This window comes from Podarcis muralis, chromosome 3 (assembly GCF_964188315.1).
Source record: "Podarcis muralis chromosome 3, rPodMur119.hap1.1, whole genome shotgun sequence".
Classification (NCBI taxonomy): Eukaryota; Metazoa; Chordata; class Lepidosauria; order Squamata; family Lacertidae; genus Podarcis; species Podarcis muralis.
The window spans coordinates 46,582,517-46,870,874 of record NC_135657.1 but is presented as its reverse complement, the minus strand read 5'-3'; the positions used below and the strand labels follow the sequence as shown (position 1 = coordinate 46,870,874).

General features: G+C 43.0%; 4 protein-coding genes across 9 annotated transcripts; 3 read left to right on the top strand and 1 right to left on the bottom strand.

Moving 5' to 3' along the window:
• Positions 1 to 41,647: 41,647 nt before the first annotated feature.
• On the top strand, positions 41,648 to 45,957 carry MAP10 (microtubule associated protein 10). Its single transcript, XM_028724038.2, has one exon. It carries the CDS (start codon positions 42,099 to 42,101, stop codon positions 44,664 to 44,666), a length of 2,568 nt encoding a protein of 855 aa, XP_028579871.2. The 5' UTR covers positions 41,648 to 42,098; the 3' UTR covers positions 44,667 to 45,957.
• A 46,816-nt stretch (positions 45,958 to 92,773) lies between these two features.
• Positions 92,774 to 101,360, top strand: NTPCR (nucleoside-triphosphatase, cancer-related). 2 transcript variants are annotated; one of them, XM_077925791.1, is made up of 5 exons: positions 92,774 to 93,094; positions 96,293 to 96,455; positions 97,127 to 97,223; positions 99,102 to 99,311; positions 99,772 to 101,175. In XM_077925791.1, exons 1-5 carry the CDS (start codon positions 93,061 to 93,063, stop codon positions 99,814 to 99,816), a joined length of 549 nt encoding a protein of 182 aa, XP_077781917.1. In that variant the 5' UTR covers positions 92,774 to 93,060; the 3' UTR covers positions 99,817 to 101,175. The 2 variants fall into 2 exon arrangements, with proteins under 2 accessions (XP_077781917.1, XP_028579872.1); XM_028724039.2 differs by lacking the exon at positions 99,772 to 101,175 and adding an exon at positions 101,196 to 101,360 and having other exon boundaries at positions 92,792 to 93,094.
• A 7,009-nt stretch (positions 101,361 to 108,369) lies between these two features.
• On the bottom strand, positions 108,370 to 219,133 carry PCNX2 (pecanex 2). Of its 4 annotated transcripts, none has more exons than XM_028724040.2 (34): positions 218,620 to 219,130; positions 217,266 to 217,465; positions 216,826 to 216,943; positions 215,367 to 215,403; positions 213,789 to 215,081; positions 212,570 to 212,720; positions 212,212 to 212,357; positions 210,934 to 211,027; positions 201,076 to 201,208; positions 197,021 to 197,163; positions 195,935 to 196,088; positions 195,808 to 195,840; positions 189,928 to 190,099; positions 180,588 to 180,698; positions 179,557 to 179,648; positions 175,552 to 175,661; positions 173,251 to 173,347; positions 167,506 to 167,598; positions 166,145 to 166,295; positions 162,895 to 163,036; positions 158,894 to 159,071; positions 152,184 to 152,292; positions 149,878 to 150,007; positions 138,364 to 138,422; positions 133,883 to 134,098; positions 131,739 to 131,992; positions 127,964 to 128,197; positions 127,372 to 127,475; positions 120,248 to 120,392; positions 119,311 to 119,541; positions 118,158 to 118,432; positions 116,736 to 116,914; positions 111,010 to 111,470; positions 108,370 to 109,539 (listed from the first exon to the last, which is right to left on the bottom strand). In XM_028724040.2, exons 1-34 carry the CDS (start codon positions 218,770 to 218,772, stop codon positions 109,366 to 109,368), a joined length of 6,372 nt encoding a protein of 2,123 aa, XP_028579873.2. In that variant the 5' UTR covers positions 218,773 to 219,130; the 3' UTR covers positions 108,370 to 109,365. The 4 variants fall into 4 exon arrangements, 3 of the variants coding, with proteins under 3 accessions (XP_028579873.2, XP_077781915.1, XP_077781916.1); XM_077925789.1 differs by having other exon boundaries at positions 118,275 to 118,432; XM_077925790.1 differs by lacking the exons at positions 149,878 to 150,007; positions 152,184 to 152,292; positions 158,894 to 159,071.
• A 5,454-nt stretch (positions 219,134 to 224,587) lies between these two features.
• On the top strand, positions 224,588 to 256,521 carry MAP3K21 (mitogen-activated protein kinase kinase kinase 21). 2 transcript variants are annotated; one of them, XM_028724042.2, is made up of 11 exons: positions 224,588 to 226,297; positions 239,814 to 239,994; positions 241,011 to 241,159; positions 242,538 to 242,713; positions 245,167 to 245,407; positions 246,150 to 246,272; positions 249,533 to 249,649; positions 250,153 to 250,303; positions 252,649 to 252,743; positions 253,707 to 254,465; positions 255,482 to 256,521. In XM_028724042.2, exons 1-11 carry the CDS (start codon positions 225,490 to 225,492, stop codon positions 255,865 to 255,867), a joined length of 3,186 nt encoding a protein of 1,061 aa, XP_028579875.2. In that variant the 5' UTR covers positions 224,588 to 225,489; the 3' UTR covers positions 255,868 to 256,521. The 2 variants fall into 2 exon arrangements, with proteins under 2 accessions (XP_028579875.2, XP_028579876.2); XM_028724043.2 differs by lacking the exon at positions 249,533 to 249,649 and having other exon boundaries at positions 224,590 to 226,297.
• Positions 256,522 to 288,358: the final 31,837 nt, after the last annotated feature.

Sequence of the window (288,358 nt, the reverse complement as noted above, 5' to 3'; positions counted from 1 at the left end):
TGGAGTGCGCGTAAACCCCTTCTGCCCCTTCACACACTGCCCCACCCCACTTTCCAGCCACTTCCAGCTTGAAGTAATGCACACATGCACAGGCCTGAGTCAATTGGATGTTGGCTGTATACCGTATTTTTCGCTCTATAAGACACACTTTTCCCCTCCTAAAAAGTAAGGGGAAATGTGTCTGCATCTTATGGAGCGAATGCAGGCTGCGCAGCTATCCCAGAAGCCAGAAGAGCAAAAGGGATCAGTGCGCACCGATCCCTCTTGCTCTTCTGGCTTCAGTGATAGCCACGCAAAGCCTCTTGAGCGCAGGCGGAGCGCTCCTGCCTCTTCGCTCAAGAGGCTTTGCTTTGCTTTCTTGTTTCTTGTTTTCCTCCTCTATAAATGAGGTGCGTCTTATGGTCGGGTGTGTCTTATAGAGTGAAAAATATGGTAGATATAGACAGACACACACACACATACACATACACATGACCCAAGCTACTGGGTTAAGGGTCATTTTCAGAAATGGATCCTCCCACCTCCATATATAAATACAGTCGTACCTTGGCAGTCGAACAGCTTAGTTCCCGAACGTTTTGGCTCCCAAATGTCACAAACCCAGAAGTGACTGTTCCGGTTTGCGAACTACTTTTGGAAGCCAAACATGCGACGGGGCTTTGGTTTTTGAACGTTTTAGAAGTCGAACGGACTTCTGGAATGGATTCCGTTTGACTTCCAAGTTACAACTGTATATGGAGGTGGGAGGATGCATTTCCGAAAATGACCCTATGACCCTAAGTAGCTTGGACACCCTCGGCTATATATAGTAAACCAATAAATTCCCACATTCCCTTCTTCTTTAAACTTTCCCACTCAATGCATGAAGGTGAGGTTGGAGACGGTGCCCCCAGTGTGCAAGAATATTGGGTGTGGGGTTGGCACACGTTCCCCTGCCCCCTACACATTCAGCCTTCGTGCTTAGGCTGAACAGCTGAATAGGGCTTTTGTGGCTGTGTCACATAGGTGTGGTGTAGAAGGATCTCTTCTCCCCACACCCTATTATGTTTCAGCTTTCTACTTTCACGTCTGGAAGTTGGTCTTACACAGCATGACCTTTCCCCCACATTTAGCTGCTGGTAGTGGTATGATGGTTTTATAACTCACACTTGATCCACTGTTTTGTGAGTAAAAGGTAAAGTAAAGGTAAAAGGTAAAGTAAAGGTAAAGGTACCCCTGCCCGTACGGGCCAGTCGTGACCGACTCTGGGGTTGCGCGCCCATCTCGCTTAAGAGGCCGGGGGCCAGCGCTGTCCGGAGACACTTCTGGGTCACGTGGCCAGCGTGACGAAGCTGCTCTGGCGAGCCTGCACCAGCGCAGCACACGGAAACGCCGTTTACCTTCCCGCTATAAAGCGGTACCTATTTATCTACTTGCACTTAGGGGTGCTTTCGAACTGCTAGGTGGGCAGGAGCTGGGACCGAAAGACGGGAGCTCACCCCGCCGCGGGGATTCGAACCACCGACCATACGATTGACAAGTCCTAGGCACTGAGGTTTTACCCACAGCGCCACCCGCGTAGCAGCAGGTAAATGATAGTTTAAGCCCTTACTAACTCAGGGCAAAACATTGCTGGACTGCACTGTTTCAGAAACCCAGACTGTGTTTTTTTTTTTATTCTGCCGTTTCTCTCCCGGTGCATCCCTTTTTTTAAGCACGGAGGTCATCTTTCTTTCCTTGACACCTGCCAATTGCAACAGTGCTGCAGCTTAGATAACAACAGAAGAACAAGAAGCCTGGCTAATCTTTGACACTATTCTGTGTCAACAGAAGGGCCCTTCCAAATGTGGTTAATTTCCCACACAGATGGTACTTCTGTGGGGGGTGGGGTGGAAACATGCCAGCCACATGTAAATCACCACATGCGACAAATGCACACATCTCTTTTTGGCTCCTTAGTTTGAAAGTATGCAATTGCCATGCATGATTTCCGACTGACATGCTTCCCTACATTATTATGCGTTGTGTTTCTCTCCCGCCTTTCTTTTAAGGAGCTTCTGGCATATAATGTTCACCCAACACCATCATTTTATTCTCAGAACAGCCCAGTGAGGTAGGTTAGGCTGAGAGATGGCCCAGGGTCAACCCAGTGAGGGGGATCTGAACCTGGGTCTCTGTGCTCTCATCTGGCACATTTCCTAGGCTCTCATCTGGCACATTTCCTACGCTCCGGCATGCCATTTGTATGTTCTACTTGTCATGAAATGGAGCATGTTTGAAGTAAACTTGAGAGGTAGCATTTTTAGCGGAAGAGAAAGCAGTTGTGTAATAGTTGTGGAAAGTCTCAGCCAGCTGACACCTACACAGCAGGCATAGGGAAGGCCTGCTGTCTGCCACAGTTTTTAGGGATGTATGGAGCTATGCACAATACACAGACGTGCGCATGAGAAGGTCTTGGCCACCTCAGGCCATTGATTTTGGATATCGTAAAGTGTCTGGAAACCAAGCCTTATGAGGAACAGTTGAGGGAGTTGGGTATGTTTATCTTGGTAAAGAGGGGACTGAGAGGAGATATGACAGCCATCTTCAAATATCTCAAGGGCTGTCACATGGAAGATGGAGCAAGCTTGTTTTCTGCTGCTCTGGAGGCTAGGACCCAAACCAATGAATTCAAGTTACAAGAAAGAAGATTTTGACTAAGCATCAGGAAGGACCTTCTGATCTCTCCCAGGAGGCGGTGGGCTCTCCTTACTTGGAGGTTTTTAAGCAGAAGTTGGATGGCCATCTGTCATGAATGCTTTAGCTGAGATTTCTGCATCACAGCGGGATGGATTCCATGGGCCCCAGGATCCCTTCCAACTTTGCAATTCTTTAATTCTATAAATTTATGTTAGCTGTATTTTTACTGCCAGTGAGGGGGCAGACACTTTTGGGATTTACTAACATGGTGCAAAATACTTTGACCAACCTGGATACGATGCACTTTGACTTGCTGTTCCACTTCAAGCAGTAAAATCTCTTGTACCAACCTAGAAATGTCTGTGTTGTGTCATCAGAGCTTTCCACCAACATTATTGTGTCTTGCCAATTGTCTAACTGTATGTTACCTTTCCAGTCCATTGTTTCTGAGCAGGGCATGCATGTTTCTACATAAATTTTAAATAAAAGGAAACTAAGGGACATTAACAATCGAAACTTGTCATTGACTTTTGCTTTATTTTGGTTCATTAACTTGTCATCAACACAACTATTCAGTTGGGCTAAGAGCTGGGGAGAACCACTGTTTCACAAATGGAAGATCATTCCAGATTGAACCACCCAAAGGAAGTCAATAGCCTTTGCAGCAAAGGTCATATTTTAGCATTTGTTTGCTAGTAAGCATGTCAGAGTTCAGAAATATTTAGACCTGTGCTCTCTAGATGTAGCGGTTTGTATTAGGCAGGAAAGGAACTTAGGGACCTGGGATAGCTCAGTTAGTAGAGCATGAGACTCTTAACCTCATCGTCATGTATTGGAGCCCCATGTTGGGAACAAAGATTTCTGCATTGCCAGGAGTTGGGCCAGATGATTGCCATGGTCCCTTCCAACTCAACAATTCTGTTCTGTTCTGATCAGGATAGAGAAAGAAGAATTGAGGGAAGGGCTGTGGCTCAGCGGCAGATCTTCAGTAGAAGACCCCAGTTGGATCACTGGCATCTCCAGGTGGGGCTGGAGAGCCACTGCCAGTCAATGCAGACTGACCCCATTGGATTAATGGTCTAACTCTGTACAAGGTAGCTTCCTACATTCCTGTCTCTGGTAGAGTATTTGTTTAGATTTCTTCTTATCAGATAGCATTGCCTTGAACTCCACAATGCAAATATCTCTGCTTTGCTCTGAGTGCAGGTGGAGGTTAGGGTTACATTTATTTCTGGACTCCGGCTTAAGAACTCTTACTAAGTTTTGTGAAGTCACAAGTTTGCAGGCACCTACCACCCTGCCCAGTCAAAACCGGAATTTATAGAACTAAACAATTCAAGTGCAAGCTTTTGGCTAGCTTCCAGCACCACCAAGATAGATCGTAAGCCTAATATCTTTCCCTGCCAAATACAGGAGCGAGATAAGCTGCAAGCTAAATTGAAAACTCCACTTAGGCAGCTTGAAGGCTCAATATAAATGCTTTTGACATTCCTACACATATGTTGAATTACTCCCAGTTAGTCCTTGACTTTCAGAACTGGCACATGAACAACCAGAGCTCATGCATCATTTGGACCCCAAAGAAACATTTCAGACAGCTAAACAATGCATGTGCATTATGAGACCCTGGATATTGTCAGTCAGGAGGGCTAGTGGAATCATAGAAGTCATTATAAGTAAGCTGTACTGCCCTGGCAACTTTCTGCATTTCATTAGATCTTTTGGAATTGATTGACTATGACAGCAATCCTTCACACAGCTAAGACTGCTTAAATCCTATTGGATTCTTGCCTAAATGTGTGCAAGAATGCAACCCATAAGGTTGCAAATGAGCTGAATGAAACCTTGCCCATTCCTGCACAGTAGGACTTTTTGCAAGAAGTAGAGCATGGATATCCATTAATTTATTTAATATGCAAATACATTTCCCAAAGGCCCAGTGTGAGTAGCAACATTTTCCCTTCTAAGAATCTTGCAACGTTGTGTGTATGTGTGTGTGTGTATTCCTTTTCATAGCTACGAAATGAAAACTGAGGAAAAAGTAACACTGCAATCCTGCCATGCTTACTTGGAAGTAAATTCCACTGAAATCAGCAGAACAATTAAAGCTAAATGTGTGGGTGTGAAGTTTTAGGGCTAATTTAGTCCCATGGATTGCAAGAAGATCAGACCTATCCATTCTTAAGGAAATCAGCCCTGAGTGCTCACTGGAAGGACAGATTGTGAAGCTGAGGCTCCAATACTTTGGCCACCTCATGAGAAGAGAAGACTCCCTGGAAAAGACCCTGATGCTGGGAAAGATGGAGTGCACAAGGAGAAGGGGACGACAGAGGACGAGATGGTTGGACAGTGTTCTCAAAGCTACCAACATGAGTTTGACCAAACTGCGGGAGGCAGTGGAAAACAGAAGTGCCTGGTGTGCTCTGGTCCATGGGGTCACGAAGAGTCGGACATGACTAAACAACTAAACAACAACAACAACAACAACAACAATGTGATCAATCTGGAGCACTGTGGATATGGGTTACATCGTATACATCAAGGCTGAGTCTGATATACTCTGACACACCATACCTTTAAAGCGTATGGTGTCACTTTAAACAGTGATGGCTTCCCACAAAGAATTCTGGGAACTGCAGTTTGTTCAGGGTACTGAGAGTTTAAAAAGACCCCTATTCCCCTTACAGAGCTACAGTTCTCAGATTTCCCTGTGAAGCGGGATTGATTGTTAAACCACTCTGGGAATTATGGCTGTGTCGTGGAAGTAGGGGCCTTCTAACAACTCTCAGCTCTCTTAACACATTCCCAGGATTCTTTAGGGGAAGTCATGGCTGTTTAAAGAGGCATCATAGTGCTTTGAATGTACAGTGTGAATGCAGTCATATAGTCTTGTAATTTTGCCAGCAAGCATCCGAACAGAAACTCGGATCCTATCTATGGCTTCCCCAGAGAGAAGCCAACCATAGCTTGAATTAAGAGTCGGGTATTTGCAAAAGCAGTCACATGACCAGTTAAGCATATGCCAGACTGAACCAAACAATTACGCTAAACCCAAATTCACATTCAGCCATTTGCATTGTGAGGGTGGCCTTAAAATAGCAAATGAATGGTTGAGCACAAACCTTGTTAGGTGGTGGAATGTAGGTGGTCATCCTCGTAGTTGGCTGCTGATGGAGAAACAGATGCCTCGTTCTTTCTCCTAGGAACAGGATATTTTCTGTGGTGGTCAGTGGAATCATGGGAGATGCACTTCGCTGACCCATTTAGGATGGGCCAGGAAAACATTTTCGTTTCATCTAGGCAGTGAAGTGAACTGGAAAAAAGTGCATAGAACATTAATGTTGTGGCAGCTCTTCAGGGACTAGGCAAACTCTACAATTTTTTATTTTATTTTTTGTGTAGGCAAGAAATCCCCAAGTCCTTGGGTTGAAGGTTTTCTGCAAGATTTTCTGCAGGGATTTTCCCCCCCTGCTAGGACACATTTAAAGGAACAACTGAAATTTGGGGTAGAATCTATGGCTCACATTGAGTGTGTGGAATGAGAATGATCAGAAAGTTGCATGAGACCTTAGGCAGTACATGCACCTGTGTGTACTGTTCACTTGCACAGTCTATCCCCTTTTTGGTGACAGGAAGATCTTGTGGAGACGTATATGTGTCTATATGCTGTGCCACACATTAACATGGGCCATACAGAGCTGGACATACAATGCCATGGGTTACCACCCTTGCTTGGGCACAGAACCATCTAACAGATTCCTGAACCTGATTCCATGTCTTGAGAGTTCCTCCCTTAGGAAAAAGAGATGCTTAATGAATCAGCTTGGTACGAAGGGAGCCACCTCTCTCTGCAGCCCTTGGCTCCAGCTCTGCTGGCGGGCAGACCAAGGGGGGTCTTCCACACTTCCCCCCTGAAAAACACACCCTTCACCACTGAATCAGAACAAACCTCAATCCATGGAAAACTCAATTGCCACTTGTCCCACTTAAGTGGTAAACCGTGGGTTTTTCTAGAGGGAAGAGGCAGGGCAAATGGAGGCGTGTGGCCACAGCTGTTCTAGACATTGGAGCATCACAGCGAGATTTCCAAGGCTATACCTTTCAAGCATATATGAAGCACATTCCCCCCCCCCCCAAAGAGTTTTGGGCACTGTAGTTTATTCCTCGCAGAGATACAATTCCCAGGTGTTGCCTGGGAATAGGAATTAGTTGTTAAGCCACTCTGGGAATTGCAGCTCTGAGAGGGAAATAACTTTTTAGCACCCTTTTCAAACTAGACTAGATTTGAGCTACTATTTGATGGTGGCTCCTTCCGACTGTAAAAATCATGAGGTTTTATGTCTTGTTTCTGTGTAAAAGAGAGTTTCATCAGGTGTGGCCTGAATGGCTCTTCCTTTTTTACCTTCTGGGATACCGCCCACAGATGTTCCTTATAGAACCCTATGATAGCAGAGTGGCACATTGCTCCTCCACCCACAAGAATCCTGGAAAATGTAGTTTACGCCTAGAATTTCCAACTACAGTTCCCAGGATTCCAGGAATCCTTAATGCGGCTTGCTTGCCTGGACAGAGATGTGTACATGCATGTGGCTTCCGTGCGGCTGGCATGTAGCCTCCAGCAACAAAATCATCAAGTTTGCTGATGACACTACAGTGGTAGGGCTCATTTCAGGAGGGGATGAGTCCGCCTATCGGGACGAGGTGGAGCGGCTCTGTGTTTGGTGTGGAGAGAACAATCTGGCTCTTAATACGGCTAAGACCAAGGAATTGGTGGTGGATTACAGGAAAAAAAAGGCGGACATTCAGCCCTTGTATATCAACGGGGAACGGGTGGAGAGGGTGGCGGAATTCAGGTTTTTGGGAGTAACTATCGATCAGGGCATGACTTGGAGCGCAAATACCACTGCTCTGGTGAAGAAGGTCCAGCAGAGAATTTATTTCCTCAGACTTTTAAAGAAGAACAATCTGAGTGAGAGACTGCTGGTGTCCTTCTACCGAGGCTCCATAGAGAGCATTCTTACATACTGTATTTGTGCTTGGTTCTCCAGTTGTACAGCTAGGGAGAGGAAGGTGCTCCAGAAGGTCATAACCACAGCCCAAAGGATTATTGGTCATCCTCTCCCATCTTTGGAAGAACTGTACGGTTCCCGTTGTCTTAGGAAAGCAAACAACATCCTGCAGGATTCATCTCACCCGGGATACAGTCTGTTTGCACTACTGCCTTCTGGCAGGAGATATAGAAACATCAAGTCAATGACAAATAGACTGAAAAACAGTTTCTATCCAAGAGCTGTGGCCTTTTTGAATGCTGTAACTCGATAGTGTGACCTGGGAGTTTGATGGGTGTGGGTGTGGGTGTGGCTGGAATGTGGTTTGTTTGGTTGTTGTGGTTGTTTTGCTTTTGTTGTTTTTAAGGGATGGCATCCAATTTCGTTGCACTTGTGCAATGTTGCACTTGTGTAATGACAATAAAGAATCTAATCTAATCTAATCTACAAGCCACAAGTGTTGGTCCATTATTCCAGAATACCAGCCGAATGGTGCTGCTGTCGTGCCAAAATATCTGAAAACCCCCAGCAACTGTTCCACTATAAATGGTAAGTGCATAAAGACCCCAGGTAAAGAGCTTGTTAAAAGCCATTTAAATGTCTGTTTTGTTTGGAGACTGGATGAATGTTGTTTGTTCCAGGCATTAAAAAGCACTTCATGGTCAATACAACAGGGACCAATGAAGCAGGGGAAAGGCTATAAACCCTCAGTGTGACATGGAAAAGGTTCACTGAAATTGACAACTCAAAGGAATACACAACATCAGTATCTGCTACTGTTTGCCATGGAGATCAAAGGGAGGCTTGAACTCTTGACCTGGCGGAATGTGGGCCAGGAATTCCCTAACTCCATAATGTTCAGCCAAGATTGAAAATCCATGACAGCGCTGTGTGCTGTTTCTCTCAAGCCACCATTGCTGGCTCGGCTTTTTCAGCTATAACAACAGCAGCATTAAGTCATTAGTCTGGTCCGGGGTGAAACTGGAGATAGTACCTTGCTGTTTGGGCCCCCCAAAAGATGTGACAATATTCACACAGTCGGCAATGGCATGGATCATTTTTAGAAGCAAATAGCAGCCACAGGGTGTTTATGGGGTGTGGGTGGGTGGGTGGGGAGAGAGAGAGAATCAGATCAGAACTGTGGTTCAGTTTAATTCTTTGCCGCTGCTGAGGTCCAAAACCAGATTCCCCACTTCCCCTGTGGCTTGGGATTTTTCTCCAGATGCAAATAGCAGCTGGGAGGGCAAGAAAGGGGGATTTGAATTAGGTTTGGGGTGCAGGTTTAAAGCGCCCCACCCCTACTTAGGGTCCTAACCCTGACCAGCTGCCTCCCATGAATTTATTTACTTTAAGGGGGGAAGGAATCCATGCCATCACTAGATATGTGAATCGCATTGGCCCTCAGTCCTCTTTTGGTGTGTGTAATTATAGGTGCAATGCCCTTTAAAATCCTTGTCTCAAAAAGCAGTTTTGCAGTCCCTAGCTGGCAGAAAACAGTTGGAACTTGATTGTCAGAGATGGTCAAATGATTAATAGACTCCACAGTCACCAGTTGTTGAACAAGCTGGATTTTCATAGTTTGCCAGCAGCAGCTGATATCCAAAGATCCCGCTGGGTCAACAGAAGGCATCTCTGCTTGTACAGCGGTGTCGCTGGTTTCCTCCCTCCCTCCTGCACTGACCCTCTTGCTGCCTGGAAAGCAATTCTGGATATCCCCTATAGGGTTTTCAAGGCTCACAGGGGGCATGCAGAAGGGGACAACATTGCTCAGTCCCCTTCCAGTTGTATAATGGAATATTTGGATTAAGTCAATGTGTGGAAACAGGATCCACAATAGATAGAACTCTTTTAGAGGAGTTTGGATTTGATATCCCGCTTTATCACTACCCGAAGGAGTCTCAAAGCGGCTAACACTCTCCTTTCCCTTCCTCCCCCACAACAAACACTCTGTGAGGTGAGTGGGGCTGAGAGACTTAAGAGAAGTGTGACTGGCCCAAGGTCACCCAGCAGCTGCAGGTGGAGGAGCGGAGACACGAACCCAATTCCCCAGATTACGAGTCCACCGCTCTTAACCACTACACCACACTGGCTCTCTCTTTTAGGCATGGATGAAGAGATGCTGTGGGAGGCATCAACTGGAGAACCCCCAAGGAAACCCCCAGGGGAAGAAGATGCAGAACCAGGGGACTGGTGGTGGGATGACGATGAGTGGTCAGAGGGAGAAGAGGAAGCAGACTGGGAGAACGAGGTGTCGGATGCTGAAGAGGCAACAGGGTTAAGTGAGCAGGAAGAAGCTGGGGCAGAAAGCAGTCCTGATGTAGAGGCTGGAGGTGGGGGGCAGGAGACAGGGGTGAGGCAGGCTGCTGAAGAATCCAAGGAGTCTTTTCTCCTGCTGTCACCAGCTCTCCCAGCCTAGTCTCTTAGGACATGCAGAGAAATGAAAAGAGCCGAAGAGAGAATGGTTGCACGCAGATGCAGTCCCTGATTAATTGGGGGGAAAACCCTGGAGAGGAGGGGAAATATCCTTTCCCAAAGCAACAGTACTTGCAATAGCTTGTTTTTTCACCCCTCAAACAAATGGTCAAAAGGGGATTAGTCTGGGGGGGTGTGCAAACATGTTCACAAATGATTTTTCCCTTGTTTAGCTCATCTGCTCTCTGTTAAAGAAACCTTGTGCCACTCATAATCAAATAATAGGTTTGAGACTCAAGTATATTTCTGCATTAGCTGTTACTTTAGACCTGCAGATTTTTGCAACATCCTTGAAAACTGCATTTTGTAGCCCCCCCCAAAGTAAAAATAGCCATATTCATAGTATTACTGTAGTATAGGAAATCCATGAGGTCCTTTACAGCACTATTTGTAAGGTATAGCATACCCTTCAGTTAATAGCTAGTTCAAAAAGTAGCTTCTCGTGGTTGTAAGTTTATCACAAAATCATATTTTATTGTTTTGACATACCAGTGAGCAGCCTCTCTGAAATGTGAGGGAGACGACAACAAAAGAGAAACTTTGGAAAGGTGCAAATGGAGAAAAGGTTTTGCTCTAAGTGTAAGGAGCTCTTTTAGATTGAAATATAGGTCAAATCTCTACATTAGCCATAGTAGTCTTGTGGGCTGCAGAGGTTTGGTTTCCTGGCAGATTTTGATTTGTGAATGTTGATGTTACATTTTAGAAGCATTTCGAAGCAACTTCAACTGCACAGCTGCTACCTGGAGTCCCGCATGAAATGATAAAATGAAACCAGAAAAGAAATGACAGGAAGATGGTACAAGGTCAACATATCTTGTTCCCATAGAGATTTCTTGCTTGCTTTCTCTGCTATGGAGCAGATGTTCCTCTTTCTCTTTTTAAAAACTTTATTTCCTCTTTTATTGCTGCATTGAAGCCACTGTACTATTAATAGTGTTCTTTGCAAAAAGGAATTGAGCAGGCACTCTGCTACCTCCGAGAATCCAGAGGCCCATTGGTGATCCAGTCTTTGCTTGTAACATGAACGGTGTGGGGGCAACTGGGCTTTGTGAGGTCTCTTGCTCACCCCCTTCCCCTGCAGCTGAACTCCAAGACCAGGAATGAGGCCAACTTAAGGGCGAAACAGAATGGTTCAGGGGAGACATTTATGCGGAAGAATTGGTGGGTGAGCAAGGGTTAAGCACATCCTGCCCCATCTGTGTTCTTTTACAGATTTGGGAACATACCCTTCTTGAACTATCATGCACTTCTGATCTGGGACTGTAGAGAGAGAGAGAAAATGCAGCTTTGCAAGGATGCTGAATTTGCAATGTGTGTCTCTCTTGTTTCTTTAATGAACTCAAGGTAAACAAAGCAATCCTTCAAAGCAGAAATGGCGTGTTTACATATTCTGGCAACTCTTGCTTTTGCTTATTACATTTCCTGACACATATAACTTATTCTTGTGGGGTGTGTGTGTGTGTGTGTGTGTGTGTGTGTGTAATTTTCTAAAGAAGAAGTGTTTATAGCACACATGACTGTGAGCGGTTTTTGATTTTGCGTTGTTTCTGCAGGGGAGAAGAACTAACTGCGTCAGTCTTGCTCATTTACTCAGACAACTCTGTTTTTATTTCCTGCTGCTTGTTAAAACACTGTGAGAAGGGTTGATTAGTTCAAATATGCATTTCAAAAGATCTAGCTTCATAACAAACTTGCTGATTTTCCCCTTCTCCTTGCCAATGCCAAAGGTGTGGCAGAAGGAATAGTATCTGCATTTAGAGACTTGTAATTATTATGCAGATAGACAGCCATATGGAACGTACTCAGAGTGCACACACACAAAAGAAATAAAACAGGTCTGTGGTAGCCTAAGTGGTGTTGGACTACAAGTCCCTCTCAGCCCCAGCCAACCTTGCACATGGCCAAGGATGGTGGGAGTTGTAGTCTTACCAACATCTAGAGGGCTCCACATTGGGTATTCCTGAAAGGAGGATATAGTCAGTGCTTTTGTGTATGAAGCTACTCACCATTACGGAGTGGTCACCTCATTTCTTTTTCTTTTTTCCTGCCTGTGACAGCCATTTTGTGGTGGCACCCACAGCACATTTATCAAGATATGACATATAACACTTGTCCTACATTGGCTCCCAGTACGTTTCTGAGCACAGTTCAAAGCGTTGGTGCTGACCTTTAAAGCCCTAAACGGCCTCAGCCCAGTATACCTGAAGGAGCATCTCCACCCCCATCATTCTGCCTGGACACTGAGGTCCAGTTTCGAGGGCCTTCTGTCTGTTCCCTCGCTGCAAGAAGTGAGGTTACAGGGAACCAGGCAGAGGGCCTTCTCGGTAGTGGCGCCTGCCCTGTGGAACGCCCTCTCATCAGATGTCAAAGAAATAAACAACTACCTGACTTTTAGAAGACGTCTGAAGGCAGCCCTGTTTAGGGAAGTTTATAATGTTTGATATTTTATTGTGTTTTTAATATTTTGTTGGGAGCAGCCCAGAGTAGCTGGGGAAACCCAGCCAGATGGGCAGGGTATGTATGTATGTATGTATGTATGTATAAATAAATAAATAAATATGATGATGATGATGATGATGACTACCAGGCAGCTTATTTCTAACAGCAGCAAAGCACCACATACAGCTGAATAGGTTTTATTTATTAAATGTGTATTTCCTGCCAGACTAATGACAGTAGGCTCTTATCAGAGCTTTACACTTTACATCTGGGAACTGCTGAGCTCCACTTGAGTTAGTCATACATGATAATGATGATTATTATGTACTTTTTTCCTAATAGTGGCACCAAATGTGCATCACGCTTTATAGAACCGTGCATACAAACCAGCCAAAACACTGAGCCCAGGTCCCTCTCTTGACTTTACAAGGGTATTGTTTAAAGAGGTTTGTTGGGTTTTGTTGCTGCTGCTGTTATCAATACTCATTTTAGATTTATGTGGAAATTGTTCGATTATGGTTGTGTACATTTTGATGTGTTTTATTTCTTGTTTATGACTACTTCTGTTATGCTTGTAATTATGTAAATCTTTTCACATTGTAAGCGGCCTTGAGCACCATTTTAACTACAGAAAGGCAGCATACAAAATAAATGATGGTGGTAATAAATTTGAGCAATAGAGAAGGCAGCAGGGAGGAAGGAGAACAGGTAATATGAAGAAATACAGCTGCCAGCAATTCCTTGGGGCCAAAGTTGGTGGTGATGCTGAATGACTCTTTGCATTTAACAAGTACATTTTTAAAAATCTTATACCATCCGCTGGTGTGTCTGGCAATTATCAGTATCACATTAGTTATGGGGAGGGAATTTAACTCATGCCTCCACTGCTGCAGTGCTGATGGAAAATCCCTTCTCTGAAGCTGCTATTCAGCTGGGAGGAAATCCCCCATTGGTGCCAGCTTCAAAGCACCAGAAATGACAGCATATCAGCAGTCACTCTTTGGAAAAACATGCTGCTCTTAGACTTTCCATTTTATTGTCTGTCTGTCTGTCTGTCTGTCTGTCTGTTTGTTTGTTTGTTTGTTTGTTTGGAAATGTATATACTGCTCAAGTGCAATTGCCTCTAAATGGTTTACAAGGATATGTAATAGGAAAAAGTATAAAACTCAGTTAAAACTATAAAATCAGACTTCACTTGAAATGCCTGCTGGAATACAGAAATTTTCAGTAGCTGCTGGAATTTCAGCAGGGAGGTGACCAGTCTGGCTTCAACTAGAAGGGAGTAAAATTGGCTCCACCACACTAAACTCATGGCTCCTGGTGGATGCAAGCCATGCATCTGAACCATGCGAGACTACGAACGGTGACTCCCCTGAAGACTTCTGTGATCAGGCATACACATTTTAGATTACAGAAGATCTTTTTCCTTATTGCTATGTCCAGAAGCAAATCTTTATCAGTTTTGCACCCACCCAAAGATGCACCTTTATGGGTTATATTTCCATCAGACAGAATTCTGCTTATTCATGGCTAATGGAAGCTTTGTCACGTAATCTACTGAGTGCAAACTTTGGCTAGAATCCAGACTCTAGCCTTGGGCAAGGTTGAGGCTGCTCAGTTAATGATTGCCTGCATGAGTACAAATCCATGGCTCGGTTTTACTTCAGATTTGTATTGATGTGCGAGAGACTGGTGTAATCTGTGCTGTGTCGTGAGTCATCTTGGTATACTGTTAGCATAAGTGCCCTGGAGAATGTCCAGACACCTGCACTATGTCAAGAGGAGTGTTGTTGGTCATGGCTTATCACGTGCTGCTCCCATAAAACATAGCAGATAGAATGTCCTCTCCAAAAGGCTACCCTCCGAGCTAGTTTCCTAGCTTTTAACAACTTCCCTCATTCTTAGCCCCGGCTCTTTAATCAGTAGGTAGGATTTCCACTTCCTGCATCTGTAATCTCTGAATAACTCTAGACAATCCTACCTTAGTGAGCTGCTGCTGCATCATAAATGCCAGGCTGAAAACATGCTCATCTATGCTTCTATCACCAACTCTCATCACACCTTCATCCCCGATCTTAATTTTTGTTTACTGATGCACTATTTCTTCTTGATCTCATGCAGCATGTTTTGTGTTTTGAATGTTGCGTTCTGTTGGCAAAACATACACACAGACTCCTTTCATTATCCTCCCCCCTTACTCTTTGCTTTTGGAGGGGAGGGACATAAGGGTACTAAGGGTTTTTAAATAATGTGTGCCTAGTGTATACTTAACATGCACACATGTGGAACAGGCACATAACTGTAGTGTCATCTTGGAGCAAGCAGAAGGAATGCCAATGCAATCTTGGTATGTGGTTTGGTGCGTAATATGCAATGTTGCTTCATGGCTGCCTCTCGCTCACAGGTACTTTGAGGCTGGTCTGATCACGAAGGTTAAGGAACATCCCAATGAACTTGGCTCTCCTTGTGGGATATTAATATGGGTGCCAGCACCACCACCAGGAAGTAGAATGCAAATAGGAACAGGCTTAGAAAATCCGTTGTAGCTGGCAATCGTGGAGAAGCTTATCAATGTAGACTGGGGATGCACAAATCTGTCAGTTTCCATTTCTCTCAGTTTCTCATTTGCCAGTCTTAAGTTTAGCCGTCCACATTTATACACCAGATTTTTAAAGTCCTTATGAAAATTCATCAGTATTTTAGTCCAAATTTCTCCTACTATACACATTCTTGTATGCCTATTTGCCTACGCTTCCCTAACATAAAGCATTTTAGTGCACATTTATGAACCAGTATATGTATTTTTGTACACACTACTTGCCCGGGGAACTGCATTGCAAAATTCAGAGAAGAGCAAATTTGGAAGGTTTTAGGTTGTTGGGTTTTTTATGAAGGTGTGAAGGTAAAGGTAAAGGTAAAGGGACCCCTGACCATTAGGTCCAGTCGTGACCAACTCTGGGGTTGCGGTGCTCATCTCGCTTTATTGGCCGAGGGAGCCAGCGTACAGCTTCCAGGTCATGTGGCCAGCATGACAAAGCCGCTTCTGGCGAACCAGGGCAGCGCACGGAAACACCGTTTACCTTCCCACCAGAGCGGTACCTATTTATCTGCTTGCACTTGGACGTGCTTTCGAACTGCTAGGTTGGCAGGAGCAGGGACTGAGCAACGGGAGCTCACCCCGTCGCGGGGCTTTGAACCGCCAACCTTCTGATCAGCAAGTCCTAGGCTCTGTGGTTTAACCCACAGCACCACCCACGTCCCGTGAATTAGGTAGGTTGCCTTTAAATGTAAGCTGAACTGAATTTCTTCTCCACCCCAATGTACACATGCCTATAGGATGCTATACCAAAGGTGACCCTTTCTGCACAACCAACTATGGCAAGCTCCTTTCTATCCCTTGATGCGCTTTCCACTATGGATGTATTTACCTGGTGGTTCCATCTCATGACCTAGCAGCCAGCCATTCACAAGCCTCCCACAGCCCAACATTTTGGAGTAACAGCTGGCTAAGAATGCATCCAAACACTGCTGGGAAATCTATTCCTTTATTAACCAAGTTACTTCCCCCCAGCAAAGGGCTATCAAATGCAAACTTTGTTCAGGGTTGCATGTGGCTTGGGCTTTCCTTGTGGGGGTTCAGATGGAAACATTGCCTGCATTTCTTCAAGGATTCTAGCAGTAAAATGTTCCTCTTGAGAAGACTAAGCAGAGGCATTATTGGTGTGGAAGAGCTGCAGAGTCTTTAAGGACTGTTGCTCAGGAGTGTGTCACCTGCCTTGGAGGTGAGAGAAGATCTCTGGTCTGATTGAAACCCTGGAGAGCCTGGAGAGTCAATAATTAGACAATAGCAAGGTAGATGGGTGAGAAGTTTGATAATAGGTTCCTGTCTGTGCAGTTGCCATTCCTAAACTACTTTTCTGGCTGCTGGAAAACAGAACCAATGGAACCCTTGCAAATTGCCCAATGCATAGATACAGATGTTGCTTCACAGCTGGTCCTAAATCATACAGCTTTATCTTGCTGGCATTTGCCTACCATTCCCCTCTGGTGAAATGGCTTATTATGGTTGCACGGAATATAGTTCTGAGTACTTTCTCTAGTCTACCATATGCCTCACCCAAAATGACTTCCCAGCAGCATTTGCATTCATTAGCCACACACACACACACACACACACATCTAATTCCATTAGGTCCAACAGCACTAGATCCATCGGTTGCTGCTGATGTTAACAGCTTGAGGACATTACCTCTTCTAGGCAGACAGAGTTTCATAACCTAATAAAGCCAGGAATTAGATCCTGGCTCAGCGGCTCTGCAACTCCAGCTCAGTAAGCCAGCAAAACAGAAGCTGTATCTGTACATTATTTATATCCTCCATTGTCCAAAATATTAATTTACCAAAAAAGGCAGGAAGACAAAGCAAACCTCTGGTACTCTGTGCTGCTCACGGATTTCAGAGACCTTGCCACACAGGCGTGAGTTTCTGAAACAGAGAGGTGTTGCCTGCTTTTCAGTTTCGCTTCGGTGAATCCACAAAATGGTTTTTAACATTTCCAAAAGTCTCCTTTGCAGAATCAAAGACCTGGTTCCCCAAATGTCCTGATAATAATGTAGCTGGTATTCTGACCCATGTATAATTCTGATTTAACCTTGGGGGTTTTGTGTTTTGTTTTGTTTTTCTTTCTAAAAACGCTGAGCATTTTTATAGCACCCCAGAGTGTTGAAAGCACTTCACATACATAAGAACTATTGAGGTAAATAGTTCTCATAACCCCCTGTAAAGTGCATTGGTATTATTATCCCTGTTCTTCAAATGGATGGCTGAGGCTAAGAAATAGTAGCTGCCTTTCCTAAGGCCACATACTGGATATCTTAATAATACATTTTACAGTGTGACTTAAGTGGGGGAAAGGAGGCAGGTTCGTGCCCCAAAGAGCTTACTATCTCTACATCTCAACAGTGAGAGAGGTTCCAAAGGATGTCAATAAAACAAGACAAAGGGAGAGGCTAAACTATGAAGGAATGAGGCACATTGAGGCACATTGTGCCTCCCCCCCAAAAAATATTAAGAATTGTAGTTTACCCCTCACAGAGCAACAATTCCCAGCACCCTTAACAAACTACAGTTCCCAGGATTCTTTGGGGGCAGCCATGTGCTTTAGGTGTCTGGTATAGATTTGATCGAAGCTAACAAGGGATGAAATGTGTGTTAAATGTTCTTTTTATACAATTTTAATAATAATAATAATAATAATAATAATAGAGCAATCAACTTATTTTTACATCTGGTCAAAACCAAAAACCATGTGTTGACTTCCCATTAGCAATCCATAATACAAACTGTAGTTTAGCTTGAATCAGGACACAGAATCAGCCCAGAAGATAACCCTGAATTAGTCAACAATATAAATAAATTATTTCCAATGGAGTTAAATGTTCTTTTGAAACATTGTAACAGCACCCAAACTTTAAAGGCATCGCTACCTTTCAGATAAGGTCCAAAGTGGGACTTGGAGGCATAGAATGCTTCCTTCTCCCAAGTCAGACCCTTGGGTAATTGCGTACAGTGACAGGCAGCATCTGTCCAGGTTTCCAGACCGAAAACTTCCCCAGTCCTATCTAGAGACATTGGTGGATGAACCTGGGACTTTCTGCTGATAAATCTTGCACTCCACCACTGCACTACGACCCTTCTCTGTAGCTCAGAAGACAAAGACCAGGCTGCGCAGAACTCTGGGAGACAAATGCATTCTACATTCTCAGGACTGCCTCAAACATTACAGCCCACAACATGCACATTGCGGAGAAAAGACAGTTATGAATCCCATGTGGAAGCCATAATTCTTGTAAACAGCTTACCATGTGGTTAGGGCGGCTGACATCATGCGAGGCGTCTTCATACAGGCACTAGATTCCCTTGGTAGCCACTGGCATGGAGAGGTGTCGTATTACTGGCCCAAACAACACCCCGAGTTGTTTACAGGCATGGTGATGATTTCCACATGCAGAACCACCCCATGGAAACATTTCTTGGTAGCACTTGGGTGGAGGAATGCAACGTTTTTGAACCTGCCCTGGGCTGATTTCCCATGAGAAACAGCTGCCGGGCAATGTGCCAAGGTGGAGGGAAGGATGTTGTTCAGGAGGAGAAGGTTGGGGACAAAATGGTAGATTCAGAAAAAGGCCAGATGGGAGAGTTGGAGGTAAGATTCAGGGTGAAAAGGAGACCCCAGGGACCCCTGAATTAAGGGGCTTGGAGGTCACTATGCTCACCATTGGCCGCACAGATATGTTGTAGGCTGCTATAGGCAGATTTAATGGGCCAGTGCTATTTTGCAAGAAAAAGAGGTGCCGAATCTTGATCCAGGTGATCAAGATACATTTCACCCAGCTGATGCTTTGGCTGAAGGGGGATGATCCAGATTCCACAAAGTGAAAAGAATATGTTTGTTTGGGGCTGGCGGACAGATTTCTGAAGTGAAAAATCAACGGTGCTGCTTTCAAGTGTACAGGCCTTGCAGTGGAAGAATAAATGTGGCATTGCCGGCCTGCTGGCGAGTGGATTCTTCTGTGTCCTTGCATCAGCTGCACAGCGTGGACGTGCCTAGTGAATCACACAGACACCATCCATCTTTTGGGCTGCCCTGTAATAGGCTGCCCTGGACTTCTCCTGAATCCAGGAAGGGGAGAATGTAAAATACTGTGCCTGGATTAGTGGTGAACCCCTGGGCCACTTCACCATCCTCTTCATAACATACACATTTAGGGACCACTGAGTGATTTGAGGGGCAGGGTGAGGTGATCACGTTCCCTTGTGCTGCTGGATGCCATTTTGTTAAGCCCCGGCTAAGGCTCCCCAATGAGAGCAGGAAGCGTTGCTCTCACTCCCCGATGCTTCACGATAAAGTCACATGGGGATATGGCATTGGTGTGAAGCCAAATCAAACCATACCCTTATGGATTTGGTGTGTCCACCAGCCATCAGGACTCCCAAGAGTGCAACCAACACTACTGTCCAAACCAGGGTTTCCCAAACTTGGGTCTCCTGCTGCTTTTGGACTACAACTCCCATCATCCCTGGCTAGCAGGACCGCTGATCAGGGATGATGGGAATTGTAGTCCAAAACCAGCTGGAGACCCAAGTCTTGGAAACACTGGTCTAAACCATGAAATGGGGCGTGGCAGTGGTGGAAAGAGAGAAGGGCGTGCAATTTTAGGGCTCCTTTTCCCCGGGAGCCCCCAGTTTCAGGCAGAACAATTTCATGACTAACTTTCAGCTTAGCTCTATAGGAGATGCCCTTCCACAGTGCGAAAAAAGCAGAGCATTTAAGCTGCTGCTTCTTATGCCCAAAGGAGATTGAAGACACCAAAGATCGCTGCCTTTCCTTAACATTGTTCCATGTTAAATGCTCTTTGGCTTTTGGAAACAAGGTCAAATAGATTTAAGCTGTTCATGTTATTAAAGTTCTCTGCAGGAAGACAGGGGACAAAGTGGTTTTCTTCTACAATTTTTTTTAGCCAATCTATTACTTAACACCAGGTAACATATAAATTGCCATTGTAATTGTTCGATTTACAGCATCACTGTCACTTTTTACAGTATCTTTTGTTAGAAAAGTCCAGAGGTTGCAGAAGGACTAGTAACATCACATCTGGACCACGGGCAATGTTGCGTTTTTGATAAAATGCAGCCCAGCGTTGCTTTTGATTTCCCTGCTGTCATACCGCTATTCATTGTGTGAGGCCAATGTAATATTTTTAGCCTACCGAAAGCATGTCATTGTCTTGCCTTATCAAGAAGGCTGCCTTGGGTCATTCCTACTGTTGAGAATAACAATGACTCAGAGCAAAAGGTCACAACAGTGCAGAGATGTTTGAGAAAAGCTCTGCCAGAATCCTTCTGCCTAGCTGACAAAATTCCAGAATACAGATGTAATCCTTCCCCATTTATACATAGCTGAAAACATCCCTGGACTGGTCTGTCCCAGAGCCAGTTTCTCGATGTGGGAAATAGCTAGCCTTCTAGCAGACATGTTTAGTGGGGCACATAATTTAAAATATGTGAGAGTTAAAGGTGTGGATGAGGTGGGACTTGTCTTGCATTTCTTTGGCTTTGTGCACATTTGCGGCTTGAAACACAGTGAGTGTGTGGCCCTGCCCTCCGGTTGTGCTTTTGTATGCTGCTCCTCACACTAGAGAGGTGGTTGGGATGTCTCTACCTGATGTCCATTGCCTGGTTTGTTTCCTCATGCTGAACTCCAATTTGCTAAAGCCATTATCTGCGCATTGGCTGCCTGAAATCTACTCACCTCCGCTTAACGGTGGCTTCCATTTTGTAACTGGATGGAAGCTGGTTTAAGGGAAAGCACATCAAACGAGCACTTTAAAAATATTCTGTATTGATTTATCATACAAACTAACACATAACTATGCAAACAATAACAGAACCACACATGGATCACATGCAGTATAAAAATCAAATTACAGAGATGCAGTTACATACAGCCAGATTTTAAGATGAATCTATATAGTCCAACCACAACAAAGAGTGAGTCATGGGACGATTGTTTATTGACTATATATAATCAAAACATGGAGACCAGTCCACAGAACTGTCCAATTTGGCTTCACCCTCGACTATCTGATGTTAAGATAAAATATATCTCAAGAAGCTACAGGATGCCAATGGATGATGGCTAATGTCATGTGTAGTTCGAAAAACCACCACACAGCCTTTACCTTACTTTTTATCTCACAGTTGTGATGGATCAACCCAAATTGCCTCTAACATCTCCCCTATCAGCGAGAGGACAGGAGCCACCCTGAGGGAAGAAGAAGGGCAGAATGATTATGCTTATTTTCAAAATTTTCTCTGGCTTCGCCATTCCCATGCATAATATTTGCCTCTCTTCTATGGGCAGAAAATAGCAAGCCAAACCCCCTCCCATTCCTGTTCTTCCTGGCTCAGCTTTTTACAGTTCTGCTTGTCAAAAGCTTCCAGCAAGTCTGCATATTAATGAAAGCACATCTTGTACATTTTCTCCGAGCGACTGTGTGTGAGAGAGGAAGGGCAAATGGGTACAAGACGGCAAAGTGTTTCCAAAGAGGCCCATCTGCAAACTTTGATGGGTTTCGCCTTGTATATAATATTTCCTGTGTGTGTGCAAAGCAGCTAATGAGCCCTACCAAAATCCCATTCTGCGGGAACACATTATCATCCCAACTCAGTATTTTTAGAGGCCAAGAGGTAGCAGTTTTTCTAACGTTCGCCATTGGAGTTGAGCTCAGGTATCTTTCAAGCAAGGCTCCACATCTAGTGGGCAAGTGCCACAAGCAGGGATGGACCAACCTTGCCTATTTTGGTTTCTCTCCATTTCTCACTTTCCTAAGTTCTTCCCAGTTCTGCATCACTCCATGCTTTACTTTTTTAAAAAAAAATTACACAAAAATTCACCAGCATTTTTAATGAGAACATCTCTTAATGTATACAATTTTGAATTCCACCTAAACATTAGGAAGAACTTCCTGACAGTAAGAGCTGTTTGACAGTGGAATTTGCTGCCAAGGAGTGTGGTGGAGTCTCCTTCTTTGGAGGTCTTTAAGCAGAGGCTTGACAACCATATGTCAGGAGTGCTCCGATGGTGTTTCCTGCTTGGCAGGGGGTTGGACTCGATGGCCCTTGTGGTCTCTTCCAACTCTATGATTCTATGATTCTATGAATGCAATTTGTCTTGGCTCCCACTGGATAAAGAACTTGAACTCAGATTACGGTCTCTGCAAAAAACTTCAATGCTCAGATCAGCCCGGTACCTAAGCAAGGGAAAAGGGAAGGACCCAGCAAGTGCAATGGATGGCTAAGGGAGCTAAGATCCAATGGGTGATGTGCTCCCTGAGCTCCTGTTATATAGGAGTGGGGCGTGGGCATGGCTTTAGCATTGCAAGTGGGGCATTTCTTTAGAGTGGACAAGCAAATGGGACTGCCTTCCGGCAGGCCAAGCCTGCACTGTCTGCTTGTGCCAGTGTTGGCATCCCTGTGTCCTAGGCAACAGAGGTGAAGACAGCACCAGCTCAGAACCAGACTGACATCTTCTTTGTGGGCAGAGGCTAGTCAGCAGGTGTCAATGGAAGGGCAGGTTCCAGTGGCATGAGAGGCACCATCAGGACTGGAGGTGGGGTTAACTGCGAGGCAACTCACTGGGTCTTCCTCACCTACTGCAATCCCACCCCCTACTCTGAATAGTCTCACAGGGCCTTGATGTGGCCCCTGCCAGGCCACTGGGTCCTTTCCCAGGACCATCAGTTTCCAACTTCTTCAGCTGTTTTGTCCAGTTCTGACCATCCCCTCCAAAACATCTCTTCAGGACATATGTCAGAGTTTTCCAAAATATACACATTTTTACAAGCAATTTTCAACAATATAATGCATTTTGTGTGTGTTCTTTCCCCTAATTATATGCCTTTTATGGACATACAGTGGTACCTCAGGCTACATACGCTTCAGGTTACATACGCTTCAGGTTACAGACTCCGCTAACCCAGAAATAGTGCTTCAGGTCAAGAACTTTGCTTCAGGATGAGAACAGAAATCGTGCTCCGGTGGCACGGCGGCAGCAGGAGGCCCCATTAGCTAAAGTGGTGCTTCAGGTTAAGAACAGTTTCAGGTTAAGAAAGGACCTCCGGAACGAATTAAGTACTTAAGCCGAGGTTCCACTGTACTTCCATAATCAACACATTTTTGTGTGCATTTTTTGGTTGAAGAATTGCATCACAAAATTCAGAGAAGTATGAATTTTGGAGGATACGACCATAAGACGAGCCTGCTTTATCAGGCCAGTGACCTATCCTGTTCTCACAGTTGCCAAGCCCTCAATAAGGACCTGAGCACAGTAGCACTGTCGCCTGCATTTCATTTGTGTCTTGTCTTGGGAAACACAAATTAGGTATGTTTGCATTAAAATGCAAACCAAACCAAATTTCTCTCCTATCCCTACTCCACTGGTCAGGTATCTGGCCTGTCCAGTATTTCTGCAATCAGAAGCAGACAGAAAAATGGGAGTTTTATTGATTCCACAAAACCTGCATTTGGCTTGATGGGCCACAAGATATGCAGATCTTTATTTTCTGAAAATAAAGAAATATTTTGCCTCCTAAGAATGTGGAAGAGCAAGCTCATTCTCAGTCATTTCCTGCACCTTGTCTTTGAATGCTACCCTTTCATAAATGCTGACTCTGTTCACAGCCACTCAAGGGTGTAGAGTGCCAACATCAGCAGGAGGAGATTCCACACCATCCATCCTTTGCTGAGGCTTTACAAATGCAGACAAGGCAATAACACGTTAGTTTTCCACCAATCTGCCTGCTTCGTTTCAGCACTTTGACTTGAAAACCATCTGCTCCGTTTTCCACTCCAAAGTACACAGAATTGGCTATTCTGTGAGGTAAACATTAGATTTTTCAGCAGCCTGAAAAATGTCTGGTGCTGCGATGCTCAGCACAAAGGTCAGTCTTGGATCATTTTAGAAAAGTTTTAACATTCTGCGAATGGACATTTGTGACCCGGAACTCAGTCGTTGCAGTGAGTTGGAGAGGGAGAATCTGGATGAAAAGGTCGTGTCACTTGTTAAACCGGTCAACAGCTCAGTCAGGCTGCTTCGCTGTGAAGGATCAGGCACACAGAAAGAAGGGGACCAAACAGGCATCTCAGTCTAATGGTCCTGTGGTCCTGAGTGGTCTCTTACATCAGTGTAAGTTTCGTAGCTGCGAGCCAATTCAATGTGGCAGCAATGTCAACAGCAAAGCAATACTACTACTAGAAACGAAAGATAATGTAGCAAAGCCAGACACTTCTACAGTAACCCTAGCAACACCCATCAATCACAGTGTAGTGCACCAAGCATGTCCCTCCCCACATTAGCTAAACACAGAAAGAACCAATCCATGTGTGAAGAGGGCGGACTAGCTCTGTGAGATCATTCTGCACCACCACACATTCAGCGCATGACCCTACAGCCACAGAGAGACTGCTACACTCTGACAAGTGCACAGTACGGTGTCACAGCCAGCATAAGCTCTGAAACTGACCCTGGCCCCCTCCAGGCTGTCAGTATTTTGCAGAAGAGATTTGAGTGCACATGAGAAATTTAGGTTTGCGCAATAAAAGTGGATTGAAGTTCCCATTCACCTTAGCACAACAAATCCACTTGAAAACATCATCAAAAGGCTTTTTACAGTTAAGAAAGTAGTGGGGAAATGCACCAAAAAGTGCACCACAAACAAATGATAAATGGGAAGATATAGAAACACCAGACAAGTAAATCAGGAAAAATGCTCATTGTCCCTGCGAACGAATAACAATGAAGGCCCAATAAACACCAGGCTCAGTCTAACTTCCTCATAAGTTCTGTGCAAGCAAATCAATAAACAGGTCATGTGGAGGAGCCCATCAATAGCCAAGAACTCTTGGAATTTGACCAGAAGTTCTCTTATCATTGGATTTTGCTCTCAGACTCTCTCAACCTGCATCTTCCTTTAAATTTCCAGGTTTTTCTTCAGGTGGGTTCAGGCAGCTGGCTATAGCAGAGATTTGGGCGCAGGGGTTATGGCAATCATTTGTTTGTGCTGACGCATCAAAGCCATGTGATGAAATCATCTCTCAGCGTCTGTTGGCTCCCTCCACATTTTAAAGGTATTTCCACAGCTGGTGACCTATGTTTTCATCCCCTCCTTGTGACCCATCAGTTGCCATACAAGTTAAAGTTTCACTGAGAGACAACTGCTGCTGCGGTTGCTCCTTGCCCAAGTTGTTCATCGAAACTACCCTCAGATTTCCAAGACAACAGCAGGAAACACCCCCCCCCCCGGATAGTTAATTCAGCTCAATTTACCAGTATGTATCACTTCACACTGCCAGGAGGAATCATAGAATCATAGAATCATTCTTACTGTCAGGAGTCCCAAAGCAATTTATAGAGAAAATAACAAACAAAACATATACAATAAATAATCATTACAAGGAAACAAATATACTAAACATGTCCCCCCCCCCATATCATGCAACAACATAAAATAAACACCCCCAAAAGAAGACTCATTGCTTTCTGTAATCACTGTTTTAAAACAAGGACATGGACAGTTCAGCATATTGATATTTTTATTCATTAAGAAACTGATCAATTTCACACAATCAGCTAAATTGCTGCTTTGAAGCTATTACAGAAAGATAAGCGTTTCGCTTAATTTCTTCCTCTTTTCCCCAGCCATTATGGGTGAAATCCAATCGTGACCGTCCCCCAACGGAATGAATACTGCTGGTGGCACAAATCTCCCCTCCTTTTCTGAAGTTGACGGGCAGACATGTGAGGGAGGGTGGGGCTGCAGAAGGGATGCGAGGAATAGAAATCTGTTGTGTGGTGCTGGATGTCGCCCTATAAGTATACAAATTGTTTACGAGAAGAAAAACAGCACTTAAACCCTTTAGTGTGGAACAGCCTGGAAAATCCATATGTTTAACCTGTGAATTGCTCTGATTACAGTAACTGAGTAATGCATCTCAGCTTTCTTACAAAGTGGAATGAATATGTCGTTTCACGAATGAACCTGCCACTCCTATCAAACTCTGCCTACAAAACTTGTGCTTTAGAGAGAGTTATCCTTCTCAGTGTAGACTACAGGCAAAGTCTTGATCGAAGATGGATCTGTTCATCTGTGGCTCCTATATTCCCCCCGCTTCTGCTTTGTATTCTCAGCTGAGCACCTTGCTCCATTTGTTTTTTCCAAGTTTTCAGGTATGTTAACAAGCAGGTCAGCACCATGATTGCAGAAATCTCTGCTCTTATCAGGATGCTATTGTCCTTTCTGGAGAGACAAGGTACCAGCTGCCCTGGAATGTGCCATTTCAGCCAGGCATGCCTCAGGAGTGTCTGTTAATCTGTGACTTCCAAAGAAGGTTTCTCTTATCTAATATTGTAAAAAGGCAAAATTTATGTGTCCTGCTTGAGATAACCGTGAGTGATTCTCCTGTTTTCTTCTCTCAGCGATTTAGGCAGAGCCAATATCCATTCGAACATTCATTTTCCACACTGATACAGTTTAGAATTGATTACATTACATTAGTGAGAAATTAAAGGTAGGGATAATAGAAACATAAGGGTATAAAGCACATGAAGCAAGTTTAGCTTTTAAATCTTTCTAAAGATACATTACGTCCAGGAAGCCTACATGAATACCCACATGACAACACGGGAGCTGATTTAATGCAATGTGTGACAAGAATACGAAAGCAATTTTTAGACAAAAAAGGAAAAGAAAACCTAGAGGGAGGGAGGAACAACAAAACAACCCAATGAGGCTTGAGTGTGCTCGCTGAATGATGACTGAGGCTTGTCCACATTTCAGCATTATTTAGCTGTTAATCCTTTCCACCCAAATTCTAATTAGACTAGAGCTGTCCACACCCATATGTATTTACAATTGTATCTGAGGAGCAACTTTGGTTTTCCCCCTTCATACCAATAGGTGTTCCCTTTCATGTCTGTCACTGCCTTCTAATTCGTTGATTCTATTATGGCAATTAGGTACTGGCAGAGCAGGTGCAATGTTTGCGCGCCTTGTGGGTTTTTATTATTATTAAAAAAAGACAATCCTTGCCCAAGAAGGGTACAAAATCACACCATCTGGCAATTATAAATTTGCTTGGGCAGTTTTCCAGTTTTGTGCAAAACTGAAAGGGTGTGTGTGTGTGTGTGTGTGTGTGTGTGAACTCCTGTGGTCCCTTACTAGCTAGCATGCTGGAAAAGAGATAAAAACAATTGTAAACGGTCAGCACACTTTTCAGCCTGTTGCCCAACATAACCTGGTGTAGAAAATTGTAATCTAACACACAACACTGTCAGCTTTACCCATGCAGTCCCTTCCAACTCTACAATTCTATGATACATGTAAATTACAGAATGGTAGGGACAACTTTATGGTTGGTCACACGTTAGATTTCACATGAAATGAGTAGTGCATGCCTCTAGAGAAGACGTGCTGTTTCAGTTCATTGATCTTATGCAGAGTTGAGGCGACTCGTTAAGGTTCCAGATAACCTGCAGGGCAATGGAGGGACAGGGTGGGAACGGAACATTTCACCTGGACGAAATGCCATTCATTTTCATTATTCAAATACAGAATGGCAACACTTTCTTTGCCCAGGGTTAGGCTGCTGTACCACATTTTAAAAAGATAGTGCACTTGGAAATAAAAAGCGTTGGAGCCGAGTGAGTTTTTCAGAGGTGACAGAAATGGCTGCTGTTGATTTAAATCTCTGTGAAATACTTGGTTGGCGAGATCTTGCTTAGTGGGTATGATATCCACATCTATTTTGTGCAATTCGGTTTATGAGCCGCTTCCTGTAAAATGCCTCAATGCCATTTTGATGTAAAAATGTCAACAGTGGAATCAATTCTGTACGTAAAAACAATTCCACATAAGCTTGTTGGAAAAGGAAGTTATTCAACAGGTGCCAAAAAGAGGATAGAAATGGTGCTTGTCTGATACCCTGTGGGAAGGAATTCCAAAGGGCAGCTGCCACCACACACCTTGTATGGAATAGATCTCCTGATATGATGGAATCCGCGGTTCTCTCTTGCAAAGCACAACAATGAAATGGGTATATGAGGAGTACGACAATGTTTTCGGTTCCACCAGGATACAACTTTCCCTAGGTTGTAAAGGGTTTTCTATACCGGAACCAACGTCTTGAATTTAGCTCAGTGGCTAATTGGCAGCCAATAAAATTCTTCCAGCAGCAGTATTTACATGGTGGTGATAGTCTGCCTCAGTGAACAGCCGAGCTGCTGCATTTTGCATGGGCTGCAGCTACAATTCTATGCTTCTATTATTCAGGATTCTCAGGACCCAGTTAGAATGCATCACAGTAATCCAACTGAAGGTTGCCAGCACACAGATGACAATGTCAGGCTAGCCGCTTCAGAAACCATTTGATAAGGAATTTTTCCTATGCAAGAGCTATAGCTTTGCATGCAGACGCTCCCAGATTCAAAATATGGCATCTCCAGGAATGGCTGAGAATGCCTCACAATCTGAAACCTTGGTGAGCTGTCACAGTCAGTGTAGACCATAGGTAGGCAAACTAAGGCCCAGGGGCCAGATCTGGCCCAATCACCGTCTCGATCCAGCCCGCGGACGGTCTGGGAATCAGCATGTTTTTACATGAGTAGAATGTGTGCTTTTATTTAAAATGCATCTCTGGGTTATTTGTGGGGCATAGGAATTTGTTCACCCCCCCAAAAAAAAATAGTCCGGCCCCCCACAAGGTCTGAGGGACAGTGGACCGGCCCCCTGCTAAAAAGGTTTACTGATCCCTGCTGTAGACAGTGCTGAGCTAGAGAGGCCAATGTCTGCCTTGGAATGAGGCAGCTTCCTATGTTCCTATGAGCCTCGCTGAAATGAATGGGAGTTGCCCGTGAACAGAATGCTTTGGCACAGTTTCCACTCATTTCAATGGGTCACGCTTCGGAGAAATTCTCAGTGGCTTGGGCCCATGTCGTAGTGTATCTTTGGTTAGCACCAGTGAAGGGAAATGAGTTTAACTAGCTTTACCCTACTCAATATAGTCATTTGGCTCTTTAGATCCATATCAAAATGTCATCGCTGAAAGCAAATGAAGCCATAATAAATATTGAAGCAGATCAGTAGCCAAATATTTTAATAAATAAGAAGAAGATTGTATTTTAAACAACAACAACAACTGTGAGATATATAACTATTAGCAAGATTTATTATGGCTCAATGCAATTGCATCTGCACTGCTATGGTAACTAATGAATTATATTTCATTTACAAAAACTTTGGTGACAACAGCAGTTCAATTTTTAAAGGTATTTTTCAGCAGAGCCTGAAATCTTTCAGCTGCTGTACATGATCACATGGGGAGAAGTATAAATCCTTCACATGCTGCCTTCAGTGTGTTTACCTGTCAACTCAGCTAATGGAAAACTCGAACTTTAGCTAATGTGAGCATGGCCACAAGCTAAATGTAGGCACACATTAAAAGAGTTACAAGCCCCCTCCCCATTATTTTTTTTTTACGCAAGCTGTTGGTTGCACCACCATAAGCAAACACTCACTCTGTGTTTCACTGTGAGGCTTTCCACAAGGAATCTATTTCCCATCACTTCTAACACATGATCTAGTATTTTGGATCCAACCACCACCAGTCACCCGGATTTGTGCTTCTGTTTATGGAGGGATCACATGTTATTCTAACCAGAGCTGGCCTCACCATTAGGGAGAGCAAGATGGCCATCTCAGGAAGCAGATGCTGAGAGACGGAGAATGAACATTGCTGTGAGGGTGACACACCGTCTGCCCTGCACCCCTTAAGCCGACCTACTGCCATGGCATGTGATGGAGGATTCTGTCCCATTGATGGTGTTGAAGTCAGAAACAACTGCTAGTCCAGTTGGGATTTGGACATGGTCAACACCATGATGTTCTTCACTTCAGGCAGTGAAATGTCTTGGGTTGGCCTTGGTCCAAACCAAGGAACTGTCCTTACCATTCATGTGCGCCGGGTTCTGCCCAACTTTGGGGAGGCCTGGTGCGCACTCACAACATCACACAGCGGAAGGAGGCCCAATGGGGCCTGTCGCAGCCACAGGGAGGCCCAACAAGGCCTGACGCAGACCATTGAGGGGGTCCAATCCCCTCCTTGAAATTTTTTTGAGGGTCTTGGCCCTTTGATTGTAGTAGACCCTCTAAGCAGCTTACAATAAAAGTTTGTGATCAATAAAAACAGCTAAAATAAATAAGCATGATCAAAAATAACAAGTATATTAAAACATGTGAACATCTCTGTGTCTGGGTAGACTTGCCCAAGCAAAAATGTATAAAGAAGGCACCAAGAAGAGTTGAGCAGAGGCCATCAATAGGCAAGGAGTTCCAAAGTGAAGGTGCAGCCACACTGAATGATTGATTCTCACAACTGTGGAATGTTGAACCGTAGAACATGTAACAGTGCAGACTGAAGCAGTTAAGTGGGCACATGCGGGGTAAGATGATTATGTAACTCAACTGGTCCCAAGCTATTAAGGGCCCTATTAGGAACACATAGAACTTGGTCCCATAACAAATGAACAACCGGTGCAGATCTCTGAGCTGAGGTGTGATATGTTGACAGGGTCTTGTTTGTAATAAGCCGGAGTGTTATCTGCTTGACACTGCCTGCTTCAGCACATTTGCCGCAAAATCCTAGCTACATGCAAGAATGGGTATTAGAAACTAGGTTTCAAGGCATGAACCAGATTAGGGGTTAACCCAGGGATCAGAACAAAGGATCCTTTGTTGTGTGGGACACATTTACCCTATTTACTCGAGTCTAATGTGCCACCGAATCTAATGCACACCTCAATTTTCAGAACCTCAAAACAAAAAAAAGTATTTGCTGGTGAATGTAAATGTGCCGTCAAATCTAATGTGCGCCTTAATTTTCGCAATGTAATTTGGCCAAAAAAGGTGAGCATTAAATTAGAGTAAATACGGCATGCCAAGTCAAGGCCTCTGTATGTGCAACACTTCCCCCCCCCCCCCATGGGAAGCAATATAAACCTATCGAAAGGTGTATAGCAGTTTTACTGAAGTCATCATAAATCTTCATCTAAACAAACAAAACATTTTCTAAGGTAAGTAGAAAATTCTATTTGTGCACCCAGAGCATTTTATGCTGAAGTGATCAATTTCTACAGGAGATCAATAGTGAAATAACTAGTAGTCAGTTTTGATGGGGCATATTTCTTGAAAAGAATATAGAACAAAGAGCTGAGATACAGAAAATAAAACTGTATTGAGCAAAGTCTGGGTATTGGTTGTTAAATGATGACTTACATTACAATCATATGTATGTTAAGCAGAAAATTATGGAAATTACATATTGCTCAGGAAACAATATTCTATCATGTCAACCCAGGGGATTTTTGATCATCAAAATATAAAATATATAAATTATAAAATGTAGATGCAGCAGTGCAACATGGTAATAACAGTCCATTAGTGATCTACAAGCTAGTATTGGAACTACCTGCCATCTTCAAAGGGAAACCCCCCCTCCTCTGTTAAAACACATTAAAATGCAGTGGTACCTTGGGTTAAGAACTTAATTTGTTCTGGAGGTCCGTTCTTAACCTGAAACTGTTCTTAACCTGAGGTACCACTTTAACTAATGGGGCCTCCCGTTGCTGCCACACCGCCGGAGCACTATTTCTGTTCTCATCCTGAAGCAAAGTTTTTAACTCGAGGTAATATTTCTGGGTTAGCGGAGTCTGTAACCTGAAGCGTCTGTAACCCAAGGTGCCACTGTAGTCTAATCTGAAGGTTAACAAACTATGGATAACAAAGGGTAGGCTATCAGCCTAACATACCTCACGGGGTTGTTGTAGGGTTAAATTGACACTCATCTTCTTTGCAGGGAGAGTTGGAAAGAAATGCACCATGCCCAATATGTTATCACTAATTCTTCTCCTTCCCCAACAAAATTATCAAGGGGCTTCATTATTCAGCTAGGCCACCACTGAGGCAATGTTCTCTAGACACTTCACATGCTGACCCAAGATATGGAAGAGTACAGAGATATTTCTTCTTGTGATACATTCATGTAGGTGGTCAACCTACTGAGGAATCATGTGACTAAGCCATGTGAGGCCTCATATAATTTACAGAAGAGGCATCTAACCTGGGGGCTCCCAGAGGTTGAAGGGCTATCACTTTCCCCTAATTCTGATCATTGGCCTTGCAAGCTGGGGCTGATGGGAGCTGGAGCCCAACAAAGTCTGGAAGGCCAAACGTTACGGCGAGCCACCGTCGACGTTTACTCAGAAGTGGCTGTAATGGAATTGACCTTGCTCTCAGGCAGGTTTAGGGCCACCACTCCAGCCACTGGACGCATCATGGGGGCAGGACTGAATAAAAGAAAGAGGGGAGGAATTTAACAGTTCAAGCCAACTTGGGCTCAGACAAAATTCCAGCCCGGATGCTGGGTTTAAGCTGGTGATAGATACCCCTGCAGCAGCCCACCACATACTGTTGGACTCCAACTCCCATCAGCCCCACCAAGCATGGCCAATGGCTAGGGGTGGTGGCAGCTGTAGTCCAGCAGCATGTGGAGGGTCAAGGTTCTCTAACCCTGGCTTAAGCCTTCAGTCAGGTGAGTACAGAGAGGCTGCTATGTAGCTAGGCTCTCATTCTGAGGCCCCTTGCTATACAACCACCAAGGAAGGAGGTGAGGCTTTTAGGGAAGAAAACCCCACCACGTCTTTTCAGGAATAAACATAGCGTACACAATAACCTTTAATTAAAATGTTTAAGTGGGATTTCCACTCTCCCTGACAAAATCTAAAATTACAGCAGGGAAAACGCAGCGATTCTTTATATAGCCTTCACACAGTTCTTGAATTAGAGGAGGTGGCGCACCCTCTCAATGCCCAATCACTCTTGTCAGAGCAGACTTGCATTTTTCAGAACTTTCCCCCTTCTCTATAAATTTAAAGCGAGCAATTTAAAGGCAAGTCTTAATTAGCATATTGAGGACGGTTTATTATTTATGAGATGGAAATCAGGATCCCAGATGACTGAACTCATTAAAGGCTCTTTGGAACGGCTCCCATCTACTTCCTCTCCTGCACTCACACAGTGAGTAATTCACACTTTAATTAATGCGGCGTCTTCCCAAACAATGCATGCTCCTGACAGAAATCTTTCCTAATGCAGCTAAAAGAAGAAAGTCACAATATTGAATTGAAAATGTGGCACGGCTGCAAGTGCAAGAAGTGTGAGATAAGGCAACAGCAGCACCTGCAATTCAGTTTACCCTGGGCCCAAATTGCAATCTGAACGGTTGGGTGGACCTGCAACAATATGTGTACTCCACAGCAGTCGGTGGTGGAACAGTTCCTACCTGACCTTTCTGTTAAGTTGTGGGTGAACATATCAGACGACACAGCGATTCTTCAAACAGCTCTTGTTTATTCACAGGCCAGAACAGAACTGAACTGAAGGGTTCAGCCAGCCTGCTTATATAAAACTCCACTACAACGCAACAGTAACCATTTTCTGTAACTATCCAATCACTGAACGTCACTTTCAATCCCTTATTTGCATATGTGGACCTGAGTGAAAACTCTACAGTATCCCCCTGCTGGCCCAGGGTGAAAACTTCAGTACATAACACTTTCCTCACTGGTGTTGCTGCAGCTACCCTGAGGAAAAGGGGGAGGGCTTTGATGGCAACAGGTTTGGTGTGGTGCAAACAAACTGGCAGGAGCAGCGATTGGCTCTGATGGTGCATTTGCACCATGCTGACCATGCCCCTCCGCCTTTCCATCCTGGTATGCTGCAGTGATATGGGCAACTGGAGGTCAAAGGAGCACCACCACCCCACCCCACTGTCTGCTACTGTAGTGCTGTTAAGTCTAATGCAATTGCCACACTGAGAGACTCTCCTTATAATTCCTAACACAGCTGCTGCAAAGGAAAGCAGGGGTCTTGTATCTCTAACAGAGGGGTTTCTACAGATGCACTTTGTTCCAGCTCTATATGGAAAGTAGCACCTGCCAAATTTCCATCTTCTGTGTGCCCTTTAAAGGTACAGAAGTCGCAGTCTGTTTTGCATCTGGTTCCATCCTTACAAACAAGACTGAGCATTCAGTGCCAGACTAACCCAATGCTTCTTGGTTTTATTCTGATCTAACCACTGACTTTTGAAACATAAACAGCAATAAAATTAAATAGCTCAGCCATTAACATCCACCGGAATCCTCTTGAAGTCTCAGAATGAACAAGAGAGCTCAGAGCAGCCTGACTGAGTTTTCCATCTGTTTTTGAAGAAAAGATAAAATCTTTCGGCACAGAAACCGCACAGAGTAGTTGAACTATAAACTTCTGACAAAATGCGGTTTGGCTTCAGTACGATCTCATGAGCTGATGCTAGGATGCACACAGTAAAAACATATTTCTACCCAAACAAATATTTGAAGCCCTTTTTTGTTGTTCGTAAAAGCTCATCTAATTGTTTCATCTCCTTCTGAAACCTCCCTGAGGTGCAAAAAGGGCTTTCAGAGTGGAAGGCACTGTGCAGTTTTTAACTGCAATTCAGCCCTGGGTGGTTTACAGCTTGACCTATAAGAATACTGTAAAATGTAGCTTTTCAGGTGGCACTGAGCAAATTGAATAAATCTTTGCCTGCAGTGAAAGGGCCCAATCTGGAGAGGTTCTGGATATTTCAAGGACTGCTTGGTTTCAGCAGGAGATGCAGGTGCTGAATGCCACCTCAAGGCGCAGCCTCGATACTTTCTTGACATCACACATAACTGTGCAGGCTTGTTAAAGCTGCCCTTTATGGCTGACTAAGTAAATGGGATACCAGCATCATTTGTTGGGAAGACGTTGTTGCTGCATATGGCAAAAGAAAACAGATTGGCTTAAAAAACAAAACAAAAAACCATCACTATGCAATCAATTTCCTGGATCCTAGATGTACAAGGATCAACATTTAAAGATGTACATTAATTAACAATGAATTACACCAGAAATACTCATGGGGTTTCCAGTAATACCACATGAGGGAGTGACATTCTACAGTAAACATTATAAGAGAACGATGATGAAACTCTGATTCTACAGTGGGGGGAAAGAACATGGAATTTTATCATGACCCGAACTGTGCTACAGAGTTACTGGAACAATGCCTCCCATATTAGAACAGCAAATCCTGATCCTTATCCTTCTTTAAATCTAACCTTCCAAAGATGACAGCAAGGGGGCGGGTAGGGTCAGACCTAATTGCTACAAACCTCCCTAAGTCAAGCAAACTATTATTTGAGACTCCCTAAAAATGGCAGTTTATTTTTGCCTGAATCTGAGGGGAAAAAGATTAAAACAGACAAACCACTGAGGTCCACAGCATATCTAGCAAAGCTGAATGCTTGTAAAAATAATCTTCTCCTCAGTTCTTGGCAATCAATTTGGAAGGGAGCTACACTCTATTGCGAAGTGCCAGCAGCCAAGATGGGTGAAAAACATGGCGGAAAGTGAGTGGAGGCGTTGATGTTCTGGTACACCCCAGGACTAATCAAGGTAGAAGGAGCTCATATATTCCTCAGAAATGTTCCTCACTCCTCCAGAAAGACGTGTCACACTTTCTGAGAACCTCTGAACCAAGGTTTTCATAATGTAAGAAATACAGAAGCATCAGATATAGAAATTCTCACATTATCTTCAAGGTTATTTTCATTACCCATAGGGTAGCTGGGGACTTTCTGCTCTACCCCATGTGGGATCACGAAGAGTGCCATCTTATATCCCTCAGGCTGCTAACAACTATATGAAACCACAAGGTAAGGTTTGGAGTATGCTAATAACACTCTGTTTCTCTGTCATTTGGGTGGAATCTACACACATATAAAAACCACTGTGAAAATGCTTTTTTAAAAAACGTTTTGAAAAATACATTGAATTTGGCATAGCTCACTGTCGCCATCTAGTGTCACTGTTGTATATTGGACTTTACAACAGATTTAAAACATTTTATTTGCAGCTGTATAGCTGAGGGTCATTTTCCTTTCACTTTCAGAGCCTAGATAAGAACACTTTGGAAAGATAGGTGTAGGCAAGTATAGAGACTGAATTTGGGGGTCCACATGAAAATACAGATTTGCTAAGCAGAGCAGCTTTTGACTCATTTTCCTTCAGCTGCAGAGAGAGGATATTTGGAAAGTAACTCAGATTTGCAAAGACTTCAAAAATGAGTAATTCAAGAGATCAGAATAAAAAACCCAAGAAACATTAGCTAGCCTTTAACTGAACAGAGGAAACTAGATTCTTTCAAATGTGAGTTTTTTAAAAAGTAGTTCTTCCAAAAGCCTGTTCCCCAAATGATGCCAAATCAGTGTTCTGACAGCAAAAGGACAAGCTTAGCAGACTGACATGTTGGAATGAAAATCTGAGTTGAAGGGCTGTCTCTTTGAAAGGTCAGGTCTTATTTTATGCAATCTTCTCCCTCTCAACAGACTACAGAGTAGACAAGCTTCTCTACTTTGTTTTCTTCTCCATTGTCTCTCCCATCACCTGAACATTCTTTCCCGGACTTACAGTGGGTGGTCGTTTTTTATTAGGTCTTTGGTTCTTCTTGGGAGGGGAGAGTGAGGAAACTATGTTCCAACAAGAGAGTATTTTAAAACTGTGTTGATGGGTTAAAGTCACATACTTGCCTTTCCGTCACAAGAGCAGTAACCTAGAACTGGCTTTACTGATCCAGCCGTGAAAATCATTTGATTCAAGAAAGCCCCCTCATCAGTAAAAATGAGGTGATGATTATTCCATTACGTGTGAAAAATGTAAAGGATTATATCTACAAACAATCCTTTACTTTTTCACACTTAATGCCAGCACCCAGTTCTCCTTTCCTTATGATGACTGGCTGTTCTGACTCTGCAAATGAGAATGCAGTTGTGCCATGCAATCTCCAGATCCTTTAAATCAGAGTGGGGCAAATGTGACCGCCTTGGCCCTTCGAATTCTCCTCAGGTCACAACCCCTCCTCAGCCAAATCTACTCCATCCAGGCCATCTACTCTAACCAGCCCAACTTCATAGTCTCCTTAGTGTGTTTTTGACTGGCTGGGATGTGTCCTTGAGAAAGTACCATGGGTGCCAGTTGCAAAATGGCTGCCCTGGAAGGAGAACATTGCATGATACCACTGGGGCTCGACATGACACAAAATGACTGCTATAGGGCATGGCACTATACAAAATGGCTGACCCATCTAAAATCTGAAAGAGACAGGACTGCAAAATTGTGTGGCCATATCCTCCATATATAAAAAAGGGGATGCAGGTGGCAATGTGGTCTAAACCACTGAGCCTCTTGGGCTTGCTGAATGGAAGGTCAGCGGTTCGAATCCGCACAATGGTAGTGAGCATTTCATGACGCCCCCAGGCACTGCATTAAGTCAAACTATGGCATATTGTGAACACACAAGCCCTGGGAAACTACAGCTGCTTTGTTACATGCAGAGCAAGGCTTGTGGTTAGCCTTTTCCAGACTAACTAAAGTTTGTCCTGTGATTTATAGCTTATGGTTTGTGCAGGACAGCTAAGCCATGAGTGCAGGCTGAAATGACACACTAAGCCAAACCATGGCTTGGTTCACTGCAGTGCAATAGCAGAATAATTGGGGAGGAACAAAGAGATCATAATTTTATCTCTAGGAGTCCATATGCTTTTGCTAAGCCATGACTTACCATGATGAGTGAGCCATGCCTCTGCTTATTCTGGCTATTCCCTGGAGCAGCTATTTTAATTTGCCACCATTGGCTTGGATTTGGAAGGATGTAAACTGCAGTTTTAGCTATGAAGACATCCATCCTTTAAGAAGGGATGACCACCTTCTAATTCCTAGTGATGGGCATTAACATTTAAGTCAGCTTAGTCCCTGTAGAATCAGCGATACAAAAATATATTTTTGTTATTGTAACTGGGCTGTACGTCAGGCAAATGTAGGAATTTATTCAGGCCAAACTGAATAAATTTCAGTGCCAGAACTCAGTCAAAGAATAAATATCACTTCACTACGCAGCTTTTTCTGGACAAGCTTAAGAGTATGTATTTTACAGCCAGCCCCTATGTCAGGAAAGGAAAATGTCTAGACCCTTATTTGCTGTTGGACTATAATTTCCATTATGCTTGACCACTGACCATGCTAGCTAGAGGGTTGATGGGAACTGGAGTCCAACCATAGCAGGAGAACCACAGATTCCTCCAAGCCTCCCAGCCCCATCTCTTTCCTATGGATTGGGATTGGGGGTCAAATCTCTCAGATCAGAAGGTATACTTTTAGGGCACTTACTGGCACTTTGGGTAAAGGTAGGTTTAGCTGTGAACACAAATTCTTTTAATCGATCAAATTCAACCCCCCGCCCGCCGATGCATTGGCTAAATGCTGACTATAAACCATTTTAAAGTGCCACAAAATGAAACAAAATTTTCCTTTCTTCTTAAAGTGGTGTATTGCACTTATTGGCAGGGAAGGCAGGAGGCAGAAAGTCAAGAAACAGAGAAATGGGAGGAGTTGGTTTTCACTTCCATTTATCAGAACCTGCTAAAAATAAACCACAGCTTTGATGGCTTTTTGTTTATTTTTCTTATTGTTTCGCCAGTTTTCTTTCAGCTGAACAAAACAACTTTTTAAATGTAAGTATCTCTTCACTCATCATGTCTTCCTTTCAGTGTCGCTGGGACTATTTGGCGATGATGAAGGTGACGATGAAGTGAGGGAGCCAAACGGGCAGAAATAACAAACAAGCCCTTGTCTCAATTCTCACCTCTCAGCAGTATAGCCCAAGTTGCCTCAAACTTACAAGGAGAACAAATGGGGAAGCCATTTTTAAAACTGTTTATTTAGCAACTATTCTGATTTGTTTGTGAAGAGGTTATATAATACATCACATTAAGCAATTGCTATTGCGTATTTTCCAGTGCATCGTCCCATCACTTTCCTTATTGCCAACAAGTCCATTGTGGTGGTGCTGCGTTTTAGGAATGGGAGTGTCAAATCCACTTTAATTGCTCAGTGTGATTTTGCCTGTACGTGACTGAATCCAACCTGCAAAAGAGCAAAGCTCTGGAACAATCCCAAGACATCCTACTCAAATGAAGGCAATCTGCCCAGAGAAGCAGCCTTCATTATCAGGGACCACAAATGTAAATTAGTTCCATATGCGAATATGCATCCAAATGCAAAAGTCATGTCTTCAACCAAAGCATTACTTTTAACACATTTAGATGTGCATTCTACTCCATATCCAAAAGGGAAAGCACATTTAAATGTGCATCAGAATGGGCTGTGGAGACATTGGTGGTTCCACTGCTTTGTCAGCCCTGCTGCTGCCCGGCTGGAGTGCACACGTTTTGTTAGTCATGCTTAGAATGGACTTGTTGAAATCAATGACATTACTCTTAGGCATGATTTAAGTCTGGCTCCAACACGGTGTTTGAATCAGCAATATACTGATAATAAACATGAATACATTCTGCATAATTCAGGAACTACATAACTACTTTACTTCTCAGCATGTGATTATTTGGAGAATCAAAAAGGCAAACAAATGCATGCGCAAACCAAATACAGGAGGAAGGGTATCTCATGCAAACATGCTTTTTGAACTGATGCCTGAAAGTGGCTATCATATTGAATAGAGGCGGCTATGGAGGGATGGTGCCTGAGTTTGAGAGTGCTCTGATGTTTGTTTAAAATATATATTTATTTGGCTACGCAATATTACAAGTATTTAAGAATCTATTTATTTTTTAAAATATTATGACAAAGCAAAAGACAAATTGTTATTTCGATAGTTTATAGATGCTTTCAATCTTAATAGATTGTTTTCAGAAACTGAACATAACGGCCAGTTTCAGAAACTGAACTATAAATGTAATACAGTTATATATTGTACAAAAGGGAGAAACCAAATCCTAACAAATACATTCTAGCTTAAAATAAATCTCCTACTCATAAGTGTTCCTCTCCTGCATTGTGCATTTAATCCTCTAAACTGTATTAAAAGCACAAGCTTTACCATGCATCATAATACAGACCACAGGCTACTCAGCGTGTGAACCTTGGGCATTTCCCCATGATTTAAGTATTTTAAACGTAAACATTAATACGTGTGATACTGTGTCATCTTTGGGGGAAGAGTAATTCATTCCATAAAACAGAAAAGGAGTATCTGCTTATCTCTTCCCGCAATGAAAGGGCACTGCTCCATTCTAATCGGGGCACTGCTCTCTCCCTGTCATGGAGGGAAGGGAGGCCATATCTGGCCTGTAGAGCACATGCTCTGTATTCTCTCCAGGCTGCTTGAGTGCACAACTCTTGTTGCAGGCAGCACAGATTCCAGCTCACTGAGATGTGTTAAATTAATCCTAACAAACAAGAAGAAGCCAAGTCAAATCTGGTACATTGGCTTGAACTGTTGACAACAGCAATCTTCCTGTCTGCAAACTAAGTGCCATACGTGAATTATTCACTCCAAATAATTCAAACCCCAAGTGTTTAAAAGTCTTGGATGAAGCCCAAAACACAATCAGATTAAGGATAAATCAGTGAGTTTGAAGAGGAAAAATGGTTTTGGAAGAGTTTTAATTTCCATTCTGATTGTTTAATATTTGGAACAGTTCATTAACTTTTTCAAGCATTCTCTATGCAACAATGAGTTCATGTTCTCAGAAAACCGGTCTGTTACAATGACTGAGTTATTTTGCAGGGGAGGGGAAAGTTGAGTTTGACATTTTATGTTCAATGGGCCTACATCTGTGGATGCTCCTTTTTCTTGACAAAACCCACCAAAAAGGATATTCATCTACCTCTTCTGATGCGGATGGCTTAAAATCACAAAAGCTTGGGCTCAGATTTATCTTGATTTTGAACACTTCCTGCATACTTTCAATGCTTGTATCAATGAAAGCGGAGCTAGCTAAACCGATCACTCAAAACAAAAATTAAAGTCAAACACAAATCCTATAATTTCATGTTGCAGTGGATATGACTTCTCCTGTACAGCAAAAAAGATAGAACATTTTCCAAAGCCTGCAGCTAAAGAAATACATGCATCCATATGCAAACAAGCTCTTCCCCTTTGAAATCCCACTCTTCCAACACCTGCAACATTTAACATTGAAAAACAGCACAAAAGGGGGAAGCATGTGTAGGAAATGCAAAAACAAACCCCTAAAACCCGGAGGGGCATTCAAGCAAAATTACAAAATCATTCCGTTTATTTCCGCTAGATATTGGTCAGCACGTGCTCACACTGAAGACAACGACCCAAAAGCAACTTAAGGTGCTTATTTTTGTCTGGATTATGCCCCTCAAGTCAGGAGACCAAGAAAGGGGAGGGGGGATACCCCTGGTTTTTCTTCACTGGTATCTCAGAATGCTAAAAACTTTTAAAAAAAAAAAAAAGAATGCTAAAAACTATTTTTGCTCTAGTCTAAGCGAACGGCTGCTTAAGCAATAACATTAAGATAAATGAGGAGCGCAAGACAATGAAACCCGTTCTGCGCCGTACAAGCCTCCGCCTGAGGCAACGGCCTGCTGTCTAGCAGCTCCCAGCATTAGCACGTCTCTTGGCGGGGGTTGGACTAGATGACCCCTGGGAGTCCCTTCCGACTCCGCGGTCCTGACCCCGATACGGCCCGGAGAGCTTGATCGCAGGAGAGTTTGGCTGGGATTCCCAGAGGGCTTTGCGGCCGCGGCGGGCAGACGCAGCGAGGGCCGCCGGTCGCTAGACAACGGCTTCCATAGAGATAATTATACGCGGAGGCTGGCGCGCGCGAGTGGCCGCGCGGTTTCCCCCCTCCGGTCTCGCGAGAGCGAACGTTCGCCGCCGCCTGCCCGCCCGCCCCGCTGCTGTCGACGGCAAGCCGGGATGGAGGAGGGCGACGGCTGCGAGGAGAGCCTGTTCTCGCTGGAGCTGCTGGTGGAGTCGGCGCGCGTGGAGCCGCGGCTGCTGCCGACGCCCATGCCGGCCAGCAGGCCCTTCCGCCCGGCGGTGGCGCTGCGGCTGCTGGACTTCCCCACGCTCCTGGTACGCGCCCCGCACTCGGTGCCGGGCCCGCTGGTGCCCTTCGGCCGGGGCAAGTCGTGCCTCTTCCGGCTGCGGCCGGGCGCCCTCAAGGGTCTCCTGAGGCGCTCGCCGCTCTACGCGCTGCTGCTGGCGCTGCCGCCGGGACAAGGCCCCGCCCGCCTACTGGGCACCTCCAGCGTCTCCCTGGCGGCCGCCGCCGAGGAGCTGCTGCTGGGCAGCGGCCCCGGGGGGCGAAGGGGGCAGTTTCCGCTGAGGGACCTGATGGGGGAGCCGGTGGGAGAACTGGGCCTCAGCTACCGCCTGAGCAACTTGGGGCCCTGCCTGCTGGGCCACTTGGGGCAGGGGGCGGCCCCCGGGGAGCCCCACATCGAGGAGCGGCACAGATCACCGCCTCGTCCGCCCAGCGTCCACAGCGACAGAGGGGTCAACCTGGAGCTCATCCCAGAGGGAGAAGAAGACCAGCAGGACCCTGCCCCGGAAGGTGGCAGCACGGAGTCCTTAAACAGCACCCTTACCGAAGAACAACCCCCCAGCCTTGCTGTGCAGAAAGCAGCCCAAGAGCTGGAGATTTTGACCAACGTCTTCTGCCCCCCGCCAATGTACTATAGCCGCCCGGCTGAAAATCCTTGCTCCACGCCGAAAGCTGCGGCGTCAGGGATGGTGACGGTGGCTGCACCTCGTGAACCTTTTCCAGAAGAAGAAATCGTCTTTCCCTCTGCAGAGCCTCTCAAGGAGGAGCCTTCAGGTAGCGTCCCAGAGCCTGCCTTGGCATCTCCAGCGCTTAGCCACGATCAGCTCAGACAAACCTTGAGCCAGCTGCCTCTGCTGAATGCTTTGTTGGTGGAACTGTCCCTGCTGAGCAACCAGTCACTGCAGCCAGGGCCGTCTACTGTGCATCCTCAGTTAGCATGGCTATACCAAAATGTAGCAGATGGTACAAAAGCCCCGCCCTCAAGTGTCAGGAGTCTATGCCCCTTCCGGGAATATAAAAAACCCTCTCCTAATCATAAAGAGAGAGGAAGGTCTGCTAGCCCAAAGTTAAAAAGAAATCGCCCAGATCATTTAAAATGCATGTATCCCTCCATGCACGTTACAAGCACTGGTAAAGGATTCACAAAAATGGAAAGAAGTGGCAATCTTGAGAAAAACAACACCAAGGAAAACTCTTCCCCTAGACGAAGGCTTACATATGGGCTGACAAATACTCTAAAACTTCGTTTGCTGCGCTCCAATCCAGTCATGTTGAAAGTGCATGAAAAAAGGGAACATCGTAGAAAAAAGCAAGGAGACACCATTGAAAAGAAAGGAAAAAGCTTTTCAAATAAAGGAAAACTATTGCGGAGCTCCCCCGAGCGCCATTCAAAGTCTTCTGTACAATTTGATGAAAAAAGCATCTCTGAAGAAAATGCTCAAATAAATGAAAATGTTGAGACTCTAATACAAAGCAGTACTGACCAAGATTACTCTGCCACCATAAAGGGACCAACCTGTGATCTCAAAAAAAAAGTTGCAGCCCGCCGTGTAAAGAGTCATGAAAATGCAAGACACAAGGGCTTTCCTGAAAGTATTGGCTCTTCTTATAAAGAAAAGAGTTTGAAAGTCCATCTACCAAGAGTCTGTTTGCAAGATACTAATGCCCTTGAAAGTAAAATTGATACAGAAGAAGAAAAATGTGTACTGAAAAATAATTGGGATGCTTCAAGCCTTCGTAATGATAGCCAGAGCAACAATTTTGAAAGCAGCTATGGACTTAAGAATTCAAGTGCTGTGGTTCTTAGCTCTGAAAATGCAGCCTATTCAGAAGATTTCACCAATGTTGACAGTTCAGGCACAGCCTTAGAAGCTCAAGAGAGCATCTCTGAACCTTTGCTAATAAACCCAAATCAAAGCCAGTCTGTTATGGACTCGGATTCTAAAATGTGTGAAAGAAGTATGACTGCTGAAAGCATTTCACCCCCTGTTCCAGTTCCCTCAGATACATCTCCTATCCAATCTCTTAAAAAGACCTATTATTCAAAATCTAATGAAAAAACCACAGGTGTTGCTCTTAATGAATTTGATCATGATTCTCCTTCTGCAAGAGTTTCAAAGAAAGAACCTGCAGCTCAGTGGGCCAACAAGGAAGGGAACAAAGATATGCAGACCTTGGGAGAGGAACAAGTTCCCTCTGAGAGAAATAATAGTGTAGAAAAAGGTGAATCATCTGTGGAAAGGAGCCAGTCAATAAGGACATCTCAAGTTAGCTCTTACTTGCCTTCCAGTGTGTCTGATGTTGATCTTAGTGGGTTAGAAGAAAGCAATTCATCTGAAAAAGAAAAAGATGATAATTTTGAAATGGTGGATATTACTAATCAATATAGACACATCAGTGAATTAGTAGTAAGCAAGCTTCCAGGATACACAATGTAATTACCAATAATAATGACCAGATCAAAGTGAAAATGTCTTTGTTTTTATATGCTAAGTTTGCAAGTATTATGACTGTCTTTCACAAATGCAGTTTTTATTTTATAAACGATGGATATATAAAATGTACCATGGGTATTTTTAAGTGAGCCATCCAGAGTATACATGATTAACTCTGCAACTGTTTGGATTTTAGGCTAGTGCTCTCGCACACACGTACACAATGGTGAGCTGCTTTTGAAACTCAAACAAGTTTCAAAAACTTTTGGGAGAAGACTGCCATTCAAATATACATTTTTGCTTTTCCAATGAGTATTTGGGTGCATGCAGAATTCCTATCTGACTGATGGCCGGTGTCTCCCATTTTTAGCAGTTTCCTTTCATTGCAAGTAGATACAGGGATCCTTGATTTGTATCAAGACTGTGGCATGGGGTAAAGAATTGACCCTCCCCACCCCACTTCATTTTAGAAAAAATACAAGGCTACGTAAACTAATGTTGTTTACTGTTTGGACCTAAGTTTATAAAGTGGAATGGCATTGCTGCCATGTGACACATTTGGCCTCTGCCACTCTAGCGCAAAGAATTTGGGCTTTTATGCCAAAAGGCAGATCTAACATGTAGCAATGGCTGCACTCAACAATTCATCCTCTGAAATAAATTCAGTCTGATCAATGCTGAGCAAGTCAGTAATATGAATAAGTCAAAAATGCTTTTTGATATTGTTTTCCTGCAGCACCACTTGATTGCCATGTGATTGTGCAGTGGTTCTACCATCCTAGCTAATGTCCAATACGTGTTCAGTGATCAAAACAATTTGTATACAAGTCCTCAGACATACTTTCAATTCAAATACAACAGTCTAATTCTTAAATTAATTTCAGAAAGGGGGAACAGTTAAAATGAGATGAACAGGGGCACTCTCACATTTATTTTTAACTGACATATGAGAGACAAGGAACTTGCAAACTGGCTGTTTATTGTGCAGTCACACTGATAGGGTTGCATGAAACTTGTGTGGAGGCTATATGATGCCACCAGTTTATTGAGAATTCATCCTGATATGTTAGCGCAGTGCTTATATGACATTGCCAGCTTGTGATTGTTATCTTGCATTTTCCAGGGCAATTTCCCTCACTTTTATTGGACTTTTTGCAGTGAGAAAAGTAACACAATAATTACACTAGAAAGTGTGGGATAAGAACTAACTTTTGCACAGATAAGTAGCCTGTTTGGAAGCACGCTGGGTGTCGTGCATCAGAGGTACTGATTTTTGTTAAGGATGGGATATAAATGCCTTAAGTAAATAATACTAGTAAGACCAAGTTCATGTAAGTTTTAGAGTAGATGTGTTTTGTCCCAATTAAGAGCCAAGTCCTGTTTCTGTTATAGTGCAAGTTCATATTGTGGCTGCCCCTAAAATCATGTCAGATCTGAATTCAGAAATGCAGAGGATCTTATTCTACTACCTGCCAAGTGTACCTGAAAGGCCACATTTAAGAGTTTCCCACTCTTTTGTGTGACAGTACCATAAAGAACCCTTGATAAGCACTGGATTGAGATCAAGAATGAAACAAGATTATGTGCTGGAGTTCCATAGGATTGGGCTCTTAGTGCATCAGTACCAGAAGTCAGTGTCATGTCGTTATAGACAAATGCTACTTTAGTTTCATTAGCATAAACATTGCATTCAAAATGTCAGAAGTAACGGTACAGTATACTGAGATCTTCGGGTATAGGGCGGTATAGAAATAAAATAATAAATACGGTGGTATGTAGTAGAAGGTTCGATTCGATTCAGTGTTCTATTTTAGAGTGCTATAGGACAATTTGAAGTGAATCAGGACCAGAAAGGAGAAACAAAAGCAGAATTTACAGGGTGTGTTTAGGACAAAACGGGGTTCGGGACACCATAGAACAAAATTATAGAAAAAGCAAATGAAATTCAATTGCGAGAAGGAAGATTTCATTTAAGTTGGAGGGGGGGCAAATTAAATTGAGGGTGTCATGGGAGACAGCATTCTCAAACTATACATAGTTTCCATGAATGATGAAAAAAGCTCATCCTCTCAATAATAATATAGACCAAACACAGATACTTTGAATGGCTCTGCGCACTCTTGTCACTGGAAGAGGAATAATCCAGAAAAGCCAATGTACTAAAAAGTGAGGTAGTTTTTCTGTGAGTGCATGCGCTGGAGGGAAGGGAGGAATATTGACTTCATAAGTACACACAAATTGCATCTTGGACATCTCTGCCTTTTCAGAGAAACCTACCACTCACTTGAGAAATCTAGCCAGAGGCAAGTTTTGGACTCCCCTGTATCAGATTTTTTTGAGAATGTAATTGTTTGAATTTATAATTTAAAGCTTCAGCCCTGTTCATTTATAATTTAAGGATTCTATCCTATTTAGGCAGGCATATGTACTTGTGAACTAAGACTTCACTTTTCTATCTTTGCATTGTTTCACAATAGTTCTGGAGCTGCCCAGTCACAAAGAGGAGACTAGGCCACACACAAACTTCAACATACTCAACCAGCCCTTTGTGTTGGAGCTTCATATTTATAGAATCCTGCCCTAGAGCAGTAGCTTCATTTGGAAAAGTTCTGAGGTTCCCTTTTGCCCTTCTCTTTTTTCAAATGTTCCTGTCCAATTAATTCCTCATTTTCTGCTATTGTGATCTGAAAGTTTATTCGTTACAACTCACTCAGAAGCTGATATGTTTCCACAGGATGTTAATCTCGTTTCACCTAGACAGCAGTTCATATAATAATATTCTGAATATATTTAGTGTTAAGTTGCATTTTATTAATGTGTTATTAAATAAAACAATATTTTTATTCTCAATTAGAAAAATTCTAATTTCTTTAATTGCATTTTTCCTAGTTTCAAAATGTAATGATAAAATGAAATGTATTTTCTTTTTTATACAATATTTGTTACTGTCTTAGATCTGGTTCATTCAGAGGAAAAATTAAAATAATTTGCAGTTGGTTCTGAAAACATCTTGTTGGTACTTCACTATGCTATAAACTGGCTAGCTCTCAGTTATTTATAACATACTATTTAACGTTTTTCAAATTCTGTGCTGCAAAACTGTCAGTTTGCTGCAGCCCAGTATAGCACTTCTTACACCACTGTAAAGGATTCTCAAACTCTCAAGAGCAGTTTTTTTTTTGGGGGGGGGGGAATAAGGGGACACAGGTGGTGCTGTGGTCTAAACCAGCTCTTGGGCATGTTGATCACAAGGTCGGCAGTTCAAATCTGCACGATGGGGGTGATTTCCTGTTGCTCTGTCCCTGCTTCTGCCAACCTAGCAGTTAAAAAATGTACCAGCACGAGTAGATAAATAGGTACCACTGCGGTGGTAATCAAAACTGTGTTTCCGTGCGCTCTGGCTTCCATCACGATGTCACATTGCACCAGAAGCGGTTTAGTCATGCTGGCCCCATGACCCAGAAATCTGTCTGTGGACAAACGCTAGCTCTGTTGACCTGAAAGCTCCCTTGACCCCATAGTCGAATTCGACTGGCCTTAACTGTCCAGGAGTCCTTTACCTTTTACTTTTACAGACGGAATGCATTTTCTACAAAAATGTAGAAGCATTTTTTACAAGTATGCAAAGGAAACAAGTTTTGCAGTCCACTGAGCACCTAGTTTGCTATACCGTTTCAGTTCTAGCACTCTTTAGAGAAATCATAGTTTTTGCATTTTCTGTAGGGGAAACCCGTGCAATTCATATGGCATTAACGATGTTTGAATCCCACTCAAATCAGAAATGCATGTTGCAATGGGGGCAGAACATAGGAGCACCAATGATATTTTTGAACGGGAATTTATTTAGAAAACTGGTTAATCTTTCTCATTTTGTTCAAATGTAACACTTCCCCCTTTTTTTAAATTCCTCCCCTCCCCTTAATATGACCAAACAGAATTACTTTTCATTCTGTATTTTGCTATTGGTAAGTACATTCTGTTAATTCCACAGCTGCCTGTTCTAAAGGCTTGGGTGCCTACTTGTATCTAGTTTCAAAATGTTTGTATTTATTTCTCTTAATTTTCCTGAGCTTACCCAGCCAGCTTACCTATGGCTAAAATGACCAAACAGTGGTGTGGGATAGATCAGTTAGTAGAGCGTGAGACTCTTAATCTCAGAATCATGAGTTTAAACCCCAGGTTGGGCATAATGATTCTTGCATTGCACAGGTTGGACTAGGTAACCCTCATGATGCCTTCCAACTGTACAATTCTATTATTTTGTTCATTTATTGCTACATACCTTTGATGGCTCCGTATTTGGTTCCTTGCTTGTTTGAATACTGTGATGGTGAAAATTTGCTTTGCTTTTCCAAATCTTAATTTTGATCCAGCCATTGGACCTGCGACATAGGATTGTGTCCATCACATCGCTGAAATCCATACAGCAGATTAGTCTTAACTAACTTAACTATGCCACCCCTTTGATTCTGATGGGACTTAAGCACAACTAACTTCAGCTGGATTGTTTTTAAGAAGTTCATTTCAAGTTTATTTATTTTACCCTTTGGCCATAACAGAGCAGAACAAAATATCAACCAAAAATAATAAATCCAATCAGGCAGTAGTCAAAGAAATATATACAAAACATCTCTACAGAGTTACAGTAGTCCAATAGCCAAGCATCATGATTACAACCCACAACATGAGTCATTTTTGTTGTTGCTTCCTGGCTGCCAGAGCAAAAACAGTCCCTGTATAAAATTGCTTTGCTGCCATTGGCCAGCAGGAATTCTAAGTTCTGCTGGTAGGACCAGAGTTAATAATCTCTCAGAAGTTGCTTTAGAAACATATTCCCAATATTCTTGAAAAAACACAGTGCAATATGTAGTAAGGAAGGACTTCCACTGTTTTTCACCCCAACAGAACAATGGCACAGACCAAAAGTCAGTTTGCAGCCCGCCCATCTACAGAAGCCAGGGGCATTTGCTGGAATTTTAGTAAGGTTAAGGTCTTCCTTAAATCAAACTTGGCTCTAACAAGGATTTCTCAAGCAATATGGAATCTTAACTGCATATCATGTATTTTACATTAGTGATGATAAGCTGTTTAAAAACGCCTGTTTTTAAAAATCTAACTTAAACATACAGCTGGTGGTATTTTAGCCAGTCCGTAACTTGGCTCCTTAATTTTTCCATAGGTTTCAGTCTGGGTCCGGCCCCCCCCCCCGCCTCCGTAAAATCCAGCAGTTCCCTGTAAATCGCCCATTGTCTATCCATATTAACTCTCTTAATTGTAATTGCTTCAATGGGGGATAACCGTAAAGGTGTTTTCCTTTCCAGCAAATTTTTATATTTCTCCCAAACACTACAAATCCTTCCTGAGAATGCGGTTCATAAAACTCTTACAGATTTTAGCTTTCCCGTACCAAAGTCATGCATGCCAGCCAAATTTTAAATCGTGGCCTTCCCAGTATAAAATGTCTGTATTATCCAATACAAGAGGTTATTCATCCAGGTGTAAAAGCAATAGTCTGCCCTTCTGAGAAAGAAACTGAAAAAGAGTTTTGGCTGTGTGAACAACCTAAGGTTCTAGGTTGGTCTCCATGGAGGTCTGATGTGGGAGCCATGGACTTTTATCTGTTCCATTGTTTAAGATGGGTTGTCAACTTGCAGATCTCCAGATAATTGCAGTCTCCAACTCCCATCAGACTCAGCCAGCATGGTTAATGGTCAAGGATGTTGGTGGCAGCGGCGACAGTTGTATTATAACAATATCTAGAGGTCCATGGTTTACTGATCCCTAATTTAAGATGTATCTCCAACTATGCTCAACCTGTATATGAAGAAATGAACATCACAAAATGCCAATTAGCCTCCAATGACCTTCAAACGGAAACCAAATCTGGGTAAATGCTGAGTTCCTGGAACTTCTTGCTGCTCAAAGAAGTGGGGTGGATGTAAGATTATTTTACAAGGATGAGTTTCTGTGGACCTTTTATAGGCATTTTGTTTTCATGAAGCAGAAAAAAGGTGGTTATTCGAATTTTAAGAGGAAACGGGGGCTTATGCAAAAAGTCATACTTTAAAAATAAAATGAGTCAGTTTTGTGCTAAAGGACCAGAACTTGCTCCTTCACGTAATAGGGGAGAGTAATTTGTGCTAACTCCCTGCTCTGTCTTCAGCTTCCTATACCATTCCCAGTGGTCCCCCAACTCCTAGCAGCTGAATTGGGGGGGGGGGGGACTGTGAAGAGGTAAGAAAGTCCCATTCTGTGAATTGCTAAATTCATGGAATACCTTGTTTTAGTTGGATGGCTGTCATATTCCCACCCATACATCTTAATTTAGTTCAATGGACTTTACTTCCTCATACATATACTTAGGACCACAGAAGTAATGAACATATTTTCTGTCACTTAACATCAAATTTAGGATCATGCCTTATATTCTCCCATTTTTGATGGCCACTCAGTTGTTTTGTGCCGCAGATACTTCAACAATTGCAAAATGAATTCCTTTTCTGCTATTTCAAAGAACCTTTCATACCAACTCAAACGTATGTATTCCTCATATTGTATTGAACTTTGACCTGTCCTTGTTAGTTCTCAAAAACCATTGCAGCTTGCTAGAAAATGTGTGTTATTCTTCGGTATGTTGTGAAAGGATGTGTCATATCACTTAAAATCATCTATTAGATCTTCCTCATCCCATTTTTCAATTTATAAGAAATGCACTTGCGACTTATGATTCTTCTCATTTTAATAAAGTATACAGCCTCCTGGAGAAGCTTTCTTGCTATCATCTGAGTTTTCAATTGCTTTTGGCAAAATTTCAGTTTAAAAATGCATTCAATTATATAAATTACATTTTAAAATGCATTTACCTGCGGTTATTATGAGAGGCACAGACAAGATGAAAACAAATTTTTACAAGGAACGAAATATCTTCAACTGTACTGCAAGCCTTAAGCAATGTAGCATAATTATCTTAACTCACATACGGTAAAAGTAATTTCTGAATTTGTTGTTGTTTTTGAAGCTCATATTATAATTGGCTCACAAAGTGGCAGCATCATAGCATTTCTACATTTGTAAAATTGGATTTTTTTCCTGGACATGATTTGGGTTTTAATGGTTACAGCAAGATTCTCAAGGCCTTCCCTGGGTCCACACAAACCACCATTAACATTTTGTATACTACTTTGTTTCACAAATACAATTATTGCCTATGATAACCAATATTATTTATCATTTCCATAGCACCATATTCATGGTGCTCAGGGTGGATTAAGAAAACCACCACCACCACGATCAGCTCTGAGGATTTTCTTGTATCGTGTATGGATACTTTCTGCATTGAAGAGGACGGGGGGAACTTTTCACTTTGAGTGCTCTTCACTGGCCATTTATTAAAACCTAAAGTATGTTTCATGCACTCAACAGCTCCCACACAATCACTTCTGGGAGTGCACAGGGCAATTGGCTCGTGGATGATGCTATCAGCATTCCTTGGGCTTTCAGCTATTGGTAAAAGTATTACAGGGCAAATTACTGTTTAGTTTGTGTGTGTTTTTAAGTGGAGCATTAATGGGTAATGAGTAGAGAATGGTTAGAGGGAAGCTTGCACATTCTGAGAGATGCAATCAGGATAATTCCCCAAGAATATCTTGTTGGCCATTTTATTCCATATATTTTGAGTGGCTTTGTGTTACAAAAAATAGGAAGATATTCAGCACTTTCCTTTTCACACATGACAATGGGGGATGGTACAAGTAATGCATTTGCCTAGTTTAGCATTTGCCTTTTTTTGCCACATCTTAGGATGTGCAAAACTACCTATAACTTGGGTTCTCGTGATCTATGTCACAAAGAAATCAAAAAAGTATAGCTAGATGGATTTGGGTACCTTTGATTTACCTCCCTGCTTTAATTAACCAACTGGTTTTGCAAATTGCATGAGTGTTTGGATGCATAAACTCAGTGCTTTTTTTCTGAGGGAATGCAGGGGTGCGCATGCCCCTAAACATTTTGCAAATCTAAGTTTGGCCACATTGAGGGGCAGTATTTCAATATGAGTAGGAAAATGAGAGGACCCTTAAACATTTTTAATAGAAAAAAAGCACTGCATAGACTGCATAGACTGAAGTAACCTTTGCAGTAACTCTGTTTTCTTGTCCTTTGACAATGTTTGTACAGTGCCTGTGTATACGTTGTAGTGTTACTTACTAATAATGCAGTTTGAATGGGAAATGTTAACCTTTCCAGAATGCCTTGCAGCCCAGTGTTCAAATGAAACAAACGACATCTCTAGACCCAGGGAAGCGTTTCACTTTTTTTTATTGTGAAGGAGAGGAATCAGCAGGTGGGCGCTCTGGGCCTTACTTACCAAATGTTAAAGTCAATCGATCAGCAGTGGTGGTTAAACTGATAAGTCTATTATCAAGAAATGAGAAGATGTTGTAGTGACACATGCAAGAATTCTCAGTTCAGCTGATAGTCACCCTGACTAAGTAGGAACAAGTGAGCATGCAAGTAAAGGTAAAGGGACCCCTGACAGTTAAGTCCAGTCACGGATGACTGGGGTTGCTTCACTCATCTCGCTTTATTGGCCGAGGGACCCGGCGTACAGCTTCCGAGTCATTTTGAACTGCTAGGTTGGTACTGCCGGAGCAGTACCTATTTATCTACTTGCACTGCATACTTTCGAACTGCTAGGATGGCACGAGCTGGGACCAAGTAACAGGAGCTCACCCCGTCGTGGTGATTCGAGGTAAAGGTAAAGGGACCCCTGACCATTAGGTCCAGTCATGGCCGACTCTGGGGTTGCGGCGCTCATCTCGCTCTATGGGCCGAGGGACCCAGCGTACAGCTTCCGGGTCATGTGGCCAGCATGACTAAGCCGCTTCTGGTGAACCAGAGCAGCGCATGGAATCGCCGTTTACCTTCCCGCCAGAGCAGTACCTATTTATCTACTTGCACTTTGACTTGCTTTCGAACTGCTAGGTTGGCAGGAGCAGGGACCGAACAACGGGAGCTCACCCTGTTGTGGGGATTCGAACTACTGACCTGATCGGCAAGCCCTAGGCTCTGTGGCTTTACCCACAGTGCCACCTGCGTCCCCCACCGCATGCAGGTACTTAGCAAGAAAAATCACATTAGTTTCACTCCTTCCCCAGTTCCCCTGCTACTGGTTTGGCTTAAGGTTATGTCTGAACCTGGGCTCATGGTGGGCAAGATCTTTCAGAGCTGAGTGTTATCTGGGCCTTTGAAGTTGGTTGTATGCTGGTGACTAACATCTCCATTCCATTCACTAGGCAGCCAGGAGCAGCTGTCTCCCTTGTAAATCAGTACCCGAAGGCTGTGATTAAACTGAGGAGGTTAAACAGGTTAAAAATGAATACAAACAATGTGGAAGGGCTACTGGTAGGAAATGGCAGTACTCTGGCACTGGAAGGGTCTGGTCCTTCCTATGATAGATGGGCCGGTTGTTTCTTTATCTCAAGGGTGAGGAACCACCTTCAGCCCAAGGGTCATGTTTCCTTCTGGACAACTTTGGGGTGGGGGGCACACCTGTGGTGGGTGGGGGCAGGGGCAAAAGTGGCTTTAGAATAAAATATGTATGTTTCGGGCTAAAATGCCTATTTTGTAAAATGCAAATAGCAATTGCCATGCAGTGTTATTTTTGTAATTTAAAAAAGAAGAAGAGGAGGAGTTTGGATTTGATATCCCGCTATCACTACCTGAAGGAGTCTCAAAGCGGCTAACAATCTCCTTTCCCTTCCTCCCCCACAAAAAAACACTCTGTGAGGTGAGTGGGACTGAGAGACTTCAAAGAAGTGTGACTAGCCCAAGGTCACCCAGCAGCTGCATGTGGAGGAGTGGGGAATCGAACCTGGTTCACCAGATTACAAGTCCACCGCTCTGAACCACCACACCACACTGGCTCACCCCACATTGATGCAGAAACTTGAACTTAGGAGATGTGAATAAACATAAGTGAAACTGAAACAGATGGCTCTGTCCACCCTTAGTTAGAAATCACCTCATGTGAGCCCAGGGTCTGCCTGTGTTCTGAGGTGTGGTCCCTGTGCTGTTGTTCCCACATGGCACAAGGAGGAGAGATATGATACAAAGCATGGGGACAGTGTGCTTTTGCTCCAGTTGCTCTGAGCCTGTGGCTGGAATAAGACAGGCTGTCCTGATCTCGTGCTTTCTGTAGAACAGGACTGTGGAGCCTCAGGCCTGGATGTGGCCCTCAATACTTCTATATCCAGCCCTCAGGACTCAGCCCAGGCCATCACCACCCTCCTTAGCCTGGTCGCTGACTTCCTTTAATGCTTTTTCCTGGCTGGAATGTTTCCTTGAACACCTTTGCTTGCTTAGATGGAGGATGAAGAGATGCGGGTGTGCAAAGACCTCTTGAGTTTGGTTTGGCTGGAACGTAGCTTACTGCAAAGGTAAGAGTTGCATCTGTTGCTCTGTCTCATTTTGCCAGTGGCTAAACCCAGCACTACCATACAGCTGCTGGAAGGATTCCCATAAGGGAATGTTTCCCCTGGGCTGAAAAGAGGATGTAAAACCTACGTCTTCTGCAAGGCTGTGGTGAGTGTGCATTGCAGCTTTGCATTGTCACTACATCTCTTAATTCTGTTGGAACTACCGATTGATGTTCTTCATTTGTTTTATTGCAGTTTTGTAGTTTTCCTCTGATGGAAGCTGTGTCAAGTTTTGGAGAAAAAAAACAAAACAAAACAAAACATTGTTTTGTAAAAAAAAACAAAAACATGTAAAAAACAAAAAAATGTAAAAAAAAACAAAACATTTCTGAGACAGAACACAAAATCCAGACATTCTTTATCCCCTTAGAGGCTTCCTGTGATATTTCTTTAATAACCTGTCCTGACTTTATTTGTAGAGAGTCACAGGGAAGAACAGTTGCATGACTATTTGGTGACAGCTTGAAGTCCTTTGCAGGAAAGGAGATGGATCTGTGAGGTTTCAGACAAAGGCGAATCTGCTTCCAGAGCAGAGTTTTTTAATTAGGAGGTCCCCGTCTTCCACACAGCTTTCTTTATATATCTGCATTTGATGTAATTCTCACTTGTCAGACCAAAGAGGTTATTTACACACCAGCTGTACCAGCCTGATACGTATTTCGCAGTGTGGCTTTTCCAATTTACCTGCCATATGGGTCTTCCTTTAGAAACACAACAACTGTCTAAACTGTTTCTTTCTGACAACAAGGGAGGGATAGCAAAAAAAAAAAAAACAACATAACAAAAAAACACCCACCAAAAACAGATATAGCGGGGGAGAAAGAGCAACATTTGTAATCAATGGGGGTTTGCTGATCACAAAGTTTCATGTGGGATCCATCATTTCCTGGATCGGCTAATGGAACTTAATTGGAATTTCATTCCCGTCTAAGCGACTGCCAGCGTAACAGATGGTATGTTACTGTTATGTTCACAAACTGGTTTATATGACATACAATGATTACAAAATTGAACGGGAGGCGTGCTTGGCAAATATTTTAAAGGCAGAAACCATACTGTTTAAAGAGTGCAAACGCAATGGTTGAGGCACTTAATTAACAGTGTAAAGTGGTGGGGTAGCAACCCACAGGGGATTTCCCCAAAGCAAACATATTTTTTATTTTTATCACCAGCAAAATTCTTATAGCTCAGGATCACCATTTGGCCAATTGTAGTAAATTGGATTATTATAGAATGTAGTGGCTGTCATCCATTTGCTCTGGGAATGGTGGCTACGGCAGAGCAAACATAATACCACAAACAGATGCCCTGTTTATTTGCATTCATCCTGATTTGTTTGTGGGGAGGCTGGATTTCAATGCTTCACACTAAACGTTATCCCACCTGTCCAGTGCATTTCCCATCACTTTCCGTATTGCAAAAAGTCCTATCTTTTGGGGAAGCACCTTGCTCCACAAGACCTCTCAATCCACTATGATGTCAAGACCCAAATTTGCCAGTATGTAATTGAATCTCACCCCAAAATAACAACAGTCTGGAAACCCCCCTGTATCTTTATTGAATCTGTCAGAGTGCCTCTGTTGAATAGCCTGTCATTGCTGTTGCGTAGTGGCTAAGAGACTCAGTAAATCCTTGCTTTCAACCTCACGTCTGCCATGAGCTCACTAGGTGGCTGTTAGACAAGACATATTCTCTCAATCTTATTGCTCCCCCCCGCCTGCCCACCAAATCTATAATATTAGTGAAAATAACATAACAAAAATGATTTGTATAAGGGGAAATTGCTTTGCAAAATTTTGTCTGTTAGGCAAGATTGCACGCAAAAATGTGCCTATTAGGAGAAATCACACTAAAATGCTGGTGAATTTTTCATAAGGACTTTTTAAAAAAAGAATATGCAAACTGATGTGGAGACCTGAATTTAACATTGGTAAAATCGGAAACTGAGGGAAACCGAAATTGACATATTGATTCATCCGATGCTTTTCTTCTGCGGGGGGGGGGGGGGGGGAGTTGTAACAGTAAGTTGTTGAAGTTGTTACAGTAAGTGCCACATTTTTAACCAGCGCTTTTCTTCTAGAAAAAAGCTGCCAGTACTGTGTACCCTTGAATTCTATCAGAAAAATAGCCCTGGGCCCACCCCTAGTGGTGAGGGCTTCTAGGACCTGTGGCCCAACAATAGCTTCCCCACCCCCTAAGGTAAAGGGACCCCTGACCATTAGGTCCATTCGTGACCGACTCTGGGGTTGCGGCACTCATCTCGCTTTATTGGCCGAGGGAGCCGGAGTACAGCTTCCGGATCATGTGGCCAGCATGACTAAGCCGCTTCTGGCGAACCAGAGCAGTGCACAGAAACGCCGTTTACCTTCCTGCCGGAGCGGTACCTATTTATCTACTTGCACTTTGACATGCTTTCGAACTGCTAGGTTGGCAGGAGCAGGGACCGAGCAACGGGAGCTCACCCTGTGGCGGGGATTTGAACCGCCGACCTTCTGATCGGCAAGCCCTAGGCTCTGTGGTTTAACCCACAGCGCCACCCACATCCCCTCCCCACCCCCTAGACCAGATTTAAACCAGGGACTTCCTGATGAGCCAGTAGCTCAGTCTCTCTGCCACACCCTTCAGTTTATCTACCTACAGAAGCCACAAGAAGAGCAACTTTTTAATGACTGCCAGCAAGTGGGCCTCCTCTCCTAACCCCCTTCTGTGACTCAGTTTTCTCCACCTGCTTCTGAGCAGCTTATCTACTTGTTCATACAAGTGTGGCAGCACAAAGGAGGAGAAATTTGTCACGTGAGAACATACGGCCAGATTCAACCCCTGCAGGCTTGACCTCCCTAATTGCCTTTCAGAAATTAGGGTATTATTTTTTGCTTTAGCACAGTCTGTTAGTCATCTATTTTCTCTTTGATTTGACCCTGTGCTGAGTCCTGTTGCCGTTTCTCTTGCATTCCCATTGCAGAGTTTTCTGGTTTGGTTTCGATGCAAGAGATGAAAAACACAGATAATTTGTATGCTGGCAGGTTTTATTTTTGATGCCTTATCTTCCTTTCCCATATCGTAGCTTTCTCTTGAACTCGCTCCGCTTGGGTTTTCCACCCTCCTGTTTGGTCCCCACGCTGGCTTATTATCCCCAGCGCATTAATAATTACAAAAGCATTTAATTCTTCGGTGTATTCTTCAGTCCTTCTGGGAGCATTTGTTATCTCTGCGCAGCTGCAGATGGAGGAACTCGCACAACTTCCAGTAAAAAGGATGACTGTCCGCCCTGCTTTTCCTCTGCTGCCCCCTCCTCCCTCCGACGATGTACGAAATTGTGCTGACTCCTCAAAAGCAAAGACTGCAGGTGCTAAGCTCTTCTTTGTTTATTCTGGCAAGGTTGAAAATAGCAACTGCTAACAAATATTTTGCCCTTCACGAGTACTTCTTACGGCACTGCAGCTGTTATCTCATGCAAGTACCTGCCCCAAGGGGAAACAAGGAACTTAATTAGGCTAGAATAAGCTTCAAAAAGGTGCCTGTGCGCCAATAGTAGGAATAATAATAACACCCACAATGCTCTGGAGTGGGGAGAGGGGGGTCCTTGAACGGGAGCCTTGGTTGTGCTGTGGGAAGCCGTTATTGCAACTTTCTCTTACGCTTACCAGTATCTTAGAGATTGATGGCTTTTGATAAATCACTAGAAACAAAGCAATTTCATTTTCTTCTGGCATTTATTCCCAGCAAGGTTAATAATAGACATCACATTACCACTGGGAAGAGCACCCCCAGGAAGAATGGGAAAGAGACAGCTTGATTCTAATGGATTCAAGAACAGGGCACAGCACACCAGCTCTCTCTGGCTCTCCCATGACATTGTTGTGCTGTGATCAATAAAGAATAGGTGTGCATGCCTTCCTGTCAGATCTCAGCATCTTACTGTGAGCTGTACTTCTCCAACTGATATTTAAAACAGTGTTTAAGGAGTAACAATGCAAGGCATGTGGGTGGAGGTACTGGAGGTTTCTAAGCATGCATCAGAAAAATGCATATAGGATATACAATAGCTTTTGTGGTGATAATTACAATCAAACTCCAGCTGCATACACTGGGTATTTTGTTTCTAATTAACACTGATCAAATCTCTTCCTTATAGAAAATAAATACTGTAATGCTTTGCCCTATTACTGCAATACTCTCTGTGTGTGAGAGAGAGTGGGGTGTGTGGCTTTTCTGCAACAAAGACCATGTTGCATTGATTTTTGTGCCTGATGCCAGTGTCTTCGCTCGAGGAATTGTTTCTGCTGCAGCAGGAAACTGCCTTCCACATTTGAAAATGCAACATATTATTCCCCTTTTTAAAAACCTGATAATGAACTAATTGTTGTACTGAGTGATATTTAAAATGTGAGTGTACAACTGGAAATGTTTGTGATGTAATCAATGGTAAACACAACAATTAACTCACCACATGCTAGTGAAATGTGCGCATTGTATTTACTTCTTGGGGCTTTGAATACACAAACACACAAACACACACACGGTGGGCGGGCTGGCACATTTCTGTAGTGCAGTGCAACAAGTCACTCAGTGCCAGTGAAATGGCTTGCAAAATGCACAGGGCCTAACGCACACATGTGCACATCTCCTCTCTTGATCCATCTGTATAATGGACCTTACAATGATCAGCCTGTTACTAGACAGCAAGACCGATTGCACTCAGAAGGACTTATTTGCGTGTCAAAACCCCTCCCCCAGAAAGAAAGACACAGGACACGATGTTTAAGTTTAATGGGCATGAAATGGCCACAACTTTATTGATTAGAGAATTGAAGGTATTGGCCCTAGGCATTGGCTCCTATCCGCTACCCGGCATGATGTCCGGGAAGGGTTAACACTAACCGTGGGAGGCCCCCGTTGGAGTACGCCAACTAGGATCCCACGGGTGTCACCGCTTGGGGCGTGCCGGGGGCCCTTACCAAGGTAGGTTTCGGACAAGACAACGCCCCTCGGAGTCCTGTACCGGACTACCCCATTTCCTGGGGGAAGGTGATGGCGTTCCTTCCCCCCCCATCCGTTTGCATAACAATTGAACCCCAGCCAATGCCTAACCGCCAATACAGGGAAAGTTGTGACGGTTTGCTACGAGGTAGGCGAAAAAACCAACTGGCGGAAGATCGCCAACTTGGAAAAATTCCTACCAGGCCCCTTGCGGCGACCAACCGAAGTCCATAGCAAGGTCATGACTACCTACGGCTACCTAAACGTCTAAGGGTGGGTGGGATGGGAAAACCTCTCAGCTGGTCGGGAGTGAAGAGGGCGGACCCTGGGCGTGCCCGGCTTAAAATACCCTAAGCCACGCCTCCCCCCGGCCCGCCGATAGGCAGGCGGGGGTCCCGAGCACGCCCAGGGATTCCCCCAACTCTCGCGGGGGCCAAGGTTAGCCCCCGCGCTTGGAAGGAGGGGCTAGACCGCAACCCCATTCTCCTCCCTATAGTCAGAAATGGCTTTCTTATTAAGCAGGCAGGCTGCCCACATGCTAGGGAGGGAGTAAATAAACAACAAATGGTGAGACAGTCAGGAGGAGACATTGTTTCCCACTAGGATGCTCTGAAGGGCCAAGGGATATGCATGGTGCTGTGGTCTAAAACCACCAAGCCTCTTGGGCTTGCCGATCATAAGGCAAGCTCCTGGTGCTCTGTCCCAGCTCCTGCCAACCTATCAGTTCAAAAGCATACCACTGCAAGTAGATAAATAGGTACCGCTGTGGCGGGAAGGCAAACCACATTTCCGTGCGCTCTGGCTTCCGTCATGGTGTTCCGTTGTGCCAGAAGCAGTTTAGTCATGCTGGCCACATGACCTGTATGTGGACAGTTGACCTGAAAGCAGAGAGGAGCGCCGCACCCCACAGTCAAATTTGATTGGACTTAACCGTCCAGGGGTCCTTTATCTTTACCTTACCTTACCTTTCCTCTGAAGGGCCACCAAAATAAAACTTATAGAAAGTTACTGAGTGTAGCTCTTGTCATCGATTGAAGGCTGCACATGCACATACATTCAGCAGTCCCTTAATATTTGGACTATACTATTGTAATGTGGCCCTGAAGACAATTCAGAAGCTGCAACTGGCTGAAAATACATCAGCCCCACAGTTGACAGGGACTAACCACTGCCGTGCTAAGAGCTCGACTATACCCTTGCTAGTTCAAGAAATCACTCAAGATATCCCTCAAGCAACTAAGGAACAAAAGAAGAAAAGGCACACTAGCCTGGGAACTTCCTCTCGGCCCAGAACATTGGAGGCTATACACCACACCCCTCAACAGTATTTATAGGAACTCAAACACTGAGATCCTGCTCTGTTCCAGTAACAAGAAGCCGAAAGCACCAGCCTGAAGATGACGAGTGAGACCTCGTCGAAACGTCGCCTAGACCAGTGTTTCCCAAACGTTTTTGGGCAACGGCACACCTGTTTACCGGAAAAAAATCTCGCGGCACACCACCATTAAAGCCCCGCCCCGTGACGTCAGCGCGCAGCGTCACGCCGGGAGGGACGCACAAAAGTGAAAGTTTTTTCCCTTCCCCTTGCCGGGGTGGGAGGAGGCAGCAGAGCGAGGGACTGAGGGACGGCGGCAGCTGAGGCGGCGGCGATAGCGGGCGGAGGAGGAGCCGTCGCCGGGAGTTGCTGCTGCTGCTGTTGCTGCTGCTGCCCGGACATGCCGGCCTCCTCCTCCTCCGCTGTCTCGCAAGCAACCCACCCTCCCCCCGCTTCCCCAGACCGTCTCCCCCCCCCACCGCCGTGTCCCCTACCTGTGCTGCAGCCCCACTAGCCCCAGCGTGATCACATGGGGCACGTCCAGCTCCGTGGGCCACAGGCCGGAGGCGATGCACCCGAACACGCCGCACTCCTCCCGAATCCCCAGCTCCTCGAATTCCATGGTGCCCGAGCGAACACGTGTTGTTGTCAGCGCAGCTGCTTCTGTTATTGCCGCTGCTGCCTCCTGCCGCCGCCGCCGCCTGGGTTTGAGGGGGGGGGGCGGAGGAGGAGGAGAAGGAGGCGGCGGCCTCAGAGGCGCGAGTTCCTCTCCGCGCCCACCCCTTGCGCCCGCCTCATTTACATGCATACATTACGAAGGGGCGAAATTCCCCGCCTCGGGGCTGCTCCGCGTGGTGGAGTTGGTTTCCCCACCCCAGAGGAGCAGAGCAAGAGAGGTCGCCTTCGGGGCGGGGGGGGCTACTTTGTATCTGCCTTTGGACACAAGTTAGCTCCCGCTCGCTCTTTCTCTCTCCCCACAAGTTAACTTTGTTTCCCTCTCTCTTTCTCTCTGCGCGCGCGCGCTTCTGAGAGCGAGTTTTGCCCAGTGGCTCCGAGAGTGTAAACGGCTGGCTGAAGTGCTGAGGAGACCGCGAAGGGCGGAGGGAGCTGGGCTTCGCGCGCGACGGAAGGGGTTATTCCCCCCCCCCCTTATGGAAACGGGGTTTGAGGGAATAAGGGGTAGGGAGGAGACTTCGGTTTTTGCGCGACTGAGCAGGGGAAGGGGGCGTCGGCGGGCGCTCGCCTCAGATTGGAGAAACGCTACCAAAGGGTTGTGAGCGGGGGGGTGTGTTAAAAACATCCCTCCCTCCGTGGGTGGAGGAAAGGGGGCTGGGAGGCAGGATGTGGCCCCGGCGGAGAGTTTTAGGTGGCCCAACCCCTTCCCTTTCCCAATGAGGTGGAAGCATTGGCGGGTTTCTGCAACCGCGCCCCGCCCCCTTCCGCCGTCCGTGCCCCCCCCCCTCCCTTCGTACGCAGCCCCAAAAGTGCCTCCGGACTCCGAACGCGCTTCTTTTTCGGGTCGCTTCCCTCTCGCGCGCTGCTCACTTGGTTTTGTTCTCTCCTAGGCGCCCGACTCGCCCGCCTCCCTCCCACGGCACACCAGCCGGTGTCTCACGGCACACTAGTGTGCCGCGGAACACCGGTTGGGAAACACTGGCCTAGACACCCCAACTTTTACACGGGAAGACACCCGAGGACACCAAAACCTGCATATATATATATATATATATATATATATATATCTCAGTGGTTTCCCTTCTTCTCTTTCCATGGTTCATTTTACATATCTTAAATCCCTGCGTATTTTACAAAAACTACCAATCAGTTTTCCATTATTGCATCCATCAAAACTTATTTACACTGCTGAATTTATCTTACTGCTGCCAGTGTTTTCAGCTGTATACAATTATTTTCCATAAATTCAATAAAAGTTTTCCAATCTTCTTTAAACGTATGTTCTTCTTGTTCTCTTATTCTGTATGTTAAGTCTGCAAGTTGTGCATATTCTGTCAACTTAATTTGCCATTCTTCTTTGGCTAGGACCTCGCTCATTTTCCATTTGGGGGCTAACAAAACATGGGCCGCAGTTGTTACATACGTAAATAACCTTTTCTGCTAGTTCTTAATACAGCCCTTAAACAGGCTGGGATTGGGTTATCTCAACAAGCACCATGTCTCATATGCACCCATCACCATGCTTAGTTCACCCATAGTAAACTTGGCTGATGGTCACAAGGAGCACAGCCTGCACAACGTGCCACTCTCCCAGATTTATTCTGTAAACTCCATCTCTGCCGGCATTTCAGCATATCGACAATGTCTTAGCATTGGCTTTATTTATTTTTTGATTGCATTTTGGTTTAATTGTAATCCATCTTGTGGGTATGCCAGACCAAAAAGCTGGAGTATAAAAATAGCAAATAAATCAACAAATGCATCCAAAGTAGCAAATCCCACAGTCTGCTGTGGCCTGATTGACATGGGATTAAAAATCTGAAAGTCACAGACAGTCAATTATACAAGACAAGCTGACTATATACACCTATTGCCATTTTCTTCCTGCAAGGCAGTTAAGTAAATAAACCCACGAAGGAGACGGCAGACAGGCTACAATTTGATCCTCATTCCAGGGATTCACTGAACCACATCCATCCGACTGCCCCAGAAGAACAGTGCAGACCACATAAAGAACCAGACAAAACACAAGCGAGACCAACAGCAATGCTGGAAGAACACATCCACCACTCCTTATTCTAGCTAATTGTGCACATCAACTAATTAGTTGGGCCAGACACAGGGAGGTTAAGTAACCACTATACCTCCTTTATCCATTATATTTGCTTTCGAAGGCTTGCTTTGGAAACTAATGAGAAAGCTAGGGAGGACTCTCAAGATCGCCATTGTCCCAGTTTATCCATGCATCTCCTTTTAAATGATAAAGTGGTGTAGTCTAGTGAAAAGGTACAAGTGTTGCAGTAGACCTGATTCCAAGCATTTCAGGCACCCATATCTTGTTTAAGAGTATCTGCAGCATTTTAAAAATCAAGGATTTCAGTGGAGATATGTGTTGGATTGTTTCTGGTCTGTATCATACCAAGCTGAAATTGTGAGGCAGTCTCCCACTCTAAGCAGCAAAGTGTTTCCAAATGATCTCCCCCTACCCAGATGTAGGAACATGGGAAGCTGCTTATTATCTCCTCGGACCACAGGTTCAGATAGCTCAGTATTCGCCTAGTTCACACAACATGGTCATCCAAACAATTAAAGGTCGATCAAAGTTTGAAATTTACTGCTGAAATGGGAAGGCTAGTGTCCCTCTCAAGGCAGTCTTAGGCACACCAAAGGCAGCAACATGGGAAAATGATCTACTTCAAGCACTACGTATTTCATTTTTCTATTTAGGCAATTTCTATCCTGACCTTCATTACTGCTGACCCCAGAATGGGCTGCAAATATAACCACCTATACAACATATATTGCAAAATACAGAAAAAAACCCAGATGATAAAACCAATGCTCAAACCAGATAAGATTCAAAGGAAAGCTATCCTATTCCATACAAATTACATTTCACCCTGTAAAAACTTGGGAAAGCAAATCGGTTTTAAGCTGGCTCCCAAAAGAGAGTGCAATAGGTGCTATGAAGTATACAGAGTTGGTTTCAGATTTAGCCATGCTTCAGGTCGACTAGTCAACCAGTGGGATTCAAGTTAGTCATAATGACTAATAAGACCCATTGCCTCTACCCTAAACATGCCTAAATCTGAATCCAACCCAAGGTCTTTGTCAGGATGCTGTCAGCGGTTCCCGGCTGGTTGCCCAGGAAAGTATAAAGACAAGGAAAAGTTCAATTTTTTAATTTCAAACAGAGAGAGGCTATAGAACCCATCCTCTTGGATAATGGCATTGCCCGAGTGAATTTCCTTCCCCCGTCTCTCCCCCTTCCTCATTTGTCATCACCACCTCATCTATGGGTGCTGCTAAGTGCCCCCTGTCTTTGAGCTCTTTGCTCTCCTACTTTTAAGGCCTGCCGGGTTCTGGGAGATGGAGGGTCTGGAATGCATTCTAAGGACAACGTGTCAGCCAGCTGCTCTGGCTCTCCCATGAATTTCCAACTCCCCCCCCCCCTCATCTGTCTTTGAGCTCTGACCTTCCTCAAACCCCTGCTGTAAATCAATACAAATCTTCCTCTTCCTCCTCTCTGGAAGGGTCAGGATGGGGCAGCGGTCTCCACCATTCCTCCTCTGCCCAGTCCCTGACAGTCTTACGCTTTGAGTGTACTGCCAAACTGATCTTGTTTATTATTATTATTATTAATAATAATAATAATAATAATAATAATAATAATTCTGAACCCATACACCTTTTCCCCTTTCTACAGGTGACATCTATGTGACAAGGAGATCTTCATGTGCTCAGCTGCATACAAAGATATTGGCTTCAGGTCGTTATGCTGCCATCATTTACCTCTTCCCTTCATCTGCTCCCATTTTTCTCAGTACCTAACAAAATACTGTTAGAAGTTGATAGAGCAATCCTATGCATGTCTTCTCAACAAGCCCTAACAGGTTCAATGAGATTTATTCCCAGGTAAATGTGTATAGGATTGCAGTAATATTTTCAAGCATATCTATGTAACCACAAAAGATTCATGGCATATGCTTTTATTTTAAAAAAGTATACTCCACATAATTTACAAAAGTGGGACAATCATGAACGGCAGAATAAAGAATTGATGCAAATTGTTTTGACAAATGACATTTGTACAAATCACTCCATGCTACAGGAATATTTCCTGAGATAGAAATGAAATGTGAAAATACACCTACTTTCTTTGATACATTGACATTTTCTCCACCCACTTAAATCTGATGGAAAAAGTGAATCAGACTGAGTACTTATCTATGAGCGATTTCCCCACCACCACCTCAGATGGACCCAAGATCTGGTCATGCTAATCCAGTGTGAAGTCAACTGTAACACAGTCAATTTTTAACAACGATTCAACAGAAACTTTCTGGCCAAAGGTCAGTATGATGGCAACAGAGTTGTTTATCATTCCAAATGATTGGGGCATTAAATTTCTTCCACGTTCCATCCTACGCAGCCCCTCAGACTTCTCACCACTACCAATTCCTGCTCCACTCCAGTGATCTAGAGCTTTCTTGATCGTGCAAAACACCCTTTTCAGGGAGAACAAGCAGATCTCTCATCTGCTAGGTTTAAGGCACCAAGTGGAAAACTTTGTTTGAATTGTTGGGGGCAGCCCTGCTTTTACCCTTTTCTTCCAAGCTGTCGTCGTCCCGCAAAATCAGCCCCCAGTGCAAGAATTAGTGAATGAGACCCCACTCCCAAGCCTAATTGCCATGGGGTCTGTGGAGGGGAAACCACAGACCTGTGCAGGCCGCATCTGGCCCCTAGGCAGGAAGTTCCCCATTCCTTTCTTAGACTCTGATCTGGCTGCTGCAAATGCAGTGCTTTGTGATGGTGCACTTGACTTTCATTTGTAAGGCAGTGTTATTTCTTATTAAGTTCTTTTCCTGAAATATTTTCTCACCCTTTATATGTTCCATCAATCATGGCACTCTGCAGGAAATGGCCTCCTGCAGATGCACAATAGTGTGGCAGCCCCCACCCTTGGGAACTCCTTCCTGTTACATATCATAAAAGTGTCATCTCTATTGTCTTGTTGGCACTTACTGAAGACTTTCTTTTTATAGGATAACCAGTTTCAGATAGTCAATATTGTTTAGTCTAATTAATGCACGAAGGGGTTAATATCATAGAGTAAGCTGTCCTCATAGGCTTAGCTATGTCACTTCCCCTTAGCTTGAGAGGAAATAGGTCATCAAGCCTTTGTCACCTCCCCTCCAGTCTGCATGTGAATTCAGCATGTGAGGACATCTGAGCTCATTGATCCAGCAAAAGCCACATGACTCTCACCAGCCTCTCTTGTGTTCCTATACCAATAGTTTAGGAACTTTTACCACTTTGCAACTAAGCTACAATTTACTGCCTGTGCAACTTTTCTGACCGATGTATGGAAAAGGCACAGACCTTTGAAAGTGAAACATTTTAAAACTTTTCACACGTGGTCTTTTCCTATGCTGGGTGAGGAAAAACTTTGAAAGGAACTGTCACCTGTCATGAACTGTTATATGCCATGAAATGTGCACATGGACACTTCCCACACAGAATAAATTACGTGTGGAATCTACCAAGGCAGAAGTGACTTTTGTTTTGTCAAACTGACTAGTATTCCTTTGTTGAAGCTTTAGCAAGTTTGGCAAAGGGCCATGCATAAGGAGTAGCTGGGGAGTGATCCCACTGAAAGAAAATGCCAGTGTTGTATCTTATTTCAAAGAGAATGCCAATTTAAGAACTCTGAATGGGTCAGGACAGAAACCACATCTGTTAGCGGATATGGAGATTTGTGATGGAATGGGGTGACCAATTGAAGCTCAATCTAGACAAAATTAGTTGGCAAGCCTTATGTTGATGGCAACAGCTAAAGATGGTGTGAGGCAAGTTTGCTAGAGAATTGGAATGGATTTGGGAACCAGTAAGGGACACCTTATGGGTAATGATGGAGATTCAGATAACTCACATATGCTGAAAGGACCCATGAGGAACTCCATCCCCGTCACTGGTACATGCAGTAACTACCCCCACTGTTGTAAGAACAGTTGGTCAGCATGTGAAGGGTCTCTACCTCCAACATGTGAATTGCAGGTTGCAATGGATTCTTTGGGAGGGGGAAAGTTGCTCTTACTTTATGGTGTGTACACAAAGCCAAAGGCTCAAAAGGACTCATTCAGTTCACCTCTGACACTTGTCAGAATTGCTCCCTAGTATCTCTCCTTTGTGTTGTGAGAGCCAACCTGACAGGGTACCTTACTGTGTGGGTGTCTCCAAAGAACCAGAACAGGACAGGGAGTGTCTTCTGAATCTCCCTAAAGAGAGGTTCTAAAATGTGGTAGAAGTTGTCTGAACACACACTTGCTGCATTATTATATCCAGTATTTGTTTCCATGACAGACCATGTGTGTTGACTCACCAATGTATGTATTTCTTTATCTCCAAATCAAGCTATGCTGAGTTTGTGTAGCATTTCTGGTATATGCATGAAAAATTCGTAGGACTAATACCAGAAATAAATTTATCCAGCCATCTTCCAAGATGAATTACAGGTAGAAGACGATAATATATAAAAGTGGCAATTCCTTAACAAGTCATTAAGTAACCACACCGTTTCTGTCTTGTAGCCATTAGAATGCACAAATTCAAATTAATTGCTGACAGTCATGTAATTTAATATGGTAATATCTTTATGATGGCTTTTTAATCTTGATCATTATAAAGAACAAATGTGGAAGTGTTCAGCCAATCATCCTGCCCCATTAATATAACATCCTCTTGTGTCTTTGCTATGGCTGAATAGAGAAGAGATTGCCTCGAGAAACAATAATTAATTGTCTCAATTTTTAACAAATGAAGTGTTTTTGTTTTCTTACATGATGTAAACTGGTACATTTTATGTATAATATTGCCTCCTCAAAATTTTGAACTCATTAAAAAAATATTGTTTGTTCTTCAAGGCTCTTGATTTTTATTTTGTTTTGTTTGGTAATGTTGTTTGGTAATCAGAATCCATTGGTATAGGAAAATGGTGGAGAAGAAACTTGCATTATGATGTGAAAGTCTACAGTAATCACATGGATGATGTGGGTTTGATATGCCTCAACCAAGGGACTCCTCATCAGAGGAGGGAGACCACAGACTGTTCTGACCCAGCTTGATCCTTCTTGTGGATGCTGCTTGACTGTACTCTGACCTTGGACTGCTCTGACTTTGTCTCCCCCCTGACATCGTGTTGTCTACTCTCCTTGCTTGGACTTTGACATTGGACCAGCCCTGGTCCCTACTCTGGGTTCCTGTCCACATTGGTGAGACTTCTGGCAAGTCCTCACCTGCATGTTACTCAGATACCCAGTGAGAATAGAACAAGATTCAGGAATCACATGTTTTGAAGAACGCTGATATGACCACCCAGATTTCTTAAGCTCCTGAGAAACAAAAGGACCTTGCCAAACTACACTTTCATCTTATTCTATAAGACATAGAAATATGAAATGATGGCACAGGTGGCTCAGTCTTGGTAAGATTAGTGAGCTCCAGAAATCATCTGACTTCCACAAGTTCCACATGCCTTTTAGAGTAGAAACACAAAAAGGAGTACAATTCCACACACCCCTTTTCCAGTTCTATGTAACATGTGGAACAGACTCAGAGCCAAAGGAGACATTACAACAAATGCACAGTTGCCAACAGAAATCACTACAGCTTACCTTGTTCTCCTCTCCACAATGTGTAGTGGATTTTACCTCATGTAGTAACATCACAACATTTGGCATTTGCCAGACACCTACCAATGTGGCAGAGGTGTGGAAATGTTGAAGGCTGCTTGATATCACAACCAAGTACATTCTAGATGTTATGAGGGGAGGAAGATGAGATGAACAAACATGTGGCAGCTGTCTTTGGGCAGAACCACAGGATTGGCGTAATATCTAATTTGGCCCTTAGAAAGTTGTCTGCTTTTCTGGAGTTTTTAGTTTAAGACTTAGTATGGAGCCAAATTACAGCTTTGCTGCTTTCTAACTGGTGTAATTACCACTAAATTATAGTTCTGCACATCATCAGTGACCACTGAGTGATGCTGGAACAGCAATACATATTTCTCCTAAATTGGAATTAGAGTGTGTTCTCCAACACTGTATGAGTGGAAATAGCAGAACTTTTCCTTCATCTCCTCCCCATATAACCTCTCTCCAATCTGCTCCCTCACACAAACACAAAAGCTGATTTGGGGAGTGCATGAGGGGTTGGAAGGGGAATGAGAAGACAGGAAAGTCCTGTTGCTCACACATAAGGCTGTTGACTCACAGATGGGCACAATTATTACTCACAGGTTGTTTGGGGGCTATGGCTGGATTCTAGTTGTTTATTTCTATTTTAGTTGCATTATGTTTTATTTTCTGTAAAGTACCAGCCCTGGATCTTCTGATGAAAAGCGTATAACATGATGATAATAATGGTGACGATTTTCAAAATTGGATGCCACTCATTGTATGGGCATTAGCAATAATCAGTGCAGTTCCGTCTTTCTGCTTGAATGGAGATTCCTTGGCCCTCTGCCCCTCTTCTCCATTCTTTAGTGCAAGCAAAGAATTGTTCAAAAACCACTGGTTGTTCAAAAGCCGTATTGCATCCAGTGCTATAAACTGGAAAGAAAGGAAGTGCTACCACACACCACATTTCTCTCACCTGTAAATGGAAGGAAGCCTAGCTCAGTAGTAGAACAAATGCTTTGCTGGTTTTGTGTGTATCAAGTCCCAGATTCATTCTTTGTCAGGAGTTGAGCCTACACTCGAGTAGGACCCTGGCAGAGACACATCCCCGACTGGCATGTTCTCTCCCTCCTGGTCTTTCGTTCGGGAACTTCAAATGCTTTCTTCTGCCCAAACATCACAGTGACCAATGCCAACAGACACCAGCACACTTAGGGATCCGCAGAGTTTGTGCATCGTGCGTGACTGACCTCAGCAACTCAGCATTTTGGCTAATCTACTTTATTTACATATAAACACACACAGAACACTGCAACATGGCTCCCTCTCTCTCTAGCATCAGACAGCAAAGAAAAAAAGGAACAAAGGACAATAGTCCCACTTCATGGAACACAGTAACACAAACATCCTGTCTCCGTCACTTCCCACTCTGTGGAGTCAAAACATATACCGTCATGTGATAGACAAAAATCCCATGTCTGTAGGGGTACTATTGTGTCAACCCAGTGAATAAATGATTATCTCTGGGTTTTTGGAAGCTAGTTAGATCACATTTGATGGCTGGTGGCTTCCAGCTAGTGCACACACACTCTACATGTTAGGTAGGGGCTGAAAGAAGTGGGTTGGCAGATGGAATGTCTCCAGCAGAAGGCCAACTTGTTTGTTTTACTTTTGCGTTGGTCAGTGGTCTCTAATGGCCTGTTGTTCTAGGGCAGCTCTTTATATCCCTAGCAGCTACACTATACTGAGCTGAGTGTCAAGAACCTGTGCAGGAAGGTAAAGAAAGCTGAGATTTGTGCTTTTTAAAATTTCCATGAAGCCTCTTGAAAGATTTTGCACCGTGGTGAGAAAGAGAAACATGAAAAGCAGAAAAGGTGAAGGAAGACGACCCCCGTGCTGACTGTTTCCATTCTCCCTCGTGATTCAGTCTGAGTCACCCCCCTGACCTGCAGACAACCTCTGTCAGAGTAGGGGGAAATAATCTTTCTAAGTGTGTTTCTCTCTGAATAAAACATACTCAATCATCTGCACTGTTGCTGCTTCCTCTTCCTTTTATGTTACAGAAAGAGCAGCTGAGTGGTAAAAGATGAAGTGTCTGTAGGAGATGGAAGGATGGAGCAAGTCATTAACTGAAGCAAGCTCCTGGGTCTGCAAGCCAACCAAACCCCAGAAAGAAGAAATGACAAGATCAAACAAATGGTGACACAGAATTAATCAAGGTTTCGCCAAGGGAGAAGAGTGGGAACCATTGGCATCAGGCAGTCTTAGCAGCAGCAGCACAGAATTCAGGGGGGAAAGGGGTTTTTTTGGTTTTCAAAAAGTTGTTTGCTTTTGCAAGACAAGTGTATTTGTTTGAAGAAGGAGAGGGCAAAGGGATCAGTAATTGGAAAAAGTACAGTAATCACGTTTTCAGCAGGACGTGCTTAAAGGGGAGGCGAGTATTAGAGAAGGCAAATTTTCAACCCTGCTGAAAACCCTGTTTTGAACTACAGTGGTACCTTGGGTTACAGACATTTCAGGTTACAGACGCTTCAGGTTACAGACACTTCAGGTTACAGACACTTCAGGTTACAGACTCCGCTAACCCAGAAATAGTACCTCGGGTTAAGAACTTTGCTTCAGGATGAGAACAGAAATTACGCGGCGGCAGCGGGAAGCCTCATTAGCTAAAGTGGTGCCTCACATTAAGAATAGTTTCAGGTTAAGAATGGACCTCCAGAATGAATTAAGTTCTTAACCCAAGGTACCACTGTACTTGCTTGCTGTCACGGAATCATGGCAGTGAACAGGTAGAGGAAGATGCTGGGTTCGGTTTTGTTTTGTACTAGAGTAGTGGAAGAAGCCGGCTTGTATGTTTTCTCCATTACTAATTCATAGAGTTTTAGAATGAGTGAAAGGAACACCGCATTGTTAAACCAAGCAGACATCAGATGGTTTACAGAAGGCCTTTAGGTTTGTATCATTTTACAGAGGCCACTGTAGCCATGGAGACTGTCGTCCACTTTGGATAATCTCCTCTGGTGTCCACTTGCTTATTACGAAGGTAGAGCAAATGCAGAACCAGAAAAAGCTGCGGGGGGCAGGGGAGATAATGCAGATCTGTATAAAACTTACATATACTTCTATGTATAGGTGTAGCTGGGGGGGGGATACTATTCAAATAGAAATATAACACCTCAAAAGAGGAAAGTAAAATAGAAATAAAAAGGCAATTGCCACCAGTGAGTTCTTTCTCTCCCCGCCCCACCCTACATGTGTCCTGCCTCTTCCACTGTAAAGTACATTGATTCACTTAATCCAAATAATGAAAAACACACCCATGATAAACATTTTCTGGCTGCCTAGATCAATAGCTGGATGTTTGACAGCTTCTTTTGAGCCTGTGGAAAACACATGTCAAGATCAGGATTAATAACATCCTACACTGAGGTAGTTGGGAACTAAATTAAGAACGTCTATATATAGATTTGCAATCCAGTACTTCATTGTTTTGGTACAGGGTCTCCACATTCCCATGCAACTAATGTTGCTTAGGGATACAGCTTTCTGTGGTAGGGAGAAATTATTCTTTTTAAGGTTATTTCCCAAGTAAAGTATTGTTTTGCTGGCATGTAAAGGGTTAAACATGTATGAAGTGACTGTGTTTTTTAAAAGAACTGTTTAGATACATGGTACCTCCTCTGTACATAGACTTTTATAGGCACAATGGACAGTTCTGAGTAGACATCACTATAAGGAAGACTTGGCATTGGTATATTGCCGCCACCACTTGACAATATTGACTTCAAGATATGAAATACTGACATGTCTTCTCTTGTTTCCTTTATCCATTATGTGCCTGTTTAATATTCCTTACTTACCATACTTTTCTGTGTATAAGATTAGGTTTTTTAATTTAAAAAATCATGCAGAAAAATGGGGGTCATCTTATACATGGGTAGTGCATAGGGTGGACGTTTGATTGGTTGCTGCTGCGGCTGTTAGCGTCTATTGTGCATGTCCCCCAAAATAGGGGGCGTCTTATACACGGGGATGTCTTATACACGGAAAAGTACGGTACTTCTTTCTTATTTATTAAAGAGAAATTGCTAGGCAAAATGAATGGTGATTTGGGATCTATTCTCAATCATCCTGGAAGAAATCCAAGGTATGGACCAGCACACCACACAACTATCAATACACAAAAATAATGCCTGCAACAATGTTACAAATAAATGGAAGTCATCACTGGGACATCATGGAGTGCTGTGCTGCTGCTTGTTCCCCCTGCAAAGAAAAATGAGATGTCTGAAAGCACCCAAAGCATATTCATTCCATTAAGTCACATGGCAGCTTATATGAGACTTAAGGTAACTGGAACTCACATGGAGAGTCTATAATTGCCATCTACTGGATAGATGACTCACTGCAATTACCTTTCTAATTCATCATGCCTTCTAATACCAAACTTGGGGGTCTGGTGTCTATCACCTGGGCAGCGAAAGACAGCCAACACCAGACAAGGCTGTAGTTTCTGTATACTCAGAGGACTGCACAGGTATGCAGGGAAATATTTGCTGTTAAATTAAAAGGAAGAGGAGAAAAAATCATTGGCTGATGAGGACTGAACATGCCCAGTGACCACGAGGAGGCACATAAAGTTGAGTTTCCAAGGAGTGGGGAGGAAAATGGGCTGGGAGAAAACTGGCCCAAGGTATCCCTGAAGGAATGGAGTAGAATTGAGGACATGTACAGTGAGGCAGATGGGGATCATCAACCTAGGAAGGTAGCTTGTCTAGAAGGAAAACTCTGAACTCCAACCCCTGCTGCCTTGTGATACTTCTTCAAGAGAAGAAAAGGCTAAACCCTACACAAATCCGGAGTGGAGACCCTAAGACAGTAGGATGATGCCTTGCCTTGCATGCCTTCTTCCAGCAATTATTGCAGCCAAGCTGGTGCCAGACGTATTACAGTGGTACCTCGGGTTAAGAACTTAATTCGTTCCGGAGGTCCGTTCTTAACCTGAAACTGTTCTTAACCTGAAGCACCACTTTAGCTAATGGGGCCTCCCACTACCGCTGCACCGCTGCTGCACAATTTCTGTTCCCATCCTGAAGCAAAGTTCTTAACCCGATGTACTATTTCTGGATTAGCAGAGTCTGTAACCTGAAGCGTCTGTAACCTGAGGTACCACTGTACTCTGCTTTCCTTTGGACCACAGGCCAAGAGGGGGGTCTTGCTGCCTGAGTAGCCCAGGACCTCCAGAAACACTGCCCAGGCTTTGGGGAGGTCACTTCAGTGCTGCTAGCACAACAGTTAGACTTCATCCCATTGTCTCCTGATACAGATGGATGCCAACAACTGAGGCATATGCCTCTCTAACCTCGCTACACTGCATTCCAGGATATTGTTATAAGGAAGTTGACCCACCTTGGGGTTGAGGTATTATTAGGATCAGTGTGAAAGCACTTTCTCTTATCTTAATTAATCACCCATCATCAAACCACTGAAGTTGTGTCGAGGACACAGCTAATAACAGCTTGAAGGTGAAGGGTGGCCACTGTGATGACCTCCAGATGTTATTGGACTGCAGCTCCCATCAGCCTCAAGCAACATGGCCCATGGTCAGGGATGAAGCGCAGTGTAGCCCAAAAACATATGGAGGGCACCACATTGGCTTATATCATCCTTAAAGCATCCTGAAAGGTGAAGTGAATTTAGGATCTGCTGGTGTGTGCCTAAGGATCACATTACCTGACCCCAGTTCCATTGCCAGCTCTCCCATACATGAAAGGATAGGTCACTCCCTACTGTACTACTCAGGTTTGGGGTTAGATGAGCAGCTTCCTTCTCAACTAGTCACAAATTTATGTGGTCATTACTAGGGCACTATACTCCAGAGGTTCAGTGTCCAAAACAGGCTCCAGAACTTTTCCACTATGGGGTGGAATCTCCTGACTTACTTATCCTGTCCTCCCATGATTCCTCATGGTCTCTGGACTTTTTGTAGAATGTTTTTGATACATTCCTCTTGCAGCTTCCCACAGTCAAGAGGAAAGTGATCAAGCTGATTCTGGCGTCTCACTTTATATATTATCTTTACTACTTCTATTTTTCCATAAGCACTGAACTAACCTTATCTGTCAGCATATATACCAGCTATAATGTTTCTTTATGCTCTGAGGAGTATAGAGAGGAGCAGGGATGACCATATGAAAGGTGGAAAAGATTCACAGGAAATGGCATATCCAATTTTCAGACAGCAAACACACCAGCACTTCCTCTCTAGTCCCTTAGATTGGGCTCCGCACTCTCTTTAGCATCTTTCTCGCTTGTGTTACCTTGTACCTGTGAAACTTTGCCAGCTGTCTCCCACGGCATTAAGAATTCATATGGTTAATTTTGTTTGCTTTATACTTGCTGATAGTGCTTTCTCCATTCCCTGCCTACCAGAACATAATTATTATGCAATATCAAAGGAACGCCTGATCCAGCTGTATTATCATAGTGGATTTTTTCAGGTGGCTCATGGAGGAAAACATTTGGGGTCCACTGCCTTAACCTCCATCCATTTGGAGGGGCCCCTGGTGCACATTTCATTGTGTAACTCACAAAAAGTAGACCTACAGAGCAGTCATTCTAGGACATTTTCAAAAATTTTCACCTGTACAATGTTCTTAAATTTCAGCCAGGTGCCACTTATCATTTTCCTTTTGGAAACAAAAACAAACAAACAAACAAACACACTTTGCAGCTCCAAAAATCACTGAACTTTGTCATTGTTGTGTGTTCACCACCCCAGCCATTGTTAGCGGATGGGGTAGTAAAGCACACCATCATTTTTTCTACAGAGCTCAGAGAAAGGGCAAGAAACTGTGTCAGGTGTCTACAGGCTGGCACAAACCACATTTCAACTAAGGAAAAGGTTTTATTTGGGTTTGTTTTGTTTTTTTGCAGGTTTCTTGATGGTGGCAAAAAAAACACCCCATGAAACTCTTATAAGAATAATAATCAGGGCTTTCTTTCAGTCGGAACTCACCAGAACTTAGTTCTGGCACCTCTCAGTGAATTTACCTCATGGTGAATTCTGACACCTCTCTTTCTAGATAATACTGGTAATAATAGTTTTATTATTTGTACCCTGCCCATCTGATTGGGTTGCCCCAGCCAGTCTAGGAGCCTTCCAGCATATACAAAAACATAATAAAACATTAAACATTAAAAACTTTCCTTTATAGAACTGCCTTTAGATGTCTTCTAAAGGTTATTTAATTCTTATCTCCTTCACATCTGATGGGAGGGCATTCCATAGGGTAGGTGCCACTACAGAGAAGGCCCTCTGCCTAGTTCCCTGTAGCATCACTTCTCGTAATGAGGAAACCACCAGAAGGCCCTCAGAGCTGGACCTCAGTGTCTGGGCTGAACGGCGGGAGTGGAAATGCTGTTAAGATTTGCTCTCAGTTGTAAGTTTCTTCTAGACAGCTTACAATATTTTAATAACATTTAAAAAAATAAAAATAAAAAAATAATCTTGTTGTTCATAATTGGGAATATCATCGGGCTGAAAAATACACCCCCAAAGCTATTACTGTGATGCCCAATACTACCACCACTAGATGAAGGTTAAGGTGTTGCTGGACAACAATTTCTCTCTCTTGTCTATTGGCCAAGCTGGCTGGGATTAATGAGAGTCGAAGACCAACAACTTCTGGAAGTCCACATGTAAGCAAACCCTGGTCTAAAAGGGTCATAATTGGAATGAACATCCAAATAGAGGACACCTTCAAATAGAGGACTGTAGTCAGTGAAGTAGACCACTTGGCCACCGAAAAAGCACTCTTTTAAAAGTGTGGTGCATGAAGCAGCCTTGTCACAGGATCCAATTAATGCACCATCATTTGTAGACACTCTGATCAAAGAATGCTTTTTATCTTGAAAAAAACAGATGTTGTGAGTTATTTAGCAAAAACTACTTTATTGAGTTGGAAAAGCAGTTTGGGCTGATGCTTGTCCCAAAAGTTTCTCTCTCTCTCTCTCTCTCTCTCTCTCGGCAGTGTGGGGGCTCCATCTCTGTAACAGTTTTGTGTGATAAATAGCTTATCTATGGAACAAGGTAGCAGCCTCTGAAATCGCTTGGAAGTACTCAAGCACTATGGTAAAAGACTGTAATTTACTGAGTTGTGCATCACGTAGATACAGACAAGCTTGTGATGAAGGCCTAGAGACATCGTGCAGGTCAAAAAACTGAAATTTGTTCAGACCATTTGTCTTTGCTTCTGATGCCCAACTGTCTGCGGATGTATGAAGGGCCCAGGTAATGACTCACCATTTTTCATTCCAGGATGTTTCCCCCTCTTTCCCCAGACATTTGAATGCACTAACAAGGGCTGTTCACAGCCATTATTCAGTGTGATCTATATTTGGAGATGGTTCTGCTCTGAAATCACTCTGAATTACAGTACTGAGAACTAGCAAGAATATTTCTATGTCCACGCTGGGAAAAACCAAAGCAAAACAAAAAAAGTAACTGGATGACTCATACCCTCTGAGCAATTCCGCTTAAATATCTAATGCGCTGCCTGTCTTGAGATGCTGGAAGAGCTGTAAGGAAAAGAAGATAATGTTTTACGTTCATACCATTATGCAATTATTAATCCCATTCATCAAACCAAAAATAAAAACCAAATGCAGACTTTCTAATACATGCTGCCTGGGGGGAAAGGGATGAATTATGCATGGTACATGGCGGGCTCCAAATAGGGTTGCCAGATCTTCAAGTCTGTGGGTGTTTTTGCCTTTAAAGATGCCTACATGGAAGTCAAGGGGGAGGGAGACCCCATGCTTACCAAAAGGAAACAAGAGAAGGCAGCTGCCAAAGGAAGAAGGTAATTATCTTGGCACCACGCAGCCAGGTGGCTTTTGAGTGGACAGCTGCATCCACCATGGTCTGCTGATACGGGTGATCAACACCCATGCAGCCAGCCAGCCAACTGGGAGCTGTGCACTTGCAAAGTGTTGACGGAGCCTCTCCTTGCTCCATCTGCTACCTCACCCCTCCTTTTGGCATGAGTGTGAGCCCCCTCCGCTCTCAGACAGTGGCACTGGCCCATTGAGGACCTCCTGCCCATCCAACTGTAGTCATAGTTTTAAAGGCTGAACGCTGGAAGATTCATAGAAGTGCTTCTTCACGCAGAGCATAGTTAAACGACAGAATTCGCTCCCACAAGAGGCAGTGATGGCCACCAACCTAGATGGCTTCAAAAAAAGATGAGACAAATTTATGGAGGAGAAGGCTATCAATGGGTACTAGCCATGACGGCTAGGCTCTGCCTCCACAGTTGGAGGCTTCACTGCTTCTGCATACCAGTTACCGGAAAACACAGCAGGGAAGAGGGCTCTTGTGCTCAGGTCCTGCTTGTGAGCACGGGAGGCTGGACTGAATGAGCTATTGGCCTGCTCCAGCACGCTCTTTCTATGTTCTTTCATTCTTAAGGCACAGCTTCCGTAACTTCTAGTAATTTGTCAAGAATGCTGCCCATTGCCCCATGTGACTGCAACCTCAGTGAAGAACCTTCTGGACCAGATCCATCCTTCCCTGCAAGCTGACCGTTGGCCCCTCCAGGGCAGGAAGTCATACATAAGGACTTCTTCTGAAGCTCACCATTGCATGAGCAACAAACCTACCTGAGCTCGAGTGAATCTTGTATTTCTGATCCTGGTCCTTCACTGTCAGGAATAGGAAAGGACCATAGCTCAGTGGTAGGCCATGTGCTATACATGCAGAAGGTCCTAAGTTCAGTTCTCAGCACTGGAGAGCGGCTGCCAGTCAATGTAGACAATACTGAGCAAAATGAACCAATAGTCTGATTCAGTATAAGGCAGCATCTCCAGTGGCGTTCTCTGCTTTGCCCTCTGATCCCTGATAGATCTCGGGTCCTGGCTTCTAGTTGCCAGCTCCTGAATCTTTCCAGATTGATGCCTATGATCCAACCCTGACTCCATTATACTCCCCAGGTGCTCTTCACACACTCAAATGCGGTATTTCTAATCACCAAATTGTCATAATTTAGAATCACTTCTAAAAATATGCTTCTAAAAAGGGAGTTTTCTATTTGGGTGCTCTACACCAATTCAGAGAGGAATATTCGAGTGGCTCATCAGTCTTTTCATCTCCCTATATATCTGCAGTGAGCTGAATAGTTAGTCTTCTATTATGTGGCAAAGGCGCAATCTTGGTTGCACAAGCATAATTAAAAGAGAGCCTGTTTAATTAATTGGTATGCTTGCCAGAAGTTAAATTGTTCAGTGTTGTTCTTTCAAAATGACATCTTAATAAAGACATCCGCTGGGCCACTGACTACTATTAGGCACATAGCTTGCCACTACATTGTAACAGATGTTAATTTCCAATTGCGCATTTCCAGAGAATATGGCTATTGTTTAAGAATGTTGTTATGAGAGACCTTTTGGAGTTAAGTGGGATCTCTTAAATACAAATGAGATGTTATTTTACCAGTGGAGTTAATTACAATGTCACATTGTAAAGTTAGCTGAAGTGATTTACATACAATGAACTTGCCCTAATTTGTCCTCACAATGTTGCTGATTTGTTGATGTTTACACACAGCTTGAAAGAAAGTTTGTAGTGGCTTAAGCTCACGCGGGTGGCGCTGTGGTGTAAACCACTGAGCCTAGGGCTTGCCGATTGGAAGGTCGGCAGTTCGAATCCCCACGATGGGTGAGCTCCCATTGCTCGGTCCCAGCTCCTGCCAACCTAGCAGTTCGAAAGCATGTCAAAGTGCAAGTAGATAAATAGGTACCACTCCGGCGGGAAGGTAAATGTTGTTTCCGTGCACTGCTCCGGTTTCGCCAGAAGCGGCTTAGTCATGCTGGCCACATGGCCCGGAAAAACTCTCTGCGGACAAACGCCGGCTCCCTTAGCCTGTAAAGTGAGATGAGCGCTGCAACTCCAGAGTCGTTCACTACTGGACTTAACTGTCAGGGGTCCTTTACCTTTACCTTTTTTTAAGCTCATCAAAGGCAGGAAAAAGTATGCCGCTTTAGATTAAGTTTAAAGCAGTTGATCAAAGACAACAATGTAAATATGCATTAGTTAATTATTAAATAGCAATGGGTCTAATCATGTGGCTGCTCTCTGGCACAAAACCCATTAAAATGAACTGGAGCTTCTCAGGAGAACAGTGGCACAGAGTCTGCCCAGTTACACCCCCCCCCCCCCCCCGCTTATTAGGAGTGAATTGACACAAACCTTTGAGAACCCCAAAAGTTTGTACATGGCTCTCCCATTCCTATCCATCAGATGTTGTGGACCTGCCCAGGCCTTGAGATTACCCCCATAGACCCTGCATGTGAATCTGTCATTAAGATGTATTGATGAGCATGAGATGTAGGGCCTTTTCAGTGGTGGCCCTGCTGTGGAATCCTTTCCCTAGGGAGATACATATAGCCCTGACTCTGCTGATGTTTTAACAGACTCTTAAGGCTCAAAACACAAACACCAAACTGCATTTTAATATGTGGTACTCTGTATTTCTTTACCTGCGGCTGTTTTAATGTCACATTCTTTTTATGTTTTAATGTGATGGGGGGTTTTTGTATTTAGACTTTTGATGTAAAGCAAAGGAAGACCACACTCACACATTTGAAGTAGTATCATATTTTATCTTCTGCCAAAGAATCTTGGGAAGTGTGCTGAGAGTTGTCCCTTCTTGGAGCTACAGTCCCCAGAGTGATTTAAAAATAAAACCCTCTCCACAAGGAACTCTGGGAATTGTAGTTCTGTGAGAGGAATAGGAGTCATCTAAGAACTCTCAGCGGGACGCGGGTGGCGCTGTGGGTAAAAGCCTCAGCGCCTAGGGCTTGCCGATCGAAACGTTGGCGGTTCGAATCCCCGCGGCGGGGTACGCTCCTGTTGTTCGGTCCCAGCGCCTGCCAACCTAGCAGCTCGAAAGCACCCCCGGGTGCAAGTAGATAAATAGGGACCGCTTACTAGTGCGAAGGTAAACGGCGTTCCATGTGCTGCGCTGGCTCGCCATATGCAGCTTGTCACGCTGGCCACGTGACCCGGAAGTGTCTCCGGACAGCGCTGGCCCCCGGCCTCTTGAGTGAGATGGGCGCACAACCCTAGAGTCTGTCAAGACTGGCCCGTACGGGCAGGGGTACCTTTACCTTTAAGAACTCTCAGCACCCTTTGCATACTACAGCTCCCAGATTTTGGGGTTGAAGCCATGGCTGCTTAAAGTGGTATCATTGTACTTTAAAAGTATGGAGTGAATATGGGCAAATCTGGGTCCATTCATTCCAGTATATTCTGTGCTGAAGTACTTTTCACCACCCGTGGGTGCCTAAACTAGCAAACTGGCATAAATTTGGCCCCATAGGATAGCAATGTAAAGTCTGCACGGTGTGACCAACTGTCATACATTGCCATATTGATGCTCTTCAGCACAAAGAAGAAACAATTGCAGCTTCCAGCTATCTTCTTGTTACACTTCTATAAAAGGGGAGGCAGGAGATGGAAGACGCCATGGGTCTGCCTTCAAAATTGAAGCTATTTAAGACTAAGTGACTGCTAATTTCTATTAAAGGTGCTCTAAGTTGTGGAGTTTGCCTCTCATCCCCTTTTTGGGAAGGAGAGTACATCACAATGAGCTTTTCAGCTTGAGAAATCAGCTGCTATGCTCATATAAGGCTTATCTCTTTTTTATGAGACTCGTCAGAGGTAAAAAAAAAAAAAAAGAAGTCGTCTGCTTGACTTTAACACACTGTAACAAAGTCCCCCATGCCTCCCGGTTTGCTGGAAGGCACAATTAAGCCTATAAAAATCTGCAGTTTTCTAACACAAACACCTCTTCTTTTGCAAGGAAGATGCACTGCTTTGGTTTTGACCATAAACAGTAGTTTTATCAGGGTGAGTAGCAAACAGGGGCATCATTTAGAAGCAGAAGCAAGGACTACTCTCCCTCATTTGAAACCTTATGTGATTTATCTATCAGGAGTATTTAGGATGGAACACTGGTTATACACAAGGTCTACTTGGAAGTTAATTCCTCTGTGTTCTGTGGGGATTGGTCTCAAGAAAGTGGGGTTTTTGTTCCAAACCATTAAATGTACCTATACAGTGGTACCTCGGATTAAGTACTTAATTCGTTCTCGAGGTCCGTTCTTAACCTGAAACTGTTCTTAAACTGAAGCACCACTTTAGCTAAAGGGGCCTCCTGCTGCCGCCGCGCCGCCAGAGCATGATTTCTGTTCTCATCCTGAAGCAAAGTTCTTAACCTGAAGCACTATTTATGGGTTAGCGGAGTCTGTAACCTGAAGCGTATGTAAGCCGAGGTGCCACTGTATATTAGGAATGCCTAGCAAAGGCATAGGTCTCTTGGCTTCAGAGAGAGTCTGTGTCAGATAAAAATATTTCTAGAGTTATGATATATAAAATCACATCAACATTCCCCCCCCCCCCCCAGATGCTTTGGTTTTTCAGCATAATCTCAACTGTAACTAGCAGCACATATTCAAGGCAGGGGTGGGTACCATGCACCCCTCAGCTGAATTTCATACTCATAGGCAGAGCCAGGAGGGAAAATATGGCAGCCAAATAGTCGGGGTGATGGGAGTGGGGGGGAAGCTCTTCAGGTCAGTGGAGGCTGATCTGTTAGGGTGAATGGGTCACTGCCCCTCCTGCCTCAATTTGCCCTCAACCAGCCCCTTCCTGCCTTCTCACTTACAACCAGTCCATGAGATGATACTGGGCATCACTCTCCTCCTCCTTTGTCACTGGGCAGATCCACACTGTACATTTAAAGCACATCCAGTGCATATTTAAAGCACATGACTCCCCCCCCCCCAATTATGTGAACTGTAGTTTGTTAAGGATGCTGGGAATTGTAGCTCCATGTGGTGGGAAGTACCTTGTGCTGTGCGCTGGATGTGCTTTAAATGTCTGGTGTGCATCTGCTCTCATTGCTGCCCTTGTAGAATTCATCAGGGAAGAGGATGTGGGCAAAACTAAAATTAGTTGGCTCTGCCTGTCACTGGCTCTGGCTCCACCACCTGCTGCTGGTCTCCAGGCTTTCTGCCCTTCCAGTCTCAATGGGCACCAACTGCCAGTGCTGCAAGTCACAAGCACATCAGCTATCAAACTGTGTTGATGATGATGTCATTTGTTGAATTTATATCTTGCTCTTCCTCCCAAAGGAGCCCGTAGATTCAGTCAACCTATATTCCCTCCTGGCTTTAAAATGGGTGGCATCTATGCTGGTCTATCCAACTGGGCCTGTTGATTCTGCTTTTACAGCTGCAAGAATTCCAACTTTTGTTTTGACCACCTGCGCAGAGACGTTGAGTTTTCATATATGGTTCTATATATGGTATGTTCTCGTTTGAGCTATAAAAATCTAGCTATTAGAGGTGTCCAAGAAATAAAAATGACAGGGAGAAATAAATAACCCAAAGGGACAAAACATATTGCATTGTCATATTTAGTGCTGCTGTTTTGCAAATGGCCTAAACAGTGCCTGGGATTTGATGTACGGCTGCCCTTGATGTCGGAGTCAACTGCAGTCCCCCCAGTGCACTTTTAGTATCCACGTTCACTGGGCATGAGGATGCTTAAATATCACTGTAACCCTAGGGACCACGTGCCTTTCTTGAGAAAGAGTGTAGCTGAAACATTTGTATTTCCATCGCATGCTTCTTTGATCTAGTCTTTTTGTGGCCAATTGCCTGGGGACCTATTAGGAATGAGTTAGTTATCAGTGACAACCATGCTGAATTGATTTCCAGAAGGATAGCCCTATTAGTCTGTTGCGTCTGAGAAAATGGACGGCAGTCCACAACAGCTTCTGCCACAGTAGATTTCTTAGTCTTTAAGGTACCACAAGACTCTGTTGTTTATGCTGAATTTGTCATTCTGGGTTATATATATAGGCCAATAAAGAATGACCCTGAAGAGTCCGTGCGCAAAGCAAGTGTAAAGCATGCTAAGAATTTACAGTTGCCTGGCTATGCACACTTCCTCTGTAGGTAATGGCTACTTGCTGACGACAGACATTGCCAAGCACATCCTGAGGCCACTTTTGATGTCATAATGATGCGCCCATGATGGTGTTCTTGGCTACACAGTGCCAGACTACCCCGGAAAGAGGAGACTGTATGGCCCTGGCCATGTCTTGGGGAGTCATCACAAAACACCAGGTGTCCTTGACTTTCTCACAGTAATGACAAGGCAGGCGTGTTTCAGAAGCTGGTCTGACCTACACCTTGGGGAGGGGGGCACCTAGTCTGAGAAAGAGTCTTGGGACCCTGTAGAAAGCCCCAAAGAAGTAATTAAGCAGTGGGTGCATTTGGCTCTCTCCAGTGCTTCCACCACCATTTGGGAGGCGGAAATATGCGTCTGTTTGGTTTCTGGACTGGTTGATGGTGCATTGTCTTGGCAAAAGCTATTGTTTCCACTTCGCCTCTCCCTCCTTTCCCTCTCTCTATGCCCCTCTTCCTAAGATGCAATCATCTGAGGCGAAATCAGCATGTAGGGGTGTATGTAGCATATTTTCCCCTTGGAGTATTATTTGAATCAGTGACCCTGGGAATATGTTTGAAGGAATGAGGATGGCACTGTGGGGGGAGGGGACATTTAAAATAGAGAAATGTACTGGATGTTAATGTTTAATTACACTTTTAAAAATCCCTCACAATGCTTTTAGGAAACATGATAAATTCATATTGCCATCTGGAACCAGGCACAAATTTTGCATAAATCTTACAATGTGACATAACTGGCTGACTGAGACAGAATTCTACATTCAGAGTAACATTCCTGTTCGCCCTATAACTTTTGACAATTGTATCTGAGAGATGCAAAAATTCTAAGAAACTTGGTTTGTGCAGGGCTGTATGTTCCATGCGTTATATAATCACTGTAATAAGAAGCAGCTTGTTTCCAAGAGAACTACGATACGCAGACTTGGGCAAAGCAAGCTGAAGAATCATCTAATTTTTATGACATATAACCTTCATAGCTTTCCTAAAGTATATCAGAATAAAACAAATCTTTGTAGGATAGAACAAAAGCAAGCCTATATTATTTAAATATAGCAAGTGAAACAATTATATCAAGGCATGCTGGCATTTCAGTAAATGACCTACAATGCATAGGTTGCTCCACGGATGGTCACGGACCAGATCCAGGTGCTCTTGGAGGAAATAGACTTTCTAGATCCAGTTCAATCGGGATTTAGGCCCAGTTTTGGCATAGAAACTGCTTGAGCCACCCTGTATGATGACCTCTGTTGGAAGAGAGAGAGGAGGAATGTGTCTCTGTTAATTCTCCCTGACCTCTCAGCAGCTTCCAATACCATTGACCATGGTATCCTTCTGGAGCGGCTGTCCGAGTTAGGGTTGGGTGGCACCACTTTACAGTGATTCCAGTCCTACTGGGATGATTGAGGGTAGTGCTTGAGAAGTGCTCTTCTGCTTCATGTAAACTGGGGTTCCTCAGTGCTCAATATTATCCCCTATGCTATTTAACATCTACATGAAACCACTGAATGATGTTATCTGGAGCTTTGGAGCATGTTGTCACCAGTGTCATCAACACACAGCTCTACTTCTCCTTTACGTCTACAGGTGTGGCAGTGGATGTGCTGGACCGTTACCTTGCCTTGGTTATGGACTGGATGACAGCCAACAAACTGAAGCTCAATCCAGATAAGACTGAAGCACTGCTAGCAGGATGGGAGGTCAGCTACTCTTGATAGGGTTACACTCCCTCTGAAGAAGTGAGTATGCATTCCTCTTCTCCCAGGTTTTGGGCTAATTAAATAATCTATGGCCTTTAAGCTCCCGTCGTTCGGTCCCAGCGCCTGCCAACCTAGCAGTTCGAAAGCACCTCCGGGTGCAAGTAGATAAATAGGGACCGCTTACCAGCGGGAAGGTAAACGGCATTTCGTGTGCTGCGCTGGCTCGCCAGATGCAGCTTGTCACGCTAGCCACGTGACCCGGAAGTGTCTGCGGACAGCGCTGGCTCCCGGCCTATAGAGTGAGATGAGCGCACAACCGTAGAGTCTGGCAACACTGGCCCGTATGGGCAGGGGTACCTTTACCTTTACCTTATGGCCTTTAATCTGGGGGGTGGGTATTGTTTTAGTTTATTAATATGTTATGTACTTTTGTGTGTTTCTATTGTAAACCACCCTATGGTCCTCAGTTGAAGAGCAGTATAGAAATTTCATAAACAAACAAACAAACAAACTCAGACATAAGCTCCGTTGAGTTCAGTGGGACTTACTCCCAAGTAAGTGTGTGTATAGAAATGCAACTTTACAGTGCAACGCTCTGCATAACTTAGAAGGAAGCCTGTGTTCAATTGGGCTTACCCCAAGTAAGTGAGCATAGGTTTACAGTCACAGAATCACAGAACTGTAAAGTTGGAAGGGACACTGAGGATCATTTCGTCCACAGTCTCCCAAACTTGGGTTTCCAGCTGTTTTTGGACTACAACTCCCACTATCCCTAGCTGGCAAGACCAGTGGTCAGGGATGATGGGAACTGTAGTCCAAAAAACAACTAGAGACCCAAGTTTGGGAAACCCTGATCTAGTTCAACCCCCTGCAATGCAGCTGTTTCATATGGAGATTGAACCTGTGACCTTGGCGTTAGACCATGCTCTAACCAATGGAGCCAGCACATGTGCAGCCCAATCCTAACCATATTCGCTCAGAAGTATTTCCTGAGCATGCAACTTTATTCAGTATTATGCTTTACAAAATAATGCTGCCTTTCAGCTTGAAATCTAGCATGTCACAAATATTTCAAGCCTAGGGCTCCTTCAAATGATATATTTATTGAATATTCATCTTGATTTGCTCACACAAAGCTTATGCAGAAGTTAAATTAAGGTTACCAGATGTCCCCGTTTCCCAGGGACAGTCCCCGGATTTACAAATCAGTTCCCTGACAAAATCCATCCATTTAGTAGGAAGTTGAAAAGTGTCCCCGGATTCATTGAAAAAAAATTAAATTATCTCTGGTTTTTATTGAGCACTCACCCACATTTGCTTGTGGGGTATTTTTATATCTTCCTGTTCATCATTCCCCATTTCTTCCCTAGCCACTAAAGGTCTGTTTCTTTTTAAAAGTACATTTCTTGCACTAGAGTGACAGAGTGCTTTAATCCAGTGTTTCCCAACCTTTTTTGGGCAAAGGCACACTTGTTTCATGAAAAAAATCTCGAGGCACACCACCATGCCAGATGGGGAAAGGTCACTTTTTACTTATGTAAAAAAAAATAAAAAAAATAGTAACAGCATAGAAGGTAATGGTTAGGCTAGCATCCCTCTTCCAAATATGCTAGGTTTTTATTTGCAGGGACTGTTCTACATGGGAAAGCATTCAGCACTGTCATTCTCCCATCTGCCATTTGAATTGGTACTATTCTGGGTCAACTTACTCTGCTGCATGTGTAGATGAAAATGGCACCAAGTGTGGGGGAGGGGGCAGAACAGGTTTCAGATACAGGATATTAAGCATACACGTACTTCAGATTGAACTGGTTGTTGCTTTGCAAGTTTTCATTTCCCAAATGACTGCCTTGGCAAGCGCAATACCTACCAGGCTCAACGCCGGTCTCGCGCTGCCGCTTCCCGCGCTCTCAAGGACCCGGGAGGAGGAAGGCGTGAAGGGAATCCCGAAGGCGCGAAAACCTCGTGCATGTGCAGGCCTTCCGCCTGCGACAGCCCAGTAGGCCGGCCGAAGCGAGCGGCGATGGGATGTGGGAGGGAGCTCGCTCGCCGCCCCGCGTGTGCCTATGTGGGGCACGTTACAGCCCCGTGACGTCAGCGCCACGCAGGCAGCCAGGCAGGCAGACGGCGAGAGCCCCGCACTGGGCGGCCTCTCCTCGCCGCCGCCGCCCCGCCTCTCGCCGCCCGACTCGCCCGCCTCCCTCCAGGCAACATCTCGCGGCACACCAGGCAACGTCTCGCGGCACACTAGTGTGCCGCGGAACACCGGTTGGGAAACACTGCTTAATCCATGTTAATTGTGCAAACCTACATTTTCTAACAACAACAATTTATTATTTAGGTTTCCCCAGCCACTCTGGGTGGCTCCCAACAGAGTATTAAAAACACGATAAAACATCAAACATTAAAAACTTCCCTAAACAGGGCTGCCTTCAGATGTATGCTCTTGAATCCTTTTGGTCAAATGCTAGCAGTTTGTAGGCGCGCCAAGTTAAGAGATAGGGGAATATATTGCAATGCAACATTCTTCAGATAAATCAAAGGAAATTAATTGGAGAACAAAAAAAGAAGACAGTAGGGAGTGTAATCCACCACCACCCCTTCCATATTTCAGACATTATTCCTTTGAAGCAACCTATATGCATTCATTGGTTCAACACTGCTAGAAAAAATTACATACCCCAAGGTTTGCATATCAAAAGCACAAGCTCCTTAAAAAATAAAAAAGACCACTGTTGCTAGGATTGCTATAGTTCATAATAGTATACTTAATAATAACATAATATTATACTTCATAATAATAAAGAGCCAGAACAAATCCCCTTCAAATATACAATTTTTTGCAATTTAATTTTGAAAATACCCAAACCGTGACCTTTCTGCAAATCTTGCCCTGCACCTAATGAAATCTTGTTTTCCCACTCCTGGAAGCTGAAATGGTGCCCTCAAGCACAGAATTAGAGCCCCAAGCTGGGCTTTGCTTTATAAGATCACAATTCTTTCAGTGTAAACTACTGAATCCAAGCAAGGGCACAGGTCACAGCCTAATATTGTTCTCATTCTCTCCTTCCAGTTCCTCCCCTAGCGAATAGCAGTTGGTTAAATGACCTCTTTTCTCAGCCATTGATTTGGAAACTTGCTGCTAATTGATTTTCCCCATTCAACCAGAAGCTCTAGAAATTCATTCAGGCTTTACAGTGTGCTTGTAGGAGATACACTTCCCCTTGCTTGATAATTTGCTGGGATGAACTCCGGAATCCAAATTCTACCCTGCAGAAGAAAAAAGCCTACGCTGCATTTCAAATCTATACCCTTCCCTAAATTACAGTAGATTTCCACCAAGGCCCCCACTCCAATTAGAATGTGTTGTGTTGCCCTGAAGTACAGAGCTTTCATCATTCCCCTTTGGCAAATTAGAAGCTGAAATTTCAGCAAAATATGGAGCTGAAATGTCTATCTGCTGATTGATGGTCCTGTTCTCAAGCTTTGTAATCTGTTCTATCAACATGAGCCCCAGGTTTGCTAGTCCAGAGCTATTTGATTTACACTATCTGATAAGTGTGTCTGGAGGGGAGTGAAGTTCTGTTCTTCCCTCTGATTAATTTGAATGGGAGCTTTCCAATGTTGGGGACATAAAGCCTTTTTGGTAGCTAATTTTGCTTCTAATACCTTATTATTAGACCCTTTCCTCCCCTTTGAGATGGCTGGAAAAGAGATGTCTCTGAGCATATGCAAAGTATGCCTGCCACAGAGTTCACCACAGCAAATCCCCCATGTGAGATTATTAGGTGATTTTTTAAATTTTTAATTTTAAAGAAAAATTCAAGCAAGTAGAATTGAGCCCAGGGAAAGTTGTATTTTAGAAGTTTGTTTTGAAAGCAAACATTTCATGGTGTGGGCAGAAAGTATGAGGAACCATCAAGAGGCTTTACAGGTAAGGCTTTTGTGCAATGATTAAGACTGCCACCTACAATGTTAGTCAATTAACTGTATGGGTTTAAGTCGATTAAACCCATGTTGTTGTTGTTGTTTAGTCGTGTCCGACTCTTCGTGACCCCATGGACCAGAGCACGCCAGGCACTCCTGTCTTCCACTGCCTCCCGCAGCTTGGTCAAACTCAAGCTGGTAGCTTCAAGAACACTCTCCAACCATCTTGTCCTCTGTCGTCCCCTTCACCTTGTGCCCTCCATCTTTCCCAACATCAGGGTCTTTTCCAGGGAGTCTCCTCTTCTCATAAGATGGCCAAAGTATTGGAGCATCACATGAGTAAAAGCAGAACAAGCAGCATGCATACCGTCTTTGTTTCTAGATTATGGACGTGTGTCAATCAGTCATAATCTTAGAAGAATAACCTCTTCCAGTTTGCAACACAGAAAGCAAAATGCTTCTTTTGAGATGATGTTTCCCATCTGCAGTTGTTATATATTATCAACAATTATAATATAAATCTGTTGCCTGATTAATTGGTGGCACCTTTTTATTTGATTACAAGTTTTAATTCAATTAATCAAACCAATGAATCACATATTCACTTTGTAGTGCAGGATCCACACGATCTTTTACTGAAGAAATTGCTTCTGTTGTGTGGAAATCACATGCTTCCAGCATTCAAACCCCAATTTGCTGCTGCAATTTTTATTTTTAAAATGCAATTTTTATTTTAAAACTTTGCAAAGGCAATAAAGACCCACTCTTCTGGCCATAGATAACTGCATGTCCCTGTGTCAGGGTACAAGGCTATTCATTGTATGGGAAGGGGTTATTGCTCTGTTTGGTAATCTGTTAACAACTGACTTTGCTCCCAGGTCAGTCTTCCTGTCCTTCATCTTTCCCTTATATCTTGCTCAGTCTTCAATTGTACCACTGATTTCCCATGTGGTTTCCATTGTTTTACTGCCATTTTGACTCAGAATCATAAATTGATTTTCTTTTAATTTGAAATGCTGAATGGATCCCAGTAGCCATACAAACAGAACAGGAGGGGGAGAATTTGAACTGGGGCTCCTGTTATGTTCCACAGAGCACCAGTGTATGGGACGGACAAGCTGCATGCAAATAATGTGGTTAATACCACTCTCTCCGGGTATGGTCTGAAGGCACGAGGCTACCATCTTGTTGAAGCTGATCAGGTCTTAAACTGGTCAGTGTGTGGATGAGTGACTACCTGGGAATGTGTACCCCACCATGGGGTCCATGATGGAGGAAAGACAGGATATGAACATTAGGAAATAATAAGTTAATAGAATTTGAAGAGAGCATGACAGATTACTGGGGCCATTTAGGAGCGATCACCTAAAAAATGGTAATTCTCACAGCTTAGTACTTCTCCACAGCCTAGCAGCTGCTTACTTGTGGGAGAGGCAGGCAAGTTTCCAAACAAAATTGAACGTGATGAGGCTTTGCTTCCCATCATGTACACCCGTTCCGTTTGTCTATCTCTCAACCCTGGGTACACAGGCTTTTGAAACAATGCAAAAACCTGCAAAAACCAGAGAGGAAAGTGGGGTTCATAGCTGTCAACTTTCAGATTTGAAAATAAGGGAACAGCAGCCTCACCTGTCTACGGGATATCTAACAATCCGGGATAGCAGCGAGAAGCAGCGGGAAACGGTGCTGGAATAAGGGAATTTCCCGCAAAAAAAGGGAAGGTTGACAGCTATGGTGGGGATGTGTGTGTACCATAGGTTGTTCTCATGCATGTTATCTCTCTTGCAGAGAAAACACCAGAGCCACGTTGTCCCTTAAATTTATTATGTTACAAGCTTTGGTGGGTTACAGTCCGCTTAATCAGATGCATATACATACAAGCCCATTTCTCAGGCTAACACTTTATGAAGTGGATTGTAATCCATGAAAGACCCAGTGGTTAGTGTCTGAATAGGAAACCTGGGCTCAGATCCCAACCTGGACACAAGGCTCACTGGGTCACTGCCTCTCAGCCTAACCTACCTCACAGGGTTGTTGTGCGGATTAACGGAGGAGGGGAAGAGCCGTGTAGGCCGCCTTGAGCTTCTTGGAGAAAAACATAATACTGGTCGGCATCCGCCTGTCTCAGGAGACAATGGAAGCGTGCACCTTCCGTGTAAAGTCAAACCGCTGCGGAGTTACAGCGCCCATGACAACTTTGACAGAGGGGTTCATGATATGAGCCATAAATAAGTGAATAAAATTAAGCCATAATAATGTTGATAGACTTTAAGGGGCCAGGAGGGGACTCGCTTTAAGCGATGCATGCTTCCTCAGAAGCAGGTCCCACTGTGTACGGTGGAACTTACTCCCGAGTAAGTGAACGTGGGGTCGTCGCAGCCCAAGCCTGTGAAAAAGAAAGAGCAACTGTCCATCGCAAAGCGGGCAAGGGAGCTGCCGGACTTGGAAGCAGCAGAGACGGAGAAAGGCGAGAGAGAGGCTGGCAGCCGAAGCACCGCGGGCTCTTTTTCCCGCTGCCGAGAGCGCGCGGCTGGAGAGAGGGAGGGAAGGAGGGCGAGGGCTCCCGCTACGGCAGGCCGCTTCCCCGCCGCTACCCGGACGGAGGCCCCCGCCATGGCCAAGCACGTTTTCCTGACGGGACCGCCAGGTAACCCAACCCGGCGGGAGCGGAGAGGAAGGAAGGAGGGCGGGAGGCCCTGCCTAGGCAGCGGCCCGGTGCTGCGAGGCTCCAGGAAGGGAAGGCGGAGGCAGAGCTCGGCTGAAACCAGGCCTCCTCTTCCGCCGCCTCCTCCCGGGCAGAAAGCGGAGCCGTGCCTCGGCCCCTTCCTGCCTGCCAGGGGCGAACTTACTTCCGAGTAAACGTGCTTAGGGCCTCACGCTCCCCCGCCCATTCCCACGATCCCCCTCGCACTTCCCTGGCGTGTTTTGAGTCGCCTGCACTGTGTGGTTTCTAGCCCGAAACCTTTTTAAACTGGAAAGGTTTGCGTTTAAGCGCGCAGGCTGCAATCCTAGGTGCACCCACTTAACTTGACAAGAAGCCCCATTGAACCTGGTGAAATTTACAATATAATAAAATCTGAGTGGTAATACGTAGTGTGTAGCTGGGGCGGGGAACCCTTTTCAGCCAGAAGGCTTCACTCCCATCTGGACGACCTTTCTTTGGGGGGGGGGGGCGGGGTACATGCCAGGGGCAAAAGTGGACAGAGCAATGAATGCAGATTTCAGTTTTGCACACCAGGCTAAAGTCTGCACTGGCGCTTGTGCATCCCTCTCTGTCCTGGAAGCCAGAGGCATTACGAGAGATCAATGCTGCACACTCAAGGAGATGCTTGGTCTCCAGGCTTCAGGTTCTCTGCCCTGCTTGGACTATAAACCTGCAATTATTTACACTCTGAAATAAACCTTGTTGAGTTCAGTGGGGTTATTCTGAAGTACAGTGGTACCTCGGGTTACATACGCTTCAGGTCACAGACTCCGCTAACCCAGAAATAGTACCTTGAGTTAAGAACTTTGCTTCAGGATGAGAACAGAAATCGTGCTCTGGCGGCGTGGCAGCAGCAGGAGGCCCCATTAGCTAAAGTGGTGCTTCAGGTTAAGAACAGTTTCAGGTTAAGAATGGACCTCCCGAACGAATTAAGTACTTAACCCGAGGTACCACTGTAACTACATAAAGAATTACAGCCTTGTAGTGCAATACTATGCATGCTTATTCAGAAGTGAGTGCTACTGCATTCAGCGAAGTTTACTCCCAGGGAAGCAGGTGCAGAATTGCAGCCTGACATAATTTAGCCCCCGTATAGAAGGCATGGTTAGGTTTGGTTGTAAGCCTGTTCTGCTTTAAATGCCAGTACTAAATAAAGGAAGTCATTTGCACTGTTTGTGAGAGACGCTTCTCTCTGGTAATATTTATCTATATAACAGCACATAACTCATTTTATCATCTTTACTAGACACCTGCGGCTAAGAAAATGGCCTGATTACTTCAGATATTTGGAATTCCGCCTCCGCTTTCCACATTGCTTCTGAGCCCCATTATCTCTTTTGTTCCAGATCCAAATATGTCTACTGAAAACTATTCCAGAAAGACACCCTCCCACAGCATAGTGTTTGAATTAAACCAGGCTTCTGTTGTCTTAGTACAGTGGTACCTCGGGTTAAGTATTTAATTCGTTCTGGAGGTCTGTTCTTAACCTGAAACTGTTCTTAACCTGAAGCACCACTTTAACTAATGGGGCCTCCTGTTGCTGCTGCACCGCCGGAGCACGATTTCTGTTCTCATCCTGAAGCAAAGTTCTTAACCTGAAGCACTATTTCTGGGTTAGCGGAGTCTGTAACCTGAAGCGTATGTAACCCGAGGTACCACTGTATTGTAGGTTGCAAATAGGTATGTCCTTTTCTCTGTAAATAATATAGTGGTACCTTGGTTCAAGCCCTGTTTATGAGCTATTCGGTATACGAACTCTGCAAAACCAGAAGTAGTGTTCCGGTTAGCGAACTTTACCTCGGTCTACGAATGGTGGAAGGGCACTGGCGGTGGGAGGCCTCATTAGAGAAAGTATGCCTTGGTTTAAGAATGGCTTTGGTTTAACATGGACTTCCAGGATGGATTCAGTTTGTAAACTGAGGTACCACTGTACAATAATGATAATATCAAACCTTAGCATTTAAACGTTTTCCACTCAAGACTGCAGCACTGTGCACACAGAGTGTGGTCTACTTCTGAATAGGTATGCATAGTATTGTGCTGCAATATCTATTCTGTTACACCATGAAAACACACAGTTGTTTGTAATTTCTGGAAGAAATATGGAATTGGATTTATCTGACAAAACACATTTAAATATTTTACAGATCTCGCATATTGCTAGCATTATTAAGGTTAATTTCTTTTCCTTTTCTTATACCTCATGCCACATTTTTTGATCCTTGCAGGTTTTTGAAACCCTATCTGCCCATCAGTTAAAGTGCAAGCACCCGTTCTTCCCATTAACATTTAGTTTGTGTGACTTAATTATTAAAAAATGATTTAGTACATCAGATCTAAATAATATACAATTATCACTGTCCTCCTCTTTTATTGGAGTAAATTGGATTCCTGAAAATTTAAATTATGAGCCAAGGAAACAGTCATTTATCAGTGGATGTTAATATGATTATACAAGATGACGGCAATAGAGCTTGGGGTGGGTGGATGTTACATTAATAAGCAAAACTCTTTTATCGTGTAGCATTCTAGAAGATGCAGAAATTGAGATGATGGCCCTCATTTATCACTTCTGGGGATATTTGTCACTGGGGATATTTGTAATAGAGAGGGCTACAAAATACCTAAGCAGATGCTCTTCCATTTTTTTAGACTGTCCCTCTCTCTTAAAAACTGACACTTGGGAATGTATCCAAAAAAAAGACAATGGATATATATGCAATGACCTAATGTGTTACTTGCCTGGGAGCTCCAAAATGCAAACGGCACAGCCTTGACCATTCTCCCCCTGAAACAAATGGGGAACAATCTGATCACAGTGTGTAGGATCATGTGCCCGGTAAACCAGACCCATTGTGTCATGTCTTCATGTTTCCATCTCATATTTTTGCCATGATAAGGGGCACAAAGACTTACAATAATGATGACTCCGGTGTGCATGGTGAATTCTTCTCAGCATAACTTGCAGTGCAGGCTGCCACAACTGGAGGCCAATTTGGATGAAGCATCCATTGCAAGGACAATGTGTGCTTCAGTTAGGAGGAAGGAGCCAAAGGAGTCCAGAAATACATATGTGTATTTGTTTTGTTGCACATCCATGATACTGAAAACAAAGCTTTAAAAACACTCTTCTTGTTATAGGAATTGGAAAAACAACACTGATCCAGAAAGCCACTGAAGTTTTAAAATCATCCGGTATCCCTATTGATGGATTTTATACAGAAGAAGTGAGAGAAGGTGGCAGGAGAATAGGATTTGATGTTGTCACTCTGAGTGGAAGAAGAGGAATTTTGTCTAGAGTTGGGTATGACGTTGAAAATTCACATTCTGACACCTAATCTGGGAACGCCTTTGTAGAATGCACAACTGCCCTTTGAAGCTCCTGTGCTGCTCATTGAAGGGTAGCTGGAATCAGATGAACCGTTGAAGTGGTGAATAAGATCGTGAAGTCGCTGTGCTGATCTTTAGTGTTGACTTGTTGCTGCCAAACGGCAAAAAACCAAGCAAAGTATCAGGGCATGCAATAAATGAGAGGCAACAGGCGCAGGAATAGTCAGGGTCCACCAGAATGATGTGCAGTGCAAATGACGAGCAACTGTACTCCCAGTTAAAATTTACAGCAAGTTTCTGGAACAATTATATGGGTGTTGAGCCAATCCCACGCCTTCTTTATATCACCCAGGGGCAGTTACCAGATTTTGTAGAATTCTGTTCTTAGTAGCTGCCACTTTCTGGTTCCAGTTGATGTGTTTCATTGTGATATTGTGCATATATCCCACCAGGATTGCAATATTAGCAACCACCTGGGGCATCTAAGAAAGGTGGGAGGACATTCTAATGGGATTAAAGAGGGGCACTGCAAGGGCATGTGAAAATGTTGACATGCTTCACATGGTCTGAGGGTTATCTGCAAAGGAACAGGGTTCTAGAATGCTTTATTGTTCACTGTGTTGGGTGTTTTCTTCCTTTCTTCAGCTCTGGTCCTTCCACAGCAAGGCGTGAATACCGCGTTGGCCAGTATGTAGTGGATCTAATATCATTTGAACAGTTGACTCTTCCTTTGTTGAGAAATGTGAGTAATATTTTGGAATTTCTGGAGATCAATATGAATAAATGGATAATACATGATGAGGAGTTTATAATGAAATGTCTTGTACTCTTCTATCTTGGTAGAGCTTAGATTGAGCACCCCCTTCCATTGTCAGCTCCATTTATGAGTTTTCCCAGCTCCCACCATCCTCCTGTCCCTCTGCACCCACAGCTCCCTACATGTATGTCTGTCTGTCTCTCCCCACCCCATCCTCTTGCACTGCATGGAAGTTGGTGTGTTACCCAGAGTTCTGGTGTGCAGTGTAAGAGTGGACACACAGCGTTTGAAGCCCCCTTCCTCCCAGTTCTCATATTTGGTTTACAGGTTCAGATTCCTGTTCAGTTGCAAAAAGGAGCAAATGATTCTCAACACATGGCTTACAGGACTATTGGGAAGCTAAAACGCCACTGGAGAAATTTGCAACTGTGTGGGTGACTGTATAACTGCTCTTATTCAGCACCATTTAGGATTGGTAAATGCAATTCCAAGATAAATCAGCGATGTGATCACTAAACAAATTAGAAAACACTTAGTGTCCTGAAAATTCTCCAGGAACGATGCTGACAAACTATATGCTCTACCATAACTCATTTATCCCGCAGAGCTTATCCAAACACAAAGCGTTTAATACAGATATGCCTCATTTTAGGAAAGTACAAAGGCATTTCCTGTCATTTTCCTTTTCTTTTAAAAAGCATCATAGAGTATTTAGCAGCAGGGTAATAAGTGGTTTGGACAGAACAATGAACTCCAGAGGGTGAAATAACACCACTTTAGCTAGCTTCTGTCAACTGTTATTTCAGTAGGTGCAGGACCATATATGTAGTCAGACCAACATAACAATAATTTTAAAAATGATTTTGTGAGGATGAGGAGCACCAGATGGGCAGGCAGATAAAGAAGGACAAACAGGAACAAAAATGCATGGTGTAGTAATGTAAAACTATAGTTTGTTAAAGAAAGAGGTGATCTGAGCAAAGCTGCTGGGATCTTTGTTATATGACTTGAATCTTAAGCTGCAGTCCAGTACACATTTAACCTGGGAGTAAGGCCCTTTGAACTCAGTATTACTTACTTCCAAGGAAGCACTCATAGAATTGCCCTGTTATAACGATGCATTGCAGATACACAACTTTTTTTCTAAGAAGTAAAAGCCCCAAGGGTCTGCCCCTGTAACACACATGAGGTAGAATCTATAGAACAAATCCTTTTGTTCTGTAATTTTTATGCTGGAATTTGAAGAAGAAGAGTTTGGACTTGATATCCCGCCTTTCACTCCCCTTCAGGAGTCTCAAAGCAGCTAACATTCTCCTTTCCCTTCCTCCCCCACAACAAACACTCTGTGAGGTGAGTGGGGCTGAGAGACTTCAAAGAAGTGTGACTGGCCCAAGGTCACCCAGCAGCTGCATGTGGAGGAGCGGGGAATCGAACCCGGTTCCCCAGATTATGAGTCTACCACTCTTAACCACTACACCACACTGGCTCTCTTTGGAAGCATACAGTTGGCCCTTTACTGACCAAATTACCAGGGAGGTCAGATCAGTTTAACGTTTAATATTCAATGGAAGATAAAATCCTGAGGACATCCCTGATAGTGACTAAATTTCTATCAGTAGCAGTGAAAACAAGAGAACAACTCGCCATCTGAATCTGGAAGGACTATCTCCAGGGGCCAAGCAGAGGTTATTATGTCGCACTTCTGAATCTGTTTTGCTCTAAGATTCTGATCTACTGTGTATGTTTTAATTTTATTACTGGTCTATTGACAGTAATAAATTGAATGAATGATTGACATATTGACTTAATCTACTAAATTTTCTTACTGGTGGCTTCAATCAGATATCTGTATTTTCCTTACAGCCTGATCTTGGCAGTAGCACAGTGAAAAAGGTCTGCATAATTGACGAGATCGGTAAAATGGAGCTCTTCAGCCAGTCCTTTATTCAAGCTGCCCGTCAAATTCTGATTGGATCAGGAACTGTGATTCTTGGAACAATCCCAGTGCCTAAAGGAAAGCCCTTGGGGCTTGTGGAGGAGATCAGAAGTAGAAAGGAGGTGAAGGTCTTCAATGTAAGTAGGCTGAAGATCCACTAAGCAAGTTTTCATCTTTTGCCCATGTCTGGCCCAGTTTTAGCAATCAGCTCTTACCACCATTTGGTTTGTGTTCTGGACAGGATTGCATGTCCTTTGGGGGAATAGGTTTCCTGCTTGTGAGGGGCTCATAGTTCCATCTTTGTCACTAGAGATGGTGGGGATTGATCTTGGGATCTTCTGTGGGCTAAGCATGTCCTCTGCCAATAGGATGGTGTGTCCTCATGCACTCGGTTATAGTCGTATGTAAACCTTAGCTATGGCGTTCAGCTAATGAAAGCGGCTGGCTACAGAGACCTCTGTTCATGGGTGCACAAGGGGCCCAACCTGGTCAATTAACTTGAGTTCTTTTGAAAGCCCCTCAGTCCATTAGATATTTTAAGGGAAGACCTTAAAACAAGTGCAACACACTTTCTTTCTTTTTTTTGCTTGCCACTAGAGGAAGGAAAACATTTCAGATTCCTCGGGACCAACAACAGCATGAGAAGTGTCCGCGAAGCCTACCGCTTTCCACCACATTGCTCTCTTGTTGCTTGTTTGTGTCGGAAGACCTTTTAATTCATCTGCCTGCATAATAGCTCTTCCTCATGTTTGTTTCTGGCACCTGGTATCAACATGTCAAGGCCTCTTTAGATTGCACCTCACGAAACCAGAAGTACCAGACACAAAATCAATGCAGGCAAATGCCCAAGATGTTCTTGATTCATTTGTGTCAATTTAGTTTGATAGAATCTTCTAAGAATATGGATTTATAGTTCCACTCCCCCCCCCCAGCTCATCAGCAGCTCCATCCCCAGATTGATTCTGCAAGTTGATCTTTGCCCAAACGTCTTTGGTTTCCTCCCACTTTAAATTGTCCAATATAGCTCTTGCTAATTTAGGTCATGCATGCTTGGGATGCTCGTAGTGTTTTGCCTATAAAAGCTTTCAGCCCTCTGGAAGGAGGATCGTTGCGCCTCCTATCCTTTCCAGGGCCCTTTTTTCTCTCTGCAAACATGGCATATATAGTTCACTCATTCATAATTTACACCTCTTGCATCTCTTTGCTAGTTTGGTAATATGCCATCAGCACCCACTGCACCTGGTTGCATATTTTCACATCTGCAGCAGCACATGCAGTCTATTGAACCTGATTGCTGTGACGCAGTTAACATACAAATTGGGTAATTTGGAGGTGGATACCTTGGGGCCAGAAAGAAAATTTCTCCCATGGTGGAATTACAGTGAAGAAATTACCCACTTCCTCAGCCTTCCATATTGACAACTGTCACAATCAGTGTTCGAAACTCCCATTGTTCTATGCCAGGCATAGGAAAACTCGGCCCTCCAGATGCTTTGGGACTACAATTCCCATCATCCCTGACCACTGGTCCTGTTAGCTAGGGATGATGGGAGTTGTAGTCCCAAAATATCTGGAGGTCCGAGTTTGCCTATGCCTGTTCTATGCGCCTTTTGCGACAGGGAATTTCATTAGCGTGAGCAGTTTCTGAACTCTGGGCGCTGTGCTGCACCTAAGATTTCAGATTAAAACTGCAGAGTGGAAGTAAAGGAGAACCTTTTTTTGCCTCTCCACTTCCAGCTACTCTCTGAAGACTGGAGAAGAGACCCTCTTAAGAATATTAGGGGGGTGGGCAGGGAAAGGACTAGACAATGTGGAAAATGAACATAATATTTTAGCTGCAGTTCATTAATTTTCAGCTTTGTATTCTTGCTATAAAAAAGTGCACCTAGACATTCCCCTGATGTGCCCATAACCTAGGTTTAAGGTGCCATTTAGCTCCTAGCTTTCATATCTCAGTTTCTAACACTGGTCACAATAAATGGCCAGCAACGTTAACTAATCTTTTTTTTTCCTGATTCTAGATTACAAAGGAGAATAGAGACAGCATTTTGCAAGATATTGTGGCAGCTGTCCAGAGCTGCCTAAAATGATGTGCACCATTTTATGTGTTCTTTCCATCCCAGTGCAACCTCCACCTTTTTCTTTTTCAAAATAATGTTTATTAAAGATTTTCCTCGTTTACAAAAGCACGTGCACTGTCTCTTTCTTCAGGTTGCGTTTTCTGCAGATCAGTTGCATTTGTCGTGAGACATAGGTGTAATATGCAGTTTAGGGTTGGGAAGAAAAGAGGGGGTAACGGGAGAGGGGGTGGGGTGGTAAAGCTTATGTTCATTTACTTAGTGTATGTGTGGGGTTTTTGTGTCAGCATCACTTGGGTAGGTTCTTTTTCTATTTTCTTGTTATGTTTCCTTGGTGGTGAGAGAGGTTGGCGTGGCCTAGGGTGTGGTTGATTGTCTTTGATTAACTGCAGTGGGATTTGTTTGGGGGGGGAGTTGTTTGCTTAAGTTAGCCATTTTGAATCGTATGCTGTCAGTGGGTTCGTGTTGTTGTCTTGTTGGGCTGTGTATGTGATAAAGAGGAGCCATACCAGAGTGAAGGCAACCTCTTCTATTTGTCCCCGTGTCGGTTTCAGTGTATTGGTTAACTTTTCTTGTAAGTCTGTTTCCCATACTACTTGATACCAGTGTTCCATGTTTATTCCTGACAGGTCCCTCCAGTGTCTGGCTATGATGTTTCTGGCTGCTGAGAGTAGATGGGGCAACCTCCATCTTTGAAACTTTATTGTCTTTGAATATGCAGGTGTGAATTGTGATGTTTCACATTTGTGGCCTGCCATTGATTTTCAAATCAGACTTTGTTCCTTTGCAGTTAAAATAAGAGCCAGCAAATTGATCTTAAGACCTGAAAGTAAAGCTGTTGGATTATTAGCTTTGCAATACTGATGGGAGGCCAGTCTCTGAATTGAGTTGTACCTAACTTTGGTCTACATGAGTAGTGAACCAATTTGACACAGTCCCACATCAAAATTAGTAGAAATAGGTTCAGATGTTTTCAGCTGTAGTATCGTGTTGGAATTGGAGAAATTTCTCTTGATATAAATCCTTGCAAACAGTTTGTATCCTGTTTCTACCCATGGCCTGTACACAGATGTACAGTAGGCACATACCTGAATTGCACATGGAATGCTCTTTAGGCAAATCAGTTAAGAAACACTGATATATCAACTCAACTTCTCTCTCAGTGTAAGTGAAGAAGGAAAATATGATCTGGGATCCAAGGGACACTCCTATTCATCTTTCTAGTGTTCTTTTGGGGTTAAAAAAACGCCTAACTTTATTCCGCTGGTGTGATATTTGATCAGGATTCTGCCAAGTTTTTCAGTCGTTTGCTTGCTAGCTCTTCAGTTTCCAAATCTCTGGTAGGTATTTCATTCATTAAACTGTAATATTTCTCATGTAAGCCAACCTTTTTCTATAACTCAGCTTGACTTCTGGTGGTGCTAGTTAAACAATTAGTGTCCACTAATGCTTAACCATTTTTGTTTCGTTTAGCACCGTTTCGTTAATAAAGGAACTACCTGTATAAATTACTGTGGCACAGCTTGTCTCCCACAAGACCTATGAATGGTGTTCAGGAAAAGTGTTTACCACTTAATCAGTTCTGCATGTCATGAAAGCTAAATTCCCAGCCAGGTGCACATTTGTTTTCATGCATTGTGTGGTGTTCCTTGGCTATAGCAAAATTTGTAAAGGAATTTAGCCCTTTTCTTCCTCTGCCCTGCATGTGTGAAGTGTAACAAATATTGAATCAAGACATCCCTTGGTTAATGCAATATGGAAACCTGCAGTGTCTTCAAATCCATTTATATGGATACCAGGTTAGAATCTGTCTACAATAGCAAAAAGACAGTGGGTGCACGTTTTCCCCATAGGACTATCCTGTTACCAGCTCTACCTTATTGAAGGTGCTTAGAAGTCTGCCCATGGACTTGACAGTAATGAATGAGTCACCCCTGCCCCATATACTTGTGGTAAAGGCTTATTATACTGCAGTCTTCTACTAGACTCCTGCAATATTATGACCTCACTCAATTTTCTCACCACTTAATATTGAGAGTGAGCTGGAAGTGGGAAACTGGCAGCCCTGTTTCATAGATGATATCTCCGTTCATTATATTTGGCATCACGAAAGAACTTTCCCCAAGTAGAACTGACAAGGTTTTTTCTCCTTTCCTTGCAATGTGTGTCCCAGTTCCCCTGAGAGTCATTTCTTGCTATTGCAGGTGTTCTGTGCATCATACCGATATCATTTTAAGACATCAGTATCCCACAAATGCAGCGTGACTATTTCAAACGTGTATCAATAAAGGAAGAAACTGGATTAGGAGAATGAACCCAGTGGTTTGCGGGTAGCCTTAATGAGCAAGTTTCCCACTCTGTTTTTCTTTCATGAGACCTTATGTTGACAATAGTACATTATCTGCATTTGGAAGGTCCAAGAGCACTATGATACAAGAAGCAGCCCTACAGCAAATAATTCGTGTGCCTGGTCTCAACGGCACATGGTGTATCTGCAGTGCTCTGATTAAAGTTGTGTTGCACCTGTGGATTTTAATTGGTAGAACAGGAAGAGCATAATTTGTGCTTGATCTTCTCCACGGGCCTATGCATCAAGGCCATTCAGCACGTATGTTTGTAGCAATTCGAGCCAAGAAAAAGTATCCAGATGGAGCAACAAAGGCTGTTTTGTTCAACTTGTGTTGGGTCTATTATGTATTTATTTTGCACTCAGGATTTCCGAAGAAAGAATTTCGTAACGTTTGCAGAAGTTCAAAGGCGGTAACATGAGATTTTTAGGGAGATTCAGTGGTGGAAATGCAAGCAGCGCTATTTCATTAAGGACCTAGGAGGAGGGAAAAGAACAATTCCATCTTTTAAGAATTCTGACTGTTGAAGCAGAAGCCCACTGAACACAGCTTTCCTCAGCTCCTCTACTTTTGTGCCTGGGTGTTGCATTTTACCTGCTTCAGAAAGAAAAGAGAAGCAGAAATGGGCCAGGAATGGCTACACGCCAACAATGACCACTCAGTGATTTTACATAAAGCGTTTTCTGACTGCCTCAGTTCTCCATCTAAACAATGGGAACTTCACAGTTCACTTATAGTGTTCTCGGAGCCTCTATAATAAACCAAGAATGGATGAAGTTCTCTCTGGCTTTTTTCTACACTGGCTTCTGTTCCCATAGAAGCAGCACATCTGTGTGTGGAATGAGGGGTGACGGGAGCCATTACAGCAGCTGTTCACCAAGTGAAGGAACACCTGCTGGGTGCAATGGCGTCTCAAGTTATTTCACCAGTACAAGCAGAGTGAAAGCATCTTGCACTAACACAATAAATTGAAAATTGATCTGGCCAGCATTAGTAGTGACTCGCTGTGCTATGGCTTGGCGTTCAGTATCATGAGACTGACTTCTGAGTGGTTTCTGCTGTGAATACTACTCTCCCACAAGCTAGTTCTGGCTATGGAATAATAATAATAATAATTTATTACATTTGTATACCATCCTTCATGTGTAGATCTCAGGCTGGATCACAACAAAAAAGTTCTATATATAAAAGACAGAGTACAGAATACAAATAAGAACAAAAGCAAACCAATAATCCCCCCTCCCACAACACATTTAAAAGAGTATCAGATGGAATACAGTCTGGAGAACTGTCAATAACAAGTTTAAAAAGCAGAGGTTTTAAAGGAGATCCAGTAATGAGAGGGTTTCTTTTAAAAAGACTTGCCCCCTAAGCAGAGCAGCCACAGAAAGGGGAAAAAAATAAAGATTAACACTTATAGTGTTCTCGGAACCTCTATAATGAACCAAGAATGAAGTTCTCTCTGGCTTTTTTCTACACTGGCTTCTGTTCCCATAGAAAACAATTTTAAAGAAATGAAACCAAAATGCCTGTGCCATGGGCTCCCCACCACGATTTCTCCTCTTTAAATGTTTGACCTCACCTGGGAGTTCCATTAAATCAGGCCCATATTACTAAATGCATGGCTTCTGGTGAATGAGCTATGCACCTGAGTCAGGGGAGGACCACTAACAGTGACCCCCCCCAAGACCTTAGTGATTTAGCAGGGGTATAAGGTATCAGGTGGTGCTTGAGGTATCCTGGACCCAAGTTGTCAATAGCCTTGTAAATGAATATAAGAACCTAGCATATGGGCAGCCGGTTATCACGTCTATTATATTGGAAGCCATTCTACCAATAACTGCCTTAAGTGAATTGGCCGAGAGGTGATTGATATATATAAGGAGGAAACCCATGTTTGCAATTACAGTGGTACCTCGGGTTACAGGTTACAGACGCTTCAGGTTACAGACTCCTCTAACCCAGAAATAGTACCTCGGGTTAAGAACTTTACCTCAGGATGAGAACAGAAATCGCGCGGTGGCAGTGGGAGGCCCCATTAGCTAAAGTGGTACCTCAGGTTAAGAACAGTTTCAGGTTAAGAACGGACCTCCGGAACGAATTAAGTTCTTAACCCGAGGTACCACGGTATGGGGATGCAAAACACATAGGCATAGGAAATGTGTAAAGATTAGTACTGGAGCAGTGCAGAGCTAAACAATGCAGATTTTGACAAAATGGGTTTGGTGCAGCCTTCACCTTAAAATCCTTTCCAGCACCAACTCCCCCCCCCCCCGTGTGCTTTTCAGTTCGTGACTTTTGTAAACAATGCCCTCAAAATCAACATGGGACAGCTGTGCATCTGGGAATAAAAAGACGACTTGAATTCATTCCAGGAAAATGAGAAGCAAACACAATGCGAGTTTGCACAAATAATTTAAAATCGGAGAGAATATGTGACAGGTGTATCATTTTCCGGTTTGCCTCCCAACTATTACAGAATTGCCTGGCAGAAGAAAGTGATCCTTGTAACACGGTAAAAAAGCGGCTCATGTGTTGGCTGCAATTATCATATGAAAGGCATCAAAGCTTTTGCCCATGAATATTTGTGCTCATCTCATAATGCAGCTGCCCTGTGATTAATCATGGAGCATTTGTTTACAGAATCTGTACATTAGCCCGGACTGCATTTGATCCAATGCAGAGTAAGATTTTTGTATTCACACGGAAATTTCTGCGATGCAGGGATGTGATGAATAGATTTCAAACAAAGGCTTAAATGAGATTATGCAACATTTCCTAACTCACCAAGCTCTTTCGCTTCTAGAGAAATAAGAACTAAAACATATACACAGGTGTGGTAAAAGCAATTCTTGAGGAATTAGTACAACAAAGAGGGCTAGAGATTGCTCTGTAGGCATGTGAGGGTTGGCAGAGCCCAGGCTCCAATCACCTATTTGCAGGAATTCTGCAGAACTGAACTAAAGATGGGCCAAAAGTTTTGTGCTAGGCATGGCCTGATTAAAAAAACAAAAGCTGAGCCACAAAAAGTCTTTGCTGGGGAACAAACAGTGACTCATGTCCTGCTTGGGGGCTTCCCAGAGGCATCTAGTTTGCCACTGTGGCAAATGGGATGCTGCGCTAGCTTGGCCTTAGTGTGATCCAGTGGGGCTCTTCTGATGTGGAGGGAAAAAGCAGCTGGAACTGCCAAAAAGCACCATGCAGAGGTGCCTTGTGCTCCTTTCCTTTGTCAACAACAAATTGTTGCTGTTTTTTTGTGTTGAATATATGCCATATGGTAATTTATGGACCTAATAGGTATTTAAAGCCATTTGCACATAACAAATAGGAGCCTACACAACACAAAACACTGTTGCTATATGTAGGTTTTATTCTATTTGTTTTATATCTTATATTTTGGAAATGTGCATCCAATTGTTTTTTCTTTAATTTTTTTTGGGGTCCCCAAGAGAGCGGGGCCCTAAGCTATAACTTGTTTAGCTTATACGTAAATCCGGCACCGGCTGTGTGCCTCACTGACAGCCACCGAGAAGAGAGGTAAGAGGAAGCTAATTCTGCTGCAGGGGCTCAAAACCATGGAAATTTCTACTGTCTTTCTCCCAAAAATGAAGAGCAGCAGCCAGCCATCTCTCTGCATCCATACAATCCTTGGCAGCATTTTCTCCACCCCAAGATTTTAGAGTTTTCTTCTTCTTCTTCTTCTTCTTCTTCTTCTTCTTCTTCTTCTTCTTCTTCTTCTTCTTCTTCTTCTTCTTCTTCTTCTCCTTCTCCTCCTCCTCCTCCTCCTCCCCCCCCCTCTGAGAAATAGCACCTTTCCACCCTAGTCTTCACATTGGAATAATATTATTGGAAAATATTATTTATTTAATTTATATACCTTCATCTAAAGATTTCAGGGCAGTTCACAGCATGCAAGAGACCAAGTTTCTGTGTCCCAAATGCCTACTTGGAATTTGATGTATAAGTTTGCTTACCTTTCCTGGGTAATGATGGCGTTGTGGGCCGCCTGCCCCTGCCCCAAGCACTTACCTGACAGGGGAAGGTGCTTGGAGGCTTCTCAAGGTCAGCAGGGCACCCAGAGGCCTCCTTGCGCACCAGGGAAGAGAATCCTGACCGCCTGCATATTCAGCCAATGTCAGGCAGCCTCAGGAGCAGGCACTGCTCAAGGGGCAGAACCAATTGGGCCTGCAGGCTCCACTTGGGTCTGTGCCTTGAATACCTAGAGAGGCCCCACCTCAACCTCCACACACAGTTTCCTGTCAGATTTGATGCATAGTTTGTATTGTTTGGGGCACAGAGTTATAGGATAGTAAAAGAGGTGATAAACATGGCCCTCACAATTCCACAAAAATTGTAAGGGGATTAATTTTGGGTGAGTATTGTAGGAATCCTGGTGGACCAAATGTTGCACGCCACTGTAATCCCACAACATACATTTTTGCTTTCAAGCAATGTGAATACTTGTCCCCTACTCACAAAACATTTCCAATCATCTCTGGCTGCAGAGCTGTAGCTGCGGAGGCGCTACCTGAGGTGTTTTGGTTTTTGTCCTTGTTGAAGCCTCCACAGGGGCGCCATGTGTATGCATGGTTTGTCAAACTTGGGTGTTTGACCTGGGTGACATAAAACCTAGTTTTGCCCCTGCCTGGCTGTGAATCAACTACTTGTCTTAGTTCCTGATGATGATTGTGGTCTATTAGTGAAATTAAGAGCAGAAATGTTGTGCGTCCTTCCGGAGGTAGTCAAACAACAACAGCAGAACCAGACACTGGTAGTTGTAAAGTCTTTAATTACAAAATAATAATAATAATTTGACATGTTTGTCTGTGTTTGTGTATGTGAAAGAGCATCGTAGTGCTTTTGAGTCTCTTGGTTTCAGAAATAGGCATGAATTTCTGCCAACCAAATCAGGACTGCAAGGCTATGCAGTCCTTTTAGAAAAAGCAGCTTTGTTTGCAAATAAGGAGCACCATTGGCTTTGTGAAGGCTTTTCATGCATTGGCTATATTTGGTTTACGGCAATGTGCAGCCTGGCACTTTCATATACTATTTCATTATGACTGCATGCAGTGGGCCACCTTCTGGATTAATATGTTGCGGCACATAATTGTCAGCTGCATAACACTTCAAACAAACAGAAGAATGAGGCCTTCCTTTTGGCTTTCCTTTTTTTTTTTTAAAAAGATTCTGCATACTAATGTTGGGGTATGCAGTTTTCTCTCCTATTACATATTCATTGCTTCAATTAAAAAAACAATCATTTCTGATGTATTATGTATAAAATGCCAGTTATTTAGCATGCAATCATCTGTTTGGTTACAACAAGAGACAGATGTTGATGTGCTTTTTCACGGAGATGCATTCAGAGTTTCTGTTGCTTTCAGTCTTAGTTCCACGTATGTGTGTTCTCGCTCCCTCCTCAAATCTTTTCCAAGTTCCATCTGAAAAATATTAGCACTTCGGGGGAAGGAAAGTCAAGACAAGTTGTTGACTTTTTTTCCAGATCGCATTTGAACTTTCATGAACTTGAGATGACGTCGCCCAGCGCTTTTGGATAGCACTAAATGCCAATCGTAGAACATCTTGCTTCTATATTGTAATATTTTTCACTGAAGAATTAAAAAAATAGATACTTTACATTTTGTGTTGTGTTTGTTTGCTTTTTGTTATACTTGGAATAACCTTAAATTTTGTCTGGGACGTGAAGCTAGATGTGTTTTGATGTCTTGTGAACAGAGCTTTAGCCCTTGGTGAAAGTGGATTCTTTACTGCTCTTCTGAAAGACTGTGTTGGGAACCTGTGTCTTCCAGCGCCATGTCCTCTTGGCTGGCTCTCCTACATTCCAGCATGTGGCTCATCAGAAGAGCATGCGCAGCACCCAGATCTCTTCGCTGTCGGGATTCACTCGTGTCAGTTGCTTCGTAATCCTCAGACGATTGCTTTTAAAACAGAAAAGGAGATTGTGTCAGCAGTGTCTTAAGTAACCTTTGAAATGGTGTTTTAGAACAATTGGCATGTACTCTTCTGCATGGGCAGTTTGAGCATATTACACCGATCCTGGTCCGACTGCATTGGCTACCAATTAGTTTCCAGGCCCAATTCAAAGTGCTGGTTTTGACCTATAAAGCCTTAAACAGCTCAGGACCGCAATACCTCAACGATTGCCTCTTTCCATATGAACCTACCTGGACCCTGAGATCAACTCCTGAGGCCCTCCTTCATGTGCCTTCTCCTTGAGAGGTCTGGAGGGTGGCAACACGAGAACGGGGCCTTCTCTGCAGTGGCTCCCTCTCTGTGGAATGCTCTCCCCAGGGAAGTTTGCCTGGTGCCTTCATGATACAGCTTTAGGTGTCAGGCAAAAATGTTCCTTTTTAACAAGGCCTTTGGTTGACCTGATCAACATCCTATACCCTTTTAAAATTTGGCTCTTTTTTGGGGGGGGTATATTATTGGATTATTGTTTTATTTTATATATTGTGATCTGTTTTGTGAACTGCCCTGAGACCTCCAGGTATAGGGCAGGATATAAATTAATAATAGGCACCAAGGATGTCTAGGTCTGTGTTTTCACCTTGGTCCCATCCCCCCAAATGCCTCTGTGTTGCATTGCTTTGTTAGCCACTCTGGGAGCTTTTCCAGCTAAAGAGTGGGTTATAAATAATTGGAATAAATAAATAATTGTATAAAAAAAGCTGCTCTCGGAGATGTCAGAGTCCATCCACAGGAGCACACAGAGGATGGAAGGAAGAATGGAAAACCAGTTGCATCCGTGTTCACCCCTGGAAGCATCTTAGATAAGCTCATGTTTAGATCCTGGCCAAGATGTAAATTCTGGGCTGGGATTTTACCCCAGCCACAGCAGAGCCCCAGCCACAGCACAGCGTTGATGGAAGGCCTGTTGCATTACAGTATTTGATACGGCTTTTGCCGAGACAAAGCAGGGAAAGAGGCAGTGTTGGCAAGGATCCCTTAAATCACTAGCTTATTAAGTCCTAATACCATATTTAGCAAAGGGGTTTTGGGTTGCTTCTGACTGGAAAAGCGGAGCGAGAATGTCACAGCGCCAGCCAGCTTGCCAAATTTACAGCAGACTTGTAGTATTAGGATGCCAATCTATTCCTGAGTAAAGCATGCCTTATTTGACATGACAGCTCTGAGACCTCCATTATCCTTTTATAATACTCCACTACTTTGTCTCCATCTGGTAATCTCAGATGATGTGATATTAATATAAGTAGTGTTCTGTTCCCAACACAGAGGGAGTTGCTCAACTGCTCTTTATCAAAATCTTTATTGCTTCCGCACTCCACATAGCGAGGAGGAGGCTTGTGTGGACTAAGTGGGGCACTGGGGTGAACGAGTCAATAGAAAAATATCCGCCAGCAGCATTTTTGGTAGCCTTTTCTTACCTGCGTGGTCTCTTGCATAGTACGGCTTGCTGCTCTAGCAGACGGTCCCATTGCGATGTTAACGCTGCTGGATGACTGGGTGTCTGTGGTGTTTCCTCCGTCGGCAGCTGAGAGCCCGGAAATAACCAAAGCGCTCGAAAAGCTTCTCTTGCCAAATAAAAGGCTGAGCGTTGAACTGGTGGAAGAAGCCAGGCTAGAGCGAAGCATTGCGCCAGCTCTCTCCTGCACAGTGAGCTGGCCCAGGGTAGGGATGGCAGGAGTCTGGGAGAAGACGGAGGTTGCTGAATTGTGGAAGGACAGCTGGCTGCCAGAAAGCCCGTGGGCAATTTCATGAGCAGAAGTAGAAGTCTGGATGAATGGCTGGTGGCTGTCTACGATGGGACCAGAATGACTTGAACGAGGGGGCCTTTGGCTTAAGGCAGCATGTGTCTGAACAGACTGGCTCCTGAACTTTCTTCTGCCTGTGAGAGAGAGGGAGAGAAGAAAGGATTATTTTGGGAAATGACAGCTCCAGCAATAGCCTTCAAAATGTACCGCCTCGATCCAATTAGTGCACAGTAGGAAGTACCAAGGATAACAATTAAACGTTTTTTATCCCGAAAATCCCACAGAGCTTTAGGGATACAGAAAATCAGAGTGCTACTGGCAATCTGGCCAACTAGTAGGTGACATCATCCAAACTATGCATCCATTCCAATGCAATTCCATGGCAAAACATCCAAGACTTTTACAGCAGTTCTTAACTGTGCTTTATTGAAAGTAAATCCCACAGATTGCAATGAGACTCGCTTCCAAGTCTCCAAGTATCTTTAGGATTCCAGCTTTGGCATAGGAACACAGTCTTACAAGCAATGGTCATAATCCAACACACAATCCCTTGGCTCTGATTCAGAGAAAGTTGAGTCACTCTTAAGCCCCAATTTATTTATCACTGATCTGAAGGGGTTGGGACTTACCTCAGAAGTGGGCTTGTGCAAGCATAACTCTACCTTACAGATTTTAGATGCGATTGCCCATCTGCTGGCTTGCTCAGTGACAAACATGGAATGAGATGAGAGCGAGGGGAAAGTATTGGGAGCAGAGTGGAAGCAGGGAAGGGTCACCAAAAGAGGACAGAAAGTGCCAGTGTAAACATTACCGATACCATGACTATAGGCATAAGACCATGAAACAAGAGAAGGTTGAGCAGAATGACACTGGACCTCTGAACAGAGAGGCTTGAGAATGTGGTGAATCTTTATTGTTGGTATCAGAAAGGAGCACTGAGCTGACCTATTTGAACCGCCCCTCCCCCGGTGCCTTGCTTTTCACATTAATTGTCCTTACGACTGTGGAGAAGCCAAGATTTCCCCTTGGAGTGCCTTGGCTGTACTCGCTGAATTGGGAAGAGGTTAACTGAGCAGCAGGAGTAATTTAACCGTGGCAGTAATATCTAGGTTTCTTTTCGCCTCTTCCATATGAGTTGTTTAGACAATAAACAAACAAGTCCTGAATGCCCAGAACATCTGCTTGAGCAAATGTCTCTGTAACATTCACAGCAGGGATCTTACATGCGCCATTTGTGGCTTCCCCATGCTGCTTTTATACCTGTGTTTTGAAAGCAACACTGAACATTGGCTCTGTTATTCAAATAAATTAAAATGTTCGCCGCCCAAATCTTTTGATGTCACAGCCATTACTGTGGACTAGCAGATTTGCAAGACACGGACAGGGAACCAATGTGTTGCTGAACCACAATTCTGATTATCCCCCACCAGTGGCAGACTTTGGGCCCTCCAGTTTCAGTGGTGCCCTGTGCAACGCTAAAATTCTCTTGTGCTCTGCTCTACAGCATTGCTGTGGCACCCTCTGCAGGGCAGCACCCAGTGCTGCCGCACCAGTCGCCCCACCCTAGAATTGCCTCTGCCCCCACTGTTAGCTGTGCTGACTGGGGCTGATGGGAACTGGAGTCTAACAGCATCCGGAGTGCAACATTTCCTTATCCCTGTTGCATGTAATAGTCATTAGGTTCCTAGGAACTCTTATGGATCATCTTTTGCTTCTCTGCGCAAGAACAGCAAGTTTTGCTCAGCAATCCTGCAAGAAATAAATTTTCAATCCTATGCACCTCTTGAAGCCCCCATCCTCTAGGTATATGTGCATAGGGGCTTGGAGGGACACTGAAAACCACTCTAGTGCAGGAACACAAGGGCTGGACTTTAATGGGTGAGACTTGGGTTCACACTGACTCAGCCTTTAAGTTCAGGTAGGGGTGTGTGTGTGTGTGTGTGTGTGTGTGTGTGTGTGTGTCTGCTTAACCTATTTTACAGGGCTGTTGTGTGGGAATAAAAGTTGACAAACCTGACAGTTGCTGCTTGGAGCTTTTTGGAGGAAGGGAAGCAAACAAACAAGCCCAACAAAGCACAGGTACTTTGTGCACAGCAAACTCAGGCTCTTAAGGACTGCTGCTGCTGCTGCTGCTGCTACCCAGGAGGACTGAGGGCCCAAAGAACCCTGTCCTTGCCTCTTTCCACCTGGCTTGGAGCAGGGCTTGACAGGCTTCACAAGGACTACAGCTGCTTTTAAGTTGTTTTTAATTTGAATCTGTGTTGCTTTAAATGAGACCATCTTGGCTGTGAGTCCTGGAAGATCTGCACCCTGTCTTGCTGACCCTTTCCCACCTGGCCTGGGAGAGTGGAGTGCTGACTGACTCCAGCTACAAAAGCTGAAGCTGTTGAACAGATTCTTGGGCTGGAGTATTGTTTATTGATACAGTATTATTGTTGCATCTTTAGTTTTAGATCTTATGATTTACGTGGAAATTGTTTCCGTTTGGTTGTGTACTTTTTAATGTGTTTTATTTATTGTTTATGACTTCTGTCATGTTTGTAATTATGTAAATCTTGTCATGTTGTAAGCCGCCTTGAGCACAGTTTCAACTAAGGAAAGGTGGCATACAAATAAAACGATGTTGATGATGAAACTCATAACAAAAGAGCACCGCTAACTCTTTAAGTCACCTGGAGTTGCTCTGACGATGCAGCGCAGACACAGCCGGTCCTTAAATGTGTGCCATGCAAAGGCTTTGTGTGAGATGCTCTTGTGATGCAGTTCTAATTCAGGACACTGAGATATACAATTGCATCAGAGTACCTGGACAAGGGCACCTGCCGAATCATCCCGATTTAACATTACTAGTATAGCAGCTCAAAGGTCTGGGTTGGAGCAAATGACTTCAGAGGCTCAGCTGCTATTGGAAATCTTCTCTGCTGTCATGAGAAGGAGTTCTTGGATAGTAAAAAGTAGCAGCAGTCAAAAGGAGAGATTGGCTCACGTTGCAATATAATAATATGCAAGTAATGCAGGCCACTTGGCGATTCTGTGAATAATTCTATGTTATTAAAATTAAAATATTCCAGTAATAGCAAAATCTATAAATCATTCACACTAACTGGAATTGAACCAATGGTCATGGTTATATGCTTAAGCTGAGAAAGAATCAACCCCCTTTAGGGCTTTCGACATGACTAGTAGCAAAACAAGCTACATGCTGTCATCGCAAATGTGAGGTCATCTCCTGGTAAATAAAAACCAATCCACTATTCTCTAGTGGAACAGGGAACTTAACCTCGCGGGATGCTGATGGAATGTAATGCACATATACTGTTAACGCTGCTCCTGTTTAACGAGTAGCCTTGCCACTTTTTTTGGGAGGGTGTGTGAATTTATATACATTACTCATAAAATTTATATACTAAGTGATTGTAAAAAAAACCCCTCAAAGCAGCTTACAAAAAATAATAAAACAGTAAAATTATCAGTAAAGACAAACTATTTAAAACAATTTTTAAAAAAATCATTAAAATCAGCAATACGGAACTGGATGTGCATCTATTAGCAATGCACCAGTAAGCATTTCTACTTTTTCTGCTTAAAATAACAAACAGCCTATTTTCAGAGCTGGCATGACAGGTTGTGGTGGCCTCCGAGTCTAAGCCCTGTGGTTCCTATTAAAGAGGCGCAATGCTATTAATCACCTGGCACACCTTTGAACAGGCATCCTCAGATAGCGCTGCAGTTTGGAAGAGAACTGGAGGGAATCTTCCACTTTAAACTGTAATTAGATGCAGGCCTTCACAGCAAACTTCTGCTGCAACAATACCCTTTTTTTGAACATTCGCTTCTTCAAGCTCAGAGTCTGGATTAAATTCTGTTTCTGGGTCTGTTGATTATTTTAATGTTAATACCTTTATATAAAAAATTACAGCTAGGAAGTGAAACAAGGGAATCTGGTACCCTGATGGTCACAGTCAAGTGTGGCCAAACATCTGTTCACAATTTCAGCAGCTAAGCTGACCACTGTCCAGAAATATTGCATATTTGTCTTTTAATTAAATGGTTGCAGTGCTGTACAGTAGACCACCCATATTTGCACATAAATAACCAAATATCTGCAAACATTTAGGAAACAAAGGCTCCCCTATACACTTAAGACACTTTTTCGAGGCATCTAACCCACTCCCATTGCGCCTGGTTCTACTCAGGTCATAAAAAACAACTATAACCGAATTTTGCAGATGCCAATATAATTAAATATTAAATTAAGAAACATTTAAACCCACTTGGGCATCTCATGATTATTATATTGCAATTAAGCCTGCCTTCCCAATTATTCCAGCACTAGTTTACAAGAATAAATAGTCATATGTGTTCAGTTAGGCCAAGTTAGAAGACGCAGCAGCAATTCTAATCTTGCAGTTTTCATTTATGGGAAGATCATTTCCAGCCTTGCCTACTAATAGCAAGGACTTGAAGTTTCAGCAAGTAGCTGTAGAATCTATACCTAAATATAGCAAATGCAGCTAACTTGAAGGTTCAACAAATCCAATATCTCCTACTGGTCCATTTCATCCTAGCAAGGGCACATAAAGAGATATTCATAGAAAGTATCATAGAAACTTCTGCACCTATTTGTCTGATCTTTTGCCATCTTCAACTGCTCAGAAATGACTAGTACTCCAGCCAATGCCACCCAGTTTGGTCAAAAAGTTATAGCCATTTGTTCATTTGCCTGTTGTCAGGGGACGGGGCAGGGACGCAGGGGGATACAGAGAGCCTCCAGTGATTCTGAGAAGCAGCTCCTCGTCCGGCTGTGGAGAAAGCCACATCTCCAGTGGAGCCGAGGGGGAGGGGGGTAGCCAGGTGAAGGGAGGGCTCGAAGATGCAACGGAGAGCCCAAGTGCCTCACCTAGCCCGGCCAGCCAGGAGACACCCACGCTGCTTCCGTCGCCCTGCTTGTGTAGAGGGGTGAAATGTAAGGAGGGGAGGCAGAGATTTGGGGTGTCTAAGTTCTTATGCTGGGGGAGAAACCAGAAAAGGGCACTCCCGGAATCTGCAAGTGACTGAGACGGACATGAACTTTGGGGTTCTGCACTGTAAATAGTTTGCACCAATAAAACCTGTAAAAGACAGGTCGGAGTCCTGCCTGGTTACTCACGAACAACCACTTCCACACCTGACACCTGTGTAAGTCAATAAGGAGATATAAAAGACTGTGGATTTTCCAAAGTGAGGTTCCAATTCGGACCCAAGGAGAAGCAGGTCATTCCTAAAAGCAGTCCAAGTTGAACTGGCCCACTTTCTGAAGCACCCAAGAGTGTCCTGAACCGAATCTTACCTTTGGTGCACTCCCCCTGATAGATATTGTAAAGCAAAAAGTAAAATAAATTAATTAATAGTGTAAATACCTGAAAACTGAGCAACTTTTAAAGATGGCTGCAGCTGGGGTGTGCTGTTCCTCGTATGCTGGGCACTGCTGCTCTGACTTGAATTATTAACTGGATTGCTGCTGGAAGATCCATTTCTACTCGCTCCTTCCTCAAGGTTTCCTCCACTGTTGTGGCTTGGATGGCAGTCTTTCCGCATCCTGTTTAAAATACAAGGGAACAAAAGTGGACCCCAAAATTGTCAGGCACACCCACAGCTGGCTATGAAAAGGACTCACAGCAGTGAGGAGGGGGAAAGTCTTCCATTGTTCATGAAGGACACTTTGTCACAGTGAGCTACTTGAATATAGGAAATGCAAAATTCAGCAGGCAATGATGACTCAAGACCAGAATCACTGAAGCAGAGGGACAGATGTAAAACAGGGCCTTTACGGTAGCGGCAGCCCAGCAATGAAATCCCTTCCACAGATGACATTGGCATTTTGGGCACCAGCTGAAGGCACTTTTTATTTCCCCACCCACATATTTTTGTAAGTTCTGTAGTTTGGCACTGTACTGCTGTCAACTTCTGTTTTCTGGTTGTTACTTTCAGTTTGTGAGCTTTATGTTGTGTAAGATTTTATGGTTTCATTAGCATTCAAACATTTATATGTGTGTACAACTGTTTTTTACTTTTTCTGTTAACTTTAAAGGTAAAGGTACCCCTGACCATTAGGTCCAGTTGTGACCGACTCTGGGGTTGCGGCACTCATCTCGCTTTATTGGCCGAGGGAGCTGGCATACAGCTTCCGGGTCATGTGGCCAGCATGACTAAGCCGCTTCTGGTGAAACAGAGCAGCGTACGGAAACGCCGTTTACCTTCCCACCGGAGCAGTACCTATTTATCTACTTGCGCTTTGACATGCTTTCAAACTGCTAGGTTGGCAGGAGCTGGGACCGAGCAATGGGAGCTCACCCCGTCGCAGGGATTCGAACCGCTGACCTTCTGATCGGCAAGTCCTAGGCTCTGTGGTTTAACCCACAGCGCCACCCATGTCCCCCACAGCGCCACCTGTTTACTTGGTGGCAAATAAATACTATAAGGAGAGTAAACACAAGGTCTTGTGGATTGCACCGTGCTTTAATTCCTGAAAGGAAGAACTCCAGGAAAGCAGCAAATGCAACAACAAGGAGATGCTCTATATTGTTTTAACAGAACAAGACGTTCAGCACACGGAGCCTTCACACTTGTTTAAAGGGAGGGCAGGCAGGCACTCACCACACTTTCTCTTCTGACCCAACTCAGGTGTACACAAACCTTGGGCTCGAGTGAAGGGCGTTAAGAGGAAAAAGCTGTACGTCCCCAAGCAATTTATATATTTTGAGAGCCCTGCTCCCCCTACAAAAGAACACAAACTCATTTCCAGATGTGACTGAACATCTGCTGCGATGCCACCAGCTTACCTAAGCCACTTGTTTCTGAACCATCTTTTGATGTTGTCCAGGCTAATTGGTCCACCCCAAACATTCTTCAGTTGTCTGTGGGTCCCTATATAGGATGTGGTTAAAGGGGAAACATACATAGGGTACCCCAGAGGCTGGTCGCACGAGGAGTTAATCAGGTTTCTCAAAACCTGCTTGTTGTTCTGGATGCTGCCTCGCTCCGGGTTGCGGTTGCGTAAAAATATCAGTTCCTGTTGCTGTCCAGCCCAGAGCCCTCGGACACATTCCTTGTTAACCTAAAAAGCAAACATATGGATATGCCAACATGCTCCCCAAAACACCTTAAGCGCAAATCTTAAAGAAAAGCTTTATGCATTTGTTTTTCGATGGCATTTAACAACTTCAAGGCTCAACAGGATATATACAGGAACAAATAATATGTGTCGGTAATAATATGGTAATCCATTTGTTAACTGCAGTACATATACTCATCCATCTTCACTGGGGAAAAGTAATAACTCTTTGTATATGGTAACATTTACTCATATAGTGAAGGGCAAGGGAAGGTAGACAAATCAACAGATTGTTTCTTGATGTCTGTAAAGCATTGGCGCAACAGAATGCAAGAAAAACTTCAACCACATGCACTATCAGGAATGTGATAAATAAAATATTCAGGAAAAATGAAATGATCACAGGTAGACTTTCAACAGTATGTTAATCATATATTGTTATTTGTGTGATTATACATTGTTAATTTTCTTTTTTAAAGATGTGTTTTATCTTTTTTTCCTGAATTGTTTCTTACTATAATAATAAAATAAAGAAGGAAAGAAACACAAGATACTTAGCTTTATATTGAAGCACAGGGAGTAGTCCCCAGAGGTGCAGATCATGTGGGTTTGTATTGCTATATAGTTAAGTCTCTAGGTGGCCCTGCACTTAGTTGTATCTGAGCAGTCAGGAATTTCCTATGTATTTTCTTTTCTTTTTCTTTTTTAAAGAGAGAATATGATTCTTGCCGACCTTCCTAATTGGTGTGTCCATGACAGGGGACATCTTTTTAGGCAATCATTATTCGTTTATTTGTGTGTGTGTGTGTGTGTGTGTGTGTGTGTGTGTGACATATTATGAGCATAAGAGCAAAACAATGAAAATTATGCAGCTGTGGTACCTTGATCACTTTGAAGCTTAAGTAGCTTTTGTGGAGCATAATAATTTTGTATTCGTCTGTCCCTTCTTCCACCACATGCCTCAAAGTGAGAAGCTCCTCTTTGTTTGAGAGAACAGCGCTACGCCAGGCAGGATCACCTTCATGGCAGATTACCACTTTTTCTTCAAATGACTGAATTGCCTCATAAAGGATGGCAGGATCCTCATATTCATCCGGACAGGTAAACTGGTCCTTTTATTAAATGAAAAGGCATTGCTATGATCAAAAAGTTCTGTGAAGAAGATGGAGGTTGTTGGCAGCAGCGTATGCAATCTTGCTCCCCATGAGATTTGCCAGAAAACTGTTTACTTCAGCTCAGAAAAGACTTCATTGGAGATTAACATGATTAGAGGAAAGGGAGTTCAGAGCAGCTACTATCTCCTCCACCACACAGAAAAAAGCAGAAACCACACCCACTGAAGTCTCCTGAGGATTGAAATGGATCTGAAAAGTTTTGCTTGAAAGCTTTGGAAGGAAATCTGATTAGTTTATGGGCTAAACATCTACTCCGAGTCAGAGACTCAAACTGTGGCAAACAAATAGGCAGTAATCCAAGTCTACCTTGAACTCAATTCACACTCTAAAATGAACTGGCTTTAATAACACGTTCTCAACATTTCACTATACAAGTAAAGTGATGGCCGAATAAGTAACTGGTGAGTTTGCATGTAGGCAGAAGGCTCAAGAAGTACAGGAGAAATCATTTTAGATCTACAGAAAAAATGTTTAAGAAAACCACAACTGCACTGTTGTGTTTTATTGATCTATTTGAGAGAATTGTGGGCCTCCTTTTTACAGCTACCATATATTGTAATCATTATAAAAAGCAATATTTAGGAATATAAACAGTATTATTGGTAATAGTGCTAGAGAAAAGCATAAAGCGAGGAAAACTTGCCTGATGAAGTTTCAGTGACATTCTGATTGCAGGAGCAACAACCTTGTGTAACAGATCCATATCTGCAAACACCCATTCATCTCTTGATGTGATCCGAAAGTCTCCTTTGAACAAGGCATGGAGTCCATGGAGGAAGGACTCTAAACTGTGGAAGAATGCCGTTAGTTAATCTCTTTCATCCATTGTCATTAGAGCAGTGTTTCCCAACCTTTTTTGGGCAAAGGCACACTTGTTTCATGAAAAAAATCTCGAAGCACACCACCATGCCAGATGGGGAAAGGTCACTTTTTACTTATGTAAAAAAAAATAAAAAAATAGTAACAGCATAGAAGGTAATGGTTAGGCTAGCATCCCTCTTCCAAATATGCTAGGTTTTTATTTGCAGGGACTGTTCTACATGGGAAAGCATTCAGCACTGTCATTCTCCCATCTGCCATCTGAATTGGTACTATTCTGGGTCAACTTACTCTGCTGCATGTGTAGATGAAAATGGCACCAAGTGTGGGGAGGGGGGCAGAACAGGTTTCAGATACAGGATATTAAGCATACACGTACTTCAGATTGAACTGGTTGCTTGCTTTGCAAGTTTTCATTTCCCAAATGACTGCCTTGGCAAGCGCAATACCTACCAGGCTCAACGCCGGTCTCGCGCTGCCGCTTCCCGCGCTCTCAAGGACCTGGGAGGAGGAAGGCGTGAAGGGAATCCCGAAGGCGCGAAAACCTCACGCATGCGCAGGCCTTCTGCCTGCGACAGCCCAGTAGGCCGGCCGAAGCGAGCGGCGATGGGATGTGGGAGGGAGCTCGCTCGCCGCCCCGCGTGTGCCTATGTGGGGCACGTTACAGCCCCGTGACGTCAGCGCCACGCAGGCAGCCAGGCAGGCAGACGGCGAGAGCCCCGTGCTGGGCGGCCTCTCCTCGCCGTCGCCGCCCCGCCTCTCGCCGCCCGACTCGCCCGCCTCCCTCCAGGCAACATCTCGTGGCACACCAGGCAACGTCTCGCGGCACACTAGTGTGCCGCGGAACACCGGTTGGGAAACACTGCATTAGAGGACCAGCTTCTGTGGCCAGGGCTTATCTTTTTCCTGGCCCAGTTGGTTCACCACCTAGGGCATTTCCTGCACAAGGACAGCCAGGCCACAGTTTTGCATGCTGTGGTAACTTCCTAATTCTACTACTGCAATGTCCTCTCTGTAGGGCTGCCCTTGAAGGTGGTCCAAAAAACTGCAGCTAGTGCCATATACTGTCACTAGACTGCTGACTGGTAGTGGCGGCTGGTGCCCATTGGAACTGGTAGAGTGTAGGGCAAGGAGACCAATATTAAGTGAAGTCAGAACCACTGTTAATTCTCATCTTGTCCCATTCTTCCTCTTCCCTGCTGAGTTCTATAATAGCAGCATGTAGACTAAGGAAGTAGAAGCTGACAGCTAGTACCACCCCCCAGGTAGTACCAGCCCCGGGACTGGATGTAAGAAGGCAGGAAGGCAAGCGGTGGCTGGCTGAGGGCAGAATGAGACTGGTGGGGCAGTGCTGTGCTCCTTTGGCCAAGCAGACCAGTCTCCACTGGCACCCATATTTCAGGATTTGCACTGGTGTTACCAGGCTCAATCTAAGGTTCTTATGTTGACATATAAAGTCCTGAATGCCTGGGACCTACTGTATTTTTCGCTCTATAAGACGCACCAGACCACAAGACACACCTAGTTTTTGGAGGAGGAAAACAAGAAAAAAAATATTCTGTATCTCAGAAGCCAGAACAGCGCAGTGAAAGCAGCAATCCCTCTTGCTGTTCTGGCTTCTGTGATAGCTGTGCAGCCTGCATTCGCTCCATAAGACGCACACACATTTCCCCTTACTTTTTAGGAGGGAAAAAGTGAGTCTTATACAGTATATATGTGAGAAAATGCCAACCTTCTAAGGACCTGCTATCAGCAGAGGAGACCCTTCCCTTCACAAATGGCTGCCTTGTATTCAGACCAATGTGGGGCTCGAACCCCCCAACCCTGAGATTAAGAGTCTAATGCTTCACCAGCTGAGCTACATCTCTGGCCTTAGTGCTGAAGCCTTGCCAATCTACCCCCAACATTGCCTGCTCTCGCTGGCCATTCTCCCCAGTTTCTGTCCCGTTCCCCACTGCCCGATCTGTATAATTGCAAATGCCAGAGACTGAACCTGGGACCTTCCCTATGCAAAGTGCGAGCTCTTCCGCTGAGCTGCAATCCCCCTCAGACTCAAAGAACAGATGTTTGCATGAGTTTATTATTCTTAAAAAAAAGTAAAAACTACTTATGCAGTTGCCTTGAAGCATGTTCTCCAGGAAACTAGGTTATGCTTTTCAGGAAACCAGAACTAGACCTTGGAGCATTGGTTTCAACCCCACAGGATGTTGCTTCGTCTACCTAACATGGTTTTACCATTTTTACAAGAGCGTATTTTTGATTGCGTCCTTGGAGAGGATGTTAGAAGTTCTTTTTTATACATATTACCATTCAGAATTTTCTTCCTCTTTCTTTTTTAAAAAATTAAATAAAATGTGAACTGCCCACATAGTGGAGCATTTTTAATTATTTTCAGGAGTAGAAACAAAATGTGTATAGCCCAAAAGTAGCAGTGCTGTATTGAAACCGAGGTTTGACTGGGCACTTTCTTAAACTCTCTGTTCTTCTTACAGAGCTTCAAAACAATGCTGCTTTTTTTGTTTCTGCTAGCATACTATTAAAACTGACAAACAGCAGCAGGAGGAAAGCTTCGTGAAAGACTGCTCTATTTCAGCACTGACCATGAATGGAAAAGCTCACATATACAGTCATACCTCTTCTTGCGAATGCTTCATGTTGCGTTTTTTTCAGGTTAAGAACATGGCAAAGCTACAAGCGTTTACTTCCGTGTTTCGCCACGTGCGCACACGCAGAAGCATTCTGCGCGGTTCGCGCATGCGCAGAAGCGCTCTATCACGCTTCACACATGCACAGAAGCACCGCTCTGGTTACAGACTTTTTGGGGTGTGAATGGCACCCTGGAACGGTTCATGTCTGTAACCAGAGGTACCACTGTATTGGGCACAGGCAAAGCTTTTGAGTGTCAGATGGATATCATAAGCACATAGTAACAAAGAGAGTGTTCACACAACTTTAATGTTTGTGGAAGTCAGGAAGGGCCATAGTTCAGGGGCAAAACATTTGCTTTGCCTGCAGGTCCCAGGTGTCTCCAAGAAGGGCTGAAAAAGCTCCTGACAGAAACCAGCCAGTCAGAGCAGACAATACTAAGCTAGAGGGACCAATCGTCTGACTCAGTATAAGCCTGCTTCCTGTTTTCCTATGGAAGTCACATGATGGCACTGTGCATACCCTCTAAGCACCCTGATTTTCCAGGAACAGTCCCAGAATTATGAAAGCCATCCTGGCTTCTGATTTGAACCCGGAATGTTTCTATTTTCCCCGCCAGTGCTGCCACCACTGAGCTTGGGGAGGAGGATGAGCCGGCAATTGCTCTGAGTGGTGGTGGAAACATGGGCATCCAAAGTCCCTTAAAATATTATGCCCATATGCAGATGTACTCGGACCAGAAGAAAATGTGCTACTGATCGCAGAGAAGGCAACAGCTTATTTGCTGGGTTTTTATAAAGTGGGATTTGGATTTATTACTAAGGAACGTGCATTTTAATATCATCTCACTAATAACATTAACAGCTATGGTAACAGTGGCACAAGACATCGGCTGCAACAATAGAGCTCTGGGTGAGAGCTTTTATTGGACCCACATTCACAATTACCGGGAATAATTCAGCTTATTACAGAAATGCATCGAGGGCTCAGTCTGCCTAAATGCAAACAGCCAGTTCAGCAACTTGAACTTCTTAACAGCAAAGTAGATTCACATTAGGAGCAAAATAGTAGGAGACAATTACACAGCTCCATTATTTTAAATATTTTATATGTCTTTCAGTGCCATATGATGAGATCAGGTTATGAAAGCAGAGATGAAATAAAATATGCAAATTTTATGACTATACCAAAGCTGCTACTCGAAACTGTCTAAATTTCTCTTTTCGATGTATGGCAGATCTATTAGTTCAAATCTATTGCATTTCCTCAGTTTAACATGCATTCTTGGGAAGACTTTAATAAGGTTATATTGAAATTTTCCTAGCTTTCTTAATCTCAAAACCTCCCTCAGGGCCCTTCTTCTTCTTCTGGCCTGTTGGCCAATTTATTTTATTTTATTTAATAGGTTTTTAATCTTCTTCTCAGGATATTTATCCTCACAAGGTGCTTTACAACATAATCATGTAACTTTCACAATACACTAAAAATCCAAATGATTAAAGTACAATAAAATAAAAATAACATTAAAAATAGCAGTAGCAAACAAAAGCATTATAAAACCCCAGCACTAAAAATTAACTAAATACAGACTGGAATAAAATAAAAGGTGAACAAAAAAGAGGCCATATACATTTCCCTGCAGAGGGCTATTTCACAGATATGGAGCTGCCACCACAGGAAACGGCCTGTCCCTTATAGTAACTAACCTGAAGGCTCTTACCTCTGGACCAGAGTTCAGGTGGTCCTTCAGATAGCCTGGTCCCAAACCGTTTAAGTTCAATGCCTTAAATTGGGCCAATGTAATTGGCAAAGAGTAGATGTAATATGAGCGAACCACCGAGCTCCCCAAGCGTTCTAGACACTGCATTCTGCACCAATTTAAGTTGGGGTCTCCAGTGTGATGCCCATGGGGCAACAGTGCTGAGAAAGACTCTGAGCTTAGCCCACCACCCGCTGACTGCCCCCTTTATCATAAAGTGGTGAGTGTGCTACCTTTCCCCTTTTTAAGAGCTGCATAGACCTGAAGTAGGAAGAGCAGAACTCCTTCCCACTTCCTTTTTGGAGTTCCTCAGATTGGCATCTGAGCAACTGAACAGAAAGAGGAGCAACAGAGGTAAGATGGAAAGAGGGGCAATCTGGGAAAGTAGGCGAAGGAAATGAAACGGTCAATGGGAAGAAAACGGGGTGACAAATGAGTAAAAAAAAAAGAGAGAATAGGACACAGAAATTGGATCCAGTAAAACAGATCCTCTTGAAAACATGTGTTTTTTCATTGGTCGTCCCCCCCATTACCATTGATCACAACTGCCTCCATTTATTGAGCGATAAAAATAATGGATCTAGATATCTAAAGGCAGCCTTGTTTAGGGAAGCTTTTAATGTTTGATGGATCACTGTATTTTAATTTTTGTCGGAAGCTGCCCAGAGCGGCTGCGGAAGCCCAGCCAGATGGGCGGGGTATACATAATTAATAATAATAATAATAATAATAATAATAATAATAATAATAATAATAATAATAATATAGCTGGGTCATATAAGAGGCTGTCTAGCTAGAAGGATATGCATCCTTTCTATAGCTATGCTGTGCTTCTTAATTAGCAACTGTACTGCATAATTTGAAAGATAATGTTTGGCTTCTGCTGACGTTCACAGTGACAGGTAACAGAAATGTTATTTACATACATTGCATGAGAATATTTACCTTCATGGTTCACCATTAAAATCTTCCCATTAATTGATTAAAGGTAATTCATGTGTAAATGAATGCAAATTGCCATCGTACATATATAATGTAAACCTCACTTTGTATGTAGTAGCATACAGCTCAGCGTTGCTCTCTAAATATGCGTTTTGCCTTGTAAACGGTAATGGCTTTTAAATGAATGTAGCATCAACATGAAACAAGCTACATAAAAGGCCCGGTCTTACTTGTTGTCTGCTAAATACTACATAACTTTACTGTACATAATAAAACCAATCTCTTATTGGCATACGGCCTAGCAGTGAGTCATGGGTTTATACACAGCCCTGATGCCAATGTGATAAGGGACAGATGAGACCCTCTACTATGTGCAGTTCCCAGCACCCATCCACACACATGTGAAGCATAGGCATGGCAGAGGCATCAAAATGGCATTATTGTATTGGCTGCATCCACATCTCCTGAGAAACCATGGCTTATTGCAGGGATGGGGAACCTCTGGCCCATAGGCTAAATTTGGCCTGCCAAGCCTCCCTATTTGGCTCAGAAGGCCATGTGGGGAAGGCATGGCCACCTAGTGTCATGCATGTAGGGCATGGCTACAAAGGAATAATTGGCAGCTTAGATTGGGCTTTAATTAATGTGCATGAGCACAAATAAGCCCTAGTCAACATTTGACTCAACATGTGCTCCCCCTCCTCTTCCCCAACAGCCAGCTGCATTTCCTGTCATGTCACATCCACAGTTACCCCAAATTTAAAGCACATGACTTCTCCTGAAGAATTCAGCTTCAGGGAAAGTGTGGTGGTTCTGAATATCATTGCACTGTGCACGTCATGTTCCATTGCACCCCAGATCATGTCAAGGCAATGTGTGAACTAACCCATGGCAGCCAAGAGGTTCTGCTACTTCAACATGTTTGTTGAAGAGAGGTTTAAATTAAAGGACCCTGTCCCCCCTGTGCAGAAACATTAAACATTAAAAGGGAGGTGTATAAAATGCCTGCCACTTTTCTCTCTTTTATAGTGGATGGAAACTTGGGTGTTTCAAATGCACACTAGATTAGTTGGTGAGTCCAAAGTATGACTTAACCAGTTATCTATTTTTCATTAAAAACGCCACCACCATATTGCGAACCATGTCTTCTTGGAACAACAAAAGTGAGGGATGGTCTCAACTGCACAACAAGGGAAAATCTTTTAGTGCTACAACCTTATACACACTTATTATTAGGGGGAAAGCTCCATTGAGCACTGTGGGATGTACTTTACCTGAAAAGTACAAATATGCAATATTTACACTGTAAATCACCAAAGCAAAAAGGACACAATCTTTTTCTAATTCTGCCAATTCAACTGACTATTTTGGTTTCATTGGTGAAATTAACTCTCAAGATAATCATTAAGTTTTGTATTTCATTAGGGACAAATAAGTAACAAATGCTGCCATTTGTAACTGTAACCATTTCTTTTACAAATGATTTTAGACCTATCTCTCGTGTTTTTCCTTTCTTCCACTACCCCTACAGAATTTAAGGATAAATGAAAACCCAGCAAACTATTACATCCATACTTTCCATGGCATTGGTATAAAATTACCTGATGGCCATATTGTGCGATGCTGTTCCTAGTGCTCTCCTACCCAAAATGCACAGGGCAAAGGAAAGAGTTACCAGAGGAGAATCTTCATCACACTCTATTGGCTGAAAAATAGTTAAAAGTTTTCAGTTAATCCTAAAGGGGGGGGGGACATTGCCGGTGCAACAACCCATTGTGCTTTGATGCAAATATGCAGAAAAAGTATCACTCTTGTCTTTGTGACTAAAGTCCTTTAATTTCATAACATATCAGTGTAAGGTGCACTAGATCAGTTCCACAGCAGGTCATACCCAGTAGCTAACAAGATACATACTCTCTCTCCATTCCCAACACTTTCTGCTTTCTCAAATGTTACCATCATGTTTCTCCTCCATTTTGCTCCCCACTTCTTAAAACCAATTCAGTGAAAGAGCTCATTGGAGTCAGCCCAAGAGCCTGTTATCTCACTGGAAAACGAGTACCATGTTTACCACAACGTATTGCTGGTGGCTTGCGCTCCAATAAACTTCCTTGTTTTGATTTGGAACAATTAAAGGAGAGAACCCATCCCACCCACCCCCCATTAAATCTGCAACATTAGACCAACATGTACCTCCATTCTTTTTGCAGCACAGAACTGTATCCAGTCCAAGTAAACACTGCAGAAACTTGCCCTGGTGATTCCTTGAAGGCAAGGGATATAGTCATCGTCAATGTTAATATTGAACATTGCAAGGTCCCGCTCTATGTAATGCCACTTGGAGAAAGGCTGCAGTGTTTTTTGGAACGACTCATCTCTTAGCCAATGTAGGATTTTGGGGGAGCTTGCAGTAAAGTATATAATGCTCTGTAAAAGAAAAAGAAAAAGGAAAGAAGAAGATGTTGCTTGTTTTAATAACACGAGAAGCCAGAAGTATTTAAATACTACAAAGGTGAGAGGCAAGCCATCTAAGGAGAACAAAGTGATAGTCTCTAATATCTTATTGCAGTTATGTGACCCCTTCAGTCTTACATGCCCCTGGGACTTTGATGGATGGCAAACAATGGGGATGATGAGACTGTATTTCAAGTGTGCACAATAAATGAATGGAAAGAGCAACAGTAAAATTAGGAGGTAAAGAGGCCACAATAGAACAAGCACAATTACTCTACCTATTTAAAATTCATGGGTGCCACACTCTCAGTTGCATATTCAAATTAGCAAGTAAATGTGGAAAATAGGCCCTACTTAGTGCACAGAAACAAGACAGAGTGATGGATACAAACCAAGGACAGGTTTTTTTTGTGCAGAGCCTGATAAGCACAGAGCCTTTTAAGAAGAGCCATAAAAATGGAACTCAAAACACACACACACAGCAGCAGACTTATTCTTTAAAGATATTTTTTTAAGGAATAAATTGAAAAGCGAATGTGTAGGCACTGGGGGAATAAATAACCGGCAGTAACCAGGCAGGAAATTATTTCAAATATATGCAGAAAGGCTATAGGAACTGACCCACTTTATTAGAGGAGAGCAAAAATTCTTTTTATGTGGAGAAATAGTCTCCTCCACCTCCCCCGGCTGTCAATTGAATGGCAAGTTGGACAAAAAGAGAGAGAATCAATTCAAAAAGCCAACTGCTAGCATTGTTTAAAAGATAAATGTGAAATCTTCAAGCATATGATAATGTAAAATTAAATATTTTGAAGCTAGATGCTAATTCTGCTATTCCAGCATGTTTACATAGCAGCATGCTTTCCTCAAAAGAAATTCCTGATTTCTAGTATTAGGTTTTTAACCTCTAATTCTCCTTCTCTTTTGCTTCAATGTATTCCAGCCTCCTTGATTAATTTTAAATACAGTTTGTGCATAAACATGTTCTTACACTTCAGAATGATAAAAGCAGAATAGTGAAAACTTTCCACTTGTCTTAGATAATACTGATGTTTAATCCTTAACTCCAGTATCTGTCATGTACCCTACATCAGGTTCCCAGTGTCATCCTGCGGAGGACTCAGATTCAGATGATGCACAAATCATCCCACCTTGGAGGGAGGGTGGGAGCCCTCAGAAGACCCTTCTGCAGCATCCCAGCCTGAAGACCTGGCTCTCCCTGCATCCTCATAGTCTGAGGATGCATTGTAGCGTAAGCTATGGGCCCTTTAGCAGTTTTAGACAGCTCTCTCAATAGGCTAGAGCCACTGGAAGATAATGCCTTGGCAGCCTTCGGGTGACTCTGGTCCTTTACTGAGACAACACCTTGCAAAGCTCAGCCAGCATCAGTGTTATTTATTAAAAACATTTGTACTCCCAACCCCAACCCCACCTCCATAACAAAAAGTACTTTTGTGTGGCTTATTAAGACCAGAATGAGACATGTTGTAATCTTTGTTGATCTCTGGATTAGGTTAAAGCTAAAATAGCTAATCTGCGCATTTACAGATGTTGATCCGAATGTTTGGTTTCTTCATGGGCTTCATGAAGAATGACTAAGGTAAGAGTCTAATTTAGGGCTAGTTCAGAGGTTGATGGCCAAGAAAAATTCTTACATAAGGACCTGGTCCTGGGTTTGTATGCACCAGTGCCTTGCATGTAAAAACTGGAGTATTACTCAGGAATGCACGTGTAAAGGCATTTAATGTGATTTGGGGAGGAGTGGTGGTGCAGAAATGGCTACTTCCCATTCTTCATTTATTTATTTAATTTATATCCCACCCTTCCTCCCAAAGGAACCCAATAAACACATCTGTAATAAAAATGCAATTAAAATAAAATAAAATTCAAAACATTTAAAAAATGTTCAAATATCTAAAAACAAATAAACACCACAAAACTTTTTAAAAAACACATTTAAAAACAGTTGCAACCAAATCATGTGTTTTGAATAGGCCAGCTGAAAAAGAAAAGTTTTCAGTAGGCATCTTAAAAGGGTACAGTGATGGCAGTTGCCTAATGTCAGTTTTTGAGTGAATCGTGCATATTATATTCAGACCATATGCTATTACTTACATTTAGTGTCTGGTATCTGCTATTCTCAGACCACTGTCCTTAAGATCGTAAGAACTGCTCTGGCTGGATCAGATCAAATACCTAGTCCAGCATCCTGTTCCCCACATTGGCCAATGCCCCAGTGCGCATAGGATATTACTATAAACATCCCTCATTTTAGTCTCATCCTCCCATTTACTAAATTCAATATTCATCAGGCACAGAGAATGAAGCAATGCATTCTCTGGCAATCATTGCAACAAGGGTGATTTATCTCAAGGATTTATTTTATGAAATAAAGAAACGCATCTCCAACACAGCTGGATGCCCATCTTTGTTAGTCAATATCACCAAGTGATCAAAGTAGTCAATAAATTCCATCCACTCTCTCCATGGTTAAGAGGAAAGGAACACAAGCACTTTTCTTAAAGATGATGACTGAAAGCTAAAATGGGATGACTTAATCTGCAAATATTACTTTTGCTATTACTCTATGACTAGTTGCCTGATCCTCTTGAAAATGGCTGTTGTAGATGCCTGTCAGCATCCCGTTCATCAATAGCTTAATGTGATAGCCTGGCATTTGCTGTGTTTGCTGCCCATTGCCCGACATTTGACCTTGATGGAAGTGTTGGCAAGGCAGGTCAGTGACAATGCCTGGTCATCGCTGTGTGGGTGCTGTTTTAGTGAAAGCCCTTTGCATTCACTAGATACAGTTTTGAAAAAAAATACCCATGTTTTGTTCTCATCACAGTGTTGCACCTGTATGGGAGCGAGGGGATGGGTCCGTTGATTAGACCAGTTCATGGAGGGTACAGCTATCAATGGCTGTGTTCTGCCTGCACATCAGAGGCAGTGTACCTGTGAATACTGGTTTGCTGGAATCACATGTGGGGAGAGTGCTTTTGCCTTCAGGACTGCTTGTGGACTTCCCCAGACATCTGGTTGGCCCCTGTCAGAACAGAATTCTGGACAAGATGGGCCTTTGGTCTGATCCAGCAGGGTTGTACTTACGTTTTTTTTATATTCTGAGGTTGTTGTGTTGGTTGGTTTTTTGGTTATACAGGTTGTAGCACAGTCAGGGCCGGCCCAAGACATTTTGCCACCTGAGGCAAACCACAAAATGGCACTCCCCTCCTACGCCATCTCCCCATGAAGATCCATGTCAAGAACAACGGGGGTGGGGTGGATAAAGTTCTACACTGGGACCTGCTGCCCTTGTGGATTCTGCCACCTGAGGAAATGGCCACACTTTGCCTCAGGGGTGGGCCGGCCATGAGCACAGTGTTGTGATTCATGATGTCGCAGTTATGCAGTGGCCAATGCACCCAAAACTTATTTGCTTCTGATTCATGCAAGGGTTTGGGCTGCCAGATTACAGGCCATTCTTCCCAGAGGTACTGACAGACGCCGCTTTTACCTTGATGTAATATCTGATGAGTATTCTTCGCAGATCAAACACTTGGAGCATTGTGGCAGCGTTGTTGTCAATAATGCTATAGCCTTCCAGGATATACTGAGTCCGCGTTATTTCCCAGGTCAGCCACCGAAGGTTAAAAGCTGCGTTGCACGACAGCAAGTGAGGCAGGCGTCCAGGTTTGCAGCAGCAGCAGCCTTCATTGTCCTCATCTCCTTCTGTTATAGCCTCCACCTCCCTTTGTTGGCAATATGTCCCTTGGAGTGTAGTAATAATTGAAAAGCAGAAGGACACAATGGCAGTTACTGGTGAGATCAATGCGAATGAAACTGTTTGTGGCTAATACTTGGTGCTCCTTCAAATACTTAATAAATGGCAAGTGGGGAGGGGAGTGGGGTGGAGGGGAGGGGAGAGCTCCAGCATGGAATAAAATGTGCCAATTAATCTGTGCTCAAGAGAGAGCGGTGAGGTACAGACTGTTGATTTCACCTTATAAAGTAAAATATGCTGAATTCTATGCTTTAGGCAGCCTGGCATAAATTATATGGAGCCTAATTATATCTAAATGCTTTACCTTAAATGTAGAATGATAGGGATTTAGAAGTGCATGCCAGAGTCTTTGCTTTCGGAAGGAATATCTAAACGATAAACCCAGAGTGCTCTTTGTGCTTTTACAGACCTATTATACCCAGGTGGGACATGTTCAGCAACAGGACTCACCCCCCCCCAAAAAATATAAGAGTCCTTTGCCTATAAAAGTCAAGACTTGTTATAAATAACATGCTAACTATAGACTTCCCTCTACCTAAGTAAGCAATGGAATTCAATTAGCAGCAAGCCATGGGGTACTGCAGCCGTTTTGGTCACACATGAGAGTCAGAACAGCATAGTGTTTAGAACAGGAACCTCAAGCTTAGGGGCTGAATGCGACCCCTTGGCACATCTCTGGGCCATGCCCACTTTCTTCATGCCACGCTTCTCACCTGCTCTGCTCTGTGAGTGCTTTTGCCTGCTTGGGATGAAATCAGAAATGCCAAGAGGCAGGTGTGCTAGACAGGGTTGAAGAGCCTATGAATGAGTTTGGAAAAGGGAGACGGAGCTTAAGATCTTGTCCCCAGCCATGTACCTGCTTCTGGTCTGCTGGGGCTGATGCTCGCCCCCCTAGGGCCCGGAAATACCTGCCTGGAACACGAGCTTTGCTGAAGTCTTATGTACCAGTGGGCCAAATAGGAGTGGAATCCTATTTTGCGTGAGTTGTGTGGAGTTCTACACAATGGAACTCCAGCAGTAACTCCTCTTCCCTGAATCTTCCCTCTGCACCATTAAAATCTTCTCTGGAGAGTCCCCAAACCCCAGTGCACAAGTGGAGGTCTGTTCCACTGATGCACAGGTGGCATTGGTTACAACCCTATGGCCTTTAAAAGAAAACAAAACAAACTAACTAACTAAAACTGGTCTATTGTGCACTTGGTGGGGGGAAAGTCCACATTGTTTTATTCAACGTACTAACAAATAGTTTCACATTCTGTCTCTAATTCTTCTATGATAGCAATGCATTACTGCACTTAGGATAGCAAGCAAAAGTCTGCTGTTTGGCTTTTTGATTTAAATTCCAAATTATGCTTTTGGGGCTAAAGCAGCAGGTATCATGTGCATCAAGACCAAAATATAATTTCCCAGACCTCCATGAACCAAAAAAGCATTAAGCTTCACACTGTTATCTTTCCAACCAATTAAGATCGACTGCTATACCACAAATTACTCTTCCAACAAGCAGAGAACTGGGAACATCTTGCTAAAATCTCTTGTCATGAGTACCGCAGCAGGTAAACTTATAAAGAAAGCAGTTAAGGGCTGGAGATGAAATTGGGACAATCTGTTGCCTGGGTGTGTGTGTCACATGTTGGCAGTGGGCATGGCCAGAACAGAAACCAGGTGGCACTAAACCAATGGTGTGGGGGGGGCACCATCTTTTCTTCCCAGAAACAGTGCCCATTTTGGATGATGCAGCAACAACCCAGATAGAGAATTTTACGCCACTACTCAGATTTGCAATGCACACATGGCTTACTAATGAGAAGGGCACATAGCAAATGAATTTTCTCCTCTTTCTAGCTCTTTATTCTTTGAGCTGCATAGGTGCTTACCTCGAAATTCTAGCCCCCTGAGTTGGAAAGTGACAAGACCATTTCCGATTTCAATCAAGTGAACAAAGGCATTCAAGTAATCTGATGTCAAAATAAAACAGTCCCCAGAGCTGTAGTTTCCCCAGCGCCCAAGTATCAAATCTCCACAAAGAGACTCCTGCAGAGATCTTGTCAGGTGCTCATAAAAGATGGAGTTGAGGTTGTTATCGTCATTTCCTAAAATCACAACAACACAAAAGAATGTAAAAGGGATGAGGAACAAATCACCCAGCCGAAGACTCAGAAAGGAGTCCTGTTTTTCTGACTGCTTACTTAACCAGAAACTCATCCTTGGAGATGAGGATGATCATATTGGAATCACACGGCATCATTAAATGTTTACCACTTTACCACATGTATTACTGAACATCTTTTAAAGTTTGTTTTGGGTTGTATTTTTTTTAATGTTTCAAATACACTTTTATTTCATTTTGTATTGTTTTATTGCTTGGTTGTTTGCTGTCCTAAGCTCCTTTAGAAGGAAGGGCCAGATAGAAATTTGAATAATTATAATAACAACAACAATGTCAGAAACTTTGGCAAAGGGTCTTGTGGGGGGGGGATGAAAATAGTTAGAAGTCAGGGCATGAGAGATACACTTGCAGACATTTGCTTTAGTTTTACTGAATATGCAAGCAATTGTGATCACGGCTGCCCTCTTTTGAAATGCTTGGATGCACGGTTGTTATACAAGCCACAAAATTATAGATCATAATAACGTCTAAAATTGCAATATGTAATGATTTATATTCATTGTACAGAAGTTTGAGTGCCATGAAACAGAAAAGAGGAGCTTAATTGCCAGATATTTAGATATGAAACCTCTTCCTGTGTGACAGGGTTTTATAGAGGTGATATACACAATATTTCTTATTGCGTATGTAGTATACTGTGTCTATGAATGTATGTTTAATTGCTTTTGATGTCTCATTTTTATTGTTTATGTTTAAGTTTGTATTATTAGAGTGAAATAACACTGAAATGCATTGGCAGCTTGTATATGGTAAAACTGTAATAAAGCTTCATCATTGTCACCATACATGTGCTTCTACCGCCAGATATTTCTTAGGTTCCGGAATAATAGGACCTGGGAGACCAGGGTTCAAATACCCGCTCAATCAAGTGGCTTGCTGGGTGACATTTGGCCAGTCCCTGCCTCTCAGTCTAACCTACCTCACAGGGTTGTTGTGAGGATAAACTGGAGAGGCAAAAACCATGTACACCACCTGGAAGCTCCTTGGAGAAAAAGAAGTGGGATATAAATAAAATAAATAAATGGTCTGAAGGCACAGGATACTGCTCTGTTTGCAGGTCTGTCCCATAAGCTGCCTGCGAACCACATGTAAGGCACTCTGGGCACTTTCAAGGAAGAGCAGAGGATAAGTAAATATGAGGAGCCTTTCCCTCCATAATTTTAGCCCAGTTTTGAATGTTGTGTCTCTGATGAGAAAAAGGCAGCTTCACTGGAGTAGAAAGCGCCCCATTCATAATGGTGCTTTACAGTCTGTATGAGGAGCACTGTCTTACCAAGTGGGGAATAAGACTCCCAGTCTTACTTATGTACTGACTCTCCACATTTATTTAATTATCCCCTTGCTAGAGTGTGTTGTGCAGAGTGATCTGCAACAAAGCCAATGGACACATTGGCGTCTTGAACCTCAGCCATTATGATTCATTATAACAACTGTAGCTTCCAGATTCTCTCATGAATTGCCTGCTTTAAGTAACATTAGCTGAGAATGCTTGACCCTGATGTAACCTTGTGAAAAATAAAGTTAATAAGTAAATGTAATGCACTTCATGCACCCACCAGAGTATAAATGCTTCAGTTAAAAGCCAATGAATAAAGCAATAGATATTCTACTATTTCAGTTTTGTTAGTCACAGATAACCAACCAGAGGCACCACTGCCTTAATAAGTTGGAAGAAAACCCTATGTCACATTACAGACCTTGAATTCAAATGGGAACAGTATTGTGCAGTTTTATTGAGACCAACCAGAAATCGCACAACAGTGAGCTAGGTTATGGGTATCACAGAAAGCTTTTTCAGGCTCAACATTAAAAATAGGTGGGGGGATACAGGAACCAGAAGGAGAGAAGAAAAAGTTGTCACTGTTAGAAGGCATTGTTGAAAGCAAATCTGCAATAAATTGTAGACAAGGCCAAGGAAGCATTTTGTGAAATCCAAATGCTAGTTGACTACTATGTGATTTTTGGTGGGTCCTAATGAAGCTATTTCCATTTTGGGTTGTTTTTTTTTTCTTCAAATGGATGAAATTGATTGCACCACACCCAGCACCAACTATGAAATCTGGTCTGATGTCCACACCTGTGTTCACACGCCACACTAAGTTTGCCAATATTTTTCTATTCCTCGGCATATGTCCCTCAGACAGAAGGAAGCACCTTAAAGGGATTGTGTAGGCCTGTTTTGATCATGACTGGTTGGACTGGGGAGTTAATGCAGAAGCGACTTTGGGGTATGAAAGCAACAGGCGTGTGGCTCATCCTGAGTAGGGAGGTGGATGAAACGGGTGGCAAATAATGCATTGTTGGTTTAGTTATTTGCATATGGCCTCCAAGTTATGACATGTTATTCTTGTAACAACCCAGTTTGTTTCTTGGCCAAGCAGGAATTTTTTGAACCTAGGTTTCCCTGGTCCAAGTCCAACTCCTCATCTTCTTCTCCACACTTTGGACTGTTCAGTCCTTTGAGAATTGCGAAGTCTAATTCGCAAACCTAAGCACTCGCGGCATGCAGAGCGCTAAAACGCAAATTAAAACAAGAAACTAAATATGATTAATGAAATGAAGCAAAATCTTCCATGTGTGCCAAAACAGTGTCACACAGTCTAACTGACAGTGCCAGTGAGCTTGAATTCTCCTGCCTAATTAACATGGTTTGGCTCGGGCAGGGCTTCCATTTTCTCCCATGCATCAGTGCCCACCGATATATTCTATTTAAAGGCTACCCAAGGTCCTTGAAGTCCTTGGAAATGTAGATGTCAAAAACTTTCAGCAAAGTTCCCTTTTGAATATGCTGATGAAGATCAAACATGAATTAAGAGTGCAGGGCAATGTTAGGTATCTGGATTAGCTGGTTTTCCAGCACATCCTCACAGCACATCCCCACTGATGGCTGATTATAGGGTTGCTGGGCTGACATAGCCACAGAAAAGAAAAGAAAAGAAAAGAAAAGAAAAGAAAAGAAAAGAAAAGAAAAGAAAAGGGATTCTAAAGCCACAACTGACTACAGGAATCACAAACAAAATCTGCAGGAGGCCCACACAAAAACTGTGCTGATTCTTAAAACACCTCCCTTTGTATTGGCACACTTGAAATTAGACTACTGGGGGTGGGGATGGAACAGCAGAGATGAAGGGATCATCTGTGCCAGATTCTCATTCAGCCCATAATAACCTGAAGCATAAGACAACAAGGCTCCTGTGTCTTTAATAGCCATGCAGATGAGGGGGTTGTTACAGCTTCTTCACTGGGTTCAGCAAGTTTCATCCATCAAAAACACCTCTTTTGGGGGACTTGTCTTCTTGCATTTGTCCTCCTGTTCAAGTCATAGCTTGAAATGTGCCTATCTAGCTGCTGGTTGCTCTAGAGCAGGATTTCCCAAATTTGGGTCTCCAGCTGTTTTTGGACTACAGTTCCCATCATCTCTGACCACTGGTCCTACTAGCTAGGGATGATGGGAGTTGTAGTCCAATAACAGCTAAAGACCCAGGTATGGGAAACCCTGCTCTAGAGTTACTGCACTTCACTGAGCACCTATAGCTTCATAAGGATGTACTCTTAGGCATCAAGATTAGGCACAAGCTGGATTTTGGTGTGAGGGGGTGTTGCACAGAGATAACATCAGTATAGGATTTCCCTGCACCAGCAAAATTGATAGATGGCTGTGATACTATAGATACTCATCCAAAATGTTTTCTTCGAATGGGCTCATTTGCAGCTTGATAACCCTTTTATAAAATAATAACAAATAAAATAAATAAATAAATCTAATGAAAACAAATTCATCAAAAATATTATTTAAAGCATGAATATTTCAAAATCTGAAATAACCCTTTCCATTAGAATATTATTATGCTTTGAACTACAAACAGAATGGGTTGGATCCAGAGGTTCCCTTCTGCAAGTGGACAGTCTCCTTCAGAGGAAGAAAGGCTTTTTCCAACTTGGAACAAGTTTCTAATGTGACAAAACAGGACTGAATGTTTCCCTTAGTGCACAAGGTTTTGCACAATTATTTCAAGATGCTTGTGCCCAGTCCGTGTTGTGCAAAGTCTTCTGACAGATCTTCCACAATAGTTTGCACCACTGCCAGAATTTCATTTACTGTTGTCTCCCTGGATCCAACCCAATTACATCCAGTATTTTGAATAATCAGTCATTATAAATTTGAGCAAAATAAATTCTGTCCCCTACCTGCACCCTTTTCAATCTGAAGTGCCAGTCTCGTGTTGGAATGGTCCACTCGTTTTGTGCTGGAAATAAACAGATACCTACAGATTATCCCTGTCTTCTATTTCTATTCTGTACAAGTGAGATACTTTGATTCCTGATCTGGCTTCATTTGGCCACACAAAATATTATTGTGCAGTGTTTCATTTGCACACAACCCAAATTCTTTTAACATCAACCAACAGTGCTGGCTTTCTGTGCTGACTGAATTCCTTGTTCTTTCAGATGGCAGTTCCAGAAAGCGAGCCATTTCATGCAATGAACCATCTAAAACACTAGATCTCATACTGACCACAATTATGCTGTTGACACCTGCATCTTCAAAATAGTCCTCATAACTTAATGTGGGTTAGTTTGAAATAAATGTATTCTCAGCTTTCCACATTCAAACAATAAATATCTATCTGCTCCAAACAAATCATATTTTAAAACACCCTCCGTATAAAGACACATCAATTCATGAAGGAAAAAGACATGGGCATTTTGAATGTGCTGCCAAATAAACAGTACTGGATTATCTAGAGAGCTGTACCACTTCATAAACTTTTACACTTATATATAGAGAGGAGATGGTTAACATGTTGGTATGGCCAATCAGAAGTTTCTGTCTATAAAGATTTGAGAGTCTTGCTTCCCACATCATTGGAAATCCAATATATAGGGTAGCTTTCCAGAAACAAAAGAGATACCACCATAAACCCATTAGAAACAGCATGTTTTTCCTCCTGACAGATTCATCTGTGTTGGCCCAAAGAGTTTCACACAACTGCTTTGTAAAGTTTTAGAATAACACATGAGATAACCTAGACCGTTGCTCTTATCTGCCTCTTTAACTAAGAACCACAACCCCAGCCTTCTCAAAACTGTTTAAAATGACACAGCTGTTGCAAAACCAAAGTACAGAGAAACTATTTCACTCCTAAAGTTGTGGAAATCAGAAGTAATTTAGCCAAGGGACATCCGCAAAGTCTATTTTGGACTTTAAAATCTCCACACAATTATGGCAGCTGAATTGCTGCAACTTGATAAAAGCTCCAAGAATCTGTACAGTATTAAAATTCTAATATCCTGTATCCCAGACTCAGCTGCACATTCACCCTTGGGCTTTCAGCTGTCAGCTAGGATCTCTTTTAAAAATGAACTTTTGAGACTACTGGGCAATGGGAGCTTTTCTCCAGTGGCTTCTTACTTTAAATTTTGTTCTTACCACTCAGCCAGGGTGATAATTAGCTCAGTAATTGAATTTCTTCCTGAGTGGCCTTATTCCACACAAACTGAGTGCAGGTCCTCTGGAGCTTGCCCAGAGGAGCATGTGAAAATTGTGAGTCTCTTCAGCAGGGAGCTAACTAATTCTGAAAGACTCCGCTAAATTGTTAAAATGACTTCACTGCTTCCTCTTCCTCTTTAAATGCCCGTGAAGGCCGATCAGAAAAGGTTCAGCATGTATGTAATCACATCATTTTATCAGTATGTTTGTTTTCTTGTGGCGATACCGTGGATCCCGTTTTTATTTCACTAGCCAAAATGTAATTCTTGTTCCCCAAGGCTCATTTAGGCCACTCCAAATAGATGGGAAGAAAGAAAAATCTAGTCCTATGTCAGATCAAAACTCAGATATTTAAGTCAACAGAATATGGGAGACAGTTGTGGTTATCTGGGGAGGAAAAGGGCAGCCGCATGCCTCGCTTTGCAGAGGGCAGCCCTCTATTTCAAATGGTGTCCAGTCCCAGTCCAGTTTAAAGATAACCCTAGGAAGAGAGTCCAGGGACCCTGAAGGTGCCCACCAGCAGCTAGAAGTTGGTCACCAGCACTTCTTCTTGATGGCTGGGGTGACTCACATGACCTGCAGAGGCCAGAGTGTAGCAGGGAGAGAAGCAGTGCCTCACAAGGGGGCCCAGGCAAGAACCAGATGCCACAGAGTGTTTGCCCAGGCCTTCAAATGCAGTACCTTTGGTTCACACAACAGGGGTGGCATTATCAGTATGGAGCCATGCCATTTGGCCTGTCAGAAGCTGTACGTCTCATATATTAAAGCTTCATGTTTAAATTATAGTACCTGGGCGACATCTAATTGTGTGGGCTCAATGTCTGTAGAAACGTCCGACTTGCATGCCTACTGTACAAAGGCAAGAGTTGTATCCATTGCTGTGCCAATTTTTGCCTCTTGCCTTGCCCACCACTTCCATGCAGCCCTGGCGTACCCTTTCAGACCCTTGAACTGAAAAAGGTTTCCCTGTTGTAGCTGCTCAGTGAGGATTGCCATTGCCCTCTACTTTCCTGGATTTCTGAGCAAGACACTTCTTTTGGCCGTCACATGGTAAGATGTTAACCACAAAGAAGCATGGCAAAGGTTTTCATATTTCCATGGCTAGATGGTACAGACAGTACAGATACCTGGCTCCCCATGTGGTTTCAGTGCTGAGTATACAAGAGTCAAGCATGGGGCTTGGAAGGCCCAGGTGCGATCCCTGGAATCACCAGGTAAGGCTGGGAAGTTCCCCTGCCAGAAACCCTGGACAGCCACTGCTGCCAGATAGAGTAGACAATGCCTAGCTCAATGGTCCATTGGCCTGACTCAGTTTAAGGCAGCTTCCTATGTTGAATGTGTGCATCTGGCCGATGTACCATGTATCCATGCAATTCAGGAAGACAGAGCCGAAAGACAATTCAGGAAAGAGGTACTCTGAATTGGCCCCAAGGAGTGATCCATCTTGGCCACAGCAATTTTGCTCCACTTTGCTAACACAGGGAGGAAAGCAGGAAAACGGAACAAAACAAATGTCAACTTTGTGGAAAAAGGAGAAGTAAAAGGGTTCACGTCCGCTTTTGCCTAAGAGTGCACCATTCTGAGTGTCTGTTTTCGAGATCATAATTACTGGGAGACTGTTTGGGGCATGCCTGAGCAGCTGGAGGCCTGTTACAGTTTTCTCCTCAATATAGCGAGAAAGCTGGAACTGCGACGCACGGAAAACTGGCAGCTCTATCCTAACCTCTTTAGAGACACTTAACTGATTTAGTTACACTATGCAGCAATTCACTGGAGACCCCCAGAGCAAACACAAGCTGTGCCATTCCCCAAAATAGAAACTGACAGATGCTTTTTGAAAGGACAGACTAGAAACAGGAAGGAAGGAGAGAAGCAAGAAAGAGGCTTGAAAAGGAAGAGTGCAAGATTCCTGGTGGCAGCTCCACAGCTGAGAGGCATCACACTCACGATGCAGAGCTTGGGCAGCAGCCTACTGTTCCGTGGGGTTCAGCAAACCCGTAAGAAAGAAAGAAATCACCTTATTGCACTGCTGAATCTGTTACTTTTAGAAGAGACAAAACAATAAAAGGCATAGTTCTAGTGCTACTGTTCTGTTCGGGGTTTCTTTGCAAGGTCAGGTTTTGAACATACAGCCGAAGCTTTCAAGTGTCCACACACTAAATGAGATTTACTGCCATTTCCTTTTCACTCCTCCTACCTATAGGATGTAATAATTTGAGCAGCTGTAAAAATAAGGGGGAAAGAGCAGCCTCCATACTGGGGAAGGAACACATGCTAACGTGGGACTCTTGGATTCAAGGCTGATGCTGTTTTTTAAGGGAACAAAGAAGTGTTCAGAGTTTGGTTTATATAGTGGCCACTTACTAAGAGGCAAGACAGATGGAACAATTCAGTAGGTACCACAATGAGACTTTGTTTCCTTTCGATGTGCGATGTATGTTTACAGAAGACACCTTCTTTCTCTTGCCTCTTTTCCGCAGTCACTCCCTTACTTTACCTATTTTATCAGTCGGTTTTAGACTGTGAGCCTGTGGGCGTGGATTTATATTTTAATTTTTTTATAGTGTGGTACTAAGTCATCTAAGGAGCTTTGTAAATAAAATATGATGGCAGTGCTTATAGCAGGCAAAACTCACAGTATCACAGTGAAGATCAGCAGCCCAAAACTGTTTAAGTTGGCTTGATCTTCCATGGTACCAACAGCCAATTTAACACTCTGTGCTAGGTAAATGGGGAACAGCCATAGAGCTTCCCATTGCTCATAATGAAAGTCTCTTCATATAAGGCCAATTCATATATAGGTGGTGTGAGAGCTACCTCTGTGTGGCAGCTTCCCGCTTCACTCTGGCAATACAGGCAGAAAACATGAATGTGTGTGAAAAGATAATTACTCCGCATATGAAGTACCGTATTTTTCGCTCCATAAGACACTTTTTCCCTCCTAAAAAGTAAGGGGAAGTGTGTGTGCATCTTATGGAGCTAATGCAGGGGGGAGGCAGGCGGGAAAAGCCCCCAAGAGCTGCACAGAAGCTCCGTGCGACTCTTGCGGGCTTTTCCCCAGAAGGGAGAAGGGACTGACTTGCCGTGTCAGTCCCTTCTCCCTCCTCGTAGAAAAGCCTGCAGGAGCCGCGCGCTTCTTAAAGGGTGTGCAGCACCTGCGGGCTTTTGCGGGAGGTAGGGAATACTCCCAGAGCTTGTTGGGGCTGGCGAACCCAGGCTTCCCCCGCCAGCCCCGACAAGCTCCTGAGCAGCTCTGGGGTAGCCCGCGAAGCCTCCACAGGGCAGTGGGATGAAGGCTCCCCGCTGCCCTGCGGAGGCTTCACGGGCTACCCCAGAAGCCAGAACAGCTAGAGAGAGAGCTGTGCAGCACTCCCTCTAGCTGTTTTCGCTTTTGCCTTAGTGGCGCAAAGCCTCCGCAGGGCAGCGGGGAGCCTTCATCCCGCTGCCCTGCAGAGGCTTCACGCGGCTCTGCCCCTTCCCCCACCTCCCGCAAAAGCCAGGGATAGCCGAGCGCGTGGCTCTTGCGGGAGGAGGGGGAAGTGACAGAGCGAGACTCTCTCACTTCCCCCACCTCCCACAAAAGCCCCCAAGAGCCGTGCTCCCTTTAAAGAGCCATGCAGAGTGTGTGTGTGGCTCTTGGGGGCTTTTCCCTGAGGAGGGAGAAGGGCAGCCCATCAGTGATGGGCTATCCTTCTCCCTCCTCGGGGAAAACCCCCCAAGAGCCACACACACACTCCACGCGGCTTGTGAAAGGGAGCGTTGAGCAGAGCCTGGGATGCATACAGGCTCTGCTCAGAGCTCCCTTTAAATAATTTTTTTTCTTGAATCCCCCCGCTAAAAACTAGGTGCGCCTTGTGGTCAGGTGCACCTTATGGAGCGAAAAATACGGTAATCCCCAGGACTCAGCCCTAGTCTATATGTTACCCTTGTCACATTGTCCTGCTAAAGATACTATCTCAGTAACAAGTTTGCATCCCCCTCCCCTCCCCCCAAATTTTCTGCTCAACTTCCCCCTACCCAAGTTTAACTAGTTAGATGCAGTCTTTTATAGCTGAAAACAGTGACATTTAGGTTTTTCTTGAAAATGTTGAACCAAAATTGAGTTTCACACCTTAATATAATGTAATTTTGCCAGTGTTGAAGTGATAGCAGGTGATGATCATGTCCCAAAGCAACGTCTGAGGAACTGTGAGGAAGCAATATGTTCATCTTCAAGAAAGCACTAGGAACATAGATATTTATAAATAGTTCCCAGATGTAATCCTGCAAATGGGGGGTACATGCAGGAGAATGTTCTTCACTCCCAGAGAACTGAAACAGGAATCTGAGCCAAGATGTAGCCATCAATGGGGAGAAGACAGAAGTATGTGAAATCTAGCAAAACGGCCATGACTGTGAAACATTTCTTACTATGGTGCCCCATACCCTGAGTCCATGTTCAGTAAAGGTGGAGGGTCTCACTGCCTTGAGAAGCCAACATCTCCTCTGCTCCCAGTTTCAATTCCTGAGGAAAACACTGCCTAGTTACAACACCAGCCAGCACTTACTGGATTAAGCACGATCCTATAACAGTGTTGCCTGTGAAAGCCCCCCAATACAATACATTTGTTCCAGCTCATTGGACTGAAGACTGACATTGGGCTTTTATTAAACTATAGGTAAAGGTAAAGGTACCCCTGACCGTTAGGTCCAGTCGCGGACGACTCTGGGGTTGCGCTGCTCATCTCGTTCTATAGGCCAAGGGAGCCAGCGTTTGTCCACAGACAGGCTGCTTCTGGCAAAACCAGAGCAGCACACAGAAATGCCATTTCCCTACCTGCCGGAGCGGTACCTATTTATCCACTTGCACTCTGACGTGCTTTTGAACTGCTAGGTTGGCAGGAGCAGGGACCGAGCAACAGGAGCTCACCCCATCACGGGGATTCAAACCGCCGACCTTCTGATCGGCAAGCCCAAGAGGCTCTGTGGTTTAGACCACAGCGCCACCCGTGTCTTTATTAAACTATAGTACTCACCCAATAAAGTGACAAAACAGCTCAATAAGGTCAGGCTGGAACCTAGGAATAATCTACCATGGGACAGAAACATAAAACAAAGGGGGGGGGGGAACCACACTACTGGCTGTCTCCTTCAACTCCACTCCAACATATCATCAAGGATCTAAAGCCTATCCTAGACAATGATATGTCATTCCTTACAAGTTTTGGGCATGATGCATGGACTTATTTACACGCTGACCCGTAAATAAAACAGGTAAATACTAGCAATGACAACAGCAAACAAACAAACCTATGAGAGAGAGTGGGAACAGAAGAATCAGACCCTGCAACAAATTAATTTGCCAACTCTGCCCCCATCTATACTTCAGCAATGCTGATAAATGACCCAACATCTGCCCAGACATTAAAGGCTCATTCACTTGCACAGTCTCCAACAGGATAGAAATGTAATTCCCTTTAGCTTTCTATGTAGGACAAACAGCTTTGTCTCCATCTCATGCTCCCACAAAAAACCCCCACACCCCTCACCCTGGGAGAAGACTCACGGATCATCTATACCAGTTCATTCAGCAGTGTCCTCTTGTTCAAATTAAATTGTGTCTTGCCCTATGAATATTACATTTGACACATGGGGTCATCTACTGATCTAGGTACCCATCTCAGGACACTTATTCCAAGAGCAAGAGTCTATTCGAAGAATGGGCACTGTTTCTTCTGTGCCACATGGAAAGAAGCAGAGGGCTTTGGCTGAGCTTGTGATTGACAGTGCTGAGCAGGAACTGAAAGTGACAGAAAAGAGGAGGAACAGACAAGCCTCACTCATCGCCACACATCACTTTTCTAGTAGCTTGCAGAATATGGCTGCTTCACATATATGGCCTCCATATCCTGTCCCTCACACAGCAAGCTGGATCGTGGCCATTTTTACATATGCTGTAGAGCAGCATATTGTGGCAAAGAAAAGTGGCTAAACAAGTCTGGAAATGATTAAATAACAAAGAACAATTTAATAGGAAATATAAAAAGCTGACATCAAAGCAGATGTAAAAGAGAAAATTCTTTAACAGCATGTGGATAAAAATAAATTAAGGAAACAAAAGGAATAGCTAGATGAAAATAGAAGCCAAGAACAAACTGAGGGCAGGGGAGTGGGGCTCATGTTAAATGCACGAGAAGGAAGAAAGCAAGAATCCAGTTAGATCAGTCAAGGAATTGTGCTGAGAAATTAATGACAGATCACAACATTTTCCCACTTGGGGATGATTTCATCACCAACAAGGGACCAACATTGGGTGTATTTCTTGGGCACAATGTATTTGCTGTTGGTTCATTTGGCAAGGACTGCAACATTTAGAAAATAAGCCTAAATTTAAAATGCAGGTGTTCTGCAAGGAAAACAAGTGATTCTATCTCCAAGCAAATTCAGTGACAGTTATGGGTGCTTGGACACCCATAACTGGGTGGTCTAAGATGGCAGATTTGTGGCTCTATGTCTACTCCTAAAATGTTGCATTTGCTTGCAAAGTGTGGCTTGGCTTGGCTCACTTTTTGGAATCATCAGAAACCATTTCTTTTCAGGTATTTTCTGAGATGGAAGATTCCAGTCTTCTTCATCTGATCTGGCACACTATGCTCTATCTCAGGCACAGGCAAACTCCGGCCCTCCAGATGTTTGGGACTACAATTCCCATCATCCCTGACCACTGGTCCTGTTAGCTAGGGATGATAGGAATTGTAGTCCCAAACATCTGGAGGGCCGGAGTTTGCCTATGCCTGCTCTATCTGCATGCATTGGGAGGACAGAGATTGATTCTGTGTTTTGAAGAAAGCAGATAGATGAGATCACTATCTTCCCAACTTTATCATTCTATGATGTTGCTGAATAAAGATTATCATTGATCCTGGAAAGGTTATAGATAATGTTTTAAAGTCCATAATTCACCAACCTAGCATGGCAAAGTATCGCATTTATTGCTAGATACTCTGTGGGGTATCAGACTGGGAACTGATTCTTCCTTCAGGCTTAAAGTGGATTTGATATGAGGGGTCCCTCACCACATCTCTCTTTGCTTTTATTTTTACCGTAAAGCAAGCATGGAGGCTCTTCCATCTCAATCCTCATTGGGTTGGTTTTTTTGGGGGGGTTGCCCCCTTAAGTTTCCCCCCTAAATATTTGTTACATCTCTGCAAAGCTTTGGATTTCGACAATCATGTTGATCCTTCCCACTTGTATGTGAGTGGTGCTGTTGTGGCGATGAAAAAGTTGGTACTCAGAGGATGCATCTGTTCTTTGTATACAGTGCGATCACATCTTACATGCATCTTGCTTAACACAGATGCAGTTTTATGCTTCTGACTGCAGCCTCTGGGGGACAGACCTCTCAAGTAGGGAACCAGGGAGAAAGGCTCTCAAGGAATATCCGAGGGGAGTGGAGACCTCCTGATCTGTATTTGGAAGGTGGGAGAGAAGCAGTGCCCTGCAGTGAGCTTTAAGAGCTACCAAAGGGGGAAGAGAGAGGCAGTTTTCTAGGGCCCTGGCTAAACTGGAGGGCGACAATCCCAGGGAGTCTGAGGTTCTGGCCTATACACGATTTTGCATGCATGCACTCTGCCCAGAACTTAACCCTTGCCTAAGATGCCATCTCACTCTCTAGGGTTGAACAGTTGCTCCCTGTTGTGTTAAAAATTATTGGCACTGAACAATAGATTCTGAAACTCTTTCCTGAAAAAATCAAGAATTGTCTCAAGTAAATACACAACTTGTACAACTCACTTTAGCCTTTCCCCTACCCATTCATAGCCACACACATAAAATTGCTTCTGTTCCCTAAAACCACAAAAACCAAACACTTGTTATTGTTCTTATTAGGTGGACATTTGAGGAATAGGAGGTGGAGAAAAACAGACCCTGCTGGTATCTTCAGAGTTTGGGGATATCACAGCGCTTGCAGCTCACTGGGAAGAGAGGAGGAGAGAGAAGGCTCTGGAGATCTGACCTGACTTATCCTGGTTATGTAACTAGAATCTTGATTCTTTCTTTCTGTCTCAAGCTGCCAGGAATGAATATGTGGGGCAATGATTCTTTACGCTGGAGCAGGAAGCAATTCAAAATGAATGACTTGTTCTTGTAGGCTGTGATTGACATTATGTCCACACGTGCGTGTACATGTGATCAACTGAAATCATTGCAGGCACAGAATGCAAGCCATCAGGAATGTCTCTTGAATAAATCCCTTGACATGAGGGCTGCCATCCAATTAAATATATCTTAATTAATTGAATAAGTTTTGATGGATTAATTAATTTATTGAATTTGCATAAATCTGCACGTGGATTCTGAAAATGAAAGAATTCTCTTTGGATTAAGGTGATGCGTGAATATGTCAGAGTATGAAAGACCCGTACAAATGCCTCTCCTTAGATGGCACCCACCATTGGGGATTATATAGGTACGTAAATTAAAAATAACATAAAAGGTTTATTCAAAATTAATAAATCTGGCCAATCAATCAACTAAACCCTGCAACCCTGCTTAAAATGGGAGTTTGCAGAAAACGACAGCCCTCCTCTTGCGCAACTTGCATTCATTTCACACAAGATGTTTCCATATGGCATGCATATGTGTAGCAAGCATTTTTATAGTATACCTTTCATGAGGAAGGAAGGAAGAATGAAAAGCAAGAAAAATAAAAGCGCTTCTGTTTATTGCCACTTTGATCCTATTGCTAGGATTTTTCTGAAGGCACACAGTGGCGTTTGCCAGTGTACCTATGGTGACATGGCATGCTTAGCAAGTGGGCCACATCTATTCTACGATGCGTTCCAGCTATAATATCATTAGAAAGGCTACCAGCACATATATTGGGCATAGAACTGAGTTTATGTTGATGGCTTTGTGGCATGTGAGATGCACTTGGAATATACGCAGCAGAGTGGTTGCAAGTTGCATGTTGCCCAAAAGTGTTATTAGAAAAAGAAAAACTACTCTCTTGGGCCCCCCAAAAAAATTAAAGGGGGAAAAACTGGATGTACATTTCCACAATATAAGATAAAAAACAAATAAAATAAAACCTACATACATCAACAGTGTTTTGTGTTGTGTAGGCTCCTATGGGCCCCGCCTGCTAATCTGCTCCCTAAAATACCACTGGTTTGCTCATTTCTATATATAGGGTACCTACATTCTGCATGGACTTTTCAACAATTACTTTGATAAAATGCATATTTTGTTATGTGCAAATGGCTTTAGATACCTATTAGGTCGATAAATTACCATATAGCATATATTCAAGACAAAAAACAGTGACAAATTGTTGTTGACAAAGGACAGCTGGACATATAAAGGGCCCTATTACCTTTAGTAGCTTAGGGCCTCATCAAACCTAAATCCAGCCCTGGGTGCCATCCCATTTCCATTCCCTCCTTGCTGCTTAATAATAATTTTGTTATTTGTACCCTGCCTATCTGACTTCAGTTCTATGGCTCCCTACCACCCTGGCTGGGCTTCAGAAAGGTGTTGCAAATATGTACTTGGAACCCTGGGGCTGGGGAGAACAGCAGTGGGGAGTAAGAGAGCTGCTGCAACCTGCTCCCCCTACTGCCCCTCCCAAAAAAGTGAGAAAATGACTGGAAAATCACCCCCCTACCCCACCCCCTGATGCTGACATTGCTTTTCAGCAAAGAAGTAAACTGTCAGGGTTTCCTTACACATGACTGCATGTAATGTGTAGTTTGGCTCTAACAGACTCAGCCTTAAAGGTGAGAGCTTTGCTGCCCACCCAGCACCACTTATCTGACAGAACATTAACTGGCTAACATAAATTGTATTAATCCATTTTGACTTCTGCTGCCCAAAGGCCGAAATGATTTAGTTTCTAACTGCGGCTGCTGAATCAATAGCTGTTGACATTTGAGGCAGTTATGATTTACTCCCATAGTTTTTTTGGGTTTTTTTTGCCCTCTATGCCCAGTAAATGGGTTGTGACAACTCCACTCTGATGATTGTTTAAATACATTTATTTTCCAAAATGACTAACATTCTACCAAACAGCCACTGGTTCAACATGCCCGGGAACAGCAGCAAAATAAGCAGAGCAATCTTCAAGGTCCACAGAAAAGCTGTGGGAACTGTTAAGCATAGAAGGAAAGCTTTCGAAAGCTCCAAAAAACATTTAACAATAAAGTAAACAGATGTATAACACTTTGCCTTACTTGTAATTCCTTTCCCAGAACTTCACTGGTCTGGCGTATGATGTGAGAAAAATGACACTCCCGAGAAATGGACTCAGCGGAGTAGAAAAGATTGCAGTGGCCAGAGTCTGAAAGAAGAGCATTGCCGAATCTGAAAATTTCAAGTTAAGGTAACACAGATGAACTCGCTGCCTTTTATGCTGTCCTTCGGGCACTTTCTGACCTATTTATCTTACTAACTTTCTCCACAAAGAGGCAGAAGCAAGGAAGTGTCAGGTAAAAGATGAGAGCCACCATCATTCAAACTTACCTGACTTAGTTGTGTGTCTATCATTTGTCCCCAGTGAATGTTATGCTATGGACAAGATTACTGACATTTATCCAAACTTTCAGTGTCCCTGGGCTTCGAATGCCAATTGGATGCACGATTTAGCCGAAGCTAAGCCCTTTAGGCCTCACTGAGTTCAATGATAGAGCTCTAAATATATGCATAACTGCCTCATTGAAATCAACAGTACTTTGAAGTGTTTTTCTTTTTCTTTTACTTTGGCTACAGAGTCAGTGTGGTGCAGTGTTGGCGAGGTCCTGAGAGACCCGGGTTCAAATACTCCCTTGGCCATGAAGCTCCCTTGTGCCTAACCTCTCAGCCTAACCTACCTCAAACAGTTGTGGGAATTAAATGAGGAAAGGAAGAACCTTGAAATCTTTGGATTAAAAGATGGAATATAAATGCAATAAATAAAGAAATAAATGAATAATAGATTGGGCTGTTTGTCACTTGAATTAATTCAGGGTCCTGTATTGAAATGTGTCTAACATTTCTTCTTAATCTGTCATATATGAGCAACTTCTACTGTCATAAATAACTAATATGCTAATGATTTCTTTTTTTCATCCATCTGTCTCAGGAGTGTGCCTTTGGGGGTGAAGCCAAACTGTTGGAAGGTTACATACAGTGCCTGCAGAGACTGATATGGGAGAGACATGTTTTCTTGGTAATTGAAGTAATAATCACATTTCAGCTTTTCTCCTAAGGCCTAATTAATCAAACGTTTGATGTTATCTGCCGTTTCAGTAAATACTTATCAAGTATATATCTGGAACTCCTTAAATTTATTGAGAGGATACTATATAATGATGTCTGTGCCTATTAGTGATTATGTGAGATGAGTTGCCCTCAGAGCCTCTCAAACCCAGTGGAGAGGATATGGGGATGAAGGAAGTGTCAACAAAGTTCAGTTGCCATAATATTGTGGACTCGTGATTCATACTGGCTTGGAAGGACAGAAAGTCATCACTGTGGAGTACGTGCAAGGAGCAAGAAAGGTAGAGAAACCAAAGAAGAGGGGTCGAGGAAGCCTCCTAAAGACTACTTCAAAATCAAAAGCATTACAAAAATAGCTATGCACACTCAAAGGCAATGGAGGCACTCAATACATGCATATATTCCTCTATAATAAACAGGGAGAAAAAACGTAAGAGCTCTCATGCCAATAAGCAAATGGAGGACCTTGGGAAAAAGAAGGCCTACACCAGGCATAGGCAAACTCGGCCCTCCAGATGTTTTGAGACTACAATTCCCATCATCCCTGACCACTGGTCCTGTTAGCTAGGGATGATGGGATTTGTAGTCCCAAAACATCTGGAGGGCCGAGTTTGCCTATGCCTGGGCCTACATCTTTAAGACCAGAAGGATCCCAGCAATAATCCAGCGAACAGACTTTCACGACTTCACTATAAAAATGTAACATTCATAGTAATAACAACAACAATTATTATTGCTAATCTGATCTCTGTAGTTCAGTCACTTTCTCTATTCCCAATTAATGACATAGAGGCAGTGCCACCAGTAGGGCTTTCATTTCTGAAAATGTTGTATCAGAGTGGTGAGATTAGCAGAGATTCCCAGAGAGTCTGGGAAAGTCTAAGAGTCAGTGTCCAATTTCCTTATCTGTCCGAGAGCCAACAATACATTTTAGCCATTCTTACCTACATACTAGAGTGGCTTCTGAAGCAAAGCAGACTTTAAGTTACACACCTCACCGAAGAAGTAATAATGTCACAAGCAATAATGAAATACATTTCTCAACTCATTGCTTTTTCTTATTTTTATCCGTTTAATAATTTATATCCCACTTTTCAAAGTATTGTTCAAAGGATCTTTTTTAATATTGCATTTTCTCCCTCTGGGAATATCTATACTTTTTTTTCCAAAACCCTAACATAAAAAAAACAAAACTTTTCTTAATATCAATTGCCCAAGAACCCCCTGCTTTCCTTAACCCTCTGACTGCAGAACAAAATAGCAGGTACACTAAAAAGGATATGAGGTATTGCAAAGAGCTGAGCAAATACATGGAACGAAGAGCCCCAAGCAATCTGCCAAGGAGCAATATAGGTCAGAATGAACTGCAACTTTTGCAGGAGGTCCCACAGCTGAAAGCAAAAGAGTCAGAAAAGTTATGACAGCGTATGTGAAAAGCACTTTTGAAAGAAAGAAAGAAAGAAAGAAAGAAAGAAAGAAAGAAAGAAAGAAAGAAAGAAAGCATTTTACCATATATATCCTATACAACACGCAACGACCACGTACCTATATTACAATTATACTACCTCTTGGATTGTTGGTATTCAGTTCATATAGAAAGTGAAGTGGAATTTTTATTTTAACACAATATTTAATCAATCAATCAATCAATCAATCAATCAATCAATATTATTATTAATTACCCGCCCTTCACCCCAAGGTCTGAGAGCAGGTTACAGCATTAAACACAATATTAAAAACAATTTAAAACAACTTGCAATCATAAAAAGTTGGGTCCTGAAAACATACACCTCTGGTGTCAAAAGTGTAAAGTGGGACATCTTCAACATCAATGAAGGTGCCTTGTGCACCTCTGCTGGGAGTTTCACATCTTTGGGGCCAGCACTGAGAATGCCCTCCCCAGGGGTGCCACCTGCCCTCCAAGCCCATGAGGGTGGAGGAACTACCAAGAGGACCCCCTCTGCTGATCTCAGCACTCAAGAGGGTCTGTAGGTGATCTTTCAGGCATTGGGAACGTGAGTGGTCAGGGTAGCCATATGGCGCACAGAACACATCTACCAGATAAACCCACCAGATTTTTCTCTGTAGAAAAATGAGCTTTCTAGCCAAGATGTTGTTCCCCATCACAAACGTGGGAAGAAGAAGAAGAAGAAGAAGAAGAAGAAGAAGAAGAAGAAGAAGAAGAAGAAGAAGAAGGGAACTTTCCTAAAATAAAACGAAGATATATAAATATAATGGCTAAATGTGTGAGAGACTTCTTTGTGTTCCATACTCCCCTGCTCTTAGGGAGGAAAGTGAGGTCACAACAGGTAAAGGAGCTACTGCCTAAGGGAGCAGCTCCAGGTTGCATCTTTTCCTCTGCCCCTCTGTAACATGCAGGGCAACTTGCTCCGTAACCAGACATTATAATTCTGTGAGTTATGACATCAGGGCATGGTTCCAGATGAAGTACATCTTACAGAGCCAAAGGGAGAAACACTTCCAGTCGATTGTCTTTTTCAGTGGGGTGATTCACACAGCCATTTTTGAAGATTACTTTCAGTTATGGTGGTTCCTGCTTTGACTGCCAAGATCAAGGGTCCCCAACATAGCACTTGTGGGCATATATGTGCCTACAGAGGCCTTCCCTGGCCCCTCTCCAAAATTCAGATTAAAAGAAACATTATATTGTAGTCAATAGACTAGGTTGTGGTGTATGAGTGGCTGCCGTGTGTATGGTATCCCTGACCTCCTCTAGTTTGCAAAAGGTAAAGGTAAAGGGACCCCTGACCATTAGGCCCAGTCGTGACCAACTCTGGGGTTGCGGCGCTCATATCGCTTTATTGGCCGAGGGAGCCGGCGTACAGCTTCCGGGTCATGTGGCCAGCATGACTAAGCCGCTCCTGGCGAACCAGAGCAGCGCACGGAAATGCTGTTTACCTTCCCGCTGGAGCGGTACCTATTTATCTACTTGCACTCTGACGTGCTTTCGAACTGCTAGGTTGGCAGGAGCAGGGACCAAACAACAGGAGCTCACCCCATCATGGGGATTCTAACCGCCGACCTTCTGATCGGCAAGCCCTAGGCTCTGTGGTTCAACCCACAGCGCCACCCGCATCCCCTAGTTTGCAAAGACACTCCCCAAAAAAGGGAATGTGACCCTTCACTCAAGAGTAAATGAAGATGCAGTTCTACCATACACTCCACCCCCACAGTTACACGTTGCCTTGACTTATTTTTTAATAGGTTTTTTTTTTCCTTTTTCAAAATGGTCTGATAAATCTGGAAGTTTGGCTGAATACTGACGGCTGCTTCACTGTGCCTGTCCATCCAGACTAACCAATGAAAAAGTCACCAAACACTGAAAGTAATTTTGCGCACAATCCCGTTCTATCCCTTTCTATCCCCATCCCTTGCTTTTTCACAAAACTCTACATCCGGAGCAGAGCACACAAAATCACCAAGTCAGCTAGGCTCTTTGAGCAAACTGTGCAACTATGCAAAGTGTGTGAATCATAAAAATTCAAAGCATTATGTGAATCTGCCCAATTTGCAAAACTTGTTATCTGCTGCAGTATTTGAGCTTTGTAATCACAGAGCTTGGGGTGCTTTAATGCCGCATTTGAGACCCCCAGATTCATAGCCCTGTTATAACCACATAACTGTCGGTTACCTATTCTGAAACATCTTACTACTTCCACTGTTGAATTGGAATTATAATACTTTTCTTTTATGTGCATCCAATTAGAGATAATATTTTGCCCATTTGCAGACTAATTTGTGTTTATCTCCCTTAATGTGCATTGCTCATGAATGTTTTGAGCAATCTTTCTGCATCTTTGGAGAAAATTGGCAGAGCTGGGGGAACTTACATGTTGCCGATGATAAAGATTTCCTCATTGAAGTGCAATTTCTTTTCTACAAATCTAACTTCCCATTAACACTGAAAGTCATTTATGACTTGTGTACATCTTAGCTTCTGTTTATGCTTTCACCTATTTTTCTATACAAAATGTCATTCAAGTGAATCTTGTCTCTGAACTTAAAAGCTTTATAACTCTTCCCCTTAATTTGTTTCAGTTCTGCTATCAGTAAAAAGTTGTATCCAGCGGTAACCTTCCATTCATGGAGAGCTCTTTAATCCTCTGGAGACTTCCATGAAGGAAAGGGGAAAAGTGATTTCCACCCATTTTCCCTCCTTTTCGCAGCCCCCTATGTCCCGCCCCCACTTGATCCAGCCTCCAGAGGCCTGGAGGAACTTCCAGAATAGTATGGGAGGTGGTGCAAGGAACTGCAGGAAAAAGGGGGCAATTTTTAAAAATGGCCTTCTCCCCATACCATTCATAAAAGGCTCAGTTGCATCAAAGAGCTTTCCATAAATGAAGAGCAGTCCATTTTTCTTGCAGATGAGGAAGTTTCATTACAACCTCAAGGAGAAGCCCAGCAGGTGGTCTTGTGCTGAGCAGATTAAGTTGACAGATTCATTTTGTAACGTTTTTCATAAGAAATTTTGACAGGTTTTGACCTTAATCGGAGCCAAGCACACATATTGCCAAAGGACAAGGGTTCAACTGAACATATAAAACATTTCAGACTGAGATATCAAAGACCTTTTCAACAAATGTTTTGGATTTCAGGTGATTATGTTGCTTATCAGAATAAAAAGGCTAGCGGATTTCTGTCCTATCACTGAACATATCTTTACAACACTGGGTTGTTGTATGATGAAATAATCCAAGTGGAATTTATCAGACTCTCTATGTGTATTCAAGAGACACCACTCACCAGGCAAGATAGATTATTGCAGTTTGTGAAGTGTGAGTTGTAGGGCTTAATTCTTTTGGACAACTTGGTTCCACTTTTGTTATCTGTTTGTAGGGGAATGTGAACGCCAGCAATTTCCCATGGCAAACTTAAAGTTCACCGCTCTCTAATAAACAACCATTGCAATCATGCAAAGTAGCGGCATGTAGGGTATTTCCAGAGAAGAAACAGTGGGCTCAGGGAATCTGCTGTTGGCATTCAAGAGAAAATGGGGTGAAAAATCTGGGATGAAGTCAAACTGCTGTGCTAGCAACACTGCAGTGACTTTCCTGGAGTGCAGGCCTGGGCATTGTGCACCGCAAACCTGGGCTGCCCAGATAACAGGACCTACCCTCTCGCCCTCACTGATGTGGTCCAAAGGAAAGCAGAGCAATTAATTTGGCACCAGCTTGGCTGTAGGAGTTGCTGGAAAGAAGTGTACAAGTCACCATCCAACCGTCTTAGGGACTCAACTCCGGATTTGTGTAGGACTTACTCTCTAGCCTTTTCTTCTCCCAAAGATATCCCCAAGGCAGCAGAAGTTTAGGATCAGAGTTTTCCTTCTGCTAGATGGGCTATCTTCTCAGGTTGGTAAGCTCGATCTGCCCCTCATTTCCTCTATAACACTTGCAAAAATTGCCTTCTTGACCGCTGGACCCACTACTACACCAGAGCCTGTCTTTGCCTGCAGGAGAAGTCCCACTGAGGATTTGAGACCCATCAGCTACCTGATTTAGCCGGCCGGTAGAAGCCGTTTCTCAGAGTGTGGCCACTGTCGCACTCTGACAGCTTCTAGGAGCCACAGGTGAGAGCTGAGCGCAGGGTGGGGACCAAAGGTGGACAAACGGACCCCAGAAGGAGCATGATGTGTCCCCCCACCAGAGGTATTATTCATCTCCTAACACCCCATACACTTCCCACAACTGTTCCTTTCTTTAATCAGTCCTCTCTGATGTCTAGATTTCCTGTGTGTCTAAATCTTCCCCATTGAAAAGGTGAACATTCTGAGTGGCAATGGTACAATCCAAGCCACTGGCCTGGTTATCCTCCCCTATTTCAATCAGTTTCAGTTCCCTACATATCACACAGCTATTTCTAATCCTGGATCACAGCCAAAATGCATCATCCATGCACGGCACTCCCAATACCTTTATGCACCATTTTAATTTTGGTTCTGGGGGCAGGGCTCCCAACCAATTTACTGAACTGGGTGTTCCAGTATGCAGTAGCACATCCCAAAGCAGCTGCAAGGAGCTAATAGGGGGAGGAAAGTGGCTGTGGAAAGCAGTGCCCTGTGAGCAATAAGGTTGATATGCATCCTCATTGGACTGCATTAATTACATACATGGGTCACCAATGTGGCGCTTGCAGGTGTTCAGAAGTCTGCAGAGGCCCTTCCTTGGGGCCCACAGGTGCTCATTGCCTTCTCTTGCTGAAATTAGGCTTGAAAGAAGCTTTATTTTGTAGTCAATAGAAGGCTATTTAAGCCTAATTGCAATGGGGGTTGGAGGGGCTCTCCCCTCCCCAGCTGTGACCCGCCCACACAGCAAATGCCCCATACACTGTAATTAGGCTTCCTTCCATTGGCTACAACAGAAAGCTTTATTTCAAGCCTAATTACAGCAGTGGGGTAATTTGGGGCGTGGGGAGCAGTCACAAATGAGGAGGAAGGGATACCCCTTCCCTTGCCAGCTGTGACCCCCCGTCACCATTGCAAAGCACGTTGCTGAGGACAGATGAAGAAAGTGTCATCTAACCTGGAATAACAAAGCTGGAGATGTTGTCTACTGTGGGTTTATTTCATTTCCTTTAGTGGAAAAATGGATATGCTTCTTCAACCGTGGCTTCACACGGATTGTTTTTTTCTACTGAAATGATTACACAGACTTACAACACTTAGGAAAAAGCCTTGCTGCTCAGACATGGGAAAAATCACACCTTCAGAGAATAATAAGTTCCTGGCTGTCACTTCCAGAGTTATTTCTACATAGCCAAAGGTGGTGGCAGCAAAAATGTGCTTTCTATCTTTCAAAAAAGAGTTGTCAACATTATGGTGATTGAATAGTGCATTGATTGAAGCTGTCAGTTCTTTTTCTTGCTGAAGCAGAATGGACCATAGAGGGTTGGGAAAGATACAGATACAGTGCCTGACGCCATCTGAGCAGGGACTTGACAGATAGACTTTTCATAGGAATAAAATTACCCCAAATTAATTTTTTAAAAGGCCAGCCCACAACATTTCAGAGATTCTTGGGGATTTAGATCCATGTGATGAAATAATAACCTGCAAAATGTAATAATTAATATTCAAAACCCAGCAATCCTATAAGTATTTCATTTACAGAGCCACTGCAAATCTCTAATTACCAGCTCAATGAGATTGTACTTTTCACTCATTGTCTCAGCATGCCTCTGAATGAAACAATTTCAGCATGCCTACTCCACACATGCTATTTCCATTTTATTCACTTGTTTCCCAAGATATTGCTACCATGGTCAGCTTCTCAATATTTTGAGATATATGGGTATAGATCTATAGATATAGAAAACATTTGCCCCAAATAAACTCATATAAACTTTTAGGGATGTTCTAAACCTCTAAGACTAATCAAGATCTGCCCCACAAAAATATGTTTAATTGGCCCCTAGCCTGTAGCACTTCTTCAATAAACCTGTAATATATGTACTTGTGATTTTAGTACAGGCAACTCCCAAATTATGTGAGAGTTATGTTCCAAGGCACCAAGCATTTAAGTGAAATCCTGTATATTTGAAACACAATTGAAAAAGCCTACAAACCCTCCTCCCTTACCCTGTCACTTTTTGTGAAGTTTTTGTGACTTTTGGGGTCATTTCTAGGTTTGGCGCAAGTCATGGTTTGTTTCTTTCCAAACAAACCATCAGTAAGACAAGAAACAGCCTTGGTTACTGCTTGTGGTTTGTTTGGAGAATAACAAACAAGGAACACAGGTTCAGATATTCCAACCAATCAGAGCCTGGTTTGTTTCCTGGTGGTGTAGCAGCAGTAGCAGCATGAGCTGGAACTTCCATTTTGTTTCTTTTAGACTATGCTTTAATGTGACATGTTAACTATGTTTTTCAGGTGTTATTGTAGGATACAGTTAGACACATGTTATTAGTTATGGATTTTTGTTTCTTTTTCTTAAACACTCAAAATTGTGACAAAGTTTTAAGTAACAATTCACTTGCCTTATTAAACACAATGGACATCATGAAGAAATTCAACAAGAAGTTATCGGAGTTACCATAGTAGTCAAAGTGGAAGAAGATGACAGTAAAGCTTAATGTAACAAACTGGTGAATGGGATTACAAAATGAAGACCGCAATAGCTTCATTCCCGCAATTGTAATCAGAAAGATATCACAGCTGCAAGAGGGAAAAGAAAGAAAAGAAAGAAAAAATCAGAAAAGTCAAACTTCAATAGAACAACTTATCAGGATGGCTTCTGTTTCGTTTAACTAATCACTATACAAAGGTGACTATTTATGTCTGGCAGGAGTACCATTTTTTAATTGACTTTATTGAATCAAAACACAATGACATAGCTCTCCAAAGTTCTGGTACAACTTTAATCTGGACTGGTCCTGTATTAAAAGACAGGAGGTGACATTCAGCATAATAGAGTCATAGAACTGTAGAACTGGAAGGAACCTGAGGATCATCTAATCCAACTCCCTGCGATGCATGAATCTCAACTAAAGAATCCATATTGGATAGACACCTAACTTTTGCTTTAAAACCTTCAATGAAGAAGAGTCCACCAGCTTCATAGGAAGTCCATTCTAGCTGTTACTGTCAGATAGTTCTTCCTGGTGTTCAGTCATAATCTCCTTTCTTGTATCTGGAAACCATTGGTTTGGGTCCTACCATCAGGAGCAGGAGAAAATAAGCTTCCATGAGAAAGCCCTTTAGCTATCTGAAGATGGCTATCATCTCTCAGCCTTCTCTTGGCTAAACATACCCAATTCCCTCAACCATTCATCATAAGGCTTGGTTTCCAGAACCCTGATAATCTTGGTTGCCCTCCTCTGCACACGTTCCAGCTTGTCAACATCCTTCTTAAATTGTAGTGCCCAGAACTGGACACTATACTCCAGGTGTGGTCTAAGCAAGCAGAATAGAGTGGCACTAGTTCTTCCTTTGATCTGGACACTATACTTCTGTTGATGCAGCCTAGAATAGCATTAGCTATTCATTCATTCATTCATTCATTCATTCTACTGCTGCTGCATCACACTGTTGACTCATGTTGAGCTTGTGGTCTACTAAGACCCCTAGATCCTTTTTACATATACTACTGCCCCCATCTTATATTTGTGCAGCTGGTTCTTCATGCCTAAATGTAAAATCCTGCATTTGTCCCTACTGAAATTCTTTTTCTTAGTCTGGGCTCCAGTTCTCCAATCTGTTAAGGTCATCTTGTATCCTGATTCTGCCTTCAGTAGCATTTGCTACCCATCCCCGTTTGGTGTCATCTGCAAATGTGATGAGCATCCCCTCAATTCCTTCATCCAAGTCATTTATAAAGATGTTGAACAACAACGGGCCCAGGACAGAACCCTGCAACACCTCACTTGTCACCTTTTTTCCAGGATGACGAGGAACCATTAGTGAGCACTCTTTGGGTTTGTCTGGCATGACTTGTCTTTGAGAACCCATGCTGGGTCTTAGTAATCACAGATCAAATGTTTAATTATCCGTTCTAGGACCTTTCCTGGTATTGACATCAAGCTGACTGGCTGGGTCTTCTCCCCACCCCCCTTTTGAAGATCGGGGCAACATCTGCCCACTTCCAGTCTGCAGGAACCTCCTCTGTTCTCCAAGAATTCTCACAGATAATAGACAGAGGCACTGAGATAACATCGGCAATTTCCTTGACCAGACTTCATCATGTGACCAGACTTTCACTTGCATGATGTGACTTCCCATTCTTCTTCTCCCTCCCTGGGTGCCCCCCAAATCTGCTCGAGGGTTGAGGAATGTCCCAAAGCAGAGTTTGGGAGCACATGAAAGGACTACAAGGGAAAGGAAGAGAGGAGAAAGTGCTGCACAATGGGCAGCATTAAGCAGGATACGCAGATTCAAATTTCTGCTCTGCCTTTTAGCCCACTAGATGATTTTGGGCCAGTCACTATTTCCCAGCTCAACCACACGTCTATTGAAAGAATTAAGATGAAATGGCAGAACACAACTTCCCCCGAATCCTTTGGAACAAATTTCAAATAAACAACGATTTAAAAGGCTGCTGTCCTTATCTAGTATATGTATAACATATCTGAAAGATGTACCCATGAATTAAACTGATTTCCCTGCTGAAAGCACAGTGTTATATGTTTTCAGAGATCATTAATCATTATAATAGTTTTGGTGTCAACATACTGTTAAGTACTAGAAAATTAGAACATAAAGAAAGATAGTTGGCAAACTTCCCAGAATTCTTGCTTCTATCTTTTAGTAGGCATTGTGCTCTTTGTTTTACACCTTTATTTGTACATTGATCCATTTTTGCTGTGGAAAATAATTTTATTTTTTTAATGCAGTTTTCCAATAAAGATTACATAATAATTGCTCCTAGGTTAATAGACATATTGCTATATACATATAGGCATTGCATACCCTCTTTGAAATCTTCCTTATGTTAATAAAGTAAACAGCACACTGTAGAAAAAGCAGGCTGTGGCACTGAAAAGAATGGAGGAAGGTCACAAACCTCTTGCACAAATGGGGCAGGGAACTACCAATTGGGGTAGCAGAAAAACAGGGGTTCATTGTGAAGGGGGTTGCCCTTCCTTGACTTTCATATAAGATTGCAAATGTGTTCAGTTTTAGTTATTTTTACCTCAGTGAACCAAGCAATTTCCTTTTGTAATAGAAGCTTGCCTGACCCATTCCCAAAGGTATGTACTAGGAGTTTCAGGGCACCTTTCATCCATGGAAACAAACTACTGTATGGGTTGACTACTGAAATCAGCCAAGTGGGAATTATGTCACCTCAGAGAAGGGATGGTAAAGCAGTGATGGGGAAATTGAGGTCTAAAGAAGTTATTGGGCTGCAACTCCCATAAGAACCAGCCACACTGCTAATGGTGAGGGAGGACAGGGGTAGGAGTCCAGCAGCATCTAGAGGGCCACAGGTTTCCCCATTCCTGAGATAAGTTATTGATGCAAATCCTGCACACGTTGTTTCATAAAGGAACTGTGATGCTGCCACTATCTTCAAATTAAATGAAAACAAGCCACAAGGTTTCAGAATGTCTTCTCCAATGAGCGACATGTGCCAGTTTTTTTAAGACCTTGATACATGTTGTGCTCTGGTTGTTCATTCGGGATTTTCAGCCTGGATGGATTTCGGTGGATATGAATCTAAAAGGCACTTATTCTTTGCTCCATGTCCCTTCAAGCAGATCTTTAGGTTCGCTAGAGATAAGGCTACTCCAAACAATCAGCTAAATGTTGCCATGTGAATGAAATGTCAGAAACTCTTTTGGAGGCTGTCAGAGCTTCTTCTCTCATCCGTACTTTCAGTTTTGAAAGCAACACAGATAAGATGAGTTCTGAACTCACTGGCAGGCATGCTCCAACGTGATGAGAGCACTTGCTGGGTTTGGCATCCCTGGAGAAGAATGAAGTTCAAGAAGGAAGGGCAAGGGGAAGAGCAAATGCTATCCTCCAGCCACATATGGCAGCCCACCAGGTTCAGGCTCATGCTGCCTGCATGGCCAGGGTTAGTGCAAGACATATTTCCACCTGAAGCAGAGCTCCTATGGCCCCATGTGTGGGGGGATAGACAAATCTCTGAGGCCACCTTGCTCAGCATACCTCATTCTGGGGGAAAGCACTTCCAAGGAAGAGGCCCCACTGGACAGCCCCACTTTCAGCAAAGGAGCACTCCAACAACACTCAACAGTGGTGAGTTAGTGGGGTGAGGGCACATAAATCCATTGCCTTTCCTGTCGCACCATCTGATGCAAAGGTCTCAATGCAGCCAATGGGTAGGCCAACCTGGAGGGAGAGGCAGGAGAGACATCAAGCACCTCTCCAGTTACAAATAATGGCTGCTATAGGTGACAGCAGTTTAGGAGAGGCAGGTCACAAGTTGTGGAAGCCTGAATGGTGGACCAGATGCATAAATGATATTCACCAGCTCTTAATTCTACAAATAATGTATCATAACATTTAAGTAACTTACTGTGGAGTCAGCCTCTTGTATTTGCTGATTGAGAAGGCGTCATTGGTGAGGGCATTCAGTATTATTGCCGGATACAAGATGTACTTTTCAAAACACTGAAGCCACACATAGAGTCTTTCAAACCACATTAAATGGGCAGCACCTGAACATTTCAAAACAAAGTGATGTCAAAACTCTTGCCATGCATAACAGGGTATAGCTCATCTGTCTCACACATGGCATTAGCTGATTTATTCATTTATCACATGGAATGTGAATGCCAAAATTGGCTCTAATTAGGGGGGGGGGGTGTTGATCTCTCATCAAAATCTGAAATGTGCTAGGATACCAAAGTAGAACTCCAAAGGGACATTGGATTCATATGAGCAACTAGAAGTTGATTAAGTGTTGGATCCCTGGTCAGTATTGCATATGTAATTAGATCAGAGCTCCATAAGAATGCAGATTTAACAGCAGTTCTAGAAGCAACAGAAAATTGCAGTGAAGAAAACTAGTTTTAACTAAGGGGATGCACAAGCCATAGCACTATATGTGAATAGCAATGCAACAGCAAAAACATCAGAGAAGGCAGGTCAATAGCAATAGCAGGTGGGAAGTTATTAAGCAGGCAGGAAACCCAACACATCTTAAGCTGGGGTGACTATTTCAAATCAGAGAGTCAAATTCTTCTTCAAAGATACATTGGTTGCAGGTAGTTTTCTTCTTCTTCTAGTACTTAACATTTTACAGTACCTTCTGAACTGAGCCAGGTAACCCTTAGCTTGAAACACACTTGGTTTCCAACCTGGGCACAAATCATAGCTTAGATAAAATTGTTGTCTTTTGAAGAATTCTTTTTTTGGGGGGGGACAGAGTTGAATCTTGTGCCATATAAGAATAAAGTATTTGGTGGAGTGCATCACAATCCTGGTCTGCTAGTATGAAAACCAAGTCCAGAATGCAAAGTCATTTCTAACGCTCACTGGCTGTTAGCATTTTATTTTCATCTGGAATTAAACCAATGAAGGAGACCTGCCCTTCCTTTACTCTCTCTATGTCATTCTGTAATAAATGTAAAAAACTAGAAATTCTTCAGTACATTTTGGTATCAAAGACGCTCTTTCGAGATTGATTGTTCAGCGAATATATTTCCATGCAACACCCTCCTGCCAAAGACACTTAACATTATAATGCATATTTTTATTATTTAAATAATACATCTTATAAATATGTTTCTCTCAGAGTATCTAGTTGTTGGATTGGTTTCAAGAAGAGACTGAGGTCACAGACGAGACCTACTGTCTTGACGTTCTTATCTTCAAACATGTCAAAAACACACATTGAGAGCGATTAAAGCACAGACCCATCAAAAGTTGACAGCAAGTTTCTTAATTGGAGCAAAGAAAAAGTGAGGGTTATCCAAAGATAAGCTGGCTCCCAGCCAACAGATTTCTAGGAGAGCTGGAAAGAAGTCTCCAGGCACCACCTGCTGAAGATAGCAATTCCAAAATACCCACAAGATGACTTTTTTAAAAACTCAAATTTAATGTTCCTCAAGACACTACAGGGCAGGAAATTTAAATCACAGTCTCGTGTATTCATGCCACCCAAACTTTAGTTTGCATCCAAATATCTGAAAAAGAATTCTGCCAGAAATTTAAACACTGAGGTGCATTTTAAAATTATGGGTTGCACATACTGCATTAAACTCATTAATCAGCATGCAGTGGTTTTTTTTGTTCTTGTTTGTTTTTAAGATTGTAAGAAGCTTGGAGAAGGACTACAGCTTCCCCAGCAAAGCACCTGCTTTGCATGCAAAAGGTTCCAGGTTCAATCTCTGCCATATCCAGCTGGACTCCCTGCCTGAAACCTTGGAGAGTTGCGGCCAATCAGAGCAGGCAATACTGAGCCAGATGGACCAATGGTCTGACTTCATATAAATAGCTTCCTGATAAATTGGACAAAACTAAAGTCAAAGGCCAGAACAACTACAAGCGCTCAGGTTAGTTGGCTGACATAAATAGAGGATGCAGGTTGTAAAGGTTGTTCTAAACAAAGGGAGAAACTTGTCATCCACTACTACAACACAATATCCTTTTATGCCAATTAGTTCTTTACTGAATCTCTGCCAGGCCTCTAGGAAATTGCATAGCAGCAGAGCTTAGTGGGTTGAGGTCACTGAGAGAACAGCAAATTACCATCCCTGACAGCAGTCGAAATGCTGAACGGGTATACAAAAAGAAAGGAAGAAAAGCAACCACAAAAAAAACCAGTTTCAGCAATTCAGCAATGCTACTTTCTATTGTCAAACTTTATTTGTTCAAATATACTTTCATAAATTGTTGTGTGTGTGTTTTACTTATCTCCAGTCAAAGGTAAAAACAAGCCATGATCCAGGATCATCACACACAGAGAGAGGGTAGACGAATTCAGCAGGAAGAGGGATCGCTCACCTGTCTTGCTTCCTCTCATCCCTGACCTGTTTCCTTATGCCTCCTTCCCACAAGCGCAGGCAGCAATCTGACTGCTTGCACCTGAATCAGGAACAGCTCTGCACACAAATGCGATTGCTGAATGCGCTTACAGGAATACCCTAAGGAAGAGCTTGGTAGGTCAAAATGCATCCGATTTTGCAACACTGCTTTCTTGCAATATTTATTTTGAGGTTTTCAAAGATACATAGCAACAACTGAGTTAAATGCAATGGGAAACAATCTAACAAGAATTACTAATGAAAAATGGGGTGTGTGTTTACACGATCCATGGGAGTTCTATTCAGAATGGAGTCCACAGGGGAATTAAATTGACTTTTTAAAAGTTTTTAATGTTTTTGCTTTTATATTATTTTTTGAACTTTTTAATGCTTTTATTGTATGGTTTTTATATCGTAATAATTTTTAAACGCCTTTGATATAGTTTTTTTTAAAAAAAGAGATATACATATATATACAAATTTATCTGCAAGAGTCCACTTTGAGTAATATCACTGGAATGGGCAAAGAGAATTCAGGATCAGATTAATTCTGTCTCTCCCTGCTCTTGGTGTCTCAACAGCACATTCAGAGAGGCTTCTACCTGATCCCTGATATGCTATTGTTCTTGTGCCCAAAAATTGACTTTGCCACAATCTGCCTGTTTTCATTTCCCTTTGTATTCTGTGAATGATTACTCTCACTGATGTACACAAAAATCATTATAATGTAAAGCACATATAGACAGTGTCACTTAAAACTTTTTTCTTAAAAAAAAAGAAGAAGAAGCTTTTACACACCTCTTAACTCTCTTTGCTGGTATTCTTTATTTTTAAGGATTGGGTGGGAGATCCACAGCCATGGATGGTGCTTGCGAAGCTGAGGAATCAGGTAGTGTGTTATGAATCCCACAGTCCACGCTAAAGCATAAAGCACAATGCTGAGGAATGGCTGAGTTGAAAGGAGAAGAAAAGGGGGGGGGGAGAAACCAAATCTCAGTTAAAAACAATATATTAAGCACTATAATATATATATTTTAAAAAAGAACCGCATGAATTTTTGTAATACTGTTTCCATTCAACATTTGCCCATTTTTATTCTGGAAAACATATGCTTGTACAGGCAGATGTGGGACTGAGGAAACGAAAGCAAACTCTCCTGTCTCTCAGTTACTCTTTACCATGTGCTTTATTACACAGTATCTACTTATATTTTAGTTCAAGAGAAGAGAAAGGTTGCTGTAGTGTTTCACCTGCCTTTGCTAAACTTGTTCTCTCTCTCCCTCTGTGTGTGTGTGTGTGTGTGTGCGCGCGCTTTTTGTTCGGGTTTGTTTGTTTTTTTGCACATTCACAGCCTAAGGAGTCTGTTGTGCTGGGTCATAAAACACAGAAAGTGTCTTTTTTAACGGAATGCCAATAGAAAATCAGAATATGCCAGATACAAGGCTGAAGCGCAAGGAATGCTTCAGGCAGTATATAGAAATTGCTTCCATGATAAATATGAATGGAAGTCAGAAAATAAGGGCTACAACAATTGGTTGACACACTATGGCCAGGATGTGAAGATTACCTGAAATGGTTATGATCTTAGAGTGCATGACACTGTCACCTGGCCACTGCTAATAGTGGCACATAAACACTCCATACAATTGCTTTATCTGGACATAATACTAAAAGATAAGCTAGCTGCATCTAGTGCAATAAGTTCCACTAGCACAACAGGACTTTCCCCCAACTCCTCCCTAGTGCTGAGGGCTCTAGGGAACCTCCTGTCCTTACACTGTGGCAGGCTTTTCTTGGCAAAAACCTTTCACTTCAACTCACGGAAGCCTGACTGTCACGAATATCCTATAGCTGGCAGGTTTTCTCAGCATTCTGAATGCTCATAAACTTTCCAAGGCATTACAGTAGCTCAGCCAATTTGTACCAGCGGCTTTGCGTCACCATAGCCAAAAAACATCTTAGTGCATCGCACCTCATATTTAAAAACTGGATTTTCATATGTGTGAAGTGATACAAAACTCCCAGTACCACTCACAAGCAAATATTCCTTCGTCTGCTAATGTGTCTTCCATAATGGCCTATAATGAGATCTCCTTGCTTTGAATAACAGAGACAATATCTTAGGAAATAATGTAGAAGAAAGGAATTATAATACCTACCCCTAATGACAAGAAAACAGTACTGGCACTGACTGCAAATGACAGCACAGCCGCCACGGAGCACACAATGAGATCTGATTTCAAGGTTTCCCTCTGTGAATATAATTTTAAAATGATCAAACTCAAGTTAAGACCAATTTGACTTGCTAAATGAAGCTACTCCATCTTCAGAAGTTGACAGTTGCAATGAAATTCACATCAGTCACTGCTCAAAGAAGGGGTTGCCAGCATGGCATCCACGCAGGCAGAGGCCTTCCCTGGCACCCGCAGGGTCCCCTCCCACCGCAACCCCTCAGGCTGAAATGGGGCTTGAAAAGAGGCATTCTGCTGTAGCCAACATAATAGACTGCAGTGTTTGTTTGGTTGTTTGGTTGGTTGGTTGGTTGGTTGTGAGCCACCCACAACAGCTTCTCCAGTTTGCAAATGTGTCTTGGGACCCCAAAAATATGCCCATGGGTCACCTGAAAATGTGGGCAAGCCCTGAATGAAAGCATTCCCCAGTTGCTGTTCAGGTAAAAAAAGTTGGCAAAGTGTTACACTAGTTACCGTATTTTTCACTCTATAGGACGCACTCCCCCCCCCTCCAAAAATGAAGGGGAAATGTGTGTGTGTCCTATGGAGCGAATGCAGGCTCCTTGGCTTCAGCGATAGCAACGCGAAGCCTCCGAAGCACAGAGGGAGCGCTCCCTCCGCATTCCGGAGGCTTCAGGGATAGCAGCCTGAAGCCTCCGGAGGCTTCAGGTTCCTTTTGCTGAAGCCGGGAGAGCAAGACTCTCCTGGCTTCAGCAGAGAGGGAGAGCTGCACAGCGCCCCTTCAGCCAAGCGGGAGGAGAAATGGACGGGGCTCCATTTCTCCTGCTGCTTCGCTGAAGGGGCGCTGAGCAGAGAGGGGGAGATTTTTTTTTCCTTGTTCTCCCCCTCTAAAACAAGGTGCGTCCTATGGTCGGGTTTGTCCTATAGAGCAAAAAATACGGTACCTCTAACACTGAAACCCCCCCCCCTCTCTCTCTCTCTCACACACACACACACATCCTCTGAGATGCATGGGAATTGTACAGGAGCAGTGCTTAGTGGGTCAAGCAGAGTCAAACTAGGAGTTCAGGAGACCTGGGTGTGAATCCCCCAATCAGCCATAAAGTTCACCTTGGCTAATCACTTTCTCTCAACTTAGCCTAAGGGACAGGGTTACTGTTAGGATAAAGCTGCACAGCACGAATGCAACACTTATTTATTGCCTCCTTGGCTGAAGCTTTGCTGCTTTATTTATCCTAAAGCGTAACGTTATGTAATATAATAATAATACTATTTATATCAGCCCTCTAATGAGCATAGAGAAGTATAGCCACATCTAGTAATCTTGATGCCAGTTGGGAAGAGCAACAGAAAATGGAAACAAAAGGGCAGAGCAACTGCATAGTCTCAAGAATTCAGTATACTCTGGCAGTGGAATGAATGGCCTCTATACTGTACATGTGCTAAGCCCAGAAGCAGAAAAACACACAACCCAAAAAATCCCCCCAAGGCATAAAAATAGTAGGCATGCCACCAACACCCTTGGAAACACCACCAAAGCCCACCAATTAGGGTTTGCATCTACAACATTGTTTTCTCTCCCACTGGAGTCAATATTTATTGGATATGGTGCGATGCACATTTGCACTGAAATTTGTATCCACTGATGCTATCTGGATACACTATAGAACTGCACTGCATTACTGCATTGCATATTGTTGGTGAGAGGCATATTCTCATTTGCTTTACAAATCAGACAGTAATGCACATTCCCATCCATGGTGTTATACCAAGAGATATGCAAAACAGAATCCAACAGTGTAGATGCAGCAGGGTGACTACAGATTCAGCCCACTGTGTTTGGAATATGTATAACAGGAAGGGGGGAAACCCCCCAGTAAAAACGAGCCTGATGGGATTTGGGTTGCAATTTTGGATAGTTTAGACTATCTAAACTAACCTTCTACAAAGAAAATGCCAATTTCATACCACCCTGTCTCAAATCTGAGAGAACTATGCAATTCTTCTTTTTGCATTTAATTGTGGTTTGATTTGTTTTTCGGAGCTGTGATTCTCCACTACTGCTACAGTGCAGGAAGGAAGTTAGAGTCTGAATGTAACACATGAATACTCTTAGGCTGCTGGTTAATGCTGTAATCAACCATGTGGATGCCTATGAAATTAATTATAAAGCTAGGAAGTTCCATTCTCCAAGTTGAGTGGTTAATTATCCAATGCAGCCGCCTTGTTGATTCCAGTCACCAAGGCTGACAATTGTTACAGTGCCATTCAAGCAACAAAAATGTAGCAAAGGTCACTGGAAAATGCAGTGCTAAGTTATTGCTAATTTGGAGGGGAATCAGAGAGGCTTATTTTAAATAGTAAATCCCTCTAGATTCATCCTGAAGAGTGGACCAATTATCTTCAGCTCAAATGGTATTGATTTCAAGGCACCCAACTTAAAAATAAATATCATCCATATAATTCTATACTCTGTGTGTGTGTGCATATACAAATGTGTAACACACGTTAGCTATTACATTCCTTATTACCAAACTGAAATCATCAGGCTAGATAGGCAGGAACACACATATGTTATATTACTTTTTCACATGCCAACTTCAATTCAACATTTAACAATATTACTTGATGCAGCTTGACTCTGCAAGCCACAAGGGACATAAATCCAACTTAAGGGAAGCTGTAACTTTTAAACCAAGTTATATTCAAGTGTGGTTGGGCACTGCAAAATATTGTTCAATTCACCATAGTCAACACTTAAGGGGATGCTTGATTTACAAATATCTTGAAGGTTGAATCTGGGTCTGAAGATGCCAAGGGAAGGAATATGCCTTTTCCAAGGTCTTTTCTGCAATCCCTGTTTGGTCCACAGTACCCAATCAGAAGTGCAGGAAGTTGTCATGTGGACAGGACTTTGGAATAAATAGAAAAATCATTTCATGGACACAAAATGAGGCAACTGCTGTGACGTGAGGATTTCTGCTAACTCTTGGATACTAGTGTCAGTCCCATTAACGGTATCTATTACAAACTTAAGCAGAGGAGCAGGAATTGTGTCTGTAGCTGTTAGAGTTGTCAAAAATGCCCTTTAATTAATTTCGGAGGAATCTAGGGCTGGTTCAATCGTTTTTGCTACCTCAGGCAATGTAGCAACCACCTCCGCTGCTGAAAGTTGATGTGTCAAGCTACTTTGGTACCCGAGGCAGAAAATCCCACAAGGCCTTCTCCCTACCTCTGGGAATAAATACTTCAATTTATTACTTTACTTTCTTAATTACTTTATCTAACAATGTCAGCTACCTGAAGTGGCTGTCTCGTGCTGCTTCGTGGTAGGGCTGCATCATTCATTAATTACATATTATTATATTATCATATCATTATATTATATTATTATATTATATTATATTATATTATATTATATTATATTATAATATTATATTATATTATATTATATTATATTATATTATATTATATTATATTATATTATATTATATTATATTATATTATATTATTATAATATTATATTTATATTATATTATTACTTTTTAATTCACCTTTCACCAGAGAGAAGAGATCCAGGGCAAGTAACAGCATATAAAAACATTAACAATAGTAGTATTTAAAATACACACAACACTACCTATAACCCCCAAATCAATAATCTAGAAAACCCATTTTTATCCCTCAGGGGATAAAAGCAGAGGGTTCAGACCAGCAGCAGAAATGTAAACTGGAGAGGGTCAGGGCATGATGATGCTTGCTGTCCATTTGAGTGAAAGGCTAAAGCTATGGAAGAAGCAGGGACCTTTTTGGGTGCTAGTGCTGTGAGCCCCTCTAGGTTCAGGTTGTATATATGTGTAAATAAGCCATATATCCTAAAGACACCAGAGTCTTGGCTACGCCTCATTTATCCAAAAGGAAAACAAGCCCTGGCTGGGTTAAGGCACACCTACAATCCCTGGAATCTCGCAGTGCTTGTGGCGATTGGGTTGGCGTGTAGCAGCATTCGCCGAGTGAGTTGAAGGGTGTGACGTGGGGGGTCTATGATTGAAGTTAAAAAGAAACAAAGCAGGGGATGCAAAGTATCCTCAGGCGCCTGCAATTTTTATTAATACAGCAGTGGAGGGAAGCGACTGTTTAACCTGTTGACACACCTGTTTTCTCCATCTAAAATCCTCCCCACTAATCTTAGTGTGGAAAAATATAGGTAAGAATATCGGACTCTGTGCCAGACTAGCAAATTGGTCCCTCTAGCCTAGAACGAACTACTGTAGGAGTAGGGAACCTTTTTATTTTGGGGCCTAAGTGTGCTACACCCTCCTAGCCAACTTTCCAGGGGCCAAACACCAGTGTTGGACATGACTTTCCATGCACACATACAGAGCACACAGGAATTTGTCCTCCTCACATGTCACGCACACAAGGAGGGCAATGGCATGCTGCCAAACCCCATCCCCTCCAATGCCTCACCTGGTGCCTTAATAGCATTCTGGTTTTCCCAGTAGTGATGTATGGAAGTGAGAGCTGGACCATAAAGAAGGCTGATCGCCAAAGAATTGATGCTTTTGAATTATGGTGCTGGAGGAGACTCTTGAGAGTCCCATGGACTGCAAGAAGATCAAACGCATCCATTCTTAAGGAAATCAGCCCTGAGTGCTCACTGGAAGGACAGATCGTGAAGCTGAGGCTCCAATACTTTGGCCACCTCATGAGAAGAGAAGACTCCCTGGAGAAGACACTGATGTTGGGAAAGATGGAGGGCACAAGGAGAAGGGGGCGACAGAGGACGAGATGGTTGGACAGTGTTCTCGAAGCTACAAACATGAGTTTGACCAAACTGCGGGAGGCAGTGGAAGACAGGAGTGCCTGGTGTGCTCTGGTTCATGGGGTCACGAAGAGTCGGACACGACTAAACGACTAAACAACAACAACATTTGAGAGCAAAGGTATGGGGGCTTTCTCTACTCATGAAGGATTCTCTTGTGATTTCGGGCCTTGCACTATTTCTACCCCCTCATCTGCAATGAATGCTAGAGGCTCTTCAGGGTTTCAGATAGGGGTATTCCCCAGTGCTGCCTGGGACCTTCTGCATGCAAGCCTCTCTATCACTAGCTATCTATGGTATTTCTCCAATACAGGTACAGGGACCGACATTGTGCATGTGCTTTTTCCATAATGAGCTAACAGTTCTGGAGGAGTACATTTAAATTGGAGAAGTGGCACAGGAAGGGAAAGCTAAATGCCTTTCAGCCTTCACTGCTGTTCTGAGCAAAATCAGAGACCCAACATGACTGCTTTAAGGTTCTGTTTCTAATAAACACCCCGGATAATGCCTGTTTTAACCACGAGTGTCATATGCAACTCCTGTTAATTTTCTCATGGAAGACATAATGATTTCCATTCACACAAGATGCAATTTTGCAACACCCTCAGCGCTGAAGAATCCCAGCGACTTCCGCCTAATTGCCAAAGGAGGAAAAGTTAAGAGCGAGGAAAGCAGCCTTGTCGTCCCTAAAGCCTTTCTTCCTTCCACTGTCATTCATCTGAAGCAATTCGCAGCTCTACCCCAGACTTGCTTCTCTGCTAGAGATTTAAATAATTTGACCAGACATCTTGACACTTTGTGTGTGAAATAATATCACAGCATGGTTGTGGGATTTCAGATGACGCCTTTGCATGGGCTCCCCGTGAAAACAAAGAAACAAAACCTACCACTGACTCTCTCATCTTCTCGGGTAGTGGATCAGTTTGTGAATCTTCCAAATGTTGATGCAGAAAGTGAGGGAAATATTTACATTGAATAAGAGACCTGGTTTAAAAAAACACACAAAAACCCCCTCGTTTAGGACATTTTCATATAACAGCTTGTAAATGAGCTATTTATAGGGCAAACTAGGCATTAGTGGCTATGTTTTCTAACTCGTCTGGGTAAAACAAGGGGAAGCTACTACAAAATATGTGAGCCCCACCCAGTCTCTGATGTGCTATATGGACCCATGACAGAAGATCATCACCACTCAGCAGACCATCACATGGAGGTATTTCAGGATCTGGCTGAAAGTGACTGCTCATGACTAACAGGCCAACACTACAGGACTGGTCTGGGTACAAGTATAGCTATTTTCTCCCTGCCCGCCCAACTGGGATTACCATCATATAAGGGGGAGAGCAGAGATGCAGCCATTGGCTTCCCATGTGTCTCGTGTCACTGTTCCTGCAGCCCTCTGTGTGTCAGGGACGGAAAGTCAACTATGGTACCCACAAGGAGGTTGTATTTATTTATATTTATTAAATTTAGATACCACCCCTCATCACAAGATCTCAGGGCAGATCACAGAATAAAATACAAGGTAAGAACACAAGTAAATAATTAAACAATAACAACAAAGCAATACCCCCCCTTTCCCAAAGATACATTTAAAAGGTATTAATCAGCCAAAGGCCTGGTTGAAGAGGAATGCTTTCAGCTGTTGCCTAAAAATATATAATGAAGGTTCCAGGAGAACCACCCTGGGGAGAACCTTCCACAAATGAGGAGCCACTACAGAAAAGGCCCTTTCTTGTGTTGCCACCCTCCAGATCCCACATGGAGAGGAACACAAAGAAGGGTCTCAGATGATGACCACAGAGTCTGGGATGGTTTATATGGGGAGAGGCAGACCTTCCACTCTGAGGTTCCCCATGAAATAAGAAACCTGGAAGATCAGGGTTCTGCATTGTCTCGGGAGCCTATTCAGGTACAGCAGACTCTCCATGCAAGCATCCAGGCCATGACACATGGTGGGATGCAGAGATGGGGTCTGTGCAGTCAGGACCAACGGTTTCATCCCCACTCTCTCCCTTGTGCAATGGTTAATTGGCTGTGTGGAGATTGAGCAAAAGGGAGTTAAATAAGCACAACATAAGAGGCAAATCAGTATCATTTTCAAGGTGTGAGTTTGCCACCACATCCTTAGCACCTACATTTTTAATTATTATTTTTTACATGCACTAGAGAAAATAACCTGAAAACAATTTGAGAACTGATTTAAGGGTTTTGCAAAATTATACTTAATGTTAGTGTTTCTCTTCTTTCAACCAGTCATAATTAAGAGGTTAAGAACTGCTGTATCAATGGGGGGCGGGAATGCTAATTTCAAATTTAGTTTTGTGTTCCAACTTCTTTTTCATCTTTATGGCACTGCATCTCATCTGAACATTTGCAATCCCTTGAATACCCTTTAATTTAGTTCAAAGTAATTTGGGGGAGGGAAGAGGATTATGCACTTTAATCGTGGTTAGTCCATGAATATTTGATGCTTTTTAAATATCAGAAATAAGTGTTTTAATCTCAAACAAGATATTTAAGAGCAGTTCGAACTGCAGAGATGTGATTAAAGGTATTAGAGGAGATTAGATACTGTACAAGGCAAGCAAGCAAAGATTTCAAGGACACAAAACTCCTCACTTAAAGTAAAATGCAGGAGCTTTTTTTTTTTTTTTTTGTAAATAAGCATGAATGAAAAGTGGGTACATTTTCAACAAGGGGAAACATGTTTGTACTTTTGGGGGAATTTTAAAGAGCTATAATGGGTGTTTATTCCATTCTTGTGCAAAATCTGAGCAGATTTGGGCTTCCCAGTGCATCACTGTGATCAGCGAATCAAGACACCGTTTGTCAAGTCACACGTCATATAGCTGCACTCGTAATGTCCCAACCCAGGATCTAGACAGCCCAGGATCTAGCACATCTAGACAGATTCCTAAAGTCCTCCTAAAGAAAGAAGCCTGCTATTTCCCCCCCTCATAAAAATGTAAGAATTGACTTTCTGCGTCTAACCAAAAATCAATCAAGCACAATGGTTTCTAACCTCAAGGAACCCTCTCGCTTCTGGTTTTCCTGATGGTTTTCCTCCCACAGGTATGCTCACCACACAGATCAAAGCCACATCATTCCATTTCTGTTAATTTTACAGGAGCATCAGTATAAGCCACAGTGACAAAGATCTATAGAAGGATTTGCTGATGACTTACATTAAAACAGACGGGTCGCTACTTTGCCTACTGAGATGGTATGAAAGGGCAACCAAAAGGCCACAGAAAGCAGAGAACAGTGCAGGAATGTGTTGAGCGTCCCACGGCTCCTGCAGAAGTAAATGGGGGTGGGGAAATGTCCTTAAATTCAACTGTAACACCACATATTAGAAGAATTACACTGTTAATTCTAATCTGGGAGAAGCTGTGATGTTTCCGACACACTGCATAATTATATAAACCACAATAGCATCCTTATATAAACCACAATAGCTTTTCAAATCAGCAGTTAGCAGCAAAAGAAAAAAGGAAAACCACATGAAGTCAGCTGATTCTACCCGCCCACCATGCTGACCGACCACCAATCTCCTTCCTACAAACCTGCGGACCCAGAGGAACAATGAATACTTTATAATGAATCCATCTCATTTCCCTTCCAGCACAATGACATGGAGTAGTCTTAAAACACAAAATAGTCGATAAAACAGCTGTGTCTTCCATCACTTGCTTAATATAGACAACTGCTGCCTTATGGGTTCTGTAAAACAACAATGCAAACCACACAGAAGCAGCTTCGCGTGGCAAACCACAGGTGTTATATAGCTCCCGCCATATTGTGGACAATTTCGATGTCTCCATTGCAAAGCTAGAAATGAAAGAAATTGGCGGAAACTGTATAGGGAGCTGCCTCACACCCACTGAAAGCTGAAGGGAGCAGCCTCCCTTGGTGGCATTTCACACTATGGCCATTGCTTGCACATCTAGTAAAATTGGGCCTAATTATGCCAGCATTCTGTGGTCCATCGTTGTATAGGCAAGCAATGCCTATCTTTCTCCTTCTGCTTTGAGGTCCAGACGCTTCTCTGTTGCCACTCTAATAATAGTTTCATAAATTTAAGGTGCTTTTAGAAGTTATTTTATTGTTTTATCACTTGTGTGACTGACAGCAAGGTCCCTTTGGGAGGAAGGGTGGGTTATATAAGTTTAATATATAAATAAAATAATAAGGTAAGACTCAGTACATATTCAAAACCAAGTTGCTAAGGAAAACCATGAAGAAATATCACAATCGTATTCATTTTGACATTTGTGAGCATCATATCACTCATAATAGATAGTCAAACTTGAAAGCTATTTCATCTTTCGAATAGCTGTAGGAAAGACTCCAAAGTTTTCTAATTTAAAGAACTTTTATCAATTTGCAGCCTGTCTCCAAAACTGCCTCACATATTCTGAAGTATTTGTAAATACAGATCATGTTTTTCTCTCGACTCTATGAACAGAATGTAATGGAATCGTGGATTTCTTTTAAACGTGCTTCTGTGGATATCAAGTCATGTTTTAAAAATCTACTGAGAATTCTAGCTGTTTGAAGATTACCTTTACATTGTAGAGTCTGCCACTCAGCAATGTTAATTAAGACAAATTAGTCAAAGTTATGGGTGTGTGGATTAAGTTACTGGTACTAAAAAGTGGGCCTCACAAAGCACTTCATGCCTCATTAATATAATCAATGGGTGTGAGAGAATTTAAATATTCCGATTTCACCTGTTAAGAAAGCCTTGAACATTAATTAGCTACAGGAGCCTGTAAATCAATTTTGTACTTCAATGCGCCTGAGAACATATGCACAGAATGTACACCGGTACATATACTGCCACTAAGCGTGCCTAAAAGCAGGGATAGCAAATCAGTTTCCAGTGTAGACTTACTGTAAAATAAGTGGCTGGGCATGAATAATAAACATTTATTAACTAGGAAAAACCATAACCAGGAGGATACAGGGGAATTATTTGAATGGTATCAGTGACTTCATGGGGTATCATCTTAACTCTATGTTGGATCATGCCACAAATATGCCTACTTCCCCTTGATTTGGGGGGCTAATTTTGAGAGAGTCAAAGGCTAAGGAACAGCCCAAGTTAAAACTGGAATGGGGTCCTATTAGGTAGTTGATGGACAGTGCTGGTCATCTCCTGGTAGATCCTGCAACGAAGGTGGTAGCTAGGCCTTCCTTTGGATTCAGGGGGTAGGCAGGTTTGAGTCTCCACCTTACTACTTATTCCTTCACAGACAGCACAACTCCCATCTGACAACTTTGATGCAAGTCACTGCCTTCTGAAGCCAGGCAGTTGTCTGAAAAGTCTTTCAGAGCTTCCGAGGGAAATGCAAACTCAGGGGCTGGCCACCGAACAGTGACAGAGAAGACACGCTGCATGAGGAAGGTTCCAGCTTCAACCAATCCCATTTCAATACACACACTGAAAGAGGTGGCCATTATAAAGAAGGCGTTTCAAATAATTGACAAGAGAGAAGAAGAAGAGTTTGGATTTGATATCCCGCTTTATTCCTACCCTAAGGAGTCTCAAAGCGGCTAACATTCTCCTTTCCCTTCCTCCCCCACAACAAACACTCTGTGAAGTGAGTGGGGCTGAGAGCGTTCAGAGAAGTGTGACTGGCCCAAGGTCACCCAGCAGCTGCATGTGGAGGAGCGGAGACGCAAACCCGGTTCACCAGATTGCAAGTCCACCACTCTTAATCACTACACCACACTGGAGAGGATGTGATGTTGAATTGTATTGAGGTTGCAGTCACCTAAGTTGCATGCATGCCACACATTTAAAGCACATCCCCCTCCCCAATAATCCTGGGAACTGCAGGAAATTGTGTTTTGTGTGCTTTAAACACATTGAGTTTTACATTTCACAAGCAGCAAAATTCTATATGACAAGGGATGTGAGTGTGTGCGCACGTGCCCAAATATATATTAATCCTTCTGTTCCACATCTGCTCGGTTCATTTATTATTTATTTTGTCTATTTGTTTGCTATTATTACAATTTATCTCCTGCCCTTTACCCAAAGTTTCCCAAGGTGAGTTACAACAATTAAAACACATCCAAAATGTTTCCTTCTTATTTATCATTTTTCAATTCTCTATGACCACTTGCACTGATCAATAGGACAAGCAATCTCTGTGTGGAGAAAGTGTTTGTGTGTGTATTTCTTATTATATTCTATCTATGCAGACCACAAGCAAAGCAGGAGGGAAAGCACTATGAGATCTGAGTGCCCTTTCTACTGAATTTGGAGCGTGCACCACTCCACTACAAGAATGCCCTGAAATGGAAATGAAAGTCATTTTTAGAAAGGAAATCAGGCTCACGTAGGCCTTCACTTCACACACCATAAAGAGGTATGAAAATTCCAAATCCAGAGTGGACTAAGGTTAGAAGGTGAAATAAGTAGTATCATTTTTGCATGCCTAATTTTTCTGCTTTAGGAGTATCTTCAAAAAGAACAGAGTCATAAAAATTCAAATGAGGCATAATTTTCCTGTGTGAACAGAAAGTCTGCAGTTAATACGTGTAATTTGAAGGAGATATCTTGTAAATCTTTTGCAGCACACTCCAACTTCAGGGTAGCATTATGAGCACATTTCAAAGCAGTATGAAGTCGAGCCTATGGGCAAGATTGCTTATCTACAAAGCCACCTGCCTGCTGTAATTTAGTTGATTGTGCTGTGAAAAGATGTGCAAATGGCGGAACATGTTTAAAAGGATTGTCCTTAACGCTATTTACCAAAGGCGATTTGGAAGTTCAGTTAACCCTCGGAAAGCACAAAACTATACAAAGCAACTGATTAATGTGTTAGCATTAAGATTTTCGTTCTCTCCTCCATAATCGCATACAATATTTCCCAGCTCCTTCCACTTTAAATTCTCCTTTTTCAGTTTTCACAAGAGATGCTCCACTTGCACAGTGGCCTTCCTTCCACATTTATGTTCCACAAACATAAGTTATGAGGCAGGGTCTCCTTATTGAAGCATATATGCACAATACACCAAGTTTCACAAACTTTCCCCCTTTTTTTGCAAGGAGGGAAAATATTGCAAATCTGAGCATTATCTATACAGGTCTGTAGACAGAAGAAAACAGAGAAACTGAGACTGGAACCACAGTAGCAGCTGCCTTGCTTTGCCACCAGAATCACTCCCCTTCTTACCTTTACTGCATTGAAACAGAATGCGTACAGGACAATCACAACTATGAAGCTCCGAGAAATACTGTACAGCGAAGAGATCATCCCGGCAGCAGCTGAAACACAAAAATCAAAATGCACTGCTTCCTCTCTGGATATAGCTGTTATGGTGCACATTAAAATATGTCATGGATAGCTCGGTTGGTTAGAGCGTGGCGCTGATAATGCCAAGGTTGCAAGTTCAATTCCCACATTGGACAGCTGCATATTTTTGCATTGCAGAGGGTCGGACCAGATGATCCTCAGGGTCCCTTCCAACTCTACAATTCTCTGATTCTTTGACAGAATCCTGCCAATTTATGACAAGGGTTTTGCCCAAGTCAAGAAATCGAACAAGTTATTGGACCTGGAGAGACCAAAATGACAACCTGAAGCATTACTAATTCAACACATATCAAAGTGATTGCCGAAGAGGACATGGCTGTGGGCAGACCACAGTGCCTGCCCACAAAAGCGAGACCTGTGATGGGATAGTAAAACAGCTGAAGAGGAGAGGCATGGAGAGGCTGGGCAGTGGTTCTCAACCTGTGGGTCCCCAGATGTTGTTGGACTACAACTCCCATCATCCCTGAGCTCTGGCCTTGCTAGCTAGGGGTGATGTGAGTTGTAGTTCAACAACATCTGGGGACCCACAGGTTGAGAAAGGCTGGGCTAGAGGAAGAACCGTGATTGAGGAAAAGGGCCCTGTTTAACATCACTTCTCCCCGACCTCCCAGAAACTCACTAAAGCTGCTGTAGGCTGGAACTAGGTGCATTTAGTGCACCTGACTGGTTGCTCAATGGGACACAGACACAGGGAAGAGCCATCAGACCCCGGTGTCCCAAGCCCTTCCATGGATGGATGGATGGATGGATGGATGGATGGCTGCAGCCAGCATTGCTACCAAAGAAGCAACACCAAAGGTTTTCTGGTCGCCATATTTATCCATGTTGATGATCATGAAGAGAGAGAGTTGTTGCATGCAGGCATTATCTACACAATATAAGTTACTTACCAGAACCTCCAAACAGCAGCATATCAATTTGTTCCAGGAGATATATGCAGAAAGTGTTGATTTGTGGGAAAAGGCCAAGAAGGGAAATGGCAGGAAAGCAAAATAAAAATCCTGAAATTAAACATGCAGAGAGGCAGAAAATTAGATTATTGCCTGCACCTGGGGAAAAAAATATGTCATAAGAGTACAAAATCAAGAAAGGGATTTGGGGAAACTGTTGGGACTCCACCGAAGCTGTTACCTACACATTCCTCCTTTGTTGCTGCTGTTATTATTATCTTATTGAGTTGCCACATGAAAAGGCTATAATATAAATGTACTGAATATCGTTATGTGACACTGTAATAATTGCTTGATCTGTGGTCTAAATGAAAATACAATTTGGTGAAGGAACGATTACACCCTCGTGAACTCTGGAGACTGCCTTGATCTTATTCCCTACACTATGGGGTCAACATCCTAGTGGACTAGTACAGAGCTCGAAGAGTAGAAGCTTTTTAGTGTCAAGATGCAACGAAATGATTAGATGTTTAGGTAGACATATAAGAGGGACAACTTGTTCAGGAGTGGTTGGCCTATGGATATAGGACTAGATACAGAGCTGATGACCAATTAGTGCAAATGTGAGGTGCATATGTGACTGCAATGCCAGCATACATTGAGAAAACTATCCTTCCCATGAGCTATTGAAAGGCCTTATGGGGTGGAGCACACCAGAAGTGGGAAGACCTCCCTCCATTTCCTCGCCTTGCTGCTCCCAGAACACCAGTTGAAGAAAAGAGGGAGGGGGTTGAGGGTTCAGATATTTGGAGAAGCATCTTGGTTGGTTTATGAGCTGATCTGACACAAGCCAGAGGGAAATCGCTTATCTCATTTCCAATTTCAAATATGTAGCAGGCAGAAGGGAGCATATTGTGTCAAGACAGCATGTTAACTGCTGCAAAGTCAGTTACGCTGGAGCTGTATCATGAGAAATCCAACAAAAATCTGATCTGAAATCCATGGGAAAAAGGAGGGGGAGGCGCCTCTTGTCGGGTCATAGTTCCAGTTCAAGAAAAAAGCAATCAGACAGCTATGTTAACAGGGCCGTAGGGAGGCTGTAGAAAATTGGGTCTCAAATTGCACACAGACTGTTTGTTCTGCATCTTATGGTGGGGCAGGGGGACACTTTGTTATTTCTGGCAATTTCCCCTGTGAATAAACCATGTGTTACTTAAGCAGACTGGGCAGGCTACATTTTTTATTCTAATCTGCCATGAAAATGAAAATAAATGGGCCGGGGGAGCAAAAGTCAGTTTGTGCGAACTTTCGCATCTTACTATACAGCACCTGGCACACTGTTACTTGACTCCTTTCTTACAAGGTGCCAGTTCTTGCATGGCTCAGTACTGGGCAAGCACAGTGAAGGCATCCAGCTTTGTAAACATTGGCCCAGGAAGGCCCACTAGCGTTGAGAGAATTAAGGCAGAGTGGGAGAAAGGAAGGTTTTCTTATTCTAGGCAGTTAACAACGATTTGTAATATGACGTCCCTAAGGGATTCTAATGACGTGCACCTTTCCAACAGAAAACAAAAGAAGATATCAAGTTGTCTAGCATAAAATTAAAATAAACGTGGTGGTGAGATAAACCTGCTTGATGAATCATGTGCTTATGCTGGCATTCATTTGCACTCCTCTCTTGAGTAGCTATTGAGCAGGTATATGAGCTCTATTATGAGTATATATTTGTATGTAAGAACATAAGAAGAGCCTGCTGGATCAGGCCATTGACCCATCTAGTCCAGCAACCTGTTCTCACAGTGGCCAGATGCCTGTGCGAAATCAGTAATCAGGATTCAAGCACAAGAGCTTCCAGTTACTGGAATTCAGAAGAACTGCTGTCTCCAACCGTTGAGGGAGAGGACGGTCATCGTGGCTAGTGACCCTCAACAGCCCTCTCCCTCCATAAATTTGTCTAATCCTCTTTCAAAAGCTATCCAAGTTGGTGGCCATCACCACTTCCCATGGCAACGAGTTCCATAGTTTGACTATGTGTTGTGTGAAGAAGCACTTTATTTTATCTGTCCTGAACTTTCCAACGTTCAGCTTCATTTGATGTCCACATTTGATGTCCACAGTGTTATGGGGTGGGAGATCACAATCCACTTTCTCCAGGTTTGCGTAATTTTAAAAACGTCCATCATGTTGCCTCTTAGTCACCTTTTCTTTAAACCAAAAAGTCCCAAACATTGCAACCTTTCCTCATAGGGGAGCCACTCCATCCCTTTCATCATCATCATCCTCATCCTCATAATTTATTATTTATACCCTGCCCATCTGGCTGGGTTTCTCCAGCCACTCTGGGCGGCTTCCAACAAAATATTAAAATACAATAGTCCATCAAACATTAAAAGCTTCCCTAAACAGGGCTGCCTTCAGATGTCTTCTAAACGTCTGGTAGTTGTTTTTCTCTTTGACATCCGGTGGGAGGGCGTTCCACAGGGTGGGTGCCACTACCGAGAAGGCCCTCTGCCTGGTTCCCTGTAATGTCGCTTCTCACAGTGAGGGAACAGCCAGAAGGCCCTCAGCACTGGACCTCAGTGTCCGGGCAGAACGATGTGGGTGGAGACGCTCCAATGCCGTTTAGGGCTTTCATCATTTTGGTTGCCCTTTTCTGAACCTGTTCCAACTTTGCAATATACTTTTTGAGGTGAGCTGACAAGAACTTACCACAATATTCCAAATCTGGCTGCACCAAAGATTTGTATAATGGCATAATGATGTGTTTTCAATTCCTTTCCGAATGATCCCTAGCATGGAATTTGCCTTTGGTACGGCTACCGCAAACTGGGTTGACAATGACAACTTCGTCAAGGTAGCTAACTATGATCCCAATGTCTCATTCCTGGTCTGTCACCTCCAGTTTAGATCCCATAAGCATATATGTGAAATAAAGATGATTATTTTTTGACCCAACATGCATCACCTGACACTTGCCTACGTTTAATTGTATTTGCCATTTTACTGTCCATTCACTGAGTTTGGAGAGGTCCTTTTGGAGAATGGCACAAGAAGACTAGCTTGGCACTAGGGCTTCACGGGCTTTTTGATGCCATCAGCCAATGCACCAGCCAAACTCCTTATCTCTTATTTATTAAATTCTTCCAACCCTAAGTGCTAACTGATGAGCAGGCCGAATCAACAGGTTACCAAGCAACTATAGGAAATAACGAAAACACATCTGCTGGAGTCAAAAGGCCCATTCTTCAGTAATAAGGGGACCATTTGCCCAATTACACACTTATTAAGATGGGAAATTAAATCCATCATTAAAATAGGGTGGGAGGAGAGAATAAAATTATATTATGCCCCAAAAGCATAATATAAGTGACCATTAATGAGGAAGAGGCCAAATGTTGAGAGAGAGAGAGAGAGAGAGAGAGAGAGAGAGAGAGATTGTTTGGCAGACAAGCCATTTCATTGTGAGAGACTAGAACAAGAGAACTGTAAAACTGGCGTGTCAGAACTGTAAGATATATGTGCCAGTGCTTATCACAGAAAGGCCTTATCATTCACTGGTGGATTTCCTCTGTTGCTGTAGGAATCTCATCAGTGGCCGCAGGAAGTCAGTATATCTGCAGGAAGTCAGTATACCTCCAGTATACCTGAAGGAGCACCTCCAACCCCATCGTTCAGCCCAGACACTGAGGTCCAATGCTGAGGTGGTTCCCTCACTGCGAGAAGTGAGGTTACAGGGAACTAGGCAGAGGGCCTTCTTGGTAGTGGCGCCCGCCCTGTGGAACGCCCTCCCATCAGATGTCAAGGAAATAAGCAACTATCTTACTTTTAAAAGACATCTGCAATTGGGCAAATCTCCAGGGCCAGATGGCCTTACCTCCAAATACTATAAGACATTGAAAGACTATTTGATACACCCTTTATTGGAGGTTTGTAATGAAATCATGGAGGGGAAGAGAGCACCGGAATCGTGGAAAGAAGCTTTCATCACATTGATACCTAAGTCAGAGACTGAAAAGACACAGCTAAAGAACTACCGTCCCATTTCACTCCTAAATGTGGATTACAAAATCTTTGCAGACATTTTAGCAAGTAGATTTAAAAAGGTGTTAAATGAAGTGATTCACAAGGACCAGGCAGGCTTCCTCCCAGGTAGACAAATGTTTACCAACACAAGGAATATTATAGATATTTTGGAACTTTTGCAAACAAACATTAATACAAAAGCAGTGTTAATATTCATAGACGCGGAGAAGGCCTTTGACAATATTTCATGGAGGTTTATGAAGAAAAATTTGGAAGGGATGGGAGTGGGACGGGGGTTTGAAAATGGTATAGAAGCTATTTACTCAGAACAAAAGGCTAAACTGATAGTTAACAATGTGGTGACAGAAGAGTTTAAAATTGAGAAAGGAACACGACAAGGTTGCCCTATTTCCCCCTTGCTGTTTATTTCGGTCCTGGAGGTGCTTTTGAACATGATCCGAGGGGACCAGTTGGTGGAAGGAATTCAGGTCGGAGCCAAACAGTACAAACTTAAAGCTTTTGCAGATGACCTAGTTCTGACATTACAGGAGCCAGAATCTAGTACGAAAAGAGTATTACAACTGATTTATGAGTTTGGTTGGGTGGCAGGGTTTAAATTAAACAAGCAGAAAACCAAGGTATTGGAAAAAAATTTGACGTCATTAGAATCAGAAAGGTTTCAGAAAGAAACAGGTCTAAATGTGGTTAAAAGAGTGAAATACCTAGGGGTAAATATTACAGCTAAGAATCTGAGTTTGTTTAAAGACAACTATGAGAAATGCTGGTCAGAAATTAAAAGGGACTTAGAAAGTTGGTCTAGACTGAAACTTTCCTTGTTGGGCCAAATTGCTGTTATAAAGATGAATGTATTGCCAAAAATGCTGTTCCTGTTTCAGACCCTACAAATTATGGATAAAATGGAGTGCTTCAAGAGGTGGCAGAGAGATATTTCGAAATTTGTCTGGCAGGGCAAAAAGCCCAGAATTAAGTTTAAGATTTTAACTGATGCTAAAGAAAGAGGGGGGTTTGCCCTGCCGGACTTAAGGTTGTATTATGAAGCAGCAGCGTTCTGCTGGCTGAAAGATTGGCTACTTCTTGAGAACACTGATGTTTTAGATCTGGAAGGTTTTAATAACGCTTTTGGATGGCATGCATATCTGTGGTACGACAAGGTTAAAAGTCATAAGGCTTTCAAGAACCATATTGTTAGGAAAGCACTGTTTAATGTTTGGACAAAGTATAAAGATCTATTAGATAATAAGACTCCAAGGTGGCTGTCACCAATGGAAGCAAAGGCCCTGAAAAGACTCAATATGGAGGCCAAATGGCCGAAATATTGGGAAATATTAGAAAAAGATGGAGATTCTTGGAGGTTGCAGAGTTTGGAAAAACTAAAAGATAAAGTGCGAGATTGGCTACATTATGCTCAGATTAAAGAGGTTTTTAATTCAGACAAAAAGATAGGATTCCAGGTGGAAAAATCGAAGCTAGAAACAGAATTGTTGGAACCTAAAACAAAGGTCTTATCTAAAATGTATAACTTGCTGCTAAAATGGAACACACAAGATGAAACGGTTAAATCAGCTATGATAAAATGGGCACAGGACATTGGGTATGATATTGTGTTCGCTGACTGGGAAAAGTTATGGACCACCGGTGTGAAGTTCACGGCATGTAATGCCTTAAAAGAAAATATAATGAAAATGATATACAGGTGGTACATGACCCCAGTCAAGCTCGCAAGAATATACCATTTGCCTGATAATAAATGTTGGAAATGTAAGGAGACTGAAGGAACGTTCTTTCACCTCTGGTGGACATGCCCCAAGGTTAAAGCCTTCTGGGAAATGATATATAATGAACTGAAAAAGGTATTTAAGTATACCTTTCCCAAGAAACCAGAGGCCTTGCTTTTGGGCATCGTCGGCCAAAGGGTGCTAAAGAAGGACTATACTTTTTTTATGTATGCAACAACGGCAGCAAGGATACTGATTGCTAAATATTGGAAAACACAAGATTTGCCCACGCTGGAAGAATGGCAGATGCAACTGCGACTATATGGAACCAGCAGAAATGACAGGCAGAATCCGCAACCTGGGAGAAGAAGCAGTGGAAGAGGATTGGAAAAAATTCAAGGACTATCTACAAAAATACTGTAAACTGTATGAATGTTAAGAGGATGAAAGAGTAAAAATAAGGGTGGCATCAGTAAATTAGCTAAAAAGAATGCGAGAGTATGGTGAAATTTGAGTTAAAGTTAATTATTGAATAATATTATGTTCAAACCAAGGTTTTAAGTTTTGGGGAGGTTAATTTAAAATGGGAAACATAATAATTGGAAAATACAAATAAGTATCTGAAATAAGGTGATAAATTGCTGTCTAGAATTTCTCAAATTTGGAAAGCAGGAACAGAAGATGTGAGGAAGTCTGAATAATTATGAAAGTAAGATTCTGACTATGATGTTATATTTTTTCTATTTTTCTTGTATGCTTTTTTCTATTGTGTGCTTATTCTTGTTCTTTTCTTTTCTTTATGTATGTTGAAAATCATGAATAAAAATCTTTATAAAAAATAAAAAAATAAAAGACATCTGAAGGCAGCCATGTTTAGGGAAGTTTTTAATGTTTGAAGTTTTATCGCTTTATTATTATTATTATTATTATTATTATTATTATTATTATTATTATTATGCTGGGAGCCACCCAGAGTGGTTGGGCAAACCCAGCCAGATGGGTGGGGTATAAATAATAAATTATTATTATTTTTAAGTCAAGGAGGTGACCTTACAAGATATACCCAGGGAGTTACCAAACCTCAATGTTCCTCTTTAGGGCTAGGTCTGCCGGAGCCCTCTGGGTCAGGTTGTGGAGCCAAGCAAGCTTTGGCAGGTCTAGGGACTAAGGCCAGTGTTTTCGTTATGTCAGCTGGGGTGGAATCCAGAACAAAAGCTATCTGTTCACCAGTGTGGTTCAGTTTCAGCACCATCCAGAACTCATAATAGAGTTACACTATGCAAGAACACAGCCACGTAATGTCCACATCACTCATGGGAAGTACTTCCACTGTTGGACCTAGCTTTTCTATTTTTAAAGCTATTTTTATTATTGAAAAACAAATAAAAAACATACAGAAATCAACATCAAATGGCAAGCATTTTTAACATAAGAACTAAAAGAAAAAAAAAGAAAAAAAGAGAAGACTTCTGATTCTCTGTCTATCAGCTTTAAAAACTCTTACTTCATAATAACATGCTTGATCTTGAAGTGGCTAACAATCCCCATCCACCCCCGAGAATAAAAACAAAATTAGAATTTATAAAATACATAGAGTAAATGTTTATTTATTCACATTTCTATCTCAGTTTTCCTCCAAGGAGTTTAAAGCATCTGAAACATGGTATTGTTAAAATTGGTAAATATGCACCCCAAAAGCACACTGGGTGTTTTCACCGCACCCTGAAAGGTAAGCAGAAATACAACTGGGTGGACCTCTGTTGCAACATCCTTACCTTGGCACGATGACAGAGAATGCCCAGTCCCTTGTGCTACCTACCCTATGTTACTTCCAATGGCAGGAGACAACACAGAATGGTCTCCAGTGTTGCCCCCAATGATTGAGAAGTTTCAAGTTACAGCCCTAAAAGCTACTTCAATGCATCTTCCAGAGGGGTCAGCTTGGAGCAGAGAAGTAATCTCAGAGGGGTATTTAACCCTTTCACCACTTTTCTATTGGAATTTTCTCACCACGCTTCTCCCCATCTCTCAGGACTCCAGCTGCATGTTCTCCTCCACAAACATGCATTTGGAGCAGCTGGAGGAGGTCAGCAGGGTGAGGTGGGGAGAGGAGACATGGGGCAGCTTGGGGAGGGTGAGCAGCAGCAATATATCTTAAAGAGACGTCCCACCTCTTTTCAGGCTCTTTTTTTAAAAGCAAAACAAAACATGGCACTGCATAATAAAGACATTAAACAACACCTGAACATTCCTAACACTCTGAAAACACCCCCAGAAATTATTATAACTTCTTCCATTACATCAGGGTGGGGAACCTTTTCAACCCAAGTCAGCTTTCACTACTGGGCAACCTTCCAAGAAGAACATGGCAGTGATTGGCGAGACCAGAGGCAAAAGTGGGTGGGGCAACAAATGTCATTTTTACCATTGCATAGTAGGATGGCGGCTAACAGATTGAGGTTGAATCCTGACAAGACAGAAGTACTGTTTTTGGGGGACAGGGAGCGGGTTGGTGTGGGGGATTCCCTGGTCTTGAATGGGGTAACTGTGCCCCTGAAGGACCAGGTGCGCAGCCTGGGAGTCATTTTGGACTCACAGCTGTCCATGGAGGCGCAGGTTAACTCTGTGTCCAGGGCAGCTGTCTACCAGCTCCACCTGGTACGCAGGCTGAGACCCTACCTGCCCACGGACTGTCTTGCCAGAGTGGTGCATGCTCTAGTTATCTCACGCTTGGACTACTGCAACGTGCTCTACGTGGGGCTACCTTTGAAGGTGACCCGGAAACTGCAATTAATCCAGAATGCGGCAGCTAGACTGGTGACTGGGAGTGGCCGCCGGGACCACATAACACCGGTTCTGAGAGACCTATATTGGCTCCCAGTACGTTTCCGAGCACGATTCAAAGTGCTGGTGCTGACCTTTAAAGCCCTAAACGGCCTCGGTCCTGTATACCTGAAGGAGCATTTCCACCCCCATCGTTCAGCCCGGACACTGAGATCCAGCGCCGAGGGCCTTCTGGCGGTTCCCTCATTGCGAGAAGTGAGGCTACAGGGAACCCGACAGAGGGCCTTCTCGGTAGTGGCGCCCGCCCTGTGGAACGCCCTCCCATCAGATGTCAAAGAGATAAATAATTACCTGACATTCAGAAGACATCTTGAGGCAGCCCTGTTCAGGGAAGTTTTTAATATGTAACGCTGTACTGTTTTTAACACTGATTGGGAGCCGCCCAGAGTGGCTGGGGAAACTCAGCCAGATAGGCGGGGTATAAATAATAAATAATAATAATAATAATAATAATAATAATAATAATAATAATAATTATATTATGTTTCTACACAAAGGACCAGTGAGGGGTGTGGCTTGAGGAAGTTTTTGTGAGTCAGTTACAGGGGCCTGAATTTCCCTGTCCCTGTGCTACAAAGATCAGAGGTTACCAGTGCTTGACCATATACAACACACAAGACATCCATCCATGTTTAAAGGTTTATTCTCTACCACATTCTGAACCCCAGAGATAAAAAGAGGCAAAAGAAGTGACAAAATAAGAGCATCAGACTGCCCATTATTAACGTTTAACTCACCGATCACATGGTCTCTGGCTGCCCGAAATGATCCTGGCGAGAAGATCTTCAAGCCATATACCGTATAAATAGGGGGGCTTTTGTTTTGGGATCCTGCATCTAGCAATAAAATAAGGCCACACAATATACAAAAATACACAGGCCTGCTATACGTTATCAGCTGGTTGTGCCCCTAGAAAAGCAGACAAAACATAAATATATTTAATGCTGCCATTATACCCTTTCATACGCAAAGCGCAAATTTTCATATTGTACATCACAAAAATATTTTCATATCGCAAAACATGAAAAGTACAAAACTTAGGATATGCATCTCAAATATCAGAGGATAGCAGTATATTATGATTTTCTTTTTTATTTCAAAATCCAAATGTATATGCCATTACACTACAATGGCCTTGTACATAATCCTACAATGGTTCGTACATAATTCTAAACCGTAGTTAAAATAAATGGTTTAAAGTGAACAAGCAATGCACTGGTATTCACTGTGTGCAAAAGCCTGCTACTCATCCACGTCAAGCCAGAGTTTATTTTAACACGGTTTAATGCTACATGTGAACCAGTATAATAGCAATTATATGGAGCCACAAGCCTTGTACCACTGATGCCATGGATGAAGTGGTCAAAGGACCATCCCACCGCCCCACTTTTGTGGGTATCTCTTGTAACATTATGTTCAGCACCCTGGGAGTTGCTGTATTGTGTGTTCTTCCCATGCTGCCCAGCTTAAGGTTACCAGACGTCCCCGTTTCCTGGGAACAGTCCCCAGATTTACAAATCAGTCCCCATACAAAATCCATTGAAGTTGAAAAGTGTACCCCGATTCATTGAAAAAAAATCTGGTAACCTTAGCCCAGCAATGCTGGAAGATCTTGGATACATAGGAAGATCAGCGTTGATTCATACTGGAAACCTCAAAAGTGGCAGCAGGAGAAGATGTGATCTTCACTTTTCCTGTGTGCTGTCAGATACCCACTGGTATGGAAGGACACAGAAAGGACCCACACAGCAGCTCCCAGCTAACATAACATTGGAAGGGGCACCCCACCCCCAACTAAGAAGTCTGTGCAAATTTTCAAAACTGCAAAACCCACGGAAACAGCCTGAGATGAAGAGCACTTCTAGCTCTCACTTAACAATCCTGGGGGAAACCACTCGGGGACAGTTAGGCCAAATCTCCCCCAGCTGTTTTAATACTGAAGGGCAAACATGTGGGGACTCCAATCATTCTTTAATTTCCCTGCTGTTGTGTGTCCTGGCATTAGCATCAACCTGCCTTGTGTGCTTTCACTTTAATGCAATTCTGTGAATTATGAAGAAGTACAATATGGCAGCCTGTCATGCCAACTTGCGGAGCCGCTCATAAGGGCGCCTGTGCTTCCATTTGCATGTATTATAAAATGTGAAAAAATGTTGGTGCTTGTAACACATTATGCAGCACTGCTCTGTTTCAGATCTCTGATATATGTGCCTTGCTTTTCCATTTTGTCATGGAAAAAGCTGCTGTAAAGCTATCTGAAAAATATAAAGAAGGTTTTGAAAAGAACAACAAGAAGAAGAAGACTTGGGCGCAGAAGAGAAGGGAAAGCAGAAGGGCAAAAACTTTATGGAGCTTTCTTCCAAAGTCCATTCAGATTTTCAGGAGACTGGTCAAAATGATCTCCTTTCACAAGGTATTTGGGGAAGGGTGATCTGGTTAGCAGAGAAGTCCCTTCTGTTTTTTGATGATGCTGTTTAGTGTGGTATGGATCCAGTTTTAGAAGACTTGTGCTTTTGTTGTTATGAGGCATGTTGAGGACCTGAATCACAGGATGTTGGATGGACTGGAAAGAACTTTGGTCTGAACACCTATGGATTGTGTGACATCAATTAAACCTTGTCTTAGCTTAACCACTGGCGGAGGAAGAGGGGTGCAGGGGGAGCGCACCGTCCCCGGCAAAGCGATCCTGGTGAGGTGCCACGCCCCCAGGACGTGCACCAGCTCCGTCCCTGCCTGCTCTCCGCCCCCCGGTGCTGGAGCATGAAGCTCCGCCACTGAGCTTAACATGACGGCTAAAAGCAGCATGGATGAGCAAAGTAGCTGCACCCTCTTTTCCAGTCCCTTGCATGTCCATGCAATCCCAAGGTTTGGTGGGATTTGCCCCTCTGCAAACAGAAAGGCTCCTTCTTCTGTTCAATGAAGGAACTGAGATCCAGTGGAAGCTCCCTGCTGGAGGAAGGTTGTATGTAAGGTGACTTTTGTTGATTCTGCCTTTGGCCCTTGCCAGTCAAGTTTCTTCCCACACAGTTCCAGAGGGTTCCCTGACACTCCAAAGAGATTTTCAGGGGGTGCATAGGAGGCTACAGAGTGAATTAGCTTCTCCCATTCTTCCACAGGAGCATCCTGTGGGTGGAGATCCAGCCACAGATTCCATCCAGATGTTCATAGGACTGAGTTATTTGTTTGGATAATATAGCTGGCGATAGGGGTGGAGAGGGGGCTCATATTGCAGTCATGATGGGCACAACAGATGCCATGTCTTTTCCCCCCAAAGCATTTGCAAAACAGGGGATATGGAGAGCCTATAATTGCACAGCACGGTGGTTTGAAAGAAATGGCCATACTAAAAAGACATCAGAATCAGTGAAATCAAAAAGAGGGCAGGTTTCCCTATATAATAGCATTTCATAAAAGAAATCATAAATTTAGTATTTCAATAAAACTTGACTACCACTGCTGAACTTAGGTCCCCAATATTGCATTAGAAAAATGCTTTCATTAAAAATCATTAGGTGCTTTGTCTCTGCCAGTACTTTCAAATCAGGCTTTGATGTTATTATAATGCAATTTTGATTAAGCCAATTTCTTTTCATTTTAAAACAAATGTGCACATTATTAATGTCTGCCCATGCAACTGATTTGATTACCGCTCATGCTACTTTATATGGTTTAACTGACAAACAGAACTTACATTTAGCACAGAGAAAATTACCTCTTTAGCGAGGTCTGAATATTTATTTCTTATAAATCACTGGAAATCATATGTAGTAATGATTGGAACTAGAAACTAATGTGCTCTCTAATAGCAATGCCCAGTTTGCATCTAAGCATGAAATGCCTTTCAGCTCTGATGTATCTAGCAATTCCATATGCTTTGTGATTTATTTATGCTTGCAGGGAAAAGAAACACAATGAAGTTCAGGATTAACTAATTTGCATGTTAGCTGTGACATGAATTGCAGTGAACTTTGACAGCAAAATGACTTGGTGATTTGGGATCATGCAGAGTCTTTAAGTTTGAACCCATGGAGTTCTGGATTCGAGTTTTACAGTCTTTCTGACTGACGCAAGGGAGGGCTTATACAAATATGGGAAGAGCTACAAATGAGCGAGAGAGATCCCAGTGTGGGTGCCACTCAAAAGTTGATAATATTGGGCTAGTGGTTGCAATTATAGAATCTAGGGTCAAGCCCAGAGGGTAGCACTGAGAGAAGTCATTGGCCCCATGGTGTTTATGGTATCTAGTACCACAGGGTACTATTTTCTCATTAATGCTTTTCAGCATCTCAATGAAACCTCTAGAAGCAGTCACTAGGATGTCATCAGTACACAGATGAGCCCCAACTCTTACTTCCCTATTACATCTGAATCAGGTGGCACTGTGTGAGGACCGGATTGGTGCCTGGATGCAGTAGTGGGCTGGATAGGGACCAATAGTAAAGCCTAATTCCTGGTAAAATGGGGGAGCTGTGGGTGGGTGGTTTCTGTGTCCATGGGATTACCTATTCTGAACAGGGTCACACTTCCACTGAGAGACCAGGTTCACAGCCTAGGGATGCTCCTGGATCCATCTATATCACTGGAGGCCCAAGTGGTCTAGGTGGCTAGAATACCTTTCTATAAGCTTCATCTGGTGAGACAACTACACCCATTCCTCAATTCCTGGTCACTATAATTCAGGTGCTGGCAACCTCAAAATCAGACTACTACGTTAATTCATTCTAGAGGGGCCTGTTGTGTTTGGTCTGAAAGCTGTGACTAGACCAGAATGGAGCTGCCTAGTTGTTGATGGCAGCTTCCCATCACCAGCATATAACTCATCTGCATATAACTAGCTATCATGTCAAATCCAAGATTCTGCTGATAGTATATACAGCTCCGAACAGCTTTGGACTAACTTGCCCCATATCTGCCTAGTCTTTATGCTCAGCTGGAGAAGAACTGTTAAGAGTGCCACATGATGCTTGCTTTCCTTCTACAAGAAACAGGGCATTCAGTATGTCTGCACCCAGTTGTGAAGCCCCTGCCTTATTCATATTAAGCAGACACCATCAGCACTTTGCTTCAGATGTTTGCTCAAGACTCATCTGTTTACACAAACTTTTTTTGATATATGGCTCAACCCAGTTTCTACTGTGTATCACAGTCCAGATGTTCAGCACTTTTTTGCCGTTTTATGGGTACGTTAACTGCCTAGATACTTTGTTTATTGTGTGGCATACGAGCATATAAAATAAATAGGTTTAACAGTCACAGAAATGCCATTCTGTCTATGCTCAACAAGGCAGACACAATTAACTAATTCAACCAGCACTGTCAACAATTTCAAAAAAAAAAATCAAGCTTCCAACTATTTCTGAAACACATACACACACAATACTAGAGTATGTGAGTTCAAGGTTACACACATAGTGCTATATCTAACGATATTGTCCACTGGTACTTGTTGAGTTTTATTTTACATATTATTTTGTGTGTAAAAGTAGCAAATCAATTATTTGCTGGGGTGTGTGTGTCATCAGTCTTCTAATCAGCATTAAGCCTAGCCAGCTGATAACCTACAAAATAAGTATCAATAAGTATCTAAACGGTCACATGCCACAATCTTTTTTTTTTCCTCCCCCCCCCCACCCTTTTACTGCAGAGAATCAAAAGTACATTAAATTCTACCTTGAGCCCTGAGTGAGGACAAGTTAAAACTGGCAACAAATTGAATTTTCACAGTGGTATGTGCCATTACAAAGGACTTCTGGCTTGAATTCATAGTTACCATAGCTAATAATTCTCCAAGAATTCTGTACACCAAGGCCAATTTTAAAAAGGGAAATCCTTATCCTCTGCTCACTATAATAATGGCTACCCAGATTTTTAGAACCCTCTATAATGGTCTGTGGGCAACTTTTGATATCACCTGTGTAAGCCCAAATAAGTAGGTGAGCAAGTAATTGCATAACTCATCTTACCAGAAACCCATTTAACATCCAAAACAAATGACTCAGGCAGCAAAACTGGGGGAGATGTGTGATTTCAAGATGCACATCCAGCACACATTTCCCCATGGAGGGAAGGATGTGAGTCACTGCTTCAGACACTGTCTGGAAGCATGGAAAGGGGATGTGCAAGTCATTTGCACATTTTCTTTCAATGCTTCTGAGTAACATCAGAAGCCACACTTTGTCAGCTGGGAATAAGTGAATTCTGTTCCTGCAATTAGCAGATCCCATGCATCTCAGCTTGATGCCACTTGGTAAAAACATTCCTAGTATATATCATAACTCTCCAGTATTGATTCTTTAATTATGCTTCTCCCAAAGTACTACCGTACTTTGGTGCTCATGCAGAAAGGGTGATTCAGACATCCAGAATGACAAAGTACAAGTTAATTTAGCAAGGAGAAAACATGTGTCACATGCAAGTCAGTCAACCTGCGGCTTCTTCTAATTACTTTGTATCCGTCATCAGAATAAAAAAGTTGAGTTTTAACTTTTTAGTTGGAAAAATGGAGTTAGGATTCTAAAGAGATGGCTTATTTCAACTATTTCCAGAAATTCAGCTGAACCAACTGACAGAATAGATATGTCACTGGTAAAAGCCTTTATCTGTTGGATGAAACTTACATGTATTGGTGAGGCAGGATCGGGCTGAATGCTCTGAAAACAAAACAAGATTCACCGCATTAGCTATCAGTGAATTACAGGACCACCCCACATGTCTTTGTTGAACTTCTCTTTTTTTTACTTTTACCTTTAGAAGGGAGTATTGACAGCTTGCCATGATTAGACAGAACAGGAGGATCCAAATGTCTTTACAAAAACCTTGGTTCATAATTACAAAGCCAAGAAAAGAAACAAGGATTACTAGTAGAATTGCCAAAACGTTCTCCTTGATATCTTCTGTCCTATAGAAATAAAACACAAGTATTTTACTCAAAGAAGAAATACAACCATATGTATAACATATCTTTATAGCAAAATTAGGGAGAGGAAGGGGCAGGTGCAATGTGCTCTCTAGAGAAATTAAGTGAAACGAAAGGGATTTAAGTCCATAACTGTGCATTATTATTATTATTATTATTATTATTATTATTATTAGAATTTATATAACTATCCATCTCAGTTATTTGCATCAGGCTTAACCCTCTCTGGATGCCCCAAAACAAATCTGTATTATGCCCTGATGAAGACACAAAACTCCATCCTTAAATGGCTTCTTCGTGCAAAGTTGTCCCCTGCCCCCACAACCAAAGGAAACAGAAAAGCCCTTACGAGTGAGAAAGCAAGATGTGTGTGCTGAAGTCACAGTACATGCAAAATATTGCTGAGCCAGAATGACAGGCAAGGGTATTATTTTTTAAAAAAGGTAGGAAGACCATCAATGTTCCCCATGTTTCAAATTACATGTGATTATTCCTTAGGAGCACATGCATTTCTGGCAACCCACAGGTTCTGTATAATGATTGCTACAGTAAATGGGTCTATATAAATGTTAGTATTGTCAAAGATATTAAAAACCCTTTGTGCGTTTTCAAAATTAGTTTATTTGTGTTGAAAACATTTTGGTTTCTTGGCATTCCCGAGCAAAGCCCAGCACAAGGCTGCTAGCTGACAATGAAACAAGAAAATATCCTAATAAATTTTCTTCAAAAATATGCTAGTGTTTCACAATTTAATCTCTACCATATCTGCGAGTAGACCTTTCACACTGAATCCCCGCCTCCTTTTAAGTCCCTTTGGTCTACCTCCCAGAATCTGAAATGCCAACCCTATTCTAAGGAACAAATAAATGTCACTGTAAAATAGTATTTTATTTTTTATTTTTAAAAAAGTTTACCTGTCTAGCAGGGCCAGCAAGGTAAGTCGATCATACCAGATTTTTATCCATTTGCCAGGAAATACAATAAATTTGTAAAACTGCCTGTTAATTTTCTTCTGTGCCGATGAACATGATGAATCCTCAAGGTCTTCACTGAGATGCTTTAAAATAAAATAAAAGATGAATATAATTGTGTATTGCCTAAGAGAAAGCTATGCAATTTCATACCGGTTTCTTTTTCCAGCGGATACTTTTGAACGAGCCTCTATATTGAACTTCTTAAAAATAGATTTCATTTTGCTTGCACCATGAATGAAACCCAATTTCGTGTGCATAGAAAAAACTAGTCTATCTTTCATTGTAGTCATAGGGTTGTGTCACAGACCATTTACAATATACAGAAACAAAATACTTATTGAGCCCACTTCAGCCAAGATTGCTCTTTGACCTTTAGGTTTTGTATGTGATTTGAATCTATCAAACCACAAACTCAATTACTGTAAGATGCTGGAATAAGTTCCTTTGACCTTTATTTCTCTGAAGTACTAAAATTGTTTTCTAACTACTCTCTGCTCCTTAAAAAACATTGTTCAATTTAATCATCGGTTAACCTTTCGGAATCAAAACCACCATCTAAAAAGTTTAACATACTTTCTAATGAAAAATTACCACAGTAGAAAATAAGCTATGTTTTCATTGGGCAGTCAGATCCTGTTTTAAAGTTACAGGTTGGCTGCTATCCTGCCCCTGCCCCAAATCTAACAGCCGACGACTTCCAAAGTAATACTTGCGTCAATGGTATGGTTCCTACAATGCTATAGTCATGTATTATATTACATCAGAATAAGACATTCAGATGGAATAATACAAGTTAACAAGGCCAGAAGTTGACCTAAAACAAACCCTAGTGAGGATGTTCTGCACTCTAGAATCCTTGAGTTCAAAAGCCAAAATCTGGAATGGAACAGGCAGAAAAAGCCCCATTTTTAAAATTTGTTTCTATTGGAAAAGTGAGTAGACTTTTGAATGAATAAGTTTTGGTTTTAAAAAACCCCATTCATTTCCCATTCACTTCATTCATAGCTCATTAGTGACAAGGTGTGCATTTTTAAACTGCCTATAACATGGGTACACTTTGTCCTATCTTTCTGGAATGTGGTAGGTCTGATCCTTTGGAGAGTTAGAAAGAGGCTAAAAAATACCATGACGTTTTTCAAAATGTAAAACACAAAAGTTACAGGCAGCTGAAGAGTATGTAGCCAAGTTTCACTTAAGGCAGTAGAAAATGACAGTGAATGGGAATAATGACAATGAATGAACTAATTATGTATCGGCTGTGAAAACAAATGAAAAGCAAACTGATGAATAATGAAATGAATTAAACCCACTCCCATATATAAAACAGAAGATACAACTTTACCACTGAATTATAGACCAATCAATCAGTTTGATACTGTTGCTAAAATATATGTGAGGTATCTGTTAGTTAAACTTGAAGCCTGGACAATAGAAAATAACATCTTCATGGAAGAACAAGAAAGATTTAGGAGCAGATTCTTCATTCTGCGCAACTGCTTTATGCTGAGCCATCTAATACATAAACATTCAAAACTCGTGAAAGGGTTATTATCTGCAGTATCTGTGAATTTGAAAGCTGCTTCTGAAACCATTGTTGTGGCTCAAGCTATCCAGCACCAATATTGACCAATGCCTTCTGATTCTTTTCTATGCTTTGTTCTAACACCTCCCCGAAGGGAAAACTATCTTTGTAAAGGGCTCTTAGTGGATTTATTTCAGCTGATAGGAGGGGGAAGCAAGGATATGCTCTGACTTCCTTTTTAAAATAAATAAATAAATAAATAAATGTCAACAACATTGTTCTTTATGTGAAAGATGAAAAATAACTTTCTCCATCAGTTAGTGAAGCAAAACTCCCCTTCTCCTATATGAGGATTATTCTGGCTAGATTTTGGAAGGTTTCTGGCCAATCTGAAGCATATGGTCTAATTTAAAAAAATCAACAAGTAATAATGTCTCTTATGCATAGAAACCCCATGTTAGGGTGAAATTTTTACTATTTACTTATGGGAACTGCAACAAAATGTGGAGTCATGTTTACTCCGAACTTAAAATGGAAAGCGTAATGCTGGTGGTCAACAAAAGAGGTTCAAAGACTCTCTCAAGACAAATCTAAAAAAATGTAGTATAAACACCGACAACTGGGAAACACTGGCTTGCGAGTGCTCCAATTGGAGAACAGCCTTTACCAAAGGTGCCATGGACTTTGAAGATGCTTGAACTCAAGATGAAAGGGAGAAATGTGCTAAGAGAAAGGCACGTTTGGCAAACCCACACCGTGATCAACTCCCAACCGGAAACCTATGTCCCCACTGTGGAAGGACGTGTGGAATTGGCTTCCACAGTCACTTATGGACTCACTTTTAAGACTGTGTTCATGGAAGACAATGTTACTCGGCTATGAGTGATCGCCAAAAAGAAGAAGAGAAATGCATGCATTGAAGTAAAATGGAGTCTTTTTTTGTTGTTTTACTTCTCATCTCATTCATTAATTAATGGAGCTCTCCCCTTTTTTATATTTGTGATGACCTATAGTTATAACCAAAAAAAAGCTGAACTGAAATAAAACACATGAAGTAATTAAATGAAAACTTTCTGCATGCACATACTTGCTACCATGAGGCAACATGGGCAAGGGCGGAAAGCCAAATTTTTACTATTTACTAGTAGGAACTGCAAGAAAATGCCACAGTGTGGATTCTCCCTGTTGTTGCTCCCCTTAGGAGTTTCCCCACCTCCAAAGGTTTTGCAGACCTTGAAGTTCCCACAAGTCTGCTGATACCTGCCTCATGTGCATGGATGGTGGCATTTTGGCTTCATAAACAATGGCACAGGAAGTGGAACTGGAGCCAATGGACGGCAGAGCCAACTAATTCTACTTTTGTCCCCATCCTCCTCCTTGCTGAGACTAGGGAAGAGGAATCTGTCAGGTAGGGCCACACCCTGGACTTGTTGCAAGTGAGAAATCAGGAAGGTAAGGGCTGACCGAGGGCAGACTGAAGCTGGTGAAGAAGTGCTCCATTTGCCCCAGTATCCCAGCCTCCACTGTAGCCCACGTAGTTAGGCTGTTGGCCCAGGCCATCAAACTCCTGATCCAAGTGCAAGAGCCCGAACAGATGCACACCACCCCCAGGAAGCACAGGAATACGTGTGTGTGTGTGTGTATGTGTGTGTGTACACATACATATACAGTCGTACCTTGGTTGTCTAATGCCTTGGTACTTGTACATTTCGGCTGCCAAATGATCAGAACCTGGAAGTGAGTGTTCCGTTTTTCAAACATTTTTTGGGAAGCCAAACATCCAGTGCAGCTTCCACTATTGTTTTTGGCACGCCTGCACAATCGGAAGCCAATTGGAAGCTGCGCCTTGGTTTCCGAACATTTTGGAAGTCAAATGGACTTCCGGAACTCATTCTGTTTGAAAACGAAGGTACGACTGTATAAGATTTCCCCACCTATACTCACACAGCCGTCATCCCAAAAGCTATCCTACAGAAGCAATAGTTCTATCAGATTTGCCAATTCACAAACTTTGAACCAAAAACCCACAAAAGCTTCATCTATATATACACTTCAGTGTATCCTACACAAAGGCAAACTCTCCTTACACATTTCAAGACAAAACAGCTCTTCATCAGGAGATTAACTAAAGAGATAATGAACAATAAATGAATATATTAATACAGTGAATACATAATCAGCCTGATCCAGACAATCAGCAAGAGTGGGGGTTTCAGAAAAGGTTCGCTCTGACCCCATCAGTAAGGAATGTCTTCCTTCCCTGCTGGGAGTATTTATGGGATCTTTTCCGAACAAGCATGCAAAAGTAGTCAAATATCCTGAAATAACTGTCAAGTATGTACATCAATATTTACAGGATTATTAAACAAGTCACCCTAATCCCAGCAATAACAGAAAAGGCCCGTTTAAAAGAAATCTCCTTCCCTGGGACATATTTATACAAAGTGTTAGGAACTGAGATATTACACGGTACCCGTTGGGTTTCGGAAAGGGTTCTTCGCGCCACCATCAGTAGCAGCTGCTGTTGCAACGCACTTGGCCCATGATCAGAAGATGCTTCTTGGCTCTCTGAGGTAGTTGTACTAGAGGAGCTGAAATGGGTTTCACTGCGCACAAAAGGAGATAAAGGACTAGAATTAATTTTTAGTGAGTGCCCCATTAAGGCACTGAAAAGACTATGGAGATTGAGGGAGTGTTTGTACAACCTGCAGCTCCCCAAATGGCTTTATGAAACCTCACCCCAGTTTCTGCAGAGTGATTAAAACCTAGGCCACTCAGTACCTTAGAGGTCACTGTCTGGAAGTAGCATTGTGCAAGGATAGGAAACCTCAGCTAGAGAGACAGTTTAGAGAGGCTTTATATACAAGGATGACGGCAATGCAGTAGTCATAAATCATGGGGAATGCTTTCTTTGCAGAGGTGAATATATTTTGCTTATTTTATTCCAGCTATATATATAACACTTAATCACCAGATATTCTAAGCATTGTACAGTGAGATTACAAAGAGCACACAGTGGATTAAATCAATTAAATTAATCACAGAAAGGTCTGAAGTTCAACAGGGAGGCAGGCCTGTAATGATCTCAGCTGGGGCAGAGTTCTACAGAATTAGGCCCACAATACCGAATGTATGGCTTCTGGTGGATACAAGCCATGAACCTGAGCCATAAGGGACCAACGGAGGAGGGATTTAAGACGCAGCCTAGTGACATCAGCAACTCTTTCGAGGAAGTTTTGCCTTGATGAAGCAATTGCGAGGACATCTTCCCAGTGCTCACTCCTTATCACCAGGGTCTTTCCTGAACTGTAGGTGGGTTGCTACGATGCAAGACACAGTGATAACAGCAAGAACCTTTAATGAACTAACAGAACTGGACAACGGGGCAAAGCAACTGCTTATATACATTCCTGAAGGCCTGGGCCACTCCCACTCCCAAAGTGACTGGCTGTCTAAACTTCCAAGCTGCGAATCACGACTCAGAGTTTAAGGGCCAATGGCAGAGGCCCAAATCCTGAAATGTTCTGTGATTGGACATCATGTTTCAAATCAGAACACAGGAGCTCAAAATCCTTAGTCCAGACTTAAGATCAGGCAAACAGACCGCTGAATACATAACATTTCCCATGCAATCTCAGGCTGTGCCTGCGCACCCACCCTTCTCTGCTCTGCCCATTTCATTTTTCTGCGTGTTCTAGGAGGCTGGGAGGAGGAGAGCTGGTCACAGCAGGAGAGGGAGTCTGCATCTTCCGCAACCAGCCTCTCTGCCTCCTGGCCTCACTCCTCTCCAGTCCCCGCTTCTGTCTTGGCATCTGAACGGTGCTCTGCCATATTCTCTTCCTGTTCACTAAACTCTGCTACCTCTTCAGCTTCCACCACCAACAGTCTGCTCCTTCCATCTCTGACCACTCATTGTCATCCCACCCTGGCTCAGACCCTTCAATCTCTGGCAGTTCCTTTGGGGGTTCCTTGGCTGGTGCCTCCAGCCGCTCCTCTGCATCCACCCCATCCATGACATTAATCTTTAACTTGCACTAGAACTCCACTTGGGACGCGGGTGGCGCTGTGGGTTAAACCACAGAGCCTAGGACTTGCCGATCAGAAGGTCGGCGGTTTGAATCCCCGTGATGGGGTGAGCTCCCGTTGTTCAGTCCCTGCTCCTGCCAACCTAGCAGTTTGAACGCACGTCAAAGTGCAAGTAGATAAATAGGTACCGCTCCGGCGGGAAGGTAAAACAGTGTTTCTGTGCACTGCTCTGGTTCGCCAGAAGCGGCTTAGTCATGCTGGCCACATGACCCGGAAGCTGTACGCCGGCTCCCTCAGCCAATAAAGCGAGATGAGCGCCGCAACCCCAGAGTCGGCTACAACTGGACCTAATGGTCAGGGGTCACTTTACCCTTTACCTTTCGATCTCCACTTGGTGAATGTGTTTCTGCTAATCTGCTAACTGAATGCCCAATCCACCAGGCACATTCTCTATCATGGAGGTGCGCCACATTCCCTCTGCTTCTTTTCTTGCTCAACTTAGTTTTGGCATGTTCCTTTTTTTCACTCCTGTGTTGTTTAAAGCCGCTTCAGCCCAAATGCTATAATATTCACACACTTGACTTTATTTTTTAAAGTGCCACCTCAGATTACAGTGCATAAACTATAAGAAGTCTAGACACTGTGCTAGTGTTTTATAAGTATTTAATATATAAATATATAATAAAATAGTAAGTAAAAAATGCACCCCAAAAAATAACACCATAAACGTAGGATCTTGAAAAAGAGGTTTGATATTTCTAAAAATCTGCTGTGTTATGTAAATAGCTACCACAGACAATTAATATCTGCAATGGAATAATGAATGCATTTCGAAAGGTAAATTAGCAACTACCAATCTACTTGACAGGCATGTTATGTATGCATGACCTATGCAAAAGGTATACAGTGCCCTCTACTGACACTCTAGAAATTAATTCATTTACGGTGTGATTTTGTACATAGCTTAATTTGGTGAGGAAAGCAATCTGGTGCATCTGTTGCATTATAGGTACATCATGAGTATCCGTAACCAGTACACAGGAAATCCTGTTGCTTCAGGGAACGTAGCTTGAACCAAAACAACTAAACCTGTGTCAACTGGTATTTTAATCCAAGTACTGAGGGCCTCAGACACAGGAAAAAAAGCAGCATGCACAAGGCATTCTACTGAAATGGAGAAACAAGTTTTTAAGGCTACCATTCAAAACACACTTGCTAGGGTCTAAAGCACCAATGCGGCTTAATTCCAAGAAACCATATGCAGGAGGGTACTAGAAATCTCTACCAACTCTTAATCAGGCTGCAAATGGAACAGGAACATGGAATTTTCAGCATTCAGGCTGAAAACTTAGCTGAGAGTTAAGCCCCAATGAATTCAATGTGACTTCCTTCTGAGCAGACATGCACTGGACTGTCCTGCCAGTTAAAAACCTGCTTAGTTAATAATTCAGTTAGTAATGTAAAAATAATGTGCTGTTGACACTTGTTGCACAAGACCATGAAGCCAATCTTTAGTGAACTAGTCCGTTCACTCAATTGATTTTTTTAAAGTGTTTGGATTGATTTTAAAAGGTGCCGATCCCAGATTAATTGGACAGCAGATATAACAACAACAACAAAACAACAACAACAACAACAACAACAACAACAACCATTTTAAATAGAAACATATAAAAGCTGAGGGTGGCACCCATCATCTGAAATGAGGTATCCCATCTTGTGGGGAGATGCCTCTTTTAAGACAGGACCTGCATATGCCTGCTATGATTTTTATAGATTTTTAAAAATATGTATATAAACACAGATCTTACTATCTATACACAACGCGTTCTCAGCAAATCATTTGGCGAACATTCCCATAACAAGTCACTTATTCTAATTTCTAATGCATTTCTAGTCATGGGATTAGGACCATAAAATGATGGAAAAAACCTGGGAAAACCCAGGGAAAACCCCTGGAACTCTGCAAATGGCAAACAAGGAAGGAAAAAATGCTCTCTTATTTATCTTATCTCTCCCCCCCACCCCCACCCCTACCCCATGGTTTCTGGTGAAATGGCTGCTGCGAAGCAGCAAAACACAAAACAGTAAGGCTTGGTTAAGGCTGCTTATTTGTTTACAGTACTAATTGCATGTCCAGCTGTTTGGATATCTGCATCTGCAGTGTGTACAGCAAGGTTTGTGGACTAATTCGTTGTGTTTGGATAAGTGAATTTTCATATGACAAGAGTTTGGATAGTGAGAATTGTGTGCAGTTTTAATTTAATGATTGCTTCCCCCGTGTTTTTAGCAGTTCTTATTTTTATCTGAGTCTTTTTAGGGGAAAAGGTGGGGTGTAAATAAATTTTATATATACAGACACACATATCTCCAAGTGCTGTTAAATCGTATCTTTGTTAACTGCAATTGTTCAGGATTGTACCCCAAATAATATCAATCACCTTTACTAGCACTCTCTGAAAAATACTTCAAAAGATAGATCAAGATGAGGAAGATGATAACAATTCTTGCCATTCTGTTTTCTCGAGAGACCCCTCCTGTTTCTTCAGAAGATTGATGTCCATCCCTTATGACCTTCTAATCTAAATGATGCACCTGAGTTTAGATCACTACAGAGATAGTCGCTCCTTGAAAGACATTTGCTGCCACCATGTGGCAATGCTTCCCCCATTCCTTTTCTTCCTTTTCTGTAGACTTCTATGGCATGATCTAAATTGCCAGCTGTTGAGTACATTAACAAGGGCCAATGAAACCTAACTGCAACATTTTTCTCCTTCTCTGAACATCCCACATAGGATATATTATATGTTTTTTGATTTGCACGGGGGCAGGGGAAGAGAACGGATACAGTTCAAATCATCTTGGCATGATAGACTAACTACAGAAAGGAGACTCTTTTTACTTTATCATTTCTAAGCAATTACTTTTGAATAAATGCTGTCTGAATTTTTTACTTCCATACTAAGAGACACATGAAAGTACTAAGCCAGAAAGGAAGACTGGCTGATCACAAATGAGGAAGAAAAACTGGCTGTTTATCATAGTAATAATGAATGAGTTTTTAGAAGAGCTCTGAAGCTTTAAATGCTAAGCCTAAAAGGAGCTTTCCTACAACATAAGGAGATATCCAACATAAAATAGTCTTATGTCACAGCTTAGATTACATCTTGATGTAGCTCTGGGCTGGTACACGTGCTTGAATGCAGAAGGTTCAATCCCTGGATTCTCCAGGTAAGGATGGAAAAAGATTCCTGTTTGGAACCCTGGAGAGCTGCTGGACAAGATGAAACACTGCTGTCACTTGGTATAAGCCAGTTTTCTATGCTGAACTTTCACTGAGGACTCATTTGTAGCACAACCAATGACATGAGTTTCCTGTGTCTAGAGGGTATCTATTAAAAAACAGCAGTTATAGTTACATCTACTGTGTTACATCTACTTTATAGTTATAGTTACATCTACTTTATAGTTATAGTTACATCTACTTTAAAAGCAACTAGATCTACAGATCTGAGCAGGGCTAAGATGTTGGCTGGTCATTTCCACAAATCAAGTGGAAAGCTAGGCTGGGTTCTCTCCTGGCCCATTTGTCATTCCAGTTCCAGTAAACACAAAGAATGACACAGTACCTTCCCCATTTGTTTCAAATGCAGGAAACATACTGAGCAAACATCTCCTTTGTGTGCATGGAAAGTTTCTCGACACTGGAGATAGATGTGTGGTCCCTGCTCTCCCAGAGCTGTATGTGCTCCACCTACTTCCTCTCTAGTTTTGGATCAGATACATCATAGGAAAAGATGGTTTAGACCACAGCCCCTTGGGCTTTGCTGATCAGAAGATCACTGGTTCAAATCCACGCAATGGGGTGAGCTCCTGTTGCTCTGTCCTGGCTCCTGCCAACCTAGCAGTTTGAAAGCACGAAATGCAAGTAGATAAATAGATACTGCTCCGATGGGAAGGTAAATGGTGTTTCCGTGCGCTGTTCTGGTTTCGGTGTCCCGTTGCACCAGAAGTGATTTAGTCCTGCTGGCCACATGACCCGGAAAAACTGTCTGTGGACAAACTCCGGCTCCCTCGGACTGAAGCAAGATGAGCGTCACAACCCCATAGTTGCCTTTGACTGGACTTTGACCCCATCCAGGGGTCCTTTACCTTTTTTTTACATCATAGGAACAGACATTTTAAGCAACAATCAAAGGTACTGAAGCTATAATTCGGTATATGCTTTTTTGGGAATAAACCCTGATTAAATTAGTGAAATGTATCTGCATTGGATTGCAGTGTAGAAGTGTATTTTAAGAATAAAAATGCTGTGAATGAACGTCTCCTGGAGGCACCTAGCTGGCCGTTAATAATTAAACCTCCATGTCCCATAATCCCACAGAGTTTCACTGTGTATTGGTGAAAATGTGTGTGGCTGCATAGCAGTGGAAACCTGTCAAATGCCAGCATCCGCTCTGCATCAGTAATAAGGATCGGCGGCTTACTGCTAGAACTGAAGGATGTCCCTGTCATTTAAAATCACCTTGGTAGCTGGGGAGAAACGAAGCCTGCTTTTTTGACGCCATTCAGTGCTAAAGAACTTTACAATAATGTCTGCTTCTGTTCCAGCAAAAAAGCCTGGAGTGCAGAGTACATTTGCAGAGAGTTTGGAGAGCATTGTGATGTTGAAAACTGTCAGGAGACAGAATGACAAGATGGATGCAGCTATCTCCCATTTGTATCCCATCCTCTTTCCAAGGAGACAGGATGGCATGCATAAGATTATCTCATTTTGTCCTCACAACAACAAAATGAGGTAGATTAGACTGAAAAGCAGTGAAAGTAATGGCACAACAGTCTACCCTCTTCTGTTATAATCACACTGACTTTTCATGACCTTCGGCAAGCCTTTTCTACCAGAACACCCCTTGATCCAAATGAAAACCCTCATCCACTTTGAGCTGCTATTTGCCCTGGGAGCATTTCACCAGAGCCGGCCCAGCCATTAGGCAAGGTGAGGCAGAAGCCCCCTAGGCTGCATGCCTGTCCCATGAGATCTCACCCAAAATTGGCAAGGTCTTGCCTGAATTTGGCACCGATCCACTAGTGGCGGGTGTGGCAGGGTGTGCAGCAGCGGCAGAGTAGGAGGCAGCAGGAGCAGGTGGGGGGTAGCAGCAGCGGCAGGGCAGTTTCACTTCAAATGACAAAACAGGATGTGTTGCCCCTGCAATTTACTGTATTTTTCACTCCATAAGATGCACCTGACCATAAGACACACCCAGTTTTTAGAGGGTGAAAGCAAGAGAAAAAAAAATCTGCGCAGAGCATGTAAGTGGCTCTCGCTTTTCTTGCTTTAAAGCAAGCAAAGCGAGAGCCGCTTACATGGCTTCTCTCCTGCTTTGCACAGCTCTCACTTTGTTTGCCCATCCCTCCTCCTGCCTTGCTGTAAAAGAGGAGGAGGAGACACCGGGACAGGTGCTTTGCTTGCTCCCATCTGTCCCTCCTCCTGCTTCGCTGTGAAGCCAGCAGAGCAAGAGCCGCTGCGCAGCTATCGCTCTTGCTCTGCTGGCTTCAGCGACAGCTGCACAGCTTGCTCTGGCTTTTCTGGGAGGTGGGAGAAGGGACGGAGGGCAGCCCGTCAGTCCCTTCTCCCACCTCGCGGAAAAGCCAGCAAGAGCCGCACACACGCTCAGCACAGCTCTTTAAAGAGAGAGCTGAGCAGAGCCTCCCGCCTGCATTCGCTCCATAACATGCACACACCATTTCCCCTTACTTTTTAGGAGGGAAAGAGTGTGTCTTATGGAGCGGAAAATACGGTAAATAATGGCTTTTCATCTGATTTACCCAATGAATATGTTTGCACAAATTAACAATTCATGTGAATACTTGTTGTTTGTCTGGCCTATGGAGACATGAACGTTGGTGGGGATTTCAACAGTTTGGTATCACTTTTGTATGTTTTTCTGATTTTAAATATTTCATATATCTATGTATTTTAGGATGCTGTTTATTACTGTATGCAAGGCAGTTTTCCATCTTGTTGGCTGCTCCAGGCTCCCAGGGAGGAAGGGCAGTATAGAAATATATCATTATGTAGTAGTAATTACAAGAACAGCAGCATCTTAATAGTCACCCTATAACAGTTGCACAACCCTCAGTTGCTTTCAAGGAAAGGCAGAATACAAATATGACAGAAAAGCAGCCTCAGTTTTCTCACTTTTGGCAGACATACACATGAAGAAGAAGAAGAAGAAGAAGAGGAGGAGGAGGAGGAGGAGGAGGAGGAGTTTGGATTTGATATCCTGCCTTTCACTCCCCTTCAGGAGTCTCAAAGCGGCTAACAATCTCCTTTCCCTTCCTCCCCCACAACAAACACTCTGTGAGGTGAGTGGGGCTGAGAGACTTCAAAGAAGTGTGACCGTCCCAAGGTCACCAGCAGCTGCATGTGGAGGAGCGGGGACGCAAACCCGGTTCCCCAGATTACGAGACTACCGCTCTTAACCACTACACCACACTGGCGTAGAAGAATATATTTGTTTGCGAAGTTAAACAGTCCCATCATAAAAGTAGTTTTTCCTCCCTCGGGCTTGCATGGCCACAACCCCACTCTATGTGTGACCTGGTACAAATGTGTCTAAGGCCAGCCCTGCATGGAAGTAAGCAAGGAGGCTACATATCTTCTGTCTAGAGTGAGGGAACTAGAAATAGCCCTGAAATATGTCATTTTCATACTGTAAATGACAGATGAAAATCCAGAGGGTGTAACAAATAAAAGAGTAAGGAACTGGCAGGAGCATAATTATTAATGGAAACGCAAGATGATGGTGCTGTTCAATTCATACACCTAATTTGCATTATTTTCTCCAGCCAAGTATCAGAGCAAAGGCTGGTGGGAAATCTTTCTACATAACCACATCACAGTCAGAGGCAATATGCCTCTGAATACCAATTGCTGAGGAACATGAGTTGGGAGAGAGTTGCTGTGTCCATGTCCTACTTCTTGGCTTCCCATAGACACCTGGTTGAACATTGCAAGAACAGGAAGCTGTACTAAGGAGGCCTCTGGTTTGACTCAGCAAGACTCTTCTCACGCTCTTATGAAAGAAGGTTCTTTTGCCCTGCAATTCCTCCATACACTGAATGCTGAAAGACCCATCACTCCTCTCTCAGTCAATATGAATAGAAAAGGCATTTAATATATATAACTGAATAAACCATGTGTGCTGATGAGGAGACATTATTATGATTGAGGATCCAAGTACACTGTAGGGTTGCCATATTTTCTTTTGGGGGGGTGGAATCGCTCAAAGAAAGTTGTTGAGCTTCCTTTGGGAAGGTTGTTGGGCTTTTTGGATGGGGGGTGGGAATCAGGCAAAGAAAGTTGTAGAGCTTTTGGGGGGGAAAGTTTCAAAAATCCAAACATACCACTTTAAACAGACATGTTTTAAGTTTACTTTGTTAAAGTTGGTTTAAATATTCATCCATTTCCCCAGGAAACATAGGCTACAATATAGACAGTATTGAGAGTGACAGACCAATTGCCTGCTTTGGTGTAATGTAGCTCCCCATCTTCTACATTCATTTCCTAAAAATGATATTCCCAATATACAGTTCTGCAAATCTGAGAACAGCTACTGGAATATACATTTATCATGAAATGCAGTTCTTTCTTTTTTTACTCTTGCTATATATACAATACAGTGGTACCTGCAGTTGTGGATGGGATCTGTTCCGGAGCTCCGGTCAGATCCCGAGGTTTTCACAACTGGAGGTGCCTGTTCTGCACATGTGCGCAGTGCGGTAGAGCACTTCTGTGCATGCGCATGCGGCGAAACCCAGAAAAATACTTCTGGGTTTGCCGCATGCGTATCCCAAAGGATACGTAACCAGAAGTGCTCATAAGCAGAGGTACCACTGTACCACAAACAAAAAATAACAAGTGCCTGGGCTTGCTTTTCTCCTTCTTCTCCCAAATCCTTTCCCTTCTGTTCAATGTCTTTTAGATTATAATCTTGAGAACATGAACTATCTTTTATTAAGGTCTTCATAAATTGCCCTGAGGGCATTTTTATTTTTATTTATTTATTTAATCATTTATTTATAATAATTTGTATAAACCTCCCACTCATATAAAACGTCAAGGCCCTGCACAGCAATATATGCAAGCACAGTTAATCATAAAATACCATAAAAATATGGGGTAAAATGCTATGATTTTAAAAACTACTCATTTTGCCTTTTTGTTCACTGCATAATTCTTTCACAACCCCTTGGAAGGCGAAAAGGAACAGCTTAATACATTCTAACAGAAGAGTTTACTTACTGAGCATGAGAAATACAATCGTAGTTGGGGGCTGGATTTTGCATATTTCCTTCTTTTTGACTGCCAGCCTTTAAGTAACAGGATCTAATTTCTCCTTTAAAAAAAGAAGAAGCCACCATCAGTTCAGTGGTGTAATTATTTGTTCACACACTGAATTTTAAGACTGTAAAATAAGAGAACTGGAAGGGAACACGTGGATCAATCCTCCTGCCGGAAGCACTGGTCTTGCCCTAAGGTATCTTTGCCAGTGACCTGTACACTCCTTTAAGGTGGAATTTCATTACAATGACCCACGGCTGCAGCAGAGTCTTTTAAACACTCTGGGCTGCATGCATGCTTTGACGCAAGTCATGCCACAGCTGCCCACTACTCAGCTTCCTCCCATTTTATTTATATGGGGTGGGGGGGCAGATTTCAGGCTTGTGGAATCTATTTTGTTGCTCAGATCCAGTAACCAGGGCTAGGTGAAAATGATATACACATCCAATAAATTATTCCCAGAATTTTTTTTGAGGACCAGAACAAAATGGAGGTCACAATCCTTCCCCACTTCACTTTCCCCACTTTAGCAGTATTATTGAGGAGGATGGAGGAAAGTAATTTTGTGGTTGTTATTATTAAACAGAAATCTTTACTTGTGTACTTCAAATCCAGAGATCTGCCAGAAAATCCTGATCTACCTTCTGTCCACTCCAATAGACACTATAGGTTCTGAGAAAAGGAAAGGGGAGTCTGCTGTGGTGAAGAAGCAGGAGTGATGCCTTGATGCTCTATTCAATCTGCTACTCCCTAAATCATCTAGACTTTGGCCGGGGAACCACCAAAGTCAATGAAGTTGTGGAATCCACTTGCAGTGACCGTGTGTCAACATTTCAGCATTATTCAGCTGTTAATTCATTCCCTTACGCCAATTTGAATTAGAATGTATTAGCCCACACCTGCCTGCATTTAAATAGCATATGAGAAGCGACTTCCATCTTTCCCATTCATACCAGGAGGTGTTCCCTTTTGGGAAACTCCAGTGTAGACAAGACCCAAGTTCTAGAATCTACTTGGCTTAATGAGTCTGTGTGTATGTTTGGGGTATATGAATACAGTGACCTAAGCTATCCACCCAGAGTATGAACTCCTTCTGCATACAAGGCTGTGGATCTCATGCCCAGGTACTTAAATAATCATCCTACAATCCAATAAATATTGAATGCATTTTGTAAAAAAATAAAGCAACCTTATTCATAGATACCTCTCCCTTTCTCCTAAGTTCTCTACGGAGCTTACCATTTTCATCTATGAAGACATGCATTGCATCCACAGACATCTCTTCTTGCATAGAAGCCTCAGGCCCACTTATGACTTGCAAGAGGGAACTATCTTGCTGCGAAGTAACCCGGTAAATGATCTGCCTTTGCCTGGTGCTGTGGTAACTAGGCACAAAAGCAAAATAGAGACACTGAAATTAATTATTCTCACTGTAAGCAACCAATATGAATAATTTCAGACACAGTCAATGAGGAGCCTGGTGCTCTGGTAACTAGGCACAAAAGCAAAATAGAGACACTGAAATTAATTATTCTCACTGTAAGCAACTGATATGAATCATTTCAGACACAGTCAATGAGGAGAAGAAACTTCTTACTGAGCAGTGAACTTGATAGGCTCTGGGGCAGTTGGATTAATACTACCAGAGTCTTGAGTTTGCATCTCTGGCTTATCCTGCTTTGAAGATCCATGTGCACTGTTTTTATCCATTTCTGGAGTTTCTTCCTTTTTCTCTGTTGTGCAGCCATCTAAAAAATAGAAAGGCTACTTATACAAGACACTGGAAATGTGTTGTTTTCATGCTTTCTCTTTTTGAGAGAGCAAGAGTATTTTTGATAAGGAATGAGACACCCAAACTACGAAAGCAACTACAGCCTGGCAGACAATTTTTCAAAGTCATATGGTATTCAGAACATGTTGGGGCAAGGATCTGTTTATGTCAGGTGAGTTACCTGTGACCCTCAGATTAGTTTCATGTGAATGGGAAGGAGGGAGAAAAACAGTTGGGAAATCGGGTGCCCGAGAGAAAGAGAAAAGTAACATGGCTTTTGAAAGGAAAAAAAATGTCCCCCAATCCTGGCTTATAAAATTCTATATAGCACCATGTACATAGGTAGTGATGTAATAATAATATATATATAAATAAGGGGTTAAAATCACCTGCCATCTTTTCCTTCATGCTTCCATGAATTTGTGTCAGTGGCAAAATGACTCATGATTAGAACCTGTAGGCAACGCTAACATAAATAAACACCCCCCTCATTTTTTTGCTTTTTGAATTTCACTTACACCGTAAGTGTAAGCGGATTTATTCAGGGCTTAGTGGGGCTGACTTCAGAGCAATCACAGCACAAGTTCCAGTACAAGGAGACACTGTGGTATAGGAGCTAATCCAAGGTACTAGCTAACACACTTCTCTGGCTGTGGCTAGACAAAGCAGCACAGGATTGCACTGTCTATTTCATGTAGTGTTTCAGAGATTTTGTACATCTATTTCCACCACAGGGGACCTCAAAACAGTTTACATATAACTGTAAAATATCCAACACAAATCATAACATGCAATGAAAACATCAATTACACAAACTGCGGACTTTTGTGTGTAACTCATTCGTATGTGGTTTAAGAATCTTCTGTATGGCACACAACAGCATATGGTACTACATTTTCAGCTTTAAAAAACACCACACTTTGCATTCTGGACTATATATTGCTATCTGCTACCATCCCTTGACTGGCAAGTTGCTCTTAATGCAAGTGCTCAGAAATGCCTTAAGTGCAGAGATGGCTCATAATTCTGAAAGCATGCAGCATACCTCCAGTTATCCGCTTATCTTTTGCAGTCTCTGGTTTGCCATCAGACGCGGTTGCCTTTGAGGTGTTAATGGATTCCAGCAGCGAGACGAATTCCAAGAAATTAGATTCATTTGGCATCTGTCCTTCTTTAGCTTCCAGGTCAGATTTAGAGGTTGGCAAAAGCTTCTCTTTATCGCTGACTGTCTCCGAGGAATTCTTACTTAAAAAAACATCGGTCCCGCTGTCCACACTGAGCACGCGAGCATGCCTTTTCTCGTGAGCCGTTTTGTAAGAGGGTACGCCCAAATTCTGCTGCCCTTCTTTGGAATGTAAAGTCAGGACTTCTACGTTCTCAGAGGCATTCTCCGGGCAAGTGCTTACTTCTTCGTGATTATCCGTTGGGTTGTCACCGTCCTCTTTTGCATTATTGTCCTGCTCACCAGATTCATAGCCCGAACACTGGTTGGATGAGGCATCTACGTTTAAATTGTCTGGCGTTCTCAAACTTTCGCTCGCTTCTTGATAAGCCTGGCCTCCGCTGTCATCAGACAGTTCAAAGGTGATGACGGGGATTCTCATCATTTCGCTGCTTTGCTTACTGTGCTGGTCTGCCATGACAACACCAGACTCTGGATCCGAGCTGGATCCCATTTCAGCCCCCAAAACTTGCAAGTGGCGCGAGCCATCCAGGTCGGTGGTTGAGTTCTGGGTGCTACTCATGGTGATCACAATTTTAATCGGTTCGTGTAGTGTAAGCGGATCTCCAGAGAGAGAATTGTCAATGAGAGCAACAGCTACCTCGCTCTCCGAATCGTCAAGGTGAACCTTCATGTCATCAAGGTAGGAACTTTCCAGAGGTCCATCCACTCCCTTGGCTGCCACGGTATTACACTGCAGGCAACTAGTGGTAGTGATGTCTTGAGCAGACGCATCCAGCACTTTCTCTCTCCGGAAACACTTTGGGTTGCTTAGATGCTCAGAAATGACGACTGAATTATCAGTGCTCCAAGACTCAAAGGAAATGCCAGCTTTTATAATGTCATACTGGGACAAGGAAAGATTTGGCAATTTCTTAACCACACCTTTATCAAGAGGCGTATCCTCCACTGCACTGTAACTAGAAAGCTGCACCTTCTCATCCTTTTCACTGGTTGCAGCGCTGATAAATGTCTCCATGGCGTTTGGCTTCGCCACTATTGCTGATGTGGTAGAACTTGACATAAGTGCCATAGAAGCAGACAGAATATCTGCTTTGACACAGGGTGAGGTAGATGAAACCGGTAGGGCAGGCTGGTCTTCCAGAAGCATTACTCCTGATAAGAAGGGACACAAACACATGTGAAGTTCTGTCAAGCTAGGCAGTCCAGAAAAACCCCACTAGAATCAATGGGGCAGTACACAACTAAGCCTTTAAGTCCTATTGCTTTCAGTGGGGCATGAACATGCTCTCTAAACAAAGTATAAATAGTAAACATCTACAAGTTATATAAAGTTCACTGCCACCATTTATTTTTAGGAACACACTCTAAACTCTGAGGTGTACAGTTTTTGGGGTGAGACACTTTTAACAATAGTAACAAACATTATCTATAAGGTACCTTTCAGATCTTCAATCGTTTCTTGGGCTGGCAGCTCCTAAAAATGAAGCAAATGGATTATGTGATCCATCTTATATTTAAAATGTGCATAATTTAAAACAGTACTTTAGCAAATCATAGTAAGTAAAGCCTATATCCCACTTAAAATCAATGGCAAAAATAATAAAGACAGAATACAAGGATTGCACCCAATATCTCATAGATGTCTCAGGGTAAGCTATGTGATTACTCTACATTCAATGAAGGATGTGGTGGTGGTATTGCAACTAATTATTTTGTTCATAGTACATTTCACAAGTTAAGAAAGTTTCTTTTCCTTTCAGATGTCAAGAGTCAGCAAGCAATACTTAAAAACACATACTAATAACTCTAACTGAATACTTGAAACCTGTAAATTGGAGAATATTGTTGCTGTTGTTATTTTAAATGTATCTGAATCATGAATCCATCTCAAAGCTCCACACAATTGCTACCCACGCAAGTCAGCTTCCCACTGAGGCCAACATTGGTGTCATCTACATGTACAGAACAGGAAAATGTAGCCAGGGATGCCCCCACACTTGTTTAATGGGTAAAACCTCACATCATATTTTTTTTATTGCCACATTCTAGTGGGTCTGCTTCACACAGAGTTGTGCACACTAAAAAAAGCTTCCCTATTGTATTCTGCAACTAAGCAAGTGGACCTGTTAGAGCCCCAGAAGAGGGAAGCAGGTGCTAGACTCACCCCAAATGACCCCTTCCTCTCCTCCCATTCACTAACAGTCATTATCACTATCACAGTACTCAGCATTGATCACATCTTGGGACAAGGGGAGAGAACAAAAGAATTCTGAATCTTTAAATTTCCTTCTCCTTATTTAGCATTTTTGGCCACTGAATGATGATGATGATGATGATGATGATGATGATGATGATTTCATATACTGCTTAATGCTAACATAGGGTTCTATACTTGTAAACCACTTGGAAGCCTACTACATCAGCATTAATATAGACATCCAGAATTAAAATAACGGAATAAAATAAACCCATCAAAACATTAAAATATAGACATACACAAATAAAATATGCAATTCAATTAATACACAGTAATTAAAACAGGATCTTTTCAAATTTGCATTGATAACGATGGCCAGAACCAGATGTTATTGGAGCTACAGTATATGGGTATCACCAAATACACCAGCCCCACCATTCCCCCTTCCCTGTCATGTGTACATCAGTAAAACAAAACAGATGGCCAGGCACCACAACACTCTGAACTTCCCTGCCCGACTTCACTAGCTGCTGCTTGCAGGGATGGCAAACCTTGGAGCACAATGACATTTTGCTTTGCTAGGCAAAGGAGATGGTATGCTACTATTTTTACAGTAAAACCCATAGTACATTTTTGATAGTCAGAGAAACCCAGTGGCATATGTAGAGTGAACAACATTGCGGAAAAAGGTTTACTAACCAGGACTCCTGAAGAGTGATGAGAGAGTATGGCCTGCACTTTTACGCTGCTGTGGATGGTTGGTGTTGAACCATTACGCTTGAGCTCTTCAAATGCACAACTGTCCCCAATGTTATTGCTATTCAAAAATAATAAGGAACAAAGAATTCAGGGATGACTTTTTCTCACAATGAGCATCACCAGTCCTGTTCCAAATATATGTGCAAATCAGCCTGTCAGAAAATTGGCAGTCAATCAGTGATTCTGCTGGGATTAATCTACCTCCCTTCCCTCTCCTAAACAGCTGCTTGGCACCATCCATAATTTTCTGACAAAGGCAGGAAGCCTATTTGCTCACAGTAAATTATTTGCATGCAGAAGCTTGTTTCCCTACATGTACGCCTCCTCATTATTTCAGAGGGCACCAAGGATAACCTTACACAGTGAGGAAGAAAACTTGCCTGAGATTTATATGCCGAACTGCATTATCTCTTCTCCCTTCTTTATTTTGCTTTCCTTCCTTCCATGAGACCTTTTGTTGAATCACTTCTCCTTTGTCAAACATAAGATGCAGGCGATAACTGACCACTTTGATTATCGTGAAAAGCACAGTCACAGAACTACAGTAGACAAAGGCTGTGATGGCATTGGGAGGGAATGCCTAAACAGAAGAATAACGAAGAGTTAATGCAACTGATCCATTGGTTTGCCAGTAGATTTCATTTACTTGCAGTGTGACAATTTAAATTTGTAACAAGACTGATTATTATTGATAACCCTGCTAATGTTCTCCTAACCACTATACAATACTATTGGCATTTACATGGTGCTTTTCCTAAGTGCCTGAAATGTAATTTTTACAACAACCCTGTAAGGCAGTGGTGGATATCCTGTGGCCTTCCAGATGATGTTGGACTCCAACTCCCATCATCACTGGCCACTGGCCATTCTGGCTGGGGCTGATGGGACTTGGAGTCTCAATAGCATTTGGAGCAGTTATGGCATATGATACCCCTGTTGTAAGGTATAGTAACATTGCTAATTATTTTCATTTTACAGATGTAGGAGGAGCAATGAGGCTGATGAGATTTTACTTTGCCTAAGACCATTCAGTGGCTGATATGAGACATGGAGCAGGAACTTCTTAGCTCACTTTCTTAACCACTACCTAAATCGGCTTACTTGCAGGGATGGGTGGGTGTTACAGCGCTCCATATATATATATATAATTTATTCAGACTGTCAAGAGATACAATTGCAGATACTTTGGTCAGGATCCAAAGAGCCACTCAGCACTTAGTTCAGGGTTGGGGAAGCTTTGGCCAACAAGACATTGCTGAACTACAACTCCCATCAGCCCCAGCAAGCAAAACTGATGTCCAGGGATTATGAGAGTTGCAGTCCAGCAACCCAAAGGTTCCCACACCAGACATACTCGATAGCAGAACAAAATCAAAAGAGAGAATAAGCCTTGTTAAATATAGGAGCGTTGGTGGATGAATATATCACTGGCATATTGTTAAAATGCACATAATGATAGTTTTATTATAGCACCAGCTGGGAGAAGGATCGTCCCTAGAGTTTTCTCATAGGACACCTTCTGAATGCCCATAATCCTTCTCTCTCTTCCCCATGCCGCGCTGCCTCCACCTGCCCACCGGGACTTCCCGGGGTTGAGCGGAAGCCCTGCTTTCCCCGGGCCCACATCGCGGGCGCAGGAAGGGAGCTGCGGGGCCGCCTGCCCGCACAGAACCTGGCTCGGGTCGTTGTCCCCGGGGCTCTGGGCCTCTCCCTCCCCGCCGGCTCCCTCCTCACCAGGTGCATCGCCATGGGCAGCAGGAGCAGGAAAAGCCACAAATAGAGGTGGCAGCTGTTGGTGAACTTGCTCTGCTCCGGATCGTGGTACCAGCCTCCGGTGAGCGCCGCCCACACGCCCTGCCGGAGCAGCTGCACGGCTTGGGACACCATGGCCGACCCCGGAAGCCGCCGCCGCCTCCTCACTCTCCTGGTCGGTGCTGGTCCCGGCTGCTACCGCCGCCGAGATGCTGCCTGGAGCCGGCCGCCAGGACCTCCATGCCGGATGCTAGAAGGATTTTCCCATCATGCTCCGCGGCGCCCTATATGCCAGCGGTCCCTGAGATGGGAAGCTCCGCCCACCACGCCTTTCCCAGGACGTGGCCGCTCAGACGCGCGAGGGATTCCCACGCTGGGCGCGCAGCTGCTTTCTGCCCGTTTTCTCCTTTGCCTTTCTCCTCGGCGTCCTGCCCTCCTGCCGCTCATCGGTTCTCCATGGCTGGACTCCCCATCTCTCCGCTTGGGAAGATTTCACTCCAGACCCCTGAAGAATCCCGAGAACTGTAGTTTGCTAAGGGGTCTGGGAAGAGGAGCTCCGTGAGGGCGAACTACAGCTCCCAGGATTCTTGGGCGCCCCGCTGCCCTTTCCTCCTTCGGTTCCTCCCCAGTTTAGTTTCCAGGGGGCAACCGATGTCGTTCACCCCTCCATTCCCAGCGCAGTCTTTCCCCCGCCTCTTCCCAATGAGGATCGGTAGCTTTGCCCTAACTTCAGATGGGGCTGAATTGCAAGCGCTGCCGTCCCTGATCATTGGTCTTGCTGGGCGGGAATGGTGGGTGATTGTAAGTCCAATGGAATCTGGGGACCCGGGAGTAGGAGAAGGGTGGCCTCTTTCTGCTAAATACGTTTACGAATCTATACAAATAAAAAGATTTAGAATGCAAGCTTGCCTCTGCGTGACGCTTACTATTAAGCATCTCAAGGTTGCGCTGAATGTGTACTGTGGACGCAGTGCAAAGCAGACGTGAGCATTCCAGCCAGATAAAGCTTTATGTGCTTCACAATATATCCACTAGGGGGTACGATAGGAGAACTTTTCTATATACAGTACCTGCAAAAACAGTTTTGAAAGGAAGATAGAAATTCTATTTTATTGCCTCTTTCGCTTATGTATTTTGACACACAACTTTTACCACCACTGCTTTCAAAATAACTCAGAATATGTAAGTCATTTAACTATTTTCTTTACTGCTGTGTTGATTTTTGGGGAACGCTCAGGTTTATTGTCAAGACATTTTCCCTTGTTAGCTTTTCATCTTCACAATAATTCTTTCCCTTCGTCCCATCAACAGTGTGACTGCTTCACCTTCCCACTTTCTCCATGGACCTTATCCTACCTCTCTCCTAGGTCTTGGAATGGCCTATCTCTGCCCCTTGCCACCCCCCACCCCCACAGACACACACTTATGCCCTCCTCTCCCCTGCCCAAGCCTCTGCTCCTTTACTTAGCCCTAGATGTAGTGAATGCCTGTTACCATGTGTAATATAATATACTACAATGATTACATGAGAGTATTTATGGAAATACAGTCTTTCAATGTCCATAGACTTTGCAAGATTCAGCCTAGACATTTTCAAGCAATTCATCTAAAATATTATTTAATAGTGAGCGTTTGATCACTTTTCATCACTTTAACTTATCTTCATCTGCTGAAATAAAAAGGATCTGCCCATTGTGTGGGCTGTCATGGATGGATTTTTATTTTTTTTACATTATCAGAGATCACAAATTAGAATAGTTTTGTCTTTCACTACATCAGAGTAAATAAATAAAAAGGAGGGAGGAATGGCAACCCATGTAACCTCCCAGCCCATTTACAGTGTGTGACAGCAAGTCTGAAATTTCACACAGCCACTTCTGACCAAACGATCATGCACAAAAGTCAAATTCACCTTGGATAAATTCTCAAGAGGTGCTAAAACCCACCTCTTACACTCCTAAACAACAACAACAAAAAACAGTTCAAGGAAGGGGACAAATGGAGTTTATCGCCCAGCCCAGCAGATGGAATGGCATCTCTCTCCTTCCCTTTTGCAACCTGACAGTTGAAGGAGTGAAGGAGTAAAATATACTAGATAATTTGGGGGCTGAGGGACAATGAGCCCTGCACATTTTGCTTGCAAGTGGGCTGTTACTGGACCAATTTGAACAGAGCTCTAGACATACAATATATATAAGCCCAAATTCATGACGGCAGGAACGTCATAATTCTAGACGGTTTCATTTTGAAAGCAGAACTGCTGTTCAAGCAGAATTGCAGCTTCTTTGGCTTTAATTCACCCTCCTCAAGCATCCATTCAGTTTCAACCAGCTCCCTATTAGCATTACTCTGGAGGCCAGGACAAGGCTCCTCTGTACTAAGCTGCTTAACAAGAAACCTCAAGATAATAATGTCTCAATGAACTCAAAAGATAATTGTACCTGGCAGCATTGAACATTTTCTCTGTGGCTGACAGAATTTCCTGCCAACATGCTCCTCCTACATGAATTGGACTCCAGAGAATACATAATTTATTTTAGTCTCTGCAGACTGATGGCAAGTGGTTCGTTTTTAGCGTTTGCTCTCTTGATGGGTTAATTGAACTGGCTGTCAGTGGCTGATATATGTTTATTTTATGCTGACTTGGGCTTTATTGCTGAATGGTTGCTGGGTTGGCTTTATTATATTTGTTGTGTTTTTAAACTTGTTTTACACTGTCATTGTATGTTGCTTAGTAAATCTTATTATTATTATGTGACTGGCAAATGCAAATAATAAATAAATGCTGCCAAGCCGAGGAAGTTTCCCTGGAGGTTCCTAACATCTTCCTTTTTCCTTGAAAACAGTGGCCTGGAAGCATCATTAAGGCTGCAATCTTATGCTCACTTACTTGGCAATAAAAAGTCAATAGGACTTACTTCTGACTAGACATATATTTGAAATATCTGATATTATTATTATTATTATTTAATCAATAATTTATCCCAAGATCCCAGGGAGATGTACAACATTAAAAACATTATTTTACATAGCATAATAATAAAAAGCAATAAAACAACCACAGAAAAACATCATAATAGAAGTCCCCCCTACTTTAAAAAGGCCATAGATTGTTTAATGGATGAAGGCCTGGGCAAGGAAGAATGTAACCTCAATAAGTGACCTAGGAGTAAACAATACACAGATCCAGAGTGGAGTCCCTAAGACGATTCAGTGGCACCTTGTATGCCTCCTTCCGGCAACTCCTGCAGGCTTGCGTCCCAGAGAGGTCACTTCGGTGCTGTTATCACAGCAGTTTGACTTCACCCCCAGAGGCATACTCCATTGTCTCTCAAGACAGCCTGATGCCAACAAGCCCCACTGAACGCAACAGTTCCAAAAAAATTCTCAGGCTATTTTTTTTTAAAAAAAGATATTTATTGAGATTTTCAAAATATTACAAAATGAAAAAAGAAAAATACAAAATAAAAATAGTTAAAAACAATTCCATCTTTCCATTACTTATCTTTCATTTGCTTGTTTCCTGGACCTCCTCACACCTCCCTTTTTTGTATTCCAGTTCAATTTGTTAGTTCAGCAAATCCTTTCCCTCTTTGTTTATCCTAGTCTTTAATCTTAAAGTATTATAACATTAAATTTTTACCTGTTAATAATCCATTTTTTCATATTCCTTTATAGCATTACAGCTAAGAACCACTTAACTTCTTATCCAACATCATTCTAACATTCGTTAATTTTACAGTATTTCTGTAAGTAGACTTTAAATTTCTTCCAGTCTTCTTCCACCGACTCTTCTCCCTGGTCTCGGATTCTGCCGGTCATTTCCGCCAATTCCATGTAGTCCATCACCTTCATCTGCCATTCTTCCAGAGTGGGTAGATCTTGTGTCTTCCAATACTTCGCGATGAGTATTCTTGCTGCTGTTGTGGCATAAAAAATTCTCAGGCTATAAACAGGGATTGTTGGGAAGGAGGTAAAGAAAGTATCAGATGAGATAGACAGTGGTTCCACTTCCTGATCTTCATTCCAGGTTCATTAGTGGGGAAGCTGTAGCGCCTGCTTCGCATGGAAAAGGTCAGTGGCTCAATTCCCAGCATCTCCAGGCTTACTTCATGTGTCCTATGCAATTGTGTAGCAAGTATCAGCAGCTACACAATCTAGTGAGCACAGATCCTTATCATGAATCTTACTTACATATTCTGTTGAAAAATATCGGATATGTACCTTTATTCTGTTTTGTATATTCTGCTTTATTTTACAATGTGTATGCAGGTAGCTCAGTTTTGTTACCATTCATCTGTTGCATGCCTTGTATCTTATTTCCAGCTGATGAAGACTACAGTGGTACCTCGGGTTAAGAACTTAATTCGTTCTGGAGCTTCATTCTTAACCTGAAACTGTTCATAACCTGAGGTACCACTTTAGCTAATGGGGCCTCCTGCTGCCGCCGCCACCGTGCGATTTCTGTTCTTATCCTGAAGCAAAGTTCTTAACCCGAGGTACTATTTCTGGGTTAGCGGAGTCTGTAACCTGAAGCGCCTGTAACATGAAGTGTCTGTAACCCAAGGTATTATGAAACAGTAGCATCATTCCGGAGACACTGTCCTTTTGATGTTTTTGAGAGGTCTTCCGCTGAAACTTTTGAAAAACTATTGAGAAACTTTACTTTTGAAACTTTTGAGATGTCTTCTGTTGATACTTTTGAAAGACTATTGTGAGACTGTCCTTAGACATCTGTTTTGAACACACGGCTTGACAGTCCTCGCTCTGTTATATTGTATATAAGAGCTTTGATTGGCTTACTCCTATAATTTGAATGACATCATTATTCTATTATATATTTTCTATGAACCATTAGCCTACATGTTCTGTTTGTATCGTTGTGATTAGTTCTTATTGCAACACAGGGGTTTGTTTCTAACTCAATATAGGGCAGATTTCTGTGTACTCGGGTCAAAGGTGTAGGCACAACCTCAATATGGGGCAGCGATTTTACTAGGTTTGCTAGTAAATAAGCTTTGCTCTGTTTCAGATCAGGCATTCATGCCACCAAAGACTGTGTTGCCTAACATGCTCTGCCTAGAATTGTGTCTGGGTGTAAAGTGGACTCAAAACACGGGCAGTTTACAGGAATTGGGCTAAAGCAATTCAAGTGCCCATGCCCCTGGGATACTATCGCTTACTAAGTGCTCTAGCATATTCTTTATCTTTCTGGGCACTGTAGTTTGCTCAGAATTGCTGGGGGTTGTAACTTAGTGGGAGATAAACTACATTGCCCAGAATTCGTTTGAGGGAAGGAATGTGCTTTGAACGTGCTTTAAAAGTATATACAAACACGCCCCCCCCCATCTCTCTCTGTACAGCAGAGCAACATAGGAGAGATCTTGACCCCTGTCATGTGCAAGGCTGTTGAAAACAAGCTACCACGTATTATGATGCCTCGCCCTAGTCTGGAGAGGCAGGAAGTACAGGATTCCAGTCGAGGCAGGAGACAAAGTGGGGCTCTGGGGGTGAAAGTGAGCGGTCCATTTCAACCCGAAGTTCCTCAGAACACGATAGCTTAGTCGCAACTCCTTTATGTCAGTGTCGTGGGTGGGTCAAGCCCCACGCCGGGCAAAAGATTCCTGCATTACACGGGGTTGGACTAGATGACCCTCGGGGTCCCTTCCAACTCTACAATTCTGTGAGTCTATGAAATAGGTTTACAGGAGTTTCCTGCTGCTGCGCCCCCCCCCCCATCCCATCCCATTTCTCCGTCTCCTGCGCGCGCGCCCCCGAGGCGAGCCCCTGCTCAACAGTCCCCATCCACTGGAGGTCCAGCCTTCCGGGTTTCAGGCGAAGAGCGAGCCTTGATGCCGGCGCTCTGGTTCCACCGCCCGCCCACCCCCCGGCCCTCCTGGCGCCCCTTCCTCTCCCGAAGAGGCTGTTTGGTCTCTGTCGCGCGCGCCGCTCGCTCCCGCCGCTCCTGCGCCGGGCGAAGGGCAAGAGCAGCCCCAGGCACCTGCCCGGCTTGGCTCTCCGACCTGCGCCCAGAACCTAGCCCCTGCGTCACGTGGCTGGGGCCAGCCAATCGGGGGCCAGCCAGGAGGTTTCTTTTTTTTTTCTTTTCGGGAGCAGCCGCTGTCGGAGAAGGAGGTTGGCTGGGAAAGTTGCTCTTTCGCCGCTCCGTGTCGCGCGCCCTCGCCCGCCTCTCTCGGCGTTGCTGCTTTGAGCAGAGGGGGCCACGCCGCTCGCCCCCCCCCCCGGACCTCCCTTTCCCGCCTTCACAGCCGGAGGCGGGCCGCTTTACCTGTTGCTTCAGCCGCCGCCCCGCGCGCCCCTTTGCGTTCCTTCTCCTCACCTGGCCCCTCCTGCCTTCCCTGGGAGACCCCGGAGCGCGCTCGCCTTTTGTCCTTCCGGTCAAGCCTTTTCGCTCTTTCTCTTCCCTTCTTCCGGCCTGCGTTGTCCCCGAACCTCTCTGCTTCCCGTCCCCAGTCTGTGGACCAGAGCCCTTTCCACTTCCTCCCTTGCTTGGGCGCCTTCCGCTGAGCCCCCACAGCCTCCCAGCTTAGGCTTCCTGGACTGGGAGACCCTCCCACTCTCCACCTAGTTCTTTCATTCATTTTCTCCTCCTTATGACCCTTGCCCTGACTCGCCCCCCTCCTCCAATCCTCTGCTCCCCTCCACACTCCCAACTTCCTGCCCTTGCTCTTCCAATGCCTCTGCTGCTCCCTTCTAGCTTGCTCCACTTCCTCTGCCATCACATTCCTGCCCAGTTGAAGCGTTGAGGGGGATGGTCTTCTTCCAGAGGCTTCCCTGACTGTTCCCAATGCTGAGGCCAAAGTGGATGAGATCTGGGCCCCCGCCTTGACCATGGCCTTGGTGAGCTCCGAGGGAGCGGCTGAAGGGACCTCGGGGACCACCGGCCGTACCTCCTGCCCGCTCTGGACCGTGCTCTATGACTACGAGGCCTCCGGGGAAGATGAGCTGAGCCTGCGGCGAGGGGAAGTGGTGGAGGTGCTCTCCAAAGATGCAGCGGTCTCCGGAGATGACGGCTGGTGGGCTGGCAAGATCCGCCACCGCCTCGGTATCTTCCCGGCCAACTATGTGACCTACCAGCCGGGACGCTACCAACATCCCCCGCTGGGATTGCTGGAAAAGTCTGGGCATGAAGCCCAAGCCCAAGCTATGGGCGATGGGCATCCTGTCAGTGGTGAAGACCATTTGGGTTCCCTAGAAGAGATTAACTTTCAGCATCTGGAACTGCAGGAGATCATTGGAGTTGGAGGCTTTGGCAAAGTTTATAAAGCAAAGTGGAAGGGCCAAGAAGTGGCGGTGAAAGCAGCGCGGCAGGACCCAGATGAGGACATCAAGGCCACGGCAGAGAGTGTGAGGCAGGAGGCAAAGTTGTTCTCCATGCTGAAACATCCCAACATTATTGAGCTTCATGGTGTAAGTTTGCAGGAGCCCAACCTCTGCCTGGTCATGGAATATGCTAGGGGAGGACCCCTCAACAGAGCTCTGTCAGGGGCCTCTCCCTCCACCAGTGGGAGTAATTGGGGCCGTCGGATACCTCCTCATATACTGGTCAACTGGGCCGTGCAGATAGCTCGAGGGATGCTTTACTTGCATGAAGAAGCCTTAGTATCCATCCTTCACAGAGACCTCAAGTCAAGCAACAGTAAGTACAGCGTTCAAATAGTTTAAAAACTGAGACAAGTTACATTTTCCTTTCCATTTTTAAATGTTGCAATCCCGAACAGCACTGTGAGAAACATTGTTTTTAAACAATGTGGTGTTCTAAGTGAAGGCAATGAAATATTTTTTTCTGTAAAACCTGGGTTTGGCAATGCCACGATGAAGCTCTAACCTCTTGAGTCAAGTTGGATAAAAGAGTCAAGTCTCAAAAGCAAAAGTTAGACTCTAGGCATTTGTACTGGGATTTGAAATCAGTACTTTTTCTTTTCCCATTCAGAATCTGCCTTTCAATTATTCTATGTTACAAGATAATCCAGTTCTGTTGCATGAAGTTTCTTTTCTGTTGTCGCAACACCATTGTAGATGCACAAGCTGTTCAGTTTTTAGCTGTGTTTGCATTCTTAGAAAACCTGAGCAGCCTCTTAAAGAAAAAGGGTTTGGGTGACATTTTTCTTCTGAAATTTTGTTTTCAGCATTGTTGATTATAAAAACAACAAAAGCATTTGTTTGTTTGTTTTAGGAGTTATATTTAGACTAGGGCTGCTGCTTATATACACTACCTGGCTTGTAAATATTGAAAATCTAAAATAGTAACGCTGCTCAAATCTGTGGACTGTTGTCGTTTGGTGCCATTTTGTTAAATCTGGGAGGAAGCAGTCTTACTTCACCAATAGCTTATTATTGTTTCCAGGTGCCTGAGGTGTTTAATGTCATAATTTGAAGGGTGGTAAGTGTGCAGAACTGCCATAAAAAAGTGTTTCATTGTCTTTTCCTGTCCTTGTGTACCATGTCAGATGGGTGGGGAACAAATAATAAACTACTGCTGCTACCGATGATGATTATTATTAATGTGGATTGTGAGGATCAGTGTTGCTTCGGGTGTGGGGTTCGTGCCACATACTGAAAGCTCATAATGAAGGATCCCATTGCTTTTCAAGTGGAAAAGAGAGGGGGAATTTCTTATTCTCAAAATATCCTGTTGCAACACGTAGAATAAGCAATGGTGGAATAGTTTGAAAATTCAAAATGAGTGAAGAAAGCTTCCACGTTTTCCTGCTACGACATGGCCAGTTTACTTTGTTGGACCAGTATTTTCTAGTTGTTGATATTAAAGGAGGATTCCCTCCCCCCCCCCCCCCGTACTCACACTACAGTAGTTACGTTAGTCCCCTTAAGCTTCTGCAATGGCACCCTCTTGACTTAATATAAAGCTGCTGCTTCTCAAGACACCCACCCAAATGGCACCTTAAACCTACGTTATAGTTGCCACAATAGAATAAATTTATCATTATTAATTTCATTTCTATACCACTTTATATTTTAAAGAAAAATATCTGAGTGGTTTACAGCATATTAAAACATCAAATAAAACAATCCAGAATAAAACAAATTCAAGCTTCAAATAAAATATTTCAGATCCTTCTCTAAGTGACATTTCCCCCATATTTATTTACCTACTTAATTTATATAGATGCCCCATAGCAGAAGTACTCTAGGAAGTCAGTGTGGTGTAGTGGTTAGAGCATCAGACTAGGACATGGGAGATCAGGGTTCAAATACCCACTCAGTCATGAAGCTCACTGGGTGACCTTGGGCCAATCACAGCCTCTTAACCTACTTCACAGGGTCATTCTAGGGATTAACTGGTGGGGGGAGGGTGACCCAATTTGGATGTAAAATGAAGCCAGGCATCGTGGCTTGATCTTCCCACATATGCTGGGGGAGAACTATCCGCACATCATGGTTAACTATGGTTTACTGTTACATGTGAACACAACCACTGTTTCACTTGTGTAGCATATAAGGGTTGTTTATTTCTTATTTGACATGTGTGCAGGTCAGAAGCTTGTGCCTTCTTGCATTTGTGTACAGATGTTTATGCATGCACACACACTGCATGTAAGTGTTCTGTCACTTGTTTGGGATCTGTGCACCAGCTGCAGTCTGAAAATTGCTACCAGAAATGGAATGGGAAGAAGTCCTCTTAAACCAAATTCTATGTGTGCAGCTTAAGCATCAATGGACATCCCTCTGCCATGGTCCATAAATATGAGACTGAAAATCATTCAAATGTGAAATATGACTAAACGTACTGAGATTATGGGAAAGTTCCAATAAGGTAGCAGGAGAGGTGGAAAGGCCTCATTTGACTCCTCCAAGCACTTCCTTCAGCACCCAAGGAAAAAGCTAGATATTTATTCTCTTGCAAAACTGGTTTTATCTTTAAATACTGCCTTATTTCTGGGGAAGAAATGAAAACGCCCCAAAGTTGCAGTTTTAAATATATTACCGTGAAGTATGTCCTATAGATCCTAGTGGGACTTACGTTCTGGATAAACATGCTTAGGGTTGGATTAGATAGTGCAGATGCTGATGTGCTACATTCTGTAGTTATCTCTAGAGTGCAGGATTGCTCCCAAGCTACACGCTTAACCCCTGAGTCATAAACACCCTTCCATCTGGGCTTTCTTCAGAATAACCAAATACCGTATTTTTCACTCCGTAAGACACACTTTTTTCCTCCTAAAAAGTAAGGGGAAGTGTCTGTGCGTCTTATAGATTGAATGTGTGGTCGGTTGCTGGCCCCCTTTCTGGCCCCGCCCCCTTGCCCCGGCCTCCATTGTTGAATGTTCTGCAGATGAAGGCTGTTTGTTTTACCAGCAACATGTGATTGGATGATTAGATTATCTGTCTGGAAACTGTAGAAACGGCTCCCCTTCCTTTCCTAAAGAAGCTGCGGAACTGTGAGTTGAACCCCATAAAAACAGGATTTTTTCCCTTTGCAAAGTAAGCTCAACAACTTTGAGCTGACCCTCAAAAAAAGGGGTTTTTCCCCTTTGCAAAAGAAGCTGCACAACTTTGAGCTGACCCCCCCCCCATATGGGGCTTCCCCCCCTTTCCTTCTCTAAAAACTAGGTGCGTCTTATGGTCAGGTGCGTCTTGTGGAGCGAAAAATACGGTATATATCCCAATTGCATTCTAGCCTTAGCACAATGGTCTCACAGTTGCTTTTCAGCAATAATAACATAATCTGCTATCCACACACAAATGGGGTTGAATAGCCTTACTACATGCAAGACAGCTTAGTTGTGATGCAATTAAATTCTTTAGAGATGTAAACAAAATCTGGCTAGTTCCCTTCAGGGTAGAAGTGCTGGTTTTTATACTTCTGGAAATGGGGAATTGGCCATCGTGAGTTTCTCCCTTCCCAAAGGCCATGGTGAATGCAACCTGAAACCTGCATGGCACCTACTGAGCCTTATTTGCATGTCTGCTACCTCCTCCCACGTTCCATCTTAGGAAGATTACAGGATGCAGACTTATAGCTTTTCACCAGCTAACTTTTTAAAAATTATCTCCCTCTCTCACCTGTCTGCCTCACTTTGTTCAGCCTGATGAAAAGTTTTGGAGAACCTGAAAGGTTGAATACGATTTTCTGACATACTCTTTGGCCTGATACATATATTGCCCTTATATGGATTTTGAAACAGTGGCCCGATCCGTGCCATACATTTCAGTATCTTGTGGTTTTAAACAGTCATGGATTCCTCCAAAGAATCCTCCAGATTCGGAGCATATCTGAGGGGCAGGGAAGCTGCAGGGTGGAGAATAAGCATATATCCCATTTGCAAAAGTTGGAGGCCACATTCGGATATCATCCTTGAAGTACGTCCAACCAGCAAGCTCCAATGGTAAAGCACAAACACCAAACTGAAAAGAATTGACATCTGGAGAAATGGGTACCTTCACCTTCTGTACCACTAAGCCTTATTTTCAAAAAACTCATTTTAATTCTTTTATATATTTTAAGGAATTTATATTCCAGCTTCCACAATAACAGCTATGATTCGGTGGCCTACATAATTTAAAACAAAGTAACATAATGCCATAAAAGAAGCTGGACAACAACAGAGACAAGTTCATTAGATTAAAATACAGCCAGCACTGAAGGTACCAAAAAGATAGGAACCCAGAGTCCGTGTCAGGAGTGTTTCCACTTGGTGTCCAGAAGGAATGGGGATGCATAAGGAATAGCTGCCAAGTTCTCTCCCCAGCCTAACAAGCAGGCTGGTGGCCACAACTTTGGGTGACCTTTCAGAGAGGCAAAGTGTGTAAGGGAATGAGTGAGTGACCCCATGATACAGCACAGTGTTGTGCAGCATAGATGAGAAGAAACATATAGTGACTATGGCAGGAAAAGAAAGCAACTAAATAAGAAGGCTAGTGGCATATTTAGGAGGTTGCCAGAAACTTGCCCTGCATACTTGGCCCACCTGCAGCTGCTTAGCAGAGCAAACCCATTAGCCATTCCTGCTACCATTTTAATTATTAGCTGTTTTGCATTATATAATATTGTACTATATGGTGGGGTTTGGGGGTGGATCATAAAATTGTGTAATGGTTAGAGGTGGCTGCATATGTTGAGTCATGAGGTTCTGCAGCAGAGTTGTTCTGCCTACAGTAATGAAGGTAAGGTGCAGGTCATTTATAGGAGCAAGCTGCTTCAGTTTGAGCCAGCAAAGCACAGGAAATGCCCAGGCTATCCTGAACTTCCTTTTAGTCAGCTTCCTTTATGACTCGTGAAACTGAGCATTCCATTATTGTCTCATCTTAAAGCCAAGAACATATGCTGCGATTAGATAGCCTTTCCCTTGAGGTTTGATTAGAAATTATGACAAATGTCATAATTTCTCTCCACCCACACCCTGCCTTATGCACCCAAAGGCTTATTGATTGCTAGGCATTATACTAGTGCTTCTTTTGCTCTGTGTGGGGATAGTCGGTGATGCAATAGAGGATGCATGAGAAAATAATAAGGAAGCAATCCCTTGGGAATTGTATTGATGTGAAAGGTTAATCACATCCCTTTCTGCTAGATCTGGCAGAACCTCTATGCATTAGTGACAAGCAAAGTCAAGCATTTCTTTGTTTTGATTTTTTGGGGTGACATTATTTCTGACAAACTAGACCAGAAACCATAGAAGTTTGTTCTTAAACCAAAACCATTCTTAAACCAAGGCACACTTTCCGTAATGAGGCTTCCCACCGCCAGTGCCCTTCCACCTTTCGGATTCTGTTCTTAGACCGAGGTAAAGTTCTCATACCAAGATACTATTTACGGTTTTGCGGAGTTTGTAAACCAAATCGTTCTTAAACCGGACTGTTCTTAAGCCAAGGTACCACTGTAAAGGTTTCCATCATAAAATACCTTTGTTCTAGTCTAAGCAATATTTGTCTTGCTCCCTGACCTACAGATTCTTGAAATGGATTATTTTTGCTTTCCTTGCTGAATAACCAGCACTTCTATTTGGTTTAGTTTATAAACTTTCCATAGTTGTTCTGCACATGTATAAGCACATTAGAAGTGTTGTCCTGGATCAGATTAAAGGATTACCTGGTCTATCATTTTATCTTCAGCGGCTGCCAGCCAGATGTCTCAGGAAACTCAAAATATGATGGAGATTACTATTTCTTTTTTTGTCCCAACGTCTGGACATCAGAGGCATATTGCCAGAGCATGGGAATTCCATTTTAGCATTCACGGATGATAGAATTGACCTCCATTCATATGTTTGTGGTTTTTAATGCAATTGGTTCTAGGTCCATCACAGCATTCTGTAGAAAACTATACGTGTCTGTACAAATATGTTTGTTTTTATTTCTTTAACAGAATTTGTGTACTAAGCTGTATACAAATTGTATACAATTTTATTGTAAATAATTTAGAGTGAATATAAAACATACATAGAAGCTGTAATAAAAGCCAAAATTAGAAACAAATTTTTAAAAACGAAAACCCCACACATACAGATTTGTAACATTAAAACAAGGATTGGGGAAGAATACCCTTCCATAGAGTTTCACCAAGATAATCTTTTGCAATTCTTTGTGTCCAAAAACCCATCTCTTGTGACAATTATTGACACATCAGAAAAAGTAAACAAAGGAAAATAACTCACATTCTAATGGGAAATTAAACTTGGAAAACTAAAGCTAAATAAAATCTGTTGTATGATCACCTGACACACACACCCCAGAATTTTTTTTGGTCAGAGTTCTAAATTGAAGTTACTGGGCGTATTAACATTATGATCAGATAGGTAGGTTGCTTATAAGAAATAGAAGTAAGAAAACTTTTGCGTATGGTATACATACCTGTATCAATACAAACCTTTAGGCAATTCTATGTTGGTAGTCTTGCAGTATTCTCATACGCTTTTCTCCTCAGAACATGTTCCAATTTGTTTACCAGCTCCTTAGCGTATGACCCCCGGAACTGGACACAGAGTTGGTAGTGTGCCACTTTGTAGTAGCATTATGGAGATTTTGAACTTGTGAATCAGCATGCAGTCTTATTTTGACTGAGTCTGGTGGGATTTAAAAGTCCCAACAACCTCTGGAGGACTACAGATTCTCCATTTGTGCTCTGCATGGAAACTTCCATGTCTAAAATCTTCCCTGTCATATACTTCTGCCTAAACAACATTAGCATCCCTATGTAGCATTTTGCTTTCTGTGCATTGTTGCTGTCATGTGTATGACTGCATGCAGTGAAGGGCTTTTAGATGGTACCACCTTCACATGGATTGTTGCCAGGGGGACTGGCTCTTTTCAGTGCTTATTTGTGGGCAAGTAACATCTTAACCAGGTCCTCAAACTCTTGCCTTTCAGGGCAAAAGTTGATTTTTCAAGAGGCGTAGCCATGTTAGTCTTTTGCAGCAAAAACTACTGCGAGCCTTGCAGAACCTTGAAAGAGTAACAAATCTATTATGACATAAGCTTTTGTGGACTAGATATTGTCTACAAAAGCTTATGCCATAACAAATTTGTTAGTCTTTAAAGTGTCACAAGACTCTTTGTTACTTTGTTTATGCACATAAAACAAATACGCATATGCAAATACAGAATGGTGCTGCAATGATAATATGGGGCCACAGAGGCAGTGGCCGGGAGGCTAGAAAAGATTCAACTTGCCAAAACATATCTTGCTGTTGAGTGTGTCTCTTGGAGCAGGATGCAAGGCCCTATGAATTATTTCTAGCATGTAAAATTTTTCGTTTGCAGGAGGTGCATAGAGCTGATGTTACAGTTCTGTTTCATGTTATTAGTATCTTAATAAGTTTGTCAGCTTTTGAATGACTGTATTACTGTAAAATAAAAATAATCTTACTGTTTGAAACATGCATGGAAAGAACTGTTGCACTCAGCTTCGAGAGTAAGAAAATACACCCTTTAAACAAAATGCAATACCTTTTTTTGGCCCTTTTGTGGAGACGTTATCTATAACACATGATTTAAGGAAATGAGCATGTATACAGAATTCTGTTTCCCCCACTAATGGGAGGCATTTTTGTGCCAATGAGCTAATTATTTTAATATGGCTTAACCAATAACTTCTTTGTTTATCATCTGTCCACTTAATCTTTCTGTAGAAAATTAAAGTTCTTCTGTTACTAATCTTAAATTCACGAGTCGCTTGTAAGGTAACAAAGTTCTAATACAAGATGCCAGACCTCTGCTGGTTATACCTGGTTTGGTCAGTAAAAGTGTGGGGACTATATTTGGAACTATATCAAAGGCCCCGTGCATTAAAAAAAAACTAATATTAAAAACTTGTAACCCAGGGGCAGCCAATGTGGTGCTTTCCAGATATTGTTGAACTCCAACTCCCATCAGTCTCCCTGACCATGGTTAATGATCAGATAATGAGAATTGTATTCCAACAATATGTGGAGGCACCACATTGCTTACTCCTGCAATAACCTATCTAGCTACTTCCTGATGAGTGGCAGGATTGTGCTATATCTGAATTTTAATTCATACTGTACCATCTCACATATTTCTGCCAAAGATGCCCATTTGATGGGATGGTCTGGAAGGTGGCTCAATAGAGAAAAGCCTTGAAACCTTTAATACAGTGGTACCTCGGGTTACGTACACTTCAGGTTACATACGTTTCAGGTTACAGACTCTGCTAACCCAGAAATAGTATCTCAGGTTAAGAACTTTGCTTCAGGATGAGAACAGAAATCGTGCTCCGGCAGTGCGGCAGCAGCAGGAGGCCCCATTAGCTAAAGTGGTGCTTCAGGTTAAGAACAGTTTCAGGTTAAGAACAGACCTCCGGAACGAATTAAGTACTTAACCCGAGGTACCATTGTAGTTTGAAGAAGCCAGGCAGAAAGAGTGGGCTGAAGGACATGGGAGACTTAAGTAAATGCAGATGAGTTTGGCAGAGGAGGCCAAAATATGCATGTATCAGCCAGGAGGGACGGTGAGGACACAAGATTTTCAGTTCATTGCAGGAATTTGATGGCTGTGCAACTACAAAAGGACTGCATCTTTGGTGGTGTGAAATTATTCTGCAAGTTGAGAAAGCTTCTCCCACCATTGTGAGGCTCAAGTTTTTCACAGGGGCACGACTTCACTTGCTGATCTTTGAAATAAAATATGTACTTCATTTTAGCAAGGAGCTTTTCCTCCCCCTGTTTCATAAATGACTCAGATGTCCATTGAGAAACTATCTGAAGAAGTGTGCATGCACACGAAAGCTCATACCAAGAACTAACTTAGTTGGTCTTTAAGGTGCTACTGGAAGGAATTTTTTTTATATTGAGAAACTAGCTTAGAATTCTAAAATGAAAACCCCAAATCAGTTACTCACTTCAAAGTTTATTGCCAAGGGGCTCTTTCTCTACCTAATGCTGCAGCTTCAGACCCAGACATGCCAGTGTTGGCAGAACAACTCTGCTTTGTTCTTTTCAGTGCTAATGAAATGTTTACTTTTGCAGGTGTGCTTTTAACTCAAGTCTGATAAGCCAGCTGGCTTTCTCCCTGCTTCCTCCAAAGCACTGCAGTAGCAGCAATGTCTTGTGTCCTGTAGGTTGTTACTCAAGAAATGAAACAATTTTGAAACCTGTATTTTGTGTAAAGTTATTGTCAGAATGTTAATGCTCCTAGCTGTTCTTTAAGTCATATTTTCAACAATTATTATCTACAAAGGCAAGAATAGCAATGACGTGTTTCATCTAAAGTTATTGAAAACACAGAATTTGGGGGTTGGATTCAGAGCAAATTAAATCTCCATTGGGTTTTGTGGAACTTAATGTGACTTGAGGTTTCCATGTAGATTTCAGTGGGTTCTAAGCATCACTAACTTGGTCTGGATCCACACCTTTCCTATAAAGCACAAAGTTTAATCATGGGCAGTTCTTCTAGATAAGATACAAAATGTCATCAACATTGAGCAAATGGCTTCTTAAAATGATAGGAACACCTGTGGAAAACCCTCCCATCAGATGTCAAGGAAATAAAGAACTACACAACTTTTAGAAGACATCTGAAGGCAGTTCTGTGTTAAGAAGTTTTAAATGTTTAACATTTTACTGTGTTTTTGTATGTGCTGTAAGCTGCCCAGAGTGGCTGGGGAAGCCCAGCCAGATGGGTGGGCTAGAAAAGAGTAAGATGATTATGATGATGATTTATTAAGCAATAGCTTGTCTTGTTGGCCATGGGAGCTGCCGTAATAAAATCTACAAAAAGAGACATAGGCTGGAATACATCTTTCTGATATGGTGAATGTCCACACTCACCAATGCCTCTCTCCCCCTTCCCCATCCCAGTACATTCCACCACCAGTTTTCCCATTGCATATTACGGGCAAGGGGAGAATTGGAGGGGGAAGGGAGATGGAGGGAGAATTGCATAAAAAACCCCAACACCCCCCCAAGCAATAATAAATGGATATTGAGATGGGGTTCTCTTTAATCTGTGAGTGTTGGCACTTAGCAGACTGAAATGAACACAAGCAAGGCAGAGAGAGACAGAGAGAATGTGTGAGAGAGTCCAGGAACAGTGTGACCCATAAAATCCTGTGATCATCCACCAAGTTCAACAGCTATACCTCCATTGCTGATTATGATTTGTTGGTTTAAAGCTGCATCGAGATCCAGTAGGCTTGATAGATACAGGTATGGCCATGTTAATATCCCACAAGCAGCTATCAAACTTGATGGTGGGTTATCCCGCAAAGCGTAGTGAAATCTGACACTTCTTTGGATTGGTGTGGCCCATTGTAACTTGTCTGCCAAGCTGAAGGGAATATGGGAGGGCAGAGATTTGTGATTTGATAAAGCAATGCCCTAAATTTACCAATGGTATCATCTTGTTTCTTGCTCCCCACACAATAAACGGACCACCATGAGCCAATTTAGTGCAGATAACCAAGGCATATGTTGCTACAGGGTAGTACAGGTTTCCTCAACCTCGGCCCTCCAGAAGTTTTGAGACTACAATTCCCAGCATCCCTGACCACTGGTTCTGCTAGGGATCATGGGAGTTGTAGGCCAAAAACATCTGGAGGGGTGGAGGTTGAGGAAGCCTGGGGTAGTATGTAACCTTGCATTTTGTACTTGCATACTGCATTTACAGCATTAGCTTTCTTTTGCCAATCAGTAATTGCGCTATTGCATAATTACCATGAAACACTTTGCTGATCTGCCAATAATGGGTGGCTCTCTAGGAGAAATCTGAACGCCTTTCCCCCCAGTTTATTGTCACACTTTCAACCCAACATTACAGCCAGATTTCAAAGGGCTTTGGGTTCATTATGTCCTCCCTGCGACTCATCACAAAACTTTCTGTACTCTCAAACTTCAGGTGTTCACACTTTTACTATGTGCTTGGCTGTGTTGTTGTTATGCATTGTAGAGTTTTTCTTACAGCCAGATTTCATGTTCTTTCATCCCAAGTGTTTAGAGGCATGTATGCTGCTGCTTCTCTTTCCTTAAGGGTAAACCCCTGTAATAATCAAGAGGTAGAATTTATAGAACATGTGATTTCTATGCTGGAGTTTTGCAACATATGGTTGATTGGCCCTTTGTTGACCAAACTACCCAGCAAACCAGTTCAGTTTTATGTTAAATATCCAATGGAAGTTACAAACCCAAAGGTATCACTTGCAGTGACTAAATTTCTATCAGTGAGAAGAATTCACCACCTGAGACTGGACAGGCCGTCTTAACAAGGACTCACTCGATATCATAGTAGTTTTATATGCCTATAAAGTGACACAAAAGAACAATCTGTTTTGCTCTGAGATTCTTGTGTGCTGTATACTTTTTATTTTTGGTTTATTGGCTGTAGCATATTGATGGATTGATGTGCTTGCTGAGTGGTGTCTTGTTTCTTCCCCAAATTCATGTAGTTTTATAGCCTCTACTGTGGTTTCTTCCCTAAGGGAAGTGATGCTTGCACTCACAGGACCCATGGAGTGGTAGTACGCTCCACCAAGGAATGGGAGAGATTTAAATGGAAAAGAACGACTTACATGTAGCTCCTCTACTACATTCATCCTTGGTTTGTTACAGATAATATTATAACTTATTGTGTGTATATTGAATTGGTCTATGTTTTAAAATGTTATGGCTATTAATCCAAAGGAGTAGGTTTTTAAATGGCTCTGTGCACCCAAATTTTAAATAGGAATTGATAAATACCAGTAAGTGGCATGCATACACAAAATCCACTTTAGTAATTGGGCTTGATGCTATAGAGGTGCGTTCTAAAATATGTTAATGTTATGGACATAGTGCTAGTTCTGAAAGCACACTTTCCTCCTGAGTTCTCTTAGCGTCAAAGTAAATGTTTGCAAAGTGTAGCCTTTAGGATTGGGCTCAATCTGAAGTCGGAATGGCAAATATTGACATTGTGATTTTAGTGATCAAGTTCTACAAATTGTTTTCGTTTTGGTGGAGCATTTTGCATGCAGAGTCCCTCACCTGAATCATATAGGATGTGTGTTAAAGTAACTTCCAGATTCTGCATCTGCTATTTGTGAACTTCAGTCACGTATGGTTGAGTGCACAGAATAAGCCCAAGGTTGCAAAGGTCACTTGTTTTGATATGAAGCTAATGAGGGGCAAATATCTGTAGAAGTCCAAAAGGGATGGCCTAGCGCAGGTTGCTAAGCAACAGACCACAAGAATTTGTTCAGTCACGAGGCACTAGCGCCTATTTAGTTTGTTTATGTCAAGTGCTCTGCCACCCAATTTGACAAACGGGAGGGAGGGGGGAAATTATACAAAGTATATGTAGTGACTGCAATTCTTCATCCTGCTTATGGGAAATAGTTCTTCCCTGCTGCCCCCTCTTTCCCATTAAAATGAAACCTGGCCATATGCCAGTTATTACCTTTCCAAGTCAGTTTGTGTTTGGTTTCGGTCAGATTGACTGACATGGAATTTGTGGAATTTTGCTTTGCCTGTGTAGAATGCAAAACAATAGGCCTTTCATTAAAGTACAAAGGGCAGCAAGTTCATATCACTACATTCACCACATTTTCCTGCTTCTAATTATTTCTGTCATGGGCACTGAGTTTCAATATAATTTTATTCAGTACTTCACTTGTGCCTCAAGGCATACTGTTATGGATCAGTGACAGAGTCTTCTTCTTTTAAATAAATGCATACATGAATAGTAAAATATTAAACATTCTTCACAGTTGCAAGGGTTAGAGGTCACCTCGCCTTTTGCTTGAACGCGTTCCACAGCCCTAGATAGTTTTAACTGGTTACCTGTTAATGGTGCTTTGCAATTTATATGGCCAGGAAAAGAACTTAATCGCATTTCATTATCTGTACACTGGACTTTGAACCATGTCTGTCTCAAGTGCTTAAACATAGTTCCTGCTGTTGGCAACAATAGTGTGAACTGGATATGAGAAATTTCAGCGTCGTAGTTCTAGCTTAGCTGCCTCTGTGATTCACTAGTTTTGTATGCGTGAGGATTCTGACATAAATCTTCTGCTGCAATTCATCAATCACTAGGTTAAACTGTGAGGAGAATTAGCTCCAAAATTGGAAATTGAATCTGCACTATTTACTGTATTTCGACACCACACTAAACTGCAGTTTAGTAGGATATAGTGAGCTTCTGACTCATGTAACCCTCTGTCTCCTTCCCAATCCTGGGATGAGTTTGCCAGCTTTTGCTTCTGGCTTCCATTAACCTCAGCTTGTCATATCATCTGAACTGACAAACTGTAGTTACTGTTAATTAGCCATTGAAACTAGTTACTCAGGAGAAGGGAAGCACACAAGTCTAAGGTTCCTGGCAGCTTATTCACATTATGCTAAACTATGGTTTAGTGTGACATCTGAACTCTCTTAATTGTAGGTGTTTACTCCTTCAACATTCCACACCTTATGTTAGTAAATCATCGTTCAAAGCATATGCATCTACTCAAACCATCAGGTGTTTTTTTGGGGTGGGTGGGACAGGCACAGCTTTAATCCTTGATGAATTGCACTCTGAACCTCTTACTATGAGCTAAATCCACGTTGTCCTAGTTTTATTTATTAAATAAAATTTTTAACATTAATTTCTAAAAAGGGAAACACTTGGCCCCATATTGGCTGCAGACGGATTATGCTTGCATTTCCAGATGGGTCAAGTTCATATTAATGATGATCTATACATTTCCCCCCCCCTCCCTTTTTCAGTTCTGTTGCTTGAGAAGATAGAGAATGATGATATTCATAACAAAACACTGAAGATTACAGACTTTGGCTTGGCTAGAGAGTGGCATAGAACAACTAAAATGAGTGCTGCGGGAACCTATGCATGGATGGCACCTGAAGTTATCAAATCATCCATGTTTTCTAAAGGAAGTGATATCTGGAGGTAATTATGTTTTCAATATTCCCTTTATTTATTTTTTAATAACTTTTGTACAGCTGGATGAAATTTGAAGCAGCCTAAAGTTGTGTGGTTGTTTCTGGGGTGGTGCCTGGTACATGCTGCAAGTGAGGAGCACCACCAAGGTGTACACAACTTACAAGGTCCTGGCTCCTAAACCTCACCCAGTCCCTAACTCTGGGACTCTGCTGATTCTAGGCTTCCCTTAATGGTTCTCACTCTACTTCTCACTATATTGGTTCTCCACTATATTGCATTCTAGAGATCAGAAGGTATATCTCTCTATACGCCTATGTGCATTTTTTAACACCTGAAAGATGAGGTCAGATATACAAGGAGAGGAATTCAACTTTGCACTAAGGCAATTGTTCTGTCTGGTAAAGTACTTTTGCTTGCCCCGCAGAACCACCACCACCCCACTCATCCCTTCATGCCTAAAACAGTTTCATAGAATTGGTAGAGTTGGAAGGGACTCTGAGGATTATCTACTCCAACCTGCTGCAATGCAGGAATATGCAGCTTGGATCGAACCTGCAACCTTGATGTCACCAGCTCCACACTCTTAACCAACTGAGCTATCCAGGTTTCATTTACAGTGTAGTTAAAACAAGGCAGGTGAAAACCCACAACCACCAGAGCAACAGTAAAACAGCAGCAGCAATGAGATCAAGCATCCATCTTAAACACTTAAAGGAATTATTCAGTTCATTCTTCCTTTTTTGTGGGCTGCAAGGTGAAGGCTTTATGGAAACAAATATGATGAAACCGCTTTCAGATATGCAGAAAACTTATTTATGTAGCTGGAATTTCATTTGCCTATGGCTGTAAGACATTTCATTTAGCTGCAACCATGTGCTGAAAGGATGTAGAGCATGGCTAGCCTTTGTTGCGGTGTGTTTGGATGCTTTCCTTCTTTCTAGATGGGTTGATGACCTTTTTAGTTTTTGTTTTGCCCTTCATTAAGCCATGTATTTAACTGTCAAATGAACATTTATTTATAGTTATGGCGTATTGCTGTGGGAACTCCTTACGGGAGAAGTTCCATACCGAGGCATTGATGGTCTTGCTGTGGCTTACGGTGTTGCTGTCAATAAGCTTACTTTGCCCATTCCATCCACATGTCCCGAACCATTTGCTAAACTAATGAAAGGTACTTGTGCTGCTTATTAAAAAGGGGGGGAAAGTTGCTATGAGATAACTCGCATGTTGTCCATAATATGTGTACATTTTTTTTTAGTTTTAGCATTTCATTTAGAAATGTCATCACTTACGTTAAGGTATAGAAAACACCAGCTTCCCATTTCATTTTAGTCCAGTACTAAAAACGTTTTTTTAACGCGTTCAGCAGTGGAACGTAATTTCATTTTAAAAGCTGCATTCATCTTTGAAAGTGCTTTCTTGCTCATTTATTCATTAAGTTATATTCTGCCCTTCCTCCAAAGAAGCTCAGAATAGCAGCGTGGCCTCACCACAGCCTGTGACGTAGCTCAGGTTAAGACAGTGTGGCTTAGAATCTTAGGACTGTAGAGTTGGAAGGAGCAGTGAGGATCATCTAGTAGTCCAAACCCCTGCGATGCAGGAATATGCAGCTGTCCCGTACGGAGATCAAACCTGCAGCCTTGGTGTTCTCAGCACTGACCTCCAACCAACTGAGCTACTTGCTTAGAGTCTGCAAGTCAGTGCAGTTAATGCTCAAAGTTAATGAAAAGTTACATCGGAAGCAGTTTCTTTTGTTGGTGTAGCATGATTTTCTCGATGCAGGATGTTTGCGGATCTACAAATTGAATAATTCATATGGGGGAAGTGAAGGAATCCTTATTTTTAAAAGCTCTTGTGTGCCATCCTTCCATATTCATCTTTTGAGCCTGGATTAATCTATAGGACATGGGTCTGTGCCTTTGGGTCACTGTTGCAAAAAGAAGATTGTGTGAGACCCAGGCAAAAATGCGCATGGTGAATATATTTGTGGTCTCACTTCTTGAAAGTGAAAGGACCGTAAGTTATTTAACAGGTCATGCCTAAAATAATCTGTGCATGCATCCAAGTCACATGTTACCTTTTATACATAGCTCTGGACAGTCTGAGGAAATTGCCTCATTTAATGCAATCTCAAGCAAACCCTCCTCTACCAAGAAAATGCTCTATTAATTGTTTTGAGTTTTGTTTAGGAACAGTGTATAAATGTTCCAAAATAAATGCTAAAAAAAATTAAAAATGAATTTTTAAAAGCTGCCAAACTACAGGGAACCAGGCAGAGGGCCTTCTTGGTAGTGGCATCTGCCCTGTGGAATGCCCTCCCACCAAATGTCAAAGAGAAAAACAGCTACCAGACTTTTAGAAGACATCTGAAGGCAGCCCTGTTTAGGGAAGCTTTTAATGTTTAATAAACTACTGTATCTTAATATTCTGTTGGAAGCCGCCCAGAGTGGCTGGGGAAACCCAGCCAGATGGGCGGGGTATAAATATATTATTATTATTGTCAGATTTTGTTCCCTGTTCTTCTAACTGATGCAATTGATGAATTTTAGTGTGCTGGGCTCAGGATCCCCATATCCGACCGCCCTTTACCTTGATTCTTGAGCAGCTTACTGCCATTGAGGGGGCTGTTTTGACTGAGATGCCTCAGGAATCTTTCCATTCCATGCAAGATGACTGGAAACTGGAAATTCAACAGATATTTGATGAGCTGAGGACCAAGGAAAAAGTGAGTGAATTGGATCTTTTTCCCCTCTTAATTCTTGGTACTCTTTAACTCTTTTAAATTGCTCTTTTATCCTTATGCAGTGATGTATAGTCAGAACACATTGGGCTTAATGGCAGGTGGGATTGCCAAAGTCACCCCACTTTTTCTTTTTCTTTTTTTGCCATGTGCGTAAAGCTGAACACACACAAGTCGTGGGCTTACTATATACAAATGTATATGTAATTGTTGAAAAGTTGGATGACTAATCATATATAAAAAACAAAGCCTTCGTTGGGTGAACAACTAATTGTGAAGAAAAGCTTCTGTTTAACTTGAAATCTTGCCTTTTCCTATATGTATACACACACACACACACACACACACACACACTACACTGGGCTAACTATTGTTTCCTTACAAATATTAATGGGAAACTTCCTAAGCTACCATCCAAGTTGACTTTCATAGTCTACATTAAAAGTTTTTATGCAGAAAAAGTAGGGGAGCCCTTGGGGCACTGGCATGCCTACTAGATCTTAGTTATCTAGCATTGTATTTAATAATAATAATAATAATAATAATAATTTTATTATTTATACCCCACCCAGAGTGACAGGGTTTCCCCAGCCACTCTGGACAAGTTACAGCATATATAAAAAATTGTAAAACATAAACCATTAAAAACCTCTTTGTACAGGGCTGCCTTCAGATGTCTTCTAAAAGTCAAATACCGTATTTTTCGCACGATTGGACGCACCGGACCATAGGACGCACCTAGTTTTTTGGGGGGGAAATAAAGGGGGAAAAATTCCCTTTATTTCCCCCCCAAAAGCAGGTCAGGGAAACCGAACCAGGTCGAGGAACAGCAGGATAGTGGCGCTGCGCCTCCCTGCTGTCCCCCGAGCTTGTGGGGCTGACTGATGTCTGCCCGGCGCGAGGGGCGCTCTGCTTCAGGGTGCCCCTCGCGCCGGGCGGCAGGCTGCTATCCGCAGCGTGGGGAGCCCTGCGGGGAATTCCTGCAAGGGTCCCCACGCTGTGGATGTGTTCCCGAAGCGCCGGGCGCTCTGCTTTCAGGGCGCCCGACGCTCCGGGAAGCAGGCTGCTATCCGCAGCGTGGGGAGCCCTGTGGGGAACTCCTGCAGGGCTCCGCACGTTGCGGATGTCTGCCCGGCGCGAGGGGCGCACTGCTTCAGGGCGCCCTACCCGCCGGGCGGGAGGCTGCTATCCGCAGCGTGGGGAGCCCTGTGGGGAACTGCTGCAGGGCTCCGCACGTTGCGGATGTCTGCCCGGCGCGAGGGGGGCTCTGCTTCAGGGCGCACCACCCGCCGGGCGGCAGGCTGCTATCCGCAGCGTGGGGAGCCCTGTGGGGAACTGCTGCAGGGCTCCGCACGTTGTGGATGTCTGCCCGGCGCGAGGGGCGCTCTGCTTCAGGGCGCCCTACCCGCCGGGCGGCAGGCTGCTATCCGCAGCGTGGGGAGCCCTGTGGGGAACTGCTGCAGGGCTCCGCACGCTGCGGATGTGTTCCCGAAGTGCCGGGCGCTCTGCTTTCAGGGCGCCCGACACTCCGGGAAGCAGGCTGCTATCCGCAGCCTAGACACGAGCGGAGCGCTAATCCCGAAGCTTGGGGCGTGCGGAGCTCAGCGCGCCCCAAGCTTCTGCGTGCCGGCAAGGTCTCCGCTAGACGGCTAGCGGAGACCTTGCTGGCACCCAGAAGCTTGGGGCGCGATGAGCTCCGCACGCCCCAAGCTTCGGGATTAATGCAGCGCTCTGCTAGCCGTGGGAGAGCTGGGTCTCCCACGGCTAGCGGATAGCTTCCTGAAGCCTGGAGAGCGAGAGGGGTCGGTGCGCACCGACCCCTCTCGCTCTCCAGGCTTCAGCGAAAGCCTGCATTCGCTCCATAGGACGCACACAAATTTTCCCTTGCTTTTTAGGAGGGAAAAAGTGCGTCCTATGGTGCGAAAAATACGGTAGTTGTTTATTTCCTTGACATCTGAAGGGAGGATGTTCCACAGGGAGGGAGTCATTACCAAGAAGGCCCTCTGGCTGGTTCCCTGTAAGCTCAGTTCTCACACTGAGGGAACCGCCGAAGGCCCTCAGGACTGAATGATGGAGGTGGAGACGCTCCTTTAGGTATCCTGGGCCGAGGCCCATTTTTCTTTTCCTCTTCTGCAGTCTACTTGCTAAAATAATAATTTAGAGTCACATTTCAGAACACATTGTGGAGGTTAACAAAAAACAAACCAAATCGATGAGGGAAACAATGTCCCAAATTCCCTTTGTCCTTAATTCAACAAAGCCCGGCTAGAGTCTGGTTGACCACCTCTTTTAAAAATAGCCTTGGTGTGGAAAGAGGGAGATTTCACCCTATCTCCCTCTTGTTTGAAAAGTTGTCAGGTAAAATACTTACGGGTTTTTTTTCCATCACATGGCAGAAAACTTGTTTTCCTAACTAATATTTCTATAACTATTGTTAGGAGCTGAGGTCACGAGAAGAAGAGTTAACAAGAGCTGCTCTCCATCAGAAGTCACAAGAAGAGTTGTTGAAGCGGCGTGAGCAGCAGTTAGCAGAACGGGAGATCGATGTACTGGAGCGAGAACTCAATATTTTGATATTCCAGTTAAACCAAGACAAGCCCAATGTGAAGAAGAGAAAGGGAAAGTTCAAAAAAAGCAGATTAAAGCTTAAAGATGGTCACAGAATCAGTCTGCCTTCAGGTTTGATTTTCCTCATCTATGCAGATTTATTTAGGATGGCTACTACATTTGCAGATTTCAAATATTCGGCTGTAAGTTTCAGAGGTTGCTATTGAAAGGTTAGATACAATACTGATATCATAGTATGCATTTCAGTGTGACAAATGAGCAACATTTTGAAGATATTGAGGGGTTAGCACAGACCTCCCTTGTGTTTGATTTAGAATTTTGTTCTACCAGCCAATCAAACTTCCTGAATTGGGAAACCAAATATACTGGGGAATGTTGCTTTGAAGTAGAATTCTGGTAGGGAATTCCCCTGTTGATAACATATTATATCTTTGTTCACTCCAAAGTATTAATTACTGGTGTGTCAAGGGTTTGTGAAAGAGCAGCAAACATGGATTCCTTCCTCTGCTCAGTAGCTGTGGCTGCCGTTCTTCCTGTACCTGTTTACCCGGGAGTAAGATCCTCTAGATTCAAAGGGTCTTACTAGGATTGTGTTGCACTTAGTGACAATTAAATATGAGCCAACGTGAAAAGCAGTGCACCACTGCTGTGTTGAAGCAAGGTTGTGATTATGTTGTAAAAACACTGCACCAGGTTCTTTAGAGGTAGGCAAAATTGCAGGTACAACGAATAATCAATTTTGTGTTTATACAAAATGCCTGTAACTATTGTTATATGTAAAGAAGTAGCATGTTAGTTTGAATTTGGGTTTTTATTTTATCATACAAATACATTCTTCTCCTATTTATAATAGATTTTCAACACAAGATAACAGTGCAAGCCTCCCCGAACCTGGATAAGCGAAGAAGTTTAAACAGTAACAGCTCTAGTCCACCAAGTAGCCCCCTAATAATTCCCCGTCTTCGAGCTATACAATGTAAGTCTAAATCAGGTATTGCCCCCCCTCCCTCCTATCTTGATTTTCTTAATCTGGAATGACTGAACTCTCCTGATTTTGCAGTACATTTTAAGACAGACTAAGTCTGAAATCCTATAGCCACTTAGCCGGCAGTAAGCCCTATTGAATTCAGTGGGACTTACTTCCAATCAAACATGTACAGTGGTGTCTCGCAAGACGAAATTAATTCGTTCCGCGAGTTTTGTCGTCTTGCGATTTTTTTCGTCTTGCGAAGCACGGTGTCGGGAAAGTTTTGGAAAAGCTTCAAAAATCACCAAAGTCTTTAAAAACCTCAAAAAAGGCTACCACACCACGTTCTATGAGTTGCTCCTCGAAGTCAAGTCGCAACTGTATTAACGGTGTTAAGAAAAAGGAAACAAACTTGTAAGACGTTTCCGTCTTGCGAAGCAAGCCCATAGGGAAAATCGTCTTGCGAAGCAGCTCAAAAAACAAAAAACCCTTTCGTCTAGCGAGTTTTTTGTCTTGTGAGGCATTCGTCTTGCGAGGTACCACTGTATAGGAGTATACTGTAAAGTATTGTTATCCGGTACGAGGTGAAGATATGATAGTTTAAAATAATGGACAGAAAATTCTCAAATTCAAAAAAGATTTTGTTATTAGTTTCAGAGTTATTGCGCACTGTGGTTAGCATTAACAATGGTAATGAGATAGTGACTTAAACGTTAACTATGTTAGAGGCTTAATTTAGGCATTCCACCAAACCATGGTTTCTGGTAACTATAGTTTACAGCCGCAAACCATGATTTGAGCTTCTGATCCAAACTGGTTTAGAGCTGCTTTTTTGCTTCCCTTTCCCACCTGCTCAGCATTCCTATCTCAAGGTGCTGTGGCATTTGGAGGTAGTGTGATGCCCACAATTATGGCTGGTCAGTTCAGAAATCCTGAAGACTGCAGCACCTTGGATTACAAACTAGCCATCAACTTCTGATTCTGGTTTCCTAGCATCTTACAAACCATGGTTTGTCAATTTGGGCTGTGCAATTAAACACAAATAGCCTCTGGTTGTTGCTTGGTGTGTGACTTGTGCCCAAGACTGGACTTGTAGGATTTTAAATAATGTTATTCATATATATATGAGAAAAGAAACATGAATATAGGTGGGCAGTTTGCTGGAATGCATCTCGAGATTTTCAGTAGAGTTACTGTATGTTGTGTGTGTCTGCCTGCCTCTGTGCACGCATGAAGGGACTTTTACATTCAGCTTAGTTCCAAGTGTTTTCCCCTTTCACACAGCCTAACACTGGTTAATTATTCAGTGTCTTCTGTTTGAGGGTAATAAATTATCACTCCTGTTTCCCAGAAATGAAAGGGGCTATTGTCTGTCTGCCGTTCAACCTGGATGTCTTGTAAACAAAAGATTATTTTCTTCTCTTTGAGCAGCATTTTCTTAATCCTTTGTTCCCATTATCTTCTGTTCTTTCAGACTTGATAGATAAAGCTGAAGGGGAGTTCTTACAGACATTTAACTTGTGTACATATTTGGCTGAAGCTGAAACTGTTTTCTTATTCTGTGGTACATTTTCTCCCTTCACCTAATTTTAGGCTGCACTGCAGTGACATAATGGAAGGAATGGGAGCCCCTTCAATACAGTTTAGAAACAGAGGTCTAGTAACCTTTGTCTGGAAATGAAATTCCAAGGCCTATCACATCAGGTTTTTAATGAAAATAATCAAAAGGGCTATAAAACACAAATTCTTCCTTGTGCAGGATTTATTTTAAACTGTTGGTAATGCTTGTAATCAGGCTTTATTGATTTGATTTTGTAAAGGTCATTACCAACTTGGAAGTTTTCTGAAGTAGGAGAGGCTATATCTCTAAATTTGGTTTCTTTAGACAATTATACATTAGAACTATATGTTGAATATTCATTAGACTCTGAACCCAGTCTTGAATATTTTTGAGAGACTCCTTGAATTGGGTTGTAGTTCTTTCACTGAACAAGTAAGTCTGCAAGCTTCCCACCACGACCATAATCCTTCTCAAGAACATAAAATGTTAGAGTTAGAATATTAGAATTGCCTGGGATCTACGGAACTGAGAAGAAAAGAACATATGCTGGCTGTACAGTTATGGAGTCTGTGGTGTGCAAGCCCTTGAAGGGGCCACATGCACATTAGGCCAAATCCTGCATAGAGGTTGTTCCAAGGAGTCTTGGGATATGTATACAGGAGATATTTTTTTATTTTTCTAATGCAGTCACCTCCTGTAGAAATGGATCTTTGTATCCCAGTAATTGGATTCCTATGATTGTAATCTGAACAGAGAGCATTAAAAACCCACAAAAAGTTCTAGTGTAACTTTACCAATTTTGTTTTCCTCATACATGTATGCCACCTAAATCTATTGTACATCATCCAATGGGCTGGATCTTGGAATGACAAGTAAGAGAAAGCTTGCAGAAGAGGATTTGCCTTGTCCTTCCTTTGCACTGCAACTTCTTGAAATTCCAGAAGATCTCTGACCCTCAGAGTGACTTTTGGTCAGGCAGAGGACCAACTGTGTATAGGAAGGGGTGCAGAAGTATCATTCTGCAAGGTTTCTTCCACTCAGAGTCCAGTCCAATATGTTTAGGAAAAATTAGGGAAGGTATAATGAGTATATAGGGATTGGGGGGTGGGTTATAATTCTCTCAACCCTATATGGCCAAGCTACTAACTACATTCCATCTAAACATCCTTCATTCACATCCATTCCTGTTTCTGTGTTGTATAATAGTATTGTGTGGCACAGCAAGACTTCACATAGTAAATAATTATTATTTTCCCTATTGTTAGTTATCTGGGCAACGTACAAAATAGCTCTTGTCGGTGTGGCTGCCCAATCCTCTTTGCTGTATCAGTGCAACATTGTGGCCAGGTTGTTACACTGGATTAGATGAAACATGATGACTATAGCATGGTGTCATGTCTGACCTGGAAAGCTGCCACAACACAATACATATTGCACTATTTCAGCAGCTGTTATATCCAGTCCTAAAGATTTGTTGTTGATGGTGGTGGTGCTGTCAACCATAGGATTTGACTGCTTAAAAATGGATCACAGAGTAATCAGCTGTGAACACTTACCTCTCATCTCCATGAGCTGGAGAAGCTATTCCTAGGATGAATGGAAGGCCTCTGTACTTTGGGATGCCTGGTTAAGAATATGGTATTTGCTTAATACCAAGCTGAAGCGCAACTTGGTATTTTCATCTCTATTCTCTTAATTGTTTCTTCAGTGATTTCCAAAACTGACCCAAATACAGCTAATGGGCAAAGAAACAGTATATATGTGTACCATCAAGATGTAGATATCACAAGCGAATATGAACTTCCCAGTGGGGTTAAGAAAAAAGGCAAGACCACATTAACTCCTAAAAGGTGTTGGTTAAATTAATTTCTAAGCTAAATTTGTATGCACTGATAGCCTGAGCACTTACTTGGATATCCATTCCAGAGATTGTGTTTCAAATGAATGCAAATGCATTAACTGTATATTATGACTTCGCCCTATTAAGTTATATCACAAAAGGCATTACTCTATATGTATATCTGATACAAGTGCTCAGTAACTATAGCTTGCCAAGATGTATAAAGAAAAATCAAAAGCATGAAAAGAAATCGGATATTTTCTGTTGATTGGCTTAGTTTCTTTTCTTACCTCCTACCTTCATAGATGAAATAACTCTTTGCCTGCTTGAATTTGATTTTATCTTAGCTGTCCTTTAATTGGGGGGCAGGGGTAATCTTTTTTACAGTAGCATAATGTGAATGCTAAAGCATCGGGTATTTTCGGATATGCACTGCCATAAAGCCATACTGCTTGGAATTGCTCTTGAGATCTTCCATCTTTCTGCAGTGACCTCGGATGAGAGCAACAAAACGTGGGGAAGGAGCACAGTTTGTCATCAGGAAGAATTTGAAGATGTCAAGCGAGGCTTCAAAAAGAAAGGGTGCACATGGGGGCCAAGCTCAGTTCAAACAAAAGAGCGTACGGATTGTAAAGAGAGGTACGGCTGCCATGTGGCATGAGGAATGCAATACAAAGGTGGTGTTTTTGTGGTTGTTTTTGTTTTGATAAGCTTATATCCTGTCCTTTACCTGGAAGGCTCAGGGCTGTTTAGAATAAAATGAACGCAACAGCACCTTAATAAAAACCAGTATGCATATGCAAAATTATACACAGTGGTACCTTGGGTTAAGTACTTAATTCGTTCCGGAAGTCCGTTCTTAACCTGAAACTGTTCTTAACCTGAAGCACCACTTTAGCTAATAGGGTCTCCTGCTGTCACCGCGCCACCACCGCACAATTTCTGTTCTCATCCTGAAGCAAAGTTCTTAACCCACGGTACTATTTCTAGGTTAGCGGAGTTTGTAACCTGAAGCGTATGTAACCTGAAGCGTATGTAACCCAAGGTACCACTGTATACATTTTATAGTATATTTGAATCTTTTTGATCTGTAGTCTTGACTTTTGCCCATCATGGCTAGTTGGGGATTGCCTGGGGAGGGAACTGTATTAGGGGCCTTGAAGGAAGTGGTGGAGTAATGATTCTTGAAGAAGCCCACTCTGGACACTGAAGTGTTCAACACACACACACACACACACACACACACACACACGCCTTCTGTGTACTGTGCACAGAGTAATCTGGGAGTACTGAAGCTGGTTTGTTTAAATTATCCATACTTAATGCTGACTCTGATTACAGATTGGACAACAAAGGAAGCTGTGGTTAATTAAAACAGGAGTGAAATCTTCTGAACAAAAGAGAGGGCAGAGAGAGCACTCAGGCCTGAAGCTTGTTCTGGCTCATTCCTTCTTGTGCACAGCACACAAAACCATGGTTTGGTGTGATGCACAAATATAGCCAAATGTGTTGGAAAATCACAGTCAACAAGTACAACTGAACTAAATGAGGCTTACAAAACCATACTTATTTTCCATCTTATAGTGGCTAAACCTGTGTGGGCTTATTCCTGATGCAGGTCCAGTTAGGATGCATCTGTCTATGCCTAATTGAACAGCTGTAATCAGTGCTTTTTTTCTGGGGGGACGCAGGGGTACACATACACCTAAACATTTTGTGAATCTAAGTTTGGCCTCATTGAGGGGCAGTATTTCAATATGAGTAGGAAAATGAGAGTACCCCTAAACATTTTTTAAAGAAAAAAAGCACAGGCTGTAATGATTAAGAATCAGAAATTCTGGCAGCAAAATTCAAACACTGTGAGGAGGGCAGAGGGCAGAGACATTCTCTTACTTGAAAACATCCTAGGTTTTTAACTCAATGCAAACATGAATTACTGGAGTTTTAAGGCACACAATTTGAGGCATGCCAGGGGTTAAACATTCAGAGATGTCTTGTTCAGATTTATTCTGAAAAAAGTGCACCCACTTCACCCACTTCGTTGCTTGAAGAAAATGTTGAGAACCATCAATTATACAAAAGTCCTGTGGCTTAGCTGCAAACTACTGACTCTGGATCTCGAAAATGAATAGGTTTTATCTCTTAATGCAGTGCAGGAAAATGAATAGTTTCAAACTCCTGGTTAACATTGTAACATTTGTATCAGAGATGTGGGTTTTCCAGAAAACCTTGAATTGGAAGATTTTCCACTGTCCTAAATCACTGAAGATTTGATTCAACAAGTTTATAGGAGAATAGGTAAAGGTAAAGGTACCCCTGCCCGTACGGGCCAGTCTTGCCAGACTCTAGGGTTGTGCGCCCATCTCACTCTATAGGCCGGGGGCCAGCGCTGTCCGGAGACACTTCCGGGTCACGTGGCCAGCGTGACAAGCTGCATCTGGAGAGCCAGCGCAGCACACGGAACGCCGTTTACCTTCCCGCTAGTAAGCGGTCCCTATTTATCTACTTGCACCCGGGGGTGCTTTCGAACTGCTAGGTTGGCAGGCGCTGGGACCGAGCAACAGGAGCGCACCCCGCCGCGGGGATTCGAACCGCCGACCTTTCGATCGGCAAGTCCTAGGCGCTGAGGCTTTAACCCACAGCGCCACCCGCGTCCCTATAGGAGAATATATATATATAAATAAAATAGGTCGTGCTCTGTTTGTATACTGTAGGAATGTCCTGAAATTTTTGTTTTCAATCACCAAAAGTAGTTGAACTGAAATGTTTCACTGCAGGAAAAGGGTGGGTGGGATTAAATAAAGTCCAAATCATTTGTTTCAAGCAAGCCAACTTTTAAGTGCTGCATAGGAACTGCAATAATAGCCAGATCATGTTCTGTTGTTTAGCAGACGACAACAGGTCCTGATAAGGTTTTTTGTTTACTTAGCTATCTGTTTATCAAGAGTGGTTTTCTTCATACTAAAGATTTTCTCTTGTTTCAGAATAAGACCCCTCTCAGATGGAAGTAGTCCTTGGCCAACACTTTTGATGAAGAATCAGAAAGGTGTTCCTTTAGCATCTTTGTTCATAGACCAAGGTGAGTGTGCATACTATATATAGTGATATATTATAGCTATATATGGAAATATTCCTTTTGTTTTTCTAGATCTTGTGGGCATCAGCACTCAGAATTAAACATGGAGTAGTTAAAAACCCTAAAATAGAAATATTCTAAATGAGATTTAAGGTGGAACCATGTTCAGAGACAAAACCATGTTCACACGTAATGATAAGCCAGACTTTCTGGCTTCTTGTGGCTTGCTGAGAACAGACAACAAACCACGGCTTTAAGGTGGCTTGCAACTGTGGCTTGTTAGAGAGAAGCAAGCCACAGCTTCTGATTTGGACATGAAGCATAGGGGAGAAGTAATGATGGAGCAATTGGACAGTGTGCACTAATAATCTGCTCATTTTCAGTAAGTCATACTAAGCCAGAAAACCTAGCTTGCCATGATGCGCAAATGTGACCAATGTCCAGTCATTGCCATGTGATGTAGCCAGCAGCAAATCATGATCCAGGTAGTCTTGTCACGAACCTGGAAGTTTTTAAATGGAGAAGCTTGGGGTTTCACATGGGGTTTCACGTGCAGAACATGAGCTCCACCACTGAGCAGAATTTCAACTTTATTTGTCTTCATGAGACATTCATGAACACAGGAGAAATAGCAAAATAGATGGCATGACCATACAGCCCACAACTACATTCTTAAAAAACCACTAAAACCAAAGAAATTTGCCATCTAGCTCTTCAGAAGGGCAGTTTATCTGGGTGGTCAAGTTGAAAACCAGTTGCTTTATTGTTTACTTGTGTGTGATTAAGGTTTCTACTTAAGCAAGCCATGTGATACATGATAGCTTCTCCTCTTATTCTTTTTGGTGTTTGAATGCACTTCACAACTCGACGGGATATTACAGTTGCTAAGCTTTTTTTTAAGTACATACTGGTAGTGAAAAAAAGAATGTTATACTTGAATGTGAACAACTTAATGTCTCTATACAGAGCAGAGGCTTTCCTCTGAAGGTCTGGATACTAAGCGACCAAAGCAATTAAAATTGCCAAATCAGGCCTACATCGATCTACCTCTTTGGAAGGATGACCAAGGATTTAATTCTGCAGAACAGGAGAGCTCCGAAGAAAGAAATTCTGCAAGTTCCGCAAATAGCACTCCACAAATGACCCCTACAAACAGCCTCAGCAGAACATTTCAGAAAAAGAAAACTGACACAGTGCTTTATGGATGCGGGGTCCTCCTTGCATCCGTAGCACTGGGCGTGGATATTAGGGAGCTGAACAGATTTCAGGCTCCTGAAGAAGTACTGCCCAAGGAGGAAAAGAAAAGGCGTGATGGAATATTTCAGCGAGCTTCCAAGTTTCACAGAAGTGCAAGCCCTGTAAGGTTGCAGCCCAAGAAGGAGGAAGCGCACGTCCCTTCACTATGTCCACCCGCAAGTACTGTGAACCTTTTCTCTCTTTCTTCTGCTTCCACTAAATGCCTCCTTCAGTCTGACAGTGAAGATACCATTACGAGCACGCTGCCCTTTAACAGAGATGCTCCCATTAGACACTTTTTGTCTGAAAGTCCTGCGAGTAAAAGAGAACAAATGGCCAAAGCTGATCCTGCTGCTGATTCTAATGTGCCATCTCCCCATCTTCCTTTGAAGGAAGAATCTCAATTCATATCCAATGCCTCTTCCTCAAAAGCGAGAGCTTTGGGTCACAGACGAACCGTGTCAGATGGAAACCCATGCCATGCCATAAGTGAGTAGCAAAATCTGTAATTTGTTTTGTCTTCTTTACTGCAATGAAGAAAGTACTCTGACATGATGATGACTATTATTATCATTATTATCAATATAAAAACACAAAGATGCATGCCATAGTAACAAACAAAAGCAATAACTTTACCCCACACAATTTAAAAGGCCATAGATTGTTTAATTAGCAAAAAGCCTGGGAGAAGAGGAATGTTTTTGCTTGGCATCTAAAGATATGTAACACACGCACCTAGTTAGCCTCCCTGGGTAGAACATTAAATAGATTTGATGTAATCTATTATACAGCTGCCTTACTTTTCAATTTGCTAAAAACGTTAGCTAATTTCTAATATATATATTAAGAGGAAGCTAAGTTGACCCGTTGATGTGCATAATAACTGGCTGTTATGTGCATTCACTAGGCTTCATGGAGAATGTGCATATAATCCTTCCATGAAGAAGGAATTGTGCATATTTCCCAGTCAATATATATAATTCCCAACAGGCCTTGGAAAATGTATATGCAGTGATGGACTTTTATACATTCTCTGGCCATTATGCATAATTTCCACTAGGCTTTGGGGAATGTATATATTTTGAGGCAGCGGGCCAAAAGCAGCCCAGAGAGCACAGACTGCACACTTCTGAACAAGAAATAATAATAATAGGACATGGTTTTTGGATATTATGCAAAGTGACTAGAGAGTGTGCATATGGCTGAGTGAATGTACAAAATATTCCACAGTGCCTGCTGGAGATTATGCATGGTGGCTGGAGAATGTGCAAAATTCAGCAGAGATGTGCACATTCCCTGTCTTTGAATGTTGCCTGATCAAAATACATGTCAATGTCATCATGGAAGGATTCTCCATTCTCCGTTGGTCCTGGTGAATGTGTACGACGGCCGGTTATTGTGCACATTAACTGCTCATCTTAAGTTCCCCTTAGCATATACACTGTATATGCACTGTCCTAGGCTTGTTTTAAATTTGTCTTTGTTGCCTTTCCCCTCCACTCTAGGTAATGGAATTGCTAATGGGGCTCCGGAGAGTGTGCACTGCCCATCTCTCCAGCAAAGAAGTAATCCTTCACCTGTAAAGCAAGGAATTGTCAACATTATACCAAGACCTCGACCCTCTTCTCTAAGAAGTCGGCTAGATCCTTGGCAGGCTATTCCACAACGTCGGAAGTCAAGCCCTTTTGAGTCTGACGGTTCAGAGCATGATAGAGGTTCAACGGTTAACTCACTGACAGACACTGATGAGAGAACTAAATCCCATATGCCATCTTTGCTGGATATTGATGTAGAAGGTCAAAACAGTGACTCTACAGTGCCTCTGTGTAGGTTGAAGAGTAAAGCGTGCCGGCCATCAATATATGAACTGGAGAGAGAATTCTTGTCTTAAGTGCCTTGATTTTTTCCCCTGTGCCCTTTTTAAAGAAACATTTTCTGTGCATGACAACTTTATGCTGCTTTCCCCCTAATCTTTTTGACCAATAGTGCTGGTATTTCACCAGGCAGAAAAAACATTAAATATAGAAAGAATATACAGTGGAAGGGTTGCTCTGCAACACCCGTACGTGATGTGAGTGTTTAATAACAGTATTCTGAATGAATATGTGTGTGGAATTCATTTAATTCCTCACAATTTTAATTTACCTTTACCTAGTTGCAGAACAGCAGGCCCTTTTTACCTTTGCCTTTTTCTCATTAACAGCTTGATCTGCTATATCCTAAAGTCCAGCTGCAGCCAGTGTAAATTTTCTCTGCAGGCAAAAGAAAAGTAGGATTTTACCCAAGGAATTACTTGTAATCAAACATGGAATTGTTCAGAAGTATGCAGCTTTTCAATTCCCAGTTGAAACGTAATTTAATTAGGCAATCCCCCAAAGGCAGTAACTGTTAAAAATAAGAACTTTTAAGAACTTTCGCAAGGAAACCCATCATATAATGGTAATGATACACTGCAGTGTAGATATACATGTGTATATAAGGTAAATATTAATATTAACTTGATCACAATTTCCAAAATCAGTGGTACTTCTGAGTAAGGTTATGGGGAAACAAATGGAAAAGACAGGCACTTTCAAACTGATTTTTTCCCTGTTGTTCACTGTGCTTAGTCTCTTGTAGAACTGAAAATGCTGTTAGAGAATCTTAATTACGGAAAAAGTTCCAGTGAAACACACGTTTTGCTTTACTGTGCCAATCATAATTTTCTTAAATTCCTTTATGGTCTTTTAAAGTCTAATGTCTTATAGATCTGGATTCTTATTCAGCATGCACTACTGTATGTGAAACAGAATGCAGGAAGAATTTTACAGTAACAATTACCTATTGAGAAAGATGCATTTCAAACTGTGTGAGCAATTTAAATGAAATCCTGTTTTGGCCAGTTATAACATTATAGTATTCATGTGAAATAAATTCTTGAAGGTATTTTAAGATATTGAGGCATTATTAAAATGTAAAATGGATAGGTTTTCTGAAATTGATTCTTCTAAATTAGAAGTTGTTCAGAAGTGGTGCCCTTTTGGTAGATTTGCATATGAAGCAGAAATGAAATTGCCTTGTAATGGAGCATCGTTAGTATTTTTACCTGTGCGTCTTCCTGTCTTCCTGTCTTAAGGACTTTGTCTGCAATGCCAAGGACCCCAGTGCATGAGTAGAAAGCCCCTTTTCTCATCTGTGTGCGCATGTGCTAGTCTTTGCTTTCTTTCTGTAGCTTTCGCACCACTTTGAGTCCCACTCCAGAAGGTCTTCTGACCTTCAAGAGCATCGTAGGGTGGGGAGTGCCAAGAGCCCCCAGTGTAAATGGGGAACACAATACACAACCCTTTGGATTCTACCTTTTATTTCAATAATTAAGCGTAAGGTTTGACTGTGCATTGTGCATTTTGAGACAATGGAACCCACCACTGAAACTGCAGCCCTCTAATCCAAAGCCATAGATGGCATTCCATATTCAGCTAAGGTTCCATAGCAAAAGGACATGTTAATTCTGAAGGACATGAGCTGAAATTGTACGTTGTATTTTGCTGACATGTTAAAGGTTTTCCGTTTTAATTTGTTCAGAGTGGTGAACAATCTCCTTGAGGCAGGGAGAAACTAAAAAGAAGAAATTACAAGTGTTTCTTTGGACTTAAAGTATTATGTCTGCTCAAAAATTTTAATACACATTGCCTGCTAGTTGTAAGTTGTGTGGTCTTTGTCTACTAGATAGTAATTAAGTTATTTTATTTGTTTATTGATTATTGTTTCTCTTCAAAGCATTTTATATTTCTGTCAGTTTCTTCTTTTGAAAACAAACCTTAGGTGCTGCATAGTACTTTTAAAATGTTGCCCTTTTGTATTGGGTAGAGCAGGGGAAGAGAACAATCCGGCCAGTGGGCCAGATTCCACTCATCCCACCCTGCCAGCCAAATTTGACAGATGGGTAGGGCCACTCACCTGCCAAGCACCTGGTGTCACAGTGATGTCTGTGAGATTGTGGTTTGAAGTCCCAACCATCTGCTGACACTCAGAGCCCTGTGCTACATTTTGAAGCTTGACAATCAGCCGATCAGTGGGACTTCAAAGCATAGAGCAGGACTCTTTTGTGAGTCGGGGGGGGGGTGTTACTTTGAAATCCCAACAATCATCTGCTTGTCAGGCTTCAAAGTGCTTGCAAAGAACCCTGCACTATGCTTTGAGGTACTGTTGATCATCACCACTTCACAAGCTCAGTACAGTTCTGAAGCGCTGTGCATGAGGCTTCTGACAATCAGCTGACTGGTGGCACCCCATAAGCCCCTTTTGAACCAGACCAGCTGCCTTTTACCTGTCCATACCTGACATCATATATGAACCATTTTCATAGAATCATGAAATTGCAGAGTTGGAAGGGACCTTGAGGATCCTGTAGTCTGACCCCCTGCAATGTAGGAATATGCAGGTGTCCCATACAGGGATAAAACCTGTAACCTGCTGTTTTCTCAGCACCACATTCTAACAAACTGAATTACCCAGTGCCATGTGATTAGCAGGTGGACACGGCGTAGCCAAATGGCCTGGAAAGCCAAATGGGAAGGCCTGCTGTACCTAATTAGGCCCAAGGGCTGGAGGTTCACCACATCTGGTGTACAGTTCAATTGAGACTTTGTGCTTTATCATTTAAAACTTACAGTGATTTAGTTCTTTTATATAAAAGAACTCAGGTGTATAAGAAAATCTGGGAAAGCCTTGCATGTAGTTGGTGTGTATATTTGAAGTTTATGATAAACCCCTAGAGATCCGGAGACACTGTGTACGGTCCTTTTTTTTTTTCTGGAATGAGAGACTAGTTTTGGATTGTGCAGTAATACGCCGTGGAGTTTGTTTCTCTTTGCCTTCGTCATGACTATCTCAGGTTTCACAATCAAATGCCTTGTAAATGTTTGTTTAAATCCATTTTTTAAAAATTCGTTTTCGCAATTAAAGTTAAATGGATGCTCTGTGAAGTCCCATTTATTTCGGTGAGAGGAAGATAAGTGTCTGCTTAGCACACTCATTTAAAATCATTGCATTGCATCCAGAGAAGATTGTTCTGACCTCTGCTCATGCAACAATGATACACACACACACCCAGTGCAGCCTCCACAAAAAGCCTGCACACCTCCTCCCCCCCCCCCCCGGCAAAAAAAACACCCACTCCTGGGACAGGTCCTGAAAGTCTAGAGCAGGATGGAGTATGTGGAGGAATTGGAAGGAGCTGCTTTCTGATTGCAGGACTGCTGTTGTTTTTCGCCCACTCATACAAATCGTCTGCCAGAGCTGCTGTATTTGAGGTACGTTCTATTTTGGCTGGATTGTGTAGTGGGTTCTGATTTCTTCATAAAACAGTATTGCCAAAAAGATGTGTGCCTGCCTGCCCGAATACCTGTCTAGAAGTTATGCTAAACATCAGTGGTAAAATGTAGAGCAATACTTTCAGGTAAATGTTAGGGAGTGCTTTGCATTGAATAAACTGCCCCAAAAATGAACTGTCCACAGTAAAAAGATTTCTTTCGTTTGAAAAGTTTAAATCCTCATGTCATTTGCATGTTTTCCTATCCAATTGTCTCCTGTCCCTTTGAACTGCATTATAACCACGTCCTCCTAATATAAAAGGCAAATATTACCAGTAAAGTTAATTGAGTTAATTAATAGGGTTAGACTCAGTAGCCTAATTCCATCCCATTTCAGTTTTGATCAATATTTTATTCTTTTCTTTTTTGTAGATTTTTTCCAAAGGATGAAAGGATGCACAACAATACCCCGTTTAAATTGCACATTAAAAAAAAACCTTGCATAAAATCTACATTTTAAATGCATTCATAAAATAGTCTCTAAAATGTGCATTTTTAAAACTTAATATTCATGTTTTTGTGCGCTGAAACAGTGTAGTGAAATCTGGCCTAGTGAATAATCTGGGGATTGCATTCCAATTTCATTCCAATTTGCAAGCAAGATTGGGAGCCTCAAATCCAATTGGTCTGCTCCCAAAAGAATTCCAAATATCCTTCCTTTATCCCTATCAATATCTAAAGGACATAATTAATCAATTAATTTCTCTAGCGCCCTTCATCTGAAGATCACAGGGTGGTCTAAGGATATCTAAGGAGCCACCTCACTCAATATATCCTTGGTAACCGTGCTCCTCAAGTAGGCCACTGCAGACAGCACTACAGTGCCCCAGGCTGTTGTCGAAACAGGCTTTTAGTGTTGCAATTCCAGCTCCCTGGAATGAATTACAAGCCAAAATCATGACAGCCACCTCATGCTGGGATGTTTGAGAAGACTTTCCCCGAAGTGTGACCTGATCATTTACAGAATAGAAATTTTATAGCAAAGGAAAATGTTCTGTTGTTTCGGATTCCATGGGAATAACTTCATTGTTTATTGGTTGATTTGCTTTTAGAAACATCGAATAGATTTTAAAAAGCTTGCATTTTTGTGTTTTGTCTGTTTTTATCTTGCACACCACTTTATGCTTTGAAGTGGCCTATACATTAAATAATCCTAGCAGGTCATATTCTGTAGGCATATCCACTGGCGTAGACATGTTCCCATGGCCATTCTTCTGGACTGCTCAGAGGTGTTTGAGACCAGCTGCAGTAACCTCCCGGGCTCACCTTGTAGTGATGGGTTTGAGAAACACAGTTTAGGCAACTTTCATCATTTGTACAGAGATTGGCCTTTGTCCTACATGGTTCCACAAGATTCAGTTTTGTTGATTTTTCACCATTTAAAGCCCTATGCGGCTTAGGACCTGGGTGAAGGCTTTATGATACAGTCACCTGTAAAATGTGAATTTTGTACGCTTCCAGAGTTGCTCACAAACCTGTTCACTTAGGCCCTTCAGCTGTGGTTGGGTTCCAACTCCCATCAGCCCCATGGTCAATGGACATCTGGAGGGAAAAATGGTTCCCCATCTCTGCTTTAACTTGCAGCCGTACTCAGGCTATGCACCACTTTGCCTCTGTTTTATTAATCTATTTGTAAAATATTTTTCTGAGCAGCATTTGTTTGTTGTGGGGGAGGAAGGGAAAGGAGATTGTTAGCTGCTTTGAGACTCTTTAAAGGGAGTGAAAGGCGGGATATCAAATCCAAACTCTTCTTCTTCTTCTGGGATGGGGGGGGGGGTGTCCTGTGCCCTTCCATATGTTGCTTGAGTCCAACTTCCATCTTCATCCCTGACTATTAGCCATACTTTCAACTTCATACAATCATGAATATTATTATTATTTTTAAAAATGATGTTAAAATTATATATAACTTTGCAAGTGAAAGAAAATAATTGATGGCCCTTTGTGCTGCTGATTGTTCTCCAACAGCATTAAAGATGAAGTGAAGATTAATCTTTTTCTTCCCCTGGCCTACTGATATTTGGCAATTTTACAAACTGTGACAAGTGCAGTGACTGGAAAGGAAAATATGGTGCTTTGGGCATAATCGCCTCCAGCATCTTTCCATGTTCACTAGGTGGTAGTAATAGCCCTGTCACAACTCCCAGTAATGCTGCTCAGCAGAATACTTTGGCTGGCAAGGAGAGATTTAAGAAAAACGTCAGTGCTGTTTGCCATTCTGGAGCTGTTCTCCGAGCTGGGACATAATGAGCCCCTTCACACATGTATTTAAAAGCAGGTAGGGAGGTTTTCTATGGCAAACTAGGAAAGTCAATGATTTGGAAACTGGTTGAAGGGATGAGTGTTGTCATAGATTAAAGCCCACATTTGCTTTGTTTTAAGCTTATAAAATGCTACGTCATCGTTAAAACAATCCATTGTTATCTACGCTTAGTTGGAAGTGAGGCCCACTGAGTTCTGTGGGACAGTCACAAGTGTGGGATATTTAAAATGCAGTCAAACCCAACAATTCATGTTTTGCTAGATAGGCACATGATAGGAGCTGAAGCTCACAGAGTTTTCCTGTAAACTTGCTAGAGAGAACTCTGTGAGAGACACTCCCACTGGGCACTGGCAGGGAGGGCACAGCTATATATTCTCCTATCTTGCCAGGGCACACTCATCTTTTTCCAGCAATCTGAGAACTTCTACCTAATCTGAGCTCTAAGCTCAGACACCATTTTAAGCTAGACTTAAAGGAGGTTACAAAGGAGCTTACAAAGACGTATGTCTTTGTAACCTCCTTTGCTGGCAATTGGCATGAAATCCAAACAGAAAGACTAATTGATGAAGAGATTTGTGATCAGCAGCTCTGTGTGCAAGTTTGTGCTTTCCCTTCTCTGGGAGCATCTTGGGCCAGCTTCACTGAAAATCAAGATCCTGATTTGCTACTAAAAGCAGGATGAGCTAGTATCATAGTAACCCTCCAAAGGTGTTTGTAGCATGTTCATCAATGGGGTCTGCCATGCAACAGTGGTTAGCCCATCAGCAGAACAGACCATCCAGATTGGGGGGGGGGTACAAGCTAGCTGCAATGGGGGGGGGGGAGCAGGTCCCATTGTGTGAGTCCAAATCTACACAACCTGTCATTGGAAACCATCCCAAAATGGACAGTGTCACACCAAAGTCATGCTTTGGTCCACCATTTTAATCAAAATGGCACATTGCTCCCAAGCATCAGTGTAGACTGCCCCCCCCCAAAAAAACACACCTCAAGAATGCTCATGACGAGTTTGACAATGATATCTCAAGAGGTGGCCATACCCACAGAACAAAAAGCGACAAACCATTTTCCAAAATACATAGGAGATAAGTTAAATCTTTTACTTACAGATCATTATACACTAACAGATGCCCAGGGGAAATTGGGGGACTTTCTCAGAATAACTTCTAGTTTTCTTCTATTTCCGGTAAATAGCTTTTCATAGAAGTAGATCTGTTGCTGTAGCATCTTTTTATCCACTCTTCATACCACCAGGGGGCACTGGTGGGCTATATTGTTTGATTTGCTCTATCACATACTTGTGGTTCTATTAGATAAAGTACACACTCAGGAAATTAAGATGAATTATGTCATCCATGTTATGAATCTAAATTCTGAATGTCAAAATTTGCCATGCCATCAGAAAGCTTCACTCCTGTTTAAATTGGAAGCTAGCAAATTATTGCTTGATTATGTTTTAGCGTAGAGTATCTGGATTTTAGACAGGAGGCTTATCCCGACCCTTATTTTTGGAACATTTTACTCTACATCATCTTTGGTGTTCTATTCATTTTGTATTCACATGGGACCCTTTGAGTCATGCACCTCCTGCTGAGCTGACATTTGCAAAAAAAAACCCTTAATATTAATCCGTTATCTTCTCTTCAAATTCACCTAGGAGGAGATGAGAAGCATTAAACAGGCCACCCCCTCTACCTTCCAATGCCTTTATGCTATTGAAGTCAAAATAATCTTGTTTGATTATTTGACCCATGAAGCCATTTTATCCTTTTGTCTAAAATTTATTTCGAGGATTCATAAGTTAGAGTTTTACTACTAAAATGAAGACATTAAAAAAAAAAATCTCTTTGTGTAAATGGAAAGGACAGTATTTGACTAACTCCTTGCATGTTTGCAACAACCTTCCCCTGTGCAATGAGACTTGCATTCACCTCCCGCCATGCACACCCTGTGTCAGAGCCGGTGCTACCATGAGCCTTTCTGAGGCAGTTGCCTCAAGCAGCACTTCTTGTGGGTGGGGGGACTGGCAGCAGATTTGGATCTGACTGCTGCACCTGCCTCCCTGCTTGTTTGTAGTGTCAGTTGCCTCCTCCTCCTCCCTGGGGCAGTTTCTTCATACACATCTCTTTCTACCCTCCATTCAGGCAAAAACTCATTTCCCCTCTCTTCCCCCCCCCCAAAAAAAATACACGCTTCCTCTTTCTTTCCTTACCACTGAGCCAGCTCTCTCTTGTCTTTGCGCCATGGCTTCCTATCTGGAGGCTGAAGCTGCTCTCTTGCCAAGATGGGAGTCTTGCTTGTCAGGAGACAACTGGGCACGCAGCGTAATACTTGAGTGGGACTATGTGGGTTAGTGGTTTGATAGAGCTATGGAAAGGGAGACATTGCGAAATGAGGAGGGGAAATGCTGTTGTGAAGGAAGGGGGACGAAATGGAGAAGGGAAATGGGGCTGGGGAGCTAGAGAATTGTCGAAGATGCACAAGGGCTTTTTACTGAAAAATAGATCATTCTTTGCCGCTGCTACATTTAAAGTTCACATGTGATACAGAGTAGCATAACTGATACAGAAGGTAACAATTAAGAAAATATAGCTATTTTCAAATACTATTAAAACATGTGATTTTGTCTTTTAACATTTTCTACATTTACTGGTCACATTCTGATGGATGAACATAGCTTATTAGGTCAAGATATGCATGGACCTTTCGGCCATGTATGCAGCTCTTTTCCTACTCCCTTACTGTGAGCCATAATGAAACCAGCAGGCCTCTTCTTAGCCATTGTTCCAGTTTTGTCTGAACCCACAAACTATTATTCTCACCGTCCGACTGAGCCAGGATATTAAAATGCAGTTTGGCTTAATAGCCTACCTTGTTCTGAAGGTGAGGACCATGGTTTCCTAGTTCACAAGAAGCAGGCAACTATGGCCACAGCCACAAGCACATAGCTTCCCCCAAAGAATCCTGGGAACTGTAGTTTAAACCCCCCCCCCCACATTTCTACAATTCCCAGCACCCTTAATAAACCACTGTTCCCAGGATTCTTTGGGGTAAGCCATGTGATTTAAATGTGCTTTAACTGCATGGTGTGGATGTGACATGGTTTAATCATGACTAATAGAGAGGGAGGGGGTAAAAGCTTATGCATATTGTTAGGGCTAAATTGCTCCTGTGTCAATTTTTAGTTGTGTGCATTATGTTTTGCTAGGTTCTTGTCTTCAGGCCACGTTTTCTGTGCAAGACTAACATACTCTGATTTGGGTTCCTTATTAGTTGCTTTTAATGGTTGTCAGAATTCTTCCACTGCTGCAGTTTGGTAATGCCTTATTTTTCAGCTAAAGGGGAGTAAATGGAGCACTTCTGTCCAGAAAATTGCTTTTGGTGAACAATATAATGCAGTAGTTAGGGGTAATTTTAACACAGGGAAACAAGAGCGCCATCATTCTGCTTCTTTCAAGAGCCTTTTTAAAAAAAAATAATAGACAGAGTTCTCAATTGTAAAGATTTTTGTAAAAGTTCTTGGCAGGATCTAAATTGCAACCAAGTGGGGGAAATGCCCAACTCACTGTTTCAGCAATGGTGAAGTGCAAAACAATGCAGAACAGAAAGGGCTTGGGAGGCAAATGTCATGGGCCTAAGGTTAAGGGGCAACAGTAAACCATTTGTGAATAGGAGGGCTACAAGCTGGGAGGAGCAGAGAACTCCCCCAAGAGAGGCAGGGGAATCCAACCTCTTTGCAGCTCAAGATTTGCCCTCCTCTAGCAATCTCTTACTGGAATATCAGATATTCTTCTCCAGTTTCCCATTTGCCTCCCCTTCCCTTGCCCTGGAGAAAATAGCAGATGCTGGACAGGAATTGTGCCAGGGGGGTGAAGGAGAGGACATCCAGTTCAGATTATAATGGGTTTGAGAATGGTGAGGTACAGCTGGCAGGAGAGTGAATGAGACATTTGATACATATTGCTGTTTCAGAATGCTGAGACAACACCTCCACATATTTGACTGCTATTATTTAATCCAGCATTAACCGCCAGGAGTGACACCTCAACGCCTTCCACCTGCGCTGAGTCAGGAAGATTTGGGGCATCACAAGGCAGGACAGGGTTGCAAGCAAAGATGTGCTCTCCCAAGCCCACATTCCCAGCGTGTTTACACTCCTGTCTCAGCGATATCTAGGCTAGCTTGGTCATGTCAACAGAATGGAAGATGGCAAGATCTCTGTGGGGAGCTGGTTTCAGGCACCAGGCCCACTGGCAGACCAACTCTGCATTACGAAGATGTCTGCAAATGTTACATGAAGGCTGGCAAAATCAACCTTGCCCTGAGGGAAGCCCTTACAGATTATTTCAATGCCTAGAGACAGACAGTCAAATTGTGTCTCCAGAGCAATGACCAGAGGAGGAGTGACCACTGGGAGGAGCACAAAGAGAAGAAACGCCGTGGTGCATCTGCAGCAGCACAACTGGATGCCTTCATCTGCCCCAGCTGCAACAAAACATGTCTCTCCCATATTGGTCTCTACAACCAGCCACAGCAGGAGCTGAAACTCTCTAATGGTTTGACTTCACCCACAAAGGCACAGTCCTCCTTTGTCTCCCGAGAAAGACGGATGCCAACAGTCGCCAAGGTGCCTTCCAGAGGTTGTCTGACTGCAATTCCCATCAGCCCCAGCCACCATGACTAGTAGGCCAAGATTATGATATTTGTAATCCAACAGCATATAGAAGTCCCCTGATTAAAGGCAAGGTCAGTGGCTAACCAACCACCATGGGCCAAATCCAACTGTGTGCATGTAACTCCAGTTATATACACACATCACCACCAGTCACCTGCTCAGGGCCACTAACAACAGGTTTGGGCCCTGGTGCAAAAAATGCCAGGTCCACCAGCAAGGGCAGACCACCTTAAAAATGTTGCATGGGATATAAAGTAAATGTGTGAACTCATATTTATGTAAGTAATAAATATGATTAGTCATACCTGTTGAAAATGTTAATATTCCAGTGACTAGGGACCTGGGATAGCTCAGCAAGTAAAGCATGAGACTCTAGTCTCAAGGTTGTGGGTTCAAACCCCATGTTGGGCAAATGATTCCTGCATTGCAGAGGGTTGGACCAGATGAGCCTTGTGGTCTCTTCGAACTCTACAATTCTTTGGTTCTAATATCAATAGTAGAAGCACCTGCACAATCACTTTAAGCGTGAAAATGCACATGTGACACAACACAATGTGTACCACACAGCTTTGTTGCATTCACGCGGTGTTCACTAACAAAAACATACAAATACAACTGCGTAAAAAGATGCGACTGCACTGTCATACTATCAAAGCACAGCAACGAATGTTCTTATAGAGGGGGAAACGTTCATGGCACAAGTTTGCAAACCGTTGTTCGGAACTGTGCACGCATTGAACAGAAAATACATAAGTTGTTAAAAAGAGTTTGGATTTGATATCCCACTTTATCACTACCCGAAGGAGTCTAATAGCAGCTAACAATCTTCTTTCCTTTCCTCCCCCACAACAAACACTCTGTGAGGTGAGTGAGGCTGAGAGACTTCAAAGAAGTGTGACTAGCCCAAGGTCACCCAGCAGCTGCATGTGGAGGAGCAGAGACGCGAACCCGGTTCACCAGATTACGAGTCTACCGCTCTTAACCACTACACCACGCTGGTTAAGAATTACATAAGAATTATATAAGACCATATGCAAGATATTCAGTCCCTTGGCCCCTGAAATACCAGCTTTCCTCCCCCTCTCATCAGTTCTGCACCTGTTCAGTGGGAAAGGGAAAACAGAGGGACTATGTCCAGTGTCCACTCCAGGGGACTTTGGTCATCTCCCTCATCCTACCAAGTGGCAAAGAGGCTCTTTTTAAATTGCACATCGTGTCTTTGCAATCACAGTGATTGGCAGTAGACTATTGTCTTGTTGAGAGCTGTGCCATTTTCTCATTTTAGAGAAGTAAGGGAAATTACAGAAACAGAACTAATCTGAGTGTAAACAAGCAAATCTGCTTCGCTTCTGCTGTTGGGACAGGGCCTTCGTGCCTTGGCTTGCTTCTCTGTATTACGCCTGTTGGCAGCAGCTGCCTCATTAAAACAACTCTGATTTAAAGTAAAAATTAAAAAGTGCCCAAACCCTGTTATCTACACCTGCTTTCCGACTGCATCCTCTTCTCTAGGGTAAGACAATGAGCAAAAGTTGAAAGGCCTCTCCAGCTCCTTTAACTGGGGTTGCAAGCTTTAATTGGCAAAATAATTTGTTGGAGCTTTAGTTGATTATTCACAGAGAGCCAATTTTAAACTAAGAAGGAAAATTAATCATGGGTTGGGGATTTGTTTCCCACCCTTCTTTGTCCTTTATCCATTTACATGAATTGATATGGCTTTTGACGAAATGTAGGTTAAATTCTCTGCAGCTGCTGAAAGTGAAGGGGTATTATAAGGTTCTGAACTGAGTGGGCAGATATTGCCCAGCCAGCTTTCCTAAGAAGAACAACATGCTATTTGAAGATGCATTATCTGGAGCCCCTAAAACAGGACTCCAGTAAAACTCTACTTCTATTGTTGAATATAGAATCATATAGAATCGACAGATTTGTTAAATAGGCACTGGAAGAGTGAAAGCTATTGACTGCATTGGAAGATCATATAGGTTAAAATAAATTCATTGCTCGCCTTTTGGGAGGGAAGATTCATAAACAGTTTTTCATGATAACACATTCTGTGTGTACTTACTTTAATGCTTATTTTTGCTTTGGGATGTGCATGCATGCATTAGCCCAAAAGCAATAAACTATTTCATTTATTTTTCTGAAGGCATTTTGGTTATGATGTGTGGCTCTAAGAGAGACTGAAGAGAAAATATTAGAAACCTGTCCCGGGAAGACCAAAAATCATTTCCAGAATCTCACTTGTGCCTCCACAAATTAAAAATAATAATAATTCTGGAATATTTAGAAATACTTACTGCCAAATCATGACCTCATCTATAAAAAAAGATGCCAGTGAGAGGCTATTGTTAATATTTGAACAGATCTTATAATGGGGGCCAAAGTTCAGTGGTAGAGCTTGGTATGCTGAAATCTAATCTCTGGCAAGGATCTCAAGTTGCAGAGCAAAGAAATAGCTTTCTCTGTTCAGGCCTCAAAGAGCCACTTGCTAGTGACAGTAGACAATGTTCTCAGTATATAGCTTCCAAGGGTGGCAGGATAATAAAAAGTCAGTTCTAAATAATAATAATAATAATAATAATAATAATAATAATAATAATAATAATTTATTATTTATATCCTGCCCATCTGGCTGGGCTTCCCCAGCCATTCTGGGCGGCTTCCAAAAAAATATTAAAATACTCTAATACATCAAACATTAAAAGCTTCCCTAAATATTAAAAACACAATAAAACATCAAACATTAAAAACTTCCCTAAACACGGCTGCCTTCAGATGTCTTGTAAAAGTCAGATAGTTGTTTATTTCATTGATATCTGATGGGAGGGTGTTCCACAGGCCGCGAGCCACTATCGAGAAGGCCCTCTGCCTGGTTCGTAAATACACCCCCAATCCCACTAAATGCACCTTCACGTAACCACTACCAGGCCCTCCCCCTTTGAAAGACACAGATGCTGTTGAGCTCCCTCAGTGCTAGCGAAAGATGATGGGAGTTGTAGCCCAACAGCTTATGGAGGGCCACATGTTCCCTGTCTGCTCTGAACAGCAGCATCGGCCAGACAGCGGGAGGCCTGGCCCATCGCTCCTCTAAAACTTCCTGCTGCCCACAGGCCATGTAGCTCCAGTTACTGCTAAGCAGAAAACAGATATATTTGTAGCTAAGACTGAGCAGGTTATTTGTCACCATGGTAGCATTTCTTTCCAGGAAACCAGCATGACTCTGTTTCAAGTAGTCATTCAATATGCTAAGGTTCAGAAAGCCCAAATCAATTTGTTATGAGCTTAACTATTAACCATCCACAGTCTATAGATTCCTGAGCAGGACAGAGAACCTCCTGCTTGGCGAGGCTGGCATTTCATTTTCAGGGCAAGAGATTGTCTTCCCCCATAATTTTTCCACCTCCAAGAGATTGCTTTTTGGTTTTGTTTCACTGCAGTTCGTAAGAATATCTTCTGTATTGTTATATGCTCCCCAGCCTCTGAGCTGTGAGAGATTTCAGGGGTGTCAGTGCACACCTCAGATTGGGTTTCCATGGAATGGAAGTCACTGGAGACTGTGGTGCCGTTGTGAGATGCAGTTTTATTAACATCAGGGGAGGGGGGGACCTCCATCTCACAAGTCTATCTTGGCGCACCAGGCAGTCCAAGTAGGCTTCTTAGGTCACTTCTCCTGAACTGCACTCACCTGTCCATCAAATGATAACACCTGGAGCAGAGCTGGATTTAGGGCAGTGCGACTGTTCTGCCACACTTGGTGCTGAGCCTAGGGTGTTGCAACTATGACGTAGTGAATTGAGCAGAACAGAAGGCGAGTGGCGATGGGGATTTTGGCCTCGCACAGGGTGCCACTGAAATTTGAAAGACCAAAGTCTGCCCCTGCCTAGAGTATTATGTCCAGTTCTGGGCACCTCAATTAAAGAAGGATACAAGCTGGAACATGTGCAGAGGAGAATGACCAAGATGATAAAGGATCTGGAAACCAAGCCTTATGAGGAGCAGTTGAGGGAGTTGCGTACGTTTAGCCTGGAGAGGATAAGATTGAGAGGTGATATGATAGCTAAAGGGCTGTCACATGAAAAATGGAGCAAGCTTGTTTTCTTTTGCTCCAGATGGTAGGACTTGAACCAATGTATTCAAATTACAAGAAAAGAGATTCTGACTAATATTAGGAAGAACTTTCTGGTGGTAAGTGTGGTTTGACAATGGAACTTGACTACCTTGGAATGTGGTGGACTTTCCTTCAAAGGAGCTTTATAAATGGAGGTTGGATGGCCATCTCTCATGGACTGATTACCTGTGATTCCTGCCTTGCAGGGTTTTGGACTAGAGGACCCATGGGGGTGCCTTACAATGCTACAATTCTATCATTCTGTCAATTCCGAAACTCAGAAACCTAGCCCTTCTTCCTACATGCCAAATGAAAATCCCTCCCAATGCAGAAAGTTCCTGCTGGTTAGAAAACGTTCAAGTCAGAACTTCACTTCAGCATACAGTCATTTATATATAATCACATGTGAAAATTATGTGGCCATCTTGTTCCCCCCCCCTTTTTTGGGGGGGGGGTTCATCTTACAAGGTAGTTTTGTGATAGTTATGTTATATATTTGAGAGTGTCTTCCATGTAGTGCACATCAGTATCTCACCACGGGGTTTATAGATGTTGAGCAGGCAGCAACTAAAGGGGAAATTGATTGACTCACTTTGTGAACACTGAAAAACTGGCCAGTAATGGGAAAATTCACTGGGGAACCTTCTTTGGCTGATTAGCAAGAGCTGCACAGGGGGAAAATGGTGCCTGGAATGGCCTTCAGACTCCCTCCCAGCTCCCTAATTGGACTCAATTTGTCCCTACAAGGTACAGTTTAATGTTTCACAAGGACTTTTCCCCGGTTCCGCAAGACAGTTTATTTCCCTCTTTCTTTGTCTTGGTACATTTTAGTGCCATTCACCTGGTTTCTCAAGAACGCAATTTCTCTCCAGATATTCTTTTCTCCAGATGAGTGGTGCTGTTGTTTCCTAAAGCTTCCCTTTATGTCTCTCTGTCTTGTAGAAATGCTCAGTTATTTCCTCCAAGCACAGCAGCTCAAGCTCAGTGGCAGCAGGACTTACCTTGCCACAGGGCAGCTGCGACCCCATGTCAACAAATTTCTCTGGAGCTTTTGGAGAAATGTATGTCCTGGAATCCAATTAACTGAAGACGAAAGCTGTATAAGATATAGATAGGTAGGTAGGTAGGTAGGTAGGTGATAGATAAAAGTCCATGCAAGGAAATAGGTAACCAGCATGTTGCTAACTGAAATCTTAACCAGTCCTCTGGACATTTTACCTCATAACAGTTCCAAATCTATTTTCTTGCCGATGGATCTCAAACCCTCAGTGAGTTAAGGACTTCCCCTGCATGTGAAGACAAGAGTAAGGAGGATGGTCTGAGTTGATTAGCTTTCAACACTTACTGGATCTAGGGATTAGAAGTCTGGCACCCAGTTTAACAACCCAAGCCTTGACTGTTTTAAAGAATTATCTGGAAAAACATTGTTGCGTGGACAGGCGGAGTCCCCAGATCCTGCGCGGATCCTGCCCCCGTCATGTGGAATAACGACTCAAGACAACGTGCTATGGGATTAAATTGGCCACAACTTTATTAAATTTCAAATGTGGGTAGACCTTGGCTCAGGCATTGGGCGTTCTCCCTCCCCAGTCCCCAGCCGGGGACCTAGGGAGCATCAGGGTTATCCAGTGTGTGTGGGGGGGGGGATGGGCCGGCTCTGGAGAACATATGTTCAAGCAGAGATAGCCGCCCCCGTTACGCCGCCGCCGCAGGGGAGAGCAATGACGACCTTTCGGCGTACGGTCAAAGCCTCCCTTCAGAAACCCCATTAACGGGGAACCCTGGTATTGCCGCCGCAAAGAGGAAGATGGACTAAAGGATTCCGCCCAAGGCCTGATACCGCCACCCGAGACCGCAAAGATTGCGGTCTCGCCGCCAAGACTACCTACATCTGAAAAGCCCCCTTGCCATCCTCCAACCAGTCAATCAGGCCATGCCTGATGTCACTCAGCCAACGCTCGTTACCAAGGTCCGATAGGTGCACGCCATCGGGCCGAAATAGCTCCTGCATGTAAACTTTAATGTTGGGGTGTTTCACGACCCGACCTCCCATGCGAGTGGTTGCAGAGTGCACTGCCCTATTGATTTTTTCCACAGTGTAATTAAGTCTGGTGGGTTTGATGTTGCCACACCAATGCAAGCGTGGCAGAAGTTCGGACCAGAAAATCGTGATACTGGGGTGAGTGGCGTGTACGCTTTCCAGGTCTGCGATCGCTGTTTTGATCAGAATTATGCTTTTACGCACGACCAAGTCATTTTCGCCGAGGTGGAGCACAACCACGTTTGGCGGGTGGCGGAACGCAAGTTCGTGACGCAACCGAGGGAGCAGGGCATCCCACCGCATTCCACGTTGTCCGAACCAGGAAATGGAGATCTTTGGCTGCAGACCCAGATGCTCTCCGCCTGGACCAGTAGTGGCATGGATGGCCGCCCAATGCACAATGCTGTAAAGATTCTCCCTCTATTGTGTGGGCAGGTAATCCCTCCCCTACCTGGCCTGGTCTCCTTGGCAACGCTTCCCCCAGGTGGGATTGGACAACTGACTGAGGTAGGCGGAGACCTCCAGGTATCCCACCTGAGGGAAGGCAAGGCCAAGCCTATGCTGTTGGAGCCGCTCCAGATCTAGGGGCTGCATGTGTCCACGCAAAGGGCGCACCCCCCCCCCCGTTTTAAGCGGGGAGCGGTCATTCTCAAACAACATCTTTGATGTGTTTTGACTAAAGTTTGCAAAGTAAATAACAGATAGATAACATATCTTATGTAAGAGAAGTGAAATAAGGAAAACAACACCGTTAAAAAGATAAGGAAGAAGAAAGAAGCCACATGAAGGTGGAGGGAAGTCACGTGGGAAGAAATATTGATTTATTTTGGTTTACATTTGTGTATAAATTAACATATTTTGAAGAACGAATGGAAAATGTATATAATTAATCAGTGTAAAACTCAATAAAGAATATTAAAAAAACAACAACAACAACCACCCGAGCCTTGATTAAATTGTAACACTTAATGAATCCCGGAATTTAGAGAGGTTTGGCACCCACGAACTCATAAAACCATATTTACCAATAATTGAAAACAAAAGATCCCTGCAGGAACAAATACTCATTTGCTTTCAGCTTGCATCAGATATTGCTCTACGAGGAGAACCATACTGGGAAGAATGTGTGAGGAAATGTCAGTTCTCTTTCACTTCCATAGCCACTGTCCCTGGACAGATCATACCAGGCGATGCCTGACTGGTTTTGATACTGGCCAGTAGTTTGTTTCCTTTTTGTGCTCATAATTTCACTTCAATCCGCTTGGTGGACAAGACGTTGTTTTGATTTTCTCTTTAACTGAACTCTACCAACCCAAAATACTGGGGGACAATGAAACTGAATTTACCAAAATAGTTAGCTGCATAATAAGGAACAATTGCAGGAGGGGGCAAACCCCTCATAGAGGTATAATTGAGGCCTCTCTTGTTTGGACCACAGCAGGGGCTTTAAGAGTTGCTTTCTCTAAACAACCTGGGACCAGTTTACTTACAAAGTCACTTTACCTCACATTTACCCCACTTGGCCACTTCTGTCTGCAGAATTGTCACTACTGCAGATGCCACATAATAAGCATTCCACATTTATAAGAACTTGATTTTTTGTATGGCAGCACCTGTACTTTGGGACTCCTTGCCTACTAAGATCAAGCAGGTGTTTAGACAAGTCTACCCAGATGTTTAGAAAGTTGAGGTAATTTTAACCTGTTTTAGCATTTTAACTTTGTATGTTTTGAAGTATGGCTGTAAATTTTTCTTTGTTTTCTTGCTTTGATCCTTTTGTAAACTGCTTTGAGCTTTTTTTTAATTTAAGAAAAGCTATCAAGTGGTACATACATTTTATGAAATAGCCATCAATCACGCAGTTACCAATAATATACAGGGCACCCCTGCAAGAATGATCAGGTGTGAGGTGATTGATCCATACTTTCATGATTCTAAATGGTTTAAATATTGTGGAAAAGATACCAGCTCCATTTGTATTACTAGTAGCAGTAGTACTCAGCTCACAACAACACAAGGACAACAAGTCAATAATGAAATTATACATCGGTTCAGGAAATCCTCAACCTTTTTTTTTAAAATAAGCATTTTATAGAAAATCTTGTTTCAAAAGCTCCCTTGGTGTCACCTCTCCACGCCACATCTAACTCTTGCCAGTTCTTGAGACTATTGTGAAACCAAAGGAAATGTTTTTGCTTCTAAGCCAAGGTTTTCAAAATGTCATTAGCGTCTCTATGAAAACATTAAGAGTCATTTGGAAGCCAAAACACTTTCACTGACACCCTGGAGATTGGGCTTCAATAACATTAAAGAAATATAAATGTCATAAAAGTCAAATAAACTTTAATTTGAACACAGCACTGATAACTGTGATGTTCTCCAGTTTTTTTTTCTTGCTCTTGTTTTGAATGCCTATTAAATGCCAAAGTCAGCCACGTCCCCCTGTGCTGTTCTTGTTAATATGATTGTCTACTGGGGAGTGTGTTTGCCCAGTTCCTAGCATTTGTTCAGTATACTATGCTTTGCTATGATGGAAAGGTTCTGCATCAAAATACAAATTGCTTCATAATGTTAGGAATGCTTGAGGTCAAGGACTTTATAATTTCATACTTGTGCTTCACTCGCCTCCCTCCTTCCCCCCAACCTCTGGGGGGTTTCCCCTTTGTAACAAGTTGGCAGATACATTAATTCTGGCCCATCCAAACTTCATAGTAAATTTTGGCTGCTAAAATAGCTACTGCAATCCAACCTGGGCTCCAAAAAAAGGGCTCAGAATGGCATTTATAACCACATGGTCTCTCTGTTTCGGTACAAACCGGCGGAAAGCACCACAGCTATACTAACATTATTAAAATTATGTATTCAGAGTGAACTATTTTTATTTTTCACAAAGTTTGAGAAACAATTTGCCACAGATCATCCTAATCCAGTTTCTCTTTGGTTTTGGGGGCACAGAGTTGGCTTCGGGCTTTGTAGCTTGAATTACCGGATTGCATTTTCGAAAAAATAAAAATAAAAATGGAGCAAGGTATTTATGAAGCCAATTGCAGGAATGACAGCTAAAACAAGGAGTCAAACCATTTTAAAAATGGCAGAGCAACCCTTCAGAGAGTGCATTGTGCTTTGGAACATAGAATGGTGTCACCCAAGCCAAACGACTGATAACTATGCAGACAATGCTATTGCAGAGCATTTGTGTGTGTGCTGGATCATTGTGAGATATATGATGTGGCAAACTCAGTGTAGACGCATGTATATTTGCCCACCCTGAGTTCAGAGACGGGAAAGATTGGGCAAGGACATTTTTTGCAAAGTGAGGTGAAAAGACCAAGTAATGCAGACTATAAATGAACACAACACCCATTCAAAAAAAGGAAAATGTCTGAGCTTGCCATCATTAGACAGGGTCATTACAAATTATTGGTTGTACCCTGCTTAGATTTCATCCATTTCCATTGGCTCTCATCAGACAGCTATGGTCCCAAACCTGCTTATCCACCTCAGGTATTTTATCTTTCACTTGCACAGGAAAGCATTCACATAAAACTGGGTATACACGAAGTTCCACTTTGTTTGCATATGGAGACCTTGGTGGCCTCTTGGGCTTCCAACGCAGGAAACTGAGCAGAGGAGATGCTATCTCAAACTCAGACTGACTTATTTGTTGTCTCTGTTAATGTCAGTTTTGTTTGAACATAGAATTTCTTTACCATAGTTAACATCTATGAAAAAAATCAATAAGAACTTAAGTCAATAAGCACTTGAGATCACTTCCCCAGATTCGATGTAGGTAAACTCCTTCCTTTTTCCCCAGACACAATGACAACATTATCTGCCGGGCATGTTTGTATATGTTTGCAACTGGCACAGACTGTACTTTCAATGTGATGAAACAGGCACTTGTGATTATTCAGTGTACCAGATGTATCTTTCATCTGGAAAATAGCCATCGAACAGTACTCGGGGTGCTTTGGCCTTCCTGCAAAGTTCCACTTCCTCTTGCTGTAACAGATGGTAAGTTCAGCCTTGCAACTAGACAATGCATTGTGTTACTGAGTTGTAATGTTTTCTTTGCAGTACAGGTGAGCCACACTTAGGGTGCATCGTCTAAGCAAAATAAACCCCTGCTGCACAGCAAGCCAGCTTGAGGCAAAATAAACCTAAGATGGCTGCTGTCTTTGCCTTTAAGGAAGCCTTTTAATTATTTTGTTGGTTTCATTTATTCAAACCATTTTAGCCTCCCGCATCTTGCCATGAAACATCTAAGACCTTGATCATATGGATAATCTACTTAAAAGTAAGACCCATTTAGTTCAACTGGTTTAGCCCAGAAAATTGGGCATAAGATTGTAGCCTAAAGAACGTAAGCAGATGCCTTGTATTGAGTCAGACGGCTGGTCCACCAACCTCAGTCTTGCTTATATGGAGCAGTTGTCCAGGTGTTTCAGGTAGGATTCTCTCACATCCGTACCTGAAGATGCCAAGGATTTAACTAGGGACCTTCTGCAGCGGCAGACTCAATAATCTTTCATAATATGGCGCCCTGTGCAAGGCCAAAAGCTGGTGCCCTCAAATGGATCTTCTCAATTATAGATATTCTCAATTTTGCACCCCCTCAGTTCAGCACCCTGTGAGGGGAAACCACCCACACTACCCTAAACTGCCTTGGACCTGTATAGCTGAAGGAGCATCTCCACCCCCATTACTCAGCCTGGACACTGAGGTCCACCTCCGAGGACCTTCTGGCGGTTCCCTCACTGTGAGAAGTGAGGTTACAATTTTATATTTACAGATCATATTTTCATCCTTATATGTTTTTCCAACCTGCATCTGTTTGCTAAAAAAAAATTCTTATTTATTATCAGTCTCTCCCACATGCTACTCACAAATGCCTGGGTTTTAATTGGTCCATGTTCTGATATCAAGGAAATCTCTCCCCCACTCCATCCTCTAGAATTTTGAAGAGTGTTCTGAGAAAGAGCGGAATGAGGCACATCCACCTCAAAGAAAATCAAAGGTAGACGCAGCTTCTCTGCTTTGGCAGGCTGAGTTACAGCCTTTGGCTACATTCGCTGCTTCCAAGACAGGAGTCAATATATTAGCAAGTGCAGTGGAGGCTTGTCTGTTGGGGCAGAAAGGGTGCTGCCCCACCAAACACAGCCTGCCCCCCCCACCTGCCGGCCCTCTTACTTACAGTCAGTCCAGGGAGTGGCATTGCCTGTCAATTTCCTCCTTCTCAGTGTTGCCCTTGTATAACTCAGCAGTGAGAAGGAAGAGGACAAAACTCAAATTAGCTGTTTCCAACTCTGTCCTTTACTCTGGCTCTACCTGCTGTTGAGATCCCTGGCTTCCAGGCTTAATGGGCACCAGCCAGCACTGAAGTAGTTTTTGGTCACAGTCTTGTCTCTGGCTGAGGCATTCTTAAGCAGTTGTAATACTCATGAACAGGACAAGAACAGGGTTATGCCCACTTGTGGTCACTGGCCCTACCCTCCTGTATAATGTCCAGAATAATGTATAATGTCTAGAATAACATCCAGAAGAACCTGCCCATGGACATTCAGCTGCTGGCTCCTGTTTTGAAACCTGGCTCCATACAAACATTGAGAAGTGGGATTTGCCTTTGATTTTGGTTCCTTTCTTAAATTCCAAGTGGTTTTCTTTTTTCCACAAGCCACAGTTTCAGTTCCTTACTTCTCCAAACTGTCTCTGCTACAGGAGCCAACTCTTAGGGGCTGAGGTCCCTTTGCTCCCCCCATAAAATATTTGAGGTGACCGGGGTCCCCCAAGGTTGATGGGTCAATGCCCATCAAATAGTGGGTGGGTTCCATGTCATGTGATTGATTATTCGAGGTGGGGCTTACCTGCCCCCCCCCAGCAATATTTTATTCAAGTTGGCACCCCTGGTCTCTGCTCAAACAGAAAATGCAAATGCTTCCTGGAACCAACAGCACTGTAAAATGACAACAACAACAACAACAACAACAACAACAACAACAACAACAACAACAACAACAACAACAACACAATTAACCTTCACTGATCACTTCTGTACAATGTGGCTATTAAAGTGTACCTGGCACACAGGAGGAATTACTTTCACTGGGAAGAAAATGCATATATGAAATATGAGATTGATTTGTGTGGAAATTTGTGTGCTTCAGTAGCTGTGCCTCTGCTGCCACCATTGCAGCTTTATTACGATGCATGATCCCAAATGGATGGGATTTGAAATGACTTCAGCACAAGGGAGACTCAGGATCCTGCCCTAGGCACAGAAAATGCTAATTATGGCGCTATGGTCTGATTCCAAAGCCACTGGGACCTGCACCTTTTTGGAGTGACCTTAAATGTTAGGAGGCTCCACAGGAGAAGCATGTTGTGTGGGGTGACTCACACACCTGCATTTGTACTTCCAGAGCAATGTCTGAAGAGGAGAGGGCAGTATTGCTAAAGTGAAATGCATGTATGGATGACACAGGATGTGAGGACAGCATTTGCACAAAGGAACAGAGCTTTTATTGGGTAAAATCTCAGTCACCAGCAGCAGCGAAGGCCACACAGTGAAAGGCTTCTGTGGCTGCTTCAAACAATACCTTCCCCTGTGCGGTTATGGGCACAATTTACAGCCGCATTTATGGCACTGCCATTTCTAATCGGCTTCTGGAAGAGCTGCCTGTGCAAGAAGAGCCGCGGGTGTTTGAGAACAGCCAGGAAAGGTTAGGCATTTGGCATTTTAGGAGGCTGTAAATAATAAAATCTGATAAGGCCTTAGAGCTGGCACAGTCTCTGGAGGCAATTCTCAGAGGTGGGGAAAGGATGAAGCCACTAGAAGCATTTGGTACAAAAGAAATATTTCCCAAATGATACTTTCATGAAAGGCTTGATTTGGGGTGGATTTGGGTGCACCCCATGATCAATATCGGTCAGTGGGGCAGGGCTGTGGTTTACTGGGAGGGTGAGCAGGAGGGACAAGGTAGCAAATGTACTGGCAACGTGGCTCCATTTGTGCATTTGCACCGCACCAGTCTCACTCCTCTTTGTTAGCTCCAGTGACACCAATGGTGGGTGGTCCTAGAAGTGCTGCTGGCCCGCCAATTGCTACTGCATGGAATGCGCCAGAATCTTTGGGGTTTGGTGCTATTTCTCCCCGCTCAAATGGTCCCTTCCCATCCTACAATTCTACGATTCTTTGAACATGTTCGGAAGATGCATAGAGATACTACACTACTGAAAAGCAGCTGTGGTGCAATATTAGTGGTGCAAGTAGAGGTAAACTCATGCATGCAGGGAGAGGTTGTAGCTGAGGGGTAGCTTTGCACACGAAAGGTGTGGTTCCTGATATCTCCAAGCAGGTGTGAGAGAGACTACCCTGCTCCAGTCAGTGTAGACAATATTGAGCTTGATGGACCAATGGCCTGACTTGATGTACAGCATGCTCATAATGATGACTGAGTAGGCCTTGCACATGTGAAACAACCATCACATAGCAAAGTCTGTGGAAAAGTTTGTATCACCTCAAGTCTTTCAAGAGATGTGTCACTTTGGCAAGTGGAGGATAATATGCCTAGGACAAGCCGTGTGTTTTGGCATGAATATGCCAGTCCAACTGTAGCTGGCATCCTTTTTCAGTTAAATCTCAGTTAGGGCTGAGCCAAAATCCCACCCTCCCCCCAAGTTCCAACAAACCTTTGAAAATTTTCGTTTTGGAGAAAACTGTGGGAGAATTTGGGTGCTCTCTCTTGCTTGGAAGATATCTGGTGAAATTCTAATAGGGGGTAAGACCCATTGGAACCAGTGCGGTTTACTTTCAAGTAAGCAAGCACAGGATCAGGCTGAATGTTTTTCAAGGTCAGGCATGCTGCATGCATTTTCTCTGATTTTGCTAAGCACTCAAAGAGCGGACAGGAGAGGGTTTTGCCCAGGGGCTTCTGCCTTGGAACCTCCTGGCATCTCTTGATGACCAACCTGCTGGAGAAAACAATTAAATCTTCCTTCTCCATCAGCTCATGGCGGGGGTGGGAGCGGAAAGGGCAGCAGCTTTCCCCTGAGGCTCTGGCTGAGAGGTTCCTGGAAATGATGGAAAGGAGCAACATTGTATTTGTTACATTTGAGCCTTGGCTCAAAGAAATTTGGAAAGAAATAGGTGCTTTAAAAACAACAGCTGGATGGAGTTCTTATTTCTTTCAATTACACCATTTACAGTGGTACCTCGGGTTACATACGCTTCAGGTTACAGACGCTAACCTGGAAGTAGTACCTCGGGTTAAGAACTTTGCATCAGGATGAGAAAAGAAATCGTGCTCCTGCGGCGCGGCAGTAGCAGGAGGCCCCATTAGCTAAAGTGGTACTTCAGATTAAGAACAGACCTCCGGAACGAATTAAGTACTTAACCCGAGGTACCACTGTACTCTGATGCATTTCTTAGTGGGTGCACACACCATACTTTTAAAGCAATCCCACAAGAATCCTGGGAACCATATTTTGTTAAGGGTACTGGGCAATGAAGCTCTGTTAGGAGTGGAATGCAGCTCCCAGGGTTCTTGGTATGCGTGCAGGTGGGTGCTTTAAATGTATGATGTACACACATCCTTAAGTTAAGCACAACCAGAGCTGGTCCTACTGATGGGTGAAGTGAAGGGTCCACCTCAGGCAGCTGATTTGGGGTGTCATGGAAATGCTGAATGCATCATTCTTGTATTTTTCTGCCCAGGAAGAGGTGCTTGTGGGCTTTTCTGCCTCAGCTGCCAAGCAACTAGGCCAGTCTCGAAAACCACTTTTTGTTGTTTTGCTTCAGGTAGCTAGATAACTTGGTTCAACCCTTGAGAACTGTCTGGTTGTTGTGTGCTTGGCAATTTAGTCTGTATGCACACTGTATATTTAAAGGACATTTAAAGCACATTTTTCCTGCTCAAAGAAGTCTGCCCAGTGTAGTTAGTTAGAAGCTGCTAGGAATTTTAAAACGAAGAGGGAAAGCAAGCGCTACCCAGTTAACTGTGTTCAGTAGCTGGCAGGTTGCATTGCCTTCTGAAGCAGAGGTCTCTTCTAGGTGGAGCAGATGGTGGGATGAAAATTCATTCTTTCTTTTTTTTTGCTGAGCATATTTTAGTGCTGGCAGTCAAAATACCGCTAGTCAGGATATCTTAACACATTCCAACTGCTGTAATGAAAGGTGCTTCCAAAAAAGAGAGAGATTGTATTATGCATTTTCATATGTTTGCAAATGGATTCACTCTCTGCTAGCAGCTCAAATTGTTTTGAAGGGGAAATGTTTTTGAATTGAGAACAGCGAGCTGTATATAAACTGATGATTTGCATTTTGCATGAGCAGGAAAGGAGCTTCAGTGTGAAAACCTTCTGCACTCTGGTGCTCCTCTTCCCTGGTATCATCTGCTGGCTTGCAGCCAAGGCACAATGTTATCCATCAGAAGAGGGTTTCGCTAATAGCCAATTCAAAGTGCTGGTTTTGACCTAAAAAGCCCTATGTGTGCCTTGGAATCTTAGCACCTAAAGGACCACATCTTCCCATAAGTACCCACCAACATCATCTGATAAGAGAATAAGAGGCCTGATGGTCCAACATTCTGTTCCCACAGTGGCCAGTCAGATTCCCAACATCATTAAGAGACACTTTATTCAAGTGTCCTCTCACTCTGATATTCAAAAGTGGCTATGAGGGAGAGGGCCTTCTCTGCTGTCCCCTCACCCTGCAAAAAATTACAGAATGCTCCTCCGGTATGTTCTTCTGATGCCTACACTGGTATCTTTTCAGCGCTGGGCAAAGACATTTTTGTCCACCCAGACCCCATTCACACCATACATTTAAAGAACTATGACCCCACTTTAAACACTCATGGCTTCCTCCAAAGAATTCTGGGAGCTGTGGTTTGTTAAGGATGCTGAGAGTTGTTAGGAGACCCCTATTCTCCTCCCAGAGCTACAATTCCCAGAATTGTTTAACTGTCAATCCATCTTCCCAGGGAAGTTTGAGAATTGTGGTTCTGTGAGGGGAAAGGGGGGGTAGGGTTTCTGCAAATAGAGAGGCGTGAGCTGATCACAGATGACTCCTTGCGGTTCCTTGTTTTATTTTAACCTTTAATAATGTGGCAGTTGTGTACATCAGTATTACAAGCTGGGAACGCTTTAAGTTTAAGAGCAAAGGGACAGTAATGGTGGAGGTGTAGATACAACAGTTGTGAGGGATGTTGCTATATCCCATGTGCACTCTGAGATCCAACATGACCCTGTTGCCCCCTTCATGTTAACACACCAGCCATACAAAGAATTGTTAGATGGAGATGACTATGTGTCGTGTCAAGAGGGGATCTAATGAATTTGATCCAGTTTCATCATGAAGAAGCAGAGATGAAAAAAGAAGCAGCTGTCATGTACTGTTTTGTTGATAAATGTAAGCCACAAGTAGGTACAGTTTTTCCAATAATAACGCTGTAAGGTGCTGTCTTGTGGCACCATTAAATAATTCACTCACATATCAGTGTAGCAGAACAAATATAAAACCTAACAGTACAACGGGGGGGGGGGGCTGTTATCTGCCATCTCTTAACAGCAACCCAGTGCTGTCTCTGTACAATCATGTGAATTGCATTTGATCCCATTCCCCTTGATCTTCCCTGACATCTTCACCGTACATACAGCAGACTAGATGGCTGTGTTTCCCCCAACACTGGTTCTTTGCAATACTATTCTTAGGTCCAAATACACGTGGTGCTTCATGTATGGTGTGCAGCTACACCTCTTGACTTTCTTGAACTAATTACACCTGCAGGGCATACCAATTATAGATGATAGATGATATAGATAGATAGATAGATATAGATAGATGATAGATAGATAGATAGATAGATAGATAGATAGATAGATAGATGATAGATAGATAGATAGATAGATAGATAGATAGATAGATAGATAGATAGATAGATGATAGATAGGTAGATAGATGATAGATAGATAGATAGATGATAGATAGATAGATGATAGATGATTAGATAGATAGATGATAGATAATTAGATAGATAGATGATAGATAGATGATAGATAGATAGATGATAGATGATAGATAGATGATAGATAGATGATAGATAGATAGATATAGATAGTCCAGCCCCCCACGAGGTCTGAGAAACAGTGGACCAGCCCCCTGCTGAAAAGGTTTGCTGACCCCTGGGATAGACGGTCTGCCTCTGCTCAGTAACCTGTCACTCTCAGGGCACTGAAAACCAAACTGGATTTGATTGAATGGGATACCCGCCCACCCCCCACCCCCCATTGCAAATAGCCAGCATTTTGGTGCAGAAGGGGGATTCTGAACTAGGCCACCCTGGGGGCAAAGGTTTTAAGCTTTCCTCTTATTATGCCACAGTCCTGATCTAGCTTGCTCTTTGTTTTATTTGGTGTCTTAAATCTTTCACACTAAGGTTGAAGAATTGAGTAATGAATGCCACATCTACCTTGACCCTCAGCTCATGTTTCTGTATTCCTGATTCGCACAAGCCTGTCTCATCTCATTGCCCACAATCACACCAGCCCTGAAAAAGCTGAATCCCTTGGTAACACTTTCCCCCGATGATTTAAGCCACACAAAAATAAAAACACCAAAGGTATCTTCAGGAAGCCAGATGTTCCCATGGAGAAATGCGGGGTGGGAAGAAGAGACAGAAAGGTTGCTTAAACCCCATTTACTACTCAAAAGCATCCTCCCTCCATTGCTTCTACACCTTCAAGGAAAAAGCTTTTACAAGAACAGCAATTAAACACTGTGTGACTATAGATTTCTACCATAAAATCTGCCTAATTTGTCAACAAGCTGTCTCTGAAGACCAATATCTGTGTAAAAATGCCACCCATTTCTAACACACACAGCTACAAAAGCTCTATTAAACACTTTCAGCACCCTTAAAACTCCAGACATCTTATTTGTTCCTCTTGTTATCCTGATTAAATGGAAAGTTAATAATTAAACTTGTAACAGAAGCTTTTGCACGATCCCCTTGATAGGGGTTTTATGGGCCTGTACAGATATCATTTTGGGATGCGGGTGGTGCTGTGGGTTAAACCACAGAGCCTAGGACTTGCCGATCAGAAGATCGGCGGTTCGAATCCCTGCGACGGGGTGAGCTCCCGTTGCTCGGTCCCTGCTCCTGCCAACCTAGCAGTTCAAAAGCACATCAAAGTGCAAGTAGATAAATAGGTACCGCTCTGGCGGGAAGGTAAACGGTGTTTCCGTGCGCTGCTCTGGTTCACCACATGACCCAGAAGCTGTACGCCGGCTCCCTCGGCCAGTAAAGTGAGATGAGCGCCGCAACCCCAGAGTCGGCCACGACTGGACCTAATGGTCAGGGGTCCCTTTACCTTTACAGATATTATTAAGGGGTAAATGCAAATTAAAATATTGTTCTCCTTACATCCCCCCCCCTTGAGCTGTTCTGCTCCACTGACTGGGGAATAGCTGTGAGTGGTGAAAAGGGGGCTGAACTGCAGAAGTAAGTTAATCTTTATGTAGACCCCTCACCCTTCTTCCTGCTGTTTGGCTGATCAGTGAGAGGGTATGTAGTGGGCCGCGTAAGATTACAGAGGGGGCCAGAAACAGCCTAGGGGCCACAGATTGCATACTTCTGGACAAGAAATAGAAAACTGCATGGTGTTTTTTTGGAGACTGTGCATAGTGACTGGAGATTGTGCATATTGCAGTCAAGATACACACATTCCATCATGCCTGTTGGGGATTATGAATACTAACTAGGAAATGTGCACAATTCCCTCATTATGGAAAGGTAATGAGCTGAATTCTCCATGTGGCCTGGTGAATGTGCACAATGACCAACTGTTATGCACATTAACCACTCAACTTACATTCCCCTTTAACACACATATATGTGGCAGAAGCCTAGCATTTGTTCTCAGCTAAGGAGAAAGCACCCTTTTCTCATGCCATACAACCAGGAACAATTGTTTTTTTTAAAAAAATATATAGCTATATCTATAGCCATCAATTAGTATTTAATCAGATAAAACATTGCCTCTTTAAGTTCTGAAACTAAACAGATGGGGGAAGCACTTTGGAAAGCCAAGAAAAAGGAAAAATGATATACAGGGAAGGGTAAAAACTCTGATAGGGTGGAAGAATGGGGCAGCTTCTGAAGGAGTCAGAGACTAAATAAACCGAAGTCAGGGTGAAAACTACGCACATGTTAAAAACTTTGTGAAAATGCCTTTATAAAAATCGTTTTGAAAAATTCATTGAATTTGCTATAGCTCACAGTCGCTATCTGGTGTCACAATTGTATATTGCACTTTACAACACATTCAAAACATTTTATTTGTAGCTGTACTGTATATGTAAGTCTCGGGTTGCCCACCTGCAGGGAACATGTTTAGTGTTGTGGGAAGAGAGATTATTATTATCTCTGAATAAAGGAGGAGAATTAAAATGCAGACCTGGTCAATAAGCATAGAAACAATGGTCAATACGTTGGAAAAAATGTCTATTGATAGTGCAATGTACAAAATTCCCTGTTTATCCTGTCAGATTGATTACCCATTCTTGATGCCTTTGTGAACCTCTTCAGCATAGCTCTCCCCTCTCTAGACAGCTTCAATTAATGTGCAGGAGTTACCTTTGTGAGGGGGATTCAAATGCCTCTCCCCAAGGCAGCAGCTCTGGTCCTGGGAATATTGTCCTTTCTCAGTGCTCAGATGTGATTCTGCCCCTCAGCAAACACATTTGTTGTGATGGTTAGAGGAGGAGAAAAGGGAAACCCATCCCAGAGTACTTTACAATAAATGTGGGGTCTGGCAAGTTTCTTCAGAGTCTTTTGGAGTCAGGAGTACGTTCACTTTGAAGACACCTCAGGTAATAACACTGGATTCTATCTAATAATGCTGCAGCTTCTTTTCCAGTTATCAAATCTTTCTGCCTCATTAAAAGTTCCACATTTTTGAAGTTTCCCCCTCCACAGTCTTTATTAAAGGCAATTTGAAAAAGTGGACTGGGGAACCTTTTGGAGATCACAAACCCCTTCCGCTCACACCCAGAGCCTACTATAGATTTGCTAATTATATTGCATGCTATTAACTGCAGTAATCAATGCCATCCTCTGAGAAAATTGACCTCCAATGTAATCTGTTACAAAACCAATCCTATGACTTTGCACAACAATGTCATCCTTTCAAACTGCGAGCATTATCCTTCAGCTACTTCAGCGATATTACTCTCTTCTTCCATTTTCAAGTTTTGGAGGCCACAGATTTCTGCCCCACAGACTGCTACGCCACACACTGCTCTGGAACAAGGGTGCTGATTCCTAGGGGCCAAGTCCTTTAGGGCCCCCAATACTTTTGGGTGGAGGGAACCCCAAACATTCAAAAGTGGTGGAGGAGGCCAACCGCAGAGCCACATGCAATGCAGCTTCAGTGGCTGGCTCCTTCTCCTCCTCTTGCCACAGAGGCAAAGGAGGTGGCAGAAAAGTGGCGGCAGTGGCGGCAGTGGCGGCAGCAGCAGGAGCCACAACCACTGAAGCTGTACTGCCACTGCATTTGGCTCTGCTCCCTGGCTCCTCCCGGTGTCCTGACATCACACATGTGATGTTGCCCCCAACCCCATTCTCCTTCAGAAGCTGCACTTCTGCTCCAGAGTGTCACTCAGTGTTCAGAAGTGTCTTTAGTGTGTGTGTGACAGGTTGCAGCGGGTGTGTGTGTGTATAGGAAAGGGCAAGTGCCTATGTAAAATTCTGCACACACACCTTTAGAACTGAGTTATGGGGGATTGGGGTTCACACCTGGAGGGACATGTTGCCTACTGGCTGCACTGCCAACATGTGCAGTAAGTAACCATTGCAGGCCGGTCCACCAGGGCAAATGAGGCACTGCCCCACCAGCCTCAGTTTGCCCTCAACCAGCCTGCCCTTGCTTGCCCTCCTACTTACAACTAGTCCAAGGGATAGCACTGTTTGTCAGCTTTTTCCTCTTTTTCATTCTCGGTGTTACCCTTGTAGAACTCAGCAGGAAAGAGGGTGGAGACCAACTACGTAGCATTATTTGGCTCTGCCTTCCATTGACTCTGGCTCCACCTACTGTTTGGGCTCCTTGCCTTCTGCCCTACCAGCAACAATGGCCATCAACCCACCACTGGTAGTCACCATGTCCCCTGCTCACCATACATTGGTGAGCATAAAGGGAGAGAGAGAGAGAGATTCTGGACCAATCAGGGCAATTCCTTATCTGACTGAATTTTACACACACATACATCTGTGTTGGTTCCCAGTCTAAATCCATTGCTAGTCCCGTGCTGTTTGTGGCACAAAGCCCGAACGTTTTTCTGCCACCCACAAGTTGAAACCCAAAAGGCCAATCTTATCATATCCCCTCCAAACTCACACTAAAGTTTGAGGGGCTCTTTATGACAAGGGTAAATACAATTTGAATTGAGCATTTTTGGTTCACAGGTTCCACACTATGCTACATTCTTTCTCATGAGGAAACATGGAGTGATGCCATTTTCCATTTGCTTTCATCCTGTCAAAGCTTCATTCATGCTGTGGATGCATCTGAAGAAAATATGAAGAAATCTAAAAAGAGAAGAGACCTGGCAGCTAGTGATATTGTGTCATCCTTCGTGGCATCATGATAACACAGCCCTTCATGTTTCTCAAATGAAACCTTGAGCCAGTGTTCTAGCCATTAATTCTCAAACCACCATCTGCCCATGTTAACTCATTACCTTATTTAGCAGTTCCTGTAAATTAACATCTTAGAAAATTGGCATGGGTCAACAGATGACCTCACTCTGGCTGCTTCATCTTTCCAAATAATTTCAACAGACAGGCCCACTTTAATTTTTGAAATAATATCTGCTTCAAATCTGTTCAGACAGCAAGGAAGATGCACACAGATCTCCCTTACCCCATGCAAGAAAAATCCCTGCTCAA

What these genes read in the sequence shown, in the direction of transcription:
- MAP10 (XM_028724038.2), top strand. Translation starts at nt 42,099, where the DNA reads ATGGAGGAGGGCGACGGCTGCGAGGAGAGCCTGTTCTCGCTGGAGCTG.
- NTPCR (XM_028724039.2), top strand. Translation starts at nt 93,061, where the DNA reads ATGGCCAAGCACGTTTTCCTGACGGGACCGCCAG. An exon ending in TTTCCTGACGGGACCGCCAG is followed by an intron (nt 93,095 to 96,292) that starts GTAACCCAACCC and finishes TTCTTGTTATAG; the next exon opens with GAATTGGAAAAACAACACTG. An exon ending in GGAATTTTGTCTAGAGTTGG is followed by an intron (nt 96,456 to 97,126) that starts GTATGACGTTGA and finishes TCCTTTCTTCAG; the next exon opens with CTCTGGTCCTTCCACAGCAA.
- PCNX2 (XM_028724040.2), bottom strand. Translation starts at nt 218,772, where the DNA reads ATGGTGTCCCAAGCCGTGCAGCTGCTCCGGCAGGGCGTGTGGGCGGCG. An exon ending in AGAAGATGAGAGAGTCAGTG is followed by an intron (nt 167,599 to 173,250) that starts GTAGGTTTTGTT and finishes TTATATTCACAG; the next exon opens with AGGGAAACCTTGAAATCAGA. An exon ending in CAGGGGGCTAGAATTTCGAG is followed by an intron (nt 131,993 to 133,882) that starts GTAAGCACCTAT and finishes CTACACTCCAAG; the next exon opens with GGACATATTGCCAACAAAGG.
- MAP3K21 (XM_028724042.2), top strand. Translation starts at nt 225,490, where the DNA reads ATGGCCTTGGTGAGCTCCGAGGGAGCGGCTGAAGGGACCTCGGGGACC. An exon ending in CCGTCTTCGAGCTATACAAT is followed by an intron (nt 246,273 to 249,532) that starts GTAAGTCTAAAT and finishes TTGTTTCTTCAG; the next exon opens with TGATTTCCAAAACTGACCCA. An exon ending in CGTACGGATTGTAAAGAGAG is followed by an intron (nt 250,304 to 252,648) that starts GTACGGCTGCCA and finishes CTCTTGTTTCAG; the next exon opens with AATAAGACCCCTCTCAGATG.